At 42.8% G+C, this 259,208-nt stretch overlaps 7 protein-coding genes, 1 long non-coding RNA gene and 3 other non-coding genes across 17 annotated transcripts; 6 read left to right on the top strand and 5 right to left on the bottom strand.

Annotated features, from left to right (window-relative positions):
- Window positions 1-1,440: 1,440 nt before the first annotated feature.
- Window positions 1,441-12,547, bottom strand: LOC106586502 (uncharacterized). Its single transcript, XM_082969230.1, has 10 exons — window positions 12,422-12,547; window positions 11,376-11,485; window positions 10,883-10,939; window positions 8,291-8,498; window positions 7,739-7,815; window positions 6,437-7,653; window positions 4,574-6,404; window positions 3,082-3,560; window positions 2,328-2,435; window positions 1,441-2,205 (listed from the first exon to the last, which is right to left on the bottom strand). The coding sequence occupies exons 2-10, from the start codon at window positions 11,401-11,403 to the stop codon at window positions 2,203-2,205; spliced, it is 4,008 nt and encodes a 1,335-aa protein (XP_082825356.1). The 5' UTR covers window positions 11,404-11,485; window positions 12,422-12,547; the 3' UTR covers window positions 1,441-2,202.
- A 5,278-nt stretch (window positions 12,548-17,825) lies between these two features.
- LOC106586501 (WD repeat and FYVE domain-containing protein 2) lies at window positions 17,826-58,022 on the top strand. Its single transcript, XM_014173877.3, has 12 exons — window positions 17,826-18,357; window positions 24,176-24,243; window positions 24,513-24,586; window positions 25,273-25,327; window positions 25,605-25,755; window positions 36,638-36,750; window positions 46,023-46,149; window positions 46,476-46,581; window positions 47,024-47,125; window positions 47,368-47,498; window positions 55,114-55,222; window positions 55,358-58,022. The coding sequence occupies exons 1-12, from the start codon at window positions 18,221-18,223 to the stop codon at window positions 55,385-55,387; spliced, it is 1,203 nt and encodes a 400-aa protein (XP_014029352.2). The 5' UTR covers window positions 17,826-18,220; the 3' UTR covers window positions 55,388-58,022.
- Window positions 58,023-61,265: 3,243 nt separating this feature from the next.
- LOC106586500 (uncharacterized) lies at window positions 61,266-66,958 on the top strand. Its single transcript, XR_001324209.3, has 3 exons — window positions 61,266-61,406; window positions 61,778-61,875; window positions 64,808-66,958. It is a non-coding gene; the product is annotated as an uncharacterized LOC106586500 (long non-coding RNA).
- Window positions 62,428-68,454, bottom strand: LOC106586499 (dehydrogenase/reductase SDR family member 12). Its single transcript, XM_014173876.3, has 10 exons — window positions 67,863-68,454; window positions 67,455-67,588; window positions 67,003-67,085; window positions 66,214-66,306; window positions 65,922-66,003; window positions 65,736-65,797; window positions 65,349-65,453; window positions 65,111-65,201; window positions 64,831-64,968; window positions 62,428-64,672 (listed from the first exon to the last, which is right to left on the bottom strand). Exons 1-10 carry the CDS (start codon window positions 67,916-67,918, stop codon window positions 64,560-64,562), a joined length of 957 nt encoding a protein of 318 aa, XP_014029351.1. The 5' UTR covers window positions 67,919-68,454; the 3' UTR covers window positions 62,428-64,559.
- On the top strand, window positions 68,269-68,377 carry trnal-caa (transfer RNA leucine (anticodon CAA)). The gene is made up of 2 exons: window positions 68,269-68,306; window positions 68,332-68,377. It is a non-coding gene; the product is annotated as a tRNA-Leu (tRNA).
- A 392-nt stretch (window positions 68,455-68,846) lies between the features above and the next one.
- On the top strand, window positions 68,847-68,956 carry trnal-caa (transfer RNA leucine (anticodon CAA)). Its single transcript has 2 exons — window positions 68,847-68,884; window positions 68,911-68,956. It is a non-coding gene; the product is annotated as a tRNA-Leu (tRNA).
- A 531-nt stretch (window positions 68,957-69,487) lies between these two features.
- rubcnl (rubicon like autophagy enhancer) lies at window positions 69,488-77,534 on the bottom strand. Of its 2 annotated transcripts, none has more exons than XM_014173873.3 (14): window positions 77,229-77,534; window positions 76,888-76,995; window positions 75,906-76,569; window positions 75,687-75,763; window positions 73,824-74,016; window positions 73,439-73,493; window positions 73,163-73,298; window positions 72,759-72,898; window positions 72,561-72,625; window positions 70,996-71,234; window positions 70,523-70,584; window positions 70,021-70,174; window positions 69,799-69,889; window positions 69,488-69,701 (listed from the first exon to the last, which is right to left on the bottom strand). In XM_014173873.3, exons 2-14 carry the CDS (start codon window positions 76,909-76,911, stop codon window positions 69,598-69,600), a joined length of 2,004 nt encoding a protein of 667 aa, XP_014029348.2. In that variant the 5' UTR covers window positions 76,912-76,995; window positions 77,229-77,534; the 3' UTR covers window positions 69,488-69,597. The 2 variants fall into 2 exon arrangements, with proteins under 2 accessions (XP_014029348.2, XP_014029349.2); XM_014173874.3 differs by having other exon boundaries at window positions 76,888-76,992.
- A 1,534-nt stretch (window positions 77,535-79,068) lies between these two features.
- LOC106586495 (leucine-rich repeat and calponin homology domain-containing protein 1) lies at window positions 79,069-185,073 on the top strand. 6 transcript variants are annotated; one of them, XM_014173862.3, is made up of 20 exons: window positions 79,069-79,411; window positions 124,879-125,023; window positions 139,554-139,680; window positions 140,189-140,294; window positions 153,199-153,335; window positions 153,760-153,890; window positions 154,798-154,885; window positions 155,331-155,436; window positions 158,216-158,334; window positions 159,497-159,564; window positions 160,287-160,367; window positions 166,677-166,754; window positions 166,829-166,871; window positions 168,392-168,508; window positions 169,977-170,046; window positions 171,336-171,452; window positions 177,284-177,393; window positions 177,525-177,662; window positions 177,777-177,854; window positions 179,871-181,652. In XM_014173862.3, exons 1-20 carry the CDS (start codon window positions 79,195-79,197, stop codon window positions 180,147-180,149), a joined length of 2,355 nt encoding a protein of 784 aa, XP_014029337.1. In that variant the 5' UTR covers window positions 79,069-79,194; the 3' UTR covers window positions 180,150-181,652. The 6 variants fall into 6 exon arrangements, with proteins under 6 accessions (XP_014029337.1, XP_014029339.1, XP_014029338.1 ...); XM_014173865.3 differs by lacking the exon at window positions 179,871-181,652 and adding an exon at window positions 181,946-185,073 and having other exon boundaries at window positions 79,071-79,411; XM_014173864.3 differs by lacking the exon at window positions 168,392-168,508.
- trnat-ugu (transfer RNA threonine (anticodon UGU)) lies at window positions 89,416-89,511 on the top strand. The gene is made up of 2 exons: window positions 89,416-89,454; window positions 89,475-89,511. It is a non-coding gene; the product is annotated as a tRNA-Thr (tRNA).
- LOC106586496 (S-formylglutathione hydrolase) lies at window positions 183,123-190,275 on the bottom strand. Its single transcript, XM_082969088.1, is given in 7 exon segments — window positions 183,123-185,404; window positions 185,540-185,645; window positions 185,647-185,696; window positions 185,985-186,083; window positions 186,372-186,463; window positions 186,573-186,661; window positions 186,786-190,275. Coding segments are annotated over 7 exon segments (546 nt in total). The 5' UTR covers window positions 186,815-190,275; the 3' UTR covers window positions 183,123-185,323.
- A 10,166-nt stretch (window positions 190,276-200,441) lies between these two features.
- On the bottom strand, window positions 200,442-246,307 carry LOC106586494 (5-hydroxytryptamine receptor 2A). Its single transcript, XM_014173861.3, has 3 exons — window positions 244,744-246,307; window positions 221,772-221,972; window positions 200,442-203,633 (listed from the first exon to the last, which is right to left on the bottom strand). Exons 1-3 carry the CDS (start codon window positions 245,225-245,227, stop codon window positions 202,792-202,794), a joined length of 1,527 nt encoding a protein of 508 aa, XP_014029336.2. The 5' UTR covers window positions 245,228-246,307; the 3' UTR covers window positions 200,442-202,791.
- Window positions 246,308-259,208: the final 12,901 nt, after the last annotated feature.

Below are 259,208 nucleotides of genomic sequence, written 5' to 3'. Positions count from 1 at the left end.
GGATCCCATAATTCTGTAGATTGACATACTGAAGGCTACTGTGTGAAAGATATCAAAGTCGTTGTGTTATCTTGATGTTCTCGTTGTTGACTCCAGCGTGGGAAATGGCCTGGAAGCATCCATCTATCTTGCTGACTTCAGCGGTCAGATCTCTGACCACCTTCAGAACCTCAACACGCCTGTCCACAATTCGGTACCACCAAGTCCACCTAACACACACACAATAAGCACAATTACACAATAATCACAACACACACACACTATGTAGCAGCATATGATCCTCACCTGATTCAAGAGGTAGTGGTCCAGCCCATCCTCAGAAAAGTCTGTCATTTTCACTATCTAACTCTGAGAACAGTTCAGCTCTGATCTCTCCACCAGAATTTAGCGGACTGACTGGGGCTGACTAATGAGTGTGTATGACCCGTTTTCCTGGGACTATGGTCCGGCTGTCGAAAGTGTTCCACCATCATTTTTTTTATACTAAAGAGCTTCCATGAGCCACCATGGTGACAACGACTTGATCGTAGCTGGGGTGTATTCATAATTTTTTTCTGTTTTGCAACAGAAACCGTTTTTTCCCAAACTGAAAACAAGTTTCTATTGGACAAATTGAGGTAGGTCCCTCAACATTTTATTTTGTTTGCTCCGTTTGTTTCCGTTCTTGGTTCCTAGAATAAACGGTTAATGGTTATCGTTGCAACAGAGTCTGAATAATGAATACACCCCTGGCCCTGCTCTGAACGTGCGGTCTGAAATGCCCAAATAAGGGCCAGTAAAACAATGAACTGTGGATCTTTAGAACCCAACGAAGTGCAAGGCAGAAGGACCTCCAGTGCCTCAGGACCCATTAGCACTAGATCCCTGGCTGAGGTCAATAGGGTTGTCCATTGGAATAGGAATGAGGTTCAACTTACTTACACAGCTCAGAGTTAGTCATATAGCTGTGAGGTCAGAAATAACAAACCTGAGCTATGTTCAATACGTTTTTAAGTTGGGAAAGTTCACCTGAATGGAAATGGTGCTGTACTGAACAACCAGATGAAAAACAGGGATACTGTTAAATACGTCACTCATTGGTTCAAGCCACACCTCACCACACTCATCAAACGGGAGCAAACGTACCTCAAAGTCTGTTCAAGAACATTTTGGTGTAAAGTATCGTTCAATAGAAACTGTTTCAAAACATAGCAAGTGTTCAAGCAAACTAAAAAACTTGTGTTCCAGGTCTGAATCAGTCTCTGATTAGAATCAAAGAATATATAATACATCAGCGGTAATTAATACAAACAATTAAAACAAGTTTCTATTGGAGAAACGTTTCGCAACAGAATCAGCGTAATGAATACACCCCTGCAGTACTGACCACAAGGTAAAGATTTAGAAAAAAAAGTGGACCTTAACAGTTAGGCTCCTACATAAAGAACATTAAACAACAGGTCATTTACTGGTTTCCTTTAATAATCAACATATTATGTACAAAGCCAGCCAAATAATATTCTACTACTGATCACGGAAATTCTAAAATGTATTTGTCATTAAAATAGCTAAAGATTACATCAGTTAATATATAGAGAAGAAGTGACAAAACATTTAGAGTGGATCCTACAAAGACCTGATAAGTTTGTCTTCTCAATGGAGAGACCTGGTCGGTCTGCCCGTCACTAAAGACACACCTGACCATCATATTACTGATGTGTGTATTTGTGTGCCCGTGCGTGCCGAGGGCAGACCGAGCAGTTCACTTAATTACAGGTTAAAATGTCACTAAAGGAACCATGAGGTGGAAATATTATTACTGAACACAATAAAAAAGAAACAGAAGTTTAACATTAGAAAGGGTTGACAAAACATTGAAAATATGTTCCTATATCATTTTGCTTCAGTCATTGTCCAGAGAGCTCTGTCTGAGCAACGTGTAGAAGCTAGGGATAACCACACTGTACACACTGCAATCTGTCCAATGACACACAAGAACACTCAGGCCAGTCTGTCCAATGGGACACAGTATCACTGACGTTTCAAACACTTCCCCAGACAGCTAGAATACTGGTAGGAGGGGCTGGGGAGGGAATGATTATCCAGAGAACAAGGGCTGGCAGTATCTGATGAGGTTCCTGCTCTATAACCACAACAACCTTGACTTCTGTCCACCTGGTGATGGTATCCATGGGGAGTACCTCTGATGCGCCCCAAAGAAAGTTACTGCGGAATAGAGAGAAAAATTAAAGTTACTAAATCACTCTACTACTCATCATTCATCTAATATGCATGAATGTTTGAATGTATGGTGGGTGAATGCTAGAATGAAGCTTGGGAGTTCTTACACTTAAGAAGCTTTTGCCACAGGGCTTCCTGTCCTCATCCTCGTCATCAGACACGTGCGGCTTCGCTACGGCCATCTCCTCTTTACTTGCCGCTATCATCTTACATTTCTACACACACAGAATGATATTAGAAACGTAAACAAATCATTGTGAACACAGTCAGAATAATACAAGAGAACACCCCAAACAACACAGTTGTCCTCACATTCGAGTCTTGTCGTGCTTGTAAACTCAAGACACTACATAAAACATCTGGAACCGGGTGACTCGTCAGTAAGATGCAGGTTCATTCTCTTCATGTTTGTAACCTTTAAGGATATTTTGTGATTTTGGCAATGAAGCCCTTTATCTACTTCCTCAGAGTCAGGTCTCTGCAACCAGTATGAAGGAAGTTAGAGGTAGTTTTGTGAGCCAATGCTAACTAGCATTAGCGCAATGGACTGGAAGACTATGGCATCTACTAGCATGCTAGCAGTTACCATAGACTTCCAGGCATGACGGTAACACTAGTTAGCAATTGCACAGTTAGCAAATTCCTTCAAACTGCATGCAGAGACATAAAAATGGTATCCACAAGATCATGACTCTGGGGAAGCAGATACAAGGCTTAATTGCCAAAATCATTACATAAAACAATACAAATGGAGCTAAAGTTTGAAACTTGCTGTAATACATCAAGGGGGGTGTCTACATCCTCAATTGATAAAGTAAATCTTTGTTATTACATACAGTACAGGTCTCTTGTAAGTCTTACCTCAGTGAGCTCCTTGATGCTGTAGATGTTGGCCTGCTGAGTCACCTTCCTCTTCACCTCCTCTATGTGGTCCAGGTTGAGGGGGGGGAGGGTTGTTTGGGGAGCCTGGCTAGGAGGGGGCTTGTTGGTGATGGTGGGGAGGGGAGCCATCTGGGGCATGTTTGACATCTGGGCCATGTTGGTGAGGGCTGCAGTCATGGTGGCAGCTTTCATACTGGCCATGGCAGCACTCATGGCCATATTGGACATGTTCATGTTGGGCATGTTCATGTTGGGCATGTTCATGTTGGGAATTCCCATGCCGGGCATGTTGAGAGGCAAGGGCAGGGGAAGAGGCAGATTCAGAGGGGTTGGGGCTGGGTTGGGCAGGGGAAGCTGGAGGATGGCCTTGGGTCTCAGACTCTCTGGAATGGGCACACCTGCTTTAGCACACATGGCTGCTGCATTGGCCTTCGCTATCTCCAGGAGCTGGTCTTTGTCTGTGAAGAGAGAAAGGGGAGAGGAAAGGGGAGAACAGACATCTGTCAACAGTGGAATTTTAGACTACATTATCACACCTAATCTGTTCTAAGGTGCCTAGAACAGCCACCATTAAACTGAGGGTACATAACTATGACAATACATTGGATTGGTGTATGTATATACGGAGTGGCTGCGGATCCAAGTTCTTTGGTACCCTCTTTCCGACAGCTAAAGGTACTAAGCTTCTGCACATGTGTGGGATTCTCTACTTTACACCCAGTCTCTGCTGTACTCGTTCAGCTGTCCAGAGAACAGGCTACTCTGGCGAATGGTGCTTGTTTAATAAAGTTCGATCAAATCTGAAACAATGTCTGCTAGATAGCATGATAGTATTCTATATAACAGAACCAAATATAATAGCATAGTATTACGTTACTGTAAGACAAAAAACACCCTAAAATATCATAAGAAACTAGGTGATGATTGTGAGAATGCTCACATTCAAGTCTAAGTTTTACTGATGAAACGTCCATGCAGCATCAATTAGTTTCATGGGGATATGCATTTAGATCTTCTTGAGCTAGCAACAGTGTCGTTCGAAGTAACCTAGTGTTGTTTTGAATTATGTACAATGAGCGAATTCTATTGCAAATTTTGTTAAACTGTAGCATACCTGTGTTTTGTTTCAATCAAAGCACATATTTTGCTTAGTGGTGCACGCGGTTGAGTTTTGGCTGCATGAGAGAAGTGCGACCATTCGCACAATCGTCCAAAAATCTCGTAAGAAATTAGGTGGTTATTTTTGTCTTACAGTAACGTTATACTATGCTATTATATTCGGTAAAACACTATCATTATGTGATCTTGCAGACATTGATTCAGCTTTCGCCAGAGTAGCCTGTACTCTGGGCAGCTGAACAAGTAGAGCACAGATTGTGTGTAAAAAAGAGAATCCTGCACATGCGCAGAAGCTTCGTAGCTTTAGCTGTCGGGAAGAGGGTTCCAAAAAACCCCATACTTGTAGTCTTACCCAGCTCAGTGAGACGAGGAGGGGTCTTGCTGGCACTGCGGCGGGTTCGAGATGTGGACCGGCGCTTGCGGAGGATGAGGATGGGTGAATGGCTTGGTTCCCGTTTCCATCGGTCGCGGCGGTCAAACGAGCGATTTCGCATGATGGGTCGGCGCCGTCGCGACCCGGACCTTCTCCTCCGGCCTGGAGAACGAGACTTGAGGCGTTTGCTCCTGTCTGTGGATTTGGACCTCTTCCTTCTGGCCGGGGAGCGGGACTTTGAGTGCTTGGCCCTGGACTTGGAACGCGATTTCCTGCGCCGTGCTGGTGACTTAGAGCGTGATCTCCTGCGCCGGACAGGACTTCTGGACTTGGACCTCTTCTTCCGTCTGGCAGGCGGGGAGACAGACTTCCTTTTCCTGGATGGGGACTTGGAACACCTCCTTCTAGAGGCAGATTTGGACTGAGAGGGAGAGGTAGACTTGGACCGGGAGCACCTCCGTGAGGGAGAGGTGGACGTCTTTCTGCCGGCAGGTGAGTGGGACTTCCTGGCAGGAGATGCTGATTTTGAGGACTGACGTTGTTTCAAGGATGATGCCTTCTTGATGGAGGATTTAGAAGATGATGCCCTGTAGCGACGATCAGCACAAACGGTCTCTGGTGAAACAGACCTGGAGATAGCATGCTCATCTGGCTCTTCTTCAGAGGAGCTTGTTGGGCTTCTTGCTCCCTTTGGATATTCTGCTGCGGAGTCATGGTCTTCAGATGGAATCTCAGAGCTGCTCTCGTCAGCCTGCCCAGCCACTGGCTTGCCCTGTATGATAGAACTGGAGGCTGCAGCCCAAGGGAAGGGCTTCCAGGGCCCTGCTGCAGCTGCTGCTACAGCCTCCCCAACAGGCTTGGTAGGTGCTTCATCATTCACAGTCTTGTCTGCAGTATGTTTGACCGATTTCAGGTCTTTGGCAGCAGACCTGGATCTTGAGCGTTCTGGGGATACGCTCTCAGATTGCCTGTCGCTTAAGACAGACCTGGATTTCGATATGTCTCTTTTGGGCGATTTTGACAGTGAACACTTGTTTCTTTTCAGGGATTTGGATTTAGGAGTACGAGACCTGTTACATGGCGATGGTGATCTTGATGGTTTACTGCGTCTTGGGGATCTGGACTTTGTCCTGCTCCGCTTTGGTGATCTAGAAAGTATTTTCTGTACTGGTGAACTGGATTTCCTGCAGCTCCTGGAGCGGGACTTGGTGTTCTTGCCGGTTGGGGATTTGGACAGTGAGCCTTTCCTGTTCCTCTTCAGGATCACGACAGAGCGGGAGCGAGTACGCTTGCCTCTCCTGACTGGAGACCGGGACCGTCGTGTCCTGGGGGGGGACCTCTTCCTGTGAGACGGGGAGCTGCTCTTGGAGCGCCGACCTCTTCTCCGGGACCGGGAATGACGGAGCCGTCTAGATTTGGAGCGTGAGCGGCGAGTCAGCCTCACAGGCGAGCGGGACCTCGAGGGTCTACCACGACGAGGGGGAGGGGTCCTGATCCTCGACCTCCTGACACGACCACGAGGCCTGGACTCAGACCGCCGCCCTCGTCTTGGAGACGGAGACAGTTTGCGGCCCCTCCTAGGGGACAAAGGAGAAGACTTGCGTCCCCACCTGGGGGACAAAGGAGACGACTTGCGTCCCCTCCTGGGGGACAAAGGAGACGACTTGCGCCTTCTCCTGGGGGACAGAGAAGGGGACTTGCGCCTTCTCCTGGGGGACAGAGAAGGGGACTTGCGTCCTCTCCTGGGGGACAGAGAAGGGGACTTGCGTCCTCTCCTGGGGGACAGAGAAGGGGACTTGCGTCCTCTCCTGGGGGCGAGGGGGCGCGCCCCCGGGGACGAGAAGGGGACTTGCGTCCTCTCCTGGGGGACAGAGAAGGGGACTTGCGTCCTCTCCTGGGGGACAGAGAAGGGGACTTGCGTCCTCTCCTGGGGGACAGAGAAGGGGACTTGCGTCCTCTCCTGGGGGACAGAGAAGGGGACTTGCGTCCTCTCCTGGGGGACAGAGAAGGGGACTTGCGTCCTCTCCTGGGGGACAGAGAAGGGGACTTGCGTCCTCTCCTGGGGGACAGAGAAGGGGACTTGCGTCCTCTCCTGGGGGACAGAGAAGGGGACTTACGTCCTCTCCTGGGGGACAGAGAAGGGGACTTACGTCCTCTCCTGGGGGACAGAGAAGGGGACTTACGTCCTCTCCTGGGGGACTTGCGTCCTCTCCTGGGGGACAAAGGTGACTTGCTTCCTCTTCTAGGGGACAGAGGAGACTTGTGTCCTCTCTTAGGAGTCAGAGAATGGGACTTAAGTCCTCTCCTAGGGGACATAGAAAGGGACTTAGATCCTGTCCTTTTAAGGGACTTAGACTGCTTCCTCTTGGGAGTCATGCTCTTTGAGAAGGATCGAGACCTGCCCCTGCTAGACACAGGCAGACCAGACAATCGCTTGGGGCTTTGTGAACGACTGCGGCTTGATCTGGACCGCTTGGAGCTTGTCGAATGACTAAGACTCGATCTGGCTCTTTTAGTGTCCGTCAGTGACTGTGACCTTGACCGTGACGGAGCATGGTTATTCACCTTTGACCTCTGCCCTGCGTTTGTCTCCTCTCTCTGGCCGCCTTGCTTGGGGATGATGTCTGGAAGCTCCTGGGTGTGACTGAAGCACCTGTCGCTCCGTGAATCTTCTGCCTTTATGACGGAGACTGTCTGTTCCTCCCTGTCAGCAGGGGGCGCCTTCTCTTCTGTCTTTCCTCGTGCATCCGCAGAGTGCTCATCTGAGGTTTGACACATTTTCAGAGATCCCTCTTTTTGGCCGAGAGTTAGGCGTAGGGAGGACACCCTTTCCTCTTGTTTGGCTTTAGACAGGATGGGAACTGCTTGCACAACCGTGCCAGCTGGCTTCTCCTCAGACTCAGAATCTGTCCCTGACATAGATTCGCTCTCTGATGGGGAGTGTAAAGGTGAGTTCTTCTCCTGCTTCTCTTCCCCTTTTCTCCTCCTCTTTTTCTTCTTTTTTCCAACATGTCTTTTGTGTTTTCTGGCTTTAGCATCACATACCTCAGGTTTATCTGCTTGGACCGGTACACAGGCATTAGCAACAAATAACTTTAGCATCTATTCATTTCCTACACCCGAACCCCGAGCCACACTCCTTACCTGTGATCAAGCCCTTTGTTGCCTCATCTTTTGTATCTGCTCCTGCATCAGAAACCACTAGGCCAGCACTCCTCAAGCTAAAAACAACAAATAAAACATTTATTATAACAGCAAATATTCACAATCGTCCCAATAGTATGAAGACAAACAAGAGCCTGTTGGCTGATTAGTGCAACATTTCTGCTGCTTTGTCTCCTATATTCCAGTCAGGAAACCATCTACAGGTGACCAGGCAACACCCTGTTCTGTATAGCACAGGTCTGGGTGTAATGGGCAGAGTCTAGCAGTGAGTGCATTCAATTATTTGGCCCATGTTGCTCTGGTGGGAGGAGTATGCGCCGGGTGAAAAGTAATTGCATTCGTTTTGGAACTGCGCTGCCTCCCAGGCGTGAGCCAGGTGCCATGCTCTGGCTGACGGCGAAGTCTTCTCAAAACAAAAGTGGCATAGGTTAAGCACGTGCACAGCAGTTAAGCTTAATCTAACTTCCTCATTGTTGTGGTTCTAACGGGAGTCGTCAAACAATGTTCTGGTTCTAATGGGAGGAGCCTCACCCTGCTCTGGTTCTGACTGGTGGCTTCTCTACGTCGGATTCTGGGACCGACTCTGAGCTGGTCTCCCGCTCTCCCTTGCCGCGTTTCTTCTTCTTCTTTTTGCCCTTGTGTTTTTTGTGCTTCTTGTTCTTCTTGTGCGGCATCTCACTTCCTTCTTTTGCAGACGTTTCCTCTAGAGTGTGTTCACTCTCTGCTGCCTCGTCCCCACCTGCACAGATTAACCAATCATATTCCTTATTTACAGATTAGCCAACCACATTCTTTAGTCACAGATTAACCAATTGATTTCTTTGTCTGGATAAATTACGAGTATGGTGAATTTCATCAGCAACATGGGACATACATTCCTAACGAAAGGTGGCCAGGAAGAGAATTGGCAACCTCTGGTGTGTGTGTCGTTGGCATTTCATGATCTAGCCAATCCAGCTCGAACCTCCAGCGGCATAGCTATAGCTATCTTGAGGTCAAGACGATAGTCTACTGAAAGCACGGCAAAGAAATGTTCACCAAACATTTACTTGCGGCAGTGTTTCCTCTAGGTTCACTTAAGTGTTGCACTGCTCCACGGCAGAATCATTTCCACCACACCAAAATAAACTTTCTAACAAATATAGTGTCAATAAACTTCTGTAAAGCACATTCACTTTTCTTGGTAAAAAGATAATCTGTCTGGGTTCAACACAGTTCTGAAGGTTATTCAGCTCTGTGAGCTGTGGCAGGCAGCCTACAACTCAAGAAACACCAGTGCCAGTGACAAGTGCACGAGTGACCCATGCTCGATACAGACACACTCTATGGCTCGAAAACACAATTCACTTGAATCACTTCAGAATGCACCTGTGCGAGAAATGGCACGCCAGGGACCAGTACGCGAGTGACCAATGCGCAATACAGAAGCTCTGCGGCGTGAAACACAATTCACTTGAATCCCCTCAGAGTGACCCTGCATGAGAAACTGCAAGAAAGGTAAGTTAGGTTGTTTGACTAACATTAGCTAGCCAACTAGTTTAACTACATAAGCTAGATATAACCTAAAAACGAACATCATTTAGCTCTATAATATTGCTGCCACAATTGTAATGGCAATTAGCTATCAAATATTCACAAGTATGTTGATGATAGAAACATGATTAACTAATGTTACTAGACTAGCAAGTTAGCTAGTTTGTTTGGAACTGTATAAAGTGCAAGCAAGATAGCTACATTTATCTGTCTTCAATTAAAAAAAATTCTCAAGTGAGTGAAATATTTCCAGCCACAGCAGCAAAAGAGAAAGGGGGAGCAGGGACAAGAGTGTCAGGTAACGTTAACTTCCCAAGCTAACGCTCAAAATTCTAAAAGATGTGCAACATAATAGTGAAGACATCAAAACTATGAACACATATGGAATCATGTAGTAACCAAAAAAGTGTTAAACAAATCAAAATATATTTTAGATTCTTCAAAGTAGCCACCCTTTGCCTTGATGACAGCTTTGCACACTCTTGGCATTCTCTCAACCAGATTCATGAGGTAGTCACCTGGAATGCATTTCAATTAACAGGTGTGCCTTGTTAAAAGTTAATTTCTGCAATTTCTTTCCTTCTTAATGCATTTGAGCCAATCAGTTGTGTTGTGACAAGGTATGGGTGGTATACAGAAGATAGCCCTATTTGGTAAAATACCAAGTCCTTATTATGGCAAGAACAGCTCAAATAAGCAAAGATAAAAAACAATCCATCATTACCTTAAGAGATGAAGGTTAGTCAAAAATGTCAGGAACTTTGAAAGTTTCTTCAAGTGCAGTCGCAAAAACCATCAAGCGCTATTATGAAACTGCCTCTCATGAGGACCGTTAGTCTTAATTTTAGATTTTTGTTAAAACCGCTGTGTCTTTGTGAAACTAAATGGATTATCTCTTTATGTGTAGTTACACTGTGAAGCATGGAGGTGGTGGTGTGATGGTGCTTTGCTGGTGACAGTGTGATTTATTTCGAATTCAAGGTACATTTAACCAGCATGGCTACCACAGCATTCTACAGCGATTCACCATCCCATCTGCTTTGTGCTTAGTGGGACTATCATCTGTGTTTCAACAGGACAATGACCCAACACACCTCCAGACTGTGTAAGGGCTATTTTTCAAAAAAAGAGTGATGGAGTGCTGCATGAGATGACCTGGCCTTCACAATCACCTGACCTCAACCCAATTGAGATGGTTGGGATGAACTGGACCGCAGAGTGAAGGAAGAGCAGCCAACAAGTGCTCAGCATATGTGGGAAATCCTTCAAGAATATTGGAAAATAATTCCTCATTAAGCTGGTTGAGAGAATGCCAAGAGTGTGCAAAGCTGTCATCAAGGCAAAGGGTGGCTACGAACTTTGAAGAATCTCAAATATATTTAGATTTGTTTAACACTTTTTTGGTTACTACATGATTCCATATGTGTTATGTCATAGGTTTGATGTATTCACTATTATTTTACAATGTAGGAAATAGTCAAATAAATTAAAACCCTAGAATGAGTAGGTGCGTCCAAACTTTTGACTGGTACTGTATATACTGCACATTTACACATGCAGCCCAAAGCGGGAGGTTTAAAAAATACTTACTAGCCGCCAAAGTTTCGGAGTATGTCTGGGCATGGGTTTCCAGTTGCTGGTGAAACTCTGATAACCAGAGAATATTCAGAAAGATATTAAATCCACCTTTTGTACTGAGTGAGGAGATCCCTCGTCATTTTAGCTGCCAGACATATTACATTTCCCAACATCTAAACTGGAAGTAGTTATTTCTAAAAGACGTGTCCACATGTATAAATAGGTGACAGCACAGCACAACCCAATCAAAGGTCTACGTCACACACGAGAAGCATTTCTCACTTGGTACAAAATGTTGATTTAATATACTTCTGAATATTTCCTAATTATTGGAGTTCTACCAGCAACTAGAAACAGGTGTTTATAAGACACCGGTGCATTCCAAATGAGAATTTAAGAAGCATTGCCAAGTAAGTGAATTTCCCGTATTTAGGTATAACCCTCTATGTGAGGATAACCATCCATCGCATTACAGGCATATTTCTATAGTAAATCTTTAACACACCTTGCCGAGTGTCCATCGCACACTCCATTTTATCAGCTCTGTGTGGGGGTGAGTGATGGCCTGAAAACCTCGGGCCCCTAGCACTGTTCTCCTGGCCCTCGTCTCTCACTCTGTAAGGAAAAACAGTACAGTTACTCCAAGGCACTCAACAGGGATGTGTTGATTAGTTGGATTCCGTTGCTAAATGTTCCATCTGTTGCAAAACCGTTTATAGGCCTACTCTGAACTGAAACCTTTTGCAACGAAAATGAGTGTTTCTATTGGACAAATTCAGGTAGGTCCTTCCTCTTTTCTTTTGTGTGGTTACTACTTTCTATAATAAACGGTTTCCATTGCAAAACGTTTTGCAACTGAATCTGACTAATGAATACATCCCTGGCTGTTTCAGAATGTCAAGACAATACAAATGAATTACATTACTACCGTTAAACAAACAGCCATGAATGTCCTCTTGGTTACACTGAGTCTGGGCACACAACAAAAAGAAACACACTGCAGCAGTATTACATAACCAATGACCCACTTACGTGCAACCTTTTTGTAATCGTCCATCTCAACTGGCAATAACGCTTGCTCGGTAACGTTAGATAAAAACAACTGTGCTGAACGCTGGCTAAGAGTTAGAAAGGTACTTTGCTGGGCAGCTACATAGCAACTAAAGTAGCCAAGTAAAGTAACGTTACCCCGCTAGCACTAACGTTAGCTAGTTGGCGTATAGTTAGCTAGCGTAGCACGCTAATGCTAGCTAGTTATCAACGGGAGGATTGTGTCGTTTTTAAACCCACCCAATGGTCCAAAAAAGTTAGCAGTCTTAAGCGTGGCAACTTTTAATACTTGAACTTTAAAATTACTAATGTAGCTAGCTAGTTAGCCACTACGGGTTATCTAACAAAGACACGCCGTATCAGCACCCGCGGCCTCATTCATTCGACTAGCTTGCTAGCAGTTGGTAGATTACTTGACTCGTCGCACAAAACCAACAATATGTATGCAGACAACCGATGCTTGCGCTAGAACACATTTGTACACCGTTTTTTTTTTTTTACCTATGTCTCCAATTCCTTGAATTTAAATAGTTAGGAAATCCAGCAACGCCTGTTTAATGGTAGTCGCCATCTTCACAGGACGCCATGATAGTTTGGGGAGACCCAGTAATCCCAGAATGCTGTCCTGGGCGGCAAATTCCGAGAGGAATCTCCATGACAACAAGATGAAGGCTCTTCTTTAAAAATCAACAAATAATCAAAGAAATCATACATTCTATTATTAATTCGACCAATATATTCTATATATTTCTATGACAGAGGCATATGGCACAGGGGCCATATAAATAGACACTTTAGCTGAGACAGGTTGTAAGTTTTTTTTCTCTACAACCCAATATGTAGGCCTATTCTATACAATAGCCTATATACAGTGTATTTATTGCATTGGGGCACGGGGCAGAGTAAAAAGCCATGCAGCAGACCGTGTGACACAATGTCCCTCAAAAAACAAAACATATTTGGTTAGCAGAGACCTCAATTAATAATTACCACCCCAGTTTTGCTGAGACTAAACCAAGTTTCAATCCTACATTATATGTGATTAAAGTAGGCCTAAAATAGGCCTGATGGAAACAGCACATTTGCCAGTAAACTTTCCAAATGTTGACAAAACAAAATACTCTAGATAAGGTGGGTTCTTCTTGTGTAGGTAAAATAATTTATACAAGAACAAATGTTGATATATGTTGTGTGGTCCTCCCACTTGACTCTGTCAAGCATGGAGTTTATTAGGCTACATATGAAATATGTTATGATGAACTTCATGGTGGTGAAATTGCACGCTGTTTAGCTTGATGCTCCTTTCCAAGAAATATTGAGGGTCTTATTCTGGTGACATGATGTCGATGCTTGACTGTCGTTACACAAATAAAACGAATCTCTCTCTTTTGTCCATAATAATGTTATCATGTATACTATAGGCTATATATGCAGTGTAGCCTATCTGCGAGCTGTTGGCTAGTGCAGCGCCAATACCGGTGGGCACATTCACTAGCCTATATAAGGCAACATTTTTTGAGACAAACCATCAGTGGAGTTGAAAATGAGATGGAAACCCAATTAACTAGTATTTTTTTATTCGGTAGGCTACTTGGGAATGTAACCACAGCATGCGCTGACCAACTGGCAAGTGTCTTCACTGACATTTTCAACCTGTCCCTAACTGAGTCTGTAATACCAACATGTTTCAAGCAGACCACCATCGCCCCTGTGCCCAAGACTAAGGTAACCTGCCTAAATGTCTACCGACCCGTAGCACTCACGTCTGTAGCCATGAAGTGCTTTGAAAGGCTGATCATTGCTCACATCAACACCATTATCCCAGAAACCCTAGACCCACTCAAATTTTCACAGTGCCCCCAACAGATCAACACTGCCATTTCCCACCTGGAAAAAAGGAACACCTATGTGAGAATGCTATTCATTGACTACAGCTCAGCGTTCAACACCATAGTGCCCTCAAAGCTCATCACTAAGCTAAGGACCCTGGGACTAAACACCTCCCTCTGCAACTAGATCCTGGACTTCCTGACGGGTCGCCCCCAGGTGGTAAGGGTAGGTAACAACACATCCGCCACGCTGATCCTCAACACGGGGGCCCCTCAGGGGTGCGTGCACAGTCCCCTCCGGTACTCCCTGTTCACTCATAACTGCATGGCCAGGCACAACTCCAACACCATCATCAAGTTTGCAGATGACACAGTGGTAGGCCTGATCACCAACAACGATGAGACAACCTATAGGGAGGAGGTCAGAGACCTGGCCGTGTGGTGCCAGGACAACAACCTCTCCCTCAACGTGATCAAGACAAAGGAGATGATTGTGGACTACAGGAAAAGGAGGACCGAGCACGGCACCATTCTCATCGACGGGGCTGCAGTGGAGCAGGTTGAGAGCTTCAAGTTCCTTGGGGTCCATATCACCAACAAACTATCATGGTCCAAACACACTAAGACAGTCTAGGCACGACAAAGCCTATTCACCCCCAGGAGACTGAATAGATTTGGAATGGGTCCTAAGATCCTCAAAAGGTTCTACTGCTGCACCATCGAGAGCATCCTGACTGGTTGCATCACTGCCTGGTATGGCAACTGCTCGGCCTCCGACTGCAAGGCACTACAGAGGGTAGTGCGTACGGCCCAGTACATCACTGGGGCCAAGCTTCCTGCCATCCAGGACCTCTATACCAGGCGGTGTCAGAGGAAGGCCCTAAAAATTGTCAAAGACTCTAGCCACCCTAGTCATGGACTCTTCTCTCTGCTACCGCACGGCAAGCGGTACTGGAGCGCCAAGTCTAGGTCCAAAAGGCTTCTTAACAGCTTCTACCTCCAAGCCATAAGACTCCTGAACAGCGAATCAAAGGGCTACCCAGACCTCTCTTTTACACTGCTGCTACTCTCTGTTTATTATCTATGCATAGTCACTTTAACTCTACCTACATGTGAATATTACCTCAATTACCTCGACTAACTGGTGCCCCCGCGCATTGACTCTGTACCGGTACCCCCTGGATATAGCCTCGCTATTGTTATTTTACTGCTGCTGTTTAATTATTTGTTACTTCTATTTTTTATTTATCTATTTTTTTACTTAACACTTTTTTCTTAAAACTTCGCAAAGCATTGTTGGTTAAGGGCTTGTAAAGCATTTCACTGTAAGGTCTACACCTGTTGTATTCGGCGCATGTGACAAATAACATTTGATTTGATATGCACTACGGAATTACGCACAGCCAATTTTATCCGCAACAAGTTAATTTGATGGAAACACATCACTAGCTAGGTTTCCATCCAATTGTCTACAGATTTTCATGCGAATATTCTAAAATCTGTATTTTCACACCAGTGGTGTGTTTCCACCAAATGGACACAAAATGTAACCTACTTTTCCGCTTAAGTTTTCATGTAGCCTACCGAATAAAAATCAAAAGTTCAATGTGTTTCCATCACCTTTTCAACTCTATTGATAGTTCTGTCACAAAAACTGTGTAATTGTGTCAAATAGCAAATGTGCCTACTCTGGTCCTGGCACGTGCGCTCTAGCCAGCAACTCGCAGATACAGTGCGGTTAGGCTAGTCTACATAATGAGATTTTTATGGATATAGGCCTAAAAACGAGAATATTTGTATTTGTCAAACGGCAGTCAAGGATCAATCATCGTGTCACCAGAAACAAAATACCCTTTTCAAACATCTTTCTCATAAATACAGGTATTTTATCAACCGCACATTTGAGTTCAGCCATACTATTTGTTGTAATATTTGCTCTATCTTTTCAGGGGGATGAAATTGACATTGTAGCCAGCTCTGCAATGCTTGTTTGAAAAAGAGAGATACTTTGAAAAAGTATCATTTTCAATAAATCAAAAATGAGACATGGCAATCTGCATAAAGGCAAAAAGGACATTTTTAAACAATGGGTGAGCTTTTCTTAGTAATCTACTTGAGAACCATTTAGGGTACAAGTAAAACTTTTGAATAAGTGAAGCTTTTAGAGAGAGGTTTAGTGTTTTTATATTTAATAATCTCAACCCACCCAATTCATGTTCATTATATACAGTAGATAGGCACGCTTTATTTTGTCTGGTTTAGCATCCCAAATAAAGCAAAATATTTTTTGCTCATATGATTTTGAAAAACGAATCATCAGGAGTAGGCAGCGCCATAAGTAAGTGAGTAAACTGAGATATGACTAAGGAGTTAATCAGGGAAATTTTTCCATAAATAGACAGGTATTTACCTCTCCATGGTTGCAGGATCTTGTAAACATTTTACACGTTTTCTATTGAAATTCATTGTGGAGAGCTCATTAATATATTTTGTGATATGAATACCAAGTATGTCTACTTCACCGTCAGCCCATTTTATAGGTAAACTGCAGGGTAATGTAAAAAGTTGTATTTTTTAAAGATTCAATACATAATATTGTTCACTTATCATAATTAGATTTTAGTCCAGAGAGTTCAGAAAAGTAATCTAGATCTTCAATGAGACATTGCAGGGATCTAGCTTGTAGACTTAATATAAAACTTGAGTCATCGGCATACATGGACACCTTTGGGGCAATGGAGGGGGCGGAGTAAAAAGCCGCAGCAGGCCTTGCCACACAGTCCCCCTAAAAAAAAAAACATGTCTTTGTAAAAAAATACAAATACACACGTATATAATTTTAAAAACATATTTGGTTAGAACTAGAGACCGTACTGAATAATTCCCACCCCACTTTAGCTAAGACAGGTGTTTCCTCTACAGTCCAATATTATCAACATACCAGTCTCAACATTGTATCTTTCATTATTGGTCTTAAAAAAGTGGCCATTGGTTGAAATGCAATATCAATATTGCAATGTGATGAAATGCTAGATTTTATTTTGAAGGTTTCCTCATTACCATACGAAAGTGATGTTCTCGTTTGTGCATAATTTTCAATTTTCATTTTTTTCCCCAATGGGATAATAATACTGCAGCTGCTATAGCCTAATTTATTCAGAAATGTTTTATTCAAGCCAATCAATAGAGCTTGCCAGCTTGTAGTCCTAAAAAACGGAAATGAGTTAGCATTTTCTACCTCTGGTTCGTTGAACATTCCTATTGGGGAAATTAATGGGAAAAGAATGGAGTTTTGGGATAATCACCAGAAATTAGGTTTGAGGTAAACTGCAGGCTTAGGAAATCTTATACGTTTTGTTCTATATGAGACAATAGCATTCAGTTAACCTTTGTGCTTGTTTTGATTACATAAATGCTTCAAAATTCACAAAAAGTGATGTTAGCTGATGAAGATTATCTCATAGATAAAAACGTATAAGATCTCCTAAGCCTGTCTTTAACACTGACCTTATTTTCGGCGTTTATCCAAAAACCCTACAAAACCCCCATTCATTTCCCCATAAACTTTGAAATGTCATATGTCATTGCTTTGACCATGGCGGACGGAGTTAGCCTGCCTCCGTTAGTGCCTACAAAAATATGGCAATAATATTGCTCTCTATTTAGCATTTTTTTTGCAGAACTGTTTACATAGTAGGGATGCTGAATATCACATAAGTGAAATGATTTCATCAGTATGTGATCATTTTTAGAATTTGTACTATTTGCATATACAGTAACAAGTAAAACTTGTATAATATATATTTTCCGGTAGCCTTTCCATTCTATTTTTTTCGATATCTATGGCGCGAACATGGGCGTCGTTGTTCAATGTCCTGTCAGCTGACTAGCAGCATCTTTGGCTGTTACAACACACGAGTCGCTGTGTTCAAACAGTTTCTAGCTTGCTAGCTACTACAACCTCGAACACCCATGCGGCTTGACTAGGGTGTTATGTTACGAAGGAGCTAAATACCCCCCATCCGGCTTTGCATTTCCCCATAGGCTTTGAAACGTCATTGCTTTGACCTATGAGCCATTGCAAATGTTGGCCTGCCTCCGTTAGTGCCTACAAAAATACGCCATTAATATTGCTCTCTATTTAGCATTTTTTTGAAGAACTGTTTACATATTAAGAATGCTGAATATCACATAACTGATGTGATTTCATCAGTATGTGCTCATTTCTATTTTGTTTTAACCATTTGTACATACAGTAACAAGTAAAACAATAATATTGCAACTTCCGGTAGCCTTGCGTTCTAGTACATGCGCGTCGTAGTAGGTGAATGTCTTGTCAGCTGACTAGCAGCAACACACGGGTCGCTGTGTTCAAACAGTTTCTAGCTACTACAACCTAGAATACCTATGCAGCTCGACTAGGGTGTTATGTTACGGAGAGCAAAACTGGCGAAGGAGCTATACCTCCAGCATGGCGGAAGAAATACAACCCAAACCGCAGACTCGGACGCCTGTTCTGCTCAATAAAATTGAGGCTTCCCAAGATGTTGTGAACACGGCAGTTATAATTCCAAAAGAGGACGGGGTGATCAGCGTCTCTGATGACAGGTAGGATGATACTGCTTTACTATATCCTTTTATGAGACCATGTTTTCAAATATGTGACTAGCTAACGTTACAATATTACATGCATTTTGCACAATTTCTATTTAAACATGTCGCTACTGACGCTATAAGATCCCTATCGCTAAGTGGGTTTTCCCTGTGAACAGACCGCTCGGTCATTGCTCGAGTTTATTTATGTGACGTTAGCTGACTAAACTCAACGGTGAATAACATTTCTTATTAACTCCACAAACGTTGAGCAGAGACCAAGCTTTGTGTAATTCAGTTCCGACGACATCGATTCGGTTTTTGTGTGTATATATATATATATACCTCTTCCCTTGTTCTTATGTTTGTCCTCTGTAGTAGGGTGTTGGGGGGTAAAATAAACATCGCTTGAACTGAGCATACCCAATGATACAACAGAATCTCAGAAGCATAGTACACTTTGCTTCATGTATGTAATTTATTTCACCTTTATTTATCCAGGTAGGCAAGTTGAGAAGAAGTTCTCATTTACAACTGCGACCTGGCCAAGAATAAAGCAAAGCAGTTCGACACGTACAACAACACAGAGTTACACATGGAATAAACAAAACATACAGTCAATAATACAGTTGAAGAAAATCTTATCATTGCTGAGATAATACAATTTGTGTGTCTGAATTCTGGGTCAAAGGTCGCTAGAGAAAGTGTATAAACAAAAATGGCACCAAAATGACAAAGGTGGGCTCAGATTAACTAGCAAACATTTCAGGATATGAATTTGCTATCAAAATGACATTCAGGGTTATACAATGTGCATTTTAAAATGAAATGGGATTAAATATATATACGTTTGCATTTGGGTTCCCGAGTGGCGCAGCGGTCTAAGGCACTGCATCTCATTGCAAGAGGTATCACTACAGTACCTGGTTTGAATCCAGGCTGTATCACATCCGGCCGTGATTGAGAGTCCCATAGGGCAGCGCACAATTGGCCCAGCGTCATCTGGGTTTGGCTTGGGTAGGCCGTCATTGTACATAAGAATTTGTTCTTAACTGACTTGCCTGGTTGGATAAATAAATGAAATATGCACATTGGCATGTAATATGCAAATTAGCTGTTAATTTATGCACATTTCATGTTGTACGCAATAAATCATTGACATTCAAGTTATTTATTTTGACCTAATGCAATTAATCACACACACATGCTACTGAACTAACTAACTACTAACTAACTTTTAGGGTTTTAGTGTGTTTATAACAGCAACTCTTATGTAATTCAACTCAACATACTCATATTATTTTTCTTCTGCCCATCCCTGCTCAATAACATTTGAGCTAGAGACACCAAGCTAACATTACTGACTACTTCAGACTAGATTATCTGACCAAATATTTTTGATACTATTTCTACTTTTTAAACCATAGCAATATATGCATACAATTTAATGCATTCCAAAGGCCATAGACTTTCAATGGGGAAATTTCCGTTCGCAGCTCCTCCCACACCTTCTATGCTAGTCTCACTAGATTTACCCCCCCCCCCCCCCAGGCTACACAAAGTGTGTGTGTGTGTGGTGGCGGCTAAACTTCCTGAGCTACTCTAGCAAAGGTGAGATTGCAGGTGTTCATAAATGTGTGCACAACAAACCACTTCCCAAAAATAGATTCTTGGTTGGCCCACATTTTTGTTTTAGCAGTGAAGGTATAATATTTCATACAAGCAGGTGTCATTACAGTAGGTACATATCTTAAGTGGCAAAAAAACATGCCTATTAATATCAAACTAAAACAGAATGAGCATCTGTGCTTTTCACACAACATTAAACTGTGTGTGTGATTACATTATATACAGACTAATTGGTCAGAAGAGGAGTAGAAGAGGCCATCTAGACAAGCAAGATATCTGTTAAACATGTTTCAAGTTTGAATGTCACATCCACAAGTACGGTGCAATGCCTTTCTTGCAATCTGTAAACCCAACAATGCAGTAATCAATAAAAACGGGGAGAATATCAAACAAAGTAGAATGAGCATCTGTAATGTCACACAACAACCAATGTGTAGATTGATAAGTTTAAGCTCTGAGCATAATGATCATTAACATCTGTCCCACCTTACCCCTCCCTCACATAGACTTAGACTGTGTGTGTGTGTGTGTGTGTGTGTGTGTGTGTGTGTGTGTATACAGTTGAAGTCGGAAGTTTACATACACTTAGGTTGGAGTCATTAAAACTCGTTTTTCAACCACTCCACAAATTTCTTGTTAACAAACTATAGTTTTGGCAAGTAGGTTAGGACATCTACTTTGTGCATGACACAAGTCATTTTTCCAACAACTGTTTACAGACAGATTATTTCACTTATAAATCACTGTATCACAATTCCAGTGGGTCAGAAGTTTACATACACTAAATTGACTGTGCCTTTAAACAGCTTGGAAAATTCCAAAAAATGATGTCATGGCTTTAGAAGCTTCTGATAGGCTAATTGACATCATTTGAGTCAATTGGAGGTGTACCTGTGGATGTATTTCAAGGCCTACTTTCAAACTCAGTGCCTCTTTGCTTGACATCATGAGAAAATCAAAAGAAATCAGCCAAGACCCCAGAAAAAAATTGTAGACCTTCACAAGTCTGACTCATCCTTGGGAGCAATTTCCAAACGCCTGAAGGTACTACGTTCATCTGTACAAACAGTAGTACGCAAGTATAAACGCCGTTGGACCACGCAGCCGTCACACCGCTCAGGAAGGAGATGCGTTGTCTCGTAGAGATGAATGTATTTTGGTGCGAATCAGTGCAAATCAACATATATAGCACAAACACACAGTACCAGTCAAACGTTTGGACACTTACTCCATTCAAGGGTCTTTCTTTATTTGTACTATTTTCTACATTGTAGAATAATAGTGAAGGCATTAAAACTTTGAAATAACACATGGAATCAATGCAGTCTCAATTGCTGTATCTTTTTCCACAAAACCCATATCGTCCAAAAAGTTAGACTTTTGAAACATCTGTCCATAGAACATTCTTCCAAGAGTCCAGATGCTTTTTTTTTTAAGCAAAGTTGATTAAACTTTTTGGATGACATGGGCCCCATTATGCCTGGCAAAAACCAAACACAGCGTTATACAGTAAGAACCTCATCCCAATGGTCAAGCATGGTGGTTGTAGTGTGATGGTTTGTGGATGCTTTGCTGCCTCAGGACCTGGACGACTTGCTTTAATAGAAGGAACCATGAATTCTGCTCTGTATCAGAGAATTCTACAGGAGAATGTCAGGCCATCTGTCTGTGAGCTGAAGTTGAAGCGCAGCTGGGTCATTCAGCAAGACAATGATCCAAAACACACAATCAAGTCTACATGGAAATGTCTAAAAAGCAACAAATTTAACGTTTTGGAATGGCCTAATCAAAGTCCAGACCTAATACCAATTGAGTTGTTGTGGCAGGACTTAAAATGAGCAGTTCATGCTTGAAAACCCCAAAATGAGTTAAAGCAGTTCTGCATGCAAGAGTGGGCCAAAATTCCTCTACAGCGATATGAGAGACTGATCAACAACTACAGGAAGCATTTGGTTGCATTCATTGCAGCTAAAGGTGGCACAGCCAGTTATTGAGAGTGTAAGGGGGCAATTACTTTTTCACACAGGGAATTTGGGTGTTGCACAACTTTGTTAAATAAATAAAATATGTTTTTTTTCTCTTATTTGCAAGCTCAGGTTCCCTTAACCTAATAATAGATATTGGTTGAATATCTGGTTACATTCAGTATAAAAAAAAATATGCAAAATCAGAGAATCTGAAAGTGCAAATATTTTTTCCACGACGCTGTATTTCCGTTACATTTATTGAAAAAGTATGGTTTTCAGCAAACAACTACAGAAGACAAAATTGGGCACAAGCATCTCATATTTTTTGTTGTTGAAGTATTGACCTTGGGTGAAATCGCTGTATCCAAAGCTGAATTCCACAAAGCCTGGTCTCTGCTCAATTCCGTTGGTTGAGGTCATCAGAAACTTCCTTCACCATGGAGTTTAGTCAGCTTGAGCTTATTTTGTATGCAGCATGTCGTCATGGCTCTTTCTGGCTGGTCGTGGTCACCTAGCGTCTTCACTCCGTTAGACCTGTACACATTGGTCTTGATGTGTACCAATGTCACCCCGCTTTAAAACTGAGGCAGAGAGAGAGATGTATCTTATCAGAAACCTGACTTCTACACTGTCTGTCTATCGACCACTGATGTACTGTCATGCAGACGTTGCATAAAAACAACCGGGCTTGTCAGTCAGCTGACATGAAAGCCCACTGGTCATCTCTCTCTAGTGTGTAATAAAATTCCCACATTCTCAACCACATGCTCATTCCAGTCATTCAAAGGTCACATAAGTAACAAGTAATGATCGACCTGTCAATTCGTTATTGTGATTTTACTCGTGTTCATTTTCTTTATGAATTATTAAAGGGAAATTTAAAAAATGTTCAACTTCATATTCATCATTTCACCAGCCCAACATCATACAGTATGTGAAAATTGCACATTTCTATGTTTTGTATTAAAAAAGATGGAGGAAGATAAGTGTTTCCAAAGACAGAATCAACCAATTTAGTAGGCAATGCCTACTCATAATTGGTTAAAATAACATGATGTAATTGTTAACACTTATATTCCCCTCGTATTTTCCACAAAACATAGAAAACGCTCCATTTTCACATACAGCTCTGGAAAAAATTAAGAGAACACTGCAGAATTATCAGTTTCTCTGGTTTTACTATTTATAGCTTTGGGTAAAATGAACATATTTATTTTATTTTATAAACTACTGACAACATTTCTCCCAAATTCCAAATAAAAATATTGTCACTTAGAACATTTATTTGCAGAAAATAATAACTGGTCAAAATAACAGAAAAGATAGTGTTGTTAGACCTCGAATAATGCAAAGAAAATAGGTTCATATTCATTTTTAAACAACACAATACTAATGTTTTAACTTATGAAGAATTCAGAAATCAATATTTGGTGGAATAACCCTGATTTTCATTCACAGCTTTCATGTGTCTTGGCGTGCTCTCCACCAGTTTTTCACATTGATGTTAGATGACTTCATGCCACTCCTGGCACAAAAATTCAAGAAGCTCGACTTTGTTTAATGGCTTGTGACCATCCATTTTCCTCTTGATCACATTCCAGAGGTTTTCAATGGGGTTCAGGTCTGGAGATTGGGCTGGACATGACAGGGTCTTGATCTGTTGGTACTCCATCCACACCTTGATTGACCTGGCTGTGTGGCATGGAGCATTGTCCTGCTAGAAAAACCAATCCTCGGAGTTGGGGAACATTGTCAAAGCAGAAAGAAGCAAGTTTTCTTCCAGGACAACCTTGTACGTGGCTTGATTCATGCGTCCTTTACAAAGACCAATCTGCCCGATTCCAGTCTTGCTGAAGCACCCCCAGATCATCACTGATCCTCCTCCAAATTTCACTGTGGGTGTGAGACCTGGAGAGGCCTACAAGCCAGTGTTTCGCACCCACTGTGAAATCTGGTGGAGGATCGGTAATGATCTGTAATTATGAATTTCTGTGTAGTACAGATCAGGGACCCATGATGCAATTTCGTTACCGGGTCTAAATCCACTTTAACAAAATCGCTTTTTTTTTTCAAACTCAAGGTGCCATGTTATAGCTGACACCCCATTCTTTCTGCAGACATCTTTTGAATCTTAATTCGGAGCAGATATTTAAGAGTTTTTGGGAAACGTGGTTGCATAAAAACCTAAGGGAGATTTTACCGTAATACCGTTACCAAAGTTTGCATCTGACCCGCAGGACGATCCGGATATGGTTGAAGAGAGACAGTGGCCAGTACTGGCCCAGCATCTATCACACTATGCCAGGTGAGTACTCATCTCTCATTAGCTACTTATGCATGCATGCATGGAGTTAAGCATCTAGAGGCCTAGCAACTCCATTGGCCTCATTTTGTGAGCTGTCATTAGCTATTCTGTCTGTATGGAATCTGTTTTAGCATCTGTTCCAGTTTTAATAAAGTACATAACCGGTTAGGATATATTTCATTGTAACGTCATGCTGGGTGCCTTTTTGCTCCCACACACTTATATACACACCAACTTTTCTTAGACTTGTCATTTCTTTCTTTTTGTAGCTTCATGCTCCTGTATGTCCTTTAACCCAGAGACCAGGAGGCTGTCTGTGGGAATGGAGAATGGAACCATCTCTGTAAGTGACAATTTCTGTAGTTTTAACATGCACTCATGTATGGGCGTTACATACATACTTTTCTACTAAGCACCCAGCCTCAATCCTGACACACTGGCTACCAAAGCTTGTACCCCAGTGTCAGGGTCAGATTGGGGGCTGGTTGTCATGGTTTCACATCAGCGGGTCACTGAGTAGCTACTGTGTGTTACTCTTTCACCGAGTCTTTGCTTCTCCAGACATCCAGCACTGATCGATACTCCCAGAGGGTTTGCATCTCTGAGTAATCTCTTGCATGATTGGCTAAGCAGTTAGGTGGATCAATCAACACTGGGATAGTAAATATGCTTTCATCTTCAGGAATGGCTTGGTCATCCAGGCAGTTTCACTGGGAAATTTAAGCAAGTTATAGAATAATTGCCCTCACAGTTTTGTAATTGGTGATCTCATTGGACGTGTAGGCCTGGGTTGCTGTAAAACCCTTTGTCATTATGTGTAGATTATGGGATTTATTTGCAGAATAAATTGCATGTCTAAAAATAACATGGATATAATTTTAAAGCTAAGCATTTCCCTTTTTGCTTAGGGCTCATCGTAAGGTTATTTTAAGCGTTGGGTAATTTTAACCCAAAAGTATGTCCCATATCAAATAAATATTGCGCTACTTCTTGGGAAAACCTGTGAGTGACATACTTCCTGTGTTTCAGGAGTTCATCCTGTCTGAAGACTACAACAAGATGACCCCAGAAAGGACCTATGAGGGTGAGAAAGGAAGTGTAGACAGGCTGTGTTCTCTGTGTGACTCAGCTGACTCCGGTCAATGGCAGGAAGGGATTAAACCAGTCAAAATAATGGATTTTTTTCTGTTCATGGCACTTTGCTTGGTTTTATCTGCAAGACTTCTAAAAGCAATAAGCTAAGATTGAGGATGCAAAGAACACCAGTCCATCTACTGTATACTATGTTTGGTCATATTTACCTGAATCTTTTTGTTTATTATCATGACATTGTGTTTCATAATTGTTTTTGGTTTTTTTAGCCCACCAGGGCAAAGTGACAGTGGTGCTGTTTGTGTTGGAGATGGAGTGGGTCCTTAGTACAGGACAGGACAAGAACCTCACCTGGCACTGCTCTGAGAGTGGAACACAGCTGGGGTTATACCGCACCATAGCCTGGGTCTCTGGACTACAGTATCCTTCATCAGTTAGAAACAACCTATTCTACTCTTTCTATGCTATTCACATGATGTTGCTATGCCACACATGCAGTCGTGGCCAAAAGTTTTGAGAATGACACAAATATTAATTTTCACTGAGTCTGCTGCCTCAGTTTGTATGATGGCAGTTTGCATATACTCCAGAAAGTTATGAAGAGTGATCAGATGAATTGCAATTCATTGCAAAATCCCTCTTTGCCATGCAAATGAACTGAATCCCCCAAAAACATTTCCACTGCATTTCAGCCCTGCCACAAAAGGACCAGCTGACTACATGTCAGTGATTCTCTCGTTAACACAGGTGTGAGTGTTGACGAGGACAAGGCTGGAGATCACTCTGTCATGCTGATTGAGTTCAAATAACAGACTGGAAGCTTCAAAAGGAGGGTGGTGCTTGGAATCATTGTTCGTCCTCTGTCATACATGGTTACCTGCAAGGAAACACGTGCCGTCATCATTGCTTTGCACAAAAAGGGCTTCACAGGCAAGGATATTGCTGCCAGTAAGATTGCACCTAAATCAACCATTTATCGGATCATCAAGAAATTCAAGGAGAGCGGTTCAATTGTTATGAAGAAGGCTTCAGGGCGCCCAAGAAAGTCCAGCAAGCGCCAGGACCGTCTCCTAAAGTTGATTAAGCTGCGGGATCGGGGCACCACCAGTACAGAGCTTGCTCAGGAATGGCAGCAGGCAGGTGTGAGTGCATCTGCACGCACAGTGAGGCGAAGACTTTTGGAGGATGGCCTGGTGTCAAGAAGGGCAGCAAAGAAGCCACTTCTCTCCAGGAAAAACATAAGGGACAGACTGATATTCTGCAAAAGGTACAGGGATTGGACTGCTGAGGACTGGGGTAAAGTAATTTTCTCTGATGAATCCCCTTTCCGATTGTTTGGGGCATCTGGAAAAAAAGCTTGTTCGGAGAAGACAAGGTGAGCGCTACCATCAGTCCTGTGTCATGCCAACAGTAAAGCATCCTGAGACCATTCATGTGTGGTGTTGCTTCTCAGCCAAGGGAGTGGGCTCACTCACAATTTTGCCTAAGAACACAGCCATGAATAAAGAATGGTACCAACACATCCTCCGAGAGCAACTTCTCCCACCATCCAGGAGCAGTTTGGTGACGAACAATGCCTTTTCCAGCATGATGGAGCAGCTTGCAATAAGGCAAAAGTGATAACTAAGGAAACTCCCCAGACCTTAATCCCATTGAGAACTTGTGGTCAATCCTCAAGAGGCGGCTGGACAAACAAAAACCCACAAATTCTGACAAACTCCAAGCATTGGTTATGCAAGAATGGGCTGCCATCAGTCACGATGTGGCCCAGAAGTTAATTGACATCATGCCAGGGCGGTTTGCAGAGGTCTTGAAAAAGAAGGGTCAACACTGCAAATATTGACTCTTTGCATCAACTTCATGTAATTGTCAATCAAAGACTTTGACACTTATGAAATGCTTGTAATTATACTTCAGTATTCCATAGTAACATCTGACAAAAATATCTAAAGACACTGAAGCAGCAAACTTTGTGAAAATTTATATTTGTCTCATTCAAAACTTTTGGCCACGACTGTACAATGCCTTCAGAAAGTATTCACACCCTTTTACTTTTTCCACATTTTGTTGTTACAGCCTGAATTTAAAATTGATTAAATTAAAAACATTTCCCGGCCTACACGCTACCCCATAATGTCAAAGTGGACTAATGTTTTTTTTAAAAATGTTTACAAATTAATTAAAAATGAAAAGCTGAAATGTCTTTAGTCAGTAAGTATTCATCCCCTTTGTTATGGCATGCCTAAATAAGTACAGGCGTAAAAATGTGCTTAATAATATCTCACAAGTTGCATGGACTCACTCCTGTGTGCAATAATAGTTTTTAACGTGACTTTTGAATTACTATCTCATCCGTACCTGACACATACTATTATCTGTAAGGTCCCCCAGTCGAGCAGTACATTTCAAACACCGATTCAACCACAAAGACCAGGGAGGTTTTCCAATACCTCGCAAAGAAGGGCATCTATTGGTAGATGGGTAAAAAAACAGACATTGAATATCCCTTTGAGCATGGTGAAGTTATTAACTACACTTTGGATGGTATATTAATACACCCAATCACTACAAAGATACAGGCATCCTGACTAATGCAGTTGCCAGAGAGGAAGGAAACTGCTCAGGGATTTCACCATGAGGCCAATGGTGACTTTAAAACAGTGTTTTTTTTTAATGGCTGTGATAGGGGGGAAAAATGAGGATGGAGCAACATTGTAGTTACTCTACTATACTAACCTAATTGACAGAATGAAAAGTAAGCCTGTACAGAATAAAAATATTCCAAAACACGCATCCTGGTTGCAACAAGTCACTAATGTAATATTGCAAAAAAATGTGGCAAAGCGCACAACTTTTTGTCTTGAATACAAAGTGTTGTGTTTGGGGCAAATCCAACACATGACTGAGTACCACTCTCCATACTGTCAAGCATAGTGGTGGCTGCATCATGTTATGGGTATGTTTGTAATTGTTAAAGACTGGGGAGAAGAAATGACGCTAAGCACAGGCTTTCCACCAGACACTGGAAGATTAATTCACCTTTCAGCAGGACAATAACCTAAAACACAAGACCAAATCTACACGATTTGCTTACCAAGAAGACAGTGAATGTTCCTGAGTGGCCGAGTCACCCTTTGCCTTGATGACAACATTACACACTCTTGGCATTCTCTCCACCAGATTCATGAGGTAGTCAACTGGAATGCATTTCAACTAATAGTTGTGCCTTTGTTAAAAGTACATTGTGGAATTTCTTTCTTTCCTTAATGTGTTTGAGCCAATCAGTTGTGTTGTGACACGGTAGGGGTGGTATACAGAAGATAGCCCTATTTGGTAAAATACCATGGACATATGGCAAGAACAGCTCAAATAAGCTAAGAGAAACAACATTCTGTCATTACTTGAAGACATGAAGGTCAGTCAATGCGGAAAATGTCAAGAACTTTTAATTTTTCAAGTGCAGTTGCAAAAAACATCAAGCGCTATGATGAAACTGGCTCTCATAAGGACCGCCACAGGACAGGAAGACCCAGAGTTAGCTCTGCTGCAGAGGATAAGTTCATTAGAGTTACCAGCCTCAGAAATTGCAGCCCAAATAAATGCTTCACAGAGTTCAAGTAACAGACACATCTCAACATCAACTGTTCAGATGAGACTGCGTGAATCAGGCCTTCATGGTCGAATTGGTGCAAATAAACCACTACTAAAGGACCCCAATAAGAAGCTGAGACTTGCTTGGGCCAAGAAACACGAGCAATGGACATTAAACCGGTGGAAATCTGTCCTTTTGTCTGATTAGTCCAAATTTGAGATTTTTGGTTCCAACCACCGTGTCTTTGTGAGACGCAGAGTAGGTGAACGGATGATCTCCACATATGTGTTTCCCACCGTGAAGCATGGAGGAAGAGGTGTTGGGGTGCTTTGCTGGTGACACTGTCAGTGATTTATTTAGAATTCAAGGCACTCTTAACCAGCATGGCTACCACAGCATTCTGCAGTGATACGCCATCCCATCTGGTTTGTGCTTAGTGGGACTAGCATTTGTTTTTCAACAGGACAATGACCCAACACACCTCCAGGCTGTGTAATGGATATTTGACCAAGAAGGAGAGTGATGGAGTGCTGCATCAGATGACCTGTCCTCCACAATCACCCGACCTCAACCCAATTGAGATGGTTTGGGATAAGTTGGACCGCAGAATGAAGGAAAAGCAGCCATCAAGTACTCAGCATATGTGGAAACTCCTTCAAGACTGTTGGAAAAGCATTCTAGGTGAAGCTGGTTGAGAGAATGCCAAGAGTGCAAAGCTGTCATCAAGGCAAAGGGTGGCTACTTTGTAGAATCTGAAATATAAAATATATTGAGTTGTTTAACACTTCTTTGGGGTACTACATGATTCCATATGTTATTTCATATTTTTGATGTCCACTATTATTCTACAATGTAAAAAAAATAGTTAAAATAAAAAACTCTTGAATGAGTAGGTGTGTCCAAACTTTGGACTGGTACTGTAAATCTGCTTTAGAATCTATGGCAAGACTTGAATGGTTGTCTAGCAAAGATCAACAACCAATTTGACAGAACTTGAAGTATTTGGAGTAGAATGGGCAAATATCTTTCTACCCAGCTGTGCAAAGCTCCTAGAGACTTATGCAGAAAGACTCACAGCTGTAAATGCTGATTAAGAAGATTCTAACATGTATTGACTCGGGTATGAATACTTATGAGATATTTCTGTATTTCATTTTCAGTACCTTTTCAAAATTGTCAAAACATGTTTTCACCTGTTTATTTAACCCTTATTTTACCTGGTAAGTTGACAACCTGGGGAATAGTTACAGGGGAGAGGAGGGGGGGTGAATGAGCCAATTGGAACTGATGGGGTATTGTGTGTAGATGGATGAGGAAAAAATAAATACATTTAATCCATTTTGAATTCAGGCTATAACACAACAATGTGGAATAAGTCATGGGGTATGAATACTTTCTGAAAGCACTTTATCTTAACAGATACTTAAGTGAAATATAAAGCCACAAAACATACACTGCTCAAAAAAATAAAGGGAACACTTAAACAACACAATGTAACTCCAAGTCAATCACACTTCTGTGAAATCAAACTGTCCACTTAGGAAGCAACACTGATTGACAATAAATTTCACATGCTGTTGTGTAAATGGAATAGACAACAGGTGGAAATTATAGGCAATTAGCAAGACACCCCCAATAAAGGAGTGGTTCTGCAATTGGTGACCACAGACCACTTCTCAGTTCCTATGCTTCCTGGCTGATGTTTTGGTCACTTTTGAATGCTGGCGGTGCTTTCACTCTAGTGGTAGCATGAGACGGAGTCTACAACCCACACAAGTGGCTCAGGTAGTGCAGCTCATCCAGGATGGCACATCAATGTGAGCTGTGGCAAGAAGGTTTGCTGTGTCTGTCAGCGTAGTGTCCAGCGCATGGAGGCGCTACCAGGAGACAGGCCAGTACATCAGGAGACGTGGAGGAGGCCGTAGGAGGGCAACAACCCAGCAGCAGGACCGCTACTTCCGCCTTTGTGCAAGGAGGAGCAGGAGGAGCACTGCCAGAGCCCTGCAAAATGACCTCCAGCAGGCCACAAATGTGCATGAGTCTGTTTCTGACCGTTTGAGCAGACTCCATGAGGGTGGTATGAGGGCCCGACGTCCACAGGTGGGGGTTGTGCTTACAGCCCAACACCGTGCAGGACGTTTGGCATTTGCCAGAGAACACCAAGATTGGCAAATTCGCCACTGGCGCCCTGTGCTCTTCACAGATGAAAGCAGGTTCACACTGAGCACGTGACAGACGTGACAGAGTCTGGAGACGCCGTGGAGATCGTTCTGCTGTCTGCAACATCCTCCAGCATGACCGGTTTGGAGGTGAGTCAGTCATGGTGTGGGGTGGCATTTCTTTGGGGGGCCGCACAGCCCTCCATGTGCTCGCCAGAGGTAGCCTGACTGCCATTAGGTACTGAGATGAGATCCCCTTGTGAGACCATATGCTGGTGCGGTTGGCCCTGGGTTCCTCCTAATGCAAGACAATGCTAGACCTCATGTGGCTGGAGTGTGTCAGCAGTTCCTGCAAGAGGAAGGCATTGATGCTATGGACTGGCCCGCCCGTTCCCCAGACCTGAATCCAATTGAGCACATCTGGGACATCATGTCTCGCTCCATCCACCAACGCCACGTTGCACCACAGACTGTCCAGGAGTTGGGGGATGCTTTAGTCCAGGTCTGGGAGAAGATCCCTCAGGAGACCATCCGCCACCTCATCAGGAGCATGCCCAGGCGTTGTAGGGAGGTCATACAGGCACATGGAGGCCACACACACTACTGAGCCTCATTTTGACTTGTTTTAAGGACATTACATCAAAGTTGGATCAGCCTGTAGTGTGGTTTTCCACTTTAATTTTGAGTGTGACTCCAAATCCAGACCTCCATGGGTTGATAAATTGGATTTCCACTGATTATTTTTGTGTGATTTTGATGTCAACACATTCAACTATGTAAAGAAAAAAGTATTTAATAAGATTATTTCTTTCATTCAGATCTGGGATGTGTTGTTTAAGTGTTCCCTTTATTTTTTTGAGCAGTATATTTCAAGTGGTAATGGTTTTTGACTGTCTCCTTCACCTCAAACAAGTGTATGTTTTTATAACAACGAAGCGCTGTGGGGTAGACCAGAGAGGGAGCCAGATTAGAGTCCAAGTAGTTTTTCTCATTGGGGGATGCTAACAACAGCCTTCAGTCATACGGTCACCAAGGCAACAGTCCAGAGAGTTTTCTGTAATGGTGAGATGAAAGGTTTGGGTCCACTCCACTGTGGAGGGCACTCAATCCCAACCAGCTCTGTGAGGTCATAAGACTGACTGCTTCTTCAGCCAGGGATAAACACTTCCCATGTTAAATACAGCAAAGCAAAACGACGTCGGATTTCAGCTGACATCATTCATATGGGAGCCATTTTTTTTGCTTTGTTTGCCTTATTACAATCCTAAAGGAGGCACTGTCCAAAATTGTTGAAATTTAAAAAAATCGACTTGGAACGTGTACTTTCTTTAGTATGTCATCCAGCTAATTCTCCATAACAGCCACAGTTCTGAGTTGGCCTAGGGTCAGATTAGTACAGCAACCTTTTTCAGAAGAAGGAGAAATGACATGCTCTGTGAGAAGATTTGTATTTTTTTCTCTCTGACTGTTATTGTTCTGGCCTCTTGTATCCAGGTCACAGGGAGAACTGTGTTCCTGGCTGCGCCCTCAGGTCACTGAAAGGACTCTCTTGAGCTCAGAGACTAAGTATATATGATTTTGTAGCTAATGAACAGTTGATTGTTGTGGTAAGTTTACTGAAATGGGATCTTTAGTTTTTGTTGGATATGCAGTCAACCTTTCTCTGACTAGAATGAACCACATACACAGATCAGATCCAGGTTTCAACAAGGTAACACTTTGAGAATAGAGTAAATGTGTGTGAAGTTGCTCAGATGCAAATTGTTCAGTTAAAGCAGCAATCCGTAGTTAAACGATAACAAAGCATTTTCCCGCCCATGTTTAGGTAAAAAGATTAGAAATGTAACTACTCTCCAATTCATAGACAGAGCTATGGATGCAAGGACTGACCATTCATGATATCAAGTTTATAGTTTTAACCATGTTCTTTAAAAAACAATTTACATTTACTTTATTTACTTACATTGGAGTCAAACAAGCTCATTATTTTCAGTTCTGATGTGGTACGACAGTTGAACTAAGGTCATGAGGCATTTATACGTTATATTCTTCCTTAATCTATGGGTACATATCATTCATTTATAAAGCCAAAAATTAAAAAAAATATATATATATATATTTCACCTTTATTTAACCAGGTAGGCAAGTTGAGAACAAGTTCTCATTTACAATTGCGACCTGGCCAAGATAAAGCAAAGCAGTTTGACACATACAACAACACAGAGTTACACATGGAGTAAAACAAACATACAGTCAATAATACAGTAGAAAAATAAGTCTATATCCAAAGTGAACAAATGAGGTGAGATAAGGGAGGTAAAGGCAAAAAAGGCCACGGTGGCGAAGTAAATACAATATAGCAAGTAAAACACTGGAATAGTACATTTGTAGTGGAAGAAAGTGCAAAGTAGAAGTAGAAATAATGGGGTGCAAAGGAGCTAAATAAATAAATAAATACAGTAGAGGAAGAGGTAGTTGTTTGGGCTAAATTTTAGATGGGCTATGTACAGGTTTAGTAATCTGTGAGCTGCTCTGACAGCTGGTGCTTAAAGCTAGTGAGGGAGATAAGTGTTTTCAGTTTTATAGATTTTTGTAGTTCGTTCCAGTCATTGACAGCAGAGAACTGGAAGGAGTGGCGAACGAAGGAGGAATTGGCTTTGGGGGGGACCAGAGAGATATACCTGCTGGAGCGCGTGCTACAAGTGGGTGACCAGCAAGCTGAGATAAGTGGGAACTTTACCTAGTAGGGTCTTGTAGATGACCTGGAGCCAGTGGGTTTGGCGACGAGTATGAAGTGAGGGCCAGCCAACGAGAGCGTACAGGTCGCAGTGGTGGGTAGTATATGGGGCTTTGGTGACAAAACGAATGGCACTGTGATAGACTGCATCCAATTTATTGATTAGGGTATTGGAGGCTATTTTGTAAATGACATCGCCGAAGTCGAGGATCGGTAGGATGGTCAGTTTTACGAGGGTATGCTTGGTAGCATGAGTGAAAGATGCTTTGTTGCGAAATAGGAAGCCAATTGTAGATTTAACTTTGGATTGGAGATGTTTGATGTGAGTCTGGAAGGAGAGTTTACAGTCTAACCAGACACCTAGGTATTTGTAGTTGTCCACATATTCTAAGTCAGAACCATCCAGAGTAGTGATGCTGGATGAGCGGGCAGGTGCAGGCAGCGATCGGTTGAAGAGCATGCATTTAGTTTTATTTGTATTTAAGAGCAGTTGGAGGCCATGGAAGGAGAGTTGTATGGCATTGAAGCTCATCTGGAGGGTAGTTAACACAGTGTCCAAAGAAGGGCCATAAGTATACAGAATGGTGTTGTCTGCGTAGAGGTGGATCAGAGACTCACCAGCAGCAAGAGCAACATCATTGATGTATACAGAGAAAAGAGTCGGCCCAAGAATTGAACCCTGTGGCACCCTCATAGAGACTGCCAGAGGCCAGGACAACAGGCCCTCCGATTTGACACACTGAACTCTAACAGAGAAGTAGATGGTGAACCAGGCGAGGCAATCATTTGAGAAACCAAGGCTATTGAGTTTGCCGATGAGGATGTGGTGATTGACAGAGTCGAAACCTTTGGCCAGGTTAATGAATACGGCTGCACAGTATTGCTTCTTATCGATGGCGGTTAAGATATCGTTTAGGACCTTGAGCGTGGCTGGGGTGCACCCATGACCAGCTCTGAAACCAGATTGCATAGCGGAGAAGGTGCGGTGGGATTCGAAATGGTCGGTGATCTGTTTGTTAACTTGGCTTTCGAAGACTTTAGAAAGGCAGGGTAGGATAGATATAGGTCTGTAGCAGTTTGGGTCAAGAATGTCCCCCCCTTTGAAGAGGTGGATGACCGCAGCTGCTTTCCAATCTTTGGGAATCTCAGACGACATGAGAGGTTGAACAGGCTAGTAATAGGGGTTGCAACAATTTCTGCAGATAATTTTAGAAAGAAAGGGTCCAGATTGTCTAGCCCGGCTGATTTGTAGGGGTCCAGGTTTTGCAGCTCTTTCAGAACATCAGCTGACTGGATTTGGGAGAAGGAGAAATGGGGAGGGCTTGGGCGAGTTGCTGTGGGGGGTGCAGTGCTGTTGACCGGGGTAGGGGTAGCCAGGTGGAAAGCATGGCCAGCCGTAGAGAAATGCTTATTGAAATTCTCAATTATAGTGGATTTGTCGGTGGTGACAGAGTTTCCTATCCTCAGTACAGTGGGCAGCTGGGAGGAGGTGCTCTTATTCTCCAAGGACTTTACAGTGTCCCAGAACGTTTTTGAGTTTATGTTGCAGGAAGTAATTTTCTGCTTAAAAAAGCTAGCCTTGGCTTTTCTAACTGCCTGTGTATATTTGTTTCTAACTTCCCTGAAAGGTTGCATATTACGGGGGCTGTTCGATGCTAATGCAGAACGCCACAGGATGTTTTTGTGTTGGTTAAGGGCAGTCAGGTCTGGAGAGAACCAAGGGCTATATCTGTTCCTGGTTCTAAATTTCTTGAATGGGGCATGCTTATTTAAGATGGTGAGGAAGGCATTTAAAAAAATTAACCAGGCATCCTCTACTGAAGGGATGAGGTCAATATTCTTCCAGGATACCCGGGCCATGTCGACTAGAAAGGCCTGCTCGCTGAAGTGTTTCAGGGAGCGTTTGACAGTGATGAGTGGAGGTCATTTCACCTCTGACCCATTAAGGATGCAGGCAATGAGGCAGTGATCGCTGAGATCTTCGTTGAAAACAGCAGAGGTGTATTTAGAGGGAAAGTTGGTTAGGATGATATCTATGAGGGTGCCCGTGTTTACGGCTTTGGGGTGGTACCTGGTAGGTTCATTGATCATTTATGTGAGATTGAGGGCATCAAGCTTAAATTGTAGGATGGCTGGGGTGTTAAGCATGTCCCAGTTTAGGTCACCTAGCAGCATGAGCTCTGAAGATAGATGGGGGGGTAATCAGTTCACATATGGTGTCCAGAGCACAGCTGGGGGCAGAGGGTGGTCTATAGCAGGTGGCAATGGTGAGAGACTTGTTTTTAGAGAGGTGGATTTTTAAAAGTAGAAGTTCAAATTGTTTGGGTACAGACCTGGATAGTAGGACAGAACTCTGCAGGCTATCTCTGCAGTAGATTGCAACACCGCCCCCTTTGGCAGTTCTATCTTGTCTGAAAATGTTGTAGTTAGGGATGGAGATTTCAGAGTTTTTGGTGGTCTTCCTAAGCCAGGATTCAGACACGGCTAGGACATCCGGGTTGGCTGAGTGTGCTAAAGCTGTGAATAAAACAAACCGAGGGAGGAGGCTTCTAATGTTAACATGCATGAAACCAAGGCTATTACGGTTACAGAAGTCATCAAAAGAGAACCAGAACAGCAATGGACAAGGCATATTGACATTATGGAGAGGCATGCTTAGCCAAGTGATCAAAAGGGACCAGTGAGTAGTGAGGTCGGTTGCGGTCACGTCGATTCAGACAAAAATGAATGTAGCAACTGCAGATTGCCTCTTTAAACAGTCATTGCCACTGTCATGTTTTTGCTGGAGACCGTCCTTGACACAACCTCTCCCAGGTTTGATGTGGAGACAAGGCACGCCTTTGTGGGTGACCACTCTGGTCAGGTGACCATCCTGAAGCTGGAGCAGGACAGCTGTAGTCTGGTCACCACCTTCAAAGGACACACAGGTACTACTACTACATCCCACATTGGAACACAACACTCGTCCCCTACTATCCCATCCTCCACCAGCCTTAAAACTCCAGCTGGGGGGGTTCGCCCTTTTTGGACTACTCCATTGGTTCATTACGCAGTGGAAACCAAATAAAGTGACCCTTAATATTTGAAAGAAAACAAAATACTATTTTAAACCCAGGTCTGGAAAAATCATGTAGATTTTACAAGTAGGTCTGTTACCCACTGACTGTCCCTCCCGACCACTCGATCCCCTGCCAGCAGTGACAGAGCTAATGAGCTGTGTGAGATATACACCCCTGCGGACAACCCTCACAGCTATTTACAAACCATATGTTCTGATCTGGGGTCAGCTGTTGTAGCATAGTCACATCTCCTCCTTCCTATATTGACAGAAGCGCGTGTGACTGACAACTGCTGACAGCACCACTATTCCAGGCCTGTCTCTTATCAGTAGAGTTACACATTAGGGTTGAATATTTTCCCTGTATTTTACAAATGTTCCATCCTGAGAATAAATCACTTTTCTCCTGGGTAACCAAGTATTTCCCTACAAAACCGGAAGTGTCATTCAAAAGCATTATAAAGCATATAAATATGTCTGGGTTTTATTAGAGCTTTGATCAGCATGAAAATTCAAACCTGATGCTACCTGAGTCTGATGATCCATATATTAAATACATTTTATGAGCCCTACATTAACATGCTGTATTATATGGATTGAAATTGCGCACATCGCTCAAACCATGATAAAGTAGAAGAGAACACGCTGCCTACAAATGTACAAGTATAGGCTAGTGAATTTCATTTTAATTTAGAAAAATAATATGGCCTATTTCTATAATTAGTAGGCTGACTCATTTATACCTTTCATAATATTTCCCCTAATGTTATTAGCCTACCTCTTTCTCTCTCTGTTGCTTCATTCCTTCGTCGCTTTCAACATTTAAATGAAATACATTTCGTTGTCCTTATCTTCATCATTCTAATGGGGTCTTTGAATAATATAGGACTAGTATTAGATGCAGAAGGCTTTCACTTGTCTTCATGAAGATTGAATGGTTATGGGTCTGAATAAATAACTGCTATAGCCTACCGCCATCGTGCGTTCACTCTTCTTTCTAACTACCCATGAGTTCTATTGGCTGCTGTATTTAACATTCAGCAAAAAACAGCTTGCATCTCTCCTCGAATAGTCTATTGGTATAAGAAATGCTAAAGAAGTTATGTCCAGCAAGCTATTCTAGTCTAGCTGTTCCTGCATGGGACTCTAAGAGTTAAGGAGTGTTTTTTAAGGAGAGGCCAGCAGAGCACAAGTGCTTACGTATTGCGCAAGAGACAGAGGCTATAAGTTAGAAGCTTATAATGCATAACCCATTAATTAGTTCAACATAAGGCTAATACATTGAATTTATTACCTGAAAGAGTAGGCTAGGATACAGTGCCTTCTGAAAGTATTCAAACCCCTGGACTTTTTCCACATTTTGTTAGGTTACAGCCTTATTCTAAAATGTATTAAATCGTTTTTTCCCCTCATCAATCTACACACAATACCCCATAATGACAAAGCAAAAACATTTTTTTGTTGTTGCCATTTTTGCTAATTTATATACTTTTTTAAAACTGATATCACATTTACATAAGTATTCAGACGCTTTACTCAGTAGTTTGTTAAAGCACATTTTGGCAGCGATTTCAGCCTCAAGTCTTCTTGGGTATGACGCTACAAGCTTGGACCACCTGTATTTGGGGAGTTTCTCCCATTCTTCTCTGCAGATCCTCTCAAGCTCTGCACAGCTATTTTCAGGTCTCTCCAGAGATGTTCGATTGGGTTCCAGTCTGGGCTCTGGCTGGGCCACTTGAGGACATTCAGAGACATGTCCCGAAGTCACTCTGGCATTGTCTTGGCTGTGTGCTTAGTGTCGTTCACCTTTTGGAAGGTGAACCTTCGCCCCAGTCTGAGGTCCTGAGCGCTCTGGAGCAGGTTTCCATCAAGGATCTCTCTGTAATTTGCTCCGTTCATCTTTGCCTTGATCCTGACTAGTCTTCCAATCCCTGCCGCTGAAAAACATCCCCACAGCATGATGCTGCCACCACCATGCTTCACCGCAGGGATGGTGCCAGGTTTCCTCCAGACGTGACACTTGGCATTCAGGCCAAAGAGTTCAATTTTGGTTTCATCAAAACAGAAAATCTTGTTTCTCATGGTCTGAGAGTCTTTAGGTGACTTTTGGCAAACTCCAAGCAGGCTGTCGTGTGCCTTTTACTCTTTTACTGAGGATTGGCTTCTGTTTAGCCACTCATAAAGGCCTAATTGGTGGAGTGCTGCAGAGATGGTTGTCCTTCTGGAATGTTCTCCCATCTCCACAGAGGGAATCTAGAGTTCTGTCAGAGTGACCATCGGGTTCTTGGTCACCTCCCTGACCAAGGCCCTTCTCTCCCGATTGCTCAGTTTGGCCCGGGCGGCCAACTCTAGGATAGAGTCTTGGTGGTTCCAAACTTCTTCCAGTTAAGAATGATGAGGCCACTGTGTTCTTGGAGACCTTCAATACTGCATAAATGTTTCTGTGCCCTTCCCCACATCTGTGCCTCGACACAATCCTGCCTTGGAAGTCTACGGACAATTCCTTCGTTTTTACTTTGTCATTATGGGTTTTTGTGTGTAGATTGAGGAGGAAAAAAATAATTTAATACATTTTAGAATAAGGCTGTAACATAACAAAATGTGGAAAAAGTCAAGGGGTCTAAAATTCTTTTCAAATGCACTGTATAGAGTAGAGGTCGACCGATTTTATGATTTTCCATCGCCGATACCGATCAATCAGCCGATTTTAAAAAATCAATAAATAATAATAATAAATCAATAAATTACAAAAATATCTATAAATAAAGATTTTTTTTATATATGTATGTAATAATGACAATTACAACAATACTGAATGAACACTTATTTTAACTTAATATAATACATCAATAAAATCTATTTAGTCTCAAATAAATAATGTAACATTTTCGGTTGTAGTTATTATAGGAATTATAGGACTATTTCTCTCTATACCATTTGTATTTCATATACCTTTGACTATTGGATGTTCTTATAGGCACTATAGTATTGCCAGCCTAATCTCAGGAGTTGATAGGTTGGAAGTCTTAAACAGCGCAAATCCGGAAACTATCATTTCGAAAACAAAATGTTTATTCTTTAAGTGAAATACAGAACCGTTCCGTATTTTATCTAACGGGTGGCATCCCTAAGTCTAAATATTGCTGTTACATTGCACAACCTTCAATGTTATGTCATAATTATGTACAATTCTGGCAAATTAATGGTCTTCACACAGTTCGCAACGAGCCAGGCAGCCCAAACTGCTGCATATACCCTGACTCTGCTTGCACAGAACGCAAGAGAAGTGACACAATTTCCCTAGTTAAAAGAAATTCATGTTAGCAGGCAATATTAATTAAATGAGCAGGTTTAAAAATATGTACTTGTGTATTGATTTTAAAGAAAGGCATTGATGTTTATGGTTAGGTACATTGGTGCAACGACAGTGCTTTTTTCGCAAATGCACTTAAATCATCACCCGTTTGGCGAAGTAGGCTGTGATTCGATGATAAATTAACAGGCGCCGCATCAATTATATGCAACGCAGGACAAGCTAGTTAACCTAGTAATATCATCAACCATGTGTAGTTAACTAGTGATTTATGTTAAGATTGATTGTTTTTTATAAGTTTAATGCTAGCTAGCAACTTACCTTGGCTCCTTGCTGCACTCGTGTAACAGGTAGTCAGCCTGCCACACAGTCTCCTTGTGGAGTGCAATGTAATTGGCGTCCAAAAAGGACAATTACCGATTGTTATGAAAACTTGAAATCGGCCCTAATTAATCGCCCATTCCGATTAATCGGTCGACCTCCAGTATTATTTTATTTTATTTATATATATATATATATATTTTTTTTTTACCTTTATTTTACTAGGCAAGTCAGTTAAGAACAAATTCTTATTTTCAATGACGGCCTAGGAACAGTGGGTTAACTGCCTTGTTCAGGGGCAGAACGACAGATTTGTACCTTGTCAGCTCGGGGATTTGAACTTGCAACCTTTCAGTTACTAGTCCAACACTCTAACCACTAGGCTACGCTAGTGGTTAGTATAGGGTTAGTATAGGGTTATACTGTATATCAATCTAGACCAGGATAAAAAAAAATGGATGCAATTTGAATGGAGTTGATGGAGAGACTGCTGGAGTGTGCTCGCTGTGCACTGATTTAAACCGACGATAATCGAGTGAAAGGATGTTTTAAATCTCTGCAGCTGCAATAAAAAATGTTATGTTTACAATTGAAAAAACAAGGTAACCCTGAAAGTCAGATGGAGATTGTTAAGTTGGCGCTGGAGGGGATGGCTGTTTCATGGGTTCTTAACCAACCGTGCTATTTTGTTTTATTTTTGCATGGTTTGTAACTTATTTTGTACATAATGTTGCTGCTCCCGTCTCTTATGACCGAAAAGAGCTTCTGGACATCAGAACAGCGATTACTCACCTTGAACTGGACGAATATTTTGTTTTAAATGAGTCGGACAAGAGGGATTTAATCAAGACACCTGAACAGGCCCTCATCCCCGTCATTTGCAGGAGAAATAGACAGAGGTTTTGTAGAAGGAGATCGGGGTGCCTTGTGAGGATCCGGCGACGAGTTGCTAATCTGCCTTTGCCGTCAGTACTACATATTATTTTTTTTGTCTTTTTAGTATTTTTTATTTTATACAACTTTTTTTTGGTGGGTGGATCAGCTTTGATATTGCAGATGGTTGCTTCCGTCAATGTAATTGTCTGCATCATTTCCAATCCCCCATATATTTTTGTGGTAAATATATACACACACACTACCATTCAAAAGTTTGGGGTCACTTAGAAATGTCCTTGCTTTTGAAGGCAGAGTTCCTCTGTCCAGTGTCTGTGTTCTTTTGCCCATCTTAATCTTTTCTTTTTATTGGCCAGTCTGAGATATGGCTTTTTATTTGCAACTCTGCCTAGAAGGCCAGCATCCCGAGTCGCCTCTTCACAGTTGACGTTGAGGCTGGTGACGTTGAGACTGGTGTTTTGCGTGTACTATTTATTAATGACGCTGCCAGTTGAGGACTCAATTACCTCGACTAACCAGTACCCACTGTATATAGCCTCTCTATTGTTATTTTACTGCTGCTCTTTAATTATTATTATTATTTTTGTATTATTAAACTGCATTGTTGCTTAAGGGCTTGTAAGTAAGCATTTCACTGTAAGGTGCATTTCACTACACCTGTTGTATTTGGCGCATGTGACAAGTAAAATTTGATTTTATTTGGAGATGGGTAAAATAGACACGCATTCTGTCTTTAGATTACTGTAGCATAGGCTATGCTGCAGCAAATGTAGGCCTACCTGTCACAAGAAAAAGAAGTGACCGTGTTGGAATGATAGGTCTACATGCATTGTGAACTGCGCTCCATACTGAGATGGGTCTGTCCCCACTCTGAGCGTTGATTCAGCATGCAGAGGTGGTAGAGAAGCCAGATTTAGACATGGAATATAATTGAACTGTTCCATTTCACGCCATGCTGTTCATATAAATAATTTATTATAATTTACCGGTTTCTCTCAGTTATTTATTCCGGGAAAAGGGAGTGGTTTTGGGCGGTAAATCTCGGTAACCGGGTTCTCGCCATTCAACCCTATTACACATTTGCCATTATGCAATTATCTGCCTGTTAAACACACCTGAACATAAGTAAGAATTAAACACGAGGGTGCTCAAGCATATGTTTATTACAAGAAACACATCTAACTGACCTTGAACATGAAAAATTACAAATAAAGTGAATAGGCCAATTTTACTATTCTTCCTTTAACTCCCAAGAGCAGAGGGGTTGCCATCCTCAAAAAATAAACACTATTTAAACGCATTTATTTTTTTTAAAGACAGAAGGGCACTTCATCTTAATTCATGGTACAATCAACAATCAATCATACACAATCATACTGAATTTATATGGTCCCAATACTGGCTGTCCTCAATTTTTGTATTTCGTCTTCAAGCATTTAGAAGAATTCTAATTGGGGACTTTAACACTGTTCTTGACCCACTAGTTGACAGATCCCATGGCACATGCATTCAACAAGCGCCCCAGGACCAATCCAGACGAGAGAGTATACCTATTTCTCACCTCATCATAAAACGTATTCCCGTATAGACCTTTTCATCAGTAATGCATCTTTGATGTCCCAAATTTCCAATGCTACGATGGGAAACTGCTAAAGTTGTACTTAGAGTAAAAATGATCTCATTCTGCTCAGAAAAGAAGGAAAATAAAATAGGAACTTGAGAAAAATGTCAATGCTCTTGATACCCTCCTTGCATCCATTCAAACCAATGATATTCCTAAGCGACTATTACAGGCCAGACTCAAACTTATATAAATTCTTATTTCGGCAGAAACGGGCGTTTAGTTATAACACAACTAAATAGCCATGAACTCAGGAATAAGTCTGACAAGTTCTTGCTCTTGAACAATTAACACATTCTGTAGTATCTCAGGATATAAGATTAACTGGGGCAAATCAGAGATCCTCCCTATAAATCTATTTTATTGTTTGAATATAATTTCCCTCAACTATTGAAATTGGTCAAAGAGGATCTCGAAAGATGGACCTCTTCCTCTGTCTCTTGCTGGTCGTATTAATACATTTAAAATGATTCCAGTGTCCCCCCCCACAGAAATGGTTTGATACCCTTAATACCCTTAACCATTCATAAAATCTCAAGATTTTATTGGAGACAGAGAAAGGCCAGAATTAAACTTACTATATTACAATGCTGTAAAACCAATGGCAGACTTGCAGCACCAGACTTTCTAAATTATTATTTGGCCTTTGAAATTAATAACATAGCCAAATGACTCAATTATCGAAGTGTAAACTCTCCTTCCTGGATTGATATAGAAGACTCCTGCGTAAAACCACTTAAGATTCAAGATCTTCCCAATATTTTTCAATCTGTTGAAAAACTGCCCTTTTCCAATCCCTTTACATTAAATACACTGGAAGCATGGACAAGCATCCACCAGTTACTTGATAAAGGACATTTAATTTAAGTACTGAACAAAAATATAAACGCAACATGTAAAGTGTTGGTCCCATGTTTCATGAACTGAAATAAAAGATCCGAGAAGTTTTCCATATGTACAAAACGTGTATTTCTCTCAAATTGTGTGCACAAATTAGTTTACATCTCTGTTAGTGAGCATTTCTCATTTGCCAAGATAATCCATCCACCTGATAGGTGTGGCATATCAAGAAGCTGATTAAACAGCATGATCATTACACAAGTGCACCTTGTACTGGGGACAATAAAAGGCCACTCTAAAATGTCACACAACACAATGCCACAGATGTCTCCAGGTTTTGAGGGAGCATGCAATTGGCATACTGACTTCAGGAATGTCCACCAGAGCTGTTGCCAAAGAATTTAATGTTAATTTCTCTACCGTAAGCCGCCTCCAACGCCGTTTTAGAGAATTTTGCAGTATGTCCAACTGGCCTCATAACCGCAGACCTCATGTAACCAGCCCAGGACCACCATATTCGGCTTCTTCACATGCAGGATCGTCTGAAACCATCCACCCGGTCAGCTGATAAAACTGAGGACTATTTCTGTCTCTAATAAAGCCCTTTTGTGGGGGAAAACTCATTCTGATTGGGTGGGCCTGGCTCCCCATGGCTGCGCCCCTGCCCAGTCATGACATCTATTGATTAGGGCCTAATTCATTTATTTCAATTGACTCATTTCCTTCTATGAACTATAACTCAGTAAAATCGTTGACATTGTTGCATGTTGCGTTTTATATTTTTGTTCAGTATAGATATAGAAAAGGATTCATTTGAATAGCTCCTCAAGTGTTCAGTACCTACAGATTAAACACCTACTTAAATCTAAATCGCAATTCAATCCGAAGCAACAACATAGCTCAGAGCTAAGCCGATTGCTCTTAGACAACCCAAGTTCAATAAATATTACTTCCGAAATGTTTCAAAAACTGACAGGAGTAGGTGATGCTCCATCCTCCCTAGAGAAATGGAACCAGCGATTTGGACATCTCCCTTAACAGGGAAGCCCAGAAGAAAGTATTTACTACCGCCCACAGCATCTCATGTAATAAGAAAATTAAACTTATCCAGTACAAAGTCCTACATAAATTCCACAATATCTATGGAACTTGGTGGCTGATGGGGCTTGTTGATTCGCTTCTGTGACTTTTCTGCCAAAAAGACCTTCCCAACACTCATCTCCATGCGTTCTGGCTTTGTCCCATCATTGAGAATTACTGGAAAAAAGTTCTCAGCATTGTCTGTCATCCTCCATATTACCATGTTTTCATCCCCTTCACTCTGTATACTACACTATTTTGATGATGACGACCCCTGTGTTTCTTCTAAGGACTATTTTGATCTCATTAACAATCAGAAAAAAAGTGATACTGTTCAACTCGAAAAGCAGATCCAATGTTTCAACCATACACTGGCTTAGTTTATGGTCTGACCTAGCCTCCCTGGAGATATCCATCTTCAAACTAAATAACAAACTGAAGGACTTTTACACAATCTTGGAACCATTTCTATCCTACACTGCCCCCAGGCAACCCCAAATATGGCACTTCCTACCTAATTATTATATCTCTTCTAACTGGCAACTTATCTACTAGTCTGGTCCTTTGTTGCCCCCTCCTGTCCCGTCTTGTCCTGTCTGGTCGTCTCTTGTTTTGACTTCTCCCTATTTTCTTTAAATCATTTTTCTTTCTTTTTACCCTACTTTTCTGCTCTTTCTTACTTTTTGGTGGTAATTTACTTTCACAATAATAAACAGTTATATGTACATGGGATGGTGGAAGAGCTACGGGACTTGAGTGGGTGTTAAGAGGACAATAGATAATATTTGGTGCCTGGTGTACTGGCTTATATATATATTTGACGTGATGAATTTGCACCATATTTTAAAATTACAAGTAAATAATCAAGTTCTCCTTCTGTTATGGGGGGGTGGATGTGCATTTGCTGTCTTACCAAGAAGTAGAAACTCAGTGAACAGTTTTAGTTTGTTTCTTTAGTTTGTTCCACTTGGTGCAGCCTTGACCAGGTCAAGTTAAAGATCCAGTGGCTGGGAATGTTCGTTATCTCCAGCACGATCTAAAGAATGTGTGTTAAGTGTTCTGCTCTCTCTAGGCAACGTGACGGCACTGTGTTGGGACCCGGCCCAGAGAGTGTTGTTCTCTGGCAGCTCAGATCACTCCATCATCATGTGGGACATCGGGGGACGCAAAGGCACCGCCATAGAACTGCAAGGACACAAGTAAGACTTGCACACTGAACGTCAACATGGTCGTCCAATATAGTCTTCAAATGTAATCCCAATGTAGTATTAAAACCCCAATGTATTCATCTGGATGATACAGTCTTAGAAACGGTGGAAATGCCTCCAGTAGTCTCCTAAGGGGCGTTTCTGTTGAGTAATGATCCATAACTTTAGGCTGATACATGTACAGTCATGCAGTTGGAGAAGGTGTCTGAGTCCGCAAAATGGAAAACCGAGAGCACTTGTGGATAGAATGTGTGAAATGTAATCGTGAAATCAAGCTTTATATACTGTGTGTGTGTGTGTGTGTGTTAACTATGCAGTGATAAGGTCCAGGGCCTGTGCTATGCGCCACACACACGTCAACTGATCTCCTGCAGCTCAGACGGCGGCATCGTCATCTGGAACATGGACGTGACCAGACAGGAGGTGAGGGAGGGATGGACTGATAAAGATAGAGGGATGGAGCAGAAGGAGGGAGGAAGAGAAACCTCAAGGCAGTGAGACGGATGGCGGGGGGGTGTGAGAGATAGACCTGAAACAGACCGAGTGGCTTTAAACCACAGCCATAGATGCACAGACAGAGAGAATGACAAACTCTGAATGAAAATTTGAATGTTCATGTACTGAATGCAAATGAGGTGTTCAGTGCCAACATGGCAGGTAGTTTGCTGAATCTGTGTAGACTACCTATGGCTTTGGTTGGCTCTAACCATCTCTCACTTAGGTTATACCTAAGCACTGATTATGGGTCAGTTCCCTTTATTAACTCCCAATGGTTAAAGGTAGGATTGAGAAAGGGAAAGCTGATTCTAGAAAATTACTGTATTCAAGGTCTGTTTTCAACCTGTCTATCTGTGTGTTCCCACAGACCCCAGAGTGGCTGGACAGTGACTCGTGTCAGAAGTGTGAGCAACCATTCTTCTGGAACTTCAAACAGATGTGGGACAGTAAGAAGATCGGCCTGCGCCAGGTACAGTGGGCTCCATACTGTCACTGTCACTCTGGGGTGTAGTTCACCTATTGTCCACAAAAGAGCAGGAGAAGTCCTTATTTTATGTTCTTCCTATGGCATGGTGAAATACAGAAAAACAGCCCTGGTGTGGCCTCATCTGTTTGTGAGTCTACATGAGTGAGATATATGCACATTGTCGTTATCTTCCAGCCGAGTAGGCCCAACCCAAGCCTCAGTATATCCTATCTCCTCTCCCCCAGCACCACTGCAGGAAGTGTGGGCAGGCTGTGTGTGGAAAGTGCTCTGCCAAGCGCTCCACCATCCCTCTCATGGGCTTCGAGTTCGAGGTGCGGGTGTGTGACAGCTGCCATGAGTCCATCACAGAGGAGGAGTGAGTAACACACACAACTGTGCACAAAAAAGCTAATAACATCAGTGGTGTAAAGTACTTAAGTCGAACATCTCATTTCAAAATCATGGGTATTAATATGGAGTTGGTCCCCCTTTGCTGCTATAACAGCCTCCACTCTTCAGGGAAGGCTTTCAACTAGATATTGGAGCATCCATTCAGCCACAAGAGCATTAGTGAGGTTGGGCACTGATGTTGGGTGATTACGCCTGGCTCGTAGTCGGCGTTCCATTTCATCCCAAAGGTGTTCGATGGGGTTGAGGTCAGGGCTCTGTACAGGCCAGTCAAGTTCTTCCACACCGATCTCGACAAACCATTTCTTTATGGACCTCGCTTTGTGCACGGGGGCATTGTCATGCTGAAACAGGAAAGGGCCTTACCCCAAACTGTTGCCACAAAGTTGGAAGCACAGAATCATCTAGAATGTCATTGAATACTGTAGCGTTAAGATTATGTCTGAGTGTTGGAGTGTATCCCCTGACTATTCTTTAATAAAAATAAAATTGTGCAGTCTGGTTTGCTTAATATAAGGAATTTGAAATTATTAATACTTTTACTTTTGATACTTATGTATATTTTAGCAATTACATTAACTTTTTGATGCTTAAGTATATTTTTAAAGAAAATACTTATTTAGATAGGTAGCTCTCTATCCACAAGATAGCAGAGTATGTAAAGCCATAACACATACTTTTTTTCAGCAACATATTATGATCGATAATATCGAAAGCTGAACTGAAGTCTTAACAATACAGCTCCCACAATCTTCTTATTAATTTCTTTCATCCAATCATCGGTCTTTTGTGTCGGTGTGTCAGTGCTGTACACCGTTCTGTGCCATACATGTTAGGCGACCTTCCCCATAACAGCATGCTGCTGTTAATCAGTTTACAGTGAAATAAAATTGTATCTGGTCAAACACAATTTTTTCCAAAAGTTTACTAAGAGCCGGTAGTAGGCTGATTGGTCGGGTGTTTGAACCAGGTAAAGGGTGCTTTGCTCTTCTTGGGTAGCTGAATGATTTTTGCATCTCTCCAGGTCTGAGGTCACACACCTCTTCCACACTCACTTTACAGAATTCAAAATTACAATGCTTGTCTTTCATTATCAGGTTAGTTCTGCATGAATATGAAGACTAAGTTTGTTGTTGGCATGTCATGCCTAACATGCTGACCAAACCGGCCATCGTGCGCACGTTGATTTTGTTCACTCACACCAGAAGCGATCAGGACACGCAGGTTAAAATATCAAACAAACTCTGAACCAATTATATTAATTTGGGGTCAGGTCAAAAAGCATTAAACATTTATGGCAATTTGGCTAGCTAGCTTGCTGTTGCTAGCTAATTTATCCTGGTATGTAAACATTGGGTTGTTATTTTACCTGAAATGCACAAGGTCCTCAACTCCGACAGTTAATCCACAGATAAAACGGTCAACCAAATTACTTTCTCGTCATGTCTCCTTCCTTAAGGCTTATTTTTCTTCTTTGGACTTTATATGGTGGTTGGCAACCAACTTTACAGCATTACTACAACCTACTGGAGTGTGGATCTAAGTTCATCTTTCAATCACCCACATGGGTATTTGCTCCTAAAAACCAATGAGGAGATGGGAGAGGCCGGACTTGCAGCGCGTTGAGCGTCATAAAATAAAACAATTTTTTATATTTTAGCACCTGGCCATGCAGACGCTCGCTAAGGTGTGCGAGCAGTGTGGGTGCAATGATTGAATAACATGTATGTGTACATTTATTTTGCAACGCTCGCGCACGCGACCCGAGCGCTGTGGTCAGCATGTAAGTTTGCTAATTTGGGCATTGATAAAGTTATTCAAGTAGTAGGCAATATCAGAGGGTTTTGTGATGAATGAGTCATTTGATTCAATGAAGGATGGAGCAGAGTTTGAGGTACTCCAAAGCTTTTTACCATCATCCTTTATCATTTATCTTTGTTTCGAGGTACTGTTTCTTATTTTTGATTAGTCACATGACTTCTTAATTTACAGTATGTTTTCCAATCAGCTGTGCTGCCAGACTTAATTGACATACCTTTTTCCTTGACCCTCTTAACCATATCGTTTTTCAATTCCTCATTAATCCACTGGGATTTAGCAGTTTTGACAGTCAGTTTCTCAATGGCTGAATGCTTATTGGTAACTGGAAGAAGCAATTCCATAAGTGCGGTATCTGGTTGCTCCACATTAAACACAAAAGACCAGCAAATATTTTTTACATCTTCAACATAGGAATCCCTAGAAAACATTTTGTATGATCTCCTGTACACTTTTTTAAGCCCAGCCTTTGGAACTTTGTTTTTTCTAGATATGGCCACTATATTATGATCGCTACATCAGATGGGTGAGGATACTGCTTTAGAGCAGATTTCTGCAGCATTAGTAAAGATGTGATCAATACACATGGATGATTTAGTACCTGTACTGTTTGTAAATACCCTGGTAGGTTGACTAATAACCTGAACCAGATTACAGGCACTGGTTACAGTTTGAAGCTTTCTTGAGTGGACAGCTTGATGAGAACCAGTCAATATTTAGGTCACCCAGAAAATAGACCTCTGTTGATATCACATACACTTTCAAGCATTTCACGCATGTTATCCAGATACTGACTGTTAGCACTCGGGGGTCCTTATAGCAACTTCCCACAAGAATAGGCTTTAGGTGAGGCAGCTGAAATTATATTAAATCAACAGCATTTGATTTGAGATCCTCTCTAAGCTTTACATGAATATGACTCTGAATATATACAGCAACACCTTCCCCATTGGCATTTCTGTCTCATCTGTAGATGTTATAACCATGTGTTGCTACCATTGTGTCATCAAATGAATTATCTAAGAGAGTTTCAGAGATACCCAGTATATTTTTTATTTTTTTATTTCACCTTTATTTAACCAGGTAGGCTAGTTGAGAACAAGTTCTCATTTACAACTGCGACCTGGCCAAGATAAAGCGAAGCAGTGTAACAGAGACAACAACACAGAGTTACACATGGAGTAAACAATAAACAAGCCAATAACACAAGCAAGTCAATGACACAGTAGAAAAAAAAGAAAGTCTATATACAGTGTGTGCAAAAGGCATGAGGGGGTAGGCAATAAATAGGCCATAGGAGCGAATAATTACAATTTAGCAGATTAACACTGGAGTGATAAATGAGCATATGATGATGTGCAAGTAGAAATACTGGTGTGCAAAAGAGCAGAAAAGTAAATAAAATAAAAACAGTATGGGGATGAGGTAGGTAGATTGGGTGGGCAATTTACAGATGGACTATGTTCAGCTGCAGCGATCGGTTAGCAGCTCAGGTAGCTGATGTTTAAAGTTGGTGAGGGAAATAAAAGTCGCCAACTTCAGCGATTTTTGCAATTCGTTCCAGTCACTGGCAGCAGAGAACTGGAAGGAAAGGTGGCCAAATTAGGTGTTGGCTTTGGGAATGATCAGTGAGATATACCTGCTGGAACGTGTGCTACGGGTGGGTGTTGTTATCGTGACCAGTGAACTGAGATAAGGCGGAGCTTTACCTAGCATAGACTTATAGATGACCTGGAGCCAGTGGGTCTGGCGACGAATATGTAGCGAGGGCCAGCCGACTAGAGCATACAGGTCACAGTGGTGGGTGGTGTAAGGTGATTTGGTAACAAAACGGATGGCACTGTGATAGACTGCATCCAGTTTGCTGAGTAGAGTAATGGAACCTCGCCGAAGTCGAGGATCGGTAGGATAGTCAGTTTTACTAGGGTAAGTTTGGCGGCGTGAGTGAAGGAGGCTTTGTTGCAAAATAGAAAGCCGATTCTAGATTTGATTTTGGATTGGAGATGTTTAATGTGGGTCTGGAAGGAGAGTTTACAGTCTAACCAGACACCTAGGTATTTATAGTTGTCCACATATTCTAGGTCGGAACCGTCCAGGGTGGGGATGCTAGTCGGGCGGGCAGGTGCGGGCAGCGAACGGTTGAAAAGCACGCATTTGGTTTTACTAGTGTTTAAGAGCAGTTGGAGGCCACGGAAGGAGTGTTGTATGGCATTGAAGCTCGTTTGGAGGTTTGTTAGCACAGCGTACAAGGAGTATATAGAATGGTGTCGTCTGCGTAGAGGTGGATCAGGGAATCGCAAGCAGCAAGAGCGAGATCATTGATATATACAGAGAAAAGACTTGGCCCGAGAATTGAACCCTGTGGTACCCCCATAGAGACTGCCAGAGGTCCGGACAACATGCCCTCTGATTTGACACACTGAACTCTGTCTGCCAAGTAGGTGGTGAACCAGGCGAGGCATTCATTAGAGAAACCAAGGCTATTGAGTCTGCCGATAAGAATACGGTGATTGACAGAGTCTCAAGCCTTGGCCAGGTCGATGAAGACGGCTGCACAGTACTGTCTTTTATCGATGGCGGTTATGATATCGTTTAGTACCTTCAGCGTGGTTGAGGTGCACCCGTGACCGGCTCGGAAGCCGGATTGCACAGCGGAGAAGGTATGGTGGGATTCGAAATAATCAGTTATCTGTTTATTAACTTGACTTTCGAAGACTTTAGATAGGCAGGGCAGGATGGAAATAGGTCTGTAACAGTTTGGGTCTAGGGTGTCACCCCCTTTGAAGAGGGGGATGACCGCGGCAGCTTTTCAATCTTTAGGGATCTCGGACGATACGAAAGAGAGGTTGAACAGACTGGTAATAGGGGCTGCAACAATGGCGGCGGATAGTTTTAGAAAGAGAGGGTCCAGATTGTCTAGCCCAGCTGATTTGTACGGGTCCAGGTTTTGCAGCTATTTCAGAACATCTGCTATCTGGATTTGGGTGAAGGAGAAGCTGGGGAGGCTTGGGCGAGTAGCTGCGGGGAAATGCTTATTGAAATTTTCGATTATCATGGATTTTTCGGTGGTGACCGTGTTACCTAGCCTCAGTGCAGGGGGCAGCTGGGAGGAGGTGCTCTTGTTCTTTATGGACTTTACAGTGTCCCAAAACTTTTTGGAGTTAGAGCTACAGGATGCAAATTTCTGCTTGAAAAAGCTAGCCTTTGCTTTCCTGACTGACAGCGTGTATTGGTTCCTGACTTACATTACATTACATTACATTTAAGTCATTTAGCAGACGCTCTTATCCAGAGCGACTTACAAAATGGTGCATTCACCTTATGATATCCAGTGGAACAACCACTTTACAATAGTAATACAATACAATAGACTTCCTTGAACAGTTGCATATTGCGGGGACATTTCGATGCTATTGCAGTCCGCCACATTATGTTTTTGTGCTGGTCAAGGGCAGTCAGGTCTGGAGTGAACCAAGGGCTATATCTGTTCTTATTTCTGCATTTTTTGAACGGGGCATGCTTATCTAAGATGGTGAGGAAATTACTTTTAAAGAATGACCAGGCATCCTCGACTGACGGGATGAGGTCAATATCCTTCCAGGATACCCGGGCCAGGTCGATTAGAAAGGCTTGTTCGCAGAAGTGTTTTAGGGAGCGTTTGACAGTGATGAGTGGTGGTCGTTTGACCTCAGTCCCATAGCGGATACAGGCAATGAGGCAGTGATCACTGAGATCCTAATTGAAGACAGAGGAGGTGTATTTGGAGGACAAGTTGGTCAGGATAATGTCTATGAGGGTGCCCATGTTTACGGATTTAGGGTTGTACCTGGTGGGTTCCTTGATGATTTGTGTGAGATTGAGGGCATCTAGCTTAGATTGTAGGACTGCCGGGGTGTTAAGCATATCCCAGTTTAGGTCACCTAACAGAACGAACTCTGAAGCTAGATGGGGGGCGATCAATTCACAAATGGTGTCCAGGGCACAGCTGGGAGCGGAGGGGGGTCGATAGCAGGCGGCAACAGTGAGAGACTTATTTCTGGAGAGATTAATTTTTTTAATTACAAGTTCGAACAGTTTGGGTATAGACCTGGAAAGCATGACAGAACTTTTCAGGCTATCATTGCAGTTGATTGCAACTCCTCCCCCTTTGGCATTTCTATCTTGACGGAAAAAGTTGTAGTTGGGTATGGAAATGTCAGAATTTTTGGTGGCCTTCCTAAGCCAGGATTCAGACATTGCAAGGACATCAGGGTTGGCGGAGTGTGCTAAAGCAGTGAGTAAAACAAACTTAGGGAGGAGGCTTCTGATGTTGACATGCATGAAACCAAGGCTTTTTCAATCACAGAAGTCAACAAATGAGGGTGCCTGGGGACACGCAGGGCCTGGGTTTACCTCCACATCACCCGAGGAACAGAGGAGGAGTAGGATGAGGGTACGGCTAAAAGCTATCAAAACTGGTCGCCTAGAGCTTTGGGGACAAAGAATAAAAGGAGCAGATGAATGTTGGGGACAAAGAATAAAAGGGGCATATGAATGTTGCCTACTGTTAGAAAGTTATCGATTTTATGAATTTGTTTGATGTGGGCTATTTTTAGCCCTTTTCTGTGCTGCGTGTTAGGCTTCCCAAGGAAAGCACAAAAATAACTATCAGAGGTAGACATGTCAATGATATTTCCATTTGAGCCAATAGTACTGGGTGAGCTGCACACAGTGGGCTTCCTAATAGTCCAGACAGTTTTTGCTAACAGTGTAATTCAGGTTTATAGGCACAATATTACTGGTATCAACAAGGTCCTTATTTTAAATCAAACTCTGCACGTTTAAGTGCAACATCCCAATCCTCTTACCTGATTTGATAACCAAGGGAATATCCGTATTTATGGAATTCACATTTGAACTAATAGCTCTGGTTGAGCTTGTGCTAGCCACAGTGGGCTTCCCATTTGATTTAACGGTCATGGAGCTAACAATGGGAATCAACTTTATGGGTACAAGATTATGACTGACAACATCTTGGAATATGAACATCTGTAACAGTCTTAGGATGGCGCTGTGATATAATGGTAGGGATTACCTGAGACAGCACCGATTTCTGCTGCTGTGGTGGAGGGAAGGTGATAGACTCATGAGGGCTTGGGCTGTGACTGTCAGAGTAAGCAGCTGTTTTATGCTGGAAGAGAGCCTGTGCGCCGCGGTAGTTGGGATGTATTCTGTCCTCACTGAAACAATCCCTCATTTTCCAGAACCGGTCAAAATTGTCAATGAACGCCACTTCCACTGAGGCACAGTACATTTTCAGCCAGTGATGCATTTGGAGGAGTCTGCTGATGCAGTTAGACCCATGGGCTATTTTCTTATTTATTTAACCTTTTTATTTAACTACGCAAGTCAGTTAAGAACAAATTCTTATTTTCAATGACGGCCCACCCTGGACGACGCTGTGCCAATTGTGCTTCTGGATTGTGGGAAGCTTCACTAAAATATCATGAATTTTCGCTCCAGGAAAGCACAAGGTTCTGGCATCCTCAATAGTTACATGTCTTACCATGGAGCATCCCATGGTATGGGGGGTGGGGGTGCTGCTAGGAGTACTGTTGCCTATAGGGCCACTGCCTCGGAGAGGGGGGGCTGTCGCAGGGAGCTGTCGCGGGGATCGACGAGGGCCTCTGTTGGCTCGGTGGATCCGATGTCCTATTGGTATGGTGATCCTTTGTTTTTTCCTATACGTTTGGTGATAACTGTTTTCCCCCCTCCCCGTCTTACAGCCGGGCGCCCACGGCGACATTCCATGACAGCAAGCACAGCATAGTTTACATGCACTACGAGCCCACCACAGGCTGGCTGCTGACCTCTGGGGCCGACAAAGTCGTCAAGGTGAGACAGACACGACCAGACACTTTGTATCTAATACAGGAGGATACATTTATACAAAGTATTTTCTTGGGTGCGTATATGTGTATGAAGGAGTCTGCTTTTTTATACAGCTTATGTGTGTGTGTGAGTCAACAGCTCTGGGACATGACTCCAGTGGTCTCCTGAGGGTCATCGTTGACAGGGAGCGACATGGAGCTCCATCCACCTATCAGGGTAGAGCTTACAGCCTGGTGGCTGTCATCCTGAGAGGAAGAGGGAATGTCAACAAGAACAACCACCACCACAACAACAGCTAAACAACTTACAACAGCAGAGCAACATCCACAGAACCTAGAAACACCAGGCCTTTCTTGCCTGTCCTCGTCCCTCTTGGTGACTAAACGTGAAAAGCTTTACACTGGCTGCATAAATAATTCCCTATATTCTTTGGTTTATTATTATATTTATAACAATAGTTTTGTAGTAAAGGGAACTCAGTTTACCTACTGAACATCAAATACAGCTAGGTGGGCAAATATAAAGCTTATATTGAAGTGCCTTCCTCTTCTTATAGCTTTCCCTCCGGTAAACAGAAAGAATGAACCAATAGTCCTAAAACAAATTGAAGCACGAAATGTACCTGGGTTGTGAATAACAGTTAGATATTTAACTTGTATGTACAGCAACAAGATGGAATACTCTAATATATTCATGAAACTCCAGAAGGTCCCAAAGTTGACCTTATAAGGCTCATTGGATTGACTCTTTGCTTTTAAGCTGCTGTAACATTGTTGCAGTCTGCAGAGGGCAAAATACCACTGTTTCTAGGTGGACCCTGTTTCAGTTGGTGTCAGGAGGGTCATAGCATTATTTAGGGGAATTGAGCTCTTACCCTACGAGGTATGAAGCCTGCTGGTTTCCTGTTGTACCTGATAATTAATTGCAACCACCTGGTGTCCCAGGTCTAAATCAGTCCCTGATTATAGGGGAGCAATGAGGTCCAGAGGTGAATGTGAGGGTACTACTGTATAGCTTCTAGGCTCTCTGAAAGTCATCATACATACACACACAGCTGGTGAACAAGTCTACATATGGTATCTCACTGTCAGGTAATGGTTGACCGCCACAGATGTAGACTTGGAGAAAGAAATGTTTTTCTTTTGTCAATTTTTTATGAATACTGTATTACAAACTGAAGTTGTAGTTTAGGCTTGCCAATTGAAATTGTAAATCATAAAGAAGTTCATTACTTTACTTTATTGTAGAGTTATTGAAATGTCACTTACTACACTTTTGACTTTGGTAGTGGACTTAGGGTGGCAAAATTCCAGAAACATTCAATAAATTCCCTGATTTTCCAGAAATCCTGGTTGGTTGTTGGATACCGGATTTCCTGCTTATTCCGGGAATCTTCCAACCGGAATTTCGGGAAAACCAGGGAATTTATTGAAAGTTCCCGAAATGTTGCAGCCTTACTTAAACATGATTCACCACTTGTAGTCTCTTCTAGATTATTTGCACTTCAGTTGTTACGGTTCAATTTCTCAGAGAACAAAATCATAACAAAGCACTTTTTATTGTCCAATACATACACTTACATATGTTGTCTACAGACTCAAATGACACAGGGTTGTAGGCTGAAAAGATTTATTTTCCATTGATGTGAGGGGTATACCAGACTGGTGATCTGTTGTTAGTGGATGTGTGTGTGTCAAATGTATTTGTGTTATGATGAGTTTATTTATTGCTGTGCGTGTGTGTGTTACTGTAGCCTCCAAGTTAGACATCTCTCATGTACTACACACACGTCATCAAGGTCATTATCATTGACTGATAGTGTGGCTATGAATCAGGACATTTGTGTGTATTGATGGTTATGATATGTGTCATATCCTGGATATAACTACAGTTGTTCAAGTTAAGTTCATGCACTGGATTTGTTTTCTAGGCAGAGCCACTATTGTAAAACCACAACAACCTGTCTGCATGTTTATGTTATACAACCATAAATAGCCATGGTAATTTTTCATGAATACTAGCATGTTGATTAATCCGTCACACATATCTTGGGCCTAAGCTAATACATATCTACTGGTGGAGAATGGCTGTATGAGGCTATAATGCTATTTACTGTATTAGTCAATCACTGACTTGAGAATTATACTATTCCTATCCGTTTCCTCATTTAATGACCTCTACAGTTATCATTGTTGGGAGGCAAAAAGGTATGAGTTCCATGTTGATTCATAAACCAAGACTGATTTACAATATCTGAATGACTGCTGATTTGATTTGAAATACGTTTATCGTGTTGTTTTTATGTAGCCTGGATACCAGTGTCTTTCTCTGCTTTCGTCAGCATGTTGTCATTGGCAACACTGATACTAGTGTTGTTAAGTGGATGAACTGTCAGTCTGTCACCTAGGCATACCGGTTTTGTGTGATGCAATATGATTCTCACAGGTTGGTGCTGTACTGTGTGTATGTAACCCAGGGGGGTTATCACAAAGCAGGATCTGGAATCATAAAATCAAGAGCTACAGTATATCTGTTTATCAAAGCAAGGTAGCTAACTCCTTGATCCTGCTCTGTGCCATTTCCCTCAGGTCTTAATGTGCAGTTTGTCCAAGCAGTAGATTGGAGATTTTCTAGTCTTTTAGGATATCATTCCTGCATGTCTCATCCTAGTCCTAAAGCTGATCTGGGTACAGGTCATCTGAGTAGAGATGTGTGCTCATATCATTCCATAATTTTATTTCCCCTTGTTGTACTGCTGCTGATGTACTCATGTTTGTATTTCATAAAATGTATATGAGTGTTACGTACTTTGTTGGAATGAGACCAAGGTGCAGCGTGGGAAGCGTACATCTTTCCTTTATTAGATGAACACCAACAAAATACAAAAACCGAACGTAACGTTCTGCAGGCTTTACAGCAGCTATACAAAAACAAGATCCCACAATCACAGGTGGGGAAAAAGGGCTGCCTAAGTATGATCCCCAATCAGAGACAACGATAAACAGCTGCCTCTGATTGGGAACCATACTAGGCCAACAAAGAAATATAAACATAGATATGCCCACCCAAGTCACACCCTGACCTAACAAAATAGAGAATAAAAAAGGCTCTCTAAGGTCAGGGCGTGACAATGAGGTGACTGAAAGACAGGATGTGTCTTCATGTGAATGCCTAGTATTCATGTAGAGATTCAGCTGAAGTCTTCATTTAAAACAAGTTATTCAGCTCATCAGCTCTCTCCATTGTTCAATCTATCAATCAAGCTTTGTCCAGAAAGTCAATGCAAGGTTATTCAAACAGCAATCACAATGAGTTACAAATCGTCAAACAAATTTGCTGACGAGATGTTTGAAGAGAAAAAAACAATGGTATTGGAGCTAAAGTTTTACTGTAGTCCTCTAACAGAAAAGTACAAAACATAAAGAATTGTATTTTTATTCTAATCTAAGAGTGTCGGTTATTATCTATTTTATTTATTTAACCTTTATTTAACTAGGCAAGCCCGTTAAGAACAAATTATTTTTTACAATGATGGCCTTGCAGAAGACAAAAGGAATCCAGCGGGGACGGGGGCTGGGATTTGTTTTTTAAATGAATACAAAAATATATATAGGAGAGCTCTTCTTTGTCTACACCCATTCAGCATCGTTCACACCCTCTTAAAGCTTTAGCCTCACCCATGTCTTTAACGGTTGATCCGGGCGTTCTGTCCTAACACAGCAGTCAAGCACCAAAGCTAACTGGTTTACTATTTAACTTCATATGGAGGAACAGGGTTGGGGAGTAACGGATTAAATGTAATATTGAATTCAGATTACATATACTTTTGAAAAACTAGATTACTTCGAGGATTACTTTTGAATTCATTAAGGATGTTTGCGAAAAAAAATCTTTGAAACTTCTCTGTTTTCTCAATGACATTCAAATCAGCATTTTAAAAAAGCGCAAATTTAAGTTTGTTCCACCTGAGTGAGTCTGAAAACAAGTCAGAGACCCCTATGATGACACATGATGGATCGTGGGAAAAGAGCAGGAATAGGTTTATGTAGGCTAAAGTCCAAGCTATGTCTTCCAATGGTGCGACTGCTGTCAGCATCCAAAGATTATCCAACTTGAATAAACGCTTGGAAGTAAAGATGACAGCAGTGGTGTAGTCTATGGCGATACGGATATAACGTATTATTGATATCTCCATTGCGCATTGATGTGGTACACTGCTTCTCTCTCATTTAGCTATTTGCGCCTTACTAATTGTGGTTGGACACATGCTCAAACTTGCACTTTTGATAGACTTGAAGGGGCAATATGTAGTTGCTACATCCATTTTTGGACATATCCAAAAGAATCCATTGATTCCTTCCGAAGAATATAACTTATAAATGCCTCATGAGCTTAGTTCAACTGTCACACTCAACCAGAACCCAAAATATAAGCTTTTTTTACTCCAATGTTTGTAAACATTGTAAATGTAAACAAACACTGTATAGCCTCAAAATGATTAAAACAATACTTTTTATATCATGGATGGTCAGTCCTTGCATCCATAGCTGTCAATTAATTTGAGAGTGGTTACATTTCTCCAGGCCCACCCCTCAGCAAAACAGAGGCGGGGCGTTCATTTTGTTATTGTTTCATTTGTGGATTTGCCCTTTAAACAGCTGCATATTATCAAGATATCAAAGTGTCACCAACAAAAAGGTAAACAATAGGTCTATAGCAAATGCAGCATATGGCATTCATTTTTCACATGTAAATAGTAGTGCTCAAAGCATGCCATTCCATGAGCACAGCGTTTATTTTTCAACTCGAATCAATGAGCCATTTTTGTATTCTTCTAATGCCTCCTAAGGGGAAAGTAAACTAAAAGTAATGGAATGTAGTCAGATTACATTACTGAGTTTGGGTAATCCAAAAGTTACGCTACTGATTACAATTTTGCACAAAACTATTTAGGAAATAAGGATTGCATTTGGAATATAATCCTTCATTTCATTTTCAAAACAGATTGGTGGTCTAGAGTTCTTACTCAAATGCAACGTTGATGTGAGTAAGATCCCTATTAGGCTTGCTAACTTTCATAAACAAGTACTTCTAACTTGGAACCTCATGTACAACAATAATTTCCTGTTTGACAACAGTATTATCTGGGTTAAAACATTATTGAATAACGATGGACAACTATATGATTATCCAGAAATCATGAGAACACACAATGTTACATTCACTCCTGAGGAGTTTCAAATAGTTGTTAGAGCTGTCCCTAAAGGTGCTATTCTTCTTTTAGGAGAATATAACAGTACTCCAAGTTCAACTGTTGAGGATTTTGTAGCCTCAATACAGCTAGAAGGAGATGACATTTTAAACTATAAATGTAATAACATGTATGTAAGAAAACTATATCAAGATGTTACTATTCCCTCTGCTAGAATATACTGGAATACAGACCTATGACAAGTAAACTGGAACAAAGTATCGTTGTTGTCTGGCAAATATTGCATATCTAATAAGATGAAAGAAGTATCATACAAACTCATTCATAGAATCTACCCTGTAAAGACATTTATTATACACAGATTTAAAATAGCTATCGATAACAAATGTGTATTTTGTGGTTGTGACCCAGAGACTCGACCATTTATTTTGGGACTGTTATTATGTCAGAAGATTTTGGAATGAGAATATTTTATATTTTAAAAGAAACGAGTATTAATGTTAATTTCAAAGACTGATATTATGTTTTATTTTGATCCAAATGATATGGACGATTTAACTTTCATTGTTAATTTGTTTAGTTTTCATGGCAGATTCTTTATCCATAAAATAAAGTGGGCGGAGAAGATAATTTAAATATTACTTTGAAATTATCTTTAAGTGTAAAAAAATATATAAAAAATAAGAAGCTAACTGGCTTACGTTGGCTAGCTTGCTAGCTTCTTCCAGACACAAACGAGAGAACAGCTCACTGACCATTTTACTTGCCCTAACAGATCTGGCTAGGCTGTTTTTATGTCATCCAGGGCGTTGGTGACTGCAACTGTGCTGCTGGCAACAATTTACGCTTTTTTCCAACGTTTACTGACACCGCATATAGGGTGTTGAGCATAAATTCGTCAAATATTCTGCGCTCTGGCACACACAGACGAAAGTGCTCTGAAATCGGAGTAGATAGCCAGAGCGAATTTACGAGGTATGTATATCAACAGTTGTCGAAATGACATTCTACTGAAATCTTTACTTGTATAGTGGAGTCTTTTTTTGTTAAGACATGTAGCTAGCTAGCTAGGTAAACAATTAACCATAATCCCAACTCATGACGTTACTACCCTGCATAAATCTGCAGGTAGCTAACCAACCAGGTTCAGTGTTAGCTAGCTAACATTCGGCTATAACTAGCAAAGCAAATGGCTCTGAGATACGAATAATAAGATCATACCTGTAACGTTAACTAGCTAAAAGTATTAACATGAAATGAAAACAACTTTGTCTAAATTAGAAACGTGTAATATGTTGAACTGATGTGATGTTGAAAGTTAAACATACAGTGTGTTGTGGTTCCAGACTGAAGATGCACTGAAGGAATACCTGGAAAGAAAGGCCAGCATTGGCCAAACCATCCTGTAAGCAGACCAGTCCCTCACTGAAGCAGAGAGCAGAAGGTGATATAATAGATATAACTCAAATCTGCCAAATCAGTGTGCTAAAATCCAAATGACAATACACATTTACCCCCACCCGCATGTACATACTGTATTACCTCAATTACCTCGTACCCCCTGCACATTCACTCGATTCTGGTACTCCTTGTATATCGCCTCATTGTTTTTAATTGTGTTACTATTTCCTTTTTAGTAAGCAAATATTTGTATTTTTAAACTCTGCATTGTTGGGAATGGGCCTCTAAGTGGGCCTCTCTACTGGGGCAACAGTGTAGCCTAGTGGTTAGAGCATTGGACTAGTAACCGAAAGGTTGCAAGTTTGAATCCCCGAGCTGACAAGGTACAAATCTGTCGTTCTGCCCCTGAACAAGGCACTGTTCCTAGGCCGTCATTGAAAATAAGAATTTGTTCTTAACTGACTTGCCTTGTAAAATAAAGGTAAAAAATAAAATAAAAAATACTAGAGGTCGACCGATTAATCAGCATGGGCGAAAAAAATATATATACACCTATGTTTTATAAGTAATTTGCATGATAAATCATGACAAAATCAAGCTTTTAGAAGGCATGCTGAAAATATAAGAGAAATATTTATTGGTGCCTTTTATTTATTATTTAATGGACCGGACATTCTACACTAGTGTGTACAGTGGTATGTTAATAAAAAGATCAATAATAGCCTTGACTTTATTTGTGCTCTTAATAAAACACATTTCTGCTCACAGGTCCTGGTTTGATTAACAAGGATAAAATAATTTTAAAGAAAGTATGTCAACTTTCTAAACCACGTAAAACAAGACAAACAACATGTAGCTTTAAGAACAGTATCTCAATGATTCTCTGGACAAGTCAAATATAAAGACTGACTGTTTGTTCTGGTTGTACTGTAAACTAACAATAACAGAATACAAAACAGTTGTAATGACACTATTACCGCTGACAACAGCCAGAAGCACCTTTGAACATGAGCCCTTGTTAAAACCTGATGAAAACCTGTGTGTATATGACCAATAAAATTTGATTTGATTTTGTAAAAATGCTGTGGACAGTATACACTGCTAAATCTGAGTAAAACATGATTTATTCATCCATCAACCTAAACCAGCTGCCAGGCTAGAGCACATTCTGAAACGGAAGGTCCAGTTTCCATAGAAGTTCTGACGTAATCACTATGTACTGTATTAGTACTGAACTGTACGTAGTATGCAACATTCAAGCTAATGGAAAAGCCTTTGTAGAATCATTTTAGAGGAAAGTAGTATGGTGTAAAAAGTTATGAAGCGTCAGAAGACACCAAACTAGAGGTCTTCACGGATCCCCCTGTACCCGAATTCCTGATACCCGGGTCCAGATCCAGAATTGTAAATAATGTCACGGGTCTGGGTTGGATCTGATTGTCACTGGTCTCGGGTATGTGTAATGTTAACTGACTTGTCCAGAATGACCATAGAGATCTGAACGCGACTGCTGCAGTAGAGAGAAATTGTATAATTTATGCAGCTGCTCTTTCCTCTTCCGGAGAGTGGCGCGTGTAGCTTGTTGTTGGCCAGTCATAAGTCATCAAAGTGGCAATAGGCTATAGTCATAGAGCCTCCGTGTGGGGCAAAAGTTAGGAGACAGCTAATCAATGGAAGATGGAATTAAAAGTTAAGAGGAGAATGATAGGCTACAACGACGAAGAGCCCACAGGTAGGCTGCTACTTTATATTCTGAATGGAGCAGTGGAGGCTGCTTAGGGGAGAAGGGCTCATAATAATGATGGAATGGCATCAAACACCTGGAAACCATGTGTTCAGTTGCGGATTTAGGCATAGGCGACATGGCCAGCATCTTGCCGGGGCGGCCGCACAATTTTATTTTAATAATAATAATCCGAATGGTGACATTTGCCCGATCGGTTTTCTATCGCGCATTTGCACATCACGTCAGTGATATCATGTCACCGTGTCGGAGTGGGCGCCCTGATTCTAGTTTGTGAGCTAGGCAGGCAACTCCCTGCGAAGGTTTCACACTCAGAAGTACAAGATGGGGAGGGGGCGGAGGTAGGTTGACCCCAGGTCTTCCCACTGGAAGCCCGACGTAGGGGGAGCGGGGGAATCTATCAAATAGCGCACCTCTAACTTTGTACAGTACTAATACAACTAGTTGTGCAATTTAGTTTGTGTGTTTCTTGTTTGAAGTGCAATAATCTGGTTCTCTTCTTTATAAGTGTGTTGTGTATTTGTGTGATATAGGATTTGTGCAATTTTAGTTTTATTTGTGTTTTTGCTTCGGTTAATAAAGTAGCTTAAAAATGGACTTTTCTGCTGCTTGTCTTACTCGGAACGGACCGGGTCTGGATCGGACCAGACCAGGTCTATACGGAACGGGTGTAGTTGTCCACGGGTCCTTTCGGAACAGGCCTCTTTTTTTTTTTTTTTAAACAAACTTATGCATATCAGGTCTGGATGGGAAAGCCCCAGGTCCATTTCAGAATGACCAGTGAAGGCCTCTACCCCAAACATGAGCCATTTAAATGTTCTGTGTGGCTACACAGATCATCATCATAAATACAAAATGGTTGTAAAAATATTAACGCTATGTCCGCTTTATACAGTGCATATCTATAATGAGGAGTGTTTATCAACGGACACATGGGCTTGAGGGTCTGTCTGTTCATAACCTTTTGACCGCTGTAGGAGAGGTTAAGGTTTGAACTTGTGTGCGAGCTGCTCCAGTATTGCCTGCAGTTTCTCCTCATCGGCTGGAGAGGACCTGGATGAAGCCAGCGGAAGGTGTGTGGGCACCGCCATTCGGTCTGGGGCATTATGGGAAAGAAAATAGAGGAGCAGATGTAAGAGATCGCACGACGGTATCTGAACAGCTAGGATGTATCTATCAAGGAGGCATTTCTAAGCAAAAATCCCCCCTCCCCTTCCTGTTCCACCCTCAGCTCTCTCCATCCTGGTGTCTCACCCTGGAAGAAGAGTCCACTTGGCTGCTTGGAGGCCACTGCTGAGACAGCCAGCCACACCACCGTGTCGGCCCCCATGGACTCCGTACGCAGCTTGTTCTTCATCTTAGCATGGAAGTCAGGCATGGACAACTGGACAGCTACAGGGAACACAGAGACACAGATACATTAGCAAGTCAACAGATGCAGGGAGTTTTTCCAACACAGAATAATCATTAAGAAATGCATGGAGGCTTGTACTGATGAATATTTGTCTAGATTTCTGACTTTAGATAAGTGTACCTGGAGTATCAGCCCAGCCAGGGTGCATTGATGAAAAGTGGATCTCTTTATGCTGGGACGCCCATCTCTCGGTCAGTATCACCTGTTGTCTCTGTCACCACAACACACAGCACATCACTTTCACAGAGAATATAACAGAACTGTAACATACTTTTTTACAGATTTATTTTGTGGTCATAGGCTAGATAATGCATTTGCTCAGGGGTGAGTGGGTAGTAGAGCTGCACCATATCCTAACTTTATTCTGAGCGTAGGCCATAGTGCCGTCGAACATCCCCTTTTCAGACTGCAGGTCGTCTACTTTCATCTTCTGGACCAGCATGCCCCCTGAAGACACTGTGATCTGGAGGAGAGGGGTGATTATCATGACAATATGGGCTGTTAGACTGCTAGACAGATGGAACATGTCCTTTTGTTGTTTTTGTAATATGTAATAGATTCCTTTGATGCATTTGTTCAGACACACTAGGCCCTCTGCTGGTCAATTAGACATTAATACAAGCGCAAACAAACACAGAACTAATGGCAAACACAGAACTAAAGGCCATACAAGAGCCACTTTTCAAACTTTTCTCATTTCATTGATTGGGCCAATGTCATCTGTCTAAGGCAGGACATTACTCACCACTCGTGGGTCCTGTGCCTGTTTCAGGGCTGGTATCAACGCTGTGGTTAGGATGAAGGTACCTAACCAAGTGAACAGTAATGATGAGGAAGAACATTGTGAGAAAACATATCAACCTATATAGGTAAGTGGTGTGCATTGTTTCCAATGAGACGTGACTACTGCCCTTGGGTTGATCTTACTTACCGAGAGTGTTAGTAGCAAAGTTCTTCTCTACACCTTCCTCTGTCAGCTCTTTCTGGTTTACCATACACCCTGCATTGTTGATCTGGGGAAGAAAGAATCATAATTAATAAACTTGTATTGAATTAATTCAATGAATCTAATCACTCATGTGGAATCATACCCAATCACTCATATTGAATCATTCATATATCATCCTATTCAAACTAGCAGCCCATCAACCCTTTAATCTATTCAATGGACTAACCCATGTGTGGGGCTTGGAGATGATTCACCCACCTAACAGATACCTTACCAGTACATGAATGCTGTTGCTTTTTGAGAAGCTCTCTGCAAACTCCCACACTTGTCTTGCACTGGACATGTCAACGATGTGAACATGGACATTCTGCAGAGACAAAGAAAATGTAAATGAAAAAGAAACCACAGAAGCACATTAAGTGCTTCTACATCTGCATTGCTTGCGGTTTGGGGTTTTAAGCTGGGTTTCTGTACAGCACTTTAAGATATCAGCTGATGTAAGAAGGGCTATATAAATATATAAATACATTTGATTTGATTTGATTCTGAACTATTACGCTGGCAGTTGGAAAGATTGATTACAGTATTCAAATTGGATCACAAAGAAGCCAAACATGGAATTTTGGGAGTGTGAGCCGGGGACTTGAGTATAGACACAGCAGTGTTACTTTTCTACCAAACCAGAGGCGTAACAACCCCCAGACATGATTGTGCAGGAACTATCAAACCATCCTCTGTTTCTGTTTGACTAAGTGCTTGTCCACAATAATCAGTCTAAGCAAGGCAAGAAGCAGATCATCTCATCTGTAAATCACCTCAACTTCCACCCAACTGGGCATAAAAGATCCTTATCATTGTTAGATTAGCCAAACTAATCTGTGCAGCACCTAACTCATGATGACCCCATGAATATGCCACATTGTGACCCCATGAACAAAGCTGATCACAATTTACTCAATGGCTTGCTCTTCATCATTCACCAGACCTTTGCTGGGCATGAATAAACATGTGTGGTGTTATTTTCTGTACTGATTCCTTCTTTGTGTCGTTCAGTCCTCGTTACCTGGTTTTTACTATGTTCCACTATCTCCTCTTTCGCCTCCTGTGCCCGTTCCTTGTTACGACACACCAGGTGGACAATCCCTCCTGCAATAAAACCATAACCGTATATCAAACACTGGGTAAACTATAGTGACCTCAAAGAACCCCTTCACGCAACTAATGATCAGCCACCTGAGGAGTTGAACACCATATTGTCCTCATGATTGGTCTGTGAGTCTGTCTATATAAACCTCTATGAGACCTCACCTTGAGGTTAGTTGCCATCTGGCCCACCTACTAGCACTCACTCATAAATCTACTGTTAATCAACTAGCCTTTCACTCACTGTAATGGAATCTAAAAATGTGTACAAACAATGGTCAACAGTTATATTAGATTAGTGGCGTACATTTCAAGGTGAAAACCATATTCATTGTTGTTTTAAACACTCATAGGACATTGACTTTGCCTTACCTCTTTTGGCTATTTCATGGGCTGTAGCTTTTCCAATGCCGCTGTTGGCCCCAGTGATTACAAAAGACCTGCCACTCAGGTTCACGTCCAGGTCCCCAGTATTAAACTGCTTAGCTGCTGCTTCATATCCGCTTCTGTTGATCAAAAGAAAAAGACATCTCAACATAAGGTTAATGGTGATTAAGGAACTGAGATAAAATAAAGCAAACACATGTTTAAAAAGGCAACGTAAAGGCAGTTATATTGAGGTTGTCAGCATAGTAATTGTATGACTACTAACAAATACATGGATTCTTTAGTAACATCAATATGTACTGTGAAGGCATGTGCGCGTGTTAGTCATTCAAACCTATAAAATTCCAACCTTCTATTTTTGTGCAACACTAGCTAGCAAAAACCGATACTCACTTTGTGTATTCTTGAAGTCCTTTTACGAACCAAACGGCGTTTCTGTAAAACGACATCTTTAGGAAGCTAGCTGCTTTAGCTGGATAATTATTTTAAGTAGAGTTATATAGCTACTGTAACATTGTATAACAACACTAGACAAAACACGCCTCTTTTTACATTTCATAAGAATGACTCGTTACTTCGTCCAACGCGGGTGGGGCAAACAGTCACATGGGGTAACGCACACCTCTGTCTTTAGTTAAATACAGCTAAAATAACAAATGTGTAAATACTGGTAAGTGTTTAGTCAACAGTAAACTGTGTAGCGAACATAGAACCCCAACAAATCTAATTATTACCTAACTTGTAAAATGGCTGCTATATTTATCTTTATAAGTAATATTGCTCTCTTCAAAGTTCAGTTGTCAGGATGGCCGAGTGGTCTAAGGCGCCAGACTCAAGGTTCAACCTTCCATAGTAATGGGGTTTCTGGTCTCCGAATGGAGGCGTGGGTTCAAATCCCACTTCTGACAGTCTTTTTTTTTCGGGGACAAAATTAGTAAAAAACAGTAACCAACGACAATTTATCAACCCTTAAGAGCAAAGCCGATAAAGTGCCATATCTTGTACAATGTTGATTTTAAACTAAGCTCAACCACTGACAATGCATACATCATACCAAATAAAATGTTTTTCTACAACTTAAGTTATTATAATATATTATTACTTCATTTCCAGTGTATATGTTACATGTATGTTTGCAATAACACTAGTAGTACGATATCTAGCTAACGGTAGCTATTTCCAAACAAAATGCTAACTAGCCAGCTAGATTTGCTAACAAAAAGGAAATGGTTAGCTAGCGATATCGTAAGGTTCACGTTTTTTGGCTGTGAAAAGCTACTGTAGCTATCATGAAAATGAGTATCTTTAAGAAATTATCTCGATAATCACTCATCGTTGAATGAATAGATGCTCTGTTTTCTCTCACTTATCTGAGTTGTCAGGATGGCCGAGCGGTCTAAGGCGCCAGACTCAAGGTGAAAATCCTTCCTGGAAAGGGGCATTCTGGTCTCTGCATGGAGGCGTGGGTTCGAATCCCACTTCTGACAATACTTTTTGACCTTTCATCCTTCAATATAGGCTAGTAGGTGAGTATATACATGTCTTATTGTGATAGTTACAAGATAATGTCAATTGTAAAGTGGATGATATTTCAAAGCTTGATATTAGGGCATGTCAACTGGGGTTATTCAGCAGACTGCTTTAGGCTATTTCACCCAATACAAATGTTACAGCCCTGGGATACAGCATAATGAGTGAATAGAGGTCGAAATTATATCACTCTGACATCAGTGCATGGCATTGTTTTATGGCCATTAGAATGGGAGGTGATTCACTCAAATGTCCAACAGATGTCGCTATGTTCCACATTTTTTGTTGTAATACTGAGCAGAAGGTACAGTATTGTAATTCCGAAAATGATAGATAAACACAATCCCACTCTGATTCATAAAACCCATTGTGATATTCGGTCTAAGCAGCATCTTCTCTTCTTGGTAAAATGGGGAGGGTCCGTACCTGACTCAGTACCTGCTCCTTTCATGTGACATGCTTAGTGAATTCAAATATAAATGATACTGTTACATTTTAATGCACAGCATTTTATTATTGGGAATACTCTGTATTCAGATTCAAAAGACAAACACATGTAACAATGTGAGGATATTTTCCCACACTTCCAACATGTACTCTAGAGGCAGAACGTGTCCATCAGCTTTTTTCGACATTGGATCCGTGCACATTTAGGGCACTCCTCATCTCTGAAGCAGTCTTTGTGGAAACAGGCCTTGCACACTAAAACGAGAGAGATGCATCGTTATCAGATTTATATGGATTTAAAAAAAAGTAAAGGTGAAGAGCGGGCTGTCTGTCTGATCAGAAAAACACTTGCCTTGACAGCGTGTGCAGGTCTCGCTCTGGAAGGGAAATAACACATCCTTCTGCTTGCAGAACTCACAGATGAAGCCTCTAGCCAGGCAGACCTGGGGTAAAACGCAACAGATCTTAGTCTCAACAATTGAACACTGCATAACTACTGAGGTTATAGGTGAAGTCAAGATATTAGAATATAACTTTATTTGTCCATCAGTGATTTTGCAACTGGTGGATATACCTGACAGCTCTCCACGTGGTCGATGGCCACCCGGAGCACGGCCCTGGCCAGCGGCACCAGCTGACCCCGTTTAACCCTCAGGAGGTCATCCATGGAGAACACGTGTGGCTCTTGTGTCAGGTGATCAGGAAGCTGCTCAAACTCCTTCAGGACCCTGAGCATGATAACAACAGCACAAGGGGGGGGGGGGGGGGGGATTAAGAACATTGTCAAGCACCAAGACTATTATGGCTATTCATAATAAATCTAAATCAATACCCAGGCTAGATCATAACCCTTTTATCTGTCCAGATAAAAACGTTCTTAACTTCATCTGTACAACGAGTTATGGCTCAATCAATTAATACTCGGATGGTTGCCGTCTGCAACCTACAGCCAACAGATTGATGCAGTTTAACTCTAAATAAGGCGAAAAGTGCCATGTGTGGTGAAGAAGTTGGCATGAGAAAGTAGAGTGTGAGAGATATTGGTGAAGGGAGAATAATTAAGTGGATGTCTTTACCCCTCAGATAATCTGCATGCTTTCAGCAGTCTCTTAATGCCTAGTAGCTGCTCCTGCAGGTCCTTGGGAGGGGAGAAGAGTGTTAATGTAATCAATATGTGTGTGAGGATTTGCCTCGGCAACATTCCATGCATGTCGCCACTGAACATTAGGAGAACTAATCAAAGTCACATACTAATCCACATTCTCCCAGTGACTCCGAGATCCCTATTCTGAGTTTCCTCTTCGTACAGACATGAGCACCCCAGAAACCGCTGAAGAAGAGGATTCACCACTGCTGTAAAACTGATCCCAGACCATATCTCTCATTGTCTATAAGCCTGCAGCTGTTAGCTTGAACCTAAACCACTGACATGCCCAGTTTATATTCTCAGTCGACAGTCACACCACACTCAAGCACAATAATAAGAACTGACCCCAGACTAGTTGAAACCCTGTATACAGTATCTTAGCTCCTAAAGGAGTCTACTTACCCTGAACCTGCCCAGTTCTCGCACCCTGCTGTAAAGGGTCTTGCCAACACAGGTCAGGTCGAAGAGAGGCTGGTGCCACACAGAGTCTAGCAGCTGCTTGGAAAAATCACTGACTGGGTACCTTCCAAAGTCCCACTGGGTCAGCACCCGGCCTGGTATCACAGACTCAGCACCGCCATGGCAACAGTCACAGAAGTACTTGCTCAGGTATTCACAGTAGCGCAGCTTCTTGATGTATCCTGAGGTATGAGAGCAATGTGATCTAGATGGACTGATATTCATATAATGTAGAAAGCAACAGGATAGATCATACTAAGGCTTTGATAACTGCAACACTGTATGATTTTTGTTTAGTTCAGAAATGAATTCACGAGGTGGAGTAAAAAGGCTACAGTTAAGCAGTTAAACTTGGATCTTCAACCTTAACAACAACATAATCTCCTAGCAGACCAGCAGGCCTCTGTCAGTGAAAGCCCAGCAGTGTGTGTGTGTGTGTGTGTGTGTGTGGTGTGTGGTGTGTGTGTGTGTGTGTGTGTGTGTGTGTGTGTGTGTGTGTGTGTGTGTGTGTGTGTGTGGTGTTTGAGAGAAAGAGTGAGACGGTATATATCCTGCCTGTTTGGCCCTGTCCGGGGGTATCATCGGATGGGGCCACAGTGTCTTCTGATCCCTCCTGTCTCAGCCTCCAGTATTTATGCTGCAGTAGTTTATGTGTCGGGGGGCTAGGGTCAGTCTGTTACATCTGGAGTATTTCTCTTGTCTTATCCGGTGTCCTGTGTGTATTTAAATATGCTCTCTCTAATTCTCTCTTTCTCTCTTTCTGTCTTTCTCTCGGAGGACCTGAGCCCTAGGACCATGCCTCAGGACTACCTGGTATGATGACTCCTTGCTGTCCCCAGTCCACCTGGCCGTGCTGCTGCTCCAGTTTCAACTGTTCTGCCTGCGGCTATGGAACCCTGACCTGTTCACCGGACGTGCTTGTTGCACCCTCGACAACTACTATGATTATTATTATTTGACCATGCTGGTCATTTATGAACATTTTAACATTTTAACATTTTGACCATGTTCTGTTTTAATATCCACCCTGCACAGCCAGAAGAGGACTGGCCACCCCTCATAGCCTGGTTCCTCTCTAGGTTTCTTCCTAGGTTTTTGGCCTTTCTAGGGAGTTTTTCCTAGGGAGTTTTTCCTAGCCACCGTGCTTCTTTCACATGCTTTGCTTGCTGTTTGGGGTTTTAGGCTGGGTTTCTGTACAGCACTTTGAGAATATCAGCTGATGTACGAAGGGCTATATAAAAATAAATTTGATTTGATTTGATTTGATTTGGTATGCAGTGTGTGTGGTCCTCTCACAGGTAATATACAGCAGGTGAGCTCCGTAAATCATCCAGTCACACACGTCAGAGAATTCCTCCACAACCACCCAAAAACATGAAAACTCAGAGAGCCACACAGCAAAGGAAATATGTACAGAGCTCTGCCTCAGATTTGACATTAAAGGGCTTGCTGTGGCTCCAGGTGGATCACCCAGATTGTCCAGCTCTCTGGACTAGAGTAGTACTTACTGGGTTCTATTTCAGTTCCACAGCCTGCACAGAGGAAGTGCTGGGAGGCAACAACCTCACTGCGCCTGGGCAGGAGACAGAATTATGAGGAAAACTGATTAACAGACTTATTGCAGATTGATTCATATACAAATGAAGAGAACAAATGTATTGTAGGAATAGTCATCATCAGTGAAGTCAGTGTGACCCCATACTGACCTCTGGCTGGGGTGGACGCTGAAGATGATCTGGAACCGGGGCGGGGCCCAGTTCAGAGTTCCCCTCATCCTGGTTCTCTGTCTGATCTCCTCACTCAGACTAAGACGGGCATCACTCACCATACAAACCCCACCAGGAAGCTGTGGATTGAGTAGGACAATCAGTCAAATTGCTACAGTGATTGGTAAACACTCTTCCTGTCTGGTGTAAACATCCTATTGAAGTCATTTCCATTTCACAGTCATTCCTCATGTGTCAGTGACGATATTTCACAAATCTACTCTATTGCAATTTTCCAGCTAGCCGGAATAGAACTGTCAACAGAAGGTTTGCCTGTTAAAATGTGCTTTTGTATTTGTGTTTTTGACTGCAGGGGCACATTTTGTAACCACAGTGATTCTCACTTCCTGCAGCGAGGTTCTGATGCTCTGACGGCCGCGTTTCAGCTCCTGTGTGGGAAACCACTGCTTCCTGAAGTCACACACCAGCTGCTGGGCTAGGCCCTCAGCAGAGCAGCACATTATGGGAAATCCCAGGGAACTGAGTATGGACATAATGGGGGTAAGAACAAGACTCAAGATGAATAGGAATGATTTTGTAGGCTGTTGTATGAAGACTATGATGAATACGATCACAGTTAATCAGAGGTGTGATGGTTGTAGCTGTTTGTTTGTTTCTACCTTTTAAAGGACATATTAGCGCCTCTGGTTATTGGTCTATTGTTTGCGCCGCAACCTACAATGCAAACAGAGGTGATATGAAACACATTAACTCAGAGAACACTCTTCTCTCACATGGTCCCACTGACACATCCTTCTCTGTCAGGGCCTTGTCTCCCACACCCCTAAATGTCTTTCTATCTAAATCCTCTATGACCACGCACCTGATATGACCGGGTGGGTTGGTTGTGTTTGCATAAATTCTCTACACACCAAGAACATTGGTCGGCAATGAAAGGAAAGCATTCAAGATGATCTTGTCCAAAATGTTAATGACAATTTCATGACAATTCATGACTATTTTAAAGCCCCCTTCCATTACTACATCCTCTTGCTCCCTACCTACCTTCATATCCACTGTCAGTGGAAACAAGAGAGTGTGTCTTTGAGGGATGGATGCAGATTTGGGCCCCTGAGTCCTCCGAGGCCTCTGTATGGTTCCCCATAGCCCCACAGTTCTTCTGACTCAGACTCACAGCCCACTTCACCCCCTCCAAGGCCTCCAGCACCATGTCCACCACTATGAAATGAGCATTCTCCTACACACCAGGCAATAAGCATAATGTCAGAGTTCATATTGTGCCTTTGGAAAGTATTCAGACCCCTTGACCTTTTCCCCAGGTTGTTATGTTACAGCCTTATTGTTATACTAAGGATGTAACCCCCATAATGACAAAGCAAAAACAGGTTTTTAGACATTTTTGCAAATGTATATATAAAAACTAAAATAATGAAATATCACATTTACATAAGTATTCAGACCCTTTACTCAGTACTTTGTTGAAGCACCTTCGGCAGCGATTTCAGCCTTGAGTCTTCTTGGGTATGATGCTACAAGCTTGGCACACCTGTATTTGGGGAGTTCCTCCCATTCTTCTCTGCAGATCCTCTCAAGCGCTGTCAGGTTAGATGAGGAGCATTGCTGCACAGCTATTTTCAGGTCTCTCCAGAGATGTTCGATCAGGTTCAAGTTCGGGCTCTGGCTGGGCCACTCAAGGACATTCAGAGACGTGTCCCGAAGCCACTCCTGCATTGTCTTGGCTGTGTGCTTAGGTTGTTGTCTTGTTGGAAGGTGAACCTTCGCCCCAGTCTGAGGTCCTGAGCGCTCTGGAGCAGGTTTTCATCAAGGATCTCTCTGTACTTTGTTCCATTCATCTTTGCCTCGATCCTGACTAGTCTCCCAGTCCCGGCCGCTGAAAAACATCCCCACAGCATGATGCTGCCACCACCATGCTTCACCATAGGGAGGGTGCCAGGTTTCCTCCAGATGTGATGCTTGGCATTCAGTCCAAACAGTTCAATCTTGGTTTTATCAGACCATAGAATCTTGTTTCTCATGGTCTGAGAGACTTTAGCTGCCTTTTGGCAAACTCCAAGCAGACTGCCATGTGCCTTTTACTGAGAAGTGACTTCCATCTGGCCACTCTACAATAAAGGCCTGATTGGTGGAGTGCTGCAGAGGTAGTTGTCCTTCTGGAAGGTTCTCACATATCCACAGAGGAACTTTAGAGATCTGTCAGAGTGACCATCCTTCTCCCCCAATTGCTCAGTTTGGTCAGGTGCCCAGCTCTAGGAAGAGTTTTGGTGGTTCCAAACTTATTCCATTTAAGAATGATGGAGGTCACTATGTTCTTGGGGACCTTCAATGTTCCAGAAATGTTTTGGTACTGTTCCCCAGATCTGTGCCTCGACACAATCCTGTCTCCAAGCTCTACGGACAATTCCTTCAACCTCATGGCTTAGTTTTTGCTCTGACATACATTGTCAACTGTGGGACCTTATATAGACAGGTGTGTGCCTTTCCAAATCATGTCCATCAATTGAATTTACCACAGGTGGACTCCAATCAAGTTGTAGAAACATCTCAAGGATGACCGATGGAAACAGGATGCACCTGAGATCAATTTCGAGTCTTATAGCAAAGGGTCTGAATACTTATGTAAATAAGGTATTTCTGTTTTTTATTTTCAATAAATTTGCTAAAATGTCTAAAAAACGGTTTTCGTGTTGTCATTATAGGATATCGTGTGTAGATTGCTGAGGGAAAAAATATTTTATCAATTTTTGGAATAAGACTGTAATTTAACAAAATGTGGAAAAAGTCAAGGGGTCTGAATACTTTCCGAATACACTGTAGATGCTTAAAAAATAAACAAATATAAATAAGCAAATATAAATAACCGAATATGTTTCAGAGAGGGTAATTTACCTTGTCCAGGTCACAGCCAGTCTTAATGTCTGCAGAGCAGTGTGTAATATCACTTGATCTTTTATCCTTAATAGGCACTTTAATGTCAAAGCACAATGACAAAAACATATCAATCAGTGAACCTGACATAAGGAACCTTGAGTTCTCACTTTCTTATTTTCCCTCTGCACCTGTAAAGACCTGTAAAGTCTACCATATCAGGACAGCTGAAAAGGTTACCTAATTGTGGATGGGCATCAGAGGTGGAGCGTAGTCGGGGACCCTCCTCCTGGTCCAGCCCTGGCCCCTGGGAGCCCCTGAAGGGCAGATGGAGCCCGCTGGTAAGCAAGCGGTTCAGGTTGGCAGAGATGGAGACACAGCGTGGCTTATCTGACTGAGATATAGTAGGACAGTGACAGGGGGTAGACTCTGCCTTTACAGTACCAGTCGACCTCTCTGCTGCCAGTGGGGGCTCAGTAAGATGAAGATGATATCGGTCAGATGTTGATGGGGGGTCACTACTAAGACCCAGAGGGGCCACAGTAGTAGGGGTCAATGCAGACAGAGACAGCCCTGTATCTCCATGCCATGTTAAGGACTTCCTCCTGCGGGAGATAACGGAGCTACTTCTGGGCAGGTGATATTGGTCATCACCTGGGGTCAGCAGAGAGGTGTCCTCCCTGTTTGAGTAACTCCCTGGTGCTTCATTACTCTTAAAGTGTCCTTCATCATCATCATCATCATCATGAGAGGACTGCCCTGTGCTCTTTTCTTCCCCGCTGCTTTCTGTGTCAGTGCAGGGTCTGTGTTGTGGACTTAGATAGGGGGATGTGGGGACAGTGTCCACATACCAGCTCACATAGTTTGACTTCCGTAGAGGAGAGGCAGTGCCTCGACTGACCACCTTTACACAGAGAGAGAGAGAGATTTTCTATGAACGCAGTTATACCTCAATTTCCTTCAAAACAACTGCTCTTGTTATACTTCCTGAATGGAAACTACCAGATCAACTTGAAATTTATAAGACTTGCATGGTGGCATTGTTTGAGTTAGTATTCACAGAATATATTCTCATCTTTAACATTACAAGTTCATTTGACAGATGATTTGACTTCATATGACACTTTCCCATAAATGCAGATACAATAAAAAGTTGTAAAAGATATTAATATTACAGCCATATGTCTATTGTGAAGGGGGATATTTCCACATGAACACCAACCTTTTTGATATGCTGTGAGTCCATATTAGAGTTGGACAATCAAGTGCAGGTCAGAGCTCACTGTTTGACTGACGGATGGACATGAAGGACATTGACTTTGTAGAGCTTCTGAAATGATACAGAATTATTCTAATAATAATCACTTGGATATTTAGATTTTTTTTACTGTCATTAGAATATTACAAATGAACAATATATCAATGGGGACGTCAAACCTATATGTATGCTGAAGTTAAGATACACCTACAAGTAGTATTGAAACCATCAGAACAGTCACATATGTGATCCCCTTTAGAATCTCTGAAACTATTTCAAATTCTGTCAAACTATAAAGTACTCACCATTTTGTATGATTCCAAAATGAAGGACATGGTTGAACCTGAGTCTTTTTGTCGTGTGACATCTGAAATAACACAGCTGTAAAACGGTCAACTTGTTGAGTAAGGAGTTGGTCGGAGGATATCTTTACTTCCTGTATTTAATGTTGGGTTGAAATTTCTGTGGTAAGGCAATACCCTTTTCAAACCAGACGCAAGAAGCCTCTCTGTGGGTGTTCCTCAACAAACGATGAAGTGAACGACAACTTTAGATAAACAAGCTATTTTTAAATAAGCTCTTAATTTCCAAACTCCAAGTTCAAATAGCCAGTGAGCTATGTCTTTGTGTAATAAATGATTTATCAAAGGTCAAAGGCTCAAACTCCAAGAAGTGTCTCAGAACTACACATTATTATATGTTTGACTTGACAAGTAGGCCTACTAAATCTTATATGCATTAATTCCAACAGCTCACACATCTCTGGTGGGAATTGAGTTTTCATGCACAAAGAAATAGATTGAACCTAATCCATATGTAATAGTCTTCCTTATTAATGTTTGGGTCAAGAGTAGTGAATTCTGCTTTGTAGTCCTGATAGGTTCCCTGCAGTGGCAAGTAATGCTTTGTTCAGCATGAAGGAGATGTTGCAGAAATCAGCCTTAAGCCTATCGAACCCTGTGTCACTGCAAAATGCAGCTTGAACAGAAAAGAGGAACTATCGGGAGTATCCATTTATTTGCATTGTACTTATCATCTGATAATAATAGAAGATGAAGTACGGGGGTGAAAGTGACAAATAACCCACTGGGCACAGACGTCAATTCAACGTCTATTCCACATTGGTTCAACGTAATTTCATTGAAATGACTTGGAAACAACATTGATTCCACCCGTGTGTGCCTAGTGGGAAGTGACATGAAGATGTGGACTGGCTTTTCAGGCCCTGAAAAGAAATAGTCACACTGTCATGAATATTGGGAATAGTAGAACTATAGGCTATTTCTCTTAAGCAGGATTAGTCTGGAATAGAATACCAGAAGCCTTTACTAACTCCAGATGTAACCAGACTGAAAGATGACAGGATGAGAAATGAGATATGACAAAACAGAGACGAGCCTGTCACTCCACCACTCTCACTCACTGTCTTCTTTCGGTTCTGTATCTGAAGGCATATATCTCTGCCTCTCTGTTTGTCTCTCTCACTTTATGTGCGTGTGTGTCAGTGTGTATGTGTGTTTATTGTGTAGCCCCCATAGTGATCATTATATCTGCTGATGCAAGCAGGTTATTCAAGCGCTTGACTCAGCACTCTCATTGGCAGTGAGGCCTCTCTCTCTCTCTGTGTGTGTTTCCCTCTCTCTCTCTCTGTGTGTGTTTCCCTCTCTCTCTCTCTCTCTCTCTCTCTCTCTGTGTGTGTTTCCCTCTCTCTCTCTCTCTCTCTCTCTGTCTCTCTGTGTGTGTTTCCCTCTCTCTCTCTCTCTCTGTCTCTGTGTGTGTGTTTCCCTCGCTCTCTCTCGGTTTCTCTATCAGACTCAACGAACTCCAGGAATCCTCATCCAAGATATAACATGAAATGAATGGTATGAAAAGTTTTTCTGTAATTGTAATTCTGTAAAGTTATTGTGCAGGCCTTTCAATCATTCAAAACCCATACTCACTGTGACTGCATCCCTAAGATATGTTATTGTTCTGTATCACTCAGTTCATATGAACTACATAGGTAGGCTACAGTACAGATAGTCATGTCATAGTAGGTCTTGGAGATAAATTATGGAAGTTTTATGTTTCGTCAGCAGGGGTCGCAAAATCCAAATGTACCAGTATGCCGTTGGTCTGGCTAGAGTTCAATGTAGTACTGTAAATAGCGCAGTCGCAGTGGGAGCGGAGGCAGTCGAAGAGGAAATTCTCAAACCGTTGGAGTCTCTCCCATAGTTTGTGCTTGGATACAGTCATTGCAGAGCATTTATTTTAAATAAAGCAGGGGCTAATATGGCGACGTTGGGACCAGACCCTCGTCCCCATTCCCAGCTCGCTTCTGCCTCGATACAAAGTAACATCAGTGGCAATAACCTGCCTCCCAACCGCGGCTTGGAAAGAGCGTTGGAAGAAGGAGCGAACTCCGGGTTTATGAACCTCAGCGCCAGGAAACTCAAAGAATACCCCAGGACAGCGTCTAACTACGATTTATCAGATACGGTGGAAGCAGGTAAGAATAGACAATGCCGTATAATTCTTCTGAATCTCTTCCGCTCCTGCGCCCAGGAGTCCCGACAGAATGCATATATTTTTGGAATTCGGGTAGTCTATTGGAGACGAAGGGTTTTTGTATTCTGTGTAAGCGATAACTTGATGTGTGGAGTTTGTTTGAATTAAGAAGTTTCAATTCCAGAGACATTAACATGACAATGATGGAGAATTTTATGGACATGCCGTGTCTAGCGCACGATTAAGCTTTTCTCGATGCGGAGAATCAGCTTTGGGACAGATGTTCAGTATTGTGCGTAGGCAACGAAATGTGGGCCATTATAGATAGCATGGCCATAATGCTCCTACAAGGCTACTACTATAAATGCCCCAGTGAGTATGTTTATGTCAAACAACGACGGAACAGCACGCTGCCTTTTCCTTTGAATTTTGTCCGGAAGATGTCGTGGAAATACCACATATTATTTCCCAGAACCATACTATTCCCTTTTCGGTGTCACAGCCTATCATGGACAAAGTTTCTATGGTAGGCTGTCATACAACGAGCAGGCACGTTATTAACTCCATTATTTTATACTGAAGAAAAATAGAAACGCAACATGCACGAATTTCAAAGATTTTACTGAGTTACAGTTCATATGAGGAAATCAGTACATTTTAATTAATTAGGCCCTAATCTATGAATTTCACATGACTGGGAATACAGATATGCACCTGTGCATCCTTTAAAAAGGATCATTCAAATTGCCATAGATAAAAATCAATTATGTTCATTGTCTGTAGCTATGCCAGCCCAATACACAACCCCACCACATGACGGCCCTTTATTGTCCACAGCACAAGGTGCACCTGTGTAATGATCATGCTGTTTAATCAGCTTCTTGATATGTCACACCTGTCAGGTGGATGGATTATCTTGGCAAATGAGAAATGCTCACTAATAGGGACATAAAGAAATGTGCACAAATGGAAAATTGAATGGGAAAATGTCTGGTATCTTTTAATTCAGCTCATGAAACATGGGGTCAACACTGTTGTTTATATTTTTGTTCAGTATAGATTGGCTGGGCTATGCATGACTGCACACTGCAGCAATTAAATCCATTGATCTGTCAGTAGGTTATCTTAGTAATTGCCTGGAAACCCGATGTTGAATTGCATTAATCTACGTCGGGCAGAAATGGGCATTTGAATCAGGAAAGTTTCCTCTCGTGACCTCTACGTGCCAGAATGTTGAATACAAGTATATTTTAATTTACTTCACCGGTTGTTCATGTGGTTGGTCCTTTTGGCGGTAGTAATGTGGGTCAATATCCACAGGAAAGTATAATTACATCAACTTTTCAAAGCGCTGGTAGTGCGTTCAGATTTCTATCACCCAAAGCATGTGAGGGTCCCGAAAGGAAACTGTCCTGATTCAAATGCTCATTTCTGCCTGACGTAGAATTCAATGCAATTCAATGTCGGGTTTTCAGGCAAGCTGAATATGTAAGGGCTGTCTATGGGTTTGACAGTAAATCCTAGTCTTTGTGTTTTCTCCTTATGTGCATGTGTTTAGGATTGCACACAGCATCATACATGATTCATGTGTATTTAGTTGTGTCTTTGACCATTTCAGTGAGGAGTCAACTTATTGGCTCTAGTTTATAGTTTACATTTAACTATAACAGAGCGACCATAATCCATCCTCATAACCTGGAGTAGAAAATAGATCATTGCATTAGTCTCATGCATTTGGACGTAGTAGCAGGGAAGTTCCAGTCCATCTTACGCAATCTGATACTAAATTACAGTTGGCAAGATTCCATCAGCCTTGTCATCATGAGGTAATGTCATGAACATTGGCATAACGTTGCAGAAAAGTTATTAGAGCGTATTGAACTCATGTAAATCAAATGTATTTATAAAACCCTTTTTACATCAGCAGATGTCACAAAGTGCTTATACAGAAACCCAGCCTAAAACTCCAAACAGCAAGCAATGTAGATGTAGAGACACAGTGGCTAGGAAAACCTCCCTGGAAAGCAGAAACCTAGAGAGGATCCAGGCTCTGAGGGGTGGCCAGTCCTCTTCTGGCTGTGAGGGGTGGCCAGTCCTCTTCTGGCTGTGCCGGGTGGAGATGTTAAAACGTTCATAGATGTCCACCATTGTTCCTGTACCCAAGAAAGAAAAGGTAACTGAATTAAATAACTATCGCCCCGTAGCACTCACTTCTGTCATCATGAAGTGCTTTGAGTGACTAGTCAAGGATCATATCACCTCTATCTTACCTGACACCCTAGACCCACTTCAATTTGCTTACCGGCCCAATAGATCCACAGACGATGCCATCACACTGCCCTAACCCATCTGGACAAGAGGAATACCTATGTAAGAATGCTGTTCATTGACTACAACTCAGCTTTTAACACCATAGTTCCCTCCAAACTCATCATTAAGCTTGGGGCCCTGGGTCTGAACCCCACCCTGTGCAACTGGGTCCTGGACTTCCTGACAGGCTGCCCCCAGGTGGTAAAGGTAGGAAACAACACCTCCACTTCGCTGATCCTCAACACAGGGGCCCCACAAGGGTGCATGCTCAGCCCCACCGTGTACTCCCTGTTCACCCATGACTGCGTGGCCATGCACGCCTCCAACTCAATCATCAAGTTTGCAGACGACACAACAGTAGTAGGCCTTATTAGCAAAAACGACAAGACAGCCTACAGGGAGGAGGTGAGGGCCCTGGGAGTGTGGTGCTAGGAAAATAACCTCTCACCCAATGTCAACAAAACAAAGGAGCTGATCATGTACTTCAGGAAACAGCGGAGGGAGCCCCCCCCCGTCTCCACATCGACGGGACCACAGTGGAGAAGGTGGATGGCTTCAAGTTCTTTGCTGTACACATCACTGACAAAGTGAAATGGTCCACCCACACAGTGTGGTGGTGACGGCGCAACAGTACCTCTTCAACCTCAGGAAGCTGAAGAAATTTGGCTTGTCACCAAAAACCCTCACAAACTTTAACAGATGCACAATTGATAGCATCCTGTCGGGCTGTATTACCGCCTGGTACTGCAACGGCACCACCCGCAACCGCAGGGCACTCCAGAGGGTTTTGCGGTCTGCACAACGCACAACCTGCCCTCCAGGACACCTACAGCACCCGATGTCACAGGAAGGCCAGAAAGATCATCAAGGACAACAACCACCTGAGCCACTGCCTGTTCATCCCGCTATCATCCTGAAGGAGAGGTCAGTACAGGTACATCAAAGCTGGAACCGAGAGACTAAAAAACAGCTTCAATCTCAAGGCCATCAGACTGTTAAATAGCCATCACTGGCACCTCAGAGGCTGCTGCCCTATATACATAGACTCAAGATAACTGGTCACTTTAATAATTGGAACACTAGTTACTTTAATGTTTATATATTTTGCATTACTCATCTCATATGTATATATTCTATTCTGCTGTATTTTAGTCTATGCCGCTCCGACATTGCTCGTCCAAATATTTATATATTCTTAATTCTATTCCTTCACTTTAAATGTATGTATTGTTGTGAAATTTAGATATTACTTGTTAGATATTACTTCACTGTTGAAGCTAGAAACACAAGCATTTCGCTACACCCGCAATAACATCTGCTAAACATGTGTATGTGACCAATAAAATGTTATTTGAGATGACCAGCAGGATCAAATAATAATCACAGTGGTTGTAGAGGGTGCAACAGGTCAGCACCTCAGGAGTAAATGTTAATTGGCTTTTCATAGCCGAGCATTCAGAGGTCGATTCACTGTTATTCCAGTGTCACATTAACGGCCTGAACACACACGCATTCTTGTATAGCTAACTTTGTGGGGACATATAATTCAGTCCCATTCAAAATCCTATTTTCCCTAACCTTAACCCCAAAACCTAACCTTAACCCTAAAACTAACCCTAGCTCCTAAATCTAACACTAATTCTAAACTTTATCCTAAACCCCCTAGAAATGGCATTTGACCTTGTGGGGACTAACAAAATGTCCCCAGTTGGTCCAATTTTTGTTTGTTTACTATTCTTTTGGGGACTTCTGGTCCCCACAAGTATAGTTAAACATGTACACACACACACACGCACACACACACACACACACGCGCACACACACACCGCACCACACACACGCACCAGAGGCTACAAACAGGCCTTTAGCTACTCTTCTGTCATCGGCTGTCAGTCTGTCTGAGGGAGTGTGTCTTTACAGGCACACAGCACCACTATAACCCAGCCTGAGGAAGGGATTAGTCTACCTGACAGGCTATACTGATGAGGGAATGTGTGTAATAAGCACTACACGGTGTATGATTGGAGAGTGGGATCGAGGAAGGGTCAAATCCAAGTATGCTTGGTTATGCTGCATGAGAAATCCATTGATGGCAGTTGATTTCCCCAGCAGTTGAAATACCCCCTTATCCCACTGTTAATGAAATTACATATGGCATAGCACCATTAACTATAATTATAACATGAATAGGCTGTAATAGGCTAAGATCACTTAAAATGGTGCCGGAAGAAATGGCAGCAGTTTTACGGGCGCCCAACCAATTGTGATATTATGTGTTTTTTTTTCCACTGTTTTTGTAACTTATTTTGTACATAATGTTTCAGCGACCGTATCTTACGGCAGAAAAGAGCTTCTGGATATCAGGACAGCGACCACTCACCTCGGATTAGACAGATTTTTTCTTCAACAAGCAAGACTCACAGGAAATTCTCCAAACACCCAACAGGGCCAACATCCCCGTTATTTGCAAGAGGAAGCAACGCAGGTACAGAGGACAAAGAGCCGGATGCCTGGTAAGGACCCAGCGAAGGCGACTGGGAAAGCTGCCGTTACCGTCAATACTACTCGCCAACGTACAATCATTGGACAATAAATTAGACGAGGTACGATTACGAATATCCTACCAAGGGGGCATCAAAAACTGTAATATCCTATGTTTCATGGAATCGTGGCTGAATGACGACATGGATATTCAGCTAGCGGGATATACGCTGCACCGGCAAGATAGAACAGCACACTCCGGTAAAACGAGGGGGGGCGGTCAGTGCATATTTGTAAACAACAGCTGGTGCACGAAATCTGAGGAAGTCTCAAGATTTTGCTCGCCTGAAGTAGAGTATATTGTGATAAACTGCTGGCCACACTACTTGCCTAGAGTTTTCAACTATACATTTCGTGGCTGTTTATTTACCTCCACAGACCGATGCCCGCACTAAGACCGCACTCGGTCAGCTGTATAAGGAAATAAGCAAACAGGAAACCACCTAACCAGAAGTGGCGCTCCTAGTGGCCGGAGACTTTAATGCAGGGGAACTTAAATCAATTATACCAAATTTCTATCAACATGTTAAATGTGCAACCAGAGGGAAAATAATTCTAGATCACCTGTACTCCACACACAGAGACACATACAAAGCTCTCCCTCGCCCTCCATTTGGTAAATCCGACCACAACTCTATCCTCCTGATTCCCGCTTACAAGCAAAAATTAAAGCGGGAAGCACCAGTGACTCGGTCTATAAAAAAGTGGTCAGATGAAGCAGATGCTAAACTACAGGACTGTTTTGCTATCACAGACTGGATCATGTTCCGGGATTCTTCCGATAGCATTGAGGAGTACACCACATCTGTCACTGGCTTTATCAATAAGTGCATCGAGGACGTCGTTCCCACAGTGACTGTATGTACATACTAGAGGTTGACTGATTATGATTTTTCAACGCCGATACAGATTATTGGAGGACCAAAAAAAACCGATACCGATTAATCGGCTGATTTTTAAATATTTGTTAAAAAAAAAATGTATTTTTTCTTTTCTTTTTTGACATTTTTTAAATTTATAATAATGACAATTACAACAATACTGAATGAACACTTATTTTAACTTAACTAATACCTAAATAAAATCAATTTAGCCTCAAATAAATAATGAAACAGGTTCAATTTGGTTTAAATAATGCAAAAACAAAGTGTTGGAGAAGAAAGTAAAAGTGCAATATGTGCCATGTAAGAAAGCTAACGTTTAAGTGCCTTGCTCAGAACATGGGAACATATGAAAGCTGGTGGTTCCTTTTAACATGAGTCTTCAATATTCACAGGCAAGAAGTTTTAGGTTGTAGTTATTATAGGAATTATAGGACTATTTCTCTCTATACGATTTGTATTTCATATACCTTTGACTATTGGATGTTCTTATAAGCACTTTAGTATTGCCAGTGTAACAGTATAGCTTCTGTCCCTCTCCTCGCTCCTACCTGGGCTCGAACCAGGAACACATCGACAACAGCCACCCTCGAAGCAGCGTTACCCATGCAGAGCAAAGGGAACAACTACTCCAAGTCTCAGAGCGAGTGACGTTTGAAAGACTATTAGTGCGCACCCGCTAACTAGCTAGCCATTTCACATCGGTTACACCAGCCTAATCTTGGGAGTTGACAGGCTTGAAGTCATAAACAGCGCAATGCATTGCGAAGAGCTGCTGGCAAAACGCACGAAAGTGCTGTTTGAATGAGTGCTTACGTGCCTGCTGGTGCCTACCACCGCTCAGTCAGACTGCTCTATCAAATCAGACTTAATTATAATATAATAAACACACAGAAATACGAGCCTTAGGTCATTAATATGGTCGAATCCGGAAAACTATCATCTCGAAAACAAAACGTCATTTTTTTTTCAGTGAAATACGGAACCGTTCCGTATTTTATCTAACGGGTGGCATCCCTAAGTCTAAATATTCCTGTTACATTGCACAACCTTCAATGGTATGTCATAATTATGTAAAATGTTGGCAAATTAGTTCGCAACGAGCCAGGCAATGAACGCAAGAGCAGTGACACAATTTCATGTTAGCAGGCAATATTAACTAAATATGCAGGTTTAAGAATATATACTTGTGTATTGATTTGAAAGAACGGCATTGATGTTTATTGTTAGGTACATTGGTGCAACGACAGCTCTTTTTTTCGCAAATTGGCTTGTTAAATCATCACCCGTTTATCGAAGTAGGCTGTGATTCGATGAGAAATTAACAGGTACCGCATCGATTATATGCAACGCAGGACACGTTAGATAAATTAGTAATATCATCAACCATGTGTAGTTAACTAGTGATTATGTTAAGATTGATAGCTAGCATTAAACTTACCTTATAAAAAACGATCAACTTACCTTGGCTTCTTGCTGCCCCCGCGTAACAGGTAGTCAGCCTGCCATGCAGGCTCCTCGTGGAATGCAATGTAAGGCAGGTGGTTAGAGCGTTGGACTAGTAACCAGAAGGTTGCAAAAAAGAATCCCCGAATCCCCCCTGAACAAGGCAGTTAACCCCCGTTCCTAGGCCGTCATTGAGAAAAAGAATGTGTTCTTAATCTGACTTGCCTAGTTAAATAAAGGTGTAAAAAAAATAATAAAAAATAAATAAATAATCGGCATACCGATTGCCGATTGTTATGAAAACTTGAAATCGGCCCCAATTAATCGGCCATTCCGATTAATCGGTCGACCTCTAGTACATACCCCAACCAGAAGCCATGGATTACAGGCAACATTCGCACTGAGCTAAAGGGCAGAGCTGACGCTTTCAAGGTGCAGAACTCTAACCCGGAAGCTTACAAGAAATCTAGCTATGCCCTGCGACGAACCATCAAACAGGCAAAGCGTCAATATAGGGCTAAGATTGAATCATACTACACCGGCTCCGACGCTCGTCTTATGTGGCAGGGCTTGCAAACTATTACAAACTACAAAGGGAAGCACAGCCGCGAACTGCCCAGTGACACGAGCCTACCAGACGAGGTAAATCACTTCTATGCTCGCTTCGAGGCAAGCAACACTGAGGCATGCATGAGATCGTCAGCTGTTCCGGATGACTGTGTGATCACACTCTCCGTAGCCGATGTAAGACATTTAAACAGATCAACATACACAAGGCTGCGGGGCCAGATGGATTACCAGGACGTATGCTCCGGGCATGTGCTGACCAACTGGTAGGTGTCTTCACTGACATTTTCAACATGTCTGTAATACGAACATGTTTCAAGCAGACCACCATAGTCCCTGTGCCAAAGAACACTAAGGCAACCTGCCTAAATGACTACAGACCCGTAGCACTCACGTCCGTAGCCATGAAATGCTTTGAAAGGCTGGTCATGGCTCACATCAACACCATTATCCCCGACACCCTGGACCCACTCCAATTTGCATACCGCCCAAACATATCCACAGATGATGCAATCTCTATTGCACTCCACACTGCCCTTTCCCACCTGGACAAAAGGAACACTTATGTGAGAATGCTATTCATTGACTACAGCTCAGCGTTCAACACCACACTACCCTTGAAGCTCATCACTAAGCTAAGGATCCTGGGACTAAACACCTCCCTCTGCAACGGGATCCTGGACTTCCTGACGGGCTGCCCCAGGTGGTGAGGGTAGGTAGCAACACATCTGCCACGCTGATTCTCAACACTGGAGCCCCCCAGGAGTGCGTGCTCAGTCCCCTCCTGTACTCCCTGTTCACCCACGACTGCATGGCCAGGCACGACTCCAACACCATCATTAAGTTTGCAGACGACACAACAGTGGTAGGCCTGATCAACGACGAGACAGCCTATAGGGAGGAGGTCAGAGAGCTGGCCGGGTAATGCCAGAATAACAACCTATCCCTCAACGTAACCAAGACTAAGGAGGTGATTGTAGACTACAGGAAAAGGAGGGCTAAGTACGCCCCCATTCTCATCGACGGGGTTGTAGTGGAGCAGGTTGAGAGCTTCAAGTTCCTTGGTGTCCACATCACCAACAAACTAACATGGTCCAAACACACTAAGACAGTCGTGAAGAGGGCATGACAAAGCCTATTCCCCCTCAGGAGAAACAAAAGATTTGGCATTGGCCCTCAGATCTTCAAAAGGTTCTACAACTGCAACATCGAGAGCATCCTGACTGGTTGCATCACTGCCTGGTACGGCAACTGCTCGGCCTCCGACCACAAGGCACTACAGAGGGTAGTGCGTACGGCCCAGTACATCACTGGGGCTAAGCTGCCTGCCATCCAGGACCTCTACACCAGGCGGTGTCAGAGGAAGGCCCTAAAAATTGTGAAAGACCCCAGTCATAGACTGTTCTCTCTACTACCGCATGGCAAGCGGAACCGGAGTGCCAAGTCTAGGACAAAAAGGCTTCTCAACAGTTTTTACCCCCAAGCCATAAGACTCCTGAACAGGTAATCAAATGGCTACCTGGACTATTTGCATTGGGTGCCCCTCCCAACCCCTCTTTTACACTGCTGCTACTCTCTGTTTATCATATATGCACATTCACTTTATCTATACTTTCATGTACATACTACCTCAATTGGGCCAACCAACCAGTGCTCCCGCACATTGGCTAACCGGGCTATCTCCATTGTGTCCCGCCACCCACCACCCGCCAACCCCTCTTTTACACTACTGTTACTCTCTGTTCATCATATATGCATAGTCACTTTAACCATATCTACATGTACATACTACCTCAATCAGCCTGACTAACTGGTGTCTGTATGTAGCCTCGCTACTTTTATAGCCTTGCTACTGTATATTGTTTTTCACTGTCCTTTTACTGTTGTTTTTATTTCGTTACTTACCTATTGTTCACCTAATACATTTTTTGCACTATTGGTTAGAGCCTGTAAGTAAGCATTTCACTGTAAGCTGTTGTATTCGGCGTACGTGACAAATAAACTTTTGATTTGATTTGTCAATACAGGATAGCACTGTCTGTGCCACTTCTGCTTTTGCAGTGAGACGGTTATCAAAAGTATACACACGTTCTCTCACACACACATTCTTACTCGGCTAAGGAAAATCCCAAACACAGTTTCATATTTGCTCATCTGCCAAAACCAAAATCTTACTTCTACATGGTACCTACATGTTAGGACCTATGTGCAGACTGACACTGCTATGTAATACTACTGTATGTGGCCTGAATCTGATGTTGGCTCCCTGTGGCTCAGTTGGTAGAGCATGGTGTTTGTAATGCCAGCATGGTGTGTGCAACGCCAGGGTTGTGGGTTCGATTCCCACAGGGGGCCAGTACAAAAAAAAAAGCATTCACTACTGTAAGTCGCTCTGGATAAGAGCGTCTGCTAAATGACTAAAATGTTGGTGCCATTTTAACCCCCTCCCCACTGCCCCTATTTCCCTGTCAGTGGAGCTCAATGACTGAGATTAAGCCGTGGCCCAGGTCAGCTGACACAGCAAGGTGGCCAGGGGATCGCTAGATATTACTAGCAGTGATAATTACCCTACTACTGTCTGACTGGGTTTACACACTGATAACATTACTCCCAGTTACACACACAGACACACACCTGCTGTTATTAATATCCTGGAATGTCACTTCTGACTTTCATCTGCTCTGCACCCTACCTGACGCGCACACTCTCCTACTACTGTGTCCGCTCACTATAGACATCACTCACAGTTAACACAGAGACGAGCCCTGTGCCACACAAACGATGACAGTTCTATTGAGAGAACATTGGAATGGTAGTGTACTATCCTCCTCATAGTGGTCGGTTTGGCCACTCTGTTGTTTATAGATATCAGCTGGGTATATCACCATTGGGAATTTGCACTAGGATGACGGAGGGAACTATATTTGGATTAAAAATATAGTTCATCTCAAATTAGTGGTCGCCATCATTTTTGTTTTTAACTGAGTTATGTACAAAGATGAAGCTCTGTGTTACTGTTTGATGTTATGATGGTCCTAAAGGTGTTTCGCCTTACAAGGTCCTGTGGGTCTAATCAGATTGCTGGTCGGATTAGAAAGAGGAGGAGGACACTCCGGGCAACATTACCATTCTGCCTTCCTGACCTCAGAGCTCAACTCACCCAGACTAGAGCGAGACCTTTTTTGGTTGTCTCCAGAAATAGCCTGATTGATTTCATAATGATTCCCAGGGGAGGTTTTTGAGGAAATGGGAACCAAGCTGAAATGTAAGAAAGGCGTCCATTCGCCACCAGTTGAAGTGTTCTCTGAATGTTGTGGTGACGTTATGTATCTGATTGTAGTATTGTTCTCTGTGGTTATTTATGTTTGAGTGTAATAGTCAGTTCTAGAGATTTTATTGGCCTGTTCTGAGGAATATGTCAGGAAAGGAAACAGCCTCCCATGACAAAGGGCATTTCTGGCATTGTTTCACACCGTTCACTCACATTCTGGAGCTACAGCCTGACTCTCTCTCTTTCTCTCTGTGTGTTGTGATGTGTTAGGGCTCAGACACACCAATAGCGTTTGCTGGCTGAGAGTACTTAGCACCTCGATGAAATTTGCGAACCGAGTGCACAATGATTACATGTAGAATCGCATGAAAAGTCCAGGCAGTCAGACGTCTACAGCAGTTGCTACTTTAGACACCACACGCTGAACGATCGGCACACCAACGAACGCAAATCCACATTCGGTGCGATGTGTGCCAGCCCTTAGCCTGGTTCCTAAAGAGCCTCCTCCCCAGTGCTGTGTGTGTGTGGTGTGTGTGTGTGTGTGTGTGTGATCCTGTATTACGACCCTCCGCTCCAGTCCAGCCCCAGCACTCTTCCTTCACCACTGGGCTGGCTGCCAGGATACACTCTGATGCCCTGTAAACACAGACACCTGCTTTAATTTCTCTGTCCCCTCCCTGGGATGTCCTGTCAGACGTGCACACACGTACGTCTCTCTCCTACAGGAAGCTGTGAATTCTCAGGAATGCAACCAGGGATAGGGTGTTAGGGTGTTGGAGGGTAGAGTTTGTCTCTTCTGTGTACGGACCACACCTGAGAACTGTCATAAACCACAGCTGAGTTAAAAACACACTCACACATCTACTATCCCCCTCTCTCTTCCTGTATCTCTCACACACACATTTACTGCCTATCTCACTAGTGTCTAGCGCTCCTTTTCTCTCTCCAATTTATATCTCCCTTACACACATGTTAAGTTTTAGCATGGGGGGGATAATATGAGTCTTAGACAGACCTCATCACCTCCAGCTAGTAAACTAGCTTCAAAAGTGAATTGTTTATCCTGTAGCCTTAGTATCGCTCACTCACTCACACACACATCCTTATATCACCAGGTCTAGATCTTAGACAGGACACTGTGGGCTAGACACCGTGACGGTAACCGTGGTGATGGGATAAACAGGTTGCGGCGGGTGCTATGGTGGAGTATAGTCGGGGGATAGGAGAATAATGAGCTAATGCATTGTTAATGGAGCTGTTACTGGTCCTGTTCAGAGGAGGTGATGCCCCAGAGACCAGGCCAGAGACGGGCTGGAACAGCAGAAGATTGGGTTTCAGTATAGCAGGGGTCGGCAACAGGTGGCTTACGGGCCAAAACTGTCAGAGTGATTTTATAAAAATTTATTTGGCCCCCCAAAGTTTTCAAAAAAGAAAAGAGTGTAAAATCACCAGTAATTCAGCTAAAACTGAGTTTTATTTAGGACATCTGTTTCCAAGTATTCCCACATATAAAAAAGATGTGATTGTGTCTCAATGTAATCAAGGTATGAAATTATTATTTTCAAATACATTTTTTTTGTTGTGGTCAATTTGCAGTGAAAAAAAACCTCAGGCTGAATCTAGTAGCCTACACCTGCACTACAGTATAACTAGTGAAATAAAGGTTTACTGTGGTGAGATGCAGGGCAGAAACTCCACAGGGCCTAACCTATGGAATGTGGACAGATGCAGTAGTAGTGGAATGGATGGCAATGATAGACTATGTTGCTTTGGCAATTTATTACTGAATTATCACTACTGATTTATTAGGTCAGTAAAGTTAATTGAATCAAAACAATGGAATTTAGATGCCTCTACCCTTTCTCTTGCTTTGTTGGTACAGCTGTATAGATCCTTAATCTTCTGTTACTGTGTTTTAATCAAGTTCATTACCTCAGTGTGTGAGGTGTTTAAAAAAATATTATATATATATATTTTTAAATCTGGAGTGTCACCATGGAGCACGGAATACACACGCTGCTCTAGAAACCATTTGCTGTGACCCAGTGAGTGGCAGACAATCAAGGATTAGGACTAGGGATTATATGGGCTGGTTGTAATCCCTCCCTCCGTCTTTGACATGTCAGTCCCTGGTAACACTGTACTGGTACCATCAGACCTATAGCTCTACAGACACACTTTGACGTTGTCTGTGTGTCTGACTGACTGGGTTTAAGTAAGTGTGTGTGTGTGTGTGTGTGTGTGTGTGTGTGTGTGTGTGTGTGTGTGTGTGTGTGTGTGTGGGGCTGAGGATGGTAATAATGTGTTTTTTTGTAGTTGGTACATTTGGGTGTTTTTTAATGAACTCTCCAGAGAAATGTGTAAACTCTAGAGGTATAGCGGAATAGACGAGGACAGGCAGATGGTATTAACTCCATTAGAGGGTTAATTGCCTCTGGCTGTGATGTTTCGCTGGCAACCCTCGACACTGTATTTTACACACACACAATACCCTCACAAACACACACACACAATACCCTCACAAACACACCACGCCACTACACACTCCTCCCCACTCCTACAAGCACTGACCCGTGTCTTATCAGTCTCTCCCCTGCCTCTGTATCAGTGCCCTGCTCTCTCTATCTATCCTATCCACTGGGCTTTATTGGCATGGGAAACATATGTTAACATTGCCAAAGCAAGTGAAGTAGATAATATACAAAAGTGAAATAAACATTCCCTGCTCTCTGCCGCTGGCTGGGATGTGCTGTAGGGGGATGTGCTGTAGGGGGATGTGCTGTAGGGGGATGTGCTGTAGGGGGATGTGCTGTAGGGGGATGTGCTGTAGCGGGATGTGGTGTAGGGGGATGTACCCTCCTCTGCCTCTTCACCTCCCCTTCACACAGACACAGTGTGACAGGATGGCATGGTGCCCTGCAGAACACACTCATAGGGTGGGTGGGTAGGTCAGTGGGGGAGGAGGGGTGCAATTATGATGCCAGGGGCAGAATCTGGGTTATGTTGGGGAAGGGGTGGTGAGGTTCTAGTATGTGGGGGTGGATGAGAAGGGCTTACATTTTGGAGGATGACATTTTTATTTTTAAAGGAGCTTATGTCTTCACATCATACACCCACCCACAGCCTTGAGCAAGTGCCAAATACTGTCTACAGTCCATTTAGCACTATGAATGTTGGAATAACGTTTAGGGCTTTTTGGAGGCTCAATAACATGTTTGTTGCTTTATAGAACTCTGTTATGGTGAGGGTTCGTAAATGTGCGTGGGGTATTTGAATGGCCTTGCTAAATATCATTGATTCTAGGAAACCACGAGTTATTTTGGTCATCCTGGATATTGTCTCAAGCCAGCAGATGACCCAAAACCATGCTGCAACGCCATAACAACATTGGTAACATTGGTTGTTGGTCAGAGCTGTTCTAATAGAACTCTTCAGGCGTGTTTGGTTGCTAAGAGAGGGAGAGGTTCTTGTCTGGCGGATATGAGCGTCTGTGTTTGTTTCACGCTCCACAGGCTGGGTTCAAAGCTCTGCTCTGTGGATGCATGAGGGTAGCAGCATACCACCCTGCATCCCACTGCTGGCTTGCTTCTGAAGCTAAGCAGGGTTGGTCCTGGTCAGTCCCTGGATGGGAGACCACATGCTGCTGGAAGTGGTGTTGGAGGGCCAGTAGGAAGCACTCTTTCCTCTGCTCCAAAAATAAATATCCCCAATTCCCCAGGGCAGTAATTGGGGACATTGCCCTGTGTAGGGTGCCGTCTTTCAGATGGGACTTTAAACCGGTGTCCTGACTCTCTGTGGTCACTAAAGAGCCCATGGCACTTATCGTAAGAGTAGGGGTGTTAACCCTGGTGTCCTGGCTAAATTCCCATTTTAACCCTCATACCATCACGGTCACCTAATCATCCCCAATTTATAATTGGCTCATTCACCCCCTCTCCTCTCCCCTGTAACTGTTCCCCAAGTCATTGCTGTAAATGACAATGTGTTCTCAGTCAACTTACCTGGTAAAATAAGGGTTAAATAAATTAAAATGTGTACAGCAGATAGGACCTGTATAAAATAGTTATTTTAGCCTGGTAAACACAGTCTAGTTAAATGGTATTGGTTCTGGGGAAGTGGTGCACTCATAAAGATGACAGGAACTGGAGTTTCTACACCATTCCTGATGTGTATCTCTCTCTAGGGGGTTTCTGTGTGTGTCATTAACACCCCTGCCGTATTGGTGTGAGGTGTCACCAGAAATCCCCTTCTAAAGGGTCAGTGACAGTACTGTCTCCCAGTGTTCTCAGATTCACTTGTTCTCTTGAGTCGGGGTAGCAAGGATGGCCTACATTGCAGTAGGGGCAGGGAGGATGGTAGGATGGTGTGATATAAGGTTCGGTGTACGGGGGGGTATGCAGTGCCTCAGCATTTCCCAGCCAGGAAATGGCCTTAGCTGTTGCCCTTCCAAACAATGAGCCAGGCGGGGAGGGACTAGGATGGCTTCCTGCCTCTGTTACAGTACAGACCTGCCTCAGCCTCACAGCCCTCAGATACAAAACATCACACAGACAGCAACACCGTGTACCAGACCAGTACTGACCAGTAGAGAGCAGAGCAGTAAGAGAGAAGCTGTGTGTGTGTGTGTGTGTGTGTGTGTGTGTGTGTGTGTGTGTGTGTGTGTGTGTGTGTTGGAGCCAGGTGAAAATGTGTGATGGGTGTTTTCCCTGCTGCTCTGAGGCTGTCATGTGGCTAAGGTAGCAGCAGCCTCAGCTGGGGCCCAAATGTGGTGAACTCATCATCACTCGGCAGCATCAGTAACTGCATGGAATAGATGGGCAGAGAGGAGGGCAGTAAGCCTGGGCATTAATTTGATAGGTACTTCAGCTACAGATTAAAACATTTAAAACATTGAATTCTACTTCGGCTGTGCTGTTTGCGGTGGGTGTGATTTTAGTTTCTATGTTATATGGAAAAGGTCTACAGACAGATGAGGACAAACTCATGCAATCACAGCTTTAAGGTCCAGTATACAAAGAGAGACACAAGAATAGCTCTGTATCTCGCACGCACACACACAATGGGAGGCTCTCCTCACTACATTCTTTACGTCTATCCTGCTGGTATTACTATCCTGGAATGTCACTTCTGGCCTTCACATCAGCTCTGCACTAGAGGTCGACCGATTTAATGATTTTTCAACGCCGATACTGATTTATTGGGGGACCAAAAAAAGCTGATGCATATTAATTGCCCGATTTTTGTTTTAAAAATGTTTATATATTTGTAATAATGGCTATTGCAACAATACTGAATGAACACTTTTATTTTAACTTAATATAATACATAAAATCTATTTAGTCTCAAATAAATAATGAAACATGTTCAATTTGGTTTAAATAATGCAAAAACACAGTGTTGGAGAAGAAAGTAAAAGTGCAATATGTGCCATGTAAAAAAGCTAACGTTTAAGTTCCTTGCTCAGAACATGAGAACATATGAAAGCTGGTGTTTCCTTTTAACATGAGTCTTCAATATTCCCAGTTAAGAAGTTTTAGGTTGTAGTTATTATAGGAATTATGACACGTCGACTATTTTTCTCTATACCATTTGTATTTCATATACCTTTGACTATTGGATGTTCTTATAGGCACTTTAGTATTGCCAGCTTTATCTTGGGAGTTGATAGGCTTGAAGTCATAAACAGCGCTGTGCTTCAAGCATTGCTAAGAGCTGCTGGCAAATGCAATAAAGTGCTGTTTGAATGAATGCTTACGAGCCTGCTGCTGTCTACCTCCGCTCAGTTAGACTGCTCTATCAAATCATAGACTTAATTATAATATAATAAACACACAGAAATACGTGCCTTTGGTTATTAATATGGTCAAATCTGGAAACTATCATTTCGAAAACAAAACGTTTATTCTTTCAGTGAAATACGGAACCATTCCATATTTTTTTGAACAGGTGGCAACCCTAAGTTTAAATATTACTGTTACATTGCACAACCTTAAACGTTATGTCATAATTATGTACAATTCTGGCAAATTAATTATGGTCTTTGTTAGGAAGTAACACAGTTTGCACTGAGCCAGGCAGCCCAAACTGTTGCAAATACCCTGACTCTGCTTGCACTGAACACAAGAGAAGTGACACAATTTCCCTAGTTAATATTGCCTGCTAACATGCATTTATTCTAACTAAATATGCAGGTTTAAAAGTACAGTATCTCTCAAAAGTTAGTATACCCCTCACATTTTTGTAAATATTTGAGTATATCTTTTCATGTGACAACACTGAAGAAATGACACTTTGCTACAATGTAAAGTAGTGAGTGTACAGCTTGTATAACAGTGTAAATTTGCTGTCCCCTCAAAATAACACAACACACAGCCATTAATTTCTAAACTCCTGGCAACAAAAGTGAATACACCCCTAAGTGAAAATATCCAAATTGGGCCCAATTAGCCATTGTCCCTCCCCGGTGTCATGTGACTCGTTAGTGTTACAGGGTCTCAGGTGTGAATGGGGAGCATGTGTGTTAAATTTGGTGTCATCACTCTCACACTCCCTCATACTGACTGGTCACTGGAAGTTCAACATGGCACCTCATGGCAAAGAACTCTCTGAGGATCTGAAAAAAAGAATTGTTGCTCTGCATAAAGATGGCCTGGGCTATAAGAAGATTGCCAAGACCCTGAAACTGAGCTGCAGCACGGTGGCCAAGACCATACAGCGGTTTAACAGGACAGGTTCCACTCAGAACAGGCCTCGCCATGGTCGACCAAAGAAGTTGAGTGCACGTGCTCAGCGTCATATCCAGAGGTTGTCTTTGGGAAATAGACGTATGAGTGCTGCCAGCATTGCTGCAGAGGTTGAAAGGGTGGGGGGTCAGCCTGTCAGTGCTCAGACCATACGCCGCACACTGCATCAAATTGGTCTGCATGGCTGTCGTCCCAGAAGGAAGCCTCTTCTCAAGCTGATGCACAAGAAAGCCCGCAAACAGTTTGCTGAAGACAAGCAGACTAAGGACATGGATTACTGGAACCATGTCCTGTGGTCTGTCTGATGAGACCAAGAAACTTATTTGGTTCAGATGGTGTCAAGCGTGTGTGGCGGCAACCAGGTGAGGAGTACAAAGACAAGTGTGTCTTGCCTACAGTCCAGCATGGTGGTGGGAGTGTCATGGTCTGGGGCTGCATGAGTGCTGCCGGCACTGGGGAGCTACAGTTCATTGAGGGAACCATGAATGCCAACATGTACTGTGACATACTGAAGCAGAGCATGATCCCCCTCCCTTCGGAGACTGGGCCGCAGGGCAGTATTCCAACATGATAACGACCCCAAACACACCTCCAAGACGACCACTGCCTTGCTAAAGAATCTGAGGGTAAAGGTGTTGGACTGGCCAAGCATGTCTCCAGACCTAAACCCTATTGAGCATCTGTGGGGCATCCTCAAACGGAAGGTGGAGGAGTGTAAGGTCTCTAACATCCACCAGCTCTGTGATGTCGTCATGGAGGAGTGGAAGAGGACTCCAGTGGCAACCTGTGAAGCTCTGGTGAACTCCATGCCCAAGAGGGTTAAGGCAGTGCTGGAAAATGATGGTGGCCACACAAAATATTGACACTTTGGGCTCAATTTGGACATTTTCACTTAGGGGTGTACTCACTTTTGTTGCCAGCGGTTTAGACATTAATGGCTGTGTGTTGTGTTATTTTGAGGGGACAGCAAATTTACACTGTTATACAAAGCTGTACACTCACTACTTTACATTGTAGCAAAGTGTCATTTCTTCAGTGTTGTCACATGAAAAGATATACTCAAATATTGACAAAAATGTGAGGGGTGTACTCACTTTTGTGAGATACTGTATATACTTCTGTGTATTGATTTTAAGAAAGGCATTGATGTTGATGGTTAGGTACATTTGTGCAGCGATTGTGCTTTTTTCGTGAATGCGCTTTTGTTAAATCATCACCCGTTTGGCGAAGTTGAAGTAGGCTGTGATTCGATGATAAATTAACAGGCACTGATATGATTATATGCAACACAGGACAAGCTATTTAACCTAGTAATATCATCAACCATGTGTAGTTAACTAGTGATTATGTGAAGATTGATAGTTTTTTATGAGATAAGTTTAATGCTAGCTAGCAACTTACCTTGGCTCCTTGCAGCCACAAGGTCCTTTTAACGCTGCACTCCCGTAACAGGTGGTCAGCCTGCCACGTAGTTTCCTCGTGGATTGCAATGTAATCGGCGTCCAAAAATGCTGATTACCGATTGTTATGAAAACATGAAATTGCCCCAATTAATCGGTAGACCCCTACTCTGCACCCTACCTGACACACACACGTATTAATAACATTGCAGTAACTTTAGAACCCAATAGGAATCAATGTTTGGGTAAAAACAGCTAAGCCCAGATTCGTGTGTATGTGAGGCTGACCCAGATACTGTAGCCCAGATACACCTCATCCTGGTCTGTAGTAAATCAGCTGTGAGGCTGACCCAGATACTGTAGCCCAGATACACACCCTACTGGTCTGCAGTAAATCAGCTGTGAGGCTGACCCAGATACTGTAGCCCAGATACACACCATCCTGGTCTGTAGTAAATCAGCTGTGAGGCTGACCCAGATACTGTAGCCCAGATACACACCATCCTGGTCTGTAGTAAATCAGCTGTGAGGCTGACCCAGATACTGTAGCCCAGATACACACCCTACTGGTCTGCAGTGAATCAGCTGTGAGGCTGACCCAGATACTGTAGCCCAGATACACACCCTACTGGTCTGCAGTAAATCAGCTGTGAGGCTGACCCAGATACTGTAGCCCAGATACACACCCTACTGGTCTGCAGTAAATCAGCTGTGAGGCTGACCCAGATACTGTAGCCCAGATACACACCCTACTGGTCTGTAGTAAATCAGCTGTGAGGCTGACCCAGATACTGTAGCCCAGATACACACCCTACTGGTCTGTAGTAAATCAGCTGTGAGGCTGACCCAGATACTGTAGCCCAGATACACACCCTACTGGTCTGTAGTAAATCAGCTGTGAGGCTGACCCAGATACTGTAGCCCAGATACACACCCTACTGGTCTGCAGTGAATCAGCTGTGAGGCTGGGTGGCCTGAACTACCCTACCTTTAGGGAGCTGGCCTACGTGATTGTCTCTGATGAAGAGACTGGAGTCACATGTTATTTCTGGTTTCTGCCCTAGTTTACTAAACTGGGATAGAAGCACCAGGACACTATGAGTGGATGACTTAATAGAGCACCACGTGTGATGTGTGTTTAGACGGGTCAGCGCCACCATAGTCCAAGCTGTGTTTACTATTCAATCAAAATCTGCACGGAATTGACATTGTCATACAAATCTCTTATTTATGTCAATGTAGGATTGACGTGAAAGTCTGAGTTCCACATTGATATCTCAAGTTAGGGTTCAGCTCTTATCAATAGGAGCTTTGAGGTGAGCTGAAGACTGAGGTTGTCACATACTGTAACAGAATGTTAATGTGATCTGTGTTGTGGAGTGAAATGCCCAACAGTACGAGAGAGCGTGTTTGTGGGTGTTTAACATTGCTCTGTTACATAACATGGCCATCTCCTAGTGTGCTGCTATTGTAGTGGTACAGAGGGAGTGATTGTGTGAGGGAGAGAGCTACAGTATACTGTTTTTAGAAGAGAGGCAGCAGATGGTCAGTGGCTGGCAATCAGGTCATTCAGAATTCTTGTGGAAGTACGACTCTGGTCATCCGCTATGGGTTACAGCTAGGGTTGCACATTTTGGGGAATATTCGGAGGTGGAAACTTTCCATGGGAAAGTATTGGAATTAACGGGAATATATGGGAATTAATATTAATACCATTTAAATGTAGAGTTTTTTTTCCCCCATTGGATATATTTACCATATCATATGGAGACAGAAACATTAACCTTTTACCTTATCATAAGTAGACATAATTGCAAATGATTAAATCCTTCCAATAGAAAAAAAAAAAAATTGTTACAAATTGAACTTTAATTAAATGAGTTGACTCTTCACATGGGATGATTTCACTGAACAACAAAAGAAAGGGAATATTGAATGATCCCCAATGATCTCCCAAAAACGTTTAACATACATCTGTAAAATGATAGTCTAGAAACTAAAGCTTTGGTTGTCTTCCTCTCAGGCTTCCATGTCTTCTCCCTGGACCTCCTCAATGTCCACCTCTTGAAAATCTGACTCTGAGTACTCCTCTTTACTGTCATTTTCCAACCTTGTTGAGGATGGCTCGTTGTCAGGCTCAAAAAGCCTCAAATTTGCCCAGATGGCCACCAATTTTTCAACCCTTGTATTGGTCAGCCTGTTGCGTGTTTTGGTGTGTGTGTTCCCAAACAAGGACCAGTTGCACTCTGAGGCAGCTGATGTTGGTGGGATTTGGAGGATGATGGAGGCAACCGGGGAAGAGTCTCAGATCCACAAAGTCCCTTCCACCAGATGGCTGATGAGATATGTTGGCACGACTGCCATATTGCATCTCCATCCCAAAGCCCTTATTTGGAAGTGTACTTTGCCAGACTGTCAAGAACCTTGCCCTCATCCAGGCCAAGGTGGCGAGATATGGTAGTGATGACATCATAAGGCCTTGTTGAGCTCTGCACCAGACAGGATGCTCTTGCCAGCATACTTGGGGTTCAACATGTACGCTGCGGCATGTATGGGCTTCAGGCAGAAGTCTTCACGCTTTTTGATGCATTTCAGAACTGCAGTTTCCTCTGCTTGGAGCAACAGTGAAGTGGGCAGGGCAGTATGGATTTCTTCTCTTACATCTGCAAGCAGAGTCTGAACATCAGACAGAATGGCATTGTCTCCTTCAATCCGTGCAATGGCTACTGCTATAGGTTATAGAGTTACCACTCTCTCCCAAAAATACATCATCCAGGATGATCCTCTTGATGAGGCTGTCCATATCGGCAGACTGTGTTATGGCCATTTCTTGGAGAGACTCCTTCCCCTCCAGGAGACTGTCAAACATGATGACAACGAACATTCGACCACCCATCAGAGATGATTGAAATACAGTCTGCTTTCTCTATGATTTGCTTGACCTTCACTTGACCTCTGTTGAAATCGGCATCCAGCAAATTAGTAAATAAAGCATGTCTGGTTGGAGTGGTGTATGCTGGGCGTAGAACATTCAGAAATCTCTTCCAATACACATTGCCTGTGAGCATCAGAGGTAAACCAGTTGCATACACAGCTCGAGCAAGACATTCATCAGCATTTCTCTGACTACATTCCTCCATTGAGTCAAAAAAACTTCTGATTCCAGGAGGACCATGAGCTATTGCTATTGATAAGGTGTCTGATTCATCATTTTCACCTCGAATAGAAGTAGAGGGACTTTTGTCAGAGGTTGCTTGTCGTGAGCGCTGAGGGAACTTTATGCACTTGGCCAGATGATTCCGCATCTTTGTTCCATTCTTCACATATGATTTGGCACAGTATTTGCAAATGTACACAGCTTTTCCTTCTACATTAGCTGTAGTAAAATGTCTCCACATCAGATGTGTGGTATTTTCCTGGAAAGATTAGAAAAAAATGAGTAAAAAACACCCAAATACAATTCCATGGACAAAGCAATAGTTGAGCAGTTAGATAAAACATTAATCTTACAAAGGAGTTGTAAGATAAAAATAAAAAAAATGAATGGAAACAGGTGAATTAACACTCCTCAGTTAGCAGGCTCAAGCAATCTAAAACCCACATGGTAGCAAAAACTAACTAGCAGAAATTGTTAACAAGTTAGAAATTATTTAAGCACACTTTGCTGTATGCTACTATTTACTAGTTAACAACAACAATGAATATAAAATATATTCCCCCCCCCCAGTATTGTAATCAAAACTTACCAGAAAGCATGTAGTCCTTGGCTCAGACAGTGTAGTAGTGTGGGTTCAATAGCATATCATTAGTGTGCAAGAGCTTGAGAATCAGCTGCACATGTGATGGAAGAATGCACTGTTCATGCAGAGGGTTGCAATTCCATTGAATTGGGGATATTTTGGTTAAACTATGCCACAAGACCTAAAATTGCTTTATGTGTATCCCACAAAAAAGGTTCACTGTTATAAGCTCACTTTTTTTGATGAATTTAAGCAAAATTCCCGGGCGTAACTTCCCATGGAAAATTTCCGACCCTTTGCAACCCTAGTTATACAGTTGAAGTCGGAAGTTGACATACACCTTAGCCAAATACATTTCAACTCCGTTTTTCACAATTCCTGACGTTTCATCCTAGTAAAAATTCCCTGTCTAACGTCAGTTAGGATCACCAATATATTTTAAGAATGTGAAATGTCAGAATAATAATAGAGAATGATTTCAGCTTTTATTTCTTTAATCACATTACCAGTGGGTCAGAAATGTACATACACTTTGGTAGCATTGCCTTTAAATTGTTTAACTTGGGTCAAACGTTTCTGGTAGCCTTCCACAAGCTTCTCACAATAAGTTGGGTGAATTTTGGCCCATTCCTCCTGACAGAGCTGGTATAACTGAGTCAAGTTTGTAGGCCTCCTTGCTCGCACACCCTTTTTCAGTTCTGCTCACACTTTTTCTATGGAATTGAGGTCAGGGCTTTGTGATGGCCACTCTAATACCTTGACTTTGTTGTCCTTAAGCCATTTTTCCACAACTTTGGAAGTATGCTTGGGGTCATTGTCCATTTGGAAGACCCATTTGTGACCAAGCTTTAACTTCCTGACTGATGTCTTGAGATGTTGCTTCAATATATCCACATAATTTTCCATCCTCATGATGCCATCTATTTTGTGAAGTGCACCAGTCCCTCCTGCAGCAATGCACCCCTACAACATGATGCTGCCACCCTCGTGCTTCACGGTTGGGATGGTGTTCTTCGGCTTGCAAGCCTCCCTCTTTTTCCTCCAAATATAACGATGGTCATTATGGCCAAACAGTTCTATTTTTGTTTCATCAGACTAGAGGACATTTCTCCAAAAAGTACGATCTTTGTCCACATGTGCAGTTGCAAACCGTAGTCTGGCTTTGTTATGGCGGTTTTGGAGCAGTTGCTTCTTCCTTGCTGAGTGGCCTTTCAGGTTACGTTGACTATAGGACTCGTTTTACTGTGGATATAGATACTTTTGTACCCGTTTCCTCCAGCATCTTCATAAGGTCCTTTGCTGTTGTTCTGGGATTGATTTGTACTTTTCGCACCAAAGTACGTTCATCTCTAGGAGACAGAACGTCTCTCCTTCCTGAGCGGTATGACGGCTGCGTGGTCCCATGGGGTTTATGCTTGCGTACTATTGTTTGTACAGATGAAAGTGGTACCTTCAGGCATTTGGAAATTGCTCCCAAGGATGAACCAGACTTGTGGAGGTCTACAATTTTTTTTTCTGATGTCTTGGCTGATTTCTTTTGATTTTCCAATGATGTCAAGCAAAGAGGCACTGAGTTTGAAGGTAGGCCTTGAAATACATCCACAGGTACACCTCCAATTCACTCAAATGATGTCAATTAGCCTATCAGAAGCTTCTAAAGCCATGACATCATTTTCTGGAATTTTCCAAGCTGTTTAAAGGCACAGTCAACTTAGTGTATGTAAACTTCTGACCTACTGGAATTGCGATACAGTGAATTATAAGTGAAATAGTCTGTCTGTAAACAGTTGTAGGAAAAATGATTTCTTGTCATGCACAAAGTAGATGTCCTTACTGACTTGCCAAAACTATAGTTTATTAACAAGAAATTTGTGGAGTGGTTGAAAATCGAGTTTTAATGACTCCAACCTAAGTGTATGTAAACTTCCGACTTCAGCTTTAGCTACTGGAAGTCCATTCCTCTGGTCATCCACTATGGGTTACAGCTACAGGGAGTACACTCACTCACTCACTCACTCACTCACTCACTCACTCACTCACTCACTCACACGTATGGTCGGTCACACATGCATACTTTCTTTCATGGGTGGTTCTTTATGCTAACATTAGCAGGTCCACCCATACAGTTCAACTAATGTACACAGAGTTTACATTGCTCTCTCTCTATGAGCTGTCACACACCATCAATCTTCTTTACTCCTATAGGCCTTCATGTAGAAATATATACACCTTCACATCATGCATGTGTTCAGACTAATGTATGGTCACATCCATTCTTACGTAAACAGTGAAGACCATCACTAGCAGTAGACATCCTGTGTTGGAACTGACATCACAACAATCATACCATCTTACCACTTTCTAGCAGCTCCGATCTCTCACCTCTTTGAAGTGTGTACTACAAAGTGAGCTAGTGGTGAGGTAATGGTCTGTCCCTCCTTCCCCTCACCCTGTGCAGTACAGTTCACTGACTGAACCCTATCCCACATCCTGCTGCTGGCCCACTCCAGCCTCATACCGGCCTGTTATTGTCCTAGGCAGGCAGTCATTCTGCTGCTGGACCACTCCAGCCTCATACTGGCCTGGTATTGTCCCAGGCAGGTGGTCATTCTGCTGCTGGACCACTCCAGCCTCATACTGGCCTGGTATTGTCCCAGGCAGGTGGTCATTCTGCTGCTGGACCACTCCAGCCTCATACTGGCCTGGTATTGTCCTAGGCAGGCGGTTATTCTGCTGCTGGACCACTCCAGCCTCATACTGGCCTGTTATTGTCCCAGGCAGGTGGTCATTCTGCTGCTGGACCACTCCAGCCTCATACCGGCCTGTTATTGTCCCAGGCAGGTGGTCATTCTGCTGCTGGAACACTCCAGCCTCATACCGGCCTGGTATTGTCCCAGGCAGGTGGTCATTCTGCTGCTGGACCACTCCAGCCTCATACCGGCCTGTTATTGTCCCAGGCAGGTGGTCATTCTGCTGCTGGACCACTCCAGCCTCATACCGGCCTGTTATTGTCCCAGGCAGGTGGTCATTCTGCTGCTGGAACACTCCAGCCTCATACCGGCCTGGTATTGTCCCAGGCAGGTGGTCATTCTGCTGCTGGACCACTCCAGCCTCATACCGGCCTGGTATTGTCCCAGGCAGGTGGTCATTCTGCTGCTGGCCCACTCCAGCCTCATACTGGCCTGGTATTGTCCCAGGCAGGTGGTCATTCTGCTGCTGGACCACTCCAGCCTCATACTGGCCTGGTATTGTCCCAGGCAGGTGGTCATTCTGCTGCTGGCCCACTCCAGCCTCATACCGGCCTGTTATTGTCCCATGCAGGTGGTCATTCTGCTGCTGTCAGTAAAAGTAGCTTGGTGTAAAATGAAATGCGGTTGCTCTGTCGGTTGGCTGGCTGCTTTTTGCCACAGAACCTGTGGAGCGTTCATTTAGGATCACATAATACAGCAGCAAGCCTTTTAAGCCATCTTCACTTCTTCACATATACAGTGCCTTGCAAAAGTATTCATCCCCCTTGGCGTTTTTCCTATTTTGTTGCATTACAACCTGCAATGTAAATAGGATTTTATTTGGATGCCATGTAATGGACATACCCAAAATAGTCCAAATTGGTCGAGTGAAATGAAAAGAATAACTAAAAAATAAAGCAAGGGGCACCACCAAGCATGCGGCACCATGAAGACCAAGGAGCTCTCCAAACAGGTCAGGGACAAAGTTGTGGAGAAGTACAGATCAGGGTTGGGTTATATATTTTTTTTTTATCTGAAACTTTGAACATCCCATGGAGCATCATTAAATACATTATTAAAAAATGGAAAGAATATTGCACCACAACAAACCTGCCAAGAGAGAGTCGCCCACCAAAACTCAATGTCACACTCTGAGAAACCAGTCAGTCAACCCTAGACCCTGGTGTTGTACTTGTATTGACGACGAGATGTTGGTGGGTCCACTGGTTTTGATGTGCGACTGCTAGGGACTGTGGCGCTTGGCTAATGCTTCTTGAACTTAGCTGTTGTACAGTTCAGTGATGCAGACCTCGGTCTGTTTTTCTGGCAGTATTGTGAGAATGAGATGGCTCCCTCAGCCCAACTACATTGTTGTTCATCTGCAGCAGTGTACTGTGTGGCTATACTGGTTCTCAGGATAGGCTTTTTATATCACTGCGGTGTGTGTGCACATGTTTGTGGACCTAAAGTGTGTGTGTGTGTGTGTGTGTGTGTGTGTGTGTGTGTGTGTGTGACACAGACCCTGTCATTAGAGCTAGAGGGATAGGCCTCTTCCTGCAGGGCCTGAGGATGCAGCTGGAACAGAGCAGTTAAACACAACAGCAGTACAGGGAGTTTTAGTTCTCTACTCAGCCATGTGAGTTGGGTCCCATGGGACTGCCCTGTTGGACAACTCATACACATGGTGCATACTATAAACGATAGGTGTATTAGTCTATATCAAAGAAACTGTGTGAACAAATATTATCAGTGAGATGCAGAGATTTGTGTGTGTGTGTGTGTGGGTCTTTTCTATAAGCTAGGATACAAGTGAGGATTTCCTATGCTGTATAACTTGTTACAGCTGTTAAGTCATTGATGATAATCTACCAATTTGTTTCATGTCTTACATTAAGATAAGGTGGATCATAGCTATAAGATCATAGCTATATTCTATACAATTCATGTTTAACCCTTTATCATGGTTGGTGTCTCGATGGATTTGTCCAAAATCTTGTAACATAAAATATTTCGTTTTCTGTCCTTGCATGTATGGCAGTGTAAGTTATCGTTAAATGAGACATTAAACTTAAACCCTGTAAGAATCCTGGATCTAGCTGTTGGACAGTTTTATGTATAGGGATCTCAGAAATGCAGTGTAACTCCGTAACATTTTGTGTCTTATGTTACGGGGTGAAAACTGTTTTCATGGGCACACAAAATCAAATGCTTCTAACTGAAAGAGTCACCTTACCTTGATACTTAACCTAAATCGATACTGTCATTAACATGGTTCTTCAATAATTATGCATAATACTTGTTGGCTGTGCATTTGGTGTCCAGCTGATTAATTACGCCTTGACAGTTTCACACATCATCATCTGATCCTGGAAGGAATTTTCTGAATGACAGTCAAGTGATGAACAGCTGTTGTGATGGGCTTTTGCATCACATAGCGAAGTGCTAGAAAAAGGGTGTTCGCGAGGAATGTCCAGAATATTTTGGTGTCATTCGTTATGCTGGTGAAGACCGTTGTGCCTGTATCCACGTTCGATCTAATATCCCTAGCGAATTGATGTTGATCGTCTGTTGATTTACAGCAGGGTCTCGTTAGATATAACAGAAAAGCATCAAGTAATGTGTATCATGTTTTCAGATGTCTACTGTGTGCAGTTGTGTAGGCTAGACTATTGCGCAACACCCAACACTATTCCTAATAATTATTCTGGATATAGTGACAACAAATTACATAGCCCAGTGGGCTTATTGACAATATGATCTAGTAATGAAATAACATTAAAAAGGAACCTGGTTTTTGGTAACTTTCTCATTATAAAAACAACGATGGTGAGATTAAAATGGTAAGATTCATGCTACCACTAATATTCATGGCTTTATTATGTTTCCCTGCGTCGGCCACATGGGCTACAGAAAAATCATTTACATTTACATTTTAGTCATTTAGCAGACGCTCTTATCCAGAGCGACTTACAGTAGAGTGCATACATTTTATTACGTTTTAAATACTCATCATGCAAACATCCAATCTATTTAGTCAGGCAATGTCCATATTGTTCTCACATATTTTAGAATGTAATAATAATTTGAATATCAATTAGTGATGCACCGATGTGACATTTTAGCCGATACTGATATCCAAAATTTTCCGTGGCAAAAAAAATGATACCGATAAATTTTAGCGGCTTTTTAAGCATTCTAGTACAGTTAAATAGTTAACACACACACATGGAGGCAGCGGTCTAAGGCACGGCATCTCCGTGCAAGAGGCGTCACTACAGTCCCTGGTTCGAATCCAGGCTGTATCACATCCGACCGTGATTGGGAGTCCCATAGGGCGGCGCACAATTGGCCCAGAGTCGTCTGGGTTTGGCCGGGGTAGGCCGTCATTGTAAATAAGAATTTGTTCTTAACTGACTTGCCTAGTTAAATAAAAGTTACACACCACACTGACCAAAAGTTATTTTGTTGGCATTTACGTATGTCCCCATAACCAGTAAAACAGAATCAAAACCTGGTTCTTTCACTTACTTGCTGTGTTGTTCATTTGTTCAGTCGTTTCATTCTCAAACAGGATTCATATGGAACGCCGTTTAGGTCTTTGCTATGGAACGCCGTTTGGGTCTTTGCATGTCAAAAAGAAAACAATGACCAGGAGAACACTATTTGATGTGTCAAATAAGCTTGTTGACCAATCAGGACCTGAATATGACTGCACGTCACATAATTTAATGCGTTCATGAATTTTTTACATTGTGTAATAACTATCATTTGTACTTCATGTCACAACGATTCATTGATACGTATGCTATGGTGCTGGTAAAGTTGTCTCGCGCACCTACAGTGCTGATCATTAAAAAAAAAGCTAGCTAGCTCATGGATGCATATAAAAGTTCCTCCCCAAAAACATAGCAAAGCGACAATCTGTTTCTGTAGCTATAGTTAGCTAGCTAACTGTATAGCTAGGTGTCATCATCTACAATAACCCTAATTTATCAGACAGTTATTATTTGATTTAATGGTGGTCGGACTCATCTATGTGAAGCTAGCCACAATAAGGATTAGCCACAATAGTGGATTTTCTGTTAGCCTTCTCAATAAAAGTGTGGCGTAATTCTACTATTTGTATTCAGTTGCAGCACTGTCAATGACATACTTTTTTTATTTTGAAGGCAAACTGCAAATTCCACTATTGTGCCTAATTCATATTGTGGCAAGCTTCACAACACATAACCAGGTCAGGTCGAGCCTCACTAGCCAGATGAAGCAAACTGGCTGCTTATAACGTTAGCTTTGGGCAACAGGGTTAAGTAGCTGGCTGCGATTTATTTTCATGAACTGAAGTTCAATTTCAATAGGCGAACAACAAGTTAATAACTAACCTAGCTAATACTTACACAGATTCCTAAATCATTGCTAATAATAATGAAAATGACTGCAGTTTCTACTGGTCATTGTTTTCAGGCTGGTTGAATTGGTGCTATCTAGGTACCAAGCTAAAGCTAGCTACCCCAGAAGTTGCGGTCGAACAAATTATGCTTTATTACCAACGCGGTATTGTAAACACATCTTTCGTGGCCGGTGTTTGCTTGTTTGCAGACTTTTTTGTACAGCTTTGACAGTGCTACTGTATCTTCTTTGACACGCAAAGACCCAAATGGCGTACAATAGTATGTATGTTGTGAAGCTAATAGCAGTGACGCTATTACTGTGTAACTCCGGTAGGGCAACATTTTAAAAATAGCGCACTTGGTAGTGTGTACCGGTGCTCGACCAGTCGGCGAAAGCCAACATCGCCCAACATTTACATTTACATTTTAGTCATTTAGCAGACGCTCTTATCCAGAGCGACTTACAGTAGAGTACATACATTTTTTTACATACTGGCCCCCCGTGGGAAACGAACCCACAACCCTGGCATTGCAAGCGCCATGCTCTACCAACTGAGCTACAGTGGGAAGTCTACAGTGGGTAGACGTCCACAAACTTCCCACAATAAGTTGGGTGAATTTTGGCCCCTTCCTACTGACAGAGCTGGTGTAACTGAGTCAGGTGTGAAGGCCTCCTTGCTCGCACATGCTTTTTCAGTTCTTCCCAAAAATGTTCTAAGGGATCGAGGTCAGGGCTTTGTGATGGCCACTCCAATACCTTGACTTTGTTGTCCTTAAGCCATTTTGCCACAACTTTGGAAGTATGCTTGGGGTCAATGTCCATTTGGAAGACCCATTTGAGACAAAGCTTTAACTTCCTGACTGATGTCTTGATGTTGCTTCAATATATCCACATAATTTTCCAGCCTCATGATGCCATCTATTTTGTGAAGTGCACCAGTCCCTCCTGCAGCAAAGCACCCCCACAACATGATGCTGCCACCCCCGTGCTTCTTGGTTGGGATGGTGTTCTTTGGCTTGCAAGCCTCCCCCTTTTTCCTCCAAACATAACGATGGTCATTATGGCCAAACAGTTCTATTTTTGTTTCATCAGACCAGAGGACATTTCCCCAAAAAGTACGATCTTTGTCCCCATGTGCAGTTGCAAACCGTAGTCTGGCTTTTTTATGGCGGTTTTGGAGCAGTGACTTCTTCCTTGCTGAGCGGTCTTTCAGGTTATGTCGATATAAGACTCATTTTACTGTGGATATAGATGCTTTTGTACCCATTTCCTCCAGCATCTTCACAAGGTCCTTTGCTGTTGTTCTGGGATTGATTTGCACTTTTCGCACCAAAGTACGTTCATCTCTAGGAGAGAGAACATGTCTCTTTCCTAAGTGGTATGATGGCTGCGTGGTCCCATGGTGTTTATACTTGCGTACTATTGTTTGTACAGGCATTTGGAAATTGCTCCCAAGGATGAACCAGACTTGTGGAGGTCTACAATTTTTTTTCTGAGGTCTTGGCTGATTTCTTTTGTTTTTCCCACGATGTCAAGCAAAGAGGCACTGAGTTTGAAGGTAGGCCTTGAAATATATCCACAGGTACACCGCCAATTGACTCAAATGATGTCAATTAGCCTATCAGAACTTTATAAAGCCATGACATCATTTTCTGGAGTTTTCCAAGCTGTTTAAAGGCACAGTCAACTTAGTGAATGTAAACTTCTGACCCACTGGAATTGTGATACAGTGAAATACTCTGTCTGTAAACAATTGTTGGAAAAATGACTTGTGTCATGAACAAAGTAGATGTCCTAACCGAATAGCCAAAACTATAGTTTGTTAACAAGAAATGTGTGGAGTGGTTGAAAAACGAGTTTTAATGACTCCAACCTAAATGTATGTAAACTTCTGACTTCAACTGTAGCTAAGTAAGAACAATTCCTTGAATTCCCTTTCTACAATTGAATTGACCCACACAAACTCTAGACCAGATTTGATTAATTTGAACCAAGGCACTCAATAACCATGCACTTTGAAATGTATCAATCAAATTGTCTGTCAGCAACAGTGATACCGACAAGGAATGACATTGACAATGTGATATATAATTCCGAAACACAATTCAGCTCGTGACGCAGTTGATGCTCACGGCCATTTGTTTTCTCTTATTCACTCCCATCCATTCTATTTCCAGCGTAAACACACTCATTCATGCGCATAAAAAAATAAAATTAAACACTACCCGTGTGATTTGGACTTAATCCGTGGTTGGGTTTTCTTCACTAAAAACTTCAGCTATCTTAACCTCTTGAGGATACCGTAGGATAGGGGGCGCCACAGCGCATTTTGAAAAAAAATCGTTCCCATTTTCAACGGCCTACTAATCAAACTCAGAAGATAGGGCATGCATATACTTATTATATATGGATAGAAAACACTCTAAAGTTTCTAAAACTGTTTGAATGGTGTCTGTGAGTATAACAGAACTCATATGGCAGTCAAAACCCCGAGACCGATTGAAACAGGAAGTGTAATTCTGAATTGTGGACTCGACTTCATCACTTTGCCTATTAATCACACCGTGAGCAATGGTTCACTGAGCACTTCCTATTGCTTCCACTAGATGTCGCCAGTCCTTTCACAGTGGTTTGAGCCTTATAGAGTCAAAACTCAGTGAATGACACGAGTTTGAAATTGGTCACAGGGGATGGGCCATCACCATTATGACGCCGGCGGCCATGTCTGCCCCCACCTTTGGATACGGTTTTAAAGGCCATGACATCATCCCCCTCGAATCTTATTGGCTCTCTTGGTGTTAGAGGCCCTGAAGATTTATTTTATACAACGTTTGACATGTTTGAACGAACCTACATGCGCGAGCATTGCATTTATTCTGAACTTCAGAGCTGCGCTTCGAGAGAGCCATAGGACACGCTACCAACATCAGGTTAATGGAACGTGAAGTATGGACTTTTTGACCGAAAATACATCTGTTGTGGACCTGGGATGCTTTCTGATGAAGACAACTAAAGGTAGGCGATTATTGACAATATTATACAAGATGAGATGGTACATTCTATTGCTTCCAAGATGGCGCCGAGCTCTGTATATTAGCTCATTTTCTGAGTATCGCATCTCCTTTTATCGCAAAGTGTGATTACCCAGTAAAGTTAATTTAAAATCTGGTATGACGGGTGTTCTCAAGAGATATTCATCTATAAATGTTAGATTGACAATATACATTTAAAAAATCGTTATAGTATAGTAATTTATTGAAATGTAGCATTGTTTACCGGGACGCTTTTGAGGGGAAATTATGTAGTCAACGTCAGACAGAGATGTAAAATGCTGTTTTTATATATAAATATGACCTTTATTGAACAAAAGAATGCATGCATTGTATAACATGATGTCCTAGGGGTGCCATCTGATGAAGTTTGTAAAAGGTTAGTGCTGCATTTAGCTGTTTTTTGATTATATGTGATGCAAGTGGTTGGTCGGAAAATGGCTATGAAGCTGCTTTTTACGATGGGCTCATCTAATATAATCTAATGATTTGCTTTTCCTGTAAAACCTTTTTGAAATCGGACGACGTGGGTCGATTCAGGAGAGGTGTATCTATAAAAAAAAAATATATATATTATTATTATTTTTTTTTAATTATGATTTTTTTTTAATGCTAATTGGCAATATGATTTTTCGCTGGATTTTGATCCCGCTAACGGGATCAGATGCTGAAGAGGCAACCCAGAAAGTGCATGGTTATTGAGTGCCTTGGTTCGATGTATAGCGGCAACCCAGAAAGGTTTCCCGCCCGGGGGGGGGGGGGGGGGGTGTGACTTTTCCAAAGCTAAACAACCGTATCCCATTCTGCTCCCCCTTCCATTTTCTCACTGTCATTCGTGAGCGATAATTATTTAAGTTTTACCGGTGAAATCTCCATGCAGCATCTGCATGGCAACCATATAATCTCATTCAGTTTCATGGGAGAACGGTTGATTGTCAAGGGCATTGAATTCCATTATCTTGGCTTTAATGGATTTCGTCTTTGAAATGTCTTACTCTTTCAAATGACTGCTCGACTTGTTGACTGCTCAGTCCACACAGCAGACATTGTGGGCTAGGTTAGGAATACTGTGTTGCATGTGTAGTGCAAAATTTAACGTGGCGTCATTACAGCATGTACCTACGTTGTATAGGTATGCACGTCAGCTTTGACATCTGTTTTTCACATCAGCGTTAAACTAGACGTTGGCCGATACCGATGTTGGCATTTTTAGCCAATATTGTCCGATTCCGATATGTTCACCGATATATTGTGCATCCCTAATAGCAATGCATTGGCAAGGCCCCCCAAAAATGTAATTATTCTTAATGGTAATGGCCTTAATTTTTGACACTTTTTGCATGTTGTTTTTGGGGGGGGGGGGGGGGGGGGGATTATATTAGGCCCTATATGTACAATTATATAAATTATACAATTGTGTAACATTAAGGTCCTTCAAAAAGTCCTTGAACTGGACTTGCCAATGTCTCAATGAACCCTGCTTAACGGGGGAAAGGCCTATATTGTAGGTGGAGTTATGTGAATATATGCAAATTTACACATTTATTCCTCTTAAGTACACATGTTGAACTACATGAAAATCCTTTTTATTTTTGTTTCAAACCATTTTGAAATGTTGATCCCAATGTCACACAATTGGCCCCATTATTATAGAAAACCCATGTGCTCCTGATTCTCCAGATTCCTCAGTGAGTCCAGTGAGGGCTATAGTGGGCCCACAGTTGAGATAATGTTAGCCTTTCAGCTGATTTCAATGACCAGCCTGTTCCTCTACCAGACTGGAGTGGGACTCAAAGAGAGAGAGAGAGAAACAGTCTTTAAGTGAGTGGGCCCTCCAGCAGAGGGAATTGAGAGCAGCAGTGATTTAGAGTGCTGTGGAATCTGTTAGGCTTGATATAGACCCTAACTCCCTTAAGATGCTGGATATCATCTGATTGACAATGATGCTTCTACACAGCAACAGGGAAACAATGAATTATCAGAATACCCACTAGAAATCATTAGACTGCAGTCATGGCAGAAGGCGTGTGTTTTTTGAGCTGTTTCATTGGAGCGTCCTTCCTTCCCCCTGACAAGCAGAGTTGAGGGTTGACACTGATGGATGGACACGTCCTGTGTCTTCCTGTTTTAGTCACACACTCTATCAGGTGATTGGTCTGTGAGGTCAGACTCATGTCATGTGGGGGAGCGTTGATGTGGATACAGGGGTGTGTGTGAGTGAGAGAGAGAGAAAGAGAGTCAGCAGGTTTTCTCTCATGCTCATTCTCTTAAATTCCACTGTGGTTTTGATTCAGTTGTAGTGTTCATTTGGAGGGATTCCTTGGAAGCTGGCCTCAGGATGGGAAAACCCTGGGAGGGCTGATACACTGTAGGAGGAGGCCCATGTCAGGGTATGGTGTTGGACCCACACAGTCATATGAAGAGTGAGGGAGATAAAGACCAAATGAAAGAGGGGGAGAACAGAGTGAGACTGTGTGTGTGAGGGAGCTAGCGAGGGCCAAGGTCACGCCATGTCTTGTTTATGTCTTTCGTTCCTGTCTGTTCCTGTCTGTAGTGAACCCTGCCGCTGAGGGATGTCCTGAGAGCATACTGGAACTGATAATGAACACGCAGCCCTCTATGGATACACAGCCAAGTCAGAGAGTAGGAGGAAGGCCCTGTCCTATCTGTAACTCTTCTTAACACTCTCCCACGTCAGTCTTTGGTATGTGGTATTCCTGAGAATGTTTATCAGGAATCATAAACATCACTGGCCTCAGCCATTTCTGCTGCCATGACAACCAGCTCAATGCTACCTTTGTTTACCAGTGAGTTATGAGCTAACCTGTGCCCCTGTGCCACCACTAGTCCGGTGGACTGGCACCACATGAACGGCGGAGCAGAACAGAAACTCACTTTCTCTGCCTCTGAAGACACTGGAGCCAACTGACAGGCCTTTTTAAGGCATCTAGGCTCTAGACGTTGTTTGATGTGCCTGTGGTGGCCATTTTGTCGCAGTGTCGGTAACAAAGTGGTGGAACTGATGTGAGGTTTACATTTTCAGTAGAGTAGGGGGACCATGACTCAGTCCTAAGCCTTCCACGACAGTGTAAACATATGTTTTGAGACCTTCTGGAGAAGTATAGAGTTTGGAGCTGGGAGATACAGTAGTGATGGGAAAATCCATACAGTTACATATCAGGATATTATTTTTGACAATGTATCATTTTGGCAATATTATTTTTGCGCTACTAGGCAGTACCTGCACCAAAATCTTTCGTTCATAGCTTGTTCTCCAGCTTTTTAAATAAGGAGCCAATTTTGTTTTCAGCACTTATTTCCATGACGGATCAAAACTTGTTTTCTCATGGCTCCCTCTTGTTCCTCTGCAATACACACATGGTAAGCAATATATTTGGAACATCAAATCGCAATAAAATCACAGTATCGAATCGCAATGCATATATGTAGAATCTTGAGTATCGTGATAATATTGTGTCTTGGCAATTCCCAGCCCTAAGATATTGTGTGTAAGTGGTTGAGGCTTGTCACACTGTTGAAAGGTAGGCCCTCATGCTGCAGTCATAGTGTTAGTAGGTTGTAGTAGTGTTGAGGGGTTTGGAGGAAATGTTATGTTGTGTAGGTGGAATGCCATGCTTATGATTGAGGTTGGTTGACACAAGCGGAGTACAGTGACTTCATATGTGCTCCCCTTTTCATACTGTCTGTCATATTGTTTATTCCACAGAGGTCATGTGCAGGAGAAACAGTTTATACAGAGCTGCAATTTAGTCTGAAAAACATGTAATTCAGGTTCCCCCCTGTGACGAGTCACCTAATATATGGTTGTGCCCAAATGATTGTGGGGCGGGTCGTTGTACGTCTGGGGCGGGGGTGTAAACAAGGTCCTAATGACAGGGTCTCGCACCATACAGTGAGAAATTCCCGTGTCTAACCCTTTTATCAGAAACACACACACACACACACACACACACACACACACACACACACACACACACACACACACCCAGTCCCGTGCCCTAGTAGTAGCAGCAGCAGCAGCAGTTGAAAACAAAACACATTTACTGGAAGAACTGTGCAGATGCAAAGTTTGGTAACAGAATTTCGGTAAAATCTCCCTCTGTTTTTTTTTTTTGTGTCCATGTTTTACAAAATATCTCCCGAATTAAGATTTAACAATGTCTGCAGAAAGAATGGGTGTCAGCTATGACATCACACTTTGAAAATCTCTCTTGGTGAACTACAGTAAATGAAGTGGATTTACACCTGGTAACGGAATTGCAGTAAAGGAATTTCATCATGGGTCCCTGATCTGTACTACACAGAAATGCATAATTATGGATATGATTGTCGTTCTCTTCATGGTGATGCATCCTACAGTAAATAGGGACACAAAGGCAGAAATATTCGATATCCTCCTTTGCAGATTTGCATATTATTCTACACACTGGCTATTATTTTAATAAGCTCTGCCCCCAAACAAGACCAAATTTGGTTGGTCCAGACCAAATCTGAACCAATCAGATAGATGTCTATGTTTCACAAGTTTGGAAAGCACAGTACAGCACAGTGGAGTACAGTTCAGTAGATTTCAGTACAGGACATTTATACTGCCATACAAAGGCAAAACGCAGTAACTACATATTTGGTCAAATCTCACGATGTGTTTACAATACCGCATTGGTAATAAAGCATAATTTGTTCGGCCGTAACTTCTGGGGTAGCTAGCTTTAGCTTGGTACCTAGCTAGCCCCAATACAAATACAACAAGCTTGAAAACAAGTAGAAACTGCAGTCTTTTTCATTATTCTTAGCAAGGATTTTAGGAATCCTTGTGAGTAAGTATTAGCAAGGTTGCCACTTGTTGTTCGCCTATTGAAATTGAACTTCAGTTCATGAAAATAAATAGCAGCCAGCTACTTAACCCTGTTGCCCAAAGCTAACGTTATAACAGCCAGCTAGCTTCATCTGGCTAGTGATGCTCGACCTGACCGGGTTATGTGTTATGAAGCTAGCCACAATAAGGATTAGGCACAATAGTGGAGTTTGGTTTGCCTTCAAAATGATGGGTCCGACCACCATTAAATCAAATAAGAACTTTCTTATAAATTGTTTGAACACTGAACAGGGTTTGCATCCATGAGCTAGCTAACTTTTTTTTAATGACCAGCACTGTAGGTGCGCGAGACAACTTTACCAGCATCATAGCATACGTATCAATGAATCGTTATGACATATGAAATACGTGTAATCAATGTGTAATAACTACGTAAAAAAATTATGAACGCGTAAAATTATTGTGAGGTGCAGTCATATTCAGGTCCTGATTGGTCAACAAACTTATTTGACCCGTCAAATAGTGCTATTTGACATGTTAAATAGAATATTTTTTGACATGCAAAGACCCAAACGGCGTTCCATAGAAATCCTAGTTGAGAATGAAACCACTGAACAACGAAACAACATAGCAAGTAAGTGAAAGAAATAGGTTCATGTTTTGATTATGTTTTACTGGTAATGGGGAACATATGTTAATGCCAACAAAATAACATATTTTTTTGTGTGTGTAACCTTTTATTTAACTAAGCAAGTCCGTTAAGATCAAATTATTTTTTACAATGACGGCCTACCCAAGCCAAACCCGGACGACGCTGGGCCAATTGTGCGCTGCCCTATGGGAGTCCCAACCATGGCCGGATGTGATACAGCCTGGATTCGAACCAGGGACTGTAGTGACACCTCTTGCACTGAGATGCAGTGCCTTAGACCGCTGTGGTGTGTGTGTGTGTGTGTGTGTGTGTGTGTGTGTGTGTGTGTGTGTGTGTGTGTGTGTGGGGGGGGGAACTATTTAACTGTACTAGAATGCTTAAAAGACTGCTACAATTTTAAGTATCGGCATCAGGTTTTTTTTGGCAAGGAAAATATCGGATATCGGTATCGGCCAAAAATGTCACATTGGTGCATCACTAGTAAAAACACAAACTATTTGATAGGTCTACCTTTACTTGTTACTTCTGTGAATTACATTATACTTCCTCCTCATGAGGGAGAGGAATTAGAAACTATCTTAAGGATATGTGGGTTTTGGTAATGGGATTTCAGCAGCAAAAAATGTCTCAAACTAAATGTGTTGATATTAATTCAACATTATTTTTTTTCAAATATCTTTTTTAAGACTTTTTCTGGTAGATGTTTTCTAAGACCCCTTTTCCATCTGTTTGACCAGAAATCAAAGCCTTTGCTTATTTGTTTTGTTGGGGGGGATAGTAATGGTAGAAAAATCTATATATGCCTTAATAATAATAAAAAAGGAATGAAAAGACTCTTAGCTTTCATTTGACATCCTCCTATGAACTTTACATGTGGATGCTCTTGGGTCCTTTTTACATGGAAATGACCTGTATTCAATGCTCAGCTCTTCAGTGTTGATTGCTATTGAAAACATGACATCCGCGAGGCCTACACACACATCCTAGTTCTCATATTTGTAAAAAAATAAATATAAAGCTTTGAGTTTGCTAAGCTTATTTGGGTAAGGAGGACATAGTTCCTGCTTTGGTGGGATGGGAACTGTGTGAGTTTAACCTCCTTTCCAGTAAATCTCAAATGTGACACTGGATTGTCTGAAGAGGTTAGGGATAGAATTGTCTCTCATAGCACCTTTAGCATCGGGCAGCCTTAAGAGGATGAGTTGTGTGCATGTTCAAGGCGTGTTTCTCCAGTCACATGAGTGTGAGTCAGAGAGGTTGTTTTTTTCCTCACGCTTTGTAAGCATTATAAACATTGCTGCGTAACCCACAATTATTCTGGTGTTCTTGGTGTTGCTGTTGATGTCTATTCTAAGCTGTTGTCAAGAACTATACAGGACTCGGGTGAACATCAAAGCCATTTAGGTGATTTACTAGTCCTGTTCAGAAGAGTATTCAGGAGGTACTATATGAACTTACCCTCCTCACTGCACTTTACTTACTACTGCTTCCTTTACAATGGTAAGAGGCAATAGGGGACAGCTTTGACTAAGCGTTTGCGCCTCTGGAAGGTTGGCACCAAAACTGAAAACATGACACTAGCAGTTTCTCAAACTTTTGGCCATATTTCATTCTCGTAACCTTTACTTGTGTTTTTGTCTGCCTTGTTTTTCTTTTTTTGGTTACTTTTTAAAAAACAAACGACTCACTTTATATCAACTGTACATTGTCTTCATCACTCTGATCTGGATACAGCCTGTTAGAATCAGCTAAAATGGCCCTGCAGACTCAACCCTGTGTGTGGAATTATTGTGCTATTTTTTTTACAATAAGAAAAATTCATAAAATTCCATGGGAATTCACCAAGCAGCTGCCAGCAACGGTTTGGGTCTCAGTTTGTCCCTTTCAGATGGTTCAGCATTGCTGCTGTACTACCATTACTGTACCACAATTCCACCTCGCAAAATGTGCGTTTCCTTCTCATTTAACTTCTAAAGTACCGCCATATAGGACTTGTCTGCTGTCGCTTGCCTTTCTCTGCCATTTTTCCAGCTGTTAACGACGATGACTTAGTGGTGGAGACTTAACAAAATAACCTGTACCTCGACTGCACGTCGACTCCCATTTCAGAGTGTCATAATTCAATTCCCTTAGGAATCGACTCCTAAGATTCAGTATTTTTAGAACGGAGGAGACTGATTAGTTGCCGTACTTCCGAGAACACAAACACTTCCATCTTTCACAGCGAGCTAGCGAGGGACGGGGAGAGAGAGGGGAAGGGCACAGTATAAGCAGGTCAGCCACCAGGCAGACCGAGTCTGAACCGTGTACTAGGCCTATCTATCGGCAATAAAAAGCTGCATCTCTCAATGGAATGCTGTATCTCGCCATGTCTTGTCTTGTATCCCTCACAAATTCACCAAAGTATCCTAAAGTTTGCCTCGTCCTCTCTGGTTTTATTTATTTAAATTTTTTTGTGATGACTGCATTGTGATTTTTAAAGGGACATTTCAAAATTGTTCAACTTCATATTCGTCATCTCCAGCCCAACATCGACATACTGTATGAAAATGGCGCATTTCTATGTTTTCTTGAAAAAAAAGATAGAGGAAGAGAAGTGTTTTCAATGACATCATCAGTGTGCATCGTGATTTTAACCAATAATGCCTACTAATTGTCTACTGATTGGTTGATGTCACTGGAAACACTTATCTTCCTCGTTATCTTTTTGACTACAAAACATAGAAACGCACTATTTTCACATGCTGCTGTTTGGGTGGTGCTAGAAATGATGAATATGAAGTTGAACATTTTAGAAATGTCTCTTTTTAATTTTATGGGGGAAAAAATGATTTTTGGTTGGGGATCTTCTTAACGTTAAGGATTCCAATTTAATTGAAACGTTCACATCCCTAACATTGGTGTGTGGTTCCCAGCACTTTAGGGTCATGTAAAGGGCAGTGGGGTAGAATACTGACACATCTCACCCTTGAGCATGCACTGTGTGTGTGTGTGTGTGTGTGTGTGTGTGTGTGTGTGTGTGTGTGTGTGTGTGTGTGTGTGTGTGTGTGTGTGTGTGTGTGTGTGTGTGTGTGTGTGTGTGTGTGTGTGTGTGAAGGGGAATGTTTTTTGGTTTGGCAATGGCATATGGTACTCCTCTTATTTATTTATTTATTTATTTATTTATTTATATATATATATATGGTGTGTGTGTATTTATTTATATATTTATAGGTAGCGACATGGAAAATCGTTGTGGAAATCTGTTGCAGCTCAAGACTATTACAAAATCCATAATGCAATGCTCGTTCTATGGGCTTCACACAATAATACCAAAGACAATATCAGCATGTACCGTAGATAGTTGGCTGTAAAATCACCTAAATAAATGGCATTATCAAGGATTATTTAGGAGTCTACAATCTCATCATGTTCAACCTGCAGATCGATGTGCCTTACAGAGTGGAGTCTAACATTCACAATGGCATCCGTGACAGCCGTCAATGGACCACACAGTGCATTCTGGGTGATTTCTGGGACAAGGAGCACTCTCCTTCAAGGAGTGAATGGGAATCTATTGGGCACTAGCTCAAAAACCCAACAAAAATTAGAACATCAAAAATCCAATTAAAATGGGTGACCCTTTCCTTTTTTGAATCTGTCCCATGGGGATTGTTGTTCCCTTCACTTCCTGTACTGGGTCTGGTGGAGTTCCCTTCCCAGCATGCTCTGCATTGACTGATGGCCCTCTGTGTGTGCATGCTTGTATGAATAGGTTTCTCAGATGTTTGTGGGTGCGCGTAAGTATATAGGTATGACTCTAAACTAACTAGACCCCTAGCTGTGTCTATGTATTTAGTCTACGTGCTGAGTGAGTGAGTGCTCCTGAGAGTTGATGGCTAACTCTGTTGGGACAGCGAGGGAGAGCTTGGAAAGCGATGGAGAGGGAGGAGGGATATTATTTCTCCTCCACTTCTGAGGGAGATGTGGTTCAGCTGCTGTACAGTGGAAATATGAGGCACTTAGAGGGCTGTAAAAGAGCGAAGGAGGGAAAGGGGGGGGGGGGGGTTAAGAGGGCTGTAAACTTCTTTTGCTTTCTGGATCAACACTTCAGTCTGGCTGGAGTCAGTGCAGGGGAATGGACACAGCTTTAGAAGAGTAGCACAGAGAGAAGATTATGTGTGTGACAGGAGGAGGACACTACTCCTAATACTAGAGGTCTTCATCCTCCAGACAGTCTGGGTTGTCATGGAAGCTATCTGAACTAGCCTAATCTGAAGATAAACTAACCAGAGTGAATTGCAGCGAGATGCAGGATATGCTGGTCTTAACTTTGTCACAGTCACATGGTTGTCTCCTTGCATGGAATGTCACGCATGCACACATTTATGTGTCTCAGTTTGAGCCTTAATCGGTCTGTCATGCTGCATAGTAGGATGGGGGTCATAGTGATGCTGACTGTCATGCTGCATAGTAGGATGGGGGTCATAGTGATGCTGACTGTCATGCTGCATAGTAGGATGGGGGTCATAGTGATGCTGACTGTCATGCTGCATAGTAGGATGGGGGTCATGGTGATGCTGACTGTCATGCTGCATAGTAGGATGGGGGTCATGGTGATGCTGACTGTCATGCTGCATAGTAGGATGGGGGTCATGGTGATGCTGACTGTCATGCTGCATAGTAGGATGGGGGTCATGGTGATGCTGACTGTCATGCTGCATAGTAGGATGGGGGTCATAGTGATGCTGACTGTCATGCTGCATAGTAGGATGGGGGTCATGGTGATGCTGACTGTCATGCTGCATAGTAGGATGGGGGTCATGGTGATGCTGACTGTCATGCTGCATAGTAGGATGGGGGTCATGGTGATGCTGACTCATGTTGCATAGTAGGATGGGGGTCATAGTGATGCTGACTGTCATGCTGCATAGTAGGATGGGGTGATGGTGATGCTGACTGTCATGCTGCATAGTAGGATGGGGGTCATAGTGATGCTGACTGTCATGCTGCATAGTAGGATGGGGGTCATAGTGTTGCTGACTCATGCTGCATAGTAGGATGGGGGTCATGGTGATGCTGACTCATGCTGCATAGTAGGATGGGGGTCATGGTGATGCTGACTGTCATGCTGCATAGTAGGATGGGGGTCATAGTGATGCTGACTCATGCTGCATAGTAGGATGGGGGTCATGGTGATGCTGACTGTCATGCTGCATAGTAGGATGGGGGTCATGGTGATGCTGACTGTCATGCTACATAGTAGGATGGGGGTCATAGTGATGCTGACTGTCATGCTGCATAGTAGGATGGGGGTCATAGTGTTGCTGACTCATGCTGCATAGTAGGATGGGGGTCATAGTGTTGCTGACTCATGCTGCATAGAAGGATGGGGGTCATAGTGATGCTGACTGTCATGCTGCATAGTAGGATGGGGGTCATAGTGTTGCTGACTCATGCTGCATAGTAGGATGGGGGTCATAGTGATGCTGACTCATGCTGCATAGTAGAATGGGGGTCATAGTGTTGCTGACTCATGCTGCATAGTAGGATGGGGGTCATAGTGATGCTGACTGTCATGCTGCATAGTAGGATGGGGGTCGTGGTGATGCTGACTGTCATGCTGCATAGTAGGATGGGGGTCGTGGTGATGCTGACTGTCATGCTGCATAGTAGGATGGGGGTCATGGTGATGCTGACTCATGCTGCATAGTAGGATGGGGGTCATGGTGATGCTGACTGTCATGCTGCATAGTAGGATGGGGGTCATAGTGTTGCTGACTCATGCTGCATAGTAGGATGGGGGTCATAGTGTTGCTGACTCATGCTGCATAGAAGGATGGGGGTCATAGTGATGCTGACTGTCATGCTGCATAGTAGGATGGGGGTCATAGTGTTGCTGACTCATGCTGCATAGTAGGATGGGGGTCATAGTGTTGCTGACTCATGCTGCATAGTAGGATGGGGGTCATAGTGTTGCTGACTCATGCTGCATAGTAGGATGGGGGTCATAGTGATGCTGACTCATGCTGCATAGTAGGATGGGGGTCATAGTGTTGCTGACTCATGCTGCATAGTAGGATGGGGGTCATAGTGTTGCTGACTCATGCTGCATAGTAGGATGGGGGTCATGGTGTTGCTGACTGTCATGCTGCATAGTAGGATGGGGGTCATGGTGATGCTGACTGTCATGCTGCATAGTAGGATGGGGGTCATAGTGTTGCTGACTCATGCTGCATAGTAGGATGGGGGTCATAGTGATGCTGACTGTCATGCTGCATAGTAGGATGGGGGTCATGGTGATGCTACATGATACTGACACCACTGTGGGTATTTGGTCTTTCTAAATACATAGTACATATGTGCACACACACCGTGATGTTTTTTCCAGGCCTTAGTCATTATTTCCAGTCAGTGCTACTAGTGCTAGCAGGGCTTTGAGTCACACTGAAGCTGTTTTGTTAGAGCGGAAGATCAACTATGAGTAGCCTTTTGTCTCTGAGTGTTTTTAACAGAACTTCCTTCCCCTGTGGTGTCCATAATGTAACACAGGCTTCTATATTGACTGAGTGCTTTAGGTCATCCCAGTTGAATTCACTAAATCACCTTGGAACAGTAGGCAGGAGTGGAGTGGAGCTAATCTGAACACAGTGGCTAATTGTTATTATGGCCTCAGCTGATATCAATGTTGTTATTTGCTGCTGGGAGCCAGTACAGGAATTATTGTGTTAGCCTGTAGGCTTTGGATAGCTTGGCTGAACTGGGTTGTGTGGAGGGGAGGTCCTGGGCCAGGGAGAGAGACACCTAGTGGCACTAGTATATAACTACAGGTGATATCTGTCTCTTCCCATTTTCTCTCTCTCTCTCTCTCTCTCTCTCTCTCTCTCTCTCTCTCTCTCTCTCTCTCTCTCTCTCTCTCTCTCTCTCTCTCAGACCTGTCGAGGAATCGTTTGGCGGAGGTCCCCTTAGAGGTGTGTCACCTGGTTGCCTTGGAAACGCTGAACCTCTATCACAACTGTATCAAGACCATTCCTGACACCATCATCAGCCTACAGTCACTCACCTCCTTAAACCTCAGGTAAGACTTGAACCTACAGTTAACAGGTGACTGTGTTGAGTGAGAAGCACATTTTGTTTTCAATGATTAGAAAGAAAATGTAGGCGTTTCTAAGAGTTGCTGAATATCAGTGGTTTATAAAGTTGTTTGCACAGTTATCCCTATAAAGGCGGCAGTATTGGTTCAGTGAAGAGTTAAGTATATTAGATGTCAGTTGATATTTGATAAGCAGCACAGAAGGTTGGCAGTAGTCTGATTTGGACCAGGGCTTGTTTACACTCAGGTGTTTGATCCCAACTGTTTCCCAGGACAGACACGCTTGTCAGGCTTCACGCATCACAGACGCCTCTCAATGGGCTGATGTCACCGCTTCCAACCTCCAGGCAGGACCGCAGAGCAATAGCATATCGTGTCTCTGTGTTTGTGCAATGCGCTCAGATCACATATTGGAATGGTGCACGACACTACTTGTTTCATTTTATCTCTCTCCACTCCCGCTCTATCTAGCTATCGAGAGACAGAGGGAGACATAGAGAAAGAAGGGGAGAGGGAGAGCGACAAAGAGAGAGATGGGGGAGGAAGATGGTAGAGAGAGACAGGGAGAGTGCGAAAGAGAGACCGAGCGAGATGGGGAGAAGGTCATCATATCAGTGCTAGCCTGGTTCTTTACTGCCTGCTGTACGCATCATCAACCTGCGACCGACTCGGTACTCTCTGTCTCTAATCTCTTCCTCTGTGCTCACACCACCGTGCAACTGAGGGAGATTCATTAGTCATATCTCTGACAGACACACACAGAAGAACAAACCCACACGCATTCATGTGGGGTTACGGTCATATCATTTAACCTGAGTTAATAAGTGATTCATTGAATTTAAGCTGAGTTAATAAGTGATTCATTGAATCAGTTATATAAATGCTACATCTGAAGGGGGAGGATGTAAAATACCCTCGGTGGAGGGTAGCTGATGTAGGTTAACGTGAGTCCGTGGCGTGGCGTGTGTCTGAGTATAATGTGATGTGAGCACCACAGTGACCGCACCAGGGTATGTGTTTTACACCACTAGACAGGAATGTTATCAGACGCCATGGAGACACTGGCAGATAATCTCATTTGAATTTGTGGCTTTTCATATTGCTGTCAAAACAGGAAATAGACAATGTTCTCCATGTCTGCACCAGGAACACATGAAAAGGAAGGCTTTATTTTTAGGATCGTTCTGTTCCTGGCCTGCATCATGGTTGAAAGAGGATAAAGGCTCTTTGTTGTCTAGATAGAACTTTGGCAGTTGTGGAATAAAATGTCTTATTTTGAAGTTAATGGGATGGAGGCAGTTTAGAGCTGTCAGCTGTTGTTGTCATTGAGTTTGCTGATTTTGTTTTGCTGCTTTTGTTCTCTTATTATTCAGGCAGGCAGCTTTTACTGTGACTGTTGGCCTGCTTGCTTGTTACTCTATTGTGTTAGCTTGTGCTGCTGTGCTAGCTGCAGTGCAGTGTAGTGGTTTTCAGATCGACACACTAGCCACTTGAAATATAATAGCCATAAAACATATCACATGACTCTTCATGAGGGGTTGTAAAAAGCTATGCTTAATATGAGTGTTCACAGAACAATAACATCTAACATACACCAGACAACACATTGTTTCAGGGAGGGAGGGAGGGAGTCAGGAGCCAAGGTCATGGAATGCCTTCTACCTACTATGGGCCTGCTGTGTATCTGGAGCTGAAAGGTCGTCTCCATAGCAGAGAGAAAGGCCTGCCCTCCCTGGTATATGGAAAGATTAAACACAGAGAAAGACGATAAGGAAACAGAAAAGGAGAGAGAGAGAGGTTCAATTAGGAGCGTGAGACGGATCACCAGGAAGCGTATTCAAAGCATGCGCGGACCAGCTGCTGGGTGTCTTCACTGACATGTTCACCCTCTCCCTGACCGAGTCTATAATACCGACATGTTTCAAGCCGACCACCATAGTCCCTGTGCTCAAGGAAGCTAAGGTAACCTGCCTAAATGACTACCGCCCCGTAGCACTCACGTCGGTAGCCATGAAGTGTTTTGAAAGGCTGGTCATGGCTCACATCAACAGCATCCTCCCGGATACAGATCCACAGATGTAAGAATGCTGTTCATTGACTACAGCTCAGCGTGCAACACCATAGTGCCTACGAAACTCATCACTGAGCTAAGGACCCTGGGATGGCGCCTCCCTCTGCAACTGGATCCTGGACTTCCTGACGGGCCGCCCCCAGGTGGTAAGGGTGGGCAACAACACGTCTGCCACGCTGATCCTCAACACTGGGGCCACTCAGGGGTGTGTACTTAGTCCTGTACTCCCTGTTCACCCACAACTGCGTGGTCAAACACGACTCCAACACCATCATTAAGTTTGCTGACGACCGACAGTGGTAAGCCTGATCACCGACAACGATGAGACGGCCTATAGGGAGGAGGTCAGAGAACTGGCAGTGTGGTGCCAGGACAGCAACCTCTCCCTCAATGTGAGCAAGACTTGCTGATCGTGGACTACAGGAAAGACGGCCAAACAGGCCCCCATTAACATCAACGGGGCTGTAGTGGAGCGGGTCGAGAGTTTTTCAAATTCCTTGGTGTCAACATCACCAACGTACTATCATGGTCCAGACACACCAAGACAGATGTGAAGAGGGCACGACAAAACCTTTTCCCCATCAGGAGACTGAAAAGATTTGGCATGGGTCCTCAGATCCTCAAAGTTCTACAGCTGCACCATCGTGAGCATCCTGACCGGTTACATCACCGCCTGGTATGGCAACTGCTCGGCATCTGACCGTAAGGCGCTACAGAGGGTAGTGCGAACGGTCCAGTACATCACTGGGGCCAAGCTTCCTGCCATCCAGGACCTATATACTAGGCGGTGTCAGAGGAAGGCCCATAAAATTGTAGAGACTCCAGTCACCCAAGTCATAGACTGTTTTCTCTGCTACCGCACAGCAAGCGGTACCGGAGCGCCAAGTCTAGGACCAAAAGGCTCCTTAACAGCTTCTACCCCCAAGCCATAAGACTGCTGAACAATTAATCAAATGGCCACTGGACTATTTACATTGACCCCCCCCCCCCCCCCCCCCCCATTTGTTTTGTACACTGCTGCTACTCGCTGTTTATTATCTATGCATAGTCACTTCACCCCTACCTACTGTACATGTACAAATTACCTCAACTAACTTGTACCCCCGCACACTCAACTAACCCCCGCACACTCAACTAACCTGTACCCCCACACACTGACTCAGTACCGGTACCCCCTGAAGTGGGAAGTTTACATACACCTTAGCCAAATACATTTAAACTCAGTTTTTCACAATTCCTGACATTTAATCCTAGTAAGATTTCCCTGTCTTAGGTCAGTTAGGATCACCACTTTATTTTAAGAATGTGAAATGTCAGAATAATAGTAGAGAATGATTTATTTCAGCTTTTATTTCTTTCATCACATTCCCAGTGGGTCAGAAGTTTACATACACTCAATTAGTATTTGGTAGCATTGCCTTTAAATTGTTTAACTTGGGTCAAACGTTTTGCGTAGCCTTACACAAGCTTACTACAATAAGTTGGGTGAATATTGGCCTTGGTTTGTAGGTCTCCTTGCTCGCACACACTTTTTCAGTTCTGCCCACAGATTTTCTATAAGATTGAGGTCATGGCTTTGTGATGGCCACTCCAATACCTTGACTTTGTTGTCCTTAAGCCATTTTGCCACAACTTTGGAAGTATGCTTGGGGTCATTGTCCATTTGGAAGACCCATTTGCGACCAAGCTTTAACTTCCTGACTGATGTCTTGAGATGTTACTTCAATATATCCACATAATTTTCCACCCTCATGATGCCATCTATTTTGTGAAGTGCACCAGTCCCTCCTGCAGCAAAGCACCCCTACAACATGATGCTGCCACCTCCGTGCTTCACGGTTTGGATGGTGTTCTTCGGCTTGCAAGCCTCCCTCCTTTTTCCTCCAAACATAACAATGGTCATTATGGCCAAACAGTTCTATTTTTGTTTCATCAGATCAGAGGACATTTCTCCAAAAAGTACGAACTTTGTCCCCATGTGCAGTTGCAAACCGCAGTCTGGGTTTTGTATGGCGGTTTTGGAGCAGTGGCTTCTTCCTTGCTGAGCGGCTTTTCAGGTTATGTCGATATAGGACCCGTTTTACTGTAGATACTTTTGTACCTGTTTACTCCAGCATCCTCACAAGGTCCTTTGCTGTTGTTCTGGGATTGATTTGCACTTTTCACACCAGAGTACGTTAATTTCTAGGAGACAGAACGCGTCTCCTTCCTGAGCGGTATGACGGCTGCGTGGTCCCATGGTGTTTATACTTGCTAACTATTGTTTGTACAGATGAACGTGGTACCTTCAGGCGTTTGGCAATTGCTCCCAAGGATGAACCAGACTTGTTGAGGTCTACACATTTTTTTCTGAGATCTTGGCTGATTTCTTTTGATTTTCCCATGATGTCAAGCAAAGAGGCACTGAGTTTGAAGGTAGGCCTTGAAATACATCCACATGTACACCTCCAATTAACTCAAATGATGTCAATTAGCCTATCAGAAGCTTCTAAAGCCATGACTTCATTTTCTGGAATTTTCCAAGCTGTTTAAAGGCACAGTCAACTTAGTGTATGTAAACTTCTGACCCACTGGAATTGTGATACAGTGAATTCTAAGTGAAATAATCTGTCTGTAAACAATTGTAGGAAAAATGAATTGTGTCATGCACAAAGTAGATGTCCTAACCGACTTACAGTTAACAAACTATAGTTTTGGCATGTAAACCTCTGACTTCAACTGTATATAGGCTTGTTATTGTTATTTTGTGTTACTTTTTATTCTTTTTTACTTTAATTTATTTGGTAAATATTTTCTTAACTCTTGAACTGCACTGTTAAAAAGGGCTTGTAAATAAGCATTTCACGGTAAGGTCTAAAGTTGTTGTATTCAGCGCATGTGACAAATAAAGTTTGATTTGAGAGTGCGTGTCAGTAAGGAGAGGGGGAGAGAGGTTCAATAAGGAGAGGGCGAAAGAGCAGGGTCTATAAGGAGAGGGAGAGCGAGAGAGGGTCTATATGGAGAGGGAGAAAGTGGATCTATTTGGAGAGAGAGATTTAATAAGGAGAGGGGGAGGGAGTGAGGGTCAATACGGAGGGAGTGAGGGTCAATACGGAGGGAGTGAGGGTCAATACGGAGGGAGTGAGGGTCAATACGGAGGGAGTGAGGGTCAATACGGAGGGAGTGAGGGTCAATACGGAGGGAGTGAGGGTCAATACGTGGAGAGAGCGAGGGAGGGGGTCAATACGTGGAGAGAGCGAGGGAGGGGGTCAATACGTGGAGAGAGCGAGGGAGGGGGTCAATACGTGGAGAGAGCGAGGGAGGGGGTCAATACGTGGAGAGAGCGAGGGAGGGGGTCAATACGTGGAGAGAGCGAGGGAGGGGGTCAATACGTGGAGAGAGCGAGGGAGGGGGTCAATACGTGGAGAGAGCGAGGGAGGGGGTCAATACGGGGAGAGAGCGAGGGAGGGGGTCAATACGTGGAGAGAGCGAGGGAGGGGGTCAATACGGGGAGAGCGAGGGAGGGGGTCAATACGTGGAGAGAGCGAGGGAGGGGGTCAATACGTGGAGAGAGCGAGGGAGGGGGTCAATACGTGGAGAGAGCGAGGGAGGGGGTCAATACGGGGAGAGCGAGGGAGGGGGTCAATACGGAGAGGGGGGGGGTCAATACGGAGAGGGGGGGGTCAATACGGAGAGGGGGGGGTCAATATGGAGAGGGGGGTCAATACGGAGAGGGGGGAGGGGGTCAATAGGGAGAGTGGTAGGGGGTCAATAGGGGTAGGGGGTCAATAAGGAGACGGTCAATAAGGAGAAGGAGGGGGTCAATAAGCAGCGGGAGAGGGTCAATAAGGAGAGGGAGAGGGGGTCAATAAGGAGAGGGGGTCAATAAGGAGAGGGAGAGCGAGAGGGGGTCAATAAGGAGAGGGAGAGCGAGAGGGGGTCAATAAGGAGAGGGAGAGCGAGAGGGGGTCAATAAGGAGAGGGAGAGCGAGAGGGGGTCAATAAGGAGAGGGGGTCAATAAGGAGAGGGGGTCAATAAGGAGAGGGGGTCAATAAGGAGAGGGGGTCAATAAGGAGAGGGTGAGGGGTCAGTAAAGGAGAGGGAGAGGGTCAATAAGGAGAGCGAGGGTCAATAAGGAGAGCGAGGGTCAATAAGGAGAGCGAGGGTCAATAAGGAGAGCGAGGGTCAATAAGGAGAGGGAGGGTCAATAAGGAGAGCGGAGGGTCAATAAGGAGAGGGAGGGTCAATAAGGAGAGGGAGGGTCAATAAGGAGAGGGAGGGTCAATAAGGAGAGGGAGGGTCAATAAGGAGACGGAGGGTCAATAAGGAGACGGAGGGTCAATAAGGAGACGGAGGGTCAATAAGGAGAGGGAGGGTCAATAAGGAGAGGGAGGGTCAATAAGGAGACGGAGGGTCAATAAGAGGGTCAATAAGGAGAGGGAGGGTCAATAAGGAGAGGGAGGGTCAATAAGGAGAGGGAGGGTCAATAAGGAGAGGGAGGGTCAATAAGGAGAGGGAGGGTCAATAAGGAGAGGGAGGGTCAATAAGGAGAGGGAGGGTCAATAAGGAGAGGGAGGGTCAATAAGGAGAGGGAGGGTCAATAAGGAGAGGGAGGGTCAATAAGGAGAGGGAGGGTCAATAAGGAGAGGGAGGGTCAATAAGGAGAGGGAGGGTCAATAGAGAGAGAGGGAGGGTCAATAAGGAGAGCGAGGGTCAATAAGGAGAGGGAGGGTCAATAAGGAGAGGGAGGGTCAATAAGGAGAGGGAGGGTCAATAAGGAGAGGGAGGGTCAATAAGGAGAGCGAGGGTCAATAAGGAGAGCGAGGGTCAATAAGGAGAGGGAGGGTCAATAAGGAGAGGGAGGGTCAATAAGGAGAGGGAGGGTCAATAAGGAGAGGGAGGGTCAATAAGGAGAGGGAGGGTCAATAAGAGGGTCAATAAGGAGAGGGAGGGTCAATAAGGAGAGCGAGGGTCAATAAGGAGAGCGAGGGTCAATAAGGAGAGGGAGGGTCAATAAGGAGAGGGAGGGTCAATAAGGAGAGCGAGGGTCAATAAGGAGAGCGAGGGTCAATAAGGAGAGCGAGGGTCAATAAGGAGAGCGAGGGTCAATAAGGAGAGCGAGGGTCAATAAGGAGAGGGAGGGTCAATAAGGAGAGGGAGGGTCAATAAGGAGAGGGAGGGTCAATAAGGAGAGGGAGGGTCAATAAGGAGAGGGAGGGTCAATAAGGAGAGGGAGGGTCAATAAGGAGAGGGAGGGTCAATAAGAGGGTCAATAAGGAGAGGGAGGGTCAATAAGGAGAGGGAGGGTCAATAAGGAGAGGGAGGGTCAATAAGGAGAGGGAGGGTCAATAAGGAGACGGAGGGTCAATAAGAGGGTCAATAAGGAGAGGGAGGGTCAATAAGGAGAGGGAGGGTCAATAAGGAGAGCGAGGGTCAATAAGGAGAGGGAGGGTCAATAAGGAGACGGAGGGTCAATAAGAGGGTCAATAAGGAGAGGGAGGGTCAATAAGGAGAGGGAGGGTCAATAAGGAGAGGGAGAGCGAGGGAGAGAGTATATAAGCGGTGCAGTTTTTGTATAATTATTTGTCTTATTTTGTGGTCCACGCTGATTGCTCCTCTCTTGGCCTGTATGTTTATGTTACTGCTCCACTGGGGATTCCATTCTGCATACACAGGTAGCTGGAATTATTGGATGGGCGGTTGTTAGAATTTTTCTTTCAGACAGTCACCATGTTATGTCTATACCTTCTCCCTCATCATATGGAGTGGATCAATAGAGAGTGGATCAATAGAGAGTGGATCCCAGAGAGGAACTCATGCCGTCTCTCATCTCTTGGGTCGGAGACAGAGACCGTGTTTGACATCTCTGGCTCCGTGGCGCTTCTGGACTGCACAGTGATACGGCTCGATCTGATGCAACGCACGCATGCAGGCACGCACGCTCACACATACATGCAGAAAACACCGCTGAGTGGTGTGAAAGCATTCCGTTTTCTAAAATGTTCCCATACTGTAAGTCCTCACCACTCTCAATGTTCTCCAGCACAAAATAACCAGTAACTCAGGGAAGTGTAATCAAAGTCTTTGCACACACTCCAGAACAAGAGGCTTTCCTGTCTGTGTGCATGTGTGTGTACCAATGGGTCATTTCCAGGATATTATTTTGCCTTTTGTTGTTGTTGTGGAGAGCTTGTTTTCTCTGGGTCATCTGTAATCAGCTCTGCTCATGCTGGCAGCCTCTCTACCAACCTCTTTGTCTGTTAAATATCTCTAAATGATCTCTGTTAAAGGCTCTGTTCCAGTCTCTCTGTCTGTCTACATATTAAGGCCTCTCTCTTGCTCTGCCACAGACATCCTGCTGCGTGCTGGCTAACTGCAGCTGTAAGCCGGAGACAACCCCAGAAGTCTGTTTTTATGAGGTTCAAACTGTTTTGGAAGAGTTCTGATCTGTTTTGGAAAGGCTTTGGATTGTTTTCGAGCATTTTGTTTAACTGTTCATGTAAACCAGGGAGGAACACCAACATCCTGTTTTTATGAGGGGTTTTGAGCTGTCGTGCTGGACTGAACTGAACTAGATTGGAACTGTGTGTTTTATGTTTTGCACAAGTACGAAAGTGTTTATGGGAAAGCTAATGAGTAGTTTTGTACAGTAGTGTTGCACGGTATACTGAAACTGCTGTACTTTTTTCGATGCTAGAACATGAAAAACGTTTCAGTACTAGAATTTCTGTTATTTTCGGTACTTCCCTCAAATTCTTATTTATAATGACGGCCTACCCAGGCTAAAACCTAACCCGGACGACGCTGGGCCAATTGTGCGCCGCCCTGTGGGACTCCCAATCACGGCCGGTTGTGATACGGCCTGGAATCAAACAAGGGTCTGTAGTGACTAGGGTTGCACATTTTGGGGAATATTCAGAGGTGGAAACTTTCTGTGGGAATTAACAGGAATATATGGGAAATAATGGAAATATATGCAAATTAATATTAATACCATTTACATGTAGATGTTTTTTGCATTGGATATATTTACCATATCATATGGAGACAAACATAAACCTTTTACCTGATCATAGACAAATTGCAAATTATTAAATCTTTCCAATAGAAAAAAACGATTTAGTTATGAATTGAACTTTAATTAAATGAGTTGACTCTTCACATGGGATGATTTCACTGAACAACAAAAGAAAGGGAATATTGAATGATCCCCAATAATCCATCGCATCTTCCAAAAACGTTTTCTGTAAAATGATAGTCTAGAAACTAAAGCTTTGGTTGTCTTCCTCTCAGGCTTCCATTTGTTCTCCCTGGACCTCCTCAATGTCCATCTCTTGAACATCAGACTCTGAGGCCTCATCTTCACTGTCACTTTCCAACCTTGTTGAGGATGGCTCGTTGTCAGGCTCAAAAATCCTAGAATTTGCCTGGATGGCCACCAATTTTTTCAACCATTGTATTGGTCAGCCTGTTGCGTGCTTTGGTGTGTGTGTTCCCAAACAAGGACCAGTTGCGCTCTGAGGCGGCTGATGTTGGTGAGATTTGGAGGATGATGGAGGCAACAGGGGAAAGAGTCTCAGATCCACAAAGTCCCATCCACCAGGTGGCTGATGAGATATGTTGGTACGACTGCCATATTGCATCTCCATCCCAAAGCCCTTGCTTGGAAGTGTACTTCACCAGACTGCCAAGAACCTTGCCCTCATCCAGGCCAAGGTGGCGAGATATGGTAGTGATGACACCATAAGGCCTTGTTGAGCTCTGCACCAGACAGGATGCTCTTGCCAGCATACTTGGTGTCCAACATGTACGCTGCGGCGTGTATGGGCTTCAGGCAGAAGTCTTCATGCTTTTTGATGTATTTCAGAACTGCAGTTTCCTCTGCTTGGAGCACCAGTGAAGTGGGCAGGGCAGTATGGATTTCTTCTCTTACATCTGCAAGCAGAGTCTGAACATCAGACAGAATGACATTGTCTCCTTCAATCCGTGCAATGGCTACTGCTATAGGTTATAGAGTTACCACTCTCTCCCAAAAATACATCCAGGATGATCCTCTTGATGAGGCTGTCCATATCAGCAGACTGTGTTATGGCCATTCCTTGGAGAGACTCCTTCCCCTCCAGGAGACTGTCAAACATGTTGCTGGGCAGCTTCAATGTGATGCTCTTATTCTTCTCACTTTGCTTGGTGAGGTAGATTGCTGCTATAACTTGATGGCCCTTCACATACCTAACCATTTCCTTGGCTCTCTTGTAGAGTGTATCCATTGTCTTCAGTGCCATGATGTCCTTGAGGAGCAGAATCAGTGTATGAGCAGCACAGCCAATGGGTGTGACGTGAGGGTAGGACTCCTCCACTTTAGACCAAGCAGCCTTCATGTTTGCAGCATTGTCTCTCACCAGTGCAAATACGTTCTGTGGTCCAAGGTCATTGATGACTGCCTTCAGCTCATCTGCAATGTAGAGACCGGTGTGTCTGTTGTCCCTTGTGTCTGTGCTCTTGTAGAATACTGGTTGAGGGCTGGAGATGATTTAGTTAATTATGCTGGGCGAAGAACATTCAGAAATCTCTTCCAATACACATTGCCTGTGAGCATCAGAGGTGAACCAGTTGCGTACACAGCTCGAGCAAGACATTCATTAGCATTTCTTTGACTACGTCCCTCCATTGAGTCAAAAAAACGTCTGATTCCAGGAGGACCATGAGCTGTTGCTATCGATAAGGTGTCTGATTCATCATTTTCACCTCGAATAGAAGTAGAGGGACTTTTGTCAGAGGTTGCTTGTTGTAAGTAAACATTAGTAAAAAAAAAAATATAATACAATTCCATGTACAGATCAATAGTTAAGCAGTTAGATTAAACAACTCCTTTGTAAGATAAATGTTTTAAAATAAAACATGTATGGAAACAGGTGAATTAACACTCCTCAGTTAGCAGGCTCAAGCAAGCTAAAACCCACATGGTAGAAAAAACTAACTAGCAGAAATTGTTAACAATTTAGAAATTATTTAAGCACACTGCTGTATGCTACTATTTACTAGTTAACAAAAAATAATGTATGTCATATAAAATATATTCATCCCATTCTCAGACAGTGTAGTAGTGTGGGCTCAATAGCATCTCATTAGTGTGTAAGAGCTTGAGAATCAGCTGTACATGTGATGGAAGAGTGCACTGTGCATGCAGAGGGTTGCAATTCAATTGAATTGGGGCTAGTTTAACCAAAATATGCCACAAGACCTAGAATTGCCTTATGTGTATCCCACAAAAAAAGGTTCACTGTTATAAGCTCACTTATTTGATGAATTTAAGCAGAATTCCCCATATTCCCGAACTTAACTTCCCGTGGAAAATTTACCGGAAAGTTTCCTTCCCTTTCCAACCCTAGTAGTGACTCCTCTAGCACTGAGATGCAGTGCCTTAGACTGCTGCGCCACTGGGGATCCCCAGTTGGATTGGTAAAAACAAGAGTCAAATTGATTGTAGAATTGATTCATTAATGCAACATGGATGTTGACGTAAAACATTTCTTCTAATGATATTGAACTCATAAGATGCCCCACGATTTAACAGAGCAGTTTCTGTCTGGATCACGTGTCATTCTGTGACTGGCTAATATGCTTTATTTTTTTGCTGTGTTATTGTTTTGGTATTATTTATCGTGATACTATACCTTGTACCTAACCATTTCTGGTATCATGAAAACAGTACAGCACATTACACACAAGCAATCACACACACTGAGCCATCTACATGTACTGTTAATATGAATATGTCAGGGATGAGCAACTTTGATGGGGTGGGAGCCACAAACTCCTCATGAGTGGCTGCAGTGGCTCGTGGGTCTGTGTACCCACATCCAGACCCCCCCCCCACCTTAAACATTAAAGTTAAACATTTTAGCGGGCCCCCCTTGTGACAGCGAAGACAAAATACGTTTTGCAGCTAATATCCTGCTATTCTACAAATGTTGCAATAGGGTGGATGTTTGCAGTTTTTATGTTGATAACTGGTTATCAATTAATTCGACCATGCTTACTACACGTCTTGATACATAGTCTAGCGGCTAACTTAATGTTTTTCTGACAAATTTCAAAATTGCACCTTGTGTTTTCTGTTATTCTAACTCTCAACAGTAGGTTGAAACCCCAACTGAGTCCCCCCCCCCCCCAAAAAAAAGCAACAGAATTGGTCCGCGGGCATACAAAAGGGGGGCCACCAGTTGCCCATCCCTGGAATATGGCATTACATTCTTAGAATGCAGATAGTGTGCTTTGCCTTTACCCTCTTAATCTTCATTGGTTTAAAATGATTCAAAAAGCTTTTGTTTACATAAGAAAATAAACGAGGTCTGTCTCCTGTTGGGTATAACCATGTACAGCGAATTCGAAAATGATTGACACCCCATAACTTTATCCACATTTTGTTCCGATAAAGCCTTATTCTAAAATGGATGAAATAAATAGAAAATCCAAATTTAATCAACACACAATACCCCATAATGACATAGCAAAAACTTGTTTTTTTAGATTTTTTTGCAAACGTATTACAAATAAAATACAAATATTTTTACATAAGTATTCAGATCCTTTGCTATGAGACTCGGAATTGAGCTCAGGTGCATCCTGTTTCCATTGATCATCCTTGATGTTTCTACAACTTGATTGGAGTCCACCTGTGGTAAACTCATTTATTTGGACATGATTTAAAAAAGCACGCACCTGTCTATATAAAGGTCCCACAGTTGACTGTGCATGTCAGTGCAAAAACCAAGCCACGAGGTCAGAAGAATTGTCCGTAGAGCTCTGAGACAAGATTGTATCGGCACAGATTTGGGTAAGGGTACCAAAACCTTTCTGCAGCATTGAAGGTACCCAAGAACACAGTGGGCTCAATCATTCTTAAATGGAAGAAGTTTGGAACCATCAAGACTCTTCCTAATGCTGGCCGCCCGGCCAAACTGAGCAATCAGGGTAGAAGGGCCTTGGTCAGGGAGGTGACCAAGAACCTGATGGTCACTCTGACGGAGCTCCAGAGTTCCTCTGTGGAGATGGGAGAACCTTCCAGAAAGACAACCATCTCTGCAGCACTCTACTAATTAGGCCTTTATGGTAGAGTGGCCAGACAGAAGCCACTCTTCAGTAAAAGGCACATGACAGCCTGCTTGGAGTTTGCCTAAAGTCACCTAAAGGACTCTGACCATGAGAAACAAGGTTCACTAGTCTGATGAAACCAAGATTGAACTATTTAGCCTGAATGCCACGTGTCACGTCTGGAGGAAACCTGGCACCATCCCTACGGTGAAACATGGTGGTGGCAGCATCATGCTGTGGGGGATGTTTTTCAGCATCAGGGACTGGGAGAATTGTCAGGATTGAGGGAAAGATTAGCAGAGCAAAGTACAGAGATCCTTAATGAAAACCTGCTCCAGAGTTCTCAGGACCTCAGACTGGGGCGAAGGTTCACCTCCCAACAGGACAACGACTCTAAGCACACAGCCAAGACAATGCATGAGTGGCTTCGGGACAAGTCTCTGGATGTCCTTGAGTGGCCCAGCCAGATCCCGGACTTGAACCCGACCGAACTTCTCTGGAGAGACCTGGAGAGGGTTTTATAAATAAGCATCAACCAGTGGGTCTTGTGACGGGTATACAGAGAACCAGTTTACAGAGGAGTATAGAGTGCAGTGATGTGTCTTATAAGGAGCATGGTGGCAAATCTGATGGCCGAATGTTAAAGAACATCTAGCCGCTCAAGAGCACCCTTACCTGCCGATGTATAAATTGTCTCCGTAATCTAGCATGGGTAGGATGGTCATCTGAATCAGGATCATAACCAAGAAGACTCGAGGCTGTAATCGCTGTCAAAGGTACTTCAACAAAGTACTGAGTAAAGGGTCTGAATACTTATGTAAATGTGATATTTCATTGTTTTATTTTTAATGCATTTGCAAAAATGTCCAAAAACCTGTTTTTGCGTTGTCATGGGATATTTTGTGTAGATTGATGAGGGGGGGGGGGGGGGGGGAACAATTGAATCAATTTTACAATAAGGCTGTAAAGTAACAATGTGGGGGAAAAAAATCTCGATTTCTGAATACTTTCCGTATGCACTTCCTGATTCTACCAGTGAAATGAAAATGTGCTGGTTCTAGCTTGTGGTTTGGATAATTGTGATGTTTATGATAAAAACGTAATGTTGTTAATATAGTAATGAGTATAGGCCATGGCAGAGCCAGGATGATATTCCCCTTTAAGGAAATGGGTTCAGTTGGTATGGGGTCATATTCATGCATATTAGAGTACATGACACAAGGTCCATCACACATTTTTATTGAAGTTTCCATCCAAGTGGATCGTCGTCAGGTCTAGATTGTAGACACTCTGGACATCCTATGTATCACTCTTTGATCTGCATCTCTCTGCTGGTGTGTAATATAATACCTCTGTGTTTGTGTTCACAGTCGGAACCAGCTGTGTGCTCTGCCAGCCTCCCTGTGTGGGTTACCCCTACGAGTCCTCATTGCCAGCAACAACAAGCTGGTGTGTATACCTGAGGCCATCGGACAGCTCAGGAACCTCATGGAGCTGGTAAGAGATGATCTTTCTTTCGCTCTTTCTTTCTCTCTCTCTTGTGTGTGTGCCAGTCTCTGACTCAGCTCTTAGTTTCCTGTGTGAGCTCCTAGCCAGGCCTTATGTAACTGTTCTGTTCTCCACTGAGGGGTGAAATTAATGGAACCGGCCCTCATGCAGCTAGAGCAGGGAAGGAGAGGAGAGACATTGTCTGACTCCATGTGAGGAGACAGGGAAGAACAGTGGGATAGGGAGCATTTAATATGGACGTGTTATGAGCCATACAAACCCCTAGTCCTTACCATAGCTCTTGTACACAAGGGGCGACTAACTTTCCTCCTGGAGAGTTACTGGGTGAGCAGACCAGCCCTTCTCTAACACACCTGATTGTCTTATCTGCAGTTCATCAGGACCATGATTAGATGAATCAGGTGTGTTTGAGCAGGGCTGGAACAAAATCCTGCACACCCACCAGTAAAGCGTTAGTGCGTGTGTGAGTTAACTCAGTGTGTTGTGCCCCCTACAGGATGTGAGCTGTAATGAGATCACTGCTCTGCCCCGTCACATCGGCCGACTCAAGGCCCTCCGAGAACTCAACGTCCGCAGGAACCTGCTCTGTGTCCTACCTGAAGGTGAGTTTAGAGCCATTAAACCATATTACCTGCCATGTCTTTCCTGTAAGTGAGTTTTGATACCTAAGGAAGTGTTTTCCAGATGGGTCACGAAGAGACTCGGATGTTTTGTCGCAGCTGAGTCATGTCTGGGTTGTGTTTGGAAACAATCGTTTGTTTATTTAGCTGAATCACAGAATATTTAGGGAACCAGTTACCTAAAGAGGAATTCTGTTAGTTTCCACAGATTGTAATTCAAAAACAATGAGAATAGAAAGGTTCAGGACTTTTGTAAAGCAACACAGTTGAAAAATATATGGCAAATCGAAATCATACTGGATGGACATCAGAAATAGACGGGAGAGGTTGACGTTAGAGGAAGGACAAGACAAAAAACAAACAAAATATAACAATTGTAATATAGATTGTGTCCTTAAAATGTATATAGTGTGTGTATAAGCTGGAAGTAGAAGCCTAAGTGTTGTTCATTAGTTTACTTCAATTAGGGGAGGGGTGGTAGGGTTAGCGGAAAATAATAATAAAGCGAAATATATTTTTCAAATATATCTGTGTGGATATATACAGTACCAGTCAAATGTCTGGACACACCCACTCTAGAGGTAGTTTTGAGTTGAGAACCGCCACGGGATTTACGGTCTTGGAATTGGAGGTTACAGTTAGGGCATCCCGCGGGACCTGCGTGTCCCGACAGAGATAATCGTGGCGCTATCTGCATTTTTCATGCTGCGGGCGGCGGGAGCAGTCAGACAGATGACTTTGCGATTAAAATATTTTTGTTGTCCCGCAGATTATTATACAACTGTCATTTTTCTGCTTTGTATGCGTCAGCCTGAGCCTAACTATTGTATTAAAACACATACTTCATTATTCACACACAGAATTTGCTGCTTTAACTTCAGTAGCCCACCTTTCCTCTCCTAGTATGTGTGGTCTCATTAAAAAATAGTACACTGCCTACATAGGCGGAGAATCGCGTGGCAGTTAACATAAATATGATTGTAATTTACTACAGTGTGTAAATAAATATTGATAATGAAAAGAAGTGGAGGCTGCTCAACCAACATGAGTCGAGGTGCAATCAGAAACTGTCATAATTTAAAAGGAAAAGACACAACGCACTCATAGGTTTGGCTGCTATGGTGAGCGAGCATTGTGCCTTTTCATTTTCAATACGTATTGATTACTCATGTATTTGTCTCTGCTGGAAAATCGTCCTCCTAAAAAGGTAGGCTATATCCTATATGCAAAAGTAGCAATTGTAGCTGTCATCATTCTTGCTGCTCCAAGTTCAGTAGCCAGACATTAGAGATCAGGTGTGTTGGTCTCAATTAAATAAAGTAGGCTATAGCCTATGCAGGTGTAGTTGCACTACATGACCAAAAGTATGTGGACACCTGCTTGTCAAATTTCAAAATCATGGACATTAATATGGAGATGGTCCCCACTTTGCTGCTATAACAGCCTCCACTCTTCTGGGAAGGCTTTCCTCTAGATGTTGGAACATTGCTGCTGGGACTTGCTTCCATTCATCCGCGAGCATTCAGGCCCGCAGTTGGGGTTCCAATTCATCCCAAAGGTGTTTTTCCATCAATCTACACACAATACCCCATAATGACAAAGCAAAAACAGGTTTAGATTTTTTTGATCATTTATAAAAAAGAAAAAACTGATATCACATTTACATAAAGTATTCAGACCTTTTACTCTGTACTTTGTTGAAGCACCTTTGACAGTGATTACAGCATTGAGTCTTCTTGTGTATGATGCTACATGCTTGGCACACCTGTATTTGGGGAGTTTCTCCCATTCTTCTCTGCAGATCCTCTCAAGTTCGGTCAGGTTGGATGGGGAGCGTCGCTGGACACCTATTTTCAGGTCTCTCCAGAGGTCTCTCCAGAGGTCTCTCGGATTCAAGTCTGGGCTCTGGCTGGGCCACTCAAGGACATTCAGAGACCTGTTCCGAAGCCACTCCTGCTTTGTCTTGGCTGTGTGCTTAGGGTCGTTGTACTGTTGGAAGGTGAACCTTTGCCCCAGTCTGAGGTTGTGAGCGCTCTGGAGCAAGTTTGCTCCGGGTCTGAAAACTTAAGTAAATATGGTATTTAAAAAAAAAAAAATTATACGTTTGTAAATATTAAAAATAAAACAGTTTTTACTTTGTTATTCTGGGTTATTGTGTTTAAGATTAATTAAAATTGTAATGTATTTAATCAATTTTAGAATAAGGCTAAAATGTGGGAAAAGGCAGGGGTCTGAATACTTTCCGAATACACTGTACATCTTTATTTTCAGTTCGTCATAATTCTGCCTTGCTAGAGCTGCCCCGGTAAACTAAGTGCTGTTATTGTGACGTGGCAACGTCTAGCAGCAACATTGGCTCAGCCGCGAAGTGGTAGGCCACACAAGCTCACAGAACGGGACCGCCGAATGCTGAAGCGCGTAAAAATCGTCTGTCCTTGGTTTTAACACTCAATACCGATTTCCAAACTGCCTCTGGAAGCAACGTCAGCACAAGAACTGTTCGTCAAGAGCTTCATTAAAGGGGTTTCCATGGCCGAGCAGCCGCACACAAGCCTAAGATCACCATGCGCAATGCCAAGCATCGGCTGGAGTGGTATAAAGCTCGCCGCCATTGGACTCTGGAGCAGTGGAAACGTGTTCTCTGGAGTGATGAATCACGCGTCGCCATCTGGCAGTCCAACGGACAAATCTGAGTTTGGCGGATGCCAGGACAACGCTACCTGCCCCAATGCATAGTGTCGACATTAGAGTTTGGTGGAAGAGGAATAATGGTCTGGGACTGTTTTTCATGGTTCGGGCTAGACCCCTTAGTTCCAGTGAAGGGAAATCTTAACTGCATGCAGTGCCTTCGGAAAGTATTAAGATCCCTTGACTTTTTCCACATGTTGTTACTTTACAGCCCTATTCTACATTTGATTTTTTTTTTATCCTCAACAATCTACACACAGTACCCCATAATGAAAAAGAGAAAACAGGTTTTTAGAAATTTTTGCTAATGTATTAAAAAATTAAAACTACCATATTTACATACGTATTCAGCCCCTTTGCTATGAGACTCGAAATTGAGCTCAGGTGGATCCTGTTTCCATTGATCATCCTTGATATGCTGTTACAACTTGATTGGAGTCCACCTGTGGTAAATTCTATTGATGGGAAATTATTTTGAAACACGCACACCTGTCTATATAAGGTCCCACAGTTGACAGTGCAATTCAGAGGCAAAACCAAGCCAAGAGGTCAAGGAATTGTCTGTAGAGATCCGAGACAGGATTGTGTCGAGGCACAGATCTGGGGAACGGTACCAAAACATTTCTGCAGCATTGAAGGTCCCCAAGAACACAGTGGCCTCATCATTCTTAAATGGAAGATGTTGGGAACCACCAAGACTCTTCCTAGAGCTGGCCACCCAGCCAAACTGAGCAATCGGGGGGGAAGGACCTTGGTCGGGGGAGTGACCAAGAACCTGATGGTCACTGACAGAGCTCTAGAGTTCCTCTGTGGAGATGGGAAAACCTTCCAGAAGGACAATCATCTCTGCAGCACCCCACCAATCAGGCCTTTATGGTAGAGTGGCCAGACGGAAGCCACTCTTCAGTAAAACGCACATGACAGCCCACTTGGAGTTTGCCAAAAGTCACCTAAAGACTCTATGAGAAACAAGATTGTCTGTTCTGATGAAACCAAGATTGAACTATTTGGCCTGAATGCCAAGCATCACGTCTGGAGGAAACCTGGCACCATCCCTAATCAGGTCAAAACAAATTTTATTGGTCACATACACATGGTTAGCAGATGTTAATGCAAGTGTAGTGAAATGCTTGTTCTTCTAGTTCTGACTAGAGGTCGGCCGATTATGATTTTTCACCGCCAATACCGATTATTGGAGGACCAAAAAAAGCCGATAGCGATTAATCGGCCGATTTTTGTTATTTATTTGTAATAATGACAATTACAACAATACTGAATGAACACTTTTTTTTAATATAATACATAAATATAATCAATTTAGCCTCAAATAAATAATGAAACATGTTTAATTTGGTTTAAATAATGCAAAAACAAAGTGTTGGAGAAGAAAGTAAAAGTGCAATATGTGCCATGTAAGAAAGCTAACGTTTAAGTGCCTTGCTCAGAACATGAGAACATATGAAAGCTGGTGGTTCCTTTTAACATGAGTCTTCAATATTCCCAGGCAAGAATTTTTAGGTTGTAGTTATTATAGGAATTATAGGACTATTTCTCTCTATACGATTTGTATTTCATATACCTTTGACTATTGGATGTTCTTATAAGCACTTTAGTATTGCCAGTGTAACAGTATAGCTTCCGTCCCTCTCCTCGCTCCTACCTGGGCTCGAACCAGGAACACATCGACAACAGCCACCCTCGAAGCAGCGTTACCCATGCAGAGCAAGGGGAACAACTACTCCAAGTCTCAGAGCGAGTGACGTTTGAAACGCTATTAGCGCACCCTGCTAACTAGCTAGCCATTTCACATCGGTTACACCAGCCTAATCTTGGGAGTTGACAGGCTTGAAGTCATAAACAGCGCAATGCATTGCGAAGAGCTGCTGGCAAAACGCACGAAAGTGCTGTTTGAATGAGTGCTTACGAGCCTGCTGGTGCCTACCACCGCTCAGACTGCTCTATCAAATCAGACTTAATTATAATATAATAAACACACAGAAATACGAGCCTTAGGTCATTAATATGGTCGAATCCGGAAACTATCTGAAAACAAAACGTTTTTGTCTTTCAGTGAAATACGAAACCGTTCCGTATATTATCTAACGGGTGGCATCCCTAAGTCTAAATATTTCTGTTACATTGCACAACCTTCAATGGTATGTCATAATTACGTAAAATTCTGGCAAATTTGTTCGCAACGAGCCAGGCAATGAACGCAAGAGCAGTGACACAGTTTCATGTTAGCAGGCAATATTAACTAAATATGCAGGTTTAAAAATATATACTTGTGTATTGATTTTAAAGAAAAGCATTGATGTTTATGGTTAGGTACATTGGTGCAACGACAGTGTTTCTTTCGCAAATGCGCTTGTTACATCATCACCCGTTTGTCGAAGTAGGCTGTGATTCGATGAGAAATTAACAGGCACCGCATCGATTATATGCAACGTAGGACTCGTTAGATAAACTAGTAATATCATCAACCGTGTGTAGTTAATTGGTGATTATGTTAAGATTGATAGTTTTTTATAAGATAAGTTTAATGCTAGCTAGCGACTTACCTTGGCTTCTTGCTGCCCTCGCGTAACAGGTAGTCAGCCTGCCATGCAGGCTCCTCGTGGAGTGCAATGTAAGGCAGGTGGTTAGAGCGTTGGACTGGTAACCAGAAGGTTGTACAAACGAATACCCGAATCCCCCCTGAACAAGGCAGTTAACCCCCATTCCTAGGCCGTCATTGAAAATAAGAATGTGTTCTTAATCTGACTTGCCTAGTTAAATAATTTTTATTTTATTTATTTTTTTTTTTTTTTTACACAATCTGCAAATCGGTGGCCATAAATACCGATTTACCGATTGTTATGGAAACTCGAAATCGGCCCTAATTAATCGACAATTCCGATTAATCGGTCGACCTCTAGTTCTGACAGTGCAGTAATATCTAACAAGTAATCTAACAAATCCACAACAACTACCTAATACACACAAATCTAAAGGGAAAGAATAAGAATATGTACATATAAATATATGGATGAGCGATGACCGAGCAGCATAGGCAAGATGCAATAGATGGTATAAAATACAGTATATACATATGAGATTAGCAATGTAAGATATGTAAACATTAAAGTTGCATTATTTAAAGTGACTAGTGATCCATTTATTAAAGTGGCCAATGATTCGAGTCTGTATGTAGGCAGCTGCCTCTCTGTGTTAGTGATGGCTGTTTAACTGTCTGATGGCCTTGAGATAGAAGCTGTCTTTCAGTCTCTCGGTCCCAGCTTTGATCCACCTGTACTGACCTCACCTTCTGGATGGTAGTGGGATGAACAGGCAGTGGTTCAGGTGGTTGTTGTCCATGATTGCCTTTTTGGCCTTCCTGTGACATCGGGTGCTGTAGGTGTCCTGGAGGGCAGGTAGTTTGCCCCCGGTGATGCGTTGTGCAGACCGCACCACCCTCTGGAGAGCCTTGTGGTTGAGGGAGGTGCAGTTGCCGTACCAGGCGGTGATACAGCCTGACAGGATGCTCTCAATTGTGCGTCTGTAAAAGCTTGAAGGATTTAGTTGACAAGACAAGCTCAGGAGGCTGAAGAATTTGAAGAAGTGTTGTTGTGCCTTTTTCACCACACTGTCTGTGTGGGCGGACCATTTTAGTTTGTCCGTGATGTGTACGCCGAGGAACACTTTCTCCACTGCTGTCCCATCGATGTGGATAGGGGAGTGCTCCCTCTGCTGTTTCCTGAAGTCCATGATCAGCTCCTTTTGTTTTGTTGACGTTGAGTGGCAGGTTGTTTTCCTGACACCACACTCTGAGTGCCCTCACCTCCTCCCTGTAGGCTGTCTCGTCATTGTTGGTAATCAAGCCCACTACTGTTCTCTGCAAACTTGATGATTGAGTTGGAGGCGTGCATGGCCACGCAGTCATGGGTGAACAGGGAGTACAGGAGGGGGTTGAGCACGCACCCTTGTGGGGCCCCAGTGTTGAGGATTAGCGAAGTGGAGATGTTGTTTCCTACCTTTACCACCTGGGGGCAGCCTGTCAGGAAGTCCAGGACCCAATTGCACAGGGAGGGGTTGAGACCCAGGGCCTCAAGCTTAATGATAAGCTTGGAGGGTACTATGGTGTTGAATGCTGAGCTGTAGTCAATGAACAGCATTCTTATGTAGGTATTCCTCTTGTCCAGATGGGATAGGGCAGTGTGATGGTGATTGCATTGTCTGTGGACCTGTTGGGGCGATATGCAAACTGAAGTGGGTCTAGGGTGGCAGGTAAGGTGGAGGTGATATGATCCTTAATTACATTTAGATGTTCCGCTAGCGGAACACCGCTCCAATATCCAATGATAGGGCGTGGCGCGAATTACAAACTCCTCAAAAACTTCAATTTTTCAAACATATTACTATTTTACACCATTTTAAAGACAAGACTCTCCTTTATCTAACCAAATTGTCCAATTTCAAAAAGGCTTTACAACGAAAGCAAAACATTAGATTATGTCAGGAGAGTACCCAGCCAGAAATAATCACACACCCATTTTTCAAGCTAACATATGTCACAAAAACCAAAACCACAGGTAAATGCAGCACTAACCTTTGATGATCTTCATCAGATGACACTCCTAGGACATTATGCTATACAATACATGCATGTTTTGTTCAATCAAGTTCATATTTATATCAAAAACCAGCTTTTTACATTAGCATGTGACGTTCAGAACTAGCATACCCACCGCAAACTTCCGGTGAATTTACTAAATTACTCACGATAAACGTTCACAGAAAACATAACAATTATTTTAATAATTATAGATACAGAACTCCTTTATGCAATCGCGGTGTCAGATTTTAAAATAGCTTTTCGGTGAAAGCACATTTTGCAATATTCTGAGTAGATAGCCCGGCCATCATGGCTAGCTATTTTGACACCCACCAAGTTTGGCACTCACCAAACTCAGATTTACTATAAGAAAAATTGGATTACCTTTGCTGTTCTTCGTCAGAATGCACTCCCAGGACTTCTAGTTTACACCCAATGTTGTTTTGGTTCCAAATAATCCATAGTTATATCCAAATAGCGGCGTTTTGTTCTTGCGTTCAAGACACTATCCGAAGGGTGACACGCCGGCGCGTATCGTGACAAAAAAATGTAAAAATATTCCATTACCGTACTTCGAAGCATGTCAAACGCTGTTTAAAATCAATTTTTATGCGATTTTTCTCGTAAAATAGCGATAATATTCCGACCGGGAGACGTCGTTTTCGTTCAAAGACTGAAAATGTAAAATGGACTCTTCACGCGCGCACCCGTTTCATTGTTTTCAGATCGACCACTATCCAAATGCGCTACTGTTTTTCGCCCAGGGACTGCAGGGTCATCATTCCCCGTTCTGGTGCCTTCTGAGAGCCTATGGGAGCCTTAGAAAATGTCACGTTACAGCAGAGATCCTCTATTTTCCATAAAGAGGCTATAGAAGGCCAAGAAATGGTCAGAGAGAGCACTTCCTGTATGCAATCTTCTCAGGTTTTGGCCTGCCATATGAGTTCTGTTATACTCAGACACCATTCAAACAGTTTTAGAAACTTTAGGGTGTTTTCTCTCCAAATCAAACAATTATATGCATTTTCTAGTTTCTGGGCAGGAGTAATAACCAGATTAAATCGGGTACGTTTTTTTTATCCGGCCGTGAAAATACTGCCCCCTATCCTAAACAGGTTAATAACTAGTCTCTCAAAGCACTTCATGATGACAGAAGTGAGTGCTATGGGGTGATTGTCATTTAGGTCAGTTACCTTTGGTTACCCTTGGGTACAGGAACAATGGTGGCCATCTTGAAGCATGTGTGAGCTTTTCTCTTTTGCCAAGATAATCCATCCAGCTGACAGGTGTGGCATATCAAGAAGCTGATTAAACAGCATGATCATTACACAGGCGCACCTGTGCTGGGGTACAATAAAAGGTCACTCTAAAAAACAGGGGTGGGCAATTCCAGTCCTCGAGGGCCTGATTTGTGTCACAGTTTTGCCCCAGCCCCAGCTAACACACCTGACTAGAATAAACACCTAATCATGATCTTCAGTGTAGAATGCAATTTGATTAAATCAGCTGTGTTTGCTAGGGATGGAGAAAAAATGTGACACCAATCAGGCCCCCGAGGACTGGAGTTGCCCACCCCTGCTCTAAAATGTGCAGTTTTGTCACAGAACACAATGCCACAGACGTTCCAAGTTGAGGGAGCGTGCAATTGGCATGCTGACTGCAGGAATGTCCACCAGATCTGTTGCCAGAGAATTTAATGTTAATTTCTCTACCATAAACTGCCTCCAACGTCGTTTTAGAGAATTTGGCAATACGTCCAACCTGCCGCAGCAGACCATGTGTAACCATGCCAGCCCAGGACCTCCAAATCCGGCTTCTTCACCTGCGGGATCGTCTGAGACCAGCCACCTGGACAGCTGATGAAACTGTGGGTTTGCACAACAGAAGAATTTCTGAACAAACTGTCAGAAAGTCTCAGGGAAGCTCATCTGCGTGCTCGTCGTCCTCACCAGGGTCTTGACCTACTGCAGTTTGGCGTCGTAACCGACTTCAGTGGGCAATTGTTCACCTTCAATGGCCACTGGCACGCTGGAGAAGTGTGCTCTTCATAGATTAATCCCTGTTTCAACTGTACCGGGCAGTTTGGGCGTCGTGTGGGCGAGCGGGATGTAAACAAATGTGTGTACAAAATTTGAGCGCAATAAGGGTTTTGTGCATATGGAACATTTTGGGAATGTCTTATTTCAACTCATGAATCATGGGAACAACACTTTTACATGTTGCATTTTTTATATTTTTGTTCAGTGTATGTCTGTCTCAGACAGATATATGATGTCTATGATCCAGTCTCCTGGTATGTCTTAGGGCCTAGGGGTATTGTAGCAGTGGTCTTTGTGGTTTCAGAGGTCTAGTAGAGTAAAAGACGTCTGTAACAGGACAGCTCTCTAAATCCCAGAGACGCCACCCGCCATCTGTCAGAACCTCTTGTTGTCTGAATGATGGACGAGAGTATTTTTCCGAACAGTCTTACTACATATTTTCCTCGTGTGCGTTTCTGTTGCAGATTTACAGAAAGTGCTTTATGATCCCGCTGCAGATGCTCCATCCTCTCTGGGTTTGATTGATGAGCCTTAATCTGGCCAGGAGGCTCGAGTCCGTTAGTGGAGGACAGGAGAGGAGATAGTGGATTGGACGAGAGCCCTGGGGAGGAGGGGATGTTGGGAAATCGTGTTTTAGATGAATGGTGGTTGAACTTTCGGGGCGTCCCTCCTCAAATGTCTTTTTGTTGAGACCCCCTTTCTGGACCACCAAGGCACTGAATAATTTTAGTCATCTTGCCTTAGAGGTTTCTTTGTTGGTTTTTGGAAATTCCTATGGTTACTGATTCAGTAGGTCAGTGGTTTCCAAACTTTTTATAGTCCCATACCCCTTCATTCAACCTCCAGCTGCATACCCCCTCTAGCACCAGGGTCAGCGCACTCTCAAATGTTTTTTAGTTGTTGCCATCATTCTAAGCCTGCCACACACACACTATACGATACATTTATTAAACATAAGAATGAGTGTGAGTTTTTGTCATAACCCGGCTTGTGGGATGTGACAAAGAGCTCTTATAGGACCAGGGCACAAATAATAATAATCAATTATTTTGCTCATTATTTAACCATCTTACATATAAAACCTTATTTGGGGCCTCCCGAGTTGTGCAGTGGTCTAAGGCACTGCATCACAGTGCTCTCTGTGCCACAAGAGATTCTGGGTTCGAGTCCAGGCTCTGTCGCAGCCGGCTACGACCGGGAGACCCATGGGGTGGCGCACAATTGGCCCAGCGTCGTCCGGATTAGGGGAGGGTTTGGCCGGTAGGGATGTCCTTGTCCCGTCGCGCACTAGTGACTCCTGTGGCGGGCCGGGCGCAGTGCAGGCTGACACGGTTGCCAGGTGTACGGTGTTTCCTCTGACACATTGGTGCGGCTGGCTTCCGGGTTAAGTGGGCATTGTGTCAAGAAGCAGTGTGGCTTGGTTGGGTTTCGGAGAACGCATGGCTCTCGACCTTCGCCTAGTGAGGGCCGAGAATCCACTCTCACATACGCTACCGGTCAAAAGTTTTAGAACACCTACTCATTCAAGGGTTTTTCTTTATTTTTCACTATTTTCTACATTGTAGAATAATAGTAGATACATCAAAACTATGAAATAACACACATGGAATCATGTAGTAACCAAAAAACTGTTAAACAAATCAAAATGTATTTTATATTTGAGATTCTTGAAATAGCCACAAATGTAAAAGAATGTGAATCACATTTTTTATTTGGGGTACCCCCGACGGCATTGCGTGTACCCCAGTTTGGGAATACCTGCAGTAGGTGATACAGATTCTGAAAATATTGTCTGGAGGTTGAAATCCTGTTGTAGAAAATGTTGGTAAAGTTCTTGAAAGCTTGGGAAATGGAAATGATTTACTGTACTATTCAGAATGAGATATCTCTCTTTTTTGACTGAATGATAGTAGAAGTCCCTCATAAGTTATTTTAAGGGGTGACCTTGAGGGAAGAGGATGTGACAGACTTTCTCATTTCAGCTAATTAAGAAAAGTAGAATACTGGTTGGTTAAAAAAATGATATTTGGAGCTCACCCTCATGTCCTCCAAGACAAGGTTTATCTTTGTCATCTCAGCGATTTTAATTATAAAAGGTTGTCAGAGAGATATAGTCGTCATTGTTTCGCTTGAATTTCGACCTTTTGAGGAATGTGTTGCTGGCACAGAATCTCTGAGACTCTCTAGCTCTGAGAGACTCTTTCTCTCCTAGCTAGCACGTAACGTTCTGAGAAGCATGTGTTTTGTTAGAGCTTTGTGAGAGCTTGCTTGTCCTGTGATTTATTTTGCATACAACACTCCCACAAACTTATGGGAATGGTGCAGGATACCCAGCTAGCTCATAATGTTCTGAGAACCATATGTTTCTTAGCTGAGAATTTCTGTACTTCAGCATAAGGTTTCCTCTTGGTTCTATTTAAAGTCATGTTCTCAGAACGTTCAGAGAACTTTAAGAAACAACGTTCTTCTGTGGGAATTTCAGTACTTATGCTTTTTACAGGTTTCCTCATTGTTCTATTTAGAGTCATGTTTTCAGAATTTCTGTGCTTGGAGTTCAAACATTTAACCCAAACTAAGCTAACGGTGTTATAAAAAGTCTTATTAAAACATGTTCTCAATGTTATTTAATTACCTTCCAATAACCTATAATTACCGTTCTCAGAACATTAATAAAACCTCCCAGGAAAATGTTCAGGGAACCATATTAAAACGTTCTCAGAACCTCCCTTCAACCTAAATATTTACAGGTGACATTTTCACTTTTGTTCTTAGCTTTGTTCCCAGAACCAATGCGAAACCAAAAACTTAAGTTTCCACAACTTCCAAGGAACCAAATGTGCTGGCTGGGCTGTTAATACATTTACTATATTTCTCTCTCTGTCATTGACCTTTCACTGTCTGTTTTCTCTCTGTCTGATTTCAGGACTACTTTATCCAATGTTGCCCATTTAAATGCATATGATACGACAACGCTTCACCAGTAACACCCAGCCTAATAGCTGCTATTTATTTTATCAGTATTTTCCAATGTTGTGATAGTCAGCCTCTCTGTCTGTGGTTTTCTTCTGTTCCCTAGCTATGTCTCTCCTCCCACATGGACAGAGCCATAGTGGTTTGTGCCGAGGTTAGTGCCTAAGATGCGTTCCTCCAGTTTATTTTTAACTTTTGGCACGGTCCATGTTAGTGGAACTTTGGCAGTGAGGGACCCTTGAAGTATCAGGACTGCTCCTGCTGAGCTGTGGGAGTTTCTAGAGGGGAAAGTTCTGTCTGATGATCCTAGTCATGACCTTGTCAACCCACACACTCTGGATTCTGTGGATGTTGCTCAGAGGTTGTCTGGGTGTTTATACTGGGTTGTTGATGTGGGTTATGTAGATGTTGTTCTTGTGGACAATTCTCTCTTCCTCAGGATGACGGCCACAGGGCTGTAAGCTCTACCCTGATAGGTGGATGGAGCTCCATGTCAACGATGACCCTCAGGAGACCACTGGAGTCATGTCCCAGAGCTGTTGACTCACACACACAATTACTCCTCTAACTCTAGGAATTGTGTGTTCGCCCTCAGACTTGGCGGAGCTTCCCCTGGTGAAGTTTGATTTCTCCTGTAACAAGGTGTCCACCATCCCAGTGTGCTACAGGAAGATGTCCCAGCTCCAGTCACTACAGCTGGAGAACAACCCCCTACAGAGCCCCCCTGCACAGGTCAGTCTGGTTTAGGGATGGGCACAGATAATCAAATATCCCAACAGACGTTAGTATTCGATCACTTGCAAGTAGGCCTATTCATAAAAGTACAAATATATAGCCCTATTTTAACAATGAAAAGGCTTTGTCTGAGCACATAATGTTCACAAAAAACACACTGTATTTCAACTATCCGGATATCTGAAAAAATTTCAAATGTCCGTCCCTAGTCTGGGTCTGCATGGGGCTATGGCTTTCTCCACAGCTTGGCATGACATACGCTGCAATGGAATGTAGCGTTCATCATAGGACATTCTAGTTGACCATGTCACTGTGTTTATTTTGTTTTAGCTTTCCATATAGTGGAATTATTTGTGTACCTTCTACTTTTCTATCATCATCTAGTTGCTCTAATTCATTCATTTGATGATCTGTTTTCTAGATCTGCATAAAGGGAAAAGTTCACGTATTTAAGTACCTGAGCATCGAGGCGTGTCGGAGTGACAAGATGCCTGACTCTCTCTACCTGCCTGTCATGGAGCGCCTCAGCCTATCACGTCCCACCACTGGCAGGTGAGTTGCTATGGCAACCATACTGGAGACAACTGATAGTGCTGGGCTGGTACAAAAGCCTGCACACACTTTGGCTCTCTAGGACCAGTATTGGCAACCTCTGATTTATTTACCACGGAGTGTTGCCAGATTCTCCATTTCTACCTGTTGTTATTGTGCTGCTGCTGAGCCTTCCTCTCACAGTGTGCATGAGAGTGAAGTGTTTTACAGGGAGGGAGGATGTTCTGTAAGGTGCCCTGTAATGTCCGCCCCCACCCCTATAACCCTCCCCACTGCAAAGCGTGGGCAGGACAAATGTTCCTTTTGTCCTGGAGAGCTTAGAGACTCACACTCACATCCCGCTCTCACACACACACTCCTGGCAGTGGAGGAAAAGAACAGCAGAGCTATTTATAATTCAGCCATAGAGCCATAGTAGAAGGATCCAACACCCTGGCCCGATGTTTCAGTAGAACTGTATTCACATGGATTCTCATAAAGTTTATATATTGAATGGTAATAACGATTAAGTAGGTGTGAGGCCAGAATTGGATTTAGCGTGTTTATGTGAATGAAGATAAGGACAGAATGCCATATGCTTCACTCTGATCAGTGAACATGCTCCCTTGGGATGCAAATGTAGGTGGCCTAGAAACGACAAGGTGTGTGTGTGTGTGAGAGCGAGAGAGAGAATCTCGGTTCAGTTGTCTGGAGACTATGTTCAGTGGATCACTTCTCTTAAACCTAGCTTCCATGTGTGTGAGAGACAAAGCGAGAGAAAGAGAGAGCGTGACAGAGCCCTGCTTCTCCTCTGCGATCGGAGCGATTAGACTCTGCTCTGTCACTTTCTCTCCTCTTTCTTCCTCCGCGTGCGTTTTTACATCCTGACCCTGGCCGTCCCATAATCCTCTCACCCCTCTCCTCTCAGCACGGAGGACATTGACCAGAATAAGAAACAGGACACTGACTCAGGAGTTGGCAGTGACAACGGGGACAAGAGACTGTCTGCCACCGAGGTAGAATGAGTGTGTGTGTTTGTTTGTGTGCGCACCCCGCATGCATTTTTGTGTAACATTTGCATTGATTACACAGTATGTGTCCGACATTATACATTGCCATTGAACGTTCCCTTCATTTTCTGCGCCATGACTTCAGAATGTTTAGAAATGTTTGTTCTTTTTGTTCTTTCTTACTTGTCTACCGGTATACATTCATCCATGACCTCAGTGTATTTTGTGATGATCAGATAAAAGTAGTGAAGAAGATATTGTCAGGTGTGATACAACAGTTCTCTGGAGTGATGCATTTGACAGAATATCTGGTTGTTTTTTGTCAGCTGAAACATTTGGCTGATTCTGACTGAAATACTGTTGAGTTGTATCAGCTGAAGTGCTTAGATTTCTGTTGGTAACAGAAATGTTTGCTAGTGTTTTTGGTAACTGGGCTGTGTGGTTGTTTCAGCCCTCAGACGAGGACAGCTTGAGTCTCAATGTCCCCATGTCCCACATCACAGAGGAGGAGGGGCTAAGCAAAGACGACTCCAGCGAACACATCAGCGCTCTCACAGGTAACACACACACACACACACACACACACACACACACACACACACACACACACACACACAACGCCACACGTCTCCGACACTCTCAGTAAGGATATCTCCACCCCACTCCACCCACCGACCCTGTCAATGAGTAGCCACCCATCACCGATACCAGCCCTCCTGAATGGGAGAAGAGAACAGCCAGCAGGGCTGTGTGTTACATCCTCAGATTAGGATAACACAGTAACACTGCCCAGATAGACACTGTAGAGAGGCCTCTGGTTTATGTTACTCCCCTATCTGCCACAAGAAAAAACAGAATAGAAACATTGTCACTTTCTGTTGCTCTAAAGAGAGGACGTGGGATAAAAGAGATGTTTCCGGGGGCCTTCATGGTGTCTATGTGGCTCAGTGGGAGTTTTTCCAGATTGTTGTTTTTGAGAAAGACGGAGGGAGCTCTGGGGCAGTGTTGACCCTGGCTAAACTCTGTGTGTGTGTGTGTGACGGGGACAGGAAGTAAAGATATACACCAGGAAGGCTATGTCAGCACACACAGGGAGTAGTCTGGGAGGGGGGTCACTGATATGCTGGCGGTCCTCAGACTGGGTAGGAATGGTGTTGAAAGTGAAGGTGGTGTGAGAGTGTAACAGTACTAATGAAGTGTATGTGTAACATGTAAACTCAGCAAAAAAAGAAACGTCCCTTTTTCAGGACCCTGTCTTTCAAAGATAATTCGTGAAAATCCAAATAACTTCACAGATCTTCATTGTAAAGAGTTTAAACACTGTTTCCCATGCTTGTTCAATGAACCATAAACAATTAATGAACATTCACCTGTGAAACGGTCGTTAAGGTACTAACAGCTTAAGGTCACAGTTATGAAATCTTAGGACACTAAAGAGGCCTTTCTACTGACTGAAAAACACCAAAAGAAAGATGCCCAGGGTCACTGCTCATCTGCGTGAACGTGCATTATGCATGCTGCAAGGAGGCATAAGGACTGCAGATGTGGCCAGGGCAATAAATTGCAATGTCCGTACTGTGAGACGCCTAAGACAGCGCTACAGGGAGACAGGACAGACAGCTGATCGTCCTCGCAGCGGCAGACCACGTGTAACAACACCTGCACAGGATCGGTACATCTGAACATCACACCTGTTGGACAGGTACAGGATGGCAACAACAACTGTCCAAGTTACACCAGAAACGCACAATCCCTCCATCAGTGCTCAGACTGTCTGCAGTAGGCTGAGAGAGGCTGGACTGAGGGCTTGTAGGCCTGTTGTAAGGCAGGTCCTCACCAGACATCACCGGCAACAACGTTGCCTATGGGCACAAACCCACCGTCGCTGGACCAGACAGGACTGGCAAAAAGTGCTCTTCACTGGCGAGTCGCGGTTTTGTCTCACCAGGGGTGATGGTCGGATTCGCGTTTATCGTCAAAGGAATGAGCGTTACACCGAGGCCTGTACTCTGGAGCGGGATCTGGAGGTGGAGGTGGAGGGTCAGTCATGGTCTGGGGCGGTGTCACAGCATCATCGGACATAGCTTGTTGTCATTGCAGGCAATCTCAACGCTGTGCGTTACAGGGAAGACATCCTCCTCCCTCATGTGGTACCCTTCCTGTAGGCTCTTCCTGACATGACCCTCCAGCATGACAATACCACCAGCCATACTGCTCGTTCTGTGCGTGATTTCCTGCAAGACAGGAATGTCAGTGTTCTGCCATGGCCAGCGAAGAGCCCAGATCTCAATCCCATTGAGCACGTCTGGGACCTGTTGGATCGGAGGGTGAGGGCTAGGTCCATTCCCCCCAGAAATGTCCTGGAACTTGCAGGTGCCTTGGTGGAAGAGTGGGGTAACATCTCACAGCAAGAACTGGCAAATCTGGTGCAGTCCATGAGGAGGAGATACACTGCAGTATTTAATGCAGCTGGTGGCCACACCAGATACTGACTATTTGTTCAGGGACACATTATTCAATTTCTGTCACATGTCTGTGGAACTTGTTCAGTTTATGTCTCAGTTGTTGAATCTTGTTATGTTCATACAAATATTTACACATGTTAAGTTTGCTGAAAATAAACGCAGTTGACAGTGAGAGGACGTTTTTTTGTTGTTGCTGAGTTTGTGTTAAATGGCAGGCTTGATCAAACTGACTCAGATGAGATGAGGGGCGTCACCTTTTAGTCACTAAGCCCTCTAATTTATTGGAAGAATGTGGCCTGGTACAACATGGTGGACTCATCAATACTGTGGAAAAGTGTAGCAGGGCTGTTATATTAGCAGAGCTCGGATGGATGCGAGAGAGCGAGCTTTGCCTTAACAGCAGACTCTTACATTTCCTCAGCGAAAGCAACGTCAAATTGGCTTTTTACCAAATTACCGTACAACAGACCACATATTCACCCTGCACAGACCACGTATTCACCCTGCACACCTTAATTAACAAATAAAGGCAAAGTCTTCTCATGCATTGTTTATTTTAAAAAAAAGAGAGAGATTTATGGATGGTTAAACAGATATGCATGAAAATGCCCTCAAATACTGTACTGTCACCTTCTGTACATTTCAATAAAAATCGATTGCTGACATATAGAGACACATAAAAACATAAATATTCACTGTCCAAATACATATGGAGGGGAGTGTAATGTTTCACTATCCACCCAAATCTCATAAACGAGCGATCATACACTATATTTTCTACATATATAAGGGAAGTGTCTCCATACAGTACAGCCTTTCAACTGTGACATTCTTTCCATTGATCTCTGACCTCGATCTCTGCCCCCTGTAGCGGACCCCCACGGGGACGGGGTGCGACTGATAGAGGAGAGGCCCACTGAGGCCCTGAAGGAACAGTTTGGCTACAGAGACTCTTCTGCTCTCAGCAACTGCTTTGTCAGCTACATCAAGGCAAGGCCATTCTCTCTCTCTCGCACTCACTCACTCCCTGAAAGATTTGGTTTAAAGTTAATTAGGTGAGCAACTTGCTGAATTCATACATTTTGACATTTTGGGTGAACTACCCCTTTAATGGGTGATTTTTGGGTCAACCTTTTCAACCTGGGTCTCAGCATCATCCATTATGAGCTAGATGTCTAGACTGACTCTGGAGCTGTTACTAAGGATGATAATGTTCATATCTGCACCTCCACTTCCATTAAGGCTGTCTGTATTGTCAAAGATTCATGGGGAAATGGCCGTGCTGTAAATCATGAATGGATTGGTGTTTTTAACAAAATGAAAAGTGTAGCTGATGTGTTCAGACTTCCAGTCTCATGTATATTACATTCGTTCTCTATGATCCAATACTGTTTATCCGGTCACACTTTTATCCAGCTCTTGGTGAAGACCTTTGGATGGCCGGTAGGCTTGATTAATGGCCCTTAATGATACTGTAACGTTAATGCATATGGATGGAATATGAATCTTCAGTAATCATTTAGATTGTAATTTAGATCATGATATATTGATATCTCAGTCATCTCAATAGGCCAGTATGGATGATATCTCAATAGGCCAGTATGGATGATATCTTCAGATTAGGGGCAGGAAAAACTCCTGGTACTCTTGATTGCTATTCCCACCATTCTCCGTCTTTCATTCTCTATCTATCTCCCTCCCTCCCCTGCTGTCCCATGGGCGTGTGACATCGAGATATAAAACTGTACATAGCCATAATGACATTTGAAATGTCTATTCCTTTGAAACTTGTGAGTGTAATGTTTACTGTTAATTTTTGGTTTGTTCCACTATAGTTTATCTATTTCACTTGCTTTGGCAATATAAACATGTTTCCCATGCCAATAGAGCCCATGAATTGAATTGACAGGATGGTCTCATCTTCAACCCCATGTGGATTGTGTCAGCAGGTCTTTGAACGAGGGAGGGGGAGTGTGAGGGGTGGCACACTGGCCTGCTTATTCACTCTCTCACTCACTATGGAAAAAGTCTAGTGATGGTAATGTTGAACCGCAACCAATCGCTGGCTGGTCCTCTGGATCATGTGACCTGACTGCAGCTGATGTCGCGTGTGTGTAACTCGGTGTGTGTGTGTGTGTTCCTGCTCATGCAGGGACGGACGGCAGACTACGACGAGCCCCTCAGGATAGAAGAAGAAACACACTGGGCCTCTGAACAGACGTGAGTATCCCTCCATCCATCCGTCTTTCATCTCGTCATCCATCCAGTTCTCTCCATTTCGCCTCCCTCTCTCTGTTCACTGTAGTGGGTGTGTCTCTGTGTGTCGGTCTATTTCTATCTTTTCTTTCTCTCTCTCTCTCTCTCTCTCTCTCTCTCTCTCTCTCTCTCTCTCTGTCTCACTTTCTCTCTATCTCGCTCTCTTTCTCTCTCTTGCTTTCTCTCTCTGGGCTACAGTATAAAGTGTTATTTTTGTCTTTATGCATCCATAGGCCGTAGTACTCTTTGTCCATCTGTATTCACGTTGATTGATGTACACTGTCAGCACTTTACTGTAGGCTAAAGTAGAAACGTCTTTGGTGTTTTTTAAGAAGCTGTGCTCCTCCCAAGTTGTTCTTGGCTCTTCTATACTGTGGTCGCTGTTTTCTTAGATGAAAGATAGACCCACGCTGTCGAATGTGGCCCAAAAAGAGGCTTGAAAAATGCTCTTTATTTAAACAGACCATCACCATACTATTTTCTTGCCACAGCAAAGCTATGTGTGTTCTGCTACAAACCACATGATGTATTTTGGTTGTGCCTTTGATATCTATACCAGGGCAACATTAGGTTAGCATTTAAAATATTCTTCACATGAATGTCGTATTCCAAAAATATTATGTATTGGTGAAACATGGTTCTGAATTGTAAACAAGATGACTCACTTCCTGTTTCCTGGCCCATAGGTCAAAGGTCACAGAAGGAACACACATTGCCATGATCAACCAGCTGAAGGAGGCTGTGGAGCTACTACAAGACCCTAACAGGTGGGCACCATTATGATACTTAATTAACATTAAACATGTTTAGCACCTCCAGGCTTACATGCTGTTGATGCACGCCTTGAGAACATATTTTTAAAAGTTGGGAAAATCTATTGAATATACAGTAGCCTACACCATCACAATACAACTGTTATTTATTTAGTTGTGATAGGCTAATAAACTTGGGAATGTCTTAGAAGTCAAAACATATGGGCTGCATGATGCGGCTCTATATTGATGATTTGGAAAAAGTTGCAAAAAAAGGCATGCGCTCCCAGAGAGAGACAATTACATCGTTGCTCGTCTTGTGTAGCAAGCAAGTTAGGGTATATCTAATCAATGGAAGATGGAATTAAAATGGCAGAATTAAAACTGAAATGAGAAAGACCAAAAGCCTACAGGTAAACTGCTATTTAGGCTATAATCTGAATGGAGTTGTTATGTGTAGGCTAACTGTAGGACGGTGAGAAGCGCAGTAATGTTATGGCTAGCCTCAGTTAGCCTAGTTAGCTGCTTCCGCTTGATTTGATGCAGTCAAGACAGGTACTATGTAATCGGATGGGATGATAAATAACTAGCAAGAAGTTAGTCTAGTGGGAGTTAACAGCGGTTGCGGTCTCTCCCTCCATGCCTGCTCCGGTGCTCCGCGTGTCTTACACACACATTCACACACACACACACTGTACGGCCTCCGCTCCCTATAGCCTACAGCTGCTTGCTCTGTGCCTCTCCCTCTCTCCCTTTTCTCCATGGCTCCGGTTTAATAAAGTAGCAAAACAATTGGCTTTTCTGCTGCTTCTCTCACTCGGATCAGACCGGGTCCATAAGGGGATGGGTCTGGTTGTTCTTTCGGGAACAGGTTTTAAAAATGTATTTATGCATATTAGGTCCTGGACTTTTCCGTGTCTATTTCGGAACAGGACCTCTAACTTCCATCTAAACATATTTTTCCATATATAGACAGACACACCCTATATGTTTGAATAAAATCAACTACATATGCACTGAGCTTGTCTGATGCTTTAAGCACACTATTTGATTAAATAATTAAGACTCACAAATGACTCGAGCCGATGCCACAGCATAAAAAAAGGCACTCTGTCTATGTGACTGGCGCACGTTGTCTCGCTCTCCTCCCCACTGCAGAGAAAAGGCACCACAGCACAGCAAGTGTTTATTGCGCTGTCCGTGCTGAAGCTTCAACATCAATCAGATTTATTTTTAAAGCCCTTTTCACATCAGCAGATGTCACAAGTGCTTATACAGAAACCCAGCCTAAAACCCCAAAAGGCAAGCAATGTAGATGTAGAAGCAATGGTGGCTAAGAAAAACTCCCTAGAAAGGCAGGAACCTAGAGAGGAACCAGGCTCTAAGGGGTGGCCAGTCTTCTTCTGGCTGTGCCGGGTGGAGATTATAAGAGTACACGGCCATTAAGACCAGATTGTTCTTCAAGATCGATACATGACCAGCACGGTCAAATAATAATCACAGTGGTTTTAGAGGGTGCAACAGGTCAGTACCTCAGGAGTAAATGTCGGTTTGCCTTTCATAGCCGAGCATACAGAGGTCGAGACAGCAGGTGCGGTAGAGAGAGCAAGAGAGAAAAACAGCAGGTCTGGGACAAGGAAGCACGTCCGGTAAACAGGTCAGGGTTCCATTGCCGCAGGCAGAACAGTTTAAACTGGAGCAGCAGAACGACTAGGGTGGACTGGGGACAGCCAGGAGTCATCAGGCTAGGTAGTCCTGAGGCATGGTCCTAGGGCTCAGGTCTTCCGGGAGAGGAGGAATATATAATTAGAGGGAGCATACTTAAATTCACACAGGACACCAGATAAGACAGGAGAATTACACCAGATATAACCGACTGACCCTAGCCCCCCGGCACATAAACTATTGCAGCATAGATGCAGGCTCTCGAGTGTCACTACAGACCCGGGTTCGATCCCGGGCTGTATCACAACCGGCCTTGATCGGGAGTCCCATAGGTAGGCGCACAATTGGCCCAGTGTTGTCTGGGTTAGGGGAGGGTTTGGCCGTGGTAGGCCATCGTTGTAAAATATGAATGTGTTCTTAACTGACTTGCCTAGTTAAAGAAAGGTTAAATAAAAATGGATAGTGGAGGCTGAGATAGGGGGGTCGGGGTACACTGTGGCCCTGTCCGACGATACCCCAGATAGGGTCTACCGGGCAGGCTATAACCCCACCCACTTTGCCAAAGCACAGCCCCCACACCACTAGAGGGATATCAACAGACCGCCAACTTACTACCCTGAGACCAGGCTGAGTATAGCCCACAAAGATCCCCTCCACCGCACAAGCCCGAGGGGGAGCAAATCCAGACAGGAAGATCACGTCAGTGACTCAACTAGAGGTCGACCGATTAATCGGAATGGATGATTAATTAGGGCCGATTTCAAGTTTTCATAACAATCGGAAATCGGTATTTTTGGATGCCGATTTGGCCGTTCTTTTTTTTTTACACCTTTATTTAACTAGGGAGGTCAGTTAAGAACAAATTCTTATTTTCAATGACGGCCTAGGAACGGTGGGTTAACTGCCTTGTTCAGGGGCAGAACGACAGATTTTTACCTTGTCAGCTCGGGGATTCAATCTTGCAACCTTACGGTTAACTAGTCCAACGCTCTAACCACCTGCTTTACATTGCACTCCATGAGGAGCATGCCTGTTACGCGAATGCAGTAAGAAGCCAAGGTAAGTTGCTAGCTAGCATTAAACTTATCTTATAAAAAACAATCAATCATAATCACTAGTTAACTACACATGGTTGATGATATTACTAGTTTATCTAGCCTGTCCTGCGTTGCATATAATCGCTTAGGTACACGTTGCTCCAACGTGTACCTAACCATAAACATCAATGCCTTTCTTAAAATCAATACACAAGTATATATTTATAAACCTGCATATTTAGTTAATATTGCCTGCTAACATGAATTTCTTTTAACTAGGGAAAATGTGTCACTTCTCTTGCAACAGAGTCAGGGTATATGCAGCAGTTTGGGCCGCATGGCTCGTTGCGAACTGTGAAGACTATTTCTTCCTAACAAAGACAGCCGACTTCGCCAAATGGGGGATGATTTAACAAAAGCGCATTTGCGGAAAAAAACACAATCGTTGCACGACTGTACCTAACCATAAACATCAATGCCTTTCTTAAAATCAATACACAGAAGTATATATTTTTAAACCTGCATATTTATCTAAAAGAAATCCAGGTTAGCAGGCAATATTAACCAGGTGAAATTGTGTCACTTCTCTTGTGTTCATTGCACGCAGAGTCAGGGTATATGCAACAGTTTGGGCCGCCTGGCTCGTTGCGAACTAATTTGCCAGAATTGTACGTATTTATGACATAACATTGAAGGTTGTGCAATGTAACAGGAATATTTAGACTTAGGGATGCCATCTGTTTGTTAGATAAAATACGGAACGGTTCTGTATTTCACTGAAAGGAAAAACGTTTTGTTTTCGAGATGATAGTTTCTGGATTCGACCATATTAATGACCTAAGGCTCGTATTTCTGTGTGTTAGTTATAATTAAGTCTATGATTTGATAGAGCAGTCTGACTGAGCGGTGGTAGGCAGCAGCAGGCTCATAAGCATTCATTCAAAAAGCACTTTCGTGAGTTTTGCCAGCAGCTCTTCAAGCATTGCGCTGTTTATGACTTCAAGCCTATCAACACCCAAGATTAGGCTGGTGTAACCGATGTGAAATGGCTAGCTAGTTAGCGGGGTGTGCGCTAATAGCGTTTCAAACGTCACTTGCTCTGAGACTTGGAGTAGTTGTTCCCCTTGCTCTGCATGGTTAACGCTGCTTCGAGGGTGGCTGTTGTCGATGTGTTCCTGGTTCGAGCCCAGGTAGGAGCGAGGAGAGGGACGGAAGCTATACTGTTACACTGGAAATACTAAAGTGCCTATAAGAACATCCAATAGTCAAAGGTATATGAAATACAAATCGTATAGCGAGAAATAGTCCAACAATTCCTATAATAACTACAACTTAAAACTTCTTACCTGGGAATATTGAAGACTCATGTTAAAAGGAACCACCAGCTTTCATATGTTCTCATGTTCTGAGCAAGGAACTTAAACGTTAGCTTTCTTACATGGCACATATTGCACTTTTACTTTCTTTTCCAACACTTTGTTTTTGCATTATTTAAACCAAATTGAACATGTTTCATTATTTATTTGAGGCTAAATTGATTTTATTGATGTATTATATTAAGTTAAAATAAGTGTTCATTCAGTATTGTTGTAATTGTCATTATTACAAATAAATAAACAAATGTAAAAAATCTGCCGATTAATCGGTATCGGCTTTTTTGGTCCTCCAGCAATCGGTATCGGCGGTTAAAAATCATAATCGGTCGACCTCTAGACTCAACCCCTTCAAGTGACGCACCCCTCCTAGGTATGGCATGGAAGAGCACTCTTAAGTCAGGATTTAAGCCCCCGTAATGGGGTCAGATGCAGAGAATCTCAGTGGAGAGAGGGGAGCCGGCCAGGCAGAGACAGCAAGGGCGGTTCGCCTTGCCGTTCACCTTCGCATCCCTTGGCCAGACTACACTCAATCATAGGACCTACTGAAGAGATGAGTCTTCAATAAAGACTTAAAGGTTGAGACAAAATCTGTGTCTCTCACACATGGAAGGAGAAAGCCCTGCCTCCAGCTGTTTGCTTAGAAATTCTAGGGAGAATTAGGAGGCCTGCGTCTTGTGACCGTAGCGTATGTGTAGGTATGTACGGCAGGACCAAATCGGAGAGATGGGTAGGAGCAAGTCCATGTAATGCTTTGTAGGTTAGCAGTAAAACCTTGAAATCAGCCCTAGCCTTAACAGGAAGCCAGTGTAGCCATTTAGTTTCTTACTTGTTTCTGACTGACAAGTTCTGTTACCCAAATCCCTAATATGTTTATGAAATACAATCCCTATTCCCTCAACCCTTGCTCTCTTTACGTGAAACATTTAAGAGTTGTATGCACGTAACCAATAGGGCCTGACCTATAGCCTATCATAATCACATCAATAAATTGGTTATAACAAACTCCAAACACAGTAATGTTGACAGCAAAATGGATGCGGAGGACGTGGAGGACGTGAAAGCAACTTGAAACGGGTGAATGTTAACTGGTTGCTCAGGAGGGAAAGGTGAAGTCAGATCTGTGGAAGACATTTGACTTAGTTGTAGAAACTACTGGAGATCCAGAAAAAGGAGGGTATAGCAGTAGTGTTGTGTGAGTTATGTTGCTGTTAGATTACAATAGTATTTTGTTTCTGGCCATTTGTAACAGTTTAGACAACACTAAATATGTGTATCAGAGAGGCTGTTCTAATGGAAAAATATATAATCTATAAAGCCTTTATTATAGCAGACTAAAAACAGCTGCATGCATTTGGGAATTGCAGTTTATTTATTGTTTAGGCAGCTCCTTTTCATTTTTTTTTTTAAACTAAAATGCTTGATTGCATTTCAAGCATTTAATATCTCGTATGCTGTGTGATGGCATGAACAAATGAATGATTGATTGATTGATTGTATTAATCCACTGAGACAGGCGGTAATCAGACAACTGCCGTTAGCTAGTTTGGTAGGCTACCTATCAGCTCCATTGTGCACTTTTGGATGGGATTACCGTGACCAACAGTCACATGGACTGTGGGGGTGACTCGTGACTGCTGGTGTGGCGGTAATAAAGTCACCGGACAGCCCTAGACATGATTATCATAATTTGTTGTCTTCTATATGAAGTACCGTTGGACATTGCATTGAAAACTTTGGAGTACCATTATCCCTACTGAGTCAGAGGTTACATTTATGACAAGAACAAGTACATCCCCCAACCCAACAGATGGCTCATTATCATATGCAGATAGAGGCAGTCAAAATCTCCCATACACAGCCCAATGCTCACTCTGAAAAATATATTATCCACCATGTGTCATCTAATCATATTTCAGGTCAATGTTGTTATTGAAATGTCCCACTTGGCCATATCAGAATGTTGTCTTTGTAGCTACAATTCCGTATTTGTCTTATTCTTTCAGAGCCCAGTCATTGGCACACACTGTACCGCATGCTGCTCCCTCCTGCTCTCTAACATGTATATGGTAGCAGAAATGGCACATTTGACTGTCTTCCTTGGTTCTGTGAACATCTAGTTCAGTACAGGGACTGGATAACTCTGGGGCTGTCTCAGTGGAGGTGAAAGACAGTCATTGGGCATTGAGCGGTAAAACTTGTGTGTAGTTGCTTGACGCTACTCTCTCTTTCTCTCTCTCTGCTCTCAGAGTGAATATGGAAACAGAGGACCTGTCTGGAATTCAGCTCTACCCTGTTGAGATGGTCATGGTGGAGGACTCTCTCAAGTAAGGCTGTGGTGTGTGTGTGTGTGTGCGTGTGTGTGTGTCTTAGTCTTACTCAATCTCTTCTCTCACTACAGTGGCCAAGACAGTGACAGCAGTGAAGGACAAACTACATCCAAGGTGAGACCTCTTTCCTATGAGAATCACATGGTTTTACTACATAATGCACACACCAACGAGCACCTATATTGTATGAACTCTGACTATGACCATTGTGTGAGTATGCGTATCATCTGTATGTGCAGTGAAAGGGTGTGTGTGACGGTGTCAAACTGTAAAATACATCAGTAGCATCTGTGTTAGACTAAGACCCCTCTCCTGGGTTAGTGTGTGTTTAGTTTCCCTCCCTGAGCAAGCAGCCCTGCCCTTCCTCCTCCTCTGATGTAATTTCCTGTCTAATGTAATATAGCTCTGCTGCTCATTGGTATTTGAATATTGTTAAGATGACTTGTTTGTAGTATAACATATTTGAGCTGTGGTGAAATAAAGCTTGAATTGCTGTGGAGATTTACACTACATTACCAAAAGTATGTGGACACCTGCTTGTCGAACATCTTATTCCAAAGTCGGGCACTAATGTTGGGCGATTAAGCCTGGCTCGTAGTCGGGATTCCAATTCATCCCCCAAACGTGTTCGATGGGGTTGAGGTCAGGGCTCTATGCAGGCCAGTCAAGTTCTTCCACACCGATCTCGACAAAACCATTTCTGTATGGACCTCACTTTGTGCATAGGGGGCATTGTCATGCTGAAACAGGAAAGGGCCTTCCCCAAACTGTTGCCACAAAGTTGGAAGCACAGAATCATCTAGAATGTAATTGTATGCGGCAGTTTTAAGATTTCCCTTAACTGGAACTAAGGGGCCTAGTCCAAACCATGAAAAACAGCCCCAGACCATTATTCATTCTCTACCAAACTTTACAGTTGGCACGATGTATTCGGGCAGGTAGCGTTCTCCTGGCAGCCGCCAAACCCAGATTCGTCTGTTGGACTGCTAGATGGTGACGCCTGATTCATCACTCCAGAGAATGCGTTTCCACTGCTCCAGTGGCTACGATCTTTACACCATTCCAGCCGACGCTTGGCATTGTGCATGGTAATCTTAGGCTTGTTTGCAGCTGCTTGGCCATGGAAACCCATTTCATGAAGCTCCCGACGAACAGTTCTTGTGCCGACGTTGCTTCCAGAGGCAGATTGGATCTTCGGTAGTGAGTGTTGCAACCTAAGACAGACTCAACGGTCCCGCTCTGTGAGCTTGTGTGGCCTCCCACTTCGTGGCTGAGCCGTTGTTGCTTCTAGACGTTTCCACTTCACAATAACAGCAGTTACTGTTGACCGGGGCAGCTCTAGCAGGGCAGAAATTTGACGAACTGACTTGTTGGAAAGGTGGCATCCTATGACGGTGCCACATTTGAAAGTCACTGAGCTCTTCAGTAAGGCCATTCTACTGCCAATGTTTGTCTATGGAGATTGAATGGCTGTGTGCTGGATTTTATATACCTTTATACACCTGTCAGCAACAGGTGTGGCTGAAAGAGCGGAATCCACTAATTTGAAGGGGTGTCCACATACTTTTGTGTGTATATATAGTGTACTAAGTAGATGTACAAATAAGTTCCACCGGTTGGTATGTTCTATCTAGTGGGACACTCCCGAAGGAGGCTTTGAGTTCCAGAAGAAACGAGAGTTGATTCTAGAGAGGGCCAGGCTGGAGGCCCAGCTTGCATGCCAACAATATGAGACACATATGTCCAACCAGGTAAACCTAGTAACAAGCCATGGATGGCCACTCCCCTCAGGCTTACCAGCCAATCCCTGCCTCTGACTTCCCTCATCTAGTGTGTGTGGTCACTGCATGCTCTTAACCACCGGTCCCAAGTCAGTTTTTGTGTGAAGTATTACATAGTTCAGACGAGGGCTATAGTAGGGGTAGCTGATCCTAGATATGTGGTTAAGGGCATTAGAGGCCAAATCCTAACTCAAGATCTGTGTGTAACTTGAGTTTTCTCAAAAATCTGCCATTGACTTCGGTGCAAGATTGCTTGAACGTTTACTTGGATCTCAAGTTAGGATTCAGTCTCGTGACCAGTAGTTGTTTGCTGGTGTGACCTCAATCCTGTTACCTAGTCACCTCATGACCTTTTAGATCTGTGTGTCGGTCAGCTGTTTTAAATGTGTGTAACTTTGATCTTACCTTTTTGTTTACGCTTCTAGAGGTAGATGAAGGGAATTATTTGAGGCAGGTGCTTGTGTGTAGTGTTGGTGTTTTTGTTGACTGTGTGAGATTTAGTTGTGTTGTATGTAGCATGGCGCTGTAGTTTGTGAAGTTGACCAATAGTTTACAAACATGAGGATTTGACCCCGCCCCAGTCTGCGTCAATACCATGGTAACTGTTGCCCAGATACAATATATAACAATAAATGTTGCCCAGATTGTTCCGATCCTTCAGAGCAAGACTGGGATTGGCTCACACACTTTAAAGACCTAAACAAATGCTTTTGAGCTTAAAAGTTGGTTTAATGTCATTAAAAAGCACTAGCTGGAGAGTTGACGACCCTGTAGTTGAAATAGACCAGCACCAAGGGAGGAGGAACAACAGCATGACACATAACAAGGAGAACAGGACTTCGTTGTATGTCGATTCTTTAAAAAAATCTTCAACAATGCCATAGCGTTGTCACACACACACAGAGAGAGAGAGACAGAGCCCACTATTGGGAACAGTACACACACAGCCAGCGCTGTCACCACATAGCGACAGTCTGTCCAATACAAGCAACATGGTCATAGCAACAGTTACCGCAGCACAATCAACTAATTAGAGTTGAAGCAATATTGATATTACCAAACCTCTAGATACTGTACAACCCATGAGATGTATTGACCAATCCAAGCTAGAGGACAACTGGCCATGCTAGTCAATCTGGGTGAGGGTCAGAGAAAGGGACAGAGTGAGTTGTGCTCTAGTTAAGCCAGCTCAGAGGTCATCTTTAGTGTTTCATAGTATAGGACGCCAAGCTCCAATCAAAATCCTGCACACACGTACATCATACACACATACACAGTGTACACACAGAGGTCACAAATATACACACATTCAACACCAGCTGTCTTGTCCCCAATTACCCATATAGACCTGGACAATGTGTATGTATTATGCAAGTGTACTCTCGGGATAAGAGGGTCCCTAACCTTTATGTTTGTACTCCCATGGACTCTCTACCAGGGAGAAGACAGAGTTCCAGGCAGCGGTCCCACGTTTACCACCCCTGCCTTTGGGCTGAAGCCCCGCTCTGGTGAGTGCAGGCTGGGCATGGCACAGTATGGAGGGTGGGTAGAGGCCTGGATGGGTGGTGAAGGGATGGGTACATCTCTATACCTACCACAATCCATAATTACATGATACTACTGTCCCTAAATCCATCCTTTCACTCCAACATAAAGACATGGATGCCCTCGATCCCCTCCGCTCTGCTTCTCCCCCAAACCCCAAATCCTCCCACACCTTGATCCTACTTTTATGGGGTTATAAGATTATCCAAAGGTAAGAAAGACCTGGGCAGTTCCTCCAATGGTCAAGAGTCAGTCGCCCCCCCAAACTACCCCAACTTGTTCCCCTCAGACTAGAACTTCTGAGACACACGGTATCTCATAACACCCTCTGTGCTTAAATCCCGTAAAGCAGCAGCAGCAGTTGGGCCATGCTGTAGAGGCTACCAGCCCTGTCCTGGCTAACATGCAATACTCCCACAATGTTTCTGTAATACTGTGTGAACAATATGGAAAAAGTGATGTGTGTTTGCTTAGAAGGCGTGGATGTGAGTACTCTGCACCCAATCCCAAAGAGTGGCTATGGAGGAAGACGCATACAAAGTGTCGTCCTTCTTTTAGCTAACTAACTGGAGGACTGGTTAGCTACCTCCCGTGGAACAGAGCAGGTCCACAGATTCTGAGTTGAGAAAAGAAATCCTTTACAAATCCTCTGTACCTGTTTGGTACTGCTCAGGGTCAGATGGCTTTGGGTGCAGGTTCACTGAAACGACTCTAGCATCTGATATTTGCTGCTTGTAGAAATAGAGCTAGCATCCATCCAGCTAGTTGCTACGTACAGTAGGCTACTACTGTATTGTGTCAAATTTAGCTGTAGGCTACCTGCTACCATTAACAGCATGTCATGAAATCTGTATTGTGAAATGGCACTAATATTGATTTATTTTATTTTTGTGTATATACTTTTTCTTCATGGCATCTCTTTCACATCTCCTTTGTTTCTTCCTTTCCTCCCCCTCTCCTTTACTCCCTTTATATTTTTTCACCGACTACTGCATGACCTCTTACACCAATTCTCACTCCAATCACACCCCTTTATCTAACCCAACCTGCCTTTGCATGCGATTATCAACTGCTGCTGCCTGTTTTATTCCCTTGTCTTTTAAAATTCACACTGTTTTTTTCCCGGAACTTTCTCTGGTGTCGGGGGGTGGGTGTGGTTTTGGGTTTTGGAATGGATCTGTCTTGTTCTACTTGGCCTCTCCCCCTATACCTTGCCCCACCTTGCCCTTCGCCCCTCCCCCTCTTCCTCTAGCCCCCGCCTCACTGCCCTGCTCGCCCCCGCTCTGTCTCCGCCCCCTCCTCACACAGGCCCTGTCCGTCGATAGAGACACTCCCCCTAGACCAGGCGATGGAGGCATGCACAGCAGTGGTAGGTCACTCCTCCCAACTAATTGGCCAATCGGAGGCCTCGAAACCAAACACAGCTAGACACAGTCAGATGTTTGCAAACCATTTGCATTGTGTGACTCCCTCCTGTTTCTCTCTCTCTCCTTCTCTCGCTCTCTCTCAACTCTTTCTTTCACTGTTTCCTTTTTCTATATTTCCACCTGTAACTCTTTTTACCTATTACACTCTGTGATCTCTCATCTTCTCTCTATCCCTCGTTCCAAGCCATGGGTGAGTGTGATGAAAGTGTGCGCTGTACTTTTGCAGTCACATCTGTGCCTTGGACCACATGTTTGTGGTGTTTTCGATTACCCCGTTCCGTGTGTGTGTGTGTGTGTGTGTGTGTGTGTGTGTGTGTGTGTGCGCTGCAGAACTCTTGAGGCCCAGAGGATCAAAGGAGAGCCTCCACACTTCACACACTCCTCTTCCTTCATCTTTCCATCCCTCCATCTGTTCTCATGTTGGCAAGTGTGTTGTGGTGGCACATGGTAAAAGTTAAACCGTGTGTCTGTACGCCACTGCATCAATGTGGTTGCAGACATTGGAAGGGGGTCTGCTATACAGAAGCTAGTTCCAAGACCACCCAACAACACACACACACAGATACTCTCTGATGCACATACACATTTATACATACAGACGTATTTTGTCTAGCTCTGGACATTACAACATTCACTCTGACCGAGAGAGATTGTTCATTCCTCCTGCAGTCATAATCAGACCGTATGTTCACTCCCAGTACAACCACAGTCCAGATCTGGCAACACACACAGACGCCACCCTCCATTAAGTCCCCTTTGATACGGGCTCTGCCTAACAGTGCATTATAGCCTTTGGAAAACCAATTAAACACAGACACAGTATCTTTCATGCCAAGGCTGATATTGGTGGGAAAGCAGATTGGGTACTGAGATATCTGATGTCACTCACTCACTCACTCACTCACTCACTCACTCACTCACTCACTCACTCACTCACTCACTCACCCCCCCCCCGCCCAGTACGTACATACGGACGGAGTATCTTGCTGTTCCTCTCCCCTGGCTTCCTTTCTGTTGCTCATGGTATTTATAGTTTTATATTTTAACTGTTAGATAATGGTCTCACTGGGGATATCCCACTTCCATAAGGAGGGAAACAGAATGCTGCCGACAGCCATTTCCCCCAGGGCGACTCATGTTACAGGATTGTTCAACATTGTTCAAAGGGTGCGCTTTTATGATATCACCATGGATTCAAAGTCAACATTAACTTTTTATCACTCTCCCGTTGCTAATGATAATAGTTCAATAGGTAGATAATAATAATAATAAAGACATTCAAAAAGAATACCCTGAAGAAAGAAAATAGGAGTGTTCCAAGGAGCAGTAATGTTGGACAATCGGTCATGGAATTCCCAAGTTGTGAGAACAGTGGTGATAGTTTTGTTTTTCAATGAAGATATAACCAATCACCAGTAAATGGGTCAGGCCTCAGGGAGGTGACATCACCAGTAACCAATAGGTGAGATCATGAGTGGCTGACCTCATTAACAGCCAATGAGCTCTCAGAACCCAGTCTAAGGGCACCATTCCAACTCCAGGTGTGTCTAGGGCAGGTCTCTCCAATCATGTTCCTGGAGAGCTACCGTCCTGTAGGTTTTCACACCAACCCGAATCTGGCACACCTGATTCTAATAATTAGCTGGTTGATAAGATTAATCAGGTTAGTTACAACTGGGGTTGGAGTGAAAACCTACAGGAGGGTAGCTCTCCAGGAGCAGGGTTGGAGAGCCCTGGTCTAGCGTCACACCATCACCAGTCATTGGTAGCACAGTTACACAACCTGTTTGTGTGTGGATGCTTGAGGGCTGAACGAGGAAGCAGAATGACTGTACTGATACTGAATGACCGTATGGTGCAGTAGATTTTATTGACCTTTGAACTCATAAACAACACCAGCTGTTGACAGTTTTATTCTCTGTGGGTCGATGATGTCACACAGTAGTAGCCCTGACTAGAGAGGAACCAAGATTTTAGACTTCCTCTCTGATACAGGATTTCCTTCTGGGCTAGAACGCCACTGGGCGACCATTAGACAGTGTTAAATTGGGTTTGTTGTTGAAAGCATGACACACACAATATTCCTCTTTCTCTCTCTCTCTGACCCCCTCACCAATCAGTGTGTGCCCTCAGAGGCCCAATCTGTGTTATTACTCTGCTATTACACACACACATACACTATATATACAAAACAATGTGGACACCCCTTCAAATTAGTGGACTCGGCTATTTCAGGGACACCAGTTGCTGACAGGTGTATAAAATTGAGCACACAGCCATGCAATCTCCATAGACAAACAATGGCAGTAGAATGGCCTTACTGAAGAGCTCAGTGACTTTCAACGTGTGCACACACACACACACACACACTCTACTGGTCAAAAGCTTTAGAACACCTACTCATTCAAGGGTTTTTCTTTATTTTTACTATTATTCTACATTGTAGAATAATAGTGAAGCCATCAAAACTATGAAATAACACATATGGAATCATGTAGTAACATCAAAATAGATTTTATATTTGAGATTCTTCAAATAGCCACCCTTTGCCTTGATGACAGCTTTGCACACTCTTGGCATGCTCTCAACCAGATTCACCTGGAATGCTTTTCCATCAGTCACGAAGGAGTTCACTCAAATGCTGAGCACTTAGCTGCTTTTCCTTCACTCTGCGTTCCAACTCATCCCAAACCATCTCAAATGGGTTGAGGTCGGGTGATTGTGGAGGCCATGTCATTTGATGCAGCGCTCCATCACTCTCTTTCTTGGTCAAATAGCCCGTACACAGCCTGGAGGTGTGTTGTGGGTCACTGTCCTGTTGAAAAACAAATGATAGTCCCACTAACCACAAACGCGTATCGCTGCAGAATGCTGTGGTAGCCACACTGGTTAAATGTGCCTAGAATTTTAAATCACGGCAGTGTCACCCACCAGCAAAGCACCCCCATACCATCACACCTACTCCTCCATGCTTCACGGTGGGAACCACACATGTGGAGATCATCTGTTCACCTACTCTGCGTCTCACAAAGACACGGTGGTTGGAACCAAACATCTCAAATTTGGACTCATCAGACCAAAGGACAGATTTCCGGTCTAATGTCCATTGCTCGAGTTTCTTGGCCCAAGCAAGTCTCAGCTTCTTATCGGTGTCCTTTAGTAGTGGTTTCTTTGCAGCAGTTCGACAATGAAGGCCTGATTCACACAGTCTCCTCTGAACAGTTGATGTTGAGATGTGTCTGTTACTTGAACTCTGTGAAGCATTTATTTGGGCTGCAAATTCTGAGGCTGGTAACTCTAATGAACTTATCCTCAGCAGCAGACGTAACTCTCGGTCTTCCATTCCTTACTTGAAATGTTCTGTATTGACTGACCTTCATGTCTTAAAGTAATGATGGACTGTCATTTCTCTTTACTTATTTGAGCTGTTCTTGCCATAATATGGACTTGGTCTTTTACCAAATAGGGCTGTCTTCTGTATACCACCCCTACCTTGTCACAACACAACTGATTGGCTCAAACACATTAAGAAGGAAAAAAATTACACAAATTAACTTTTAACAAGGCATAACTGTTAATTGATATGCATTCCAGATGACTACCTCATGAAGCTGGTTGAGAGAATGTCAGTGTGCAAAGCTGTCATCAAGGCAAAGAGTGGCTACTTTGAAGAATCTCAAACATAAAATATATTTTGATTTGTTGAACACTTTTTTTGGTTACTAAATGATTCCATGTGTTATTTCATAGTGTTGATGTCTCCACTATTATTCTACAATGTAGAAAATAGTAAAAAATAAAGAAAAACCTAGAATGAGTAGGTACTGGTACTGTGTGTATATAGATCATTTGTTCATAATTGTTTTACTCCAAACATAAACATAGAAACAACAACTTAAAGACACACACATACAGCTACATCTCGTCTGCCCACACCCCCATCCCTCGTGCCTGCATTATTGTTTGCCACCTGGACATAAATGTCATCAATAGTTTTTCGGTCACCCATGCCATTTCTATATTTCAATAATAAATCATTTGATTTTTCCATTTTATTAATGATGGCGAATTGATTGATTTCAAAAGAATCGTCCAGCCCATTTGGTATGTCACTACACCCCCATATGTCTTGAAATATGCAGACAGATGGATTAAAAGTAAGTTCACATTGTAATACTTCTAACAGCCAACTTTCTTTTCCGCTCATAACTTTTGGATTTAATAGCATTCCCAGAAATCTTGGATTATTGAGTCATTATTAGTTTTACACTTAAGACATGACTCTGCCGTTGTGCTGTAGAATTAGAGAATTTTGTCTCTTGTATAATGCATTCTATAGATTATACACTAGATTAGGCATACGTTTTCATTAACTGTAATTTCATTAGTTATGCTCCAACTTTCCCTCCATCTTGTGCCAACATCAGATCTTTTTAAGTCTTGGTTCCAATAGTTTATATATTTTTCAGTTGGATATGGGCTCTGCAAGATTTTGTATATCTTCCCTATCATAGGAACATCCTTCTATGACTCAAATAAGATTTCCTCAAGGTTGCTCTGATGTCCAAAATATTTCAAATCCAAATGTTGTGATGTGAAAAGTTACATGTCTCTTTCCATTGTATTGTTAAACGTTACTCTTACCCTTTGCTAACCACATTTACAACCTCTAATAATCAACATCCTGTTCTCTTTATGGCGAAAGTGGAGGGTGACCATCGCCCCTCGCTGTTCCCCTCTACCCACTCTGATAGTTATCAGCCAGTCATGCTTCTGGAAGAGGCCTGTATGTGTTTATCTCTAACTTCCTTGGATAGCCCCTCAAGGAGCCATTTCCCTATGAGAGATGATCAGATAGGCCCATGTGGCCTAGTGTGAATACTTCAGAAATGCATTCTCCTTCCCTTTTCCCCAAGCCTGGGTTGAAGTGTCCAGTGACTCTTGGGCTCCCTCGTGCGGTCTGAGTGTGTATCACAAAGCAGAGTTACTGAACATGTGGCGTGTCACTAAGCTGTATATGGTGGCTGTTGCAGAGGAGATTTATGACTAGAATATAGGCCACTGACTGATTTAGTAAATGATTCACTCCTATGTTTTAGAATGTGATCATAGGCCATGCCTGTTTTTCACACACACACACACACACACACACACACACACACACACACACACACACACACACACACACTCTGAATACATTTCCTCCTCCCACACAGTTAAAAAGAAAAACCCACTAATTTCTCTGTAGCTTTGACTTCCATATTTTGTGCTTACCCAGTTTAAAATACTGATTTGAGATTTGAATAGAATACCAATGAGAGAAGACTTCTGCTTTTAATGTACAATAAGAACTGTCAGTTCCTTCAGGGCTTGCTATGCCATCTGTTGGTATGCAGGATTGACTAAGTGGAACGCCTTTTGGAAACCCAATCTTCCACATTCACTCCTCAGTGCAGATGACTGTTTCCATGACAATGAATGCAGCCCAGAGCCCAGCACTATAGAGTGCATCTGCATTAGTGGATATGAATAAGGGGTTATGCAAGTGTACGGTAACAGTAGCTACGCATCCACTTGTAAGTGAAAGTGTGTTTTCCGTGTCAGTGAATATTGCAGTATGCATTTATGTAGGCTACAGTATGTGTGGTTGTATGGGTGTGAAGTGTGGGTGTGAATGACTATATGTACAGTACAATATGTGTAGGTGTTAGTTACTGACTTCCTGTCTAATGGATGGCGGCTGTTGTTCCCTCCTCCTGCATGTTGGGGGCAGTATTCCTGAGGACCCATAAGAGCCTGGAGTCTGTTGACCCTCAGTTCACCATGAGGAGGAAGATGGAACAGCTGAGAGAAGAGCTGGAGCTGATGGAACAACTTAGAGACGTGAGAGCTTCTCTCGCTTTCTCTCTCGCTTCTGGAAGTTAACTCCCCAGTATTAGCATTATGTCCTCAGTTTGTGTGTGTGTTAAGGTGAGTGGGTTTTTACCCCTCTTACCCCTCTTGTCTCTCCTCAGAGCATAGAGAGCAGACTGAAGGTGGCTCTTCCTGAAGACCTAGGCTCCTCCCTCATGGACGGGGTGGTGCTATGTCATCTGGCCAATCACATTCGCCCACGCTCTGTGGTCAGCATCCATGTGCCCTCACCTGCTGTGGTACGTCTTGGGGGTCAATGAGGGATTAAAGAGGGATAAGTGGGAATGGATGATTATTTTTGTTACAGACAGTTCTAGTCTCCGTTGAGCTCTGCGTTCTGTGTGACCCCGCAGCCCAAACTCAGCATGGCCAAGTGTCGGCGGAACGTAGAGAACTTCCTGGATGCCTGTAGGAAAATGGGCGTTCCTGAGGTGAGACACACACCCTGCTTTCTGTTAGATAGTGACACCTCATTGATCCTGAATCAGCCACTGTATTTCAGATTCACTGTTAGTTAGGATTTAACTGAGGTAAACTGATCTTCGATCTGTTAAGAATTTGAATAAAAGCCACAGTGCATCATTGGGTTTGGAATCAAGTTGTGGGTGGGCTGACTGGGGATCAGTGATGCACACAGCCTGTATAGAACACAGATACTATACACACTAGTATTGAGGGTCAGAAAGGCTGGGTGCTAGTGCTGGGATGAAACTAGACCATTTGAGAAGTCTACAACTTATTTATTTTATACAGTATTACTGTTCTAGGATATGTATTTGACATCGGGACCAAACCACTTTATAATCATCGCCTCAAAACGATCTGCCCAGTCAGAGCACAGAGTTTGATCCCAGAACTGTCACATCTAGCCAATCACCTTCCCATCCTCCTCTACTCCTCCTCCTCTGAGAGATACATTGATGACACAAGCATTAAAGCTGCATTAAAGCTTCATCATCATCATCGCACTGGACTATGCTGTCATCATCGCTACTCACTACGGCTTTGGGATTCCTCTATACTTTAGAACTTTGACCTGGCTCTTGCTTGGTTCTGACCCCAGCTAGTGCCAAAGAAAAAAAAAATTGAACAGGAGCTGGTGTGCTGTCATTCCTGCAGAAAAACATGGCAGAAATATTATATTTACTTGACTGAAAGATGTCCTGTGTGCATGGGATGGTTATATATATATATATATATATATATATATATATATATATATATATATATATATATATATATATATATATATATATATATATATATATATATATATAGATAGATAGATAGATAGATAGATAGATGGTTATATATATATATATATATATATATATATATAGTATATATATAGTGTGTATATATATATATATATATATATATATATATATATATATATATAGTGTGTATAATATGTGTGCTTGTGTGTGAGAATCAAATTGACCCTGCTGACTCATTACTGTGTTGATTTCTCCTTTAGTAAATAGTCAGTAATTATAACCACTGTTTCTGTCACCAAGTGGTTGCACATACAGTGGTAGTGGGACTCTTACCATGATGTAGTAAGCCCTGCTGTGTCAAAACCTCACACTACAAAAGCTGCCTTTTGGTCACTGTGTTTGAGTAGCCTGCTGGGACTGTACAGTAGAATGCACAGTAGTACCAATACTAACAGTAGACTGTTGGCTGCTTCCTTAGACCTCCTGCTTGTTTGCTGTGGCTAGTCTGGTTCTCCTTGTATAACCTGGCCCTAGCCAGCTTGATTCTACTGCTGCTTGCTGGCTGAAATGTCACTGCCTCACTGAAACGGGTGCTTTGCGCTGGATTGAAAGCTAATGCTAGCGAATGCAAGCGAAGGTGTAGCTGGCTAACACCACCCGCATCCTCATTGCTCCTAACGCTCCACACCCCAGCATGGCCTGCTTTCTGAAAGAGAGACAGAGTTCAGTTTTATAAATGTAAGTCACACACTCACCCACACACACTCTCTCTCTCTCAAAAAGCAGCCCTGCACGTCGCCCTGGTAACCCACGCCTGCGCAGCCCTGCACATAAATACACCTTGACCTCTGTTCCCACCGGTTAACATCCTGCCTTGTTTCTCTCTGTTCTATTTTCCTGCCGGACCACCCTCCCTCTTTCTTCTCTTCCTCTCCTCTGCATCTCTACCCCTTATTTGTCTTTTCCTGGCACTCCCTTCCCATTTTCTTCCTTCTTCCTATGGTATTTTCTGTCCTCTTCTTCTTCCCTCTCTCATTGTTCTCCTCCACTTCTATCTGACTGGATTTCTCTTCTTCGTGTGCAATATCCATCAATGTTCCTCTGTGACCCCTTTCCTTTCATCCATCTGTATCATTCTTTCCCCTGTTTTTCATTCTTCTCCTTTCATTCCTTCTTCTCCTTTCATCTTCATTCACCTATGTTTCCTCCTCTTCCTCCTTGGGCCCTCAGTCTTCCCTCTGCTCAGCTTATGACATCATCCAGTGTCACCTGCGGCCGATCCGTGTCACCGTGTGCGCCCTGGTCGCCATGGAGACCCCCACAGAGGGGCGGGACTCAGACAGACAGGGAGAGGTCCCAAACCCAAGCCCTGCCCCCGAGGCTTCTACACAGGTGGCCCAGGCTCTGCCTCCAGCATGGCAGCCGTGGGACCTGATTTGCTCGAGCCTGTTACACATGTTCTGTCTTCTCCTGCTGTTTGTGGCATATAGCTGGAGCGAGCTGACGTAACACTACCTGTCAATCTCCTGTCAAAGCCCACCCTCCTCTCATCCCTGCCCCCCGCATGTGCCAACACTTCTCCTCCGCAATCCTCCTCCTCTTTTTCCTCAACCTCTTGTTTCTGTGCACTTCTCTGTCTGATTCACACACACAAGTGTCTCTCATGCACAGATTGCAGATGCGCACCATTAAACTCCAATAAATACCGACTCACAACCTCACACACATGCATTCGTATACTGTCCCCACCAATAACGCACATTCCAACTGTTGAAAAGAACCCTGGAGCTTGTACACAGAAGTTACCTGAAGTCTCTCTACAACTCTTTGGCCAATGCGTCAAGTCATGTCGGACTGTTCGTTTTATTAATGCCCTCCGGGGTCACACACTGATTCCCCATGTGGTCATACGGTCTCTTGGTTCCATACAGCTCATCTAGTTTGGGTCCAGTCCAGGTAAGCACAGAGCACTAGTAGAGCTACTCCATCATGCTGGATCTTGGAGCTTTTTTGGTTGTTGCATTGGTCAGTCCCTTCAAGACTCATCAGATACAGTATTGCAACTGTATTTATACCTGTACGTCTGTTTGAAAGAAATGGCAACGCTCAATAGTAATGCCATCCATGAGACAAAGACACAACAAACAGTGTATAGGTTTGGACCTAATAAACACACCACTTATGACTACACTGTAAAATGTCACACAGCACACTGTCACTAAATGAAGTTCAATAATGGCATCACTACTGCACCTCTCTACCACTCAACCATCTATGTTACTCTCATACTAATATAGTATATATACCCTGGGGTGACATGACTAAGGTTCAGTATGTATACTTTTTGGCCCAACTGTTGTACTATTCTGTTGTGGTTCAAGCCATATATTAATGTTCTTATTTTAAAACCCCAAGAGGGTACATTGGATGGAAGTTTGGAAGTTTTATTTTAGCCAACTTTCTTACTCCCAAGCATCTGGACTGAATACAAGGTGTGAAAAGATCCATCATTTCTAAACATACAAACCATTTGCACATGCAATATTACAGAACGGACTAATCTGGAGGTCTTATGTTGAAGGGCTAGTGAATATGACATGTGTTCAGTAATATGTGAACTGTACTAGAAGCTCATTCATTTAAATGAAAACGTTGATACTTTGTGGCCAGCAGTGCTGCTACTGTCCATTGATTGATGTATGTATGTCTAGTTGAATTTAAAGCAATGAGGGTTAACCTTCTTTTCTGACTTAATTTAAAAGCCATGGATGTAGTGTCCGTTTCTATCCATATTTTCTTTTTGACTCTGTTAGCTTATTCACTGTTGTCATGTCAACCTCGCCAGCGACTATGTTGGAGTGTAGCTGGTTCGCCATTACTGTATACTATTAGTTGGGTTTGTTTTAACTCTTAGTCAGTGCTGATTTTGATGGACCTTGAGGCTTTTTCTGACTTGTATATCTGATGGTGTGAATGGAACTGGTAATAAATGTACAGTTTGGGGTTATTCTATTCTGTCTCTGTGTTGCTGTTCTCTGAAGGAGGATGATGAATTCAGTGCTGTTTCTTCATATAGGTTATTCAGCATACTTCCACATACACCTGTACTGTATGTTCACTCATCACCATAGTTGCATTGAGGTGTCTTTTTGATTGACCAGTTTTTTTTTCTGCCTCCTCGTCTCTCTTTCTGTCCCACTCGCCATCTCCTCTCCCTCCTCCCCCGACTCTCGCTCCCTCCTCCCCCGACTCTATCTATCTATCTCCTCTGTCTCTCTCTGTCTCTGTGTGTGGAACCTCGACAGGATAAGCTGTGTCTGCCTCATCACATACTAGAGGAGAAGGGTATGATCAAGGTGAGCGTGACGGTCCAGGCGCTGGTGGATGAGACCTCAACCAAGCAGGCTCTCTTCACGTGAGAGGGAAGGAGACCACTTAGTCTGGGGTTCATTTTGTCAAAGTGACGAACACAGTTGCCATTGTACCTCCTGAAATAGCCTTTTCCAAGGGACTGTAGCCTACATCTGTCTTCCTTTCGTGATTCTTACAACCAGGGTTTCAAGTTATAACGTGATGCATGGGGTGCCCTAAAACACAGTAGTGGGCTGTACTAATGTGGATATTTGAAGCTGACAGAGGTGTCCACATTGGTTCTTAATTCTTACAGGAGTGCCCTGGTTTGTTATGGGAGCCTCCAGTACCCTTGGACACTCCTGTAGCTTGAACCCTGCCTACAACCTCTAGCATGCTGCACTGTGTATGATTGACTATGCATTTCATGGGCTGTCAGTTTCCACCCCTCAAGGACAGCTATTATCACCCTCACTAATTTCCAACTAGACACCTAACACTCCAACATAGCGGCCTCTCTGCTACAGCTTCCCTATTTAAAGATATTTATAATAAATATGGTCAAGTGGTTGAGAGTTGTATCCATTGAAAAGAATCCCCCAAATATTTTTCTCTAAGTAATATATTTTAGGTATAGTTCTGTATATTGTATGTTTTACTTTGAATTTGTCTCTCACCTCGTCTGTAGAGATTGAAGTGTTGTCCTAAGATTGTGGGAACCTGGTGTTTTTGAATTGGAATCTGTGGGTATGTAACTCAGGGGAGGGTGTGGGCTTACACACTGTTATGATCCATTCCGTAGACTGCTTATTTGTCAATGGTATTACTTGCGTGCGTGTGTGTGTGGTGTGTGTGTGTGTGACTGCATGTGTGAGAGACAGAAGAAATGAAAAAGAGCAAAGCAAAGCGTTTATGTCCTAGTACATTCTATACTGCTAAAGAACCTCGAAGTGTCTGGTGATGCTGACCATGTCAGGTGGTCATGTAGGACCAGCAAAGTAACTAAAATGCATTCACTGATTTAGAGACACTGTTGGCAGCATCTGAAGAGTAGTGCTTGAGTGCCCAATATCCTACTACTACACAAACAGCAGAACACTCCAATATAAGCATACTAGGTGTGTGTGTGAGTGAGCGGTGGAGTTTTTTTTTATTGTACATATATAATGCATTTTCTACAGCTTGGTATCCAAAGCTTAAGCTTTAGCAGTAAAATCAAACACAATGTTTCTGGATAGATTTGACAGTTGCCAAAACAACTAAACAGTTTTTTTTCAGAGCCACTTATGATCTAATGTCTTTAGTATGGTAATATCTTTTTTTCTGAGAAGTTGTGATGTGATGATGGTTTGTGCAAGTGGGTTTCGTATTTAGAAAGTATTTAACTTTATTAATATTATTTAGTAAAATATTTTAGTTAAACTAACAGTCGCTGCCATACATAATCAGCCACACTCCTCAGGCAAAGTGAACAATCTCTTAGAATCAGGATCTGGAGTGATCTCGTTAACATGGCTATAATGCAAAGTAATAATATTTACAACAGTACTACTATTTATGTACAGCTAACTGCCAAAACAGCTTCAATGCACTTTAATGCGCCTTGGCATATATTCTACAAGTGTCTGGAACTCTTGGAGGGATGCAACACCGTTCTTCCACGAGTAATTCCATAATTTGGTGTTTTGTTGATGGTGGTGGAAAATGCTGTCTCAGTCGCCTCTCCAGGATCTCCCATAAGTGTTCAATTGAGTTGAGATCTGTTGACTGACACACACACACACACACTTAAAATGATGGGCAACTGGGAATTTTTCTACATGACCCTAAGCAGGATGAGATGTTTTAATTGCTTAATTAACTCAGGAATCACCTGTGTCGAAGCACCTGCTTTAAATATACTTTGTATCCCTCATTTACTCACGTGTTTCCTTTATTTTGTCAATTACCTGTATATAATGCAGCTTATATTTCATATAATTCACAATGCATAAATAAAATTTAAAAAATATGCACATTAATCCTACTTTAATACTCAAAGTAATTCCCTTTCCACTTAGCTACTAACGGGTAAAAAATACCAGTATCCCAGTTTTAACGTTTCCTTCAATATTTTGATGATCGACCAGAGAGATGTGGAGACTGAAGGGAAATGTGACAGGGATATTTGATAAGTAAGATAAAGTTGCTGTGTGGTTTGTTTCACTTAGTCATTATGGAGGTTTGGGCCATGCGCTGCAAACCTTTTTAGAACCTTAACGAGGGGATTTTACATGAAAAGAGATCATTACTTTACTATTCATTGATTAGTCAGTCAATCCCTTTGACCTTTTGGGAGGTTGATGTTTATTGTCATGAATCTTGCCCTGGAGACAGAATTAAGGATTTCTGCTAGATGGGCCAGCTGCAAAGTCAAAGTTGGCTATATTGAAAAAATTCATGAAAAAATATTTTTTTTACATTTATGGTTGGGCATTAGGGTTAGCGGTGTGGTTAGGGTTCAAATCTGATGTTATGACTTTGTGGCTGTGCCAGCTAGTGACCACTCTGCAGAGCTGCCTGCAGGGCAAGATTCATGACAATAAATGCCAACCTGCCTTTGGGAGTGGCTGTGTGGCTGCCTATGGGACTGAAATGATCTGCACTTTAAAAATAACTATTTATAGTTTTGTTTTGGCAACTAACAAATCTGAACTCCATTTTGATTTAGAAATGTGTGTATGGCATAATATGAAATTAATTTGAACTATATCATTGTGAGAAATGTTTTTACCACAGTGTAACTGTTGACTGCTGAGTGTTGAGCAGTTGTTTTCTACCTTTCTCTGTATATAGTCCTGAAAGCTTGTATTCACAGTTTTGTACTTATGATTGGGAGGACATTTATTTTAAAGTGAGTTTTTTTTTATTTTTTCATTTTTATGTACCATATACAATTTCGTACCTTTTGTCAAATTGGTGTATTTGTTGTACAGCAATTTGGATTTGATTGCATGAAACACAACTTTAACGTCACCGTAACTGCTGTGAATACTGTATATATTTCTCATCACTTTGAGTAAAGACCTACTCTGAAAAAAACTCTTATGTTTGGTCTTTAGTCCACGTGTATTTTGTATTGGTCTCAGATGTCAGTGTGTTGTCTTTTTCTCAGCTTGACTCAACACAGCAGGTGTGTTCATTTCAGCTCACCAGGCGTATCAGGTTAATGTCAGTTCACCAGGCACCTACGTCTCTCTGTATTGGACAGGTGCATAGTAGCAGGTGCACAGTTGGGAGGAGAAGGCATAGAGGAGAAAGCCTGGTTGGGTTCTGGTCCAGCAGTCATGGTCTTAAGCGTTGAGGAACTTGGCATGGTGCTTGACGTGGTCGTTGATGAAGGAAGAGATGAAGAAGTAGCTATGGTCGTAGCCCTGATGGAGACACGGACATTACAATAACACTGTTCATCTGGTACAATACACAATAATTCCAAACTAAAGTACAGTACATTAAATTGTTAAATATCAAGCAGTTGCTGTAGCTGGCCACTGGGTGGAAGCACTGACCGGCTGCAGCCTGAACACCACAGGGATCTTCTCTGAGCAGAAGGCGATCAGGTTGTCAGGAAGCAACTGACTGGCCGACAGGAACTAGTCATCACTGCCCTGGTTGATCCAGCTGAGGGCCGGAGTAGGACGCTGCCAGCACCGTGACATCATACGCCTGGAGAATGGGAGGAGAGCGAGCGGGATGATTCCATTTATTGGTCTGGAATTCTATTCCACCAGCAGGGATCTCTAGTTGGTGTTTAGTGTGAATTGATCCCCCCCCCCAGGCCCATACTATACCTCCCAGGCTTTCTTGTCTTTTGCCAGGTAGCCATTGAAGGCTTTCTGGCTGGGGTTGCAGATGGTGGCAAACAACAGACACAGACTGTAGAGGGGTGGGGGCTTCATTCACATGTGTATATTACATCATGACTATATCATGAGTTGTAAGACTGTGACTTGCCATGCCTTTTCCAGGGTTCTTCAGGGCTCCGTGCCCCCCCCCCATGGAGTGGCCAGAAATAGACATCTTCTCTGGGTCAGTGGGGAAGTTAGCGTTGATCTAATGAGAGAGTTGAGAGAACGGGGGAGAGTTGTATCAGGGACAGCAGTATCAGGGGATTCACAATAATAAATGCTATTATCATGTGACCCACACACCACCTCCGTGATGTAGGCGTACATGCGGTAGTTGCTCTTCCAGGGCTCCTGGGTGGCGTGGACATAGAAACCAGCCCCTGTGCCAAAGTCCCAGCTCTTTACCCTCAATGTTACAACCACCTGAACACCACAGAAAGAGAGGGAACAAGTGAGGGTGGGAGTGATAAATGTGTGTGCTGGTTGGTCATACGTGGGCTGGTGTCTGGTGCAACGATGATGATTCCATGCGCAGAAGCTGCCTGCCAGCATTGGTGATGAAGTTCTGCTCCATGCATGTCAATCCTGGTTAGTACAGACACATTAACATTCTCAGAGTCAAATCCATAGAGATACTGTGTGTTTCTCTGCAGATGGAGGTGCATCATACATTATGTTAGTTTGTAGAACTCACCTGAGAGCCAGTACAAGACAGGACACTTCCCATTCTCAGCCTTGGGAGGCAGGTAGATGGCAAAATTCATTTTACACTTGAGCTCAGTGCTAGACAACGACATGCATTATGTTACATTTATGAAATCAATGGTATATAATATATAAAACGACAATTAAAAAAAAACTCTGCATTGATGTATTACAAATGTGGCTATAGTCACGTGAGATTTACCTTCTGGTAGCCACTTGGGTGAGGGCCATAGTTCAGTTACCTTTGACAAGCCCACGTAAGAAAGTGTTACATAATTATTGGAATTCTTTCAAAAATCTTGCCGCTAAAGTTTTGCTTAAAATATAACACTGCATTTTAAAACTACTACTAGAATGTTATGCATGCTAAAAATGAAAGTCGCGGCTCATAGTCCACAGCTGCATGCAAAAACTAGAATAGAAAATTGTTCGAATGTCATTGGACAGCCAGGGCAGAGGACTCGACCAAGACGAGGGTCCCAAAACAACACTAGCTGGATACCAGCCACATTAAGACTTCAGGTTTTCGGATTTTGCTTTCAAAATAAAAGTTCGTGATAAAACGCTATGCGTACGATACGAAATATTTTTTGTAGCTTTGCAATCAATGCATGTTAAAATTCTGTAAAAAAAGTAATAAAAATGAACAATTAGAAATACAATGGGTAAAATCTAAACTAAACTACTAAATAAACTACTTTATATAAGCTAAATAAAGCCTATATGGTGGAGCACATTGAGAAATGGTTGGAGCTTAAGTAGAGGAATGTCAAGAACATAATATACAATTCATTATTTTGATTGTATGAGTCTTATTTATTGGTGCTATTGTTCAAGGATGCAATTTTGAAATGTAATGTTTAAGAAAAGTATTGCTGTATTTTTGTTGTATTGCACAAACAAACTGCACTGTACAGGAAAAAATATAAGATTGTGTCTATAAAACCAGGGTCCAGTCTACTCACTAGGGTCCCTAGAATACAAATCAGATGTGTTTGAACAAAAAGCTAAGTAGTAGGAAGTGTTGCAGGACTTTTACTGTGGTCAAACAGCTTAAAATTGGGTGCCTGGACACTGTACAAATATAACACTGTATAGGAAAAACTATCATTTGTGCCGATGTAAAAGTGGGGTGGGAAGTACTCAGAATCTATATATGGTGTTAATTTGAGTGTTTCTGGCCTTTCACTCCACCCATTACATGGGCCACAATGCATTACATATGGGCTTATAGAGAGAGAAATATGATTTGTGCCGATGTAAAAGTGAGTAGGGGAGTATGCAGTAGGGTCTGTAGAATCTATATATGATCTCATTTCATGAGGTTCTGATATATACGGAGTGTTTCTGGACTTTTACTGTGGCCTAACAGCTTAAAATGGGGTGCATGGACACTACGGTACAAATATAGCACTGTACAGGAGAAATTATTATTTGTGCCATTGTTTCATTCTCAAGTTTTTCTTTCAGTAATTGCAGTGACTTGATTTAATCAGAATCCAAAAAGTTATTTATTTGTGCGTTGTTCAGATTTGATGTTTCTCAACACTGATGTATCTAGTCCAATGCCACTTCTGTTCTGAGCGGCCAAACATTGGAGGTCGACGTTGGCTATTCATTCCCTGTGCACCTTATATGCGGCAGTATTATGTAATGGCAATAAAAGTTGGTCCATCTCTGGAGCTCGAAATGGTCTTTATACCATCTTCATCTGAATGTATGATATCACCTGAATATGAGACATGGAAATCTAGTGCATTCGCAGTGTCCAGAATAACACATTTTAGCTTGCATGAAGAATGGCTACAGTATCCATTTATTTTAAGATATGTATTTTTATATCCTTTTCTGAGACACTGAAAATTGATATCGAAAATGTACTACCCAGTAAGGATTGGACTCTTTAATATTTCCTGCAAATAGGCTTACCCATGAAAACTTTTTGAAATACCTACCACTTCAAAATTTGGCTCATCTGACAAAGCACATTTCAATGTATCCTCGCTTATTTCAATGTATGCTGCTCATCTGACTCAGTTGTCCTCATCTGATTAACCTCTAACACAACTTTCTGTCTCGAAGTGCTAGTTTCATTCCCAATGTCTTGGGAATTAAAACGACCACTTTTACATCGGCACCACTGACACTTCCTCATACGAACTCTTGGCCACATCAGGATGAATGTAGCAGGTTCTATATCCTCAAAAGTGTATACATTTTGTATATTAAGTTTGCAGTCTGAGGGTCTTCTCTGAGCAGTTGACATTTCCTCATTTAAACTCTCCACAGGCAATAGGTTTAGAACCTGAGCCTCATTTACATGATCTGTTTGTACCATTTTGTTTAATTTCACCTTGTTGTCACTAGCAATATAATGTATAAATGTGTCACAGTCGTGTAGATATGACAGTCTATCTTTGTTGCAGTCTTTGAAGAAGTTGGCTTCTTAATAACGAATCACCTGTTAATAATCGGTATTTGGCACCTCCATTATTAGCGCAAGGCAAGTGCATGAAAGTCGTGTACGGAATGGCATTTTATTTCACAGTAGCTAAAAACATTTTTTTACTGTTAAGGTGTTTTGTGTTTCCAACTGATATTCAACAGAAAAATAGTAAATTAATATAACATGCAGGATTACATTTAAGGCATTACAAGAGACTGAACATTTTGGTTGGTAGAACCCCAACTGAGTATTTTCCACCCCAGTTTATTTGCAATTATTAAAATATTACATCACATTAATATGCTTTAGGGTCACATATTTGCCATGTATTTGGAGATAGGCTGACAGTGACAACTCTAAAAGTGTCAGCTGTCCATGGTGCAAATGTCAACATAAAACTTCTTATGACCTGTTTTGTATTGTAGGGATTCTAGTGAGTAGACTGGACCCTGGTTTTATGGACACACAATCTATTGTTTTCCCTGTACAGTGCTATACTTGTACCATATAGTGTCCAGGCAACCCACTTTAAGCTGTTTGACCACAGTAAAAAAACAGAAACCCATGACATGACACAATATATACATTCTACAGACCCAACTGAGTATTCCCTACAATAATTTTACTGTGGCACTTATAGTTTTTGCTCTATATGCCAATATGAATTCCATATTCAGTGATTCGCATTGTGGCCATTTATTTGACCTTGGAACATGTTTTAAAACCAAAATTGATTCATCGTTAATGTGTAGACAATTATAAATACAAGTTTTTGACACGTTTCTACTGTTACGTGGGGGACTTTTATTTTGAACGTTTCCGAAATTCCCTGAAGTACTTTTCTTTTAACGTTGCTGACGATACGCTGATCAATACAGTCAACGCTCTAGGTAGCCAACTTGAACAATAACATCTGCAAAAAGCACCAACTTGAACGTATGCAGCCTCTGGAAAGTGCTAGGTAAACTCACGGGGCTAAAAGTCTTAAGAGGATGAGCATGCAGCTACTGTAAATTACAGACAGAACGTGCAACATTGTATAGGTTTATGTATAGCTTGTCTGGCTTATTCTAGACATTCCTATCCTACAAGCAAGCTGCAATTTTGCATGTTCCCGTAACTTGTACGTTGTGATTATAGCTAGATACACTGCAAATAATGATATATGATGTACACTGACATACCTTGTTTAAATTACGACTGAAGGGAGTAACTTCACTTTGGCTACTTCCCCACTGGTTGGGTTCCAGAGTCCAGCGTGTGGTTAACGTAAGACGTCATGAGGACGTCTTACGCCCTTCCATCTCCATTCTATAAGTATATGACGACAAGCCACCGAAGGGTGGCGCTAATGTCAAGGAAAAGTTGAGAGGCCCCTGAGTAAACTGTAAAACTATTGCCATGTCTCCCTGTTGAAAAACATAACTATTTAAAAATGTTTGACTTAAAAAAGGAAGCAAATAGTAGCGTGATCTATTCTCTGTTCATCAGAGTCTGTCTGCCTGCCTTACTAATTATTATGTATTATTCTTTTAAATATTATGTAAAATGTGTTTTACTTGTCTGAGTCACTTCCTGTAATTAAACCGTTCAACTAAAATCATGTACTACCAGATAGCAATTGCTTCCTGGAATAAACAATGCTTACATTTCTGCTAGGACTAGGCCCACATGAGTGCCTCCCCACTGGGCAAAAACTGGTTGAATCAACATTGTTTCTACTTCATTTCAACTACAAATATTCCATGTGATTCCATTGAATCAGTGTGGAAAACTGATTACGTTTTCAAAAGTCATCACCGTAATGGAATTTAGTATTTTTTTCACCCAACTTTGAACCTAAATCCAATGACATGTTGACATTTTGTGTTGATTTCAAGTTAAATTCACGTCAGTTGACAACTCAATCAAATGTAAATCAAAACTAGATGTGGACCTGACATCTGTGCCTAGTGGGTCATCTCCCCGAATGCAATCAGGGCTGGCGGTAATACGTTATATTAGTACCTGTATTAACACGCCTCATCCAAAAACAAATTGGAACCTTGGAATAACAAGAAGCTCGCTGGAGCGAGATGACGTTAATCAGCAGAATAATTAGCTCTCTCCAATATAATGATGTGTCTTACAGACCTGAGGTCATTTAAGTTGCTGCAGCATAATCAAAGTGGAAATGCTCATCAGCTCAAAATAAACCTTGAACGGCTACAGTCTAGTTTGAAGAAGCCATCAGCCATCTCGCTGTTGTGGATGGTTGAATGATCCTCATTCACCAGCACTTTTATTGGTGACGCATGCATTCTGCGTAAAAGTGTCAAGTAGCCATTTGGATTGAGGGCCCTTCTCTTGTCAAATAAGGTTCTTTATGATTATGCAGCTGGGCATGTGCTTGTATATGAATCCTTTACAGTGACTTCAGAAAGTATTCACACCCGTTGACTTTTTCCACATTTTGTTGTGTTACTGCCTGAATTTAAAATTAATAAAATTGAAGAATTTTTGGTCAAAGTGAAATTATTATATTTTCGAAAATTTTACAAATCAATTAAAAATGAAAAGCGGAAATGTCTTTAGTCAATAAGTATTCAAGCCATTTGTTATGGCAAGCATAAATAAGTTCAGGAGTAAACATTTGCTTAACAAGTCACATAATAGGTTGCAATAATAATGTTTAACAGTGAATTTCAAACACAGATTCAAAGACAAAGTCCAAGGAGGTTTTGCAGTGCCTCACACAGAAGGGCACCTATTGGTAGATGGGCCAAAAAAATAAACAGACATTGAATATCCCTTTGAGCAGAGTGAAGTTATTAATTACACTATGGGTGGTGTATCAATACACCCAGTCCTAACTCAGTTGCCGGAGAGGAAGGAAACCACTCAGGGATTTCACCATGAGGCCAATGGTGACTTTAAAACAATTACAGATTTTAATGGCTTTGATAGGAGAAAAGTGAGGATGGATCAACAACATTGTAGTTACTCCACAATACAAACCTAACTGACTGAGTGAAAAGAAACATACATCCTGTTTTTAACAATGCACTAATGTAGTACTGTAGACAATGTGGCAAACCAATACATTTTTTGTCCTGAATACAAAGTGTTGTTATGTTCAGGGAAAATCTAATACAACACATTACTGAGTACCACTCTCCATATTTTCAAGCAATAGTGGTGGCTGCATCATGTTATGGGTATACTTGTAATTTTTAAGTACTGGAGAGTTTTTTTTCAGGATAAAAAAGGAAACAGAATGGAGCTAAGCACAGGCAAAATCCCAGAGGAAAACATGGTTCAGTCTGCTTCCCACCAGACACTGGAGAATAATTCACCTTTCAGCAGGACAATAACCTACTATAAAACACAAGGCCAAATCTTCACTGGAGTTGCTTACCAAGAAGGCAGTGAATGTTCCTGAGTGGCCGAGTTACAGTTTTGACTTAAATTTACTTGAAAATCTATGGCAAAACCTGAAAATGGTTGTCTAGCAATGATCAACAACCAATTTGACAGAGCTTGAAGAATTTTGAAAAGAATAATGGGCAAATGTTGCACAATCCATGTGTGGAAAGCTCTTAGAGACTCACAGCTGTAATCGCTGTAAAAGGTGCTTTTAAAAAGTATTGACTCAGGGGTATGAATACTTATGTTAATGAGAAATTATTAATATAATTATAAAACATATGTGTGTGTGTGCTTCATTTAGTCCTAGTTGAGCAATATAGTTGGGCAAGTGTTGGTCCCATGTTTCATGAGCTGAATAAAATATCCCAGAATTTTTCCATATGCACAAAAAGCTTATTTCTCTCAAATTTGGTGCAGAAATTTGTTTACATCTCTATTAGTGAACATTTCTCCTTTGCCAAGATAATCCATCCACCTGACAGGTGTGGCATAGCAAGAAGCTGATTAAACTGCATGGTCATTACACAGGTGCACCTTGTGCGGGGGACAATAAAACACAACTCAATGCCACAGATGTCTCATGTTTTGAGGGAGCGTGCAATTGGCACGCTGACTGCAGGAATTTTCACTAAAGCTGTTGCCAGAGAATTGAATGTTCATTTCTCTACCATAAGCTGCCTAGAACATTGTTTTAGAGAATTTGACAGTACGTCCAACTAGCCTCACAACTGGGATTTATTGCTTTGTTTTGTTTTCTATGCCTTGTGAATACAGGCCCACTAAGAGTCCTGAGGGTTGATAAATACTATTTTCATTGTCACTGTTTATGTAGTGTATCAACATCTTACATAATGTATGGAGTCAATATGAGACAAAAAATATGGAAAGATCCATCTCAATATCACGCATTGTGGATAATACTTAAGATATGAATACATTAACATGTGTGACATGGAATGTCAATGGAATTGTGCAGCCAGAGAAAAGAATTAAGGTATGTTCTTATTTTAAAAAGAAAGCATCTGTTTTTTTACAAGAAACTCATCTATCAGCATTAGAAAGTGAAAGGTTTGGGTGAGCTTGAGATGGATTGGCGTTCTCTTCCACTGACTCCTCAAGATTCTGAGGAGTATCAATTCTCATTACTAAAAAAACTCCCATTTAAGTCTACATAAATTACAACTGACCCAAATGGACGTTTTATAATGATAAAAGGAAACCTGTCACAAGAAAAAGTCACTTTATTGACTTGCTATTGCCCAAATGAAGACGACCCAAAATTAATTAACGACTTTATACTAAAATGATCTCAATGTTACAGGAATATTATATGGCGGGTGATTTTAACTGTGTGTGGGATGCAACTTTAACCAAGTCATCAACTAAACTATACCCTTTTCCTAACATGACCTGTGTTGCTCAGCTGGTAGCGCATGGCGCTTAGAAAGCCAGGGATGGGTGTTCCCCAGTTTCTGTGTTGTTGTGGGTTTGTATGTGTGTGTATTTCAGGAAATGGCTTCCTGGATTCTAAGCAGCTGATTGGTCGGCCCCATCGCAGGGGATACAGCCGTCTCTGCAATTACCAACTCCTTCTCCAGCTTGATAAAAGCCAGTGTTCCTTCCCCAGGGAAGAGAGCTTCTTTTTATGTCCTGTGTTGATTGTTGTGGTGGTCAGTAAAGGTTTTGTGGATATTATTTTGCAGCCACTCCTTCTGAGTTATGTGTATGCCAATAGGACTTTGTGTTTTTTGGTTATTGAAATTGTTCACTTAAAGTATTAGTAATTATTCTGTTTAATTTGTTCCCAGGGGAGGAAGGGGAACACACCTTGGTCGTGTTTAAGCAAGAGTCCTGCGGGCATACACTCTCATGCTCACAACTCATATTAAAGAATTAACTTTTTTATTGTAAACTTGGCATGGGAAACATATGTTAACATTGCCAAAGCAAGTGAAGTAGATAATATACAAAAGTGAAATAAACAATAAAAATGAACAGCAAGCATTACACTCACAGAAGTTCTGAGTAAAGGGTCTGAAAGTACTGAGTAAAGGGTCTGAATACTTACGTAAATGTGATATTTCCCTAGTTTAAAAAAAATACTTTTGCAAACATTTCTAGAAACCTATTTTCGCTTTGTCGTTATGGATCATGTGTAGATTGATGAGGGGAAAAAAACAATTTAATACATTTTAGGGAAAGGCTGTAACATAACAAAATGTTGAAAAATTCAAGGTGTCTGACATTTTCCGAATGCAGTACCAGTCAAAAGTTTGGACACACCTACTCATTCAAGGGTTTTTCTTTATTTTTACTATTTTCTACATTGTAGAATAATAGTGAAGACATCAAAACTATGAAATAACACATATGAAATCATGTAGTAACCAAACAAAGTGTTAAACAAATCAAAATATATTTTATATTTGAGATTCTTCAAAGTAGCCACCCTTTGCCTTGATGACAGCTTTGCACACACTTTTTTAAAACGTTTTTTTCTCACAAATTTGTTTACATCCCTCTTAGTGAGAATTTCTAATTTGCCAATATAATCCATCCACCTGACAGGTGTGGCATATCAACAAGCTGATTAAACAGCATGATCATTACACAGGTACACCTTGTGCTGGGGATAATAAAAGGCCACTCTAAAATGTGCAGTTTTATAACACAACACAATGCCACAGATGTCTCATGTTTTGAGGGAGCGTGCAATTGGCATGCTGACTGCAGGAATGTCCACCAGAGTTGTTGTCTTAGAATTTAATGTTAATTTCTCTACCATAAGCTGCATCCAACGTCGTTTTTGAGAATTTGGCGGTCTGGTGGTCTGAGCCGAGCCACCCGGACAGCTGATGAAATTATGGGTTTGCACAACCGAAGAATTGCTGCACAAACTGTCAGAAACCGTCTCAGGGAAGATCATCTGCGTGCTCATCATCCTCACCAGGGTCGTAACCAACTTCAGTTGGCAAATGCTCACATTCGATGGCCACTGGCACGCTGGAGAAGTGTGCTCTTCACGGATGAACACCTGTTTCAACTGTACCAGGCAGATGGCAGACAGTGTGTATGGCGTCGTGTGGGCAAGTGGTGAGCTGATGTTAATGTTGTGAACAGAGTGCCCCATGGTGGCAGTGGGGTTGTGTTATGGGCAGGCATAAGCTACGGACAACGAATACAATTGCATTTTATTGATGACAATTTGAATGCACAGAGATACAGTTCGTGACGAGATCCTGAGGCCCATTGTTGTGCCATTCATCCGCCGCCATCACCTCATGTTTCAGCATGATAATGCACCGCCCCATGTCGCAAGGATCTGTACACAATTCCTGGAAGCTGAAATGTCCCAGTTCTTCCATGATCTGCATACTCATCAGACATGTCATCCATTGAGCATGTTTAGGATGCTCTGGATCGACGTGAACGTCAGCAGGTTCCAGTTCCCGCCAATATCCATGAACTTCGCACAGCCATTGAAGAGGAGTGGGACAACATTCCACAGGGCACAATTAACAGCCTGATAAATTCTATGCAAAGGAGATGTCACGCTGCATGAGTCAAATGGTGATACTGACTGGTTTTCTGATCCACGCCCCTACCTTTTTTTGTGACCAACAGATGCATTTCTGTTTTCCCAGTCATGTGAAATCCATTCATTAGGGCCTAAATGTATTATTTAAATTGACTGATTTCCTTATATGAACTGTAACTCAGTAAAATCTTTGAAATTGTTGCATGTTGCACTTCTATTTTTATTCAGTATAGTTAATGTAAATTTGCGCGATTTAAGACCTCTGAAAAAACATCCAAATTAATTACAGATTTCTTGAGTTATCTTTAATTAATTCAGACGATTTTGAGGAAGTGTATACTGACTACGGCGTCACAAGAGGGACAAACAGTACTATTGCCACTTTATTCTCGTTTTTCAAGCAAAGGTCCTTAAGGGAGTATACGAGGCACAGATGTTCACTTTGCCTAGCTGAGTTCTGCTAGGAGAAAACAAAACCTAGTATGCAGATGACATTAGGACTCGCCACTCAGTGGTTGTGCTGTCTGTTTGGTTCAGTTGTTGTAGCCTTTGATGGACCAATATGTGCCGAGAGTAAATCTTTACTGTTTTTCTTCTGTTTGAACCATGTGTGGACAAAGTGATGCTCCTCTTCTAACTGTTGAGCACTGAAGACAGAGTGAAACACACTTGCCTGATTAAAGGTTTGTGTTAAATTACCTCCCTGACAAAGACACAAATGACCTAATAAATGGATTGTGTGTGTGTGTGTGTGTGTGTGTGTGCGTGCGTGCGTGCGTGCGTGCGTGTGTGTGCGTGTGCTGCTAACTCGCATGCACTCCCTTGAAGATGTAACCAAACAATCAAACTGCCCACTGCTAACAATGACTTCATTGGTTGTTGCCACATTGAGATGTACCGTGTGCCTCATAATCAAATACCACCACATTCCACCTCATGATGTAGGACTGCCAGTCGATGACTGCCATAGGCCAGAGAGTGAAGCTGTTTGAAATCCCGCTCTGTTTTTCAGTTATATCTCATTGCTGAGATCGAACATTGCTCATTGAGGTGTATTAAAATGCATATTGATATTTTTTCATCATAAAATCCATACTGATATTAATACCTACTCCAAGCACTTCATATGACTTTGTTTTTCCTTTGTCTATGGCGGAAGATTAAAAGGAATCGATTAAACTGCTCTGCTGCTGTGAAAATCCAAGCCAAATACACAGAAAAAAAAATCAGGAAAACAGCTTGAATGAGATGAATTAGAGATTAAAGCCCTTGATAGAAACAGTAATTATTTCTCCTCTGTGAGAACATTTTCAAAGGCTTATTGAAGTAAAGGATAAACACCTCAGCCTTGTTAAAAACCCATCACCTGTCCACCATTATGATTGACACTAGGGTCACAGTAGTCAGCACTCTGACAGCATCTCTCTCTCTCGCTCTCATTCTTCCCTCCATCCCACTGACTGTCTTGTTTTCCCCTTTTCAGTTGCTCTAGGTCTCTTACACTCCTTTCTCCCCATTCTTAATCAGTCCACACTCTAGACTGACACAAGCTCAGTCCCTAAAATAAATCATGGAGACTAGAATAGGAGCCTATCATACCCTTTCTCCTCTCTCCTTCCCTCTCTCCTCACATTTCTAATTAATTCATCCCTTCTCCCCACCCAGCTACTGAAGGAATTCCCAAATAATAATTTAATTAACGAGACCTAAATTAAACTCCTGTACCCCCTTCTTTTACTCCTCTTCACATTACCTTAGGTGGCCGTGTCTTGATGTAAGACAGGGAGGACCATCTGGCCCCAGTCTCCAGGCTGGGAATTGCCTTTGTTGTTTTTCATGTATATGTTATGTAGTTATGTTAGGCTTCAACTTGTTTTAATTGGGCTTTTTTATTATTTCCCTGTGAGAATATACTCATGATCCCATGACATTTGCTTTTTTCTTCCTGGCTAATTACCCATTTCTGTCTGTTGATGGATCACCCAAGTATGGTTTTAAATGGTGAAGAAGTTATAATGATCAGGGCTGATGGCCTTCGTGAATCATTTAGTGGAAGTTGGGTAATTTCAATAAAGAGGGATCGGGGAGCATGACAGGTGGGTTTAGAGATGGGTAATGATGATAGTGCATGGTGTATGTGTGTGTGGCGCTTTACTAATTCTAATACATAGCAGCCATCGTGGACTGGCATTTCACATCCCCACACACTATCTTCATGAATATGATTCTCATACATGAATGATTATCATCATCATTATCTCATATACTTGATCAGACATGCACCCAAACAAGCACTCAAACATGACAAGCAATTGGGGTGGGTGGGGGGGGTGTGTGTGTGTGTATGTGCACATCTGCTTGAGTGTGCGTGCATAAGTGTTATCGAATAACAAGTTTTATCCCCTGAGAGTTGGGGGATAAAATTCCTAAAAGAGATGTTCATTTTTACGTGACGAAAATGAACATTGCCCACACACTTAGACACTTTGCTTCTCCTTTGTCTGCAGTTTAAAAAAACAGGTTTGCTTTGACCAGTCAGATGTAGACACTAAAATGACCCCCACACACTCATAAAGGCTTCAATTTCTATTTTACTTTGATCGGAAAAAAGAAATTCTCATTTGTGTCAAGAAAAAAAATAGACTCCATCAAATACACAAAACTCTCTCCGTCGGAGTTAAAGTGGTTACCCAGGCAACATCAACATTGTCTATGTTTAAAAAAGAAGCATCAGTTCAACGCTTGAGTAGGGTTGAGATCAGAGGAACTGGTGGTAGAGTGGCGATGGTGGGTTCCCTATGAAAAAGAGGGAGGGGTTATAACAGATCACATCAACCATAGGTACAACAACACTTAGTGCAAATGAGTCCCACGCCTTTAAAAAGAAGGCCCTTTAGCCCCCTGAGCTATGCCTAGGAATCTGACTACATATACACTACCGTTCAAAAGTTTGGTGTCACCAAGAAATGTCCTTGTTTTTGAAAGAAAAATGATTTATTTTGTCCATTAAAATAACATCAAATTGATCAGAAATACAGTGTAGACATTGTTAATGTTGTAAATGACTATTGTAGCTGGAAACGGCTGATTTTTTTATGGAATATCTACATAGGGGTACAGAGGCCCATTATCAGCAACCATCACTCCTGTGTTCCAATAACACTTTGTGTTTGCTAATCCTAGTTTATCATTTTAAAAAGCTAATTGATCATTAGAAAACCCTTTTGCAATTGTGTTAGCACAGCTGAAAACTGTTGTGTTGATTAAAGAACAATAAAACTGAGATGAGTACCTGGAGCATAAGCATTTATGGTTTCGATTACAGGATCAAAATGACCAGAAACAAAGAGCTTTCTTCTGAAACTCGTCAGTCTATTCTTGTTCTGCGAAATGAAGGCTATTCCATGCGAGAAATTGCCAAGAAACTGAAGATCTGGTACAACGCTGTGTACCACTCCCTTCACAGAACAGCGCAAACTGGCTCTAACCAGAATAGAAAGAGGAGTGGGAGGCCCCGGTGCACAACTAAGCAAGAGGCCAAGTACATTAGAGTGTCTAGTTTGAGAAACAGACGCCTCACATGTCCTCAACTGGCAGCTTCATTAAATAGTACCCGCAAAACACCAGTCTCAACGTCAACAGTGAATAGGCGACTCCGGGTTGCTGGCCTTCTAGGCAGAGTTGCAAAGAAAAAGCCATATCTCAGACTGGCCAATAAAAATAAAAGATTAAGATCGACAAAAGAACACAGATACTGGACAGAGGAGCTGTGCCAAGAAGGCCAGCATCTGGGAGTCGCCTCTTCACTGTTGATGTTGAGATGGGTGTTTTGCGGGTACTATTTAATGAAGCTGCCAGTTGAGGACATGTGAGGCGTCTGTTTCTCAAACTAGACATTCTAATGTACTTGTCCTCTTGCTTAGTTGTGCACCGGGGCCTCCCACTCCTCTTTCTATTCTGGTTAGAGCCAGTTTGCGCTGTTCTGTGAAGGGAGTGGTACACAGCGTTGTACCAGATCTTCAATTTCTTGGCAATTTCTCGCATGGAATAGCCTTCATTTCTCAGAACAAGAATAGACTGGCGAGTTTCAGAAGAAAGCTCTTTGTTTCTGGACATTTTGAGCTTGTAATTGAACCCACAAATGCTGATGCTACACATACTCAACTAGTCTAAAGAAGGGCAGTTTTATTGCTTCTTTAATCAGAACAACCGTTTTCAGCTGTGCTAACATAATTGCAAAAGGGATTTCTAATGATCAATTAGCCTTTTAAAATGATTAACTTGGATTATCTAACACAACGTGTCATTGGAACACAGGAGTGATGGTTGCTGATAATGGGACTCTGTACGTCTATGTAGATATTCCATAAAAAATCAGCCATTTCCAGCTACAATAGTCATTTACAACATTAACAATGTCTACACTGTATTTCTGATCAATTTGATGTTATTTTAATGGACAAAAAGTTTGCTTTTCTTTAAAAAACAAGGACATTTCTAAGTGACCACAAACTTTTGAATGGTAGTGTGCATCTTCATTAGCCTACATCCCACCAATACACATTTCTGTATCTTTATACTGCATGAAGGAAACACAAGAAAACACAAAAATTAGCTCTGTATCTTCAGGTAACGACAACAAAAATACACACATTTATTTACGGATGGGCACAATGTATTTACACAAATATATATTTGTATATGGTGTATGATACAGTGCCTTGCAAACGTATTCACCCCCCTTGATATTTTTCTTATTTTGTTGCATTACAACCTGTAATTTAAATGGATTTTTATTTGGATTTCATGTAATGGACATACACAAAATAGTCCAAATTGGTGAAGTGAAATTAAAAAAATTACTTCTTAAAAAAAAAAAAAAATGGAAAAGTGGTGCATATACGTATTCACCCCCTTTGCTTTGAAACCCGTAAATAAGATCTGGTGCAACTAATTACCTTCAGAAGTCACATAATTAGTTAAATAAAGTCCAACTGTGTGTACTCTAAGTGGCACATGATCTGTCACATGATCTCAGTATGTATTCACCTGTTCTGAAAGGCCCCAGAGTCTGCAACACCACTAGGCAAAGGGCACCACCAAGCAAGTGGCACCATGAAGACCAAGGAGCTCTCCAAACATGTCAGGGTCAAAGTTCTGGAGAAGTACAGATCAGGGTTGGGTTATAAAAAAAATATACGAAACTTTGAACATCTCACAGAGCACCATTAAATCCATTATTAAAAAATGGAAAGAATATGGCACCACAACAAACCTGCCAACAGAGGGCCGCCCACCAAAACTCATGGACCAGACAAGGAGGGCATTAATCAGAGAGGCAACAAAGAGACCAAAGAAATCCCTGAAGGAGCTGCAAAGCTCCACAGCGGAGATTGGAGTATCTGTCCATAGGACCACTTTAAGCCGTACACTCCACAGAGCAGGGCTTTATGGAAGAGTGGCCAGAAAAAAGCCATTGCTTAAAGAAAAAAATAAGCAAACACATGCCAAAAGGCATTTGGGAGACTCCCCAAACATATGGAAGAAGGTGCTCGGCTTAGATGAGACTAAAATTGAGCTTTTTGGCCATCAAGGAAAATGCTATGTCTGACACAAACCCAACACCTCTCATTACCCCGAGAATACCATCCCCACAGTGAAGCATGGTGGTGGCAGCATCATGCTGTGGGTATGTTATTCATCGGCAGCGACTGGGAAACTGGTCAGAATTGAAGCAATGATGGATGGCGCTAAATACAGGGAAATTCTTGAGGGAAACCTGTGTCAGTCTTCAAGAGATTTGAGACTGGGACGGAGGTTCACCTTCCAGCAGGACAATGACCCTAAGCATACTGCTAAAGCAACACTCGAGTGGTTTAAGGGGAAACATTTAAATGTCTTGGAACGGCCTAGTCAAAGCCCAGACCTCATTCCAATTGAGAATCTGCGGTATGACTTAAAGATTGCTGTACACCAGCGGAACCCATCCAACTTGAAGGAGATGGAGCAATTTTGTCTTGAACAATGGGCAAAAATCCCAGTGGCTAGATGTGCCAAGCTTATAGAGACATACCCCAAGAGACTTGCAGCTGTAATTGCTGCAAAAGGTGGCTCTACAAAGTATTGACTTTGGTGGGGTAAATAGTTATGCACGCTCAAGTTTTCAGTTTTTTTGTCTTATTTCTTGTTTGTTTCACAATAAAAAATATTTTGCATCTTCAAAGTGGTAGGCATGTTGTGTAAATCAAATGATACAAACCCCCCAAAAATCTATTTTAATTCCAGGTTGTAAGGTAAGAAAATAGGAAAAAAGCCAAGGGGGTGAATACTTTCGCAAGCCACTGTAGCTTAGGTACTAGTCTGTTTAGTTAACAATCCACTCCTTGATGTGTCATTGTGAAATATCTTTGGCACACAAGGAGTGGAATGTTAACTAAACAGTCTGGTATCCAGGCTATGTGTATGAACATTTTGGGGAAATGTATCCCCTCGTGGCCCCTGGCTATTGCTGATAATTTTGCTTTAGCTCTGTTGTTCTCTTCTGGTGTTACTAGTTTAAGTATTTGTGAGGCAGGTTGTGTCTTTTCCTCTCTCTGTACTTCCTGCTTCCTACAGCTTATCACTGTATTCGTGCGTGGACAGATTTTGATGGGAGTGGACCCTCTCGCTTCACATATTCCTCTCTGGCATGAGTCTCACCACAGAGCTACTGAACACATTCCAGGAACCTCCGTTCCCAAGGTTTCCTTCTGAAAACAAGGCGAGATCGTGATCAAAACACAGCACATCTCACTAGGATTATGGGAGATTCAGTCCTCACAGGTTCACAGCCTCACACACAGCTGATGCTCTCATCTTGGTCCCTGGGTGCCTTGTCGTTGTCTGAGTTTGATTTGGTCCTCCACCACTGTGGGCCCCATTCCTGAGGGACCCCATTTCCTCCAAAGGCAGGTGGGTGGAGTTGTAGGCCAGTGGAGGGATGGTGTTAACCAACATGAGCTGCAGAGGCTTCTTCTCCGGGCTGTACTGGCAGCGTACGTAGCGGGAGAAGGCTGCACGGTATGTTTTGTTGAACAGAGTGTATACCAGAGGGTTGACGGCTGAGGAGAGGTATCCCACCCACACGAACACGTTCAGCAGCCCCCCCATCACCCACGGGTCACAGTTCATGGGGTTGCACACCACTGCCAGCACATTGGTGATGAAGAAGGGACACCACATGACCACGAACAAGAAGAAGACCACACCCAGGACCTTGGTGGCCTTCTGCTCATTGCTGATTGACTGCATGGTACGACGCCCGTACCGCGGGTCCACCCCAGCCCCACCAACCCCTCCTCCTACCCCTCTCGTGTCGCGGCTGAGCGAACGCCTGAAGAAGAGCTTCTCTGAGGAGAGCGAGGACTGTGGGAAGAATCCCAGGGTCAGGGTGGCACTCCACTTGGGCCTGGGCACCAGCTGGTCCAGGCAGAGGGTAGCCTCATTCTGCAGGGCGCTGATGGTGAGGAAGTAGGTGACCACCATGATGGTGAGGGGGATGAAGAAGGCCACAAAGGAGCCCACCAGGACGAAACTGTCATCTGTCAGCAGGCAGCTGCCATCTTTAAATACCTTTGTGTGGTCCCGCAGGCCTAGGACAGGGATGGGCATGGATATACCTACAGAGAGACACAGAGAGAAGTTATTTTGGTGTGAGGTTTGTGTGTTTGTGTGTGTTCCATTTATTGAGATTTCAAAGTAATTTTCTACAGCTTGTCTCTGCCTAAACCAGAGCACCGTGGCGCTTCAAGATTGTACCAGTAATATCAAAAAGTAAAAAAAGTCAGCAATCATAGTCAACCTGTTGCTCATTCCAATCATAAATCAAGCCACCAGGGCAGGATCCTCTTGCATTATTAATGCAATAGCCCTCATATCGCCACTGTCTGCCCACCAGGACATATTAACCCTGCAATTTCCCCTCAGATTCAGTCAGCACTATTATCATTAGCGTCCAATAACTGGATTTGGGAGAGAGAAGGACAGATGCATCTGGAGCCATTCACTATGGCTTTCATCCCCACAGCAACACAGTTAGATGCAGAGACCCTAATACCCTCAGGGAGGAGGTGCAACTGGCCTGACTGACATTTTGGGGTTCAGAGCAGGAAAATGGACAGGGAATTAAGATCCCATCACTTTAGGCATGGGTAACATATTCAATGATTTATAACCTCCCATTTGCAACTATACTGAACAAAAATATAAACGCAACATGCCACAATTTCAAAGATTTTACTGAGTTACAGTTCATATGAGGAAATCAGTCAATTGAAAGTTAACATTTCACTCCTGGACATGTCATTGTGAAACTTCTTTGGCCCAGTTAATTCCTTCGCATCCTGATCCGAAATGAATTAAATAGTCCCTCGTTTTATTACACATTCATGACTTTGCTTGGAAGAAGGATGAGACTTAAACTCAGGAGTAATTTTGGGGGTTGTGGTGGGTTATACATCCTAAACGACTGCTCTGAAACAGCTATTTCCTTGCTCTTCCTCTCTGGGCCAATGAAAGCTCTATTCTCCTGGTAGGTTGGGGTAGTGTTGGGTTATTATTGTACACTATATACACACACACACACTACACTGACACTCTCACACAAAACCCACACACATTCACATACACTACATACGCACAAACACTTTCACACTCACACTATCATATGCTGCTGCTACTTTGTTCTTTATTTTACTCTTATTATTATCTGTCCTGATGCCTAGTCACTTTACCCTGCCTTCATGTACATATCTACCTCAAATACCTCATACACTTCCACATTGATCTGGTACTGGTACTCCCTGTTTCTAGCTTCATTCTTGTGTATTCTATTCCTCTTGTGTTACTAATTTTTATATTGATATACTTTTTAAACTCTGCATTGTTAGGAAGTGCTCGTAAGCAAGCATTTCAGAGTAAAGTCTTCCACTGTTGTATTCGGCACATGTGACAAATACAATTTTATTCGATTTTCTGACAAGGCTACAGTCAGCATTTTATTGTCATATTTAGGAGGCCAAAAATCCATCAACATGCTTGTATACCCAGAATTCGGAAATAGTCAAAAGATAAGTTTTGTCTGCGTTTCTCTTCACCCTGATGATCTCCTCCCACTTGGCACACACTGGTTAAATCAATGTTGTTTCCACGTCATTCCAATGAAATTACCTGGAACCAACAAGAATAGATGTTGAATTGACGTCTATGCCCAGTGGGCCCCCTCTAAAGATATACAGTGCATTTGGAAATGTATTCAGACCCCTTCCCCTTTTCCACATTTTGTTATGTTAAAGCCTTATTCTAAACTGGATTAAATTGTTTTTTCCCCCTCATCAATCTACACGCAATACCCCATATTGACAAATCAGAAACAGTTTTTTGCAAATGTATTAGAAATAACTATTCAGAACTATTCAGACCCTTTACTCAGTACTTTGTTGAAGCACCTTTGGCAGTTATTACAGCCTAGAGTCTTCTTGGGTATGACGCAACAAGTTTGGCACACTTGGGGAGTTTCTCTCATTCTTTTCAAGCTCTGTCAGGTTGGTTGGGGAGCGTCGCTGCACAGCTATTTTCAGGTCTCTCCAGAGATGTTCGATTGGGTTCAAGTCCAGGCTCTGGCTGGCCACTCAAACTCCAAGTGGGCTGTCATGTGCCTTTTACTGAGGAGTGGCTTACGTCTGGCCACTCTACCATAAAGGTCTGATTGGTGGAGGGCTGCAGAGATGGTTGACCTTCTGGAAGGCTGACCCATCTCCACAGAGGAACTCTGGAGAGCTCTGTCAGAGTGACCATCGGGTTCTTGGTCACCTCCCTGACCAAGGCCCTTCTCCCTCGATTGCTCAGTTTGGCCAGATGGCCAGCTCTAGGAAGTGTCTTGGAGGTTCCAAACTTCTTCCATCTAAGAATGATGGAGGCCACTGTGTTCTTGTGGACCTTCAATGCTGCAGAAATGTTTTGCTACCGTTTCCCAGATCTGTGCCTCGACACAATACTGTCATGGAGCTCTATGGACAATTCCTTTGAGTAATGGCTTGGTTTTTGCTCTGACATGAATTGTCAACTGTGGGACCTTATATAAACAGGTGTGTGCCTTTCCAAATCATGTCTAATCTATCGAATTTACCACAGGTGGACTCTAATCAAGTTGTAGAAACATCTCCAGGATGATACATTTGTGAAAGATTCTAAAAACCTATTTTTGCTTTGTCATTATGGGCTATTGTGTGTAGATTGATGAGGAAAAAAACACATTTAATCCATTTTAGAATAAGGCTGTAATGTAACAAAATGTGGAAAAAGGGAAGGGGTCTGAATACTTTCCGAATGCACTATTCGGAAGGGGGTTGAGACTAAAAGGAGAAAGAAAGGTGGAGTCTTTCTTCGAGTTGATCTTTTCTTAACCAAGGGGAATGTAATCAATTATTTTTGGCTGGCTTTGTTGAAATCCAGGGCATGTTGAAAGGATGAACCAAGACAAACTTGAAATGCACAAAAGCAATCGCGTCAAGAGACGTCTTCTTGTGTGGGTTGGGATGTGGAAGCAGTTGACATATAGTCAAGACAATCTTCTGCTATCCAGATGGCCATGGAACCCTGAATCAATCATATGACTCAAGTCCAACATTTCATCATGTAATCCTTTGTTTATATTCCTTCTCCTCTGTTGCTATCCACCCCCATCATGTGTCTTTACTCCATTCCTCCCTGGTATTACAGGTTGTTTGGACTAGCTTCACGTTGCCCTGGGTCTTCATGGTTTCTGTAGAGCAGAGCAGCAGCACACCCGGCCCAGCGGTTGGAGACAGACCAAAGAACACATACCTGATCCAGACATCTCAACCATCTCTGCCATGTTTCCACACTAACACGTCCACACCAGAACCACAGACACAAAGAGCTCCGGGTTGGTGACCACACTAGACACCAAACATGAGCTTAACCCCAGGAAGAGGAAATGTTAAACTGACCTTAGGTCAGTATCTCTGCTCTGTAGGAGCAATTTACTACTACTCCAATAAACACAGCTCAGCTAATTATTTCTCCATATTTGCTAAAAATCTTTCAGTGGCAATTACATTATCATGGAACTGCTGATGCCAACACGTACATTGTTACGGCTTTGGTTATTGCGTGTTTCTTTGTTCGAGGAAACTATAGCTCAGTGTGTCTGAAGGGAGAAAGATAGCCCCGGGGGATGCTTTCAGTCTCTGTCTGTCAGACCAACATTGAGGTACAATATATGACAGAGATACAGGAAGCTTTAGGAACCTCCTTAATGATTCAACGGGAAAGAAAATAACTGATGGTTTCAAAGACCAAATAGTATTATTTTTTAATTGAGCTTGGCGGTCTTACAAAAGTTATCTTGTTTGATATGAAAAGTTAATAATGTCCTGGTCATGGCCAAGGAACATTCCTTGGTCATGGCAGGATGAGGTGTGTGTATGCACAGTATTTGTAATGTGTACAGGATGAGGTGTGTGTACGTGTAGATGTGTGTGTTCTGTGTATGTGTGGGGTTTTGTAAGGTCTTCAGCGATGTCTCTCTGTGGTAGCAGTCTTGTGCAATAGGCCCGGGCAGTAGCAGCACTGTTCCAGGGTTTGTTTAACAGCATACATCATCTCAGTTCTGTGTAACATCAGCTACACTTCAGCTTCTCTCTCTCTCTCTCTCTCTCTGCCGTGTGCAGATAAACGAGAGGAGAGGGGGATGAGACCTAACATGTAGATAAGCAGCAGTGAAATACATAATCTTATTTAATTTGCAGGCAGCAGCGTATCATATTGTAGCGCTCCGCTTGGGACCTGGAACCTGTGGAATGGTGAGACATATCGGGAGTTAATTCCTCCCTACTTTGTGTGTTGTCTCTCTCTGCCTCCCTGGTTCTATGTGACATTGTCCCTCCCTGGGTCTCTACTCAGCATGACTGGATCATTAGTGGTGGTATTGAGCCATTGGAAAGGAGCCACACAAGTCATTGACTACAGCTCAGCGTTCAACACCATAGTGCCCTCCAAGCTCATCACTAAGCTAAGGACCCTGGGACTGACCAGCTCCCTCTGCAACTGGATCCTGGACTTCCTGACTAGACACCCGCATGTGGTGAGGTTAGGCAACAACACATCCCCCACGCTGACCCTCAAAACAGGGGCCCCTCAAGGGTGTGTGCTTAGTCCCCTCCTGTACTTCCTGTTCATCCACAGGGAGGAGGTCAGAGATCTGGCAGTGTGGTGCCAGGACCACAACCTCTCCCTTAGCAAAAGAGCTGATTGTGGACAACAGGAAACAGAGTGCCGAGCACTCATATTGACGGGGCTGAAGTGGAGTGGGTGTTCTACATCACTAAGGACCTATCATGTTCCAAACACACCAATAGTCATGAAGAGGGCATGACAATGCCTCTTACCCCTCAGCAGGCTGAAAATATTTGGTATGGGCCCTCAGATCCTCAAAAGCTCTACACCTGCACCTTTGAGAGCATATTGCCTGGCTGCATCACCACTTGGTATGGCAATTGTTTGGCATCTAACCGCAAGGCGCTACAGAGGCTAGTGACTATAGGCCCAGAACATCACTGGAACTGCGCTACCTGCCATCCAGGACCTCTATACCAGGTGGTGTCAGAGGAAGGCCCTAAAAATGGTCGGACTCTAACCACCCAAGTCATAAACTGCTCTCTCTGCTACTGCACGGCAAGTGATACCGATGCACCAAGTCTGTAACCAACGGGACGCTGAACATTTTCTACCTCCAAGCCCTACGATTGCTAAATAGTTAGGTAAATAGTTAATCAAATACAGTGCATTCAGAAAGTATTCCCACCCCATGACTTTTTCCACATTTTGTTGTTATACAGCCTGTCACGTGTGCTCCCTCTCCGGCCTCTAGGTCACCAGGCTGCTCGTTAGGGCGCACACCTGTCACCAGCGTTACGCGCATAATGACACTCACCTGGACTCCATCACCTCCTTGATTACCTGCCCTTTATATGTCACTCCCTTTGGTTTCTTCCCCAGTCGTCATTGTTGCTGTTTCATGTCGGTGCGCTGTTTGTGTTTCTTGTTTTGTTCATTTATCTATTAAAAGTATTCACTCCCTGAACTTGCTTCCCGACTCTCAGTGTACATCGTTACAGAATGACGACTCAACAAAGGGAAGCATCGGGGAGTGTTTTTTTTGTGTTTGGGTGATGTTGGGTCTGGGTGTGGGAGCCAGAGCTACCTGGGAGGCCTCAGCCAGTTTGTAGGCTCCCATGAATACGCGGGTTGGATAGGCTCCCATCCCTAAGCTGGGTGAACAGGTTCCCGTGCCTCAACTGAGGCAACTGGGGAGGTCTCAGCAGGCTCATCAGGCTCTCACTCCTCAGCCGGTTCGTCAGGTGACCGGTCCGCTCCAGATCCCATGGATCGTCCCTGGGGTTGGCTTCCTGCTGCTGGAGCCGAATGTGCTGGGGATTGGGTACTGTCACGTGTGCTCCCTCTCCGGCCTCTAGGTCACCAGGCTGGTTGTTAGGGCGCACACCTGTCACCAGCGTTACGTGCATAATGACAACATTTTTCCAAATTAATAAAAAATGAAAAAATGAAATCTTTCAAGTCAATAAGTACTCAACCCCTTTGTTATGGCAAGCCTAAATAAATAAACATTTGCTTATCAAGTCACATAATAAGTTGCATGGACTCACTCTGTGTGCAATAATAGTGTTTAACATGATTTTTGAATGACTACCTTATCTCTGTACCCCACACATACAATTATCTGTAAGGTCCCTCAGTCGAGCAGGGAATTTCAAACACAGATTCAACCACATAGACCAGGGAGACTTTCCAATGCCCCGCAATGAAGGGCACCTATTGGTAGATAGGTAAAAAAAACAACATTGAATATCCCTTTTGAGCATGATTATGTTATTAATTACATTTTTGGATGGTGTATTAATACACCCAGTCACTACAAAGATACAGTCGTTCTTCCTAACTCCTTCCTAACCGCTCAGGGATTTCACCATGAGGCCAACAGTGACTTTAAAACCGTTACAGAGTTTAATGGCTGTGATAGGAGAAATCTGAGGATGGATCAACAACATTGTAGTTACTCTACAATACTAATGCTAATACTAGTGAAAAGAAGGAAGCCTGTACAGAATAAATTATTCCAAAACATGCATTCTGTTTGAAACAAGGCACTAAAGTAATACTGGAAAAAATGTGTCAAAGCAATTCACTTTTTGTCCTCATTACAAATTGGGGCAAATCCAATACAACATATTACTAAGTACCACTCTTCATATTTTCAAGCATAGGGGTGGCTGCATCATGTTATGGGTATGCTTGTAATCATGAAGGACTGGGGAGTTTTTCAGGATTAAACATTTATGGAATGGAGCTTAGCACAGGCAAAATCCCAGAGGAAAACCTAGTTCAGTCTGCTACCCACCAGACACTGGGAGATGAATTCACATTTCAGCAGGACAATAACCTAAAACACAAGGAGAAATCTACACTGGAGTTGCTTGCCACCAAGACAGCGAATGTTTCTGGGTGCCGAGTTACAGTTTTGACGTAAATCTGCTTGAAAATCTATGGCAAGACCTGAAAATGGTTGTCTAGCAATGACCAACAACCAATTTGACAGAGCTTGAAGAATTGTGAAAAGAATAATGGGCAAACGTTGCACAATCCAGGTGTAGAAAGCTCTTAGAGACTTACCCAGAAAGACTCACAGCTGTAATCGCTGTCAAAGATGCTTTTGTTGTTACGTGTTTTACTTTTCTATTATTTCTCTATTTCTTTCTCTCTGCATTATTGGGAAAGGCCTGTAAGGAAGCATTTCACATTTAGTCTACACCTTTTGTTCTACGAAGCATGTGATGAATACAATTTTATTTGACAGGCAGTTGTCATGATGAGATCTGATTGACCCTCTACTATTCTCATGTCAATCATTTCTGGTCAAACAAATTTATATCTGGTTATTTGGACCCTAAAAGTTGGTTGATGAAACTACAGCAGGGCATGTCTCATTTTAGCTGCAGCTTCAGCTTCGAGACAGAAATACTTGGGTGTGCTGGCTTCACTTGACATAAATTACTCGTACTGTTCTGTGCTAAGTCTAACGCCTTGATGTATCAGGCTGCATTAGCGGCTCATCATTTCTTTTTCATGCTAGGCCATCGACTTGATCAGCTGGATATCAACTAGGCCATTATACATTCTTGATTGTTCAGTCGCCTTGACACTTACTTTAAAATATTTGGACCTTGAAACTTAAATTACAGTCATTCTCCTTCTTTCATTCCCCCGTTCACTGCCTCCCTCCCTCCATCCCTCCTCCAGCAGTACAATGTGGTGGTGTTTGACAAAGACCAGTTTCTAAATATGCACCCCCCACCATTTAAATTAGACAAACTTGAAACCTATAAGAAAACTGTCTGTCTGACAGTTTTTTGTATAGAGATCTCAGAAATTCAGTGTAACTAATTAACATTTTGTGTCTCCTTATGCAAGGAGAGAAAAACGTTTTCATGGGCACACACATTAAAAATAATGTATGCGATTACAAATACGAATGCTTCTAACCGAAAGAGTCACCTTACCTTGATACTTAAAACCTAAATCAATACTGACATTAACGTGGTCCTTCAATAATTATGAATAATACTTGTTGGATTTGCATTTGTTGTTGAGCTGTTTAATTACACTGTGGTGCTTCACCACACATCATAATCTGATCCAGGAAGGAGTTTTTGGGATTTGATAGTCAAATGACAACAGCTGTTGTGATAGTGCATGTGATGCAACCACACTGGAAAAAACATGTTTTGCGAGGAATGTCCAGAATATTTTGTATCATTCGTTACACCAATGAAGCCTGGATCCACATGGATCTAATATCCCAAGCAAATTGAAGTTGACCATCTATTGTAGTCTGCTTGATTTCAGTAGTGGTGCATGGGTAACCAAAAAAAAGCCATTACAACCTACATTGTATGTGTTGTGATAATTGCGTTGTTTGCTGTTAATTCATATGCCGTGTGACCGTGATAGGTCTAAAGGCCGAAACAATAAGAAGACAGTAGCAGAATAAATGTAACCAAACCTTTGTTTTAAGACAACACCAGATAGCAACCTCTGTCCGTTGAAGTCCACGACGCATATTGCATGTAACAGACAGTTACATTACCTAAAGCATTGTTAAGTAAGTACAGTTGAAGTCGGAAGTTTACATACACCTTAGCCAAATACATTTAAACTCAGTTTTCACAATTCCTGACATTTAATCCTAGTAAAAATTCCGTGTCTTAGGTCAGTTAGGATCACCACTTTATTTTAAGAATGTGAAATGGCAGAATAATAGTAGAGAAAATGATTTATTTCAGCTTTTATTTCTATCATCACATTACCCAGTGGGCCACAAGCTTTCCTCAATAAGTTGGGTGAATTTTGGCCCATTCCTCCTGACAGAGCTGGTATAACTGAGTCAGATTTGTAGGCCTCCTTGCTCGCACACGCCTTTTCAGTTCTGCCAACAAATTTTCTATAAGATTGAGGTCGGGGCTTTGTGATGGCCACTCCAATACCTTGACTCTGTTGTCCTTAAGCCATTTTGCCACAACTTTGGAAGTATGCTTGGGGTCATTGTCCATTTGGAAGACCCATTTGCGAACAAGCTTTAACTTCCTGACTGATTTCTTGAGAAGTTGCTTAAATATATCCACATAATTGTCCTTCCTCATGATATCATCTATTTTGTGAAGTGCGCCAGACCCTCCCGCAGCAAAGCACCGCCACAACATGATGCTGCCACCCCCATGCTTCACGGTTGGGATGGTGTTCTTGCAAGCCTCCCCCTTTTTCCTCCAAACATAACGATGGTCATTATGGCCAAACAGTTCTATTTTTGTTTCATCAGACCAGAGGACATTTCTCCAAAAAGTATGATCTTTGTCCCAATGTGCAGTTGCAAACTGTAGTCTGGCTTTGTTATGGCGGTTTTGGAGCAGTGGCTTCTTCCTTGCTGGGCGGCTTTTCAGGTTATGTTGATATAGGATTAGTTTTACTGTGGATATAAATACTTTTGTACCTGTTTCCTCCAGGATCTTCACAAGGTCCTTTGCTGTTGTTCTGGGATTGATTTGCAATTTTCGCACTAAAGTACGTTAATCTCTAGGAGACAGAACGCGTCTCCTTCCTGAGCGGTATGACGGCTGCGTGGTCCCATGGTGTTTATACTTGCGTACTATTGTTTGTACAGATGAACGTGGTACCTTCAGGCGTTTGGAAATTGATCCCAAGGATGAACCAGACTTGTGGAGGTCTACAATTTTTTTCTGAGGTCTTGGCTGATTTCTTTTGATTTTCCCATAATGTCAAGCAAAGAGGCACTGAGTTTGAAGGTAGGCCTTGAAATACATCCACAGGTACACCTCCAATTGACTCAAATTATGTCAATTAGCCTATCAGAAGCTTCTAAAGCCATGACATCATTTTCTGGAATTTTCCAAGCTGTTTAAAGGCACAGTCAACTTAGTGTAGTTCTGACCAACTGGAATTGTGATACAGTGAATTATAAGTGAAATATTCTGTCTGTAAACAATTGTTGGAAAAATTACTTGTGTCATGCACAAAGTAGATGTCCTAACCGACTTGCCAAAACTATAGTTTATTAACAAGAATTTTGTGGATTGGTTGAAAAATGAGTTTTAATGACTCCAACCTAAGTGTATGTAAACTTCCGACTTCAACGATACATGTTTTGACATTTTCAGACCACTAAACATCTAATGATTTAGAACCACAGAGTTACCGCAAGTCGCAAAGAAAACAGGACCTGCCTCCACTATTCCAGCACCATTTCAACTTTATCATTTCAACATTATCAAATCACCTCTGCTTTGTCTAATAGAGTGACATCTAAAAGATAGTTTTCCCTATTTAATTCAATCAACATAAGCTAAATTTCATGTTGAAGAAACGGTCTATCATTCTGTCATACAGTACATGCTTATATTTTTTGTTGTCCTAGGCTACCTGGCTAAAATGCTTGCTCGCTAGCCTAACTTCCATTCATTGGCAATATTAGCTAGTTAATATTAGCCTTCTACATCTAGCTACTGTACATATTGAACTTCCATCCTCTCAGGCCAGGGGCACAACAATGTATAACTTAATGGTTGGATCAGAATCGTCGTTATAATCATTGGCCAGTGTGGAGAATGAATTAAAACGTCCAAATCACTATCTCCATCCATGGCTAATTTAGGAGGGCCAATTTTAGTTAGCTAGCTAGCAACCGGTGGACAACACAATGAGATGAAGCAGTTCAAGTTGTTTCTGTTAATGACATATGCTCTCAAAGCGATTTGATAGGAGAGACGGTTTCTTTTTTCCCCCCGCCAAGACCAGCTGAGCTGATTGGCAAATTTGTATTCTTTTTTTTTAATCAAGGGAGGCCAAATGATTTTTGGCTTCCCTTGCATTCAATGCTTCAATGCCATACTCGTTTGGACCAGATAGTATCAGACAGATGGTCTACACATTGAGAGACAGTGTGGCCCTGTTTCTCTCACTCAGATGCTTTCTCCTGTGAGATACATTCAGCCTCTTGCGAATTGAAAGAAAATGATGAAACACAGAGAGACAAAAGATAAATTATTTGCTGTTTTTTTGTTGTTGCTAATTTTGGGGGGGAAGCCTGGCTTCCCTTGGCATCCATGAATACACTTCACTGCTTGAATTACAGCAGGGTCTTGTTACAGTTAACAGAGAAAGCATTAACAGAGAAAGCATCAAGATCAGAAATTCAAGTACTGCCATACATTACTACAGTACTAGTCAAAAGTTGACACACCGACTTATTCAAAACATTTTCTTTATTTTGACTATTTTCTACATGGCAGAACAATAGGGAAGACATCAACAGTATGAAATAGCACTTTCTAATTGACCTGGCCCGGGTATCCTGGAAGGATATTGACCTCATCCCATCAGTAGAGGATGCCTGGTTGTTCTTTAAAAGTGCTTTCTCACCATCTTAAATAAGCATGCCCCTTTCAAAAAATGTTGAACTAAGAACAGATATAGCCCTTGGTTCACTCCAGACTTGACTGCCCTTGACCAGCACAAAAACACCCTGTGGCGTACTGCACTAGCTTCGAATAGTCCCTGCGATATGCAACTTTTCACGGAAGTAGGGAACCAATACACACAGTCAGTTATGAAAGCAAAGGCTAGATTTTTCAAACAGAAATTAGCATCCTGCAGCACTAATTCCAAAACGTTTTGGGACACTGTAAAGTCCATGGAGAATCCTCCCAGTTGTCCACTGCACTGAGACTAGGAAACACTGTCACCACTGATTGTCACGTCCTGACCAGCAGATGGAGCTGTTGTAGTAGTTTTGGGGTCAGGACGTGGCAGTCTTGTGTGTGTAAATGTTCTGTGTTGGTCTTGTGACTCCTGATCAGGAACAGCTGGGGATTGTTGTTCCTGATTGGGAGTCATATATGTAGGAGTATGTTTGTCACTTGGTTTTGTGGGTAGTTGTCCTTGCACTGCGTTGTATGTTCCTAGAAGACTGTTGCTGTTGTCATTATTGTTTTTTTGTCCAGTGGATACTTTACTCCTTTTTTTAAATAAAAAAAACATGAGTATCCACATACCTGCTGCGCCTTGGTCCATTCTTGACGATGGACGTTACAGAACTACCCACCACCAAAGGACCAAGCAGCAGAAGAGGAGGAAGCCACAGGAGAACAAAATGGAGGAATGGACATGGGAGGACGTCCTGGACGGCAAGGGAGCCTACACCTGGGAGGAGATCCTGGCCGGAAGGGATCGCCTCCCATGGGAACAGGTGGAGGCACTCAGGAGAGTGGAGGCAGCTGGACAGAGGAACCAACGCGAACGTTATGCTGGAACACGGCTGGCGAGGAAGCCGGAGAGGCACCCCCAAGACATTTTTTGGGGGGGGGCACACGGGTAGTTTGGCCAGGCCAAGGAAGAGCCCTAAGCCAGCTACCCCTGACTACAGGGAGGTGCGTATGAGGTGGAGGGCGCCATGTTACGCTGAGGTACGCACCATCTCGCCTATACGGACGCACAGCCCAGTCCGCCCGGTACCAGCGCCCCGCTGGTGCCAGGGCAAGGTGAGCATCGAGCCGGAAGGGGTAATGCCAACCCTGCACTCAAGACCGCCAGTGCGCCCTTTCGGTCCGGTGTTTCCCGCTAGACGCACTAGCATGGAGGTGCGTGTCTCCAGGCTGGCACGTCCAGTACCAGCCCCACGCATCAGGAGTCTAGTGCGTCAGCCCAGCCTCGCCAGTCAACAGTCACCAGAGCTGCCCGCCAGTCAAGAGTCACCAGAGCTGCCCGCCAGTCGTAAGTCACCAGAGCTGCCCGCCAGTCGTAAGTCACCAGAGCTGCCTGCCAGTCGTAAGTCGCCAGAGCTGCCCGCCAGTCGTAAGTCGCCAGAGCTGCCCGCCAATCGTAAGTCGCCAGAGCTGCCGCCAGTCAGGAGTCACCAGAGCTGCCCGCCAGTCAGGAGTCACCAGAGCCGCCCGCTAGTCAGGAGCCGCCAGAGTGGCCTGTCTGCCCGGAGATGCCAGAGTGGCCCGTCTGCCCGGAGATGCCAGAGTGGCCCGACTGCCCGGAACTGCCAGAGTGGCCCGACTGCCCGGAGCTGCCAGAGTGGCCCGTCAGTCAGGATCAGCCCGAGTGGCCCTCCTGTCCTCCGGCCCAGCCTGAGTGGCCCTCCTGTCCTCCGGCCCAGCCCGAGTGGCCCTCCTGTCCTCCGGCCCAGCCCGAGTGGCCCTCCGGTCCTCCGGCCCAGCCCGAGTGGCCCTCCGGTCCTCCGGCCCAGCCCGAGTGGCCCCTCCGGTCCTCCGGTCCAGCCCGAGTGGCCCGCCTGTCCTCCGGCCCAGCCCGAGTGGCCCGCCTGTCCTCCGGCCCAGCCCGAGTGGCCCGCCTGTCCTCCGGCCCAGCCCGAGTGGCCCGCATGTCTTCCGACCCAGCCAGAGTGGTCCATCTGCCAGGGTCAGCCCGAGTGGCCCGTCTGCCCGGCGCAGCTATCGGCGCCACCAAAGTGGGCGACGCCGAAGGTGGAGCGAGGTCCACGTCCTGCACCTGAGCCACCTCCAGGATAGGTGGGTTGGGGAGGGAGGGTGTAGCACAGTGCCGTCGGTGACGGCAGCCACCCTCCCTTCCCTCCCTTATTGTTTAGGGGTTATTGTTGTATGCGTTGTATGAGCCTGCAAGACTGTTGCTGTTGTCTTTATTGTTTTTTTTGTCCAGTGGATACTTTACTCCTTTTTTTTTTATAAAAAAAACATGAGTATCCACATACCTGCTGTGCCTTGGTCCATTCTTGACGACGGACGTTACACTGATAAATCCACGATAATCGAGAATTTCAATAAGCATTTCTTTACGGCTGGCCATGCTTTCCACCTGGCTACCCCAACCCCGACCAACAGCTCTGCACCCCCCACAGCAACTTTCCCAAGCCCCCCCCCCCCCCCGCGCTTCTCCTTCACCCAAATCCAGACAGCTGATGTTCTGAAAGAACTGCAAAATTTGGATCCCTACTAATCAGCTGGGCTAGACAATCTGCACCCTCTCTACCTAAAATTATCCGCCGCCATTGTTGCAACCCCTATTACTAGTCTGTTCAACCTCTCTTTCATATCGTCTGAGATTCCTAAAGATTGGAAAGTGGCCGCGGTCATCCCCCTCTTCAAAGGGGGAGACACTCTAGACCCAAACTGTTATAGATGTATATCCATTCTACCCTGCCTTTCTAAAATCTTCGAAAGCCAAGTTAACAAACAGATCACCGACCATTTCGAATCATGCCGTACCCTCTCCGCTATGCAATCTGGTTTCCGAGCTGGTCACGGGTGCACCTCAGCCACGCTCAAGGTCCTAAATGATAACATAACCACCATCGATAAAAGACAGTACTGTGCAGCCGTCTTCATCGACCTGGCCAAGGCTTTCGACTCTGTCAATCACCATATTCTCAAAAGCCTTGGTTTCTCTAAGGATTGCCTCGCCTGGTTCACCAACTACTTCTCAGACAGTGTTCAGTGTGTCAAATCGGAGCTCCTGTTGTCTGGACCGATGGCAGTCTCTATGGGGTTGCTACAGGGTTCAATTCCCGGGCCGACTCTTTTCTCTCTATATATCAATGATGTCACTCTTGCTGCGGGTGATTCTCTGATCCACCTCTACGCAGACGACACTATTCTGTATACATCTGGCCCTTCTTTGGACACTGTGTTAACAAACCTCCAAACGAGCTTCAACACCATACAACACTCCTTCCATGGCCTCCAACTGCTCTTAAATGCTAGTAAAATGAAATGCATGCTCTTCAACCAATCGCTGCCCGCACCAGCCCGCCTGACTAACATCACTACTCTAGACGGTTCTGACTTAGAATATGTTGACAACTACAAATACCTAGGTGTCTGGCTAGACTGTAAACTCTCCTTCCAGACTCACATTAAGCATCTCCAATCCAAACTTAAATCTAGAATTGGCTTTCCATTTCGCAAACAAAGCCTCCTTCACTCATGCTGCCAAATATACCCTCGTAAAACTGACTGTCCTACCAATCCTTGACTTTGGCGATGTCATTTACAAAATAGCGTCCAACACTCTACTCAGCAAATTGGAAGCAGTCTATCACAGTGCCATCCGTTTTGTCACCAAAGCCCCAGATTCTACCCACCACTGCGACCTGTATGCTCTCTTTGGCTGGTCCTAGCTACATATTTGTCGCCAAACCCACTGGCTCCAGGTCATCTATAAGTCATAACTAGGTAAAGCTCCGTCTTATCTCAGCTCACTGGTCACCATAGCAACACCCACCCGTAGCACACGCTCCAGCAGGTATATTTCACTGGTCATCCCCAAAGCCAACACCTCCTTTGGCCACCTTTCCTTCCAGTTCTCTGCTGCCAGTGACTGGAACGAATTGCAAAAATCACTGAAGTTGGAGACTTATATCTCCTTCACTAACTTTAAGCGTCAGCTGTCAGAGCAGCTTACCGATCGCTGCAGCTGTACACAGCCCATCTGTAAATAGCCCATCCAACCAACTACCTACCTCATCTCCATATTTGTTTTAGTTTTTCTGCTCTTTTGCACACCAGCATTTCTGCCTGCACATCCTCATCTGCACATATATCACTCCAGAGTAAATTGCTAAATTGTAATTACTTTGCCGCTATTGGCCTATTTATTGCCTTACCTCCATACTTCATTTGCACACACTGTATACAGATTTTTCTATTGTGTTATTGACTGTAGGATTGTTTATCTCATGTGTAACTCTGTGTTGTTTTTGTTGCACTGCTTTGCTTTATCTTGGCCTGGTCGCAGTTGTAAATGAGAACTTGTTCTCAACTGGCCTACCTGGTTAAATAAAGGTGAAATAAAAAAATAAATATGGATTCTTGTAGTAACCAAAAAATTATGAATCAAAATATATTTTATATTTGAGATTCTTCAAAGTAGCCACCCTTTGCCTTGATGACAGCTTCGCATACTCTTGGCATTCTCTCAACCAGCTGCATGAGGAATGTTTTTCCAACAGTCTTGAAGGAGTTCCCACATATGCTGAGCACTTGTTGGCTGCTTTTCCTTCACTCTGTGGTCCAACTCATCCCAAACCACCTCAATTGGGTTGAGGTTGGGTGATTGTGGAGGCCAGGTCATCTGATGCAGCACTCCATAACTCTCCTCCTTGGTCAAATAGCCCTTACACAGCCTGGAGGTGTGTTTTGGGTCATTATCCTGTTGAAAAACAAATGATAGTCCCAATAAGCGCAAACCAGATGGGATGACGTATCGCTGCAGAATGCTGTGGTAGCCATGCTGGTTAAGTGTGCCTAGAATTTGAAATAAATCACTGACAGTGTCATCAGCAAAGCACCCCCACACCATCGCACCTTCTCTTCCATGCTTCACGGTGGGAACCACACATGCGGAGATCATCTGTTCACCTACTCTGCGTCTCACAAAGACATGGCGGTTGCAAACAAAAATCTCAAATTTGTACTCATCAGACCGTAGGACAGATTTCCACTGGTCTAATGTTTATTGCTTATGTTTCTTGGCCCAAGCAAGTATTTTCTTATTATTGGTGTCCTTTAGTAGTGGTTTCTTTGCAGCAATTCAACCATTAAGGCCTGATTCACGCAGTCTCCTCTGAACAGTTGATGTTGAGATGTCTGTTACTTGAACTCTGTGAAGCATTTATTTGGGCTGCAATCTGAGTCTGGTAACTCTAATGAACTTATGCTCTGCAGCAGAGGTAATTCTGAGTCTTCCTTTCCTGTGGTGGTCCTCATGAGAGACAGTTTCATCATAGCTCTTGATGGTTTTTGCGACTGCACTTGAAGAAACTTTCATAGTTCTTGAAATTTTCCGCATTGACAGACCTTCATGTCTTAAAGCAATGATGGACTGTCATTTCTCTTTGCTTATTTGAGCTGTTCTTGCCATAATAAAGCTGGTTGAGAAAATGCCAAGGGTGTGCAAAGCTGTCATCAAGGCAAAGGCTGGCTACTTTGAAGAATCTTAAATCTAAAATATATTTTGATTTGTTTAACACTTTTAATGTTACTACATGATTCCTTATGTGTTATTTCATAGTTTTGATGTCTTCAAAATGTAGAAAATAGTAAAAATAAAGAAAAACCCTGGAATGAGTAGGTGTGTCCAAACTTTTGACTGGTACTGCAGGCCTATCTTGAAAATCTGACACTTCCTCAATTTGGTGCATTAAAAGTCCCTGTAAAAATTGTAGCCAATTTATAAGTTATTACATTTTTTATCCGTTTTCATGAGAGATGTGGCCTCTTTCGTTTGTTTCCGCAGCTTCAATTGAAGGGTGTTGCGCAACTCTGTCGCATTAAAACCAGGTGCGGTTATTATAACGACAACATCCAATGTTGGCTTCAACTTGGCTTTCCATACAAATCCTTCCATTAAAACAGGAACCAGTTTTATGGTCGCTTTCTCATTATAGAACAGCAATGGTAAGATTCATGCTACCACTATTCATGGGTTTATTATGTGTGCCTGCGTCGGCCATATAGGCTACAGAAAAATCGTCACGCATGCATCCAATTTATTTAGTCAGGCAATGTCCCATTTATTCTCACATATATTAGAATGTAATAATAATTAGAAAATCAATGCATTGGCAAGGCCAACATTTTTTATTATTCTTAGTGGTAGTGCCCTCCCTACTTGTTGGCATTTTTGGCCTAAATGCATTATTCTTAAAGTGGTAATGGGGGATGTTATATATTAGGCGCTATATCTACAATTATGTAAATTATACAATTGTATAACATTGAGGTCAGTGAAAATAACAATTAAGTGCTTGGAAAAGTCCCTGAAAGTCCTTGAATTTCACTTGCCAATGTCTTAATGAACCCTGCTTAAAGGATTATAGTCCTTGTCCTATGTTGTTGTATAACTGGAGTTATGGGCCAATTTGCATATATTCACACTTATTCCTCTAAGTGCACATGTGGAACTGCACGAAAATCCTTTTTATTTTTGTTTCAAACCATTTTCAAATGTTGATCCCAATGTCCCCAATATTTATAGAAAGAACCACATGCTCTCTCTTCCTCTCTCTCTTCCTCTCTCTCTTCCTCACTCTCTCTATCTCTTTCCCTCTCTCTAAAGTAAGAGGGCATCATATACTTGTGCAGGCTTGTCTTCCAGTCTCTTACCCACAGAGATGGTCCAGACAGCCATGATCTTGAGGCGGGCTTTGGTTCGGGAGTTGAAGCGGCTGTGGTGGAGGGGGTTTCTGATGGCGATGTAGCGGTCCAGAGAGATGGCACACAGGTGCATGATGGAGGCTGTGGAGAACAGCACATCCAAGTAGATCCAGATAGGGCACAGGTCTGAGGGCAGGGGCCACCAGTGGTCTGTAGGGGGGACACAGGGAAAACTCAATGAACTCTGGGAAATAGTTTTTTTGCGGATGTACTTTTTTTTACAGAGGAAATTAAATACCAATTACAGTAAGCCTGTCTTGTAATGGGAATACCAGTTACACGATATATGTGAGACTTTCAGCACCTACCACATTTATTTTTATGGAATTGGTGTTGGTTGTAAAATGCATTTGCAGAGACAGTGAAGTTTTTATAAGAGTTGTTGGGTACTAATAGCAACTAAAAAGCTTCTTATGAGGTGACCAAAACACATAAAATAGAATGACTCAGATGGGTGGAACACCTCCAAACCCTCTAAAACATAGTTTGTGTGTGTGTGTTTTAAAGTAAGTCTGGGGTTCACACACACAGCGCAAAGCAGCCTTTCTCAGAATGTACAAGGCAGATTAGAGAGGCCCCTGTGCCCTATCTTTTGAGAAACTGTAGCTACATCCCCCATACAGACACAACTAAATACAATCTCCAAATGAAAAGAGTACACGGTAAAAGTGCAGAATAAAGACCAGGCAGTAGAATGTGATAATAAGCTGGAGATTGTTGGCATGCACAGTCAGATGTGGTAGTTACACTGTTTCTCCATTCTCCAATTTATCCTCCTCTATTTCTCTTTCTCTCTGTTGGGAGGTCACAGACTCCCTCGCTCCTCTCCTCTCTCCTGAAGGAGAGCCTTATGTAAAGCCTGTTTATTTGGACTGATCGTCACGGACTGACAGCCCTATGTCTCTCTCTTTCTCTTCCTTCCTCTCTATCTCTCTGTCTCTCCCTCTCTCTCTCTGTCATCACACTTCATCACTCTTTCTCACTTCTCTCTTTCCTCTCCCATGGAGGTGGAAAAGGATTAGACCTCCAGCACTCCTAATGCCTCTTTCTACATCTTTTTATCAGCAACTCTCTCTCTCTCACCTCTCTCCATCTCTTACCTCTCTCTCTCACCTCTCTCACCTCTCTGAAGTGGGAAATCATTAGACCTCAAGCCGTCCCAGCATGCACTTCTCTGTCGTATAAGATATTTTGGTCTGCCCATCTGAGTGCCATAATGGATGGAGGGAAGAGAAAGCGAGGTAAGAGTGAAGATATAGGGAAGGGGGAGGAAAATGGACCCAGTCTATGTTTGCAGATTAGGATCTTATAATGATGATGATGTGCCTCCTGTGGCCTATATAGTCTACTACATTCCCTACACGATTTTGCCATGAATTTTCATGATCGGGGAGAAATCCTATGAATTTGGGCTAGGACCAGTACGTCGAGACTCGCGTAGTTTGAGCAGGTCAAGGACGCACCGATGATGGCTGTTCTGTTCTCCAGACCCCTGTCGGATATCCTGATATGTTGGTTGTGCATGTTGTGCTACAATGTGATTTGGCAAGGACTGCTGCCAATAGCCAATGAGCACTCAGCATGTGAGCCCAAAACAATGATAGCGAAGAGGAAAGCAACAACAACACGCACCCGTGTGGACCGAGTTGATGATTGGTCGAGCTGTGGAGACCATTCGGTTGGTCCTTAAGTGAAATCTTGACACACAAGGGGCACAGGGCCATGCAAATGGCCCCATTATTATTTTATACAAGTCTATACTCTGCACCTCTGTCTCTTTTTTGATGTTTCTACACATAAAAATGTGCACACTAATAAAGCAGCTTACTGTTTGCGTGTCAGCATTTATTTTCCTACGACAACCCGAGAAACGCAAGGCAGGATCAACTAGGGAATCATCGTGTAATGCAAGCACACGCATGCTGGGGTTGATGCTGAACGGAATGAAAGATTTGGGAAAATGTGAGAAAGTTAAGATTTTAGAAGTCGTGTAGTGTATGACCAGCAGAGCCTGCCTAATTTGGTTCCATCCCACCCTGTAGGATTTAGCCTAAATTAGTCTTTCTGACCTGCAGCCATGATGCTGGTCTAAGGCCAGGCAGCACAGCCATAGTGAATTACCCTTTAACGCTTTTTGAAAAGAAGTCTGCTGAAAAGGGACCTATTTTCACTCCTTTCAAAAACTCAAAAGCACTTGACACTGAAGCATTTCACAGCTCCGGCAGAGAAGTGCACACGCTCATCTGAACCTCCTAAGAAAGAGGACAAGTCGGGTTAAGTTATTCTTTTTTTCGCTTGTCCGCCTGCTGTACCCAGTAGGGTAAAAACGGGAAACAAAACAATATTGACTGACGGAAGCAGAGGAGAGCCCAGAGGCAGGGAATCCAGGGAAGCAGCCTTTATCCACAGAGGGAGGCTGTATATTTTCATACAGTTATTGGCAGGGGCATCAATCTGGGCACTGGAGATAAATGAAAGAGCTTTTCTCCTCAAACTCGCTGACAGCTTCAGGCTTGCTTGCCTTCCCCCTGACCAAAGCTGGATTTGTGTTTCCTACCAAACAGAGAGCAGGGTGGAGGGAGAGAGAGGGAGAGAGCGGTAGAGAAAGGGAAAGAGGACAAGTAAAAGATAAAGTGAGAGGAGAGGGGCATAGATGGAGAGAAAACAAAGAGATGGAGAGCTAGAGACCTGCATGACCACAAAGTGTATATACACCAAGTCTTTCATCAACAACTCAGACATAAAGAGTCGCTCCAGAGACAGCTAAAGGATTTGTTCAATTATGTGGACCCAACCAGCATACAGAAATCTAAACAAGGTTTTTCTCTCTAACCCTATCTTATTTACTTCCTCAAGGCTGCCATACTGTATGTCAGTGGTGAATTGTAAATCGTTTATTTCTAACGTGTTTCTCTGTAATCTCTCTTTCTCTCTCCCTTTCTATCCTCCTCCTCCTCCTCTCTCTCTCTACCTCTCTACCGCTCCTCATCAAAGAAATTCTAAAAGGTGCTCGTCACGGTCATTACCATACAGAATGAGTCAGACTTTATAAACCCTAAATCTCTCCACGAACACGTGAAATAAACAAATTGACATAAAAGCTCACAGAACTCTATTCCACCAGGGACAGTACAATGGGGTAAAAATCTTGACACAATGACGGGTTATTCCAGCATAATGTCTGTGTTCTGACAAACCAATCCTGTATATTAGCTGGAAGATTGTGATTCTTATTCAGAACAGCAGGAGGCCTGCTCCTTTTGAGAAGATTACATTCACAGTTATTACATTCTGTTCAGAACCTAGAAACACACCGTCAGACCATGTGAGTGTGTGTATGATGTTGAAACAGCCAGGAAATGTGTTCATAATAATAACGCAACGCTTCTATTCATCTTCAGGTGTGTCTTTAGAAGAAGAGATGGAGATAATTGGAGATGAGAGAGAGGGTGAATATGGAAAGCTCTGTGATAGAAGAGAGTAGAAGGCAATTTGCTGATCATCAATTTGCAGTACAGCCCAAACAAACAAGTCACATGGGGGAGAGAGGTGAAGAGCAGAGCGGGGGAGTGACTGACCAGCAGGGTAACCCGCAGACGTCTGGCGGCATTTTTATGAGATCCTATGCGACCTTATATTTTCTGTGGGCTGAATCCAAACTTGAGATGCGTGGGCGTAACTTAAACCCTTTGTAAATGATGCACGGAAACTCAAATTCAATTCAAATCACTGTCACCTCGCAGATTTGATAAACATCGTAACTCTGTAACAGACATGTCTTATGATCTTCACCAATTCAGGCCAGTTAAGGGATGGATAAAAATGTACTGGGGGCAGGGGTGGTCTAAAACAGGGGAGTGTTGTCAAACTTATTTTTATATATATATTTTTGCTTTGGGGATGGTTGTGCGTTTTTTCTTATTGAAGGCCAGCATCCCAGAGTCACCTCTTCGCTGTTGACGTTGAGACTGGTGTTTTTCCGGTACTATTTAATGAAGCTAACAGTTGAGGACGTGTGAGGCGTCTGTTTCTCAAACTACACACTCTAATGTACTTGTCCTCTTGCTCAGTTGTGCACCGGGGCCTCCCACTCCTCTTTCTATTCTGGTTAGAGCCAGTTCACGCTGTTCTGTGAAGGGAGTAGTACGCAACGTTGTATGAGATTTTCAGTTTCTTGGCAATTTATCGCATGGAATAGCCTTCATTTCTCAGAACAAGAATAGACTGACGAGTTTGAGCCTGTAATCGAACCCACAAATGCTGATGCTCCAGATACTCAACTCGTCTAAAGATGGGCAGTTTTATTGCTTCTTTAATCAGAACAGCCGTTTTCAACTCTGCTAACATAATTTCAAAAGGGTTTTCTAATGATCAATTAGCCTTTTAAAATTATACATTTGGACTAGCTAACACAACGTGCCGTTGGAACATGAGTGATGGTTGCTGATAATGGGCCTCTGTACGCCAATGTAGATATTCCATAAAAAATCAGCCGTTTCCAGCTACAATAGTCATTGACAACATTAACAGTGTATACACTGTATTTCTGATCAATTTGATGTTATTTTAATGGACAAAAAATGTGCTTTTCTTTCAAACACAAGGACATTTCTAAGTGACCTCAAACTTTTGAACGGCAGTGTATATTTATTAAAATATAATACAGTGGACACATAAGCCTTTGCATGCAATGCCCTGATATATTTAGTGCTCAGATCTCTGACAACTGAACCGTGAGGTGGACAATTATTGTTTTAGGAAAGTAGCCTAAAAACCAATACAAGTGCTACACATCGAAACACAAGGAATACTGTTTTTGTAATTTGTTATAGGCTGTTTTTAAGGTAACGTAAATGTGGCTCACTTGGCCAATATCCATTTTTTATTGATGGTGCTGGCTGCACCAGATTGGATCTGAATGCATATGGGTGTCCGGTAAATGTATCAAATGTCTGGTGCATTAAAATCTTCTCTGTCATGTTGTCTGGTGCCAAATTTAACTGAAGGAAACTCTGAAATGGCATATTGTTTTTATGAAGAATATTTGCTTGAAAATCTGTCGCCAATAGGATGGAAACCTAGCTAGTCAAGTGTCATTTTGATTATGCCTGCACATCATAGTTCTCCAGCAGCCCCACACATCTAAAGAATAAGCTACAAACCAAACAAGCTTGTAAGAATTGTTACTTAAACTTCCCCCTCATACTCATCTGGAGGTTGAGCATTTTTCGTCTCTATCTCTGTAATCAAATCAAATCAAATTGTATTTGTTACATGCTCCAAATACAACAGGTGTAGTCCTTACAGTGAAATGCTTACTTATAAGCCCTTAACCAACAACACAGTTTTCAGAAAAATACCACCCCCCAAAAAAAGAACTAAAAGTAACAAAGATCAGCAGTAAAATAACAATAGCGAGGCTATATAGAGGGGGTACCGGCACAGAGTCGATGTGCGGGGGCACCGGTTAGTCGAGGTAATTGAGGTAATATGTACATGTAGGTAGAGTTATTAAAGTGACATTGCCTAGATAATAACAGAGAGTAGCAGCAGCGTAAAAGAGGGGGGGGGGGGGGGGGGGGGCAATGCAAATAGTCTGGGTAGCCATTTGATTAGATGTTCATGAGTCTTAAGGCTTGGGGGTAGTAGCTGTTTAGAAGCCTCTTGGACCTAGACTTGGCGCTCCCGTACCGCTTGCCATGCGGTAATGTGTCTGTATCTATGTAGTTGTACATGTGCAATGCATTCAGAAAGTATTCAGACCATTTGACCTTTTTAACATTTTGGTACGTTACAGCCTTATTCTAAAATGTATTTTATTTATTTATTTATTTCACCTTTATTTAACCAGGTAGGCTACTTGAGAACAAGTTCTCATTTGCAACTGCGACCTGGCCAAGATAAAGCATAGCAGTTAGACACATACAACACAGAGTTACACATGGCATGAACAAAACATACAGTCAATAATACAGTAGAAAAAAGAAAACAAAAAGTCTATATACAGTGAGCGCAAATTAGGTAAAATAAGGGAATTAAGGCAATAAATAGGCCATGGTGGCAAAGTAATTACAATATGGCAATTAAACACTGGAATGGTAGATGTGCAAAAGATGGATGTGCAAGTAGAGATACTGGGGTGCAAAAGGAGCAGATTAAATACAGTATGGGGATGAGGTAGATAGATGGGCTGTATACAGATGGGCTATGAACAAGTGCAGTGATCTGTGAGCTGCTCTGACAGCTGGTGCTTAAAGCTAGTGAGGGAGATGGGAATCTCCAGCTTCAGAGATTTTTGCAGTTCGTTCCAGTCATTGGCAGCAGAGAACTGGAAGGAAAGGCGACCAAAGAAGGAATGGGCTTTGGGGGTGACCAGTGAGATATACCTGCTGGAGCGTGTGCTACGAGTGGGTGCTGCTATGGTGACCAGCAAGCTGAGATAAGGCGGGGCTTTACCTAGCAGAGACTTGTAGGTAACCTGTAGCCAGTGGGTTTGGCGACGAGTATGAAGTGAGGGCCAGCCAACGAGAGCGTATAGGTCGCAATGGTGGGTAGTGTATGGGGCTTTGGTGACAAAACGGATGGCACTGTGATAGACTGCATCCAGTTTGTTGAGTAGAGTGTTGAAGGCTATTTTATAGAAGACATCGCCAAAGTCGAGGATTGGTAGGATGGTCAGTTTTACGAGGGTATGTTTGGCAGCATGAGTGAAGGATGCTTTGTTGTGAAATAGGAAGCTGATTCTAGATTTAATTTTGGATTGGAGATGCTTAATATGAGTCTGGAAGGAGAGTTTCAGTCTAGCCAGACACCCAGGTATTTGTAGTTATCCACGTATTCTAAGTCAGAGCCATCCAGAGTAGTGATGCTGGATGGGCGGGCAGGTGCGGGCAATGATCGGTTGAATAGCATGCATTTAGTTTTACTTGCGTTTAAGAGCAGTTGGAGGCCACGGAAGGAGAGTTGTATGGCATTGAAGCTCGTCTGGAGTTTAGTTAACACAGTGTCCAAAGAAGGGCCAGAAGTATACAGAATGGTGTCGTCTGCGTAGAGGTGGATCAGAGAATCACCAGCAGCAAGAGCGACATCATTGATGTATACAGAGAAGAGAGTCGGCCCAAGAATTGAACCCTGTGGCACCCCCATAGAGACTGCCAGAGGTCAGGACAACAGGCCCTCCGATTTGACACACTGAACTCTATCAGAGAAGTAGTTGGTGAACCAGGCGAGGCAATCATTTGAGAAACCAAGGCTGTTGAGTCTGCCAATAAGTATGTGGTGATTGACAGAGTCGAAAGCCTTGCCCAGGTCGATGAATACAGCTGCACAGTAATGTCTCTTATCGATGGCGGTTATGATATCGTTAAGGACCTTGAGCGTGGCTGAGGTGCACCCATGACCGGCTCTGAAACCAGATTGCATAGCGGAGAAGGTACGGTGTGATTCAAAATGGTCGGTAATCTGTTTGTTAACTTGGCTTTCGAAGACCTTAGAGATGCAGGGTAGGATAGATATAGGTCTGTAGCAGTTTGGGTCTAGAGTGTCTCCCCCTTTGAAGATGGGGATGACCGTGGCAGCTTTCCAATCTTTGGGAATCTCAGACGATACAAAAGAGAGGTTGAACAGGCTAGTAATAGGGGTTGCAACAATTTCGGCAGATCATATTAGAAAGAGAGGGTCCAGATTGTCTAGCCCGGCTGATTTGTAGGGGTCCAGGTTTTGCAGCTGGATATGGGTGAAGGAGAAATGGTGGGGGCTTGGGCGGGTTGCTGTGGAGGGTGCCGGGCAGTTGACCGGGGTAGGGGTAGCCAGGTGGAAAGCATGGCCAGCCGTAGAGAAATGCTTATTTAAATTCTCAATTATAGTGGATTTATCTGTTGTAACAGTGTTTCCTAGCCTCAGAGCAGTGGGTAGCTGGGAGGAGGTGCTCTTATTCTCCATGGACTTTACAGAGTCCCAGAACTTTTTTGAGTTTGTACTGCAGGATGCAAATTTCTGTTTAAAAAAGCTAGCCTTAGCTTTCCTAAATGCCTGTGTATATTGGTTCCTAACTTCCCTGAAAAGTTGCATATCACGGGGGCTATTCGATGCTAATGCAGCACGCCACAGGATGTTTTTGTGCTGGTCAAGGGCAGACAGGTCTGGAGTGAACCAAGGGCTATATCTATTCCTGGTTCTACATTTTTTGAATGGGGCGTGCTTATTTAAGATGGTGAGGAAGGCACTTTTAAAGAACAACCAGGCATCCTCTACTGTCGGGATGAGGTCGATGTCATTCCAGGATACCCGGGCCAGGTTGATTAGAAAGGCCTGCTCGCAGAAGTGTTTTAGGGAGCGTTTGACAGTAATGAGGGGTGGTCGTTTGATCGCAGACCCATTACAGATGCAGGCAATGAGGCAGTGATCGCTGAGATCTTGGTTGAAAACAGCAGAGGTGTATTTGGAGGGCGAGTTAGTTAGGATGATATCTATGAGGGTGCCCGTGTTTACGGATTTGGGGTTATATCTGGTAGGTTCATTGATAAGTTGTGTGAGGTTGAGGGCATCGAGTTTAGATTGTAGGATGGCCGGTGTGTTAAGCATGTCCCAGTTTAGGTCACCTTGCAGCACGAGCTCAGAAGATAGATGGGGGGCAATCAAATCCCGTATGGTGTCGAGGGCACATCTGGGGGCAGAGGGTGGTCTATAGCAAGCGGCAATGGTGAGAGACTTGTTTCTGGAAAGGTACATTTTTAGAAGTAGGAGCTCGAATTGTTTGGGTACAGACCTGGATAGTAAGACAGAACTCTGCAGGTTATCTTTGCAGTAGATTGCAACACCGCCCGCCCCCTTTGGCAGTTCTATCTTGTCGGAAAATGTTATAGTTAGGGATGGAAATTTCAAGGTTTTTGGTGGTTTTCCTAAGCCAGGATTCAGACACGGCTAGGACATCCGGATTGTGGAGTGTGCTAGGGCAGTGAATAAAACAAACTTAGGGAGGAGGCTTCTAATGTTAACATGCATGAAACCTAGTCTTTTACGGTTGCAGAAGTCAACAAATGAGAGAGCCTGGGGGATGGGAGTGGAGCTAGACACTGCAGGGCCTGGATTAACCTCTACATCACCAGAGGAGCAGAGGAGGAGTAGGATGAAGGTACGGCTAAAGGCTAACAGAACTGGACGTCTAGCACGTTCGGAACAGAGAGTAAAAGGAGCAGATTTCTGGGCACGGTAGAATATATTCAAGGCATAATGTACAGACAAGGGTAAACCTGTGCATATAGTGATAATGAAAGAGATATTGTCTCTAGAAATAGCATTTCAACCAGGTGATGTAACTGCGTGTGTGGGAGGTGGAACTAAATTGTTAGCCGAGGCGTTTTGAGCAGTGCTAGAGGCTCTACAGTAAAATAAAACAATAGTTACAAACCAAAACAGCAATGAACAAGGCATGGTGACGTTAGGGAGAGGCATGCGTAGCCGGGTGATCATGAGAGTCCAGTGCGTGGCTTCAGGCAGCTAGCGGCGGGCTAGCAGGCTAACAGAAAGGCCTTAGAGAGGCGACGCGACGGAGGAAAGTCTGTTGTGGCCTCCTTGTGCAGTTACATCAGCGGACTGATCAGCAGGGCTCCGTGTGGTAAACCAGGCCAATTGGCAAAATATGTATGGTGGCCAAAGAAATATGTCCGAAGGGCCTCTTAAGCCAGCAGTCCAATGTGCTTTAGATAGCTAGCAGGCCGCGGATTAGCGGTTGTGCGTTCAGGGGACGTTAGCTGCTATAATTCTAGGTGGATTTTTACATATATATATATATATATATATATATATATATATATATATATATATATATATATATATAGAAAATAGGTTCAGAGCTTGCGGTAGGAATCCGGAGATATGGAGAAGAATAAGTCTGACTAGCTCTGGTTTGAGTCGCACTGTACAGACTGGCGAGAGTTGTCCGGGATGAAGGTAGCTGATGACCGCTAGCAAAGGATAGCTGACTGCTAGCTAGTAGCTTCGGAATGTATTCGATGGGCCTCGTAAGCTAACAGTCCATTGTGCTCTAGACAGCTAGCATTCAGGGGACGTTAGCTGCGAAGTTCGGAAGAAGAGAAGGTTCAGAGCTTGCGGTAGGAATCTGGGGATATGGAGAGAAAAATAGGTCCGGTATGCTCTGGTTGAATCGCGTTGTACAAACTGGCGAGAGCTTTCCGAGCTAACGGTTAGCTGATGACCGTTAGCTGGCTAGTTTATGTTGGAGATTCCAGTAATAGAGGTAGAGAAAAAAACTTTAGAGAAAAAGCAGGTCCACACCACATTGGGTGAGGCGGGTTGCAGGAGAGTATTTTGAAGTAAAGGGTTAGAAAAATATAAAAAGATATGCGAAGAAAAATATATAAAAATATATATACATGGGACACGACAGGACGAAGGACAAAGACGTCTGACTGCTACGCCATCTTGGATATATATATATATATATATATATATATATATATATATAAAAGAAAGAAAAATCCTCATCAATACCCCATAATGAAAAAGCAGAAAGACTTTTTTAGAATTTATTTTTTTTAAATAAAAAATTAAAAACAGAAATATCTTATTTATATAAGAATTCAGACCCTTTGCTATGAGACTCAAAATTGAGCTCAGGTGCATCTTATTTCCATTGATCATCCTTGAGAAGTTTCATGAGTCCACACGTGGTAAATTAAATTGATTGGACATGATTTGGAAAGGCACACACCTGTCTTTATAAGGTCCCGCAGTTGACAGTGCATGTCAGAGCAAAATCCAAGCCATGAGGTCGATAGAATTGTCAGTAGAGCTCAGAGACAGGATTGTGTCAAGGCACAGATTTGGGGAAGGGTAGCACAAAATGTCTGCAGCATTGAAGGTCCTCAAGAACACAGTAGCCTCCATCATTCTTAAATGGAAGAAGTTTGGAACCATCAAGACTCTTCCTAGAGCTTGTCACTCGGCCAAACTGAGCAATCAGAAGAGAAGGGCCTTGGTCAGGGAGGTGACCAACAACTCGATGGTCACTCTGACAGAGCTCTAGAGTTCCTCTGCGGAGATAGGAGAACCTTCCAGAAGGACAACCATCTCTGCAGCCCTCCACCAATCAGGCCTTCATGGTAGAGAAGCCACTCCTCAGTTAAAGGCACATGACAGCCCTCTTGGAGTTTGACAAAAGGCACCTAAAGGACTCTCATACCATGAGAAACAAGATTCTCTGGTCTGATGAAACAAAGGCTGAACTTTTTGGCCTGAATGCCAAGCGTCACGTCTGGAGGATACCTGGCACCATCCCTACGGTGAAGCATGGTTATGGCAGAATCATGCTGTGGGGGATGTTTTTCAGCAGCAGGGACTGTGTCACGTCCTGACCAGTATAGGGGTTATTGGTTATGGTAGTTTGGTCAGGACGTGGCAGAGGGTATTTTGTTTTAGATGGTTCGGGGGTTATGTGTGTGTAGAGGGGTATTGTATTTATGTGTTCCGGGAGTTTTTGGTGTATGTTCTTGTTTTGGGTTTCTAGGTTTTCTAGGTTTTGTATTTCTTTGTTGGCCTGGTGTGGCTCTCAATCAGGAACAGCTGTACATCGTTGTTCCTGATTGGGAGTCATACTTAGGGAGCTTGTTTTCACCGGTCTCATTGTGGGTAGTTGTATTTTGCACTGCTGTTATTATAGCCTGTGAAACTGGCGGTCGTTCCTTGTTTCTTGTTTTCATGTTCACTTTAATTAAATAAAATAATGATGAGCACGCAACCCGCTGCGCCTTGGTCCCCTTCTCTCTTCAACGATGGCCGTTACAGACTGGGAGATGAGTCAGGATCAAGGGAAAGATGAACGGAGAAAAATACAGAGAGATCCTTGATGAAAACCTGCTCCAGAGCACTCTGGGGCGAAGGATCACATTCCAACACGACATCGACCCTAAGCACACAGCCAAGACAGCGCAGGAGTGGCTTTTGGACAAGTCTCTTAATGTTCTTGAGTGGCCCAGGACTTGAACCCGATTAAACTTCTCTGGAGAGCCTTGAAAATAGCTGTGCAGTGGATCTGCAGAGAAGAATGAGAGAAACTTCCCAAATACAGGTGTGCCAAGCTTGTAGCATCATAACCAAGAAGGCTCGAGGCTGTAATCGCTGCCAAAGGTGCTTCAACAAAGTACTGAGTAACGCTCTGAATACTTATGGAAATGTGATATTTCCGTTTTTTATATGTAATACATTTGCAAGAAATTCTAAAAACCTGTTTTTGCTCTGTCATTGTGGGGTATTGTGTGTAGATTGATGAGGTAAAAAATGACACTTTTAGAATAAGGCTATAACGTAAGAAAATGTGGAAGAAGTCAAGGGGTCTGAATACCTTCCAAATGCACTGTATCATCTCATCATCAGCTGGTAACTTTTTTTCTTGTGAAAAAGTTGCTGCATTATAGCCTATAGGGTTCAGTAATAATAGGCCTAATATATGAGGTATGAATGAACGTCTAATTTACACATCTCCATCTGTCTTCACTCGTCCCTTCTGCAGATTCAGTATTATGGCTAGTGCTATTGGCTTTCGGGGTCACCTATTTATTTTTTAATTGTTAAGATTATTATTTTTTAATTGCAGCTGCAAAAATTTTAAACAAGCATATCCTTAGAATACCATTGCTTTAAATCAGTGTGCATGTGGGCACATGCTGGACACAGACTAAGTTCAACGGTTAATTTTTATTTAGATTTTGTTGAGTTTTCACATGTGAATTCAACCAAAATGCACTTAAGTTGATTACTTTTTGCAAATCCAATCACTTTTGCACATTTACTCAAGATTGTGGGGGGTTGAAATGACATGTAACCAATATTGATACAAACAGTTTTTACCCAGTTTGAAAGAACTATGCCCAATGTGAAGCACCATTCCTAGAAAGTTGTGGGAAGGTTGTATGCAAAATAACCATAGAACAACCACACTCTCCACAAGCTCAAAGAAACATATGGTTCTCAGAACGTCATGTGCGAGCTGGGTAATCGCTTCAGGAAAAGGTTTGGAAAACCAATTATCCTACTATGGCTCTTGTAAGTTTGTTTCTGTATATTCTGTTTATGTCTCTCTTGTTGTCTTTCTCGATTTAATTGTTTAATTTCAAATGCTTTATTGGCATGAGTGCAAGATACAATTTTGTTGTTGAATTTAAACTAAACTAACTTGGTTATAGAGTTGTAGAATGTACTAGAGTGACTGAGAGTCACATACATAATTTCATAGCCCTGTGGCCACTGACCTTGACACAAACACAAAGCAACAAAACACGATAACCAATGACAAAATCTAGGAAAGAATACAGGGGATAGGAGCAGACAGTTAGGAGGTAGTCGTCTCTTTCTGTCTGTCCATGTCTGTCTCTCGTTCTGTCTCTCAATGTGTCTATTGCTCTGTCTCTCATTCTGTCTCTCAATGTGTCTATTGCTCTGTCTCTCGCTCTGTCTCTCAATGTGTCTCGCTCTGTCTCTCAATGTGTCTATTGCTCTGTCTCTCAATGTGTCTATTGCTCTGTCTCTCACTCTGTCTCTCAATGTGTCTATTGCTCTGTCTCTCGCTCTGTCTCTCAATGTGTCTATCGCTCTGTCTCTCAATGTGTCTATCACTCTGTCTCTCAATGTGTCTATTGCTCTGTCTCTCGCTCTGTCTCTCAATGTGTCTATTGCCCTGTCTCTCGCTCTGTCTCTAATTCACTCATTTCCTCTGAGACCTTTGACTTTTGCTGCAGTTTGGTGTTTCAGGTAACATCAGTAGTCATCCTGGGTATGCTGACTGGGCTTGAATCCCAGTTCATTTGGAAACATCAGATTAGCTTCACCACAACACCTGTAGTTACAATCTATACCCTCACACATGTCAGAGAAATGTCAAAATAGAAGGAAAGACACCAGTCTTTCTACATTGTTTACACTTTCTACAATTCCACATAATATTCAGAGAATGAAGCTGACACGTACAGTCCATCTACTGTGTGCCATACTATTTCTCAGTCATCAGTAATGCTGTCTGGTCCACAGGTTCATAGTTTGGATAACTGAGATTTCTTAACGATGACTCTGAGAGTACAATGCAGTATGTGTCACACTTGCACACCTCACACAGTGAGGCCAATAGTTACAACGCTTGAGTCAATGGATGAGAGTCATGGCAACCAGCCATTTGGATTTAAACTGGGTTCATTATCACCCTGGTAACAGCATTTATGTCTGACGTGTTCCCAAATTGTCTATCACCGTGGATACAGTGTTCATTACTGATATCCTGTATTATTCTGGGGTTCAATAGCAGTATTTTTCTGTGTTTGATACCAGGTTCTTAAAAGCCAATACTGACTGTGTGTGTGTGTGTGTGTGTGTGTGTGTGTGTGTGTGTGTGTGCGCGTGCGTGTGTGCCAGGAGGAGTGTTTGTGTGTGTGCGGTGTATGCATGTGTACAATCTGTCATGGTTGATGCCCCCATTCCTGGTCTTGACGTTGGTGTAATAGGGTTTTATAACTAGTTAGAGGAGGACTGGAAGCAGTCAGAGACTCCAAAAATAAACACACAGCCGTATAAATAAATACATCCCCCAATCCACTACCTCTGCCTCTAACTGCAGCATTTACACAGTAAAGCGCTGGTGGGCTCCAGTAGGTAGAATTTGAAACACGGGGCCTCTACCAATAATACAGACGCATAAACAGTGGATCAGAAACAAACTATCAAATATCCATGACTATGACATCATGTACCAAAGAACCCCAAATGAGGGTAGTTATGTAGCTCAAATAACGGTGGGAGGATAAGCAAGAAAAGATGTTCACCTCTCTTGCTCTCCATTTCTCTTTCTCGGTCTGTTTTCTAAATCCTTTCTCAAACTGCCCCCGTATCAAACACCTATACACTCAGTCAGCCTCCTCTTCTTTCTTTCTGTCTCTCTCTTTCTCTCCCTTTCTCTCTCTCGCTCTCTCTCTCTGGTCCCTCTCTAGTCCCGTTTATACCTGGTGCTAACATGTGTCCTTTGTCTTGATCTTGTCTACATTCTAATTTTGCCCACATTTCCCAAAATGTGTTTACGCATGGTATTAAAATGTGTCTGTTATCCATCCACTGTGTCTGCATTGTGAACAGATTTCCTGGTCTCTTATGCAAATTATTTCACAGCTATTCTTTCAAAATAATATTTATTTATTTATTGTAAGACACATATTGATGTTCTCAGTCAATGGTACCACCTGCCAATGATTTTAGAGGGCAAAATAATGATAATTTAAATAGTTTCTCTATCCCAATCTGTCAAACTTGTAAGATATCCAGAGGTGGGCAGGATGATCTGATCACAATCAGATCACAATGTGCATTTTGATTGTCTACACCTTTCTAAAAAATGTGGACACAATCAGAATGTGGACAAGATCAGGAGAAAGGATGCAAGTTAAAACCAGGTATAAACATGGCTTCTGTCTCATCCTTCTCTTCCCTCTGTCTCTCTCTCTCTTTCAGATGTTTCTCTCCCAGTCCCTCCCTTGATTGAAGCATCAGGAACTCTATCATTCCCATCTCTTGTCTTTCGCCCTAGAAACCAATTTGTTTATTTTCCTCCTCCTGTTTCTCTCCCTCTGTGAATTACCTGAGGGTTATACTACAAAGCAGCATCGATGAGTTAGCCAGCTAACTTTGATAGACAACCAGAAACGTACATACTGTATGTGTTTTTGGTTGTTAAGTAGACCATGCCCATTTGAAGCTTATATCTTTAAAAAATATATATATAATTTCAGAATATTTAGGCAAGTTAGCAGGCTAACTCCTTGATCCTGCATTGTTGTATACCCCTCTTTTGCCCTGCTAACACGTCTGGTTCTCTGAGAGCAGATAATGACAAGGCTTTGTTTTGTGTTTGGTCGTGTCTGAGAGGAAGCTGCTGAGACTCAGTCTTTCCTTCATTTTTTTGTCCTTTAGCAGACACTCTTATCCAGAGCGACTTAATGGAGCAATTAGGTTAAGTGCCTTGCTCAAGGGCACATCAACAGATTTTTCACCTAGTCGGCTTTGGGATTCAAACCAGTGACCTTTCGGTTACTGGCCCAAAGATCTTAACCGCTAGGCTACCTGCCACCCTAATTCTCATGCTGACTGCTCTTTTGAATCTTGTTTTGCTGCTGCTGGCTTGACCTGAAATCTCCCCCGTGTCTGGCTAAACGTCTGAGCACAAACCAAGTTTTCTCCCTAACCACAGAACCACTCATCTCTCTCTCTCTCATTTTCTCTCTCTCCATCTTTCTCTCTCTCTCTCTCTCTAGTCCATCACCCAGGGGATTAGGTCTATTTTTACCAAGGGGGTAATCTTCTTCTATAAAGACAGTCTAAAGAGCGAGGGTCAAAGGATTTTAGGGGGTTATATGAAACACATTTCCCCTTAGTTAAGCATTAGTCATAACCCACTGGGCAAAAATGGTTGAATCAATGTTGTTTCCACATAATTTCATCCCCAGAAAATCTATGCGATGACGTTGAATCAACATGGAAAATTAAACTAAAATAATCAGCATAAGGGCATTTCGTCTTTTTTTCAACCAACTTTTACCTAAATGAAATGTTTTGATTTCACATGAAAATCAACTAAAAGTCAGTCAAAACTAGACGTTGAACTGATATCTGTGCCCAGTAGGAAGACAATGATTAATTCTCTATGTCATGATCTAGACAACACCAAGAAACTAGAGCACACTTACTGCATCGACAACAGAACATGGCATACCTGCCCATCAAAAACTTCTGTCTTCAAAAACACAAACTCTGAAAAGAGGTCTCTGTTTTAACTGTCATGTACCCCTCTAAGAGCGAAACAGTACATGAGCGGAAGCAAAGCAAAGCAAAGGAAAGGAGAGCGATTAAAGCCATAAAAGTGGTGGAGGTGGGAGACACAGACCAGGTATCAGGATCCTGACATAACCGAGAAGAGAGAGAGACAAATCAATAAAGAGATTAAATCATTTCCTTATTTCCAGAGGGCAATAGAGCTGAATGAGCGGCGAGGCTGAAGAAAGGTGCTGTCTTCCTGTCTAACAGTCCCACACGACAGGACTGGAGGGTCTGGCTAACCTCCATTAAGACCATAACAGAGTACTCTGTTCTCATGAACATCCAGATGTCGCCTTTGGTGACCACTCAGCCCAGTTAAAAGTGTCTATAAAACAGACTGATTGATTATAACTCAGTGGACCATGAAGGCCTTAATCTCACAAGCCTTCTAAGAATGGCTGTCAGGTGAGACTATTCATGTTCATCTTCTACCCTACCTTGAATCAGAGCCCTGTGGTGCTGTAATCTTGTGGCAGATCACCGAAAGGCAGACAATTAATAAACTCTCACATAATCTATGGCAAGCTAATACATTATTGGTTGACTCTGGACACTGTTCAAAGGGTAAAACCAAATTTATATGCATTCATACGAATCAAGACGTCTAATCCCCAACAGCATGTAATGGACAGACAGGCCTGTAATACAGTTGTTGTTCTCTCTGTAATGAAAATATTCTCTGTTTGCTCAGTCTTTTCATGTGCCAGATGAATCCAATCCACTGTGGGCAATTTAGCGTCAAAGTAGCAACACAAGAAAATAATGACAAAGTATCTGACGAGTTTCTGTTGGCATCCCAACGTTTAATGAGTTCTTTTGTCTGCTTATTAAAGGGGAACATCTAATAAGCAGCAGAGGTCGTACTTTTCACAGAAGCACACTTCCTTCAGACTAATTTACTACACTCCTCATTTTCATGCAAATGAGGCCCCTACTTAGGGCTTAAAGCTCCTTATAAAAGCAGACTTGTGACATTTACACATTTAGAAAGGCACGGAGAGGGACTTAGGAAACAACAGACTGTCTAACTCCAATCCCTGGAGAAGCTGGGAAAGAGAGAGAGAGATCTATTCAGAGAGAGTCAGCACTCTATTCAGAGAGAGTCCTCTCCACTCCACGTTTCAGGTGAAAAAAATGATGGTGACATTCATTACTTGCACAAAGCATTGTGGGTATGTGGTATGTTCACCAGACCAGATGGGGGTGGAGGCTTCTAGTAAGTGGACTATAAATCAAAATACAAAGCCATATAGGCAAATATCTGACAGCTTCCGTAGTATGACTGTACATGTCTATCCAGCTTCCAGAGTAAAGATCTCTCTAAGGGATGCTCGCAATATAGCCCATATTCAGTAAGAATCCCAGTAATTGGTACGTTCAATGCTACCAGTTTATTAGGTACATCCGTCTAGAACAGGGTCAGACCCCGCCTAGCCTCCAAAATAGCCTGAATTCTTCAGAGCATTCTACACAATGTCGGAAACATTCCACAGTTGCTGCAGATTGGACGGCGGTACATAGGGCCTTCCGAGTGGCGCAGTGGTCTGAGACACTGTATCTCAGTGCTAGAGGCAGCAATTCCAGGCTGTATCACAACCAGCTGTGATTGGGAGTCCCATAAGGCACTGCACAATTGTCCCAGCGTCATCCGGGTTAGGGTTTGGCCGGGGTAGGCCGTCATTGTAAATAAGAATTTGTTCTTAACTGACTTGCCAAGTTAAAAACCTATTGGGACTAGGGGGCAGTATTTTCACGGCCGGATGAAAAACATACCCAATTTAAACAGGTTACTACTCTGGCCCAGAAAATAGAATATGCATATTATTAGTAGATTTGGATAGAAAACACTCTGAAGGTTCTAAAACTGTTTGAATGGTGTCTGTGAGTATAACAGAACTCATATGGCAGGCAAAAACCTGAGAAAAATTTAATCAGGAAGTGGGAAAAATTTGAAATGTAGTTTTTCTTTTGAATCCCTTGAAAAACTACAGTGACATAGGATTTACGTTGCACCTCCTAAGGCTTCCATTGGCTGTCAACAATCTTTAGGAACTGGTTTCATCCATCACCTGTTACCGGGCAGAAAATTGTAGGTCATTCAATCAGTGGCCAGTCTGAGGACAGGTGTTTCGTGACGCGCGTGCATGCGAGATCGCTGTTTGTTACTTTTCATCTGGGATGAATACCTATTGCCCGGTTGTAAAATTATCGCAATTTTACGTTAAAAAATACCCTAAAGCATTTATTGTAAACATCGTTTGACATGTTTCTACAAACGGTAATGGAACTTTTGAACATGTCGTCTATGGATTTGTGTCCACGCCACATGGCATTGTAAAGTGTTCTGGATGGGTCAACAAAACGGTGGTATTTGGACATAAATTATGGACTTTGCAGAACAAATGAACATTTCTTGTGGAAGTGGGAGCCCTTCCGAGTGCATTCCGCCGAAGATCAGCAAAGGTAAGAAAATATTTCGAACATATTTTTAGAGATTTGTCGACGCCGTGGTTGTAGGCTAACTGTATAGCTTAGCATTGAAGGCTAAGTTCTGTACTCAGAATATTGAACAATGTGCTTTTTCCGTAAAGTTATTTTGAAATCTGACAAAGTGGTTGCATAAAGGAGTAGATTATCTCTAATTCTTTAAATAATTGTTATAAATTTTGTCAACGTTTATGAGTTCTTCTGTAAATGAATGTGCCCATTCACCGAAAGTTATGGGGAGAAAACATTTTCTGAACGTCACGCGCCAATGTAAAAATTGGGTTTTTGGATATAAATATGAACTTGATCGAACAAAAAATGCATGTATTGTCTAACATGATGTCCTAGGAGTGTCATCTGATGAAGATTGTCAAAGGTTAGTGCTTAATTTTAGCTGTATATCTGGTTTTGTGACGGCTATCCGTGCTTGGTGCTAAGGTGCTATCCTAAAATAATCGAATGTTTTGCTTTCACCGTAAAGCCTTTTTGAAATCGGACAATGTGATTGGATTAACGAGTAGAGTATCTTTAAAATGCTGTATAATACTTGAATTTTAATTTTGAGATACATTTTTTTTAAATTTCGCGCCGTGCTATCTCACTGGTTGTTGTCCAACCAATACCGTTAACGGGATTTTATCTCGAAGGGGTCCTCAAGAGGGGAAAAAAATTATTAAACATTCATGCTCGTTCCATCTCATGTCAAATATGTTCTATTGGGTTGAGGTCTGGGGACTGCGCAAGCCAATCAAGTAAACTGAACTCGCTGTCATGTTCCAGGTGATGTTTTTCCACTCCTCAATTGTCCAGTGTTGGTGATCGCGTGCCCACTGGAGCCACTTCTTCTTGTTTTGAACTGGTTGGAGTGGAACCCTGTGTGGTCATCTGCTGCAATATAGCCAATCTCTGACAAGGATCAACAAGTTGGGCGTTCCGAGATGCCTTTCTGCACACCATTGTTGTTCTGTTTGTGGACCGCCTGTTAACTTACAAGATTCTTGCCATTCTTCTTCGACCTTTCTCATCAACTAGCTATTTTCGCCCACAGGACTGCCGCTGACTGGATGTCTTTTGTTTGTCACACCTTTCTCGGCAAACCCTAGAGACTGTTGTGCGTGAAAAGCCCAGGAGGGCAGATGTTTCTGAGATACTGGGTCTGGTGCTCCTGGCACCGGCAATCATACTGTACCACGCTCAAAATAGCTTTGGTCACTTGTTATGGCCATGCTAACGTTCAATATAACAGTAACAAGATGCCTGTCTGTCTACTTTATATAGCAAGCCACAGCCGTGTGACTCACTGCCTGTAGGAGCGATCCATTTTTGTGAACAGGTTGGTGTAGGTAATAAACTAGCCGGTGAATATAACATATAAATATCACGAAAATATCAACACATTGCAAAACCACAACCCAAAAATGTATTGAATTAAAATTCTCCAAATATTTCTCTGGCTCTTATTGAGCCACTTGTGAAACCAAACAGCTGGAGTTTCCACGCATGACTTAATCATTCTAAAATCTTTAATAATAATGTTAAACAACCAACTAATTCTGTATAACACAACAATGAAGAATGTCAGCCACAGCATACATTGATAATAAGAAGATTTTGGGAGATTGTTAGACTTCAGTGCAGCTTTTTATATCATTGATAATAACATATTGCTAAAAAAACATAGGTGTTATGGCTTAACATCCTCTGCCTTATCGTGGATTGAGTGTTACCTATCCAATAGAACACAGAGGGTTTTATTTCATGGAAGCCTCTCTAATGAAAATTCGGTTGAGTGTGGTGTACCACAGGGCAGCTGGCTTGGCCAATTATTGTTTTCTGTTTTTACTAATGACCTTCCACTGACCTTGAATAAAGCCTGTGTTTCCATGTATGTTGACGACTCAACAGTATACACGTCGGCTGCAACAGTAAAATAAATAACTGACACCTTTAATGTAGAGCTCCAGTCAGTTTTAGATTGAGTAACTAGAAATAGGCTGGTGCTAAATATCTCAAAAACTAAAAGCATTATTTTTGGGACAAATCACTCACTCAAACGTAAATCTAGATCTATTATTGAATAATGTGGCGATTGAGCAAGTTGAGAAGACTAAACTGCTGGCTGTTACCCTAGATAGCAAGCCATCATGGTCAAAACATATAGACTCAATGGTTACTAAAATAGGAAAGAGGTCATCTTTCTTGACATCTCAGTCAACCAAACATTTTTTAGGCAAGAAAAACATAAGCAAATTGCAGTTTGTCCAGAAGAGAGCAGCATGCATTGCACTTAGATGTACACGGAAGGTGAATGTCAATGACATGCATTTCAATCTCTCCTGGTTCAAAGTTGAGCAGAGATTAACTGCATCACTGTTGGTCTTTGTGCAAGGTGTTGATGTGTTGAAGGTATCTGTTCAAGCAGTTGGCACACAGTTTGGACACGGTATCAAACAACACGTGCCACCAGAATTCTCTTCACAGTCCCCAGGTCCAGAACAGAGGCTGGGAAGCAAACAGTATTAAATAGAGTCATGACTAAATGGAACTCTCTGCCACCCCAGGTAACTCCAGCTAGTAATAAAACCCGATTCAATAACCAGATAAAAGAACATCTCGTGGCACAACAGGGACTGTGAAGAGACACACAGACATTGTGTCCTGTTTGGACCCCAGAAAGAGAAGCGGCTGCCTCGGCAGCAGATAATTTGGGATCCTAATAAATATTAAATACATACTAAATACTACTATAAATAAATGAAAAGTTTCATTCCAAAACGCTATATATCCATTTTCAGAAATGTAGATAAATTAGCTTTTATTGTTTAAATAAATTATGAAAGAGATTGGTGTGTTTTTTCACTATCTAATCATTGTATGGGGTTGTTCAATGACAGACATATTTATTTCAAATCTATCACTTGATGGTTTTATTTCAGAGAGACAAATAATCAGACATTTTTTTTCAAAATGCTATATGCTTCACTCAGAGAAATAAGTAGTACTGCTAGGTTTTACACAGTCAAATGTAACAAATAATTACATTTTTAATAAAGTATTGTACACATGATACATTTGTGACATCAATATTTAATAAAAAATATATATAATAACTCAATACAGTAATCGGAGATCTGTATGTAAAACATTTACATTTGACATTTTAGTCATCTAGCAGATGCTCTTATCTAGAGCGACTTACAGTACCTGAATTCTTCTTAAGATAGCTAGGTTAGACAACCAAATCCTGTACAGTCAAATATACAGGATACGACCATTCCATTACAGCTAAGCAATGGATATATAGCATTTTGCAAAAAACACATTTTCATAAAAATCTAATATCTATGAATACAAAATCTGAGAACAGTAATGTAAATGTCAAATATACAAAACACACTCTTGTTTATAGACTTTGTAAGTATTATGATTTAATTCTCTGTTCTCTGTTTTTTTGCATGTCTTTACTGTGCTGTGTCTGAGCCTGTATGTGTGCAAGCCAAAGACAAATGTAAGTGTTTAACCAAACAATGAGACAATAAAGTTTGGAACTTGAGCTGGAACTCACCATAGAGAATTGTCACCATGGAGATGGGCATGACCAGGATGCCCAGCAGCATGTCGGCGACAGCCAGCGACATCAGGAAGTAGTTGGTGGCGTTCTGGAGCTTCTTCTCCAGAGACACTGCGATGATGACCAGGATGTTACCCGTCACTGTAATGGCGATGACCGCCAGGATCAGCAAAGCAGCCCAATTCTTGTCCACTGCTGTCATCCCCTTCACACACTGCGATGATGCCAGAATCCTTGCTTCATCACTGTAAACCCTGCCGCTATGCGTCCAGTTGCCTGGCGGAAAGTCATGCACATTGCCGCCATCATTCCCGTTACACCCACTTGAAAAATTCCTGTTTTCATTTCCCAGAAGTCCCTCTGGACCATTAGGCCAAGGGTCAGGGTCGGGGTCAAAGGACGGAAGCGTTATGGCTCTGACAGCAGAAGAGATCAGCTCCGATACATTCCCATGCAGGTTCATTATGTCAGTCGCCATACACCTCCAGCACGTCCCTTACAATGACACACTAACTCTTACAAGTCTGTTACGTGGTGAGAGAGGAGCAGAGAGGGATAGGTCTGGTCCTTAAGAGTCTCCACATGCTCAGAGCTCAAAGTCAACCCTCATAATGTCTGTCAGTGTTAAACTACATGTGGGATTAAGTCAGAGGAGGCTGTCCATGGGTACAGACTTCACCTCTGTTAATTCTTGAAGTAGTTGTAGCTACTGACGGACGAAAACGGAGAGCAACAATAACATGGCAAAACTCCCCCGAACAATAGAGAGCCCTATGACTTTCGCTCTGTTCCAAGTATTCCAAACCGGAGGGCAATTACCCTAAGCACGATTTCTCACATTCAAGCCTTTTCTCAGGTCCACATTATTAACTGTTGATCAAAGAGGTTGAATCCATTTGAAATCAGGAAAGTATAATGATAAGAATGTGCTCAACTCCAGTGTGCCAGTTTGGACAGAAGGTATCCACACTGTCAGAAGGTGGCGATCGCTCGGTTTAAACCTGACGTCGTCATTTCAATGGAGAAGATGAGAAAGGAGGTATGTGTGTGTCAGAAAATCCTCAGGTGTCTCTGCTGCGCTCGCTAGGAACTGCACCTGTGTGTGTGAGTGCTATGGAGATGGATCAACAGCATAATGAGCAATGACAGGTGTCACAGACACTCTTCCTCCCTTTCTTACTGTCACACACACTTCCAGCCAGGTCCGCCCTCTGTGCTGGGAAGGTGGTGAGTTTCGCCGGATGTGATGGACGGAAAATGGTGGTTTGGGAAAAACAGTCACACTGAAAACATTCCTCTACCTTTATTCCGTTTCTCCTTTTTTTCTTCCATATTCCTTCAGCCCTTTAGTCCAGCCTCTACAGAGCCCAGATATTTTAGTTTCTTCTTTGACAAAAGACAGGGTCTTCAGGTCCCCTGATTATTAGGAAGTCCCCTGCAGCTCTACACCTCACCTCAGCCACCAGTCACTGAGCACTCCACTGTGTGCCGTTTCTTCTCTCTCACACACACACACTCACATACGCTCTCTCTGCCTGCCTGCCTGCCTGCCTGCCTGCCTGCCTGCCTGCCTCACTCTCTCTCTCTCTCTCTCTCTCTCTCTCTCTCTCTCTCTCTCTCTCTCTCTCTCTCCCTCTCTCCCTCACTCTCTCTCTCTCTTTCTTCCTGTCTCTCGTTCGCTCTCCCTGCCTCTCTCTCCCTGCCTCACTCTCTCTCTCTCCCTGCCTCTCGCTCTTCCTGCCTCACTCTCTCTCTGTTCTGCTCCCCTCTCCACGCACCTCTCTTTCTCTTCCTGTTTCACTCACTCTCTCTCTGTCTCCCTCTCTCTCTCTGTCACTCTCACACAGGGCAGGCTTTCTGTACTGTATTTCAGGCAGCTCTCCCTCCTGGCACATTGCAGGGTAGGTCTTCAGTTTACACACAGTAGCTTTAGGAGATGTTCTGTGAGAGCTCATAAAGGTATTGCTTCGCAGTGAGAAATCAGTTGAATCCAGGGAGCGTAGTGTGCGTACAGGGGTCTTTCTGAGCAGTGTCTGTGCCGAGTATCACAGAGCAAGAGAGCACCCTGCTGTGCACCAACCCCCTGTTGTGCCCACCGAAGGACCACCTCATTCCTCCCACTCTGGGGTCTCTCACATACTCGCTCAAGCAGAAACATGTAGGAAGACATAAAGTACAAGCCCCCCCCCCCCCCCCCCCCCCCCCACATATTTAGATACATACTCAAGCATTTTCAGGACCCTGTCTTTCAAGGATAATTCGTAAAAATCCAAATAACTTCACAGATCTTCATTGTGACGGGTTTAAACACTGTTTCCCATGCTTGTTCCATGAACCATAAACAATTAATGAACATGCACCTGTGGAACGGTCGTTAAGACACTAACAGCTTACAGACGGTAGGCAAATAAGGTCACAGTTATGAAAACTTCGGACACTGAAGAGGCCTTTCTACTGACTCTGAAAAACACCAAAAGATGCCCAGGGTCCCTGCTCATCTGCGTGAATGTGCCTTAGGCATGCTGCAAGGAGGCATGAGGACTGCAGATGTGGCCAGGGCAATGAATTGCAATGTCTGTACTGTGAGTCACCTAAGACAGCACTACAGGGAGACAGGACGGACAGCTGATTGTCCTCGTTGCTTTTGATTTTGACCACCCCTTTGTTCAGTGACACATTATTCAATTTCTGTTAGTCACATGTCTGTGGAACTTGTTCCGTTTATGTCTCAGTTGTTGAATCTTGTTATGTTCATACAAATATTTACAGATGTTAATTTTGCTGAAAATAAACACAGTTGACAGGGAAACAGTGACGTTTCTTATTTTGCTGAGTTTATTTAGATACATACTCAAGCATGGATAGATGTACTGTATGCATGCAGGCAGACAGGTACAAGGAACGTAACAGCTCCACTCAGACCTTTCTCTGTAGCCAACACCTTGAGTCATGAGAGCGATAACGGGAATACAAGGACAAAATTGGATTAAAATAAATGACAGAGATAAAAGTTATTTAACCAGGCAAGCCAGTTAAGAACAAATTCTTATCTACAAATTCTTATCTACACCGGCCAAACCATTGTGCGCCGCCCTATGGGACTCCCAATCACAGTCGGTTGTGAAACATCCTGGATTCGAACAAGGGTGTTTGTAGTGACACTTCAAGCACTGAGATGCAGTGCCTTAGACCACTGTGCCACTCAGGAGCCCATATTCATTGAGAATATGAAGTGACAGCCAGCACCACATATAGGGTGACCACATTTAAAATACCCAAATGCGCAATAACAGGATGATTTCGCCGGACATTCATGACATGATATGATCTACCAAGACATTTATTCAGTTTTGATCTAACTTTACTAAATGAGCACCATTGTAAGAAGTGGCAGCACTACACCTCTGCTCCCACTGCACTGAACAAGCTAATTGAAGCGCACCTAGCCTACTCTTTTGCCTTGCACAAAATTTGGCGATGCAGAAAAGAGAAACCACTAGTGTGGCTGTTTTATGAAAATCTGGGAATATGTGGCCAAGGAAGCATTTTTGGTTGGTGTCTGGGAATGTAAAACAGTTATGAAGGGAAGGGAGACTTTTTAAACAAGATTGAGTGAAGTAGCAGCAAATATGTTGAATGAGCAACTAATGAGCATCGGAGAGCCTCACAAGTTCAACCAAATAACCTTATCATTCAATCTAATATGACTATTTACTTACTTTTGTAGCTCTTTGTCAGAAGCACGCTTTTTTTTAAAATAGTTAGGCCTAACTGTCCTCTCCAAGTTTAGCTGGAATTTAGCCAGAAAGGATTTGAGAAATGTGACTGGTTGACAATAGGCCTATGACATTGGCCTATGTTTCGTCTTGCGCTGCGCAGAATATTAGATCTCAATAGCGATTGGAGAAGTGTTTAACATCATCAGTACCACATCCTTATGATATATCTAAGCACAACATGACTGCAAGAGACAGGTTGGAATGTCTGACTGTAATATGTGACAAATCAGCCTTTTTTTTACAAATTAGTGGTGTTTTTTTGGATTATGTGTGTATTGTTTTGTATTGCTACTGTAGGTATTACTGCACTGTTGGAGCTAGAAACACAAACATTCCATTGCACTTGCGATAACATCTGAAAATCTGTGTATGCGACCAATAAACATTGATTTGTTTGAATTTGTTGATAAAATGCTGGACAGTATTGTTTGGTTACGGGACAAAGGGGAAAATACAGGACTGTCCCGCACAATCCGGGGCATGTGGTCACCCTAACCACATAACAGAGATGACTCGGCTAGTTTATTTGCCCTTTCAATCAGCTATATGCTAATTTGTGTAGCAAAGCGCTACACTGTAGTAGTGTTGACTGAATAAGTCAACATTAATTAGAGCTGAAAACCCCCCTGATATAAGCAGAGGCTGCTGCCTGGCAAAGATAGCTGCCTACATTTATACACACACACACGCAACACAACACACACACAGGCACACACAGACACAAACATACACAGCCACACACACACAAAACACACTGTAGTGATAAAACGAGGCAGTTACAGACACATTATATTACCACTCTGACAGTCAGACGCACTCAAAACACTGTTAACATAACAAGACTATTGAATGCTTCTGCAGGGAGAGCATAAATCATACAAATCATACACAGCTGCTGTTCTTTTCCAACAGAACCAAAGTTTAAACATTGCAGATGTCAGCTACAGTACAGTGCATTACAGAATCAACTAGAAGGACTATTGAAACTCCACAAATCCTATTGATAGAGCTGATAGCTGAGAGTTGCCTGCAGGTCCCAAACCCATATTTCCTATAGCTTGGCCTACTACCGCTGTGCTGGGTCAAACCCTCTAATTCATATCGTCCCAGTCCGCTCCTCTCTCACTGCTCTCTCACTCCTCTCTCAATGCTCTCTCACTGATCTCTCACTGATCTCTCTCCCTCATCTCTCACTCCTCTCTCACTGCTCTCTCACCGATCTCTCACTGATCTCTCACTGATCTTTCTCCCTCATCTCTCACTGCTCTCTCACTCCTCCCACTCCTCTCGCTCTTCTCTCACTCCTCTCTCATTCCTCCACTCCTCCTGCCAAAATAATTCATCCCAGGCAAGGGAGGTCCATTAATTTATGACCGGAGCGCTTAATAAAAGTGCCAAAAAAACCAAGCATCTGTGGAGATTTACTGTAATCAAGTGGAATAATTGAATCCGTTGTCACGATGCACAAAAGAAGGATTCTTATTGGAATGTATTATTATATTACTTTTCCTCCCTGTCCCGTTTTTATCCACAGGTCTGTACCCATTCAGACACATACACCTTCACTGTCACTCTTACACACACACTCACACACTAAGACAGTCACACATTTACACCCACAAACACCCTCAGACCTACACTGTTGCTAAAATTATTATTGTTTCGATTCATTACCACTATTACACTGCTGTTCATTGACTATTGATAGACATTACCATTAGTAGATATATTTATCTATCATATTTACATATGGTAATATACTAATGGCATTTTATAAAAGTATTTATATATTCCTGCTACCAGTCACTTTTCATCCCTGGTTACATGTACTGTATATCTGCCTGTCATGCCTACACTGACACACACACACCCTCTCACTCCCATACACACACCCACCTACCCACCACTTATGCTGCTGCCATATTGTTTACTATTATTATTATTTATCCTGTTAACAGTCACTTTCTCCTAACCCTGCCTATATGTATATACAGTAGCTACCTCAACTACTCCAGTATTCCTGCACATTTTACATTTGGCACTGACCCTGTATATATGTATATATAAACTTTTGACTGGTACTATATATATATAGCGATATATATATACACTATGTTACGTTCGTTGATGGAAGCATCGAACCAAGGTGCAGTGTGGTAGGCGTACATTTAAAATGTATTAAATGAACACCGAAACAAAACAAAATAAGAACGAACGAACGAACGAACGAACGAACGAACGAAAACGTAACGTTCAGTAGGGCATACAGCACAGTACCAAAAACAAGATCCCACAAACTAAAGGTGGAAAAGGGCTGCCTAAGTATGATCCCTAATCAGAGACAACGATAGACAGCTGCCTCTGATTGAGAACCATACCCGGCCAACAAAGAAATAGAAAACATAGATTTCTCACCCTAGTCACACCCTGACCTAACCAAATAGAGAATAAAAGGGATCTCTAAGGTCAGGGCGTGACACACTACCGTTCAAAAGTTTGGGGTCACTTAGAAATGTCCTTGTTTTTGAAAGAAAAGCAACTTTTATGTCCATTAAAATAACATCAAATTGATCAGAAATATAATGTAGACATTGTTAATGTTGTAAATTAATATTGTAGCTGGAAACGGCTGATTTTTTTATGGAATATCTACATAGGCGTACAGAGGCCCGTTATCAGCAACCATCACTCCTGTGTTCCAATAACACGTTGTGTTAGCTAATCCAAATGTGTCATTTTAAAAGGCTAATTGATCATTAGAAAACCCTTTTGCAATTATGTTAGCACAGCTGAAAACGGTTGTTCTGATTAAAGAAGCAATAAAACTGGCCATCTTTAGACTAGTTGAGTATCTGGAGCATCAGCATTTATGTGTTCAATTACAGGATCAAATGGCCAGAAACAAATAACTTTCTTCTGAAACTCGTTGGTCTATTCTTGTTCTGAGAAATGAAGGCTCTTCCATGTGAGAAATTGCCAAGAAACTGAATATCTCGTACAACTCCCTTCACAGAACAGCGCAAACTGGCTCTAACCAGAATAGAAAGAGGAGTGGGAGGCCCTGGTGCACAACTGAGCAGGAGGACAAGTACATTAGAGTGTCTAGTTTGAGAAACAAGGCAATGGGTAGCTACTTTGAAGAATCTCAAATATAAAATATATTTTGATTTCTTGAACTCTTTTTTGTTTACTACATGATTCCATATGTGTTATTTCATAGTTTTGATGAAGAAAAACCCTTGAATGAGTAGGTGTGTCCAAACTTTTGACTGGTACTGTATATATACTATATATACTATATATCACGCCTAAATAAGTTCAGGAGTAAAAAAACACATAATATATTGCATGGACTTACTCTGTGTGCAATAATAGTGCTTCAAATGATTATTGAATGACTGTCTCATCTCTGTACCCCACACATACAGTTATATGTATGGTCCCTCAGTCAAGCAGTGGATTTCAAACACAGACTCAACCACAAAGACCAGGGAGGTTTTTCAATGTCTCTCAAAGAAGGACACCTATTGGTAGATGGGTAAAAAAAGAGCAGACCTTGAATATCCTTTTGAGCATGGTGAAGTTATTAATTACACTTTGGATGGTGTATCAATACACCCAATCACTACAAAGATACAGGCGTCCTTCCTAACTCAGTTGCCGGAGAGGAAGGAAACCGCATTAAAGCAATACTCTAAATATCTGGCAAAGCAATTCACTTTTTGTCCTGAATACAAAGTGTTATGTTTGGGGCAAATCCAAAACAACACATTACTGAGTACCGCTCTCCATATTTTCAAGCATAGTGGTGGCTGCATTATGTTATGGGTATGCTTCTAATCGTTAAGGACTGGGGAGTTTTTCAGGATAAAAAAATAAATGGAAAGGAGCTTAGCACATGAAAAATACTAGAGGAAAACCTGATTTCCACCAGAAACTGGGAGATTAATTCACCTTTCAGCAACAAGGCCAAATCTATATTGGAGTTGCTTACCAAGAAGACAGTGACCGTTCGTGAGTGGCCGAGTTACAGTTTAAACTTAAATCTGCTTGAAAATCTATGGCAAGACCTGAAAATGATTGTCTAACAATGATCAACAACCAATTTGACCGAGCTTGAAGAATGTTGAAATGAGTAATGAGTAAATGTTGCACAAACCAGGTGTGGAAAGCTCCTAGAGACTTACCCAGAAAGACGCACAGCCGTAATCGCTATCAAAGATGGCTCTACAAAGTATTGACTCAGGGGAGTGAGTTCTTAAGCAAATTAGATATTTCTGTATTTCATTTTCAATACATTTGCTAAAATAGGATATTGTGTTTAGATGGGTGAGAAAAAAAATCTATTTAATCCATTTTGAGTTCAGACTTTAACATAACAAAATGTGGAATAAGTCAAGGGTTATGTATACTTTCTGAAGGCACTGAGTGTACAAAACATTAGGAAAAACCTTCCTAATATTGAGTCCCTTTTGCCCTCAGCCTAAATTCAATTGGATTGAAATCTGGTGACTGGGCAGGACACTGCAGTAACATTAATTCACTGTCATATTTGTGGAACCATTTCAGGACAATCCTTACGTTGTGGCATGGGGCATTATCCTGCTGAAAAATTTGCAGATGGATACATTGCTGCCATGAAGGGATGCACCTGACTGGCAATGATGTTCAGATATGATATCCTGTGGCATTCAAACATTGCTCCACTTTTATCAAGGGGCCCAATGTGTGCCATGAAACCACATCCCACACTGCAATGTTGACATGCGGGATGATGGATGCGTATACTCATGTGGTTTTCTCCATACCCTAGTCCTCCCATCAGCGTGAAACAGCAGGAACCAGGATTCATCAGACCAGGCAATGTTTTTCACATTCTCCAGTGTCCAGTGTTTTTGTTCCTTAGCCCACTGTAACCGCAGTTGGTTTTTTTTGTGCTGAAAGAGGTGGAACTCTGTAAGGTCGTCGACTGCCAAACCCCATTTGTGTGAAGGTATGACGAGTTGTGCATTCTTTTATGGGTCTTTGGGCACCAATGTTGTACTGGACTGTCAGTTGCCTAAATGTAGCCCGTCTGTTGCTCTGCACAATTCATGTCAGCCTCCATGCTGGCATGGAATCGGTGTTGTGCTACTTAAGGGCTCATAAAATGGACTGAATAATGTGTCTGAGAGTATCAAATAGAGTACAAGCAAAGACAGTACAGTATGAAGATGAAGATAAGCAAAATAAATCCCTGATCACGCTTGTAAGCGATGTCATGGCTACATTGGCTAGCTAAGCTCATGCACAGCTCATGAAACATGTAATCGGGGTCATCTCGCGCCGAATGTGCAGGCCGTCAAATCAAAGGCACTCATTCTATATAATGTTGTTTTTGAAGAAAATGAAAGTTGGAGTATTAAGATGTTCAACTACTTAAAACATTGGCTCGAATCTAGGTTGTCACCGCTCTCATTGAAAAAGGGAAGCATGGGTTAACTCAAAATGCTGTTCTTATTGGACCACATTTGGACCACAATTCACCAGCCTGAAAAGATTGAATAGGTTTGATTTTTATCCTCCCTCCCCCCCAAAAAATATAATTTGAACGTTTTTTAGCATCAAACCCCATCCTGGTCTGCTCGGTTGGTCACACTTTATTTGGATAGTCTGGATTTTCAACAAACTATCTGTAACCTCTCTTGGGTAGGGGGCAGTATTTTGACATCCGGAGGAAAAGTGTGCCCAAAGTAAACTGCCTGTTACTCAGGCCCAGAAGCTATGATATGCATATAGTTGGTACTTGGATAGAAACACTGTAAAGTTTCTAAAACTGTTAAAATAATGTCTGTGAGTATAACAGAACTGATTTGGCAGGCAGAACCCCAAGGGCAAACCATCCAGGGGGAAAGAAATTGAGGTCATAGGATTTTCCAATGGGTTTCTATGGGATACCCTTATTATTAGAAACCTGGTTGCAGTTCCTATGGCTTCCACTTGATGTCAACAGTTTTTAGAAATTGTTCAATGTTTTTCTTTTGAGAAATGAAGAAGTAGTCCTATTCATTGTAAGTGTCACTCCAGGTGGACTCTACTGTTTTGGTGTTCGTGAACTGGAGCGCGTTCACGTTGTTTTTATCTGGTATTAGAAACAGTTTATTCCATCTTAAATTTTAGCAATTATTTACCGTTTTAGGGTAGCTGAGGTTGGATTAGGAATGTGGTTTGACATTTTTGGAACAAGTTTACAGGTAACTTATTAGATACTTTGTAGGCATGTTGGGCGAGTTGAATTTGTATTTCTGAATCAAACGTGCCAAATAAATGGACATTTCTGGGACATAAGAAGGACATTATCGAACAAAAGGACCATTTGTGATGTTTCTGGGACATTTTGGAGTGCCAACAGAAGAAGATCTTCAAAGGTAAGGCATTAATTATATCGCTATTTCTGACTTTTGTGTCGCACCTGTCTGGTTGAAAAATTATTTTCATGTGTTTGTATGCGGGGCGCTGTCCTCAGATAATCGCATGGTGTGCTTTCGCCATTAAAGCCTTTTTGAAATCTGACACAGCGGCTGGATTAACAAGAAGTTAAGCTTTATTTTGATGTATAACACATATATTTTCAAGAATGTTAAATATTTGAATTGAGTATTTTTGAATTTCGCGCTCTGCAATTTCACTGGATGTTGGCCAGGTGGGACACTACCGTCCCACCTGCCCATAAGAAGTTTTAAGCAACTGCTTGCTAAAGTTACGGTTAGGGTTAGATTTAGAATAAGGGTAAGGGTTAGGGTAAGGTTTAAGTTTAGAGTTAGGATAAGGGTTAAGGTTTGGGTTAGGGTTAGTAAATATTTCCGTTGAAATCTTACTTGAAATGTAGAGCATCTACAAATGAACTGATTATCCAAATAAATTGTTACTGCTTGGCCTGATTCGCAAGCGTTCCCGGAAGTATTGTGATGTTGAGCCGCTGGGTTTAGAAACTATGTGGTACAAGGAAATACATTGTTTATACCAATGAGTTATCCTACTTAAGTCATGTTTCATGTACATTTCCATTTTGTTAACGTAATAGCTACAATTTTGTGTATGTTTACTGTATGTCTTCAGTATGGTAGGGGATCCCAAGTAGGGCAGTGGTCTAAGACACTGCATCTCAGTGCTAGAGGTGTCACCAGGTGTCAACCTGGTTCAAATCCAGATTGCATCACAACTGGCTGTGATTGGGAGTCCAATAGGGCGGCACACAATTGTCCCAGCGTTGTCCGAGTTTGGCTGGTGTAGGCCGTCATTGTAAATAAAAATGTGTTCTTAACTGACTTGCCTAGTTAAATGGTGCAAATGTCTCTCTTGGCAAACTAGCTGATGAACACTGAGGTGGTAAAAGAGCAGATGGGACAAAAGGGAATATGTGAGAGTACCGGCACCTCAAATTTTCTACTGCTTGAGCTCCTGTTCCTTTTCTAGAATATTAGCTTAAAAGTATTGCGAAGCTCTTACACCTAAATATAAACAGTTCCAACACCCAAAATGAGTACTATTTCAGTTCAGGTCAAGCAATGGAGGCCAACCTACTGGGCAAAAACTGGTTGAATCAACATCATTTCCTTATCATTTCAACCCAAAAAAATGCATTGTGACGACGTTGAATCAACGTAGAAAACTGATTGGATTTACAAAAAGTCATCAACATAAAGAAATTCCGTCTTTTTTTCACCCAACTTTTAACCTAAATTCAATGGCAGGGTGTCATTTTTGATTGATTTCACATGACAACTCAACCAAATGTAAATCAAAACTAGATGTTGAACTGACGTCTGTGCCCAGTGGGAAGCTTCATTTTCCACACTGGCCAGACAGACTATGCTCCACTCTTGCTGTTGGGTAAAATGTCTCTTGAATTATTCATTGTGCTTTGGAAACTCTGCAGGCATAAGCACTACAAACTAATCCCCCCAAATCTTACAACACAGTCATACCTGATTAACTTGAAGTAAACAACATGCAAGCATGCACGCAAATAATCTCACACACACACACGACTTATCTAACAATCAGAAGAGTTGACCGTTTCTGAAGCAGAAAACCTGTTTTGAATGATATTAAAAATGTGTGTTTTTAGAGAGTAAGTCACCCAACCCCAGTTCCTATAGACCTTTTAATGGCTCAGGGTTTGATGGAGAGTTCCACAGTTATCGTCACACCTTACCTTACTGTCTATCCTCCGTCAGTGGGGTTTCAGATTATATGGAAGATGAACTCTAGTAAACTACTGTAACTATCTGTACTGTATTTTACTGTAAGCCTGGACACAAGGACGTTGCTCAAGGTATTGTAATCAATCTGCATTCCCCCATGAGTTAACCATAGGTCATGATGACAGCCATGTCAGAAATAACAGGTGTTCTTGCCCTGGGCTCGTCTTTCAGGAGGCATGTAGTTCTGTTTCTTTCCTGGATTTGTTCCATTCGTTTAACGTCATTTAGGTTGGCACAGTGGCATTAAATACAAAAACATTTTGAAAAGGAGAAATATTGTCCAATAAGAGTAGTGTTTTTTAAAAAACGTTTTCCCCTTTCGTGCTTACTGACTGAAGCCTCCCTCAGATAAAACAGCATCAGATGTTGAGTGGATGACAGAGAGAACGGAGGTTTGGATGAATGATCGGCTCAGTAGACTAAACAGTCATTTTGCTGACTGTAGTTCTAAACAATGTCCTCCATCAACACTCCCCTCCCACTTCCTCCACAACACTTCATCTCCATAAATTACTTGTCCTCACTGTTCACAAAGATAGATTAAAGACATCTCCCCTCCCTCTCTCCCTCTCCCTCTCCCTCTCCCTCTCCCTCTCCCTCTCCCTCTCTCTCCCTTTCCCTCTCCCTCCCCCTCCCCCTCCCTCATTTTATCTGCCTGTGTCATTGGTTATGTGCAGATATGCAGAAGTGATCGATAGGGATGAGCGGGGAAGGAAGGGAAATAATAAACCGGACAGGTGCATAGAAATGTGTTGTTTTACAGGGTCAGCCATAGTACTACGGCTCACCTGGAGCAAATTAGGGTGAAGTGTCCTGCTTAAAGGCACATCGCAAGACTTTTCACTTTGTCGGCTCAGGTATTTGAAACAGCGACCTTTCAGTTACTGGCCCAGTGCTGTAACCACGAGGCCACCTGCCTAAATATAAACTGATGTAAAAAGTCAATGGTTGCTCTGATCCATCATATCCCATCTTATAACTCATGTTTCTCTCAATCAACAGTGTTCTTGTACATCAACAGTTACTGACTGTGCGATGGTATATTCAATGAGAGGAGAATGGAGGGAAGCAAACTGATGCCTCTGTAAAGGTCAAAGATTATTGTGATTCATCAAATCCCATTGGAAGGCTGATCTATATCTCACAAGAGTTATAGATGGATATTGTAAACCAGGGGTGTCAAACTCATTCCATGGAGGGCCTAGTGTCTGCTGGTTTTTGGTTAATCCTTTCAATTAAGACCTAGACAACCAGATGAAGGGAGTTCCTTACTAATCAGTGACCTAATCAGTGACCAATCAAGTACAAGGGAGGAGCGAAAATCTGCAGACGCTCGGCCCTCCGTGGAATGAGTTTGACACGTATTGTAAACCAAGAGTAACTGACTGCTTATCTGGATCTCACTGATCTAGGATACTATGCTACAGAGTGGCTTGCAAGAGTTAGTCTGACCTTGTAAATGCAATGCAGTGCAACATGTAGAGAGGTGAACTGACAGTGATATTGGCATCAATAAGCTGTTGACCTAGGGCAGGGATACTCAACTCTTACCATACGAGGTCCGGAGCCTACTGGTTTTCTGTTCTACCTAATAATTAATTGTACCCACCTGGTGTCCCAGGTCTAAAATTAGTCCTTGATTAGAGGGGAGCAATTAAAAAACACATTGGGAGTGTAGACAGCAACACCAAAGCCTTGCTCACAGATTGTCAATTAAACGAGCCTGTGTTAAGAGACAGGGTGAGCTGGGAACACTGCCTCAGGTGTCCTTCCTTAGAAAGAGAAAAAGAACATGACAATTACCAAGTAATAAACAACAGCTTATATTGAGTGAGATTCTGTTGATTCCCTTTCATCAGGGTTGAATAGCCTCTCCAATGATTTAGCTGAACACAATAATGAAACCTCTGAGTAAAATGACGATTTGACTTAATCATCCTGACTATTCTCCTGTTATGGAGATGGGTGGGAGAATGATAGCTAAATGTCATTCACATGGTCTTCTCACCTTACCTCTCTCTCCTCTACTCATCTCTCGTCTCTTAGCTTCAAACCCCCTCTCAATTCCCCCCCCTCACCTCAGACCCTCCACTCTCTTCCTTCCTTTTTTGTCTCCTCCCTTTCTTTCTCCTTTCCTGTTCAATCTCCGGCATCATTTCACTCTCACATTCCTCCGGTCTCTTGTATCACCCATGGGGGACAGAGCTGCTCTGTACTGGGGCTTATGTCTCAGCAAGACACAGAGGGTTGACGTGTCTATGGGCAAGGTGCTGTGTGGGCTGCTGCTGCAGCCACTGTACCTGCCAGGCGCTTGATGAGTTGAGAGAGAGGTTTTGTCGATGATATACAAGACAGGCTCCCTGACAGCCCTACAGTACATCAATCACTGGAGAAGTCCAAGAGGATGTTGGACATATACTTATGATAACACTGA

The sequence above is a fragment of the Salmo salar genome, chromosome 25 (assembly GCF_965601325.2).
Source record: "Salmo salar chromosome 25, fSalSal1, whole genome shotgun sequence".
NCBI lineage: Eukaryota > Metazoa > Chordata > Actinopteri > Salmoniformes > Salmonidae > Salmo > Salmo salar.
This window is presented reverse-complemented; position numbering and strand designations above follow the sequence as displayed.

Excerpts from the sequence above, each read along its gene's own strand:
- LOC106586502 (XM_082969230.1), bottom strand. The coding sequence starts at position 11,403 with ATGGAGTGTGCGATGGACACTCGGCAAG. Across the intron at positions 7,654-7,738 it reads AACAAAGGGCTTGATCACAG|CAGATAAACCTGAGGTATGT; the intron begins GTAAGGAGTGTG and ends TACCGGTCCAAG. Across the intron at positions 2,436-3,081 it reads GCATCAAGGAGCTCACTGAG|AAATGTAAGATGATAGCGGC; the intron begins GTAAGACTTACA and ends CTGTGTGTGTAG.
- rubcnl (XM_014173873.3), bottom strand. The coding sequence starts at position 76,911 with ATGGACTCACAGCATATCAAAAAG. Across the intron at positions 76,570-76,887 it reads ACTCACAGCATATCAAAAAG|GTGGTCAGTCGAGGCACTGC; the intron begins GTTGGTGTTCAT and ends CTCTGTGTAAAG. Across the intron at positions 73,299-73,438 it reads GCTAATATGTCCTTTAAAAG|TTCCCTGGGATTTCCCATAA; the intron begins GTAGAAACAAAC and ends GTCCATACTCAG.
- LOC106586501 (XM_014173877.3), top strand. The coding sequence starts at position 18,221 with ATGGCGGAAGAAATACAACCCAAACCGCAGACTCGGACGCCTGTTCTG. Across the intron at positions 24,587-25,272 it reads TGGAGAATGGAACCATCTCT|GAGTTCATCCTGTCTGAAGA; the intron begins GTAAGTGACAAT and ends CCTGTGTTTCAG. Across the intron at positions 25,328-25,604 it reads CCCAGAAAGGACCTATGAGG|CCCACCAGGGCAAAGTGACA; the intron begins GTGAGAAAGGAA and ends TGGTTTTTTTAG.
- LOC106586494 (XM_014173861.3), bottom strand. The coding sequence starts at position 245,227 with ATGGCGACTGACATAATGAACCTGCATGGGAATGTATCGGAGCTGATC. Across the intron at positions 221,973-244,743 it reads CATGGTGACAATTCTCTATG|ACCACTGGTGGCCCCTGCCC; the intron begins GTGAGTTCCAGC and ends TCCCCCCTACAG. Across the intron at positions 203,634-221,771 it reads TGTCTGGACCATCTCTGTGG|GTATATCCATGCCCATCCCT; the intron begins GTAAGAGACTGG and ends GTCTCTCTGTAG.
- LOC106586499 (XM_014173876.3), bottom strand. The coding sequence starts at position 67,918 with ATGTCGTTTTACAGAAACGCCGTTTGGTTCGTAAAAGGACTTCAAGAA. Across the intron at positions 67,589-67,862 it reads GGACTTCAAGAATACACAAA|AAGCGGATATGAAGCAGCAG; the intron begins GTGAGTATCGGT and ends TTTGATCAACAG. Across the intron at positions 65,798-65,921 it reads CTTTGCTACTAACACTCTCG|GTACCTTCATCCTAACCACA; the intron begins GTAAGTAAGATC and ends TCACTTGGTTAG.
- LOC106586495 (XM_014173862.3), top strand. The coding sequence starts at position 79,195 with ATGGCGACGTTGGGACCAGACCCTCGTCCCCATTCCCAGCTCGCTTCT. Across the intron at positions 171,453-177,283 it reads TGGAGGCATGCACAGCAGTG|TATTCCTGAGGACCCATAAG; the intron begins GTAGGTCACTCC and ends TGTTGGGGGCAG. Across the intron at positions 177,394-177,524 it reads TGATGGAACAACTTAGAGAC|AGCATAGAGAGCAGACTGAA; the intron begins GTGAGAGCTTCT and ends GTCTCTCCTCAG.